Source organism: Muntiacus reevesi, chromosome 1 (genome assembly GCF_963930625.1).
Source record: "Muntiacus reevesi chromosome 1, mMunRee1.1, whole genome shotgun sequence".
NCBI classification, from domain to species: Eukaryota; Metazoa; Chordata; class Mammalia; order Artiodactyla; family Cervidae; genus Muntiacus; species Muntiacus reevesi.
In genome coordinates, this window is record NC_089249.1 from 23,215,408 (window position 1) to 23,503,765 (window position 288,358).

The 288,358-nt window shown below is 38.3% G+C and overlaps 1 protein-coding gene across 10 annotated transcripts; it reads right to left on the reverse strand.

Annotated features, from left to right (window-relative positions):
- Positions 1-736: 736 nt before the first annotated feature.
- On the reverse strand, positions 737-236,832 carry BICD1 (BICD cargo adaptor 1). Of its 10 annotated transcripts, none has more exons than XM_065939486.1 (10): positions 236,219-236,832; positions 131,251-131,463; positions 69,270-69,422; positions 52,521-52,946; positions 41,982-43,073; positions 38,096-38,247; positions 34,935-35,142; positions 33,676-33,841; positions 6,687-6,762; positions 737-3,137 (listed from the first exon to the last, which is right to left on the reverse strand). In XM_065939486.1, the coding sequence occupies exons 1-10, from the start codon at positions 236,429-236,431 to the stop codon at positions 3,050-3,052; spliced, it is 2,787 nt and encodes a 928-aa protein (XP_065795558.1). In that variant the 5' UTR covers positions 236,432-236,832; the 3' UTR covers positions 737-3,049. The 10 variants fall into 10 exon arrangements, with proteins under 10 accessions (XP_065795558.1, XP_065795543.1, XP_065795568.1 ...); XM_065939471.1 differs by having other exon boundaries at positions 33,676-33,869; positions 34,825-35,142; XM_065939496.1 differs by lacking the exon at positions 33,676-33,841 and having other exon boundaries at positions 6,687-6,772.
- Between the last annotated feature and the right edge of the window lie 51,526 nt (positions 236,833-288,358).

Consider the following 288,358-nt stretch of genomic DNA (forward strand, 5'->3'; position numbering starts at 1 on the left):
ATTTAATAACTTTCCATTTTCTCCAAGTCCTCCAAATTCTTCTTATTGAAACAGAACAGATATGAAAAAAGGATCTGATGAATCATGAGTTGATTGGAAAGATTAATCCTAGGGTCCTGTATACCCCTGTGCACCCAGACCAAAGGCAATTTATTGCTCCTTTTTATTTTATTTTTTTACCTAAGAAAAATTCTCAATAGGAAAGCATTTCTGAATTCTATTCTTTCCAGTATGGTAATTGTGCTTACTTTTCAAAGTCTTGCTAGTTATTTTTAATCTTTGCCCACTGTATTTGTAATAATTAGCCAGTATTTTCATTATAGTTCTATAGTTGATTTTTCTTCCCCAAGTCCATCTTCAACTAGCCTTACTGAGGTTCATTCTTTTTTATTTTCACTAGTTCTTCGGTTTTCCAATTTCCTTTTAAATCCTGATGTTTACAGGTACTGATTTTTATCAATGCTACACATATTTGGCCATTTTCAATGCCTATAAACAAATATAGATATGGCTCAGTTTAAACTATACTAAGTGATGCCACAATTTAAATACATGGAATTCTCTTTTACTGCTTAAGGACTATTATCTATTTTTGTGCTGAAAATGAGAAATTTATTTCCAAATTTCTATATCTTTTTGGCAAAATTTGCTAAAATTAACATTTTTATAGAATTGCTATTTCAAAACAAGCATTTCCCACTCTATTAATATAATGAACTGAAACAAAACTAGTATATAATAGACTTAATGATAAACTTTTATTGGAAGAAATAAATGTTTTGTCTATGGCCCAGCTTTTCAGCTGGTCACAATACAGAGTGGGGAAGCACGAATGCCCTGTAGTCACACACAGACGATACTTACTGCTGAATTCCCTGTACCACCAATGAAACTGAGGAGGCAAAATAGGAAAATGTTCTGAGGTACTTTTTAAAAAGGCATATTTTCCCTCAGGCACAGTTTTTATTAAAAATCAACTTAGCAGCTATGCCACTTTTCAGGTCCCAACACATGATACTTGAAAAAGCAGGGGTAGGGGTGGGGGAGCTTCCTTTAATTGAACTCTAATAACATCCATGCTGTCTCACTAAGACTAGTACCAAGCAGATACAACACCAACAAAATAAAGAAAATGTCTAGGAACAGGAAGGCAGTGCAGGTGGAAAGAGCAGAAGGTTAGATTGCCATGATCAGGGCTTTATGAAGATTTGTTTCTTTTTCCATATTTTAACCTGAATCTCTATTTGGATAAAGATTTTCAGCTACTGCAAGTTGCATAATAAATGACACCGTTGAAAATAGCACACATGTAATGAACTTAAAATCTCTTGGTTGCTTTGGTAACAGTGACCACTACTTAAAAGGTGTATGACTGATAGAGCCCCTGCTCTGTGCTTTAAGACTTGCCGACTGGCTGCCACCTTTGATGGGTCACCCTACTCCGCTACTTCACTCAGTCAGCTGAGTGACTCCTACTGGGTCATCGTTATTGGAGCCCTGCATTGTTAACTGCCTTTTGTTAACAGTGAGGATTGCTTTTGTTTTAAAGAGAAGTTACAGATATCATTACAGGAAAAGGTCAAACTGTTATGGATTTAAACAAGTTAAGGCTTACCTGACTAGACAAGGAACCAGGGCTAGGAGCAGGTGTGTGGGCAGCACTTGATATAAGGAGCCCAAGAGTATTAGACCTTTCAGCTCAATTAGCTGTTTTCCTTGTTTGTCAGATTATGTGCAAAATAAATTTTGCTGTGAAAATCCACTGCCTTAAATTAAGTCATAAAAGTTACCCAGCAGAATCTGTAAATTAACTAGGAACATGAATTATCTCAATATAATATGATTGTAGGCACCTGAGTGTTTGTCAAAAGTAGACAATGAGCTAAGGTTTATTACCTCTTGGTTTTTTTTTGGCAAGGAAGATTCATTATGAGAAAAACTAACAACAACAAAACATACAATTTTAATCAAAATTTGAACACTTTCTGGGTACGTTAATTAACCAAAGGCTAACTTACATCTGTATATGTATATATTTCCCATTTATACTTGGTATCTTATAGCAGGAAAGACTCCTAATAGGACCCTGAATTTGGGAGAAGTAAAAAAAATTCTGGTCATTAAATAAACACACCATTTTTGCCCATCATGTTATTTAGCCTTCTTTAACATTATTACATACACTCATACACACACAAAGGAGCAGCACCAGTGCGTCTACTAATCTGCAATTAAAAAAAATTAAAGATGCCGTCAAAAGTTGAATAAGTCAATGAACCATAACAGTCTCTTTTTCAGATTTACTTAATAACGTCCAATGAAGAATTCTAGTTAAAAAACAAAACAAAAACAACCCAGCGGTCAATGAGCTACTGATTAGAAAGTAAGTGCATAAACAATATCAGTGTAGCAGCAAAATTACAGTTATTGTTAACATTCCGATGCACCTCGTTTATCATTTTGTGCAAGAAAAACGACCAGTCCGGCCAATTCCAGATTTCAAACTAAATTAAAACTCATACTTAATTGAGCATATTATGCATATCTTAAAAATAAATGAAGTTCACCTCTCACAGAAATGATTTTTACAGACATATATATGTGGCAAGTAAAGTACAAAATAAATATCAATGACCAAAAAATTAGATTTAACTTCTATAGCTGAAATTGAAGTATAAGGAAAGATGATTTTACAATATACGTATTTTACATTGTCTTAGGTCTCTCTTATGCTATCGAGGTAAAGCCAGCCATCTGAGATACATATTTCCTGTTTCGCTTTATTTTGATTTGATTTAACTTAATTTAACTGTAGCCATTTGATTACAGAAGTTTGTCTGTGATTTAGAGAAACCATAAAGTATTTTGCTACACCGGAGTCTGTGCTTTGTGTTATTCTTCCCAGCTTCCTCTTATCTTCCGAAATGATGGCCATTAATGCAATCAAACATCTAACCAACGAGAAGAAACCAGCTGCTGGATCTTGGGCAGTATCCTGTGTATGGCTACAAAACGTTCACCACAAGTGTTTGTCCGCGGGAGATGAAGACTAGGGGTAAGGAGGCTTGGAGAGACAGTGGAGAGGGGCGCACTGCGAGCTGGAATGTGGCTGCTCATCAGGCAGAGCTACGTCAGGACTGCAAATGAGAAACAAGCATGTCAGCAAGAGGCAAATCAGCAAGCGGCTCTGCACGGTGGGAAGGGCTCGACAGACATTCTTTTCACAGGAATTTTGCATCGAAAGTGGCCTAAATCTAAAGCATGCCAAGACAACTGCAGGTTAAAAAAAAAATGTCCCCCAGAAGAAAAATGAAACGTGTTAGGGAAACAACATATGAACTCCTTCCCGGCAGTCACTGTTTTCAATTTCCGCACACAGTCATTCCCCTAGGTCTCTGGGTTAGTTGCAAGATTAGTTCTTTTCAAAATTTAATGATTATGTAGCAATTAACTGGGAGTGATTCTGATACAATAGGTCTGAGGTGAGACCTGAGAATCTGCATTTTTAACAAGGTCCTGGGGACATGGACCTACTGAACCAAGGCTTCTTCGGATTCCACAGTTCTCTGGTAGATCCAGATTCAGTAGAACTAATTTGCCTGTGGAAGTCTAATTTGCTCTAAGGGTTCCCTCTATCTGTTTTAGCTTGGTATATGTAAAGATGACAGAAGAGTAACTATATGATGCATGTGGTTGTTCCCATATGACCACTTCTGAGAGCCTCTAGTTTAAATGAACACAGAAATGCTCAGGCTCATCAATGGCTTGATGAATAATATTGCAGAATAAGGATGCAAAATCATTGAATTTTCTAAGGTAATATTACAAATACATTTGGGTTCAGACCTTTTAAAATGTGACTAATAGGGGAAAATCACATTATGGGGAATTTTCAATTGAAAAAGACTGGCATTTTTCTAAAACTCTGTTTTTTTCCTTTATACTTTGGAATTCAGTACCACAGAATAATTTCTGCCAGGAGTGTTATTTGAGAGAGCTATTCAAGGTTTATTATTGTTATTTATTAATTTAATCATAATTTTAAAAAGCGAATATAATCATTCAAGTCATTAAAAATGAGCATTAAACAGTTTTTATCTGTGCTTTTTCATGTATACCTCTTGAGTTTTAATACAAAATCATAATTATGTACAATATTACTCTGCAGGGTCTCTCTTCCCAAAATCTTTGAACTGTTTTAAATGTAGTTTAAACGGAGATATGCTCTTCTGCACTAGTTAGGACAACCAGTGATAAAAATGATTTTTCTTATCTATTTTTAAAATGTGCTAAGTAAACATGGGAGAGTTGGAGGTTCAACACAAGGACTAAGAAAATACTGCATGGCAGGATTTTTCCTCCATCCTCAGATGACCTGGAAATAAGAGAGGCAGACTTTCCCATGGACCTGAGTTGCTTTCTGTTAAGTTTGCATGATTTAAAACAAGTTTCTTTTTAGGGAAGGAAACATATGATTCAGCATAAGTTATGGCAAGTAGCATAAGGTGGTCACATCATACAAGAGGGATAAGTGTTTGAAGACCCATGGAGTTCAATAATCTTCTGTATAAAGGAAAGCGAGCATTTCCGTTTGACCCGGTGAAGTGTACAGTGACAGCTTACACACAGGTTACAGTTCACTTAGCCCAACACATTATGTCGTTCATGATAATTAAAATTCTTTTTCATTATTTCTGATTTCTTAAAGTGACAGGTTACAAATATTTCATATTATACTATTACTATTTTTAATTTGCACAAAATATAATTGTACTGTGTGTGTATTTTATGTGACAGAGGCATATCTTTGGCTTACAGATTAAGGAATCATTTCTTGAATATAAATACTGTATTTGATAAATTCTAATCAAATAATTTAATCATAATAATCATAATCACTTAATCATAATAAGTTCTAACCATTTAATCAAACTGGTTCTCAAAAAAAAAAAAGTAAGGTGAGATAAAATTAAACTTAGAAAGATTCCTCATTAGCCTTTCCATTTCTTATCTAACTGAAACACTTAAAACAGTAGCTTTCTCCACTCTTTGCCCAAGCAAATTAGAGAGGTTATGAGAGATTGCAGATTTCTGTCTTGAGGAATGGTTAGGTACTAACAGTGGTTAGTAGTAATTAAAGATATTGAGAACACACTGTAGGCCAGGCCTGTGCCTCCCTGAATCCTCCCAATATCCATTCTCTTTCTCACTTTACAAGTAAAGAAATGGAATCTTAGCCAGCAAAAGCAACTTCCAAGATTACACAGCCAGTAGCTATTAGAAGTGAGAACCAAACCCAGATAATGTGACTCCAGAATTCGTTCACTCACTGAACTTCTGTCGTGTGCCTGGCACTACCCCAGCCTTGGGTGGGGTGAAGGTGCTTTCCAGAGAACGACTAAGTTAAGAGCCCATGTTCTTCTGCATTACAAACAGAGAATCCCACTGAGATGGATTTGAACATTTATAATTATATTCAGTTACTTAGTAATTGAAATTGCTCTACAGTTAGCTGCTATTATTACATAGCATTTGTATGTTAGTGAAGAACTTTCCTGAAGTAAAAACCTTGTTGCTGGAAGTGGTGGGAACAGCAGGCTGAGACAACTGTGGGAAGACACTGGCTTGGGGCCTATTTAATCACATACTTTCTCCTGCTAACTTGATGTTCCACTTAAATAGCTGTCTGCCCAACTGCCTCAGAGACCAAATCACACTGGGGTTTTGGCTGTTGCTGCTTGCGGAAAGCATCTGCAGCTCTCAGCTCTAACCCATGACCAACATGCAGCCTGCTACTGATGTCTACTCCTCAGAGACATGGAAGTACGTCTGGGCCTGCCCTTACTCAAAAGAAGCCTTGTCCTGGGAGAAGAGCAACAGTCATATAAAAATAAGGAGAGAACAACAAGCAGGCTAAAAAAGCCACAGCCAGATTATAAAAACTAGACATCATCAGAGGCCAAATAACTGGAGATGAAGGATTTTAAGAAAATGTTTAGGTCCTGATGGGGTGCTCTGATGCTTGTGTCGAAGTTTGCCCATGAAATTTACCATGAAAGTAAATTCATGATGTATTTGCAATGCTTTCATTGGAATAGGAATTGTTTAGCTAACTCTCTAGGTTACCATCCAGGGAGTCTGTAGACCTGCCTTTAAAATTGTTTAGTGAATCTTACATAACGGCACTATCACTGAAAATATTCTTTTTTGAATGCCAATTACAAGGTTCTCTCCATCTTTCGATTTCAGTTTCACTGAGGCTACCAAGTGGACAAAAAAAAGGAAACACTTCCATAAAGTTGTCTTGGAACAGACATTAGATAAGCTTTATACTTTCCTAATTGTTTGCCTGAGTAATATATTCTAAAGCAAAAGACAATTCCAGGTTTTATGTTTTGAAAGGTAATGAAATCCTGGACTAATCCAAGGATTTACTCACAAAAGGGAGCTGAAGGCAGCCTATAGTCTACCTGCTAGTGGCCAGTAAAATAAATTCTAGCTCTCTTGTATTTTCAGTGGGCACATGTGAACTTCAGGAATCCAGTGTGTGTTTGTATAGTCCATGTTTGAAATAAAATGTGGCAAGTATAATTATACAGAAGAAGTCATCATGTGGGAAAGGAGAGCTTGGGGTCTGTGGAACTGACATGTGGCTGGGTGGGAAAAGTAAGGACATGTGAATTTACCTGACAGTTGGGCAGTCTTGCCTCCCGGCTAGTTGTGAGCACTGTGGCGGTACGGAGGCAGCAGGCTGCTGACAATCTATAAGAAACTGATAAATTAGACATGTATACAAAGAGATGACAGAGCAACGTGTTAGTAACAGTAACTTAGGCAGTTGCCTGAGAGATTTAGTGAGGAATGTGTAGTCACACAGAAACATCTGAATTAACCTTTTTTTCCCTGAACGATGCCAATAGAGAAGACAAGGCTTTTTCCTTAATTAAACACAGTATTTAAAAATTAGTGAAACAAAATTAGTAGTGAAATTTCTCAAGTACATTAGGACATACATAGCCATTCATATTTGATGCTTGGTTACATCTAAAAATAAAAGATGAATTAACATAATGAAAGATTCTCAAGTTCTAAACTTGAACATGGTGGTAGTTACTTGCTCAGCACTTAGATTTGCTATTCCAAAATGTTTTATATTCAGATAGCTGACTTTATATTCGGACACACAGGTATATTGTTAATCCCACAGGTATATTGAGAAAAGCATGCAATACACACTTTTCCATGATTAATAGAAGGATATATGAGAAGAAAATTAGCTTCACAGTTTTCTGAAAATAGATTTTATTTATCAAAAGTAAGAATTGTTAGAAGTCTTAGAATGTTTATTTTATTATATTAAATCGTTAGTAACTTGGATTGATGGAGAAAGCTAACCTGAATGAGAAGTCTTTTATTTTTGTCTTCTGAAAATCACATAACTCACATTAGGCTGACAAATCATTAACTGTTAAAAGTTCATTCTTTAGCTGATCAGTTATGTTACACATCTACTCCAAGAAAGATTGTGTTCTGAAATAATCAAAGAGCAGTCTGTTTGCTGATGTCCTACAATCACCTGCTAAGCTAGTGAGAAATGCATACATTGTATTTCTGCAAAAAGATTTTGCAGAAAAAGTTCAAATTAGAACAAAAAAATTCAATTATTTCTAATTGCAGAATTTCTTCTTACTAATTGCTTAGACTATGTATCTTTCCCTATATGTTTATATAGGTAATAGTTAAGCCAAATTAATTCAAATTCCAGATTTAAAGTCTTGAATTAATGAGCTTTTACTGAAATTTACATTCAAAGGCTTTGATCTAAGCACTACTTGTTCCAAAGTCAATATATTCTCTGTTACAACAAAACTTGCTTGTATAACTCCAAAATATAAAAATTCATGATGCTTTTATAGAAAACATTGCAAATACACTAAAGTTGTCTGTGATGGAAAGTAGAATATAAGATAGGCTTGATTTAAATTCATTCAAGAGAACATCACTGAGGAGAGAGGACCTTTTCATAAGGTGGTCTTGGTTCCACAGCCACTTATTAATTATTGTTTTTTAATAGGGACAATATTTGATTAGTTGAGTAGCTGTTGTTCAGATTATCATACTCAGTAAAAGTCTTTCAAATATAACAAATATTTCCATTTTCTTAGCTTTGGCAAATTCTTTTCATTTTTTCTTTAAGTCTTTGTTTCTCCATTTTGCAGCTTGATTAGCTCAATGATTCCCTTTTGTAGAAACTCAGGAGTCTTAAAGGATGAATTCCTTTATGCACTTTTCATTTTTTTTCAATAGCCATGATAAAGGATAACTTTAGACAAAGTTGTACAAATTTAGACAACTATTTTGATCTCGCCAGCAGACCTAAGTTAAACAGATGTATGCTGCCCTCTTATGTTTCATTTGAGTAAATGCAATAAATATAAATACGAACACTTGGGAGTCTAGCTTGCTTTTCCTATTGCCAACTCTTCATCTGCGGAATGGCAAGCCTCAGAATTAGAGTTTTTAAATGGTTTAAATTCTTTTCTATCTCTTATTTCTGTAAGATTTTTCTTTTTTTTGGTTAATACAGTCACAGATTTTTGTTCATCGAAATATATTTTGTGATGAAATTCAGAAAACAGGCAAGCAGGACCACAATGCACCCTCTTAATGAGCTGTTTGAAATGTGGTGGATATTTCTTACATTTGTAGTAAATATAGTTTTCCCCTCTTTAGAAATTATAATGCCTCCAGTTAATTATTATTATTATTTTGCATTTATTATTTACAAGAACTTAGCTAAGTGTTATACTTAAAGAATTAAAAACAAATTCCATAGATAAGGTGGTAAAAGATTTTAAAAAGAAATCTGAAAAATAATTAACTTCTCTGACTCAATTGTCTTCTGAATTCCTCTTCTGTGGTCAACAGTCCTCCACTGGTGAACTTGTCTAACCCAGTTGAACAGCAATGTGTATTTACCATGTACTTTGAAAATGAAAGGGGAGGTTGGGAGGTTGAGAAAAAAACCTTCCAGCTACGAGATGCTGTGGGCTTTACATGATCTCATGTATTCTTTGTAGGTTCTACTCTGGTAGACTTATTCACGAAGGAACTAGGCCTCATCTCATTGCTTTTGAGGGCATAGAAGATTAGAATTATGTGACTTGAGGAGGCGTCTCAGAACATCGGAAGTCACTGCTGTCATCTGGGGCCACCAGAATTTGTTTCAACCATTCAGTGATTTAGCTACTAAACTCCCATTGTGTGTCTGAAAAGTTAGGTGGTAGAGATAAAAGGAAAACAGAAAACATGGTCCCTGGTCAATTGAGAAAGACAAGCATATTCAACAAACAAAATAAAGTGTCATGACGATGATGACGATGATGATGATGATGATGATGAGATGTGGTGGCGGTGGTAACACCTAGTGGTACTCATTCATTGCTTACCATGTTCCAGGCACTGTGTAGGCATTCAATGTGTATGCTCTCCTTTAACCGTGTTTTATTAACCCCAGTTTGTGGATTACGAAAGGGGGAGAAATAGGTTAAATAACTTGCCAAAGTTCACTAAGAGATGGAGCTGGAATTTGAATCCTGGATTGTATGATCCAAGGGCCGAGTTATATTTTGAGACACTTCACTGCACTGTTTCCCATGATAGGGAAAAGTTGGGCTCTCAGAGCAGAAACAATTCACTAATCTAAGTGGTCAGGAAATGCTTCTTGGAGGTTGTGATATCTAGGTTGTATACCTAGAAAAGAAATTAGTTAAAGAATTTAGTAACTATAAGCTGTTTATGGCCTCTACTAATAGTAACACATTTTACAAAATTAAAGTGTTTACTTGAAATGCTCAGAATTTGATAACACTGAACATTTATATTATACAGCTATAGGCCTGAGAAATGTCACAAAACTGAAGAGATTGTTAGTGCCTCAAGGGCAGAGATGAATAAGGGATATTATTGTTTAACACGTCTATATGTCCTGATATACATATGAAGTTATTTGACATTCCTCCATAAACAAAGCCTTCAGATAGAAAAGGGGAGAAGGAAGGAAGGAAATTATTTCATGAATCAACATGATGTTACTTCTCCTAGGAACTGTATATAAGTTTTAAATCTTAGCAACACTCTGCAGTTGTTATTTTCACTTTTCCTATCATAAGGAAAGTAAGTATTTTTGATCTATGAGACTATATTGAAATTTCTTATCTACTGAGACTATTTTTTCTTTACATTTTTCATGATCTCTCCCACCAAAAACAAATACAGAACTTGGCATCATGGTAGGTTCTCCACAAACATTCATTGATTTAGTTAATACATGACCACCTGCTAGGAAGCAGCTGAGCAAAGATACAGACTTTTCTCAGACTTTTCTGATGTTAAGGCTTGTTTTCTACTCACTACTCTGGTTGTCTCTCTGATTGATGCCAGCTACCTCTAGAAATACCTGTAGATACCTCTGGCATCACCGGTTCAATGGACATAAACTTGGGCAAACTCTGGGAGAGGGTGAGGGAAAGGGAAGCCTGGTATGCTGCAGTTTACGGGGTCGCGAAGAGTCGGACAGGACTTGGCAACTGAACAACACCAACCTCTAGAAAATATCAGACCCATGTTGCCAAAGAAACATAAGAACTTCATTAGACAGTTGACAGTAATTTGAAGGCAACTAGTGACCTCAAAAACACAAAGAAAGATAAAAGGTACAAGAATGAGGATAATATCCAGTTTCTATAAAGAGGTGGCTGAAAGTGATGAATTTCATTGGCAGGAAGGAAAGTCTTGTCATATGGTTTTCCTTCAGGTATCTACCATTTTTAAACTTTTCCATGCAGTTTAGAACACCAATCAATTTTCTAAAAGTCAATACCTTTGGGAGTCCATGGGCCCACTGGTGACAGAGAGCCTCTTGAGGAAGGAGGCTAGGAACACCTCTATGTTTTTGGCCCCATGTGTGTCTCAGATGGCAGTGAGAGGAGTTGGTAAGGACAGTGTGCAACTTCAGGGGTGGCTTCCTACAGCCAGGCGATACCTGGATATTCTGATGGGGGCAGAGCAGCAGCTCCTTGTGATTAATAGTTTCCTATAGAATGGCCTGCGCTCCAGTGCCTGGTTTTCCTGACTTGAGCATCCTTACTATTTCATGAGGTATTTTCTATACCACATCTCCTTCCCTTATGACCGTACACTGTGTCAGATGCTTCATACTTTCCCCTGGAAATGATTTCTACCTCCTGAGTTTTCCTCAGGCTAAATAATCCAAGTTCTTCCTCACAGGACATAATCTCAACTTCCCATACCCGCCTCTTTGCTCTCTGACCATGCTCCAGTTTGTGTACAATCTTCTAAAATTGGGGTGCTCAGAGAGGAAACCATGCATAATGAGATGTAACAGCTTGACTGGGGTGGCAGCATCCTGCCTTACCTGAGACATCTTGATTCTATTAAAAAAAAAAAAAAAAAAAAAAAAACCCAGAAGCCTTCATGGCATTTTTTGGGCAGCAACATCAGATTGCCAACTTCACATGAGCTTACTTTGTTTGAAGATGGTGCTGTCAAGTCATATCTCCTCCATCCTGTACTTACAGTGTCAGAAATTCCAATGCAATATTTTATATACTTTTAACTTTATGTTAATCTCTAATAAGTTTCACCTCTTCCTACCTGGTCTATCTCTTAGGTCCTATTCTGTCATCCACCATATCAATTTCCTCTTCCTTTTATTTTTTCTCTCAAGTTAGAAAATGTGACAGTCATGAGCTTGATTCTTCTCAACTCTAAACAGGTGAAGGGTTGAAGTAAATATTTTTTAATTCAAGGAAACTCACAGGAAAAGATATACACAAGCACAAATTCTAAATGAAAATCCATACTCCAATTTCAGTTGCCTTTCTTTTTTAGCAAAAATCAAAGTAGAGTGAAGTTAAAGTGATCAAAGCAGTCTTGGCGAAAACAAAATTGATGATAGAATGTGAAATTTGAGTTGGTAGAAAATACAAATTTGTATGCACTGTGTACCAACGTAGAGACATAAAACTTGCATATCGTATGTTTTTAGTCTCCTAACTCAGGAACTCTGAATATTTGTGGATAATAGCACAAAGGTGTTCTTCACAATTAATTACTGATATGCACACACTCAGCTCTTAAATGAGGGTTTTACACAGTAATCCATGGGACTGGATAATAGGTACATCACAATTTCCTTCCATTGCCCAACGATGCTTCTGCAGCAATTTTTTTTTAATGGCCTCTTTGCCTTCCTCTTTATTCTTTCTCTTCTGTGCTCTTCAACTTTCCTCCATATCAGCATAAGATGTAGGTCCACCAGAGAGATCTTAATGTTTAGATTCCCTGCTCCACAAACCAGTAGGTGAAGGACATTGAAGAAGTGAATTCAGTCCTAGCCTCAGCTTTTCTGTTAAGTGAGGACATTGAATATCAATCTTGCAGATCAGGTGAGAGGATGTTTGTGAAAGCATGAAGCCCAGGGCCCATGGATAAGAACTGGTCATCAAATAACATATGAGGAGCCAAAGGGAGAAGTCAAGATGACCTTGAGATTTTCAGTTTCAAGAAACAAAGTCACTGTCATTAAAACAGAAATGAAAAGGCCAAAATAGACCATATGATAAAATCATTTCAGCAAGTCTTTGCTCCTTTTATTACGTTCATCTAAAATGCTCTTTTCTTCTCTTGGACTGTTCAGAACTAATAAGTTTCAGTTTTTACTCCTGACCACCCCAGAAGGAAGTGTCTGCTTCCTCTAAACTCTGTTAGTACTTATCTCATGGCCTTCAGCTTTTGAACACTGTTTTCCTTGCAGTGTATCTAAATTCTTCAGTCATGCTATGCAGTTGACAGAGAAGACCCTGCCTTATAATTCTTTGTTTTCCCACAGTCCTTTACTTTGAGAATTTGTATGTGATGCAGAATACCTGCTAATATACTGACTTTGCCTTCCCTTAAGGATCACTAGATTTGTTTATTAGTTACATTATCAATGTCATTGTGTGATGGGTCGACTTGAGAAAGAGTACAATTTAGACATTCCTGTCATCATAACAACATCCTCTTAACAAAAGGAATAGGAAAGAGAAAATACTCTCTGATAAAGATTTTAATGCTAGTTGAGTGATATCAGGTGATTAATGATTCTTTAATAAATTTTAAGACTTTGATGTATAAATCTTGAAAATAATTATAATTGCTATTATTTAAAATAGGTCAAATAACATCAATATTAAATTATTCCTCACTAAATCTATAAAATGAGTAATAGTGTGTTAGTGAATAAACAGAAAAGTAAATGGAAAGAAGCATCAAAATACATTCTTCTTGTAGTAATAACTTGAACACTTAAGTAGTCCTATGGATGCCTATACACATAAACTGAAAAAACAGACATATACAGTGGAGAATTTAAGAAAAATTTAAGATAGAAACATTATATAAAGAAAAATAATGAGAGCATGAGATAGAAACATTTACATGAATATACAGTAGATAGGAAAAGTTGAAATATTTTAAAAAATCTAACGATGAACTTAATGGTACATCAGCACTAGTAAAAATGGATAGCTGTGAACAGCTTTTAACATTTTATAATCAAACACATAGAGTTGGCTATCTCATCCCTTTTTGCCAAACATATCACATGAATTTCTCTGGAAGTACCCACAAATAAAATTTACATAATTTCCGGCTACTCAGGAGTGTAGTCTACAATTTATGTCACCGGTCACTTCAGCCTTAACTTTACATCAGTGTTTAACACAGCAAATCCCCTTATTTGTTTATACCCTTATTATAGTCAGAGACAATCATTATTCATTAAAAATCTCCAGGGGAAAAAGCAGAATTGTTGAAACACGTAAAAATATTTCAGTATAGACAATGAAAAAATATGATCTTTAAAAACATATGACTCTTTAAAACATCTGGCTCTGCCTTCATATAGATGACAACTGTGCATAGGTTATCATGCTTAGGGGACAGGCATTAAAATTGTCTTCAACAATACAGAATTGGAGCATGACTTGCTAAAGAGAGGGAATATTTATAGACTTTTCAGTGATTATACAAAAACTTTCACACAGCTTTCCACTTGCTGTCCTGAGGAATATCACATGACTAGCTGATAAAACAAAGCAATATTAATAAATCTATATTTATTTCAAACCTTGAAAAAGAGAAATATAAAAATGCCCTGCAGAATTGTCAACTTTCTGCTTCTGAACAACTTACAATTAAACCATGAGCATGTGTGTAATTAACAGCCTATGTAGGAAGACATGAAAGATAAAGGGGAAGAGGGTAATTAAATACAGTGGCACCAAGAGGTAAAAGTACATTTTGCTTCCAGATTCTTACATCAATTAAGTACCTTTTAGAAAATAACTTTTTGTTCAGAAATGACCTTCTCAAGAACAGTGTCAGTTGGTACAAAGTTAACTCAGGATGGTGTGATGGTCTGTTCTCATTAAACAATCTCAATAATAGCATGTATCAGATGAAGACCATCCATTCCTTTGAAATGACAGAATTCATCATCAAAAAGAAATAAGAGAGAAATGAGTTAAACTACAAACAAGAGTCCACTAAAAAATCAAGTGAAAATATATCCCAAACAAGAAAAATATATGAGACACCACTCAGTGAAATGTGTTTGATTTTCTTATTTTATAGTCATTCTTATTATATAGTCATTTCAAAAAAATAGGGGCTGTGTATCAACCTAGAGGGATGGAAAGGGGAGGGAGATGGGAGGGAGGTTCAGAAGGGAGGGGATGTATGTATACCTATGGCTGATTCATGTTGAGGTTTGACAGAAAACAGCAAAATTCTGTAAAGCAATTATTCTTCAATAAAAAATAAATTAATAAAAAAAATAACACACACACTAAAAAAAAAAATCAACACTAGAAAATATTCTGAGAGATTCAGGGTATCCTATTCTGTAAAGCAATGGATCAGAAAATTATAGACTTTCACCAATATTAGTTGTTCTTTGGCTTTTTAAAGTAAAGAACTACTTATAACATGTAATCTTCCATATTTGAGGAGGGGGACAACTCAGGAAACCCAAAACTAAACCGAAGTTCCTCACAAGAAAATTAAACCATATGTATAACTTGGTTAAAGGAAAAGCAGTATGTTTAAATATTAAATATTTTTAAAATCCAAGTTCACAGAAGGTGCTTATTCAGCTTTCAAAGAAAAGATTAAAGATCTACAGTAACAAGCTTCCTAATGTAAAAGTACTTGATTTGTAGAAAATTGAAGCAAAGCTCTTTCAGAAGTAAATCTATTAAAGAAAATAAGGTTCACTCAGGTTTATAGCCAACTTACCTCTTTTTGCTTTTGATGTCAAGTAGTGCATAAAAAGAGAAAAAAGTTTATGTTTAACTGATTCTCTGATCATAATGGCTTATTCCATAAACACCTAGTCAGAGTAAATGACTATACTATACTTTTTGTTTGTTTGTTTTACAAAATCCTAGCAATAGTGGTGGAGCTGGGACTTCCTGGAAAGTCAGAATAGGTATTTAAGATGAATTAAACAACATCCACATTGGGTATCTCTTCCTACTGTAAATTCCTAATTTCAGTTCTTATGACCCAAACTGATCATAGGCTGATTTTTCATTGTTAATAAGAGAAAATCTCAAGTGCAATGAAGGACTGGGAGGTGAAACTCAGTTTAGAGCAAAAATGGACTAGATGAACAGCATCAGAGCAGCAAGAAAGTCCTTAACATGAGGGAAGTATATCTCCTTAAACTAAAAAATGTACCAATTATATATCTACCAAAAGCAGGTTTAATTAAAACAACTGTCCTGCTCTAAACCATTATCCTACAAAGTAAATGTATATAATTTCATATAAAATTTTAAATCATATAAATGCAAATATTTGAAGTTATCAAAGTTTCTTTTAAATAATTATTTTAAGAGTAATAATCTAACCTAGCCCACCTTTCAAGAACATTCACTGACAATAGAGGTTACATGAGAGGCTCAGCTCAGGAAGCAGTCCCCCTGAAGGACACTTGATTTGTGCATTGGACACATTGAAGTGACATAAAAATAATGTATACATCAAAAATGAAAAGAAAGAAAAGAGGACATCTACAGTGTCCACTCTAGTAATGAGCATAGCCAAAACAAATTTGGCTCTTACATGTACAGTTTACAAAAACTTTAAATTTGTGACATGGAGAGTATACCAATGACTTCCTTTTTGGCTGAGAGGTGACTATGAAATTAATGGTTATATGACATCTTTATAACTTTACATTTACTTTTTTAGTAAACAATAGAAAGCAACAAAGTCAACCATTTTGAGTTGTGTTATTTTTTTTTTTTTTTGTCCTCTTATACCTTTTCTGCATAATACACTGGGAAACAGCCAAGAAAATCAAACAAGCATCAGCAGATGGCTAAAGAGAAGGATGTGTGGAAGAAGGAACATACAGCTATGCAAGAGCAAAACAAGACGGTGGCAGGGTGTTTCACTGTTGTGCAATGAATACAGTGCACTGTGAATCTTTCTGGTTGATTAGCTCTATGAGTTCAATGCCTAAGTCCCTTTAAGTAGTCTAAATTTAGTAAGTGTAAGGAACTATACTACATAATTTAAAACAAAGGAATAGGAAGTAGCAAGTGGAGGCTTTTTGTGAGCATCAGAACTACTTATCGTTTGCACCATGCTCTCAGCCAGAATTAAGCTGCTCCTTCAGACCCTGCCCCACTTGCTCACAGTGGCTCTCAGGGAGCCACTGGGACCAGGTTTAGTGTGTACAAAGGCCACTTCCCCAACTGTTAATGTGCCTCAGAAAGGTCTGATCGGCTGGCATGTTGATGGGTACGCATTTCTCAGTTAAGTCAGTGGCCCCTGTAGCCAGTGTAACAATATAGATATACTTTTAGAAACTGAATCTCATATGTTTTGGGAAAGAAAGCAAAATGTCAGCACACTTCAAGAATTCAGCATGAATTCTGAATTAATTCTGAATTTCGTGCCTTGTAGAGTCAGATTATAACACTTGGACACTTTAAATTGTACCGAAAAAAGTTTGCATTGTTTATTAGATAATGGGAATTTTACTTTTTCTTGATGAAAACTATTTATACTGTGCTGAGATATTTTAATATATTAAAAACATGGATGGTACACATTAAGTCCCAGTCCCAGTCATGGAGAGAAGAATTTGTATTCATTGAATCAGAGAGGCTCAGAGTTGAGAGAGCTCCTTCACTATTCCTTCACTGTAGCTGTTCACGTATCCTCATAAATGTAAAGGAGAGCCTGCAGTTGTTAACTTAAAGATTAGCTTTCCTGGGTATCCACTGTGTCTTTTAAAATTATGTTTTCCTTAGTATTCCTTGTAGGTAAAAGACATCCCTTTGAAAACTGCAGTTTGAATATAACATCCCAGGGAATGCTCATAATCAGGGCATTTTTATAAAACATTAGTTACATGTAGTTATAGTGAGGACATGTAATCATGTAGTTACAGGGAGGACAAATAGTAGAATTCAATAGTCTGATGCCAGCAAGTTGGATTAAATAGTGTGAGGAGCATAGCAGAGCTGATGGCCATTTTCCTGGGAATACAATCAGAGAGGCCCTACTGGCCATCACAATGGAGTATTATACATTTTCTTTGCACGTGGAGGGCTTTGAGATCTGAAGGCAGGGCCGTGCCGATGGCAAATGGTTATACACCTGACTCCCTGGTGCAAAGGATACCAAAGAAACCAAGGGTTAAGTTCTGTAGGTAAGTAATTGATTGTAGTCTGGTAGAATAAAAGCTGTTCTCTGACTTACAGGTGGGGAGCATGCATAGTAGAAGGTGGTGAGATAATGTACAGTTTTAATATTCAGTATCTGGACAAGTGTGTCCTTTTGTGGCAGAGGTTGGTCACTTCTGTGAGTCTGCTTGCAGACTTAGGTGCTTATCTCTTTGGAGTTTTCTACCTGCCCGTAGATACTTGGTAGTAAGCCAGAAGTATCATTTGGGGCAAGGAGATTCAACCAGTCCATCCTAAAGGAGATCAGTTCTGGGTGTTTATTGGAAGGACTGATGCTGAGGCTGAAACTCCAATACTTTGCCCACCTCATGTGAAGAGTTGACTCATTAGAATAGACCCTGATGCTGGGAGGGATTGGGGGCAGGAGAAGGGGACAACAGAGGATGAGATGGCTGGATGGCATCACCGACTCGATGGGCATGAGTTTGAGTAAACTCTGGGAGTTGGTGATGGACAGGAAGGCCTGGCATGCTGCGATTCATGGGGTCACAAAGAGTCAGACACGACTGAGTGACTGAACTGAACTGAAGGAGGGGTAATCGCCTACAATGTTCTGGGCCTTCCGTGTGTCTCAGCCCACCTGTGCCTCCCCGTTATTCCTCAAGACTCAGGCCCCTTCTAGAGGCTTCTCTCTTCAAACCACATGGGTGAATTCTGGTGGACACAAGCATGATGTGATCATTTTTGCCCTAAATATGTAATAATTAGAAATGTCAAATAAGTGTATGTCTTTTCACTTAATAGATATACTAGAGAAAGATTGTAGTTATTTTCCCTTGAGGATTTTAATTAAAATTTTTAAATTTCCATGTGTTTACTAAAATATTAATAAAACTTAGAAGACTTTAAAGCATAGTTATACTAAAAGATTTATATGACAGTTATATTAAAAGAGTCAACATGGATTGAAAGTATGATCTAATTTAATAGGTACATTCCTATTACCGTGTTGGTTTTCATGCTGATCCTCAGTAATTAAGTAATTCCATCATTTTATCATAGCTTATTTTGCTTACGATGCTTAGGTTTTGGATATGAAATCCTTTAAGAAAACGCAAGTTCTGGATAGTGTACTTGACAGAGGAGGTAGGAGAAGACAAAAAACAAAAATAAAACAAAGATGCTGACAGAACTGTGGTCATCAAATGTTCCATTCCTCATTGCATTATTTATTGAGTGGCTCCAATTTGTACCATGGAATGGTTTACTTAGTACTGTCTTTATCTTCTCTTTTATCCTGGAAATAGGAAAACACATGGAATACACCTTGGAAAAGTCTGATGTGTTTTCAGTCTAAATATTAAGTAATTAAACGCTGCCATTTAAAATTGGCAGGAAATATTTTCCAGGCACTCCTTGCTTTGAATAAATAACATAGATTTTTTACAAGCTTGATTACACACACACACACACACACACAAATTAAGCTGTTTTTACTATTTCAAGAATATTTAAAAGTAGGGTTTCCTAGGATATCTAAACAATAGGAATTAAATTCTTAATGACAAAGACACCTAGTAAACAAAGGAGATGTACAGAAAGTGTACACAAACATTTAATATGTATCTATTTGAAAGAATATTGGTAGCAGAGACAAATAAAGCAGAATCAATTAGTAACAACAAACATTTGGCCCAATATTTCATTTTAAAAGAAAACCGAAATGTGTTACCTTAAATCTTATTTTAAAATTAGATGTTAGTGATTAGATTTCAGTGTAGAAATAACATCTAGTTGGAGCCATTGGTAAGTAAGAAGGTCTATAACTTCATTGTCTAATATAGTAGCTACTAGCCAAATCTGGCTATTGGGCACTTGAAATATGGCTAGTTCAGATTGAGATGTGCTGTCGGTTCAAAATACACACTGAATTTCAAAGACTGAGTAAGAAGAACGGATGCAAAATCTCATTAATAATTGCTTCTACTTATTCCATGTTACAATCATGGTATTATGGACATATTGTGTTAAATAAAATATATCATTAAAATTAAGTTTATCTGTTTCTTTTTACTTTTTCTCATATGGCTACCACATTATTAAAACTGAATAGCTTTGGTCTAGAAGGTGAAACATTCTTGTCTCTGTCTTTTTATTATTTGGCAAGATATAATTCAATTCTACACATAAAGACATTTCAAGCTTTCTTAAAGGGTTCAAGTATATCTTCCTTCTCCTCCAGACGTCTAGTTAAAAAAAAAAAAAGATGAATAGTAACATGAAAGGAGAAAAATGCCAAGATAGATTAAGTGAAAAACAATAGCATTCATAATGATGTTTGTGGTTGTGCCAATGTTATTGTAATGCATATATAAAAACATATATGTGATTATATATGCATATATTTACATATATTTGCTTGTATATGTACAGAAGGTTTCTGAAAGGATACCCAAGTTTGACTGGGCACAGCTGTGGCAGAACTACTTTCTATTTTTATACCCTTTGTAATTATACCTTTTCAATTTTGAATAACCATTATCTATTGAAAAATATACTTGAAAAATACAAAACATATAAAATGGAATAAGAGAAAGTAATAAGTAAGGAAAGCCTATATATATATATATATATATATATACACACACACACACACACACAGCCTTTTGTTGTGTATTACATGGGTTCATACATTTCTGGTCTGTAAAGTGAATATTTTCAGGGGAATTCCTTGACAGTCCAGTGGTTAGGACACTGTACTCCCACTGCAGGGGGCATGGGTTCAATCCTTGGTCAGGGAACTAAGATCCCACATGCTGTGGGGCATGGCCAAAAAAAGTGAGTATTTTCTTATAACTGCCTTGATTTTTAGGCATAATATATTAAAATAATCAAATCAAGAACCTTTAAATGATACATATGCTGCCTTAATTAAACAGTAAGAGAAATGAATAACTCATTTGAAAATTTTCCTAATGCAACTATGATATATATCTTTATTACATCACCTACTTTAAACCACATCTGAAATGTACTATATTTCTGTACATGAAGAATTACATGTAGAGATGATAAACCACAATAAAGCTGTATATTTTGAGATACTGTAGAAAATTTGTATTAATTACCAATTATCCAACAAATTGAAGGCCTACTATGTGCCAGGTACAGTGGAAGATTCTGGGGATTAAAAGAGACAAGGTTTCTGTCCCAAAGCTTACAGACTTATAGAGGAATTCATTTTTAATACAAACTTTGTGTTATCTGTAGTGAGGCATAGAGGGATAAGTGGCTAATTTGACCCAGTGGAGGCAAGGGATCAGAAAACTTATAAATTTTGTGCATTTATGCACACAATTTCAAAACTGGTATAAAAGATACATCTAGTTTAAACTCTTTGCAAGAAAAAGTAGAGAAGGGAAAAAAAATCCTAAAATTCCAAAATATTTTTATATGAAGCTAGTTATCTGGATGAAAATCAAAACATTCAGCTAAATTGGAGGATACTTGAGATTTCCCTAAACAAAGCAAATACACAGCTATTTGAGAAAGATGAAATAACTTCTTATATTTTTCAGTTTTCCATTAGGTATCTGTCATTATGGGCTTCCCTGGTGGCACAGTGGTAAAGAATCTGCCTGCCAATGCAGGAGACATGGGTTTGATCCCTGGATCAGGAAGATTCCCTGGAGAATGAAATGGCAACCCGCTCCAGTACTCTTGCCTGGGAGAGTCCCATGGACAGAGGAGTCTGGCAGGCTACAGTCCATGGGGCTGCAAAAGAGTTGAACACAATTTAGCAACTAAAAACAACAGCATCTGTCATCATAGACATGGACAGAATCTAAGGACGAGATATATTTCTCCAATGACATTCTTTGCACATTCCAACCCAAGATCATTCTATACTGAAAGATTTCTTGCAAAAATGGAATTGCTACTTGAAGAAATACTGAAAGAATTGAAATTTGATGGTGTGCACATTTCCACTGTGCAATGAATCAGAGCTAACCCAGAAGAGGAGAGAAAATACTCTTGTAGCATACATGATTCCTTGGTGAAGGAGGCAAGTGAAAAAGCTGGCTTAAAACTCAACATTAAAAAACTATGATCATGGCATCTGGTCCCATCAATTCATGGCAAATAGAATGGGGAAAAGTGAGCGCAGTGACAGATTTTCTCTTCTTGGGCTCCAAAACACTGCAGATGGTGACTGCAGCCATGAAATTAGAAGATGCTTGCTTCTTAGAAGGAAGGCTGTGAAAAACCTAGACAGTGTATTAAAAAGCAAAGACATCACTAGTTAGGCATGGATGTGACAGCTGGACCATAAAGAAGGCAGAATGCCGAAGAATTGATGCTTTTGATTTGTGGTTCTGGAGAAGACTCTTGAGAGTCCCTTGGACAGCCAGGAGATCAAACTAGTCAATTGTAAGGGAAATCAATCCTGAATACTCATTAGAAGGAGTAATGCTGAAGCTCCACTACTTGGGAGCTTCATCCACCACCTGATGCAAACAGGTGACTCATTGGAAAAGACACTCATCAGGTGGTTTGCATCCACCACCTGATGCAAACAGCTGACTCATTGGAAAAGACACTAAAGCTTGGAAAGATTGAAGGCAAAAGGAGAAGAAAGCGGCAGAGGATGAGACGGTTGGATAGCATTATTCAATGTCCATTCAATGGACATGAACTTGGGTGAATTCTGGGAGATGGTGAGGGACAAGGAGTCCTGGCATGCTGCAGTCCATGGGGTCGCAGAGTTGGACACGACCTAGGGACTGAACAACACCACCAAGCATACAAGATTCACTAAAATTTGGAAATTTGAACAAATTTTTGATTGCATATTACATTGGAGCAAGATACAAAAATGTATTTTTAAACATGTGGTTGATAATTTTGTGAATTAGCATTTTTAAATTAATTTTTCTTTCAGCAGATTCCAAACTAAGGACAACATGCTCTAGCATGAGAAAATGCCCAAGCTTTCCTCTGGAGGGAAAACTCTGCAGAAGCTGTGTTAAAAGCAAATACAACCCTAAAAGGTTACAGGTTTCAACAGAATGCTGTTCACTCCCGCTATTTCAAGAAATGAATCCTGTGGACAAAGAAAGTATATGCGGAAGTGGAAGACACAAAAATGGAGAAGCCTCTATAGGGAATAAACACACTTTAGGCAAAAAACCAGTGAGGCTGTTAGTTCAGGAAGTCAGTTCAATAAGCATTAGCCAAGCTCCTTCCACAGACAAACCACGAGAGGATGAAGGAGCAGTTAGAGTAGGTTGCACGCACACAGGACACTCTGACTTTAGCAGAGTTGAACCTCTCTGATTTCAGACACTTGCAAACATTCATATTCCTCACAGCTTCCATTCTGAGTCTCTGCCACCTCTCATCTCACATTTCATTAGACTCTGTAGTTGCTTCTTTATCTCAGGTATTGCTGTAAGCAGTCAGGGCAGGAGGGTTGAAGAGAAAGAGAACCAAGACAGCTTTCTTGACTGAAGAGAAACCATTTTTGCCCTAAGCCATTTTGTGATCTGAGCCAGGGCTTGAACAAGTCTCAGTAATTAACATCTTAAGGGAACTAAAGAATGCAGAAACATTGCCTGTTATCAAGCAAGAGAAGTAAGGACACTCCCAGTTCTGTATCAGTGGTAAAGATCAGCCTGGGGCACTCAACCACCAGATCAACTGGAACCTAAGGAATGATGTGAACTGAAGGAATGAAGATGTTGACCTTTTTCTGACCCTCCTGACTTCAACCAGCTAAAGCTTGGACTCAATCAAACCCCTTCATGAATACACTTATACTTAAAACTTTCTCAATTTTACTGTTTGGGGAAACACTGCTTTGGGCAAGATCCCTAGTATTCTTACTTGCTGCAAGCAATAAATCTTTCCTCCCCCCAATCTTTGATTTGGTTGTAAAACAGGAGGGAAGGGGGAAGGGTACAACCTTTAAAAGAAATATAGCCATAGGACATGACAAAAACTGGCTAGAACCAACAAGATCCAAGGTGGCAGAAGATTCGACTTCCAGTGGACCTTGAGCCACATTTTATGCTCATTGTAACACATTAGCCCTCTGATGGATATGGATAAGAGACTTACAGAAGATTCCTGATGGGAGAGACTGGCTGTGGGAGAAAGTGGGTCTTATTCTGATGGGCAGGGTCATGCTCAGTAAATCTTTAATCCAATTTTCTGGTGATGGGCAGGGCTGTGTTCCCTCTCAGTTGTTTGGCCTCAGGCCAAACTATGGAAGGGATCATGAAGGTAATGGCAACTTCTTCAAAAGGATTTGTACATGCACTGTTGTATTCAGTGCCCCTGACCCTACAGTAGGCCACTATTGACCCACGCCTCTGCTGGAGACTCCTGGACACTCACAGCCTTGTCTGACTCAATGAAACTATGAGCCATGCCGTGGAGGGCCACCCAAAATGAACGGGTCATGGTGGGCAGTTACAACAAAACTTGGTGCACTGGAGAAGGAAAAGGTAAACCACTTCAGTATTTGTGCCGTGAGAACCCCATGAACAGTATGAAAAGGCAGAAAGATATGACACTGAAAGATGAGCTCCCCAGGTCAGTAGGTGCCCAATATGCTACTAGGGAAGAGTGGAGAAATAACTCCAGAAAGAATGAAGGTATGGAACCAAAGCAAAAACAACACCCAGGTGTGGATGTGACTGGTGATGGAAGTAAAGTCCAATGCTGTAAAGGGCAATATTGTATAAGAACCTGGAATGTTAGGGCCATGAATCAAGGTAAGTTGGAAGTGGTCAAACAGGAGATGGCAAGAGTGAACATTGACATGTTAGGAATCAGTGAACTAAACTGGACCAGAATGGGTGAATTTAATTCAGATGACCATTATATAAGGCAAGAATCCCTTAGAAGAACTGGAGTAGCCTTCATAGTCAACAAAAGAGTCTGAAATGCAGTACTTGGGTGCAAGCTCAAAAACAACAGAATGATCTCTGTTTGTTTCCAAGGCAAACCATTCAATAACACAGTAATCCAAGTCTATGCCCCAACCACTAATCCTGAAGAAGCTGAACAGTTCTATGAAGACCTACAAGACCTTCTAGAACTAACACCCAAAAAAGATGTCCTTTTCATCAGAGGGGACTGGAATCCAAAAGTAGGAAGTCAAGAGATAACCTGGAGTAACAGGCAAGTTTGGCCTCAGAGTACAAAATGAAGTAAGGGCAAAGGCTAATAGAGTTTTGCCAAGAGACCACACTGGTCATAGCAAACACCCTCTTCCAACAACACAAGAGAAGACTCTACACATGGATATCACAGATGGTCAATACTGAAATAAGATTGATTATATTCTTTGCAGCCAAAGATGGAGAATCTCTATACAGTCAGCAAAAACAAGACTGGGAGTTGACTGTGACTCAGATCATGAACTCCTTACTGCAAAATTCAGAGTTAAATTGAAGAAAGTAGGGAAAACCACTAGACCATACAGGTATGATCTATATCAAATCCCTTACGATTGATTATACAGTAGAAGTGACAAATAGATGCAAGGGATTAGATCTGATAGACAGAGTGCCTGAAGAACTAGGGACAGAGGTTTGTGACACTGTACAGGAGGCAGTGATCAAGACCATTCCCAAGAAAAAGAAATGCAAAAAGGCAAAATGGTTGTCTGAGGAGGCATTACAAATAGCTGAGAAAAGAAAAGATGTGAAAGGCAAAGGGGAAAAGGAAAGATATACCTACTTGAAAGCAGAGTTCCCAAGAATAGCAAGGAGAGATAAGAAAGCCTTCCTCAGTGATCAATGCAAAGAAATAGAGGAAAACACTAGAATGGGAAAGACTAGAGATCTCTTCAAGAAAATTAGAGATGCCAAAGGAACATTTCATGCAAAGAATGGTACAATAAAGGACAGAAATCATATGGACCTAACAGAAGCAGAAAATATTAAGAAGAGGTGGCAAGAATACTCAGAAAAACTATACAAAAAGATCATCATGACCCAGATAATCATGATGGTGTGATCACTTACCTAGAACCAGACATCCTGGAAGGTGAAGTCAAGGGGGCCTTAGGAAGCATCACTATGAACAAAGCTAGTGGAGGTGATAGAATTCTGGCTGAGCTATTTCAAATCCTAAAAGATGATGCTGTGAAAGTGCTGCACTCAATATGCCAGCAAATTTGGAAAACTCAGTCGTGGTCATAGGACTGCAAAACGTCCGTTTTTATTCCAATCGCAAAGAAAGGCTATGCCAAAGAATGTTCAAACTACTGCACAATTGCACTCATTTCACATGTTAGCAAAGTAATGCTCAAAATTCTCCAAGTTAGGCTTCAATAGTACGTGAACTGAGAACTTCCAGATGTACAAGCCGGATTTAGAAAAGGCAGAGGAACCATAGATCAAACTGAAAACATCTGCTGGATCATTGAAAAAGCAAGAGAGTTTCAGAAAAACATCTATTTCTGCTTATTGACTATGCCAAAGCTTTTGACTGTGTGGATTACTACAAAATGTGGAAAATTCTGAAAGAGATGGAAATACCAGGCCACCTTACTTGCCTCCTGAGAAATCTGTATGCAGGTCAAGAAGTAACAGTTAGAACTGGACATGGAACAATGGACTGGTTCCAAATTGGGAGAGGAGTACATCAAGACGACATTTTGTCACTCTGCTTATTTAACTTAGGCAGAGTACATCACGTGAAATGCTGAGCTGGATGAAGCACAAGCTGGAATCAAGATTGCAGGGAGGAATATCAATAACCTCAGATATGCAGATGACACCACCCTTATGGCAGAAAGTGAAGAGGAACCAAAAACTCTCTTGATGAAAGTGAAAGTAGAGAGTGAAGAAGCTGGCTTAAAATCTCAACATTCAAAAAATGAAGATCATTTCATCTCGTCCCCTCGCTTCATGGCAAATAGATGGGAGACAATGGAAACAGTGACAGACTTTATTTTGTTGGGCTCCAGAATCACTGCTGTGGTGACTGCAGCCATGAAATTAAAAGTTGCTTGCTCCTTGGAAGTAAAGCTATGACCAACCTAGATAGCATACTGGAAAGCAGAGATGTTACTTTGCCGACAAAGGTCCATCTAGTCAAAGCTATGGTTTTTCCAGTAGTCATGTATGGATGTGAGAGTGGGACCATAAAGAAAGCTGAGCATGGAAGAATTGATGCTTTTGACTGTGGTGTTGGAGAAGACTCTTGAGAGTCCCTTGGATGCAAGGATATCAAACCAGGCACTCGTAAAGGAAATCAGCCCTGAATATTCATTGGAAGGACTGATGCTGAAGCTGAAGCTTCAATACTTTGTCTACCTGATGTGAAGAACTAACTCACTGGAAAAGACCCTGATGCTGGGAAAGACTGAAGGCAGGAGAAGGGGACAACAGAGGATTAGATGGTTGGATGACATCACAGACTCAATGGACATGAGTCTGAGCAAGCTCCAGGAGCTGGTGATGGACAGGGAAGCCTGGGGCCTGCATTCCATGGGGTCACAAAGAGTCAGACAGGACTGAGCAAGTACTGAACTGAACTGAATACACTAGCATATGCTAAATGACACACCCACCAGCGCCATCACAGTTCTGAGGCTGATCATCAAAGGCAAAACAGTAGACAGTGACCCAACTCCTAGAAAAACCTGTCCCTTCCCCAAAATAGTTGGAATAATCCTTCCAGTCATTAGCCTATGAAATTCCCAGCCCATAAAAACATTAACCACGCCATACTCAGGGGCTGCTCTCACCTTCTGAGATGGCCTACACTCTGTGGAGTGTATTTCTCTCTAAATAAATCTATTTCTTACCTATCACTTTATCGCTTCCTGAATTCTTTCTGTGATGGGACATCAAGAAATTGAGTTTCATTAAGTCCTGAGATTAGGTGTGATATCAGTTAAAAGACTGTGGGTTCAAGTCCCAATCTGAGTTACATGGTTTCAGTTGTGTCTTTTGGTTTGACACCCATCAAGAGGAGAACCCAGTGTTTGGGTAACATTCAGTCAGTCAGTCAATCAGTTCAATCACTTAGTCATGTCCAACTCTTTGCAATTCCACGGACTTCAACATGCCAGGCTTCCCTGACCATCACCAACTCCTGGGGCCTACTCAAACTCATGTCTATTGCATCAGTGATTCCATCCAACCATGTCATCCTCTGTTGTCCCCTTCTCCTCCTGCCTTCAATCTTTCCTAGCATTGGTTAACATTACCCACATCTAATCCATTCTCCACCTCGCTGTCAGGTGGGACTAAATACACTATTTAGACTTATAAACTAAAAATCTTCTCCTCTTCTGAAAACTTATCTGTGCCCTTGGAATAAAGTCTACTCTCACTAACCTGGCCCTCTATTTTCAAGTCCCTGTCTGCCTTTCTAGAGTAATTCCCATCACTCCCAAGTTCTGATCCAGTTTCTAGCCCCTAATTCATCAGCCTTTGTGCAAGCTGATCTCCTATAAGTCTTTTCTCTTTACCCACACCTGCACCTTTGCCTTCTACCTATTAAGGTCTACAGTTACCTCTCATGACGAGTACTTGAATTTCTTTGGGCAGGATTTCCTCGTCACCCCAATCTTTCTATTTACCAGGAACATTTACTAATATCATTACTTATTTGCCTATCTACCTCCCCTTAAAAGGGGAGAACAGAGGTGATGTTTTACTTGAATATCACTGGGTTGGGAAGACCCCCTGGAGAAGGAAATTGCAACCCAGTATTCTAGCCTGGAGAATCCCATGGAGTGAGGAGCTGGACAGGATACTGTCCATGGGGTTGCAAAGAGTAGACATGATTGAGTAACTAACACTTTCACATTATAAGTAAGTCAGTCAGTGAAAATTGCTCAGTCATGTCCAACTCTTTGCAATCCCATGGATTATAAAAAAGCAAAAAAAAGTGCCTGACACATAGTAGATGCACAATATACTTTGCTAAATTTTGACAAACAAATGAATGAGAAAATGAGTTAATGAAAGAAATGTGATTTGGGTACATATTTAAGAACATAGGCTTTGTAATACAACAGACACATATACATATTTACTATTTGAATGTAGGGAAATGTAAAGGCAATTTTCACTAATGAACATGTTTAGTAACATGTTTGTTACTAAAGGAGTGAGTACATACTAAGGTTAATATATTTCTATGAGCTACTTTAAAAATTGGTAAGATTTAAAATACCATAGAAAAATTTCAGATTTCAAAACCATTCTTTCACATTAGTTCAGTAATGGTTTCAGAGAAAGAGAGGAGGAAGGAAAAGAGTGAAGCAGGGAGGAATAGAGGAACTGAAATCACACAGGGAAGCAGAACATTCAAGAGAAAAAGCTTCTACAGGGAAAACACAGGTTCATGAAGAGCAGACTGTTCAGGCTATTACTTCAAGAAGAAAGTTCAAGCTTGCTTTTTTCAGATTTCTTATTTATCCTGTTGTGATACTGTGATTTATACGGAATGTATATTTGGTCTTAGTCCAGGATTTTTGGCTCTTAGCTCCCCAAACGTTGGAATTTCTTAAGTGCTAAGAATGACAAAAGTGTCTCTTGCTGTGTTAATGAGATGACTTTAGGACCCCACCTAAGGGTGGAGGCTGGTTGCCAGGGGAACCAACCACAGAGAGTTGGAACTTCCAGTTTCAACCCATGAAGGTTGAATCAATCATTAAAGGGCCAATGATTTAATCAAACTCATGCTTCTCTAATGAAGCCGCCATAGAAATCTTAAAGGACAGGGTCCACAGAGTTTCTGGGTTGGTGAACACGTGGATATTACAGTGTCATGGTAGAAGAGTAGGCAAACTGTGGCACATTTCCCTGTTTCTTGACCTACAAATTTCTCTGTCTGGCTGTTCCTGAGTTACTTTTTTTAAAAAATAATAAACCAGTGATTGAAGAAGTAGCAAATTAATTGAACCAGAAGAGGGGTCTTGGGAACCTTTGGTTTATAGTCAGACTTTGGACTGGCATCTGGAGTCTAAAGAGAGGTCATGGGAACTCCAATCTATAGCGGTGGGTCAGAGACACAGGTAGTAGCCCAGGCTTTTGATTGGCTTAAGAAGTAGGGATGCGGGTGTGGGGCAGTCTTGTCAGATTGAGTCCTCAGTGTGGAATCTGATGCCATCTCCAGGTAGATGGTATCAGAATTGAGTCGAATCCTATGGCAACCAGCTGGTATCAAAGAACTGCTTGGTGTGCCGAAGCACTACCTTCTCCCCCTCCTCACGCTGCAGTTGGGTCCAGGAACCTAATTCACTTGTGCAAATGATGCAGTTAGGTCTTTACCACAGAAATAACATCTCTGGCCTATGTTCTGAATAGATTCCTTTCATATACTCTGGTAGATTGATTTTAATTATTGATTAAATTATGTTTCTATTAATTATGTAAACCTAGGTAGTTAAGGCACTGAGATGAAATATTGGCTACAAAATAACCACTAATATTATGAAGATATACTATCTGCTTTCTGATTGCAAACTTGTTGATATCAGAAGGGAACCCTTTGATTCAAGTTCTTCAAAGCTACATGAAGGGAGGATGCTGAAGTTTGTATACTGGATAAGGATAAGTCAGGAGAAAAAAAGTCAGTAAGTCACTGCCAGAAACTCTGGAATTTCTAGAGCTGAGGTAGCAGAGACTGAGCCATAGCCAGAATTTTCCTCCACAAAGTTTTACTAATATTAGAAATCAATCAGAACAATGTACTAATAAATTAGCACAAAACAGTCTACTAATTTTGAAAATTAATGCCCTATCTAGAACTGACTTTCCAAAAATTGAGAAATTGTGCCTTGAAGAAGATGGGGTTTTATGCTAACCATCTCATAGAAGTGAAATCTGTTTGTAAATATTCCTTATATATGGTAAATAATATTCTATGTTGTTTTAAAATTTATATTAGATTTATATCTCTTGCAATTCCTCAACCAAAGAATCCAAAACAAATTAAACTAATATCTTTTACATTGATTTAATTTCTTCAATGATCCTCAATAGAAACAATCTGTATATTGACTTAATAGAATAATTAAAATCACCTAAAAAATAAACTAAAAAATATATTGTATAAAACATTAAAAATACATTTTAGAAAACAATTGCCTATCAAAAAATTCTGATAAATTAACAGAAAATCATCCTTTTAAAATGATGTATATAGATTGTTACCAGCAAGTAAATCTATAATAATCAATAACTTATATTAAATTCAGGAATAAAAAGTACTCATAAAACCTATTACTTGCCATGGGTTTAAGATATTTTTGCATAGAACATAGGATTGGATATAAATGGCATACTTTCCCTCCCTCAGCTTAATGAAACATTTTATATAGTGAAAGCATTGTAAATAATGTTTAACATGCCTTATCCAATATAGTTTAGTCTAGGAAAAATATATATTGTCAATAATGCAAATATTTTTAGAAGCTACAGTTTGGTGTAGATGGCTAATCAGTTTCTATTCATTTAAACAGAACCTTTTAGAAAATATTATTGGGTTGATCTAAGAATTTATTAAGGACTAATCTGGTTGGTTCCATGATGTAATATTGAAAATTCTTCAGGCTATAATAACAGATTTACTTCCTTCATACTTTTATTATTTTAACTTCAAATAAATGGTTAAAATATAAGGTTTATCAATATGCCAAGTTGTAATTAAAATGCTTTTCTGGCCTACTGATGATTCTGAATTCCACATTATTTATATCTCATCTTACATATAGCAATCATTTCTAAGCTCTATGGCATTTTCTCATTATTCAAAACTAAAGAATTTCAGGCCACATAATAGTATTCTCATTCATGTATTCTGACTAGCAGTAGCAGAAAGATTCAGAATGTGTGAAAATGGGGAAAATGTAAGACTTTCAGTACATTGATATGCCCTTTTGGACATCACATCAGAACATCAAAATAGAGCAAAAAACATAAAGATGTTCATACTTTAAACCCAGTGATCTCACTCTTGAGAAAAGAATGGAATAGATGAGAAGTTGAATGCATGATATTTCTAACAGCATCTTATAACAAATAATGGAAAACCATCTCAGTGGTTAACAAGAGAGGAAGTGGTGATCAATGCAATGATAATATCTGAAGTAAAATTTATGATACAACCTTTAAAAATAAAAATAAGACTAGATAGTAACAGAAAAATTTAAGATATCTGTTAGTGGTTTCTGCAATGTAATGACTATGATGGAAAAAGATATTAATATAAACAAGGATCAAATAGTCATAACAAAATGAAAATAGCTGTTATTAATATTTATTATTAATTTTAATATTATTGATATGTCACTTTAAAAATTAAAATACAATAGATTTACTTATTAATCACAGAATTTCTTTTCTAAGTTCTAGAAGATAATGCCACTAGGTCCAGTTGGAACACAATAAGATCTTTGGGTTTTATTTAACTTAGGTGTTCTGATGAATCAGGACCACTTTGGTGACTCACAGATACTTCAAGGTAGCTTCCAAAGGGGTCTAAAACAAGAGCAAAAGAGTCACGAAAGGAGGAACCTCCAGGAAAATCTGACTTTTTATTTTAGGTGAACATTTAGGTGAACATTTGGCTGTTAATCTCCTCCAACTCCCTATCACACTACCTATGTCCTCAAACATTCTTAGAATGTCTAACTTGTACTATAAATTTTCACACTATATCTTTTAATCCCAATCAGTAGGCTGATTCATGAATCAGATAAGGGAAGTACAGTATTAGAGATCCAAAGGCTGAGGTTTCCAAAAAGGAATTAAGGTAAAATTGAAGTAACTAAAAAAAAATGTTTTTTTGTGGGAAAGGTGACAAACTCAAAGGTTACATTGGGGGCCAAATGACAACAGAAACAAGTACAGCAGGCTGGGTATATGTAATTGGCAGTGAGGAGACCAGTGGTAAACTGCAGTTTGCCCTGTTTAAAACCAGCAGCCATTACATAGCTCCAGCAGGTTGCTGACATGCATGAATGCAGACTTGAGGCTGCCAGGATCATTCAAGCGAGGCCAGAAATACAGTTGTCCCGGTGAACTCTCTTGAATTTCTAACTGTTGACAACTAACTGGAATTAGTTTTTAATTTTTCATTCCTTATGATAGCCTAATAACAGCTGCCTTTGGGCTTATTTTGTTTCATAGAATTCAAGTGCACCACCTCTGACCTATAGTTAACATGCAGGGATTTCCCAAAAGAATGATGCTTATCTGCCAGAAGTCATATTTTCAAATGAGGCCCTTCAGAGAAAAAACAAAAAATATTAGAAAAATGCAAAACAGTGAAGCTAAAGTAAGTTGTGAGCATGCTGATAAACACAAATCAATAAGGGCTTACAAACTATAAGAACATTATATTAAGACCTAAATGTTCCTGAGGGGCAAAACCTAAGAGGACTTTACTTTTATATTTTCTATAATTGAGAAGACATTCTGAGTCACTGCAAAAGGAGATCAGCCCAAAGAGCTTTTTATAGAGATGGTTCCCTTGACTGAAATTATGTTAAAAATGATCAGAAGAAAATGACAAAATTTGACCAAGACAGAGTTGCTAGGAGCTACCAAACTGCAAATAGGACTGTGTGTCTTGCCTTGTGCCTGTCACTAGTTTCCCTTCACCTATCCCATTCCTTCCAACTCTCAGTTTTCATCTTTGGCCGCTAAAAAGGGAAGTCCCTGGAGATGCCTAAGAAATGACAGTCTGGCTGAGTAAAGAAGGAAACAGGAAGCAAAGTATAAAGGCGTGTTTACTTTAACAGTAGAAATTTATCATCATCAAAGTTAGACTCTGTGGATGGGTGGGTGTGAGTAGCTGGAAGGAAGGGGAGAGTTGGTCTATTCAACTCATCATTTGCATCACATGCACCCAAGGAAAAAATGTTTACCTGGTGGAGCCACGGTTAACCTTTTTTCCTTGCTGAGCCGGTGCCCTTGGATGAATTCACTCATGGAAGGGGGGCCCTTCAGAAGAAATGACTCTGTGGAGGTGGGATCAGGGGGAACTCTTAATAAATTCTGTAGGTAGGAAGCCCCTGAAGTCCTGGGACGGCTCTGATCACAAAGGGAAGGTGAAAATTGTCTTGCAGGAGATCCAAGAAAATACATATAGGAAACAAAAAAGTTTTACTTTAATTACCTTTCAAAGCCTCACCAGTGACAACATTATTTATATTGGCATTTAATTTTTTAACAAGTAAATCAAGATTTTCACTAAATGTTTAGTTTCCATACCAGGATACAACCCTATTTGGAAATTGTACTGGATACTGGAAAAGAGATTTATTATAGTTAGTCAGTTTGAACCACAAACAGAAAATATTTATATTGTTTGATTCTTAATTGAAAGCTCCTAAAAAAAATCTCACTATAACTGAAAAATACAGGGTAAGTAATTCAACATCCAGGACTCTGGAGAAAGGTAATAAAATCAAGCCATTAATAACCTTATGAGTGATTTTTTAAAACAATATTCACATACTAAAAGAAAAAGCACAAAAACCTTCTTTTAAGGAAAACACTATACATATTCCATTCTATTTGACTGAAATAGAGACATCTCCTTTCAGTCGGTCATCAGTTTTCGGCATATGAACAAAAGTTCCCTTAAGAGAACACATTCATATTCTTGCCTCATTAGAGAGAAGCTGGTAAATAGCAGCATTACCATTCAAATTATCACCCATGTAAAACATAGCTTCATTCTTAATATCCACTTTTCATCTACCAATTTTTAGGTTGGAGGTAAGGGAGAGGCATATTTATGCATACAAGGAACAGCAAAAATGTTAACAGACACTTATAAAGTATATTATGGTTAACCAAGAGATGGGGTGTGGGGGACAGAAACAAATAAACACAATGATCAAAAGGTTTTAATTTGGAAAAACCAACATTGGCAAGGCCCATTTATATACCCGCTCCCAGTTTTTCTCTTCCTTCCCTTCCTCCATCCTCCACAATAAGAGCACATTAATTTTTGCAGTTAACTAAAATCTGGCCACTGCACCATACTATGAAGATCGCTGCATGCATACCTTTTCCTCTGAGTGCCACTGCTGACCCGAATGTTGGGTGTCTGTGGGCCCTGACTATGCAGGAGGTAAGTGTCTATGGTGGGCACGGTGACTGACGCCTCCCCACTTACTTTAGGGCTGCCGATCTTGCTCTTTCCAAGTTTGCCTTTGCTGCGACGGGACTGCTCATGGTCAAACTCTAAGTCCTCCAGCCGCTGGGTCAGGGCGAGTTTTTGCTGGATAGCCATTCGTAACAAAGTGTTTAGAGTCTTCTTTTCATCCTCTGCGGCTGCTAACTGTCTCTGCATCTCATCCAACTGGGTGACATATTCATCACATCTAGAACCACAACAGAAAAGTGGTCAGGAGAAAATCTTTGTGCAATTACATTTGGAGCTTCAGTTGAAAGTAATGAATTTTACTAGGATTTGGAACTAATGGAATAGAAGTAATCTATTACAGTAGAAAGTTGGAAACAGAGCAGGTTCAATAACTGATAGTTCATCTATACAATGAAGTACATATGGGGGCATTCTTTTTGTTTTCTTTTGGCCTTGCTGTGAAGCATGCAGGATCTTAGGTCCCTGACCAGGGAACCAGGGATTGAACCCACACCACCTGCAGTGGAAGCACAGAGTGTTAACCATTGGGCTACCAGGGAAGGCCTAGGGACATTCTTAATAGGCAGTATCTTGAACTCCAGAGACAGAATTATTGTGAGGGCTGCTCCATGATGCAGAAAAACCAACAGTAAAGTCTCAGGTAATGTACACAGCATCATAGATGTGTTATAATAATTTTATAGTCTATGCCTTTAGCATACAAAAGAATAATAATATTTCTAAAGAAAACATGTATTTTATTTATATTTTTGAGTTCAGATTATAGTCGCTACTGATTTCAACATGGCAGATTTGCCTGAACTAAAAACCTGAGTATTTTCAATGACTTCCCAACCAAATGATAAAGCAATAGGTGTCAGAGAAGATCAAGAATTGCAGAGGGTTTGATACAGATATAGTTGACTTTGTTCAGGTTTGATACTGCTGCACCAGGAGGATAAGCTCAGTGGTCTTTCTTCCACCAAAAGTGACACCTGAGCACATGTACATTTGGAATGAAGAATTATTCATACAATTATTCAGAGCTTTTTCTGAGTTTATTTACTCACTAAGAACACTCTTCACAAATCAGAAGATAGTTAATGACTTTCCGGAGTTACTAAATGTTTTGTATAAACTTTGAAATTAACATAAGACTTATGGCATTAAAAAAAAAATAGACTTTGTAGTGAAAGAACTTGAGCTCCAGGTGGGTCTCATTATTTTTTAACACCGAGTGTCAAGAAGCACAGTAGGAATATTCTAAGAAAAACCAGGGCTTAGTAAAATAACATGTGGATTTTGGGACCCTGGATTTATTTTACTTGGTTAGATAACAATATTTAAAAAAATACAACGGAGTAGGCAGTTAATAACCTGAAAAAACAAATTTCTGTTAGAATACATTATTTTGGGGTAATAATTCTTACATAAGTCAGATCAAGACATTAAATGTCCCTTTAAAATTTTTTTGATTTCCTTTTCAAAGAGGGAGGCATTATGCATGAAACCCATTCTCCTGTCCCTACCTCCCTGTAGAGGCCAGAGGTATGCAAACTCTTCTGTGCTCAGACCAAGAAGTCAGTTCCCTTCAGTTCTCCTATACCCTTGTGGTCTCTTAGGCACTTAGCCTCCTCATTGCCATTTTCAAGAGTCAATCAAAAAGTATGAACTTGAGCCTTTTCTCTCCTGACACAAAAAGGCAGCTGGACAGATTCCAGGGCCCAGGATTTATTTTTACGTTTATATTAGCTACATGCAAGTAATTTATCGAATCTGCAAATAAAGCATAATCGTAGTTAACACTTTGTGAGTTTTATACCATTTGCATCATATCAAATATAGAATTATTTTTGTTTTGGCACTGAATTGTGACAGCAAAAAGGAAATTGCAGCACTATATTGAACATCTCAAGATTTTGAAACCACCGAATCAATACTTTTTTTGTTTTTTGAATCAGTACTTTTTGAACAATCATTTCAAGTCTAGAAATAAAATACAGTGGTGCTTCATGACAAAACTGGTGGGGGAGGTAGTAACTAACATTTGTCTAAATAATTAGTTTGGTAGTGTGAAAAATTTGGTAATATATATAATAACATCATAGAAATCATAATTTAATTCACAGTATATTAAGTCTAGGCTTCCCTGGTGGCTCAGTGGTAAAGAATCCGTCTGCTAATGCAGAGACATGGGTTCAGTCCCTCAGATGGGAAGACTCCCTGGAGAAGGAAATGGCAACCCACTCCAGTATTCTTACCTGGGAAATCCCACAAAGTCTGACAGGCTACAGTCCATGGGGTCACAAAAGACTTGGACACAACTTAGCAACTAAACAAGAACAACGTATTAAGTCTAAGTAATTAGCTGATATGATGAATATTAATCTTCATTATGAAGATATCTTTTCATACAAATACTTGCTAATGACAAACACTTTTATATACACAAAAATAAATGTCAATGGTGATAATGTAATATTTAGCTATTTCAGGAAGTGGGCTTTTCCCCCTTATTGGAGGTTTTGTTTCTTTTGGGTATAGAAGGCGTAGAAAAAATATCTATTGTATTAATGTAAAAACATTTGTATAGGGAATTCCCTGGAGGGCCAGTGGTTCAGACTCTGTGCTTCCACTAATGGGGGCCCGGGTGCGACCCTGGGTTGGGGAACTAAGATCTTGCAAGCTGCGTGGCATGGCCAAACAATAATAAAATAAAATAAAAACACTTTCATGTAAAAGAATTGCTTGATCCAGGGTGTCCAGTAGAGGGCTTTGAAAAATAGCACAAAAGGTTTTATTTTAGATTTGTCAGAGTGGAATCTCATCTATTTTCTTTATACTTTGCCCTTTTAGATGACACATTAAATAACACTCATGATGCAGGAAGATGAACATATACATTTTAAAGTTTTATCCTCACAAAGGAAAGTGAAGTCGCTCAGTTGTGTCCGACTCTTTGTGACCCCATGGACTGTAGCATACAAGGCTCCTCTGTCCATGGGATTCTCCAGGCAAGAGTACTGAAGCGGGTTGCCATTTCCTTCCCCAGAGGATCTTCCTGACCCAGGGATCGAACCCAGGTCTCCCACATTGCAGGCAGACGCTTTACCATTTGAGCCACGAGGGAAGCCAGGTATCACACCTTATCCCCATGTACTGCACCTAACCTTGCAAGAGAAAACTGTTACCTTGTTGCAAACATTGCTCTCAGGGATGAGAAGGTTGCTGCATCTTCTTTCAAAGCCTTCAGTTCATTTCTAAGTTTTGTCATAGTTTCAGTCACCATTGCTTTTTCATTTTCATATTTGTTCTTGAGATTAGCTAATGCCACCTCAGCTGTCTAAAGCAGAAAAATGACAGGGCTTACAATTTTCACATCAGGAAAATCTATCATACACATTTCTTCATGCTGGGTCTATTTCTTTCATAAATAAAAAGTAAAATTGTCTAGGTTGAATTTCATATAAACATATATGTATACTTTGGATATAGGGCAATTTTTTATGTCAAAACATAAATATCAGTCTATAATATGGATAAATTGCCCTAGAAGCCAGCTGTGAACCAGAGTCATTATCAGTGACTATGGGAAAGATATATAATAGTTTAATAAATATTTAATGCAGATTGTTGAGAATATGGGATTTTCAGATATGAAAGAATCAAAATGAAATTCTATATAAGAAGGATTTTATCAAGAAGTTAGGGAAGAAGCATAGCTTCCAAATGAAATACAATAGAACTCAAATATTCTTGTGTCATCTGTGCACAGCGGATCTGAAACAGAATAAAAGGCACAGGTCATTGCGATTTATAACATGAGTATGACAAACTAAAAATCTGTATTATATATTTAAGGAAAAGAATTAACAAAGAATCAATTCTTTCCTACGTGTTAGTATATAACTTCTTTAATAAATTACAGTTAAATTCTTTTTCACAGTCTTTATAAAAGCAGACATATATGTATATATATATATGCATGCGCAAACTCAGTTTCCCTGTCATGTCCAACTCTTTGTGATCTCATGGACTGTAGCCCTACAGGCTCCTCTGTCCATGGAATTCTCTAGGCAAGAGTGGGTTGCCATTTCCTACTCCAGCTATATATATATATATATATATGTAAAATTGGATGTGCTACCCAAGCAAGCACCACAATATTGAGTGAATTTAAACATTTGTTTGAATTTGGGCATGTTTAAAGTTCTTGGAATTAAGAGGGTTTCTAAGTGAGAACTAGCCTGACACAGAGTAGGAAATAAAAACAAACAAACAAAAAATGCTGGCTAAATCAATGCATGAAATCAATGTACATTTAGGGACTGCCTGTTTGAAGCATAGCCTCCATGGTATTCATATTGAAGCAAACTAGAAACACATCATTTTTACAAACTGCTAACTACAGCTTTTCAGAGTGTGTAAAATATTCAATGCTAATGAAAAAAGCCCATTACTAATGAAAAAACCCACTAGTAACAGGATTTCCCAGAAAGACTGCCATGGTTTTTTGGCATTTCTTTTCGTGCTTCAAGTGGACAGCTTCAACTTTCTTATACAAAGTGCCAATCCATCTATAGAGATAAATGGATTCTTTTTAAAATTAAAACAATGTTGGGATAGCAATGTAGTTTGTTAATGTTTTTATTCCAAAGTCACAACTTAATTGTTTTTAAAATTTTTATTGTTAACATAACAATAATTTTGATTGAATTTAACTTTAGATTAAAAGAAGTTACTCATAAAATATTTCAGTATGTTCTGTAGTACTATAACTCAGTGGAATCTTTAGAAATATTATAGATTCAGAAAGTTATCCATAATGCAGAAATCAACCTGGGGAAAATGGGAGCTGTTTAAATTTTTTTTAAATTTAGACACAAAATCATTAAGAACAGATAGTGAAGTTGTGAAAATGTAGATGTAATGAGTTTGTAAGCATGTGGAACTTCATGGTCAGTTAACTAAGAGGGGAAGAGAAGAAAGTGATGGTAGAGCAAGATCTGAAATAGAAGTACAAAGTCATTTATTATTTGTGAAAAATGCCCCCAAAGGACTCAGCATTGTTTGTAGATTTTTGTCCACAAGACTGCACAAAGCTTTTTCAGAATTAAGGAAGTCTAACACCCATCAGCAGACTTGCTGACATCTGCATTTACCACATTCTCCTGAAGTTTATTTTTTAAATTAAAAAAATCTTGTTTCTAGCCATAGAGATCTAGATCTAGGATTCATTAGTTACTTTCTTTGCAGTGTTCCCATAAATTGGATTACAGTATATCTAATATCAAACTGTAATGATCTGTTCTACTCTGACATCCCCATAGGTCTGTGAATCCTTTTCTGGAAGGCAGGGACCATGTATTGGCCGTCTTTGAATCTTTGGCATCCATCATAGCATAGTAGTATACAGAAGGTCCTTTCTAAACATTTAGTTATTTCATCAAAAGACACCGTGCTTACAAAAAAACCCTAAGATATATGAAAAGAGTTATAAAGAATGCAGAACACCTATTTTAATAAAAACAGAATTCTCTTTTTTCCTCTATGACAGAATTCTTAGCTTAGCTTTAATGATAAACATTCTACAATGTCTAAATATAGTGGATGTCCTCTGTAGATACCTGAGCCATTCATGGCACACAGCATCACAGCAATAGCCCTAACATCATTAAAATGTAAACTAAAGGCATGGCTAGAAATGTGTTTACATTTAATTTACTGAGACCATATGGGATGTGACACTAATGTAATGCAGACAGTACCACAAACCACTGTGAAAATTAAAATTCACCCAGAAATGCTTTGTCCTGCTCTTAATTCCTATAGCACTGTTTACACCACTCTAAAGTGCTTGATAATTGGTCCTATCTTGTAAACAGTTACAGGCATATATTGAAATTCTACTAGATTACTAGTCACTTATTTTTTCATCCCTACTTACTAACTGCCATGAAATATGCAATTAGTGAATGCTTATTGACAAAATTCTTTTGGTTGATTGACCATGCTTATCTATACATCTACGTCAGTTAAAACATTTCAACACTTGTATTATAGAACTCTGAATTATACAAACAGGTTTATAGTAACTGAAGATAAAGAGGGTAGAAAGCTGCACTGTAGATACCCATTTAAATGTAAAAGGAAAAGGATGTCTGAATCTGAAATTAACTTTCACTTTCCAACACTAGTATTGCTTACATTTGCAAGAAGGTATTGGATGCTTTGTTGCTTCTCTTTATTGATATTCTTTATTCACCATCCTTTTCAAAGGTGTCTGTCAAGTCTCACTTTCCAGAGAAACTAGACAGAGGTTAAAAATATCTTCCCACCTGTATTTCACAGCACTGTCACCCAGGTAAAGTTTGAGAGTAAAACACAAATACAGACATCAAAGAGATCTAGGAGTTGGTAGAATCATGTGGTAGCATTCCTACTTATGCCCTAAGGACAAGATCTATGGTTAGGAAATTTTTTCTACTGTTTAAGCTGTGACTCAGGTGAATTAACATCCCAAGTAGACCTAAATTTCAGATAGGTGGTCACCGACAGAGTTAGTGCATAATTTATTTTCTCTTTCTCTGCTCCAACTGCCTACCAGGGTGCCTTGCCAGTCTATTCTGCATCCCTCCATCTCCCTTTTCCACACTCAATGATTGCTGGGCTCCAAGTAAGTACCGCCTGGACTGCCTTTCTACATGTTTTAAATTCCTCACTTCTACCTTAGTAAGGCATAGCTACTCTCCTGTCTCATCCATTCACACACTTCAAGGAAACTATTACGTTCTGATCTGGCTCTGGTCACAGTTCATTTTATTTCTCTGCTGACCAGGAATCTGAACTCTCATCCTGATGGTAGTAACAGTAGTGTTAGTCACTTAGTCATGTTCGACTCTTTGTGACCCCATGGACTGTAGCCCTCCAGGCCCTTCTGTCCATGGAATTCTCCAGGCAAGAATACTGGAGTGGGTTGCCATTTCCTTCTCCCATCCTGATGGTAGTGGACACTAAAAACATTTAGGCATAAACTAAAGTGTTGGCTAGCGTAGCTCATCAGTAGAATGAGATCACCTGTTTGTTGGCTTTCAGCACCGCCCTCAATGTGGCGATCTGCTCCCGTTTGGTGCTCAGTAGGGACTTGAGCTTGAGGATTTCTTCCATTAGGGCTTCCTTGTCTTTATCGATCATGGGGGCCAGCTCCCGTGCTGCAGCTCTTTGACGAGACAGTTGCAAGGACCGGTCCACAGCTTTCTGCAGATGTTTGATTTGGTCCCGGATTATGGCATTAAGGTTGTAGATGTTCATTGGCTCTTTTCGAATGTCACTTGTATCTAATACTGGAGATGATGGTGGGGCAGTAATAACAGGAGAGATGGTGGGGGTCTTAGTTGGACTTGTTTCTTTGCTGGCCTCTGTGTTTTCTTTTGAAACTGGTTCAGGTGAGGTCCTTGTTTCTACTGGGGATGACACACCCCGCCTGACCAACCGTGGAGACAAAAGTCCCCTGGGATCATCGGGGCCTTTCAGGCTGCCACTACGGGTGACTCTACTTTGCCTGTAGTAGTCCAGCATGACCCTGTTAGGGGTTTCATTATTACACAGACATACGTGATGGTAAAGCTGAGCAAGCTCCTCACTAAATGTCACCAGTTCATCCTGGGCTGTATTAAGGGTGTTGTGATTTTCATTGGCTATGCTGGTCATCTTTTGCAACTCATTCTCCATGTGGGCCATCTTCTCTCCACTCTCCTTGGTGATCTTCTCAAGGCTTGTAACCTGCTCATCATACATTTGGATCTTACTCTCATACTTGGCCTTCTCTTCAGTATAGTTTTCTATAGATTTATTATATTTCTCCTTTAAGGCCTTAATTTCAGCTTTCAAATCGATCACCTCAGTTACTGCCACCCTGTATTTGCATTCAAGGATCTCTAAGCCATTGATGTCCACCTCATAGTCATGGGCCTCCTCCCCGGCGTCCCGGCCCTTTTCCCCATCTAGCTCCTGGAGCTCCTTGCTGCTCTGTAGGCCCCTCATGGCATTAACGTGCTCCGTGAGCCGGTGCACCCGTTCGTGCTGCTCCGTCAGTGCTCCCTTGGTGTGCTCCAGCTGTGTCTGTGACTCCTGGAGATTGGCCAGAAGAATGGCCTTTTCCCGTTCTACCTGCAAGGGTAAAAGAAAGTCTTTGAATTACTTCAAGGCAATGCCAGTGATGAACTTGACCCATTCACATTTGGACATATATACATTTTAAAAAATGCAGAAGAGATAATAGTCCCTTTACTACAAATTGAATTGGCGTGTGTTTTCTTATTTCAGTTCTGGTAGGTCAGTCAATCAAAAGGTACATCATTCCAAAAGAATTATGCTCTGTATATTTACCTATCCAAATTCTTATGCCTTATACACAAGTAAATCTGCATAAGCTTCAGTTTGATAATCTATAAAATGAGCATAATAACCCTTGTCTCCTAGGGACATGTGGGTGATTCAGTAAGACAGTGAACTTAAAGATCAAGGTATTATAATGCTGGGCTTCCCTGATGACTCAGTGGTAAAGAATCCATCTGCCAATGCAGGAGATACGGGTTCTATTCCTGGGTCAGGAAGATCCCCTGGAGAAGGAAATGGCAATCCATTCCAGTATTCTTGTCTGGGAAATCCCATGGACAGATGAGCCTGGTGGGCTACAGTCCATGGTGTCACAAAGAATTGGACACCACTTGGTGACTAAAAAACCACAACAATAACATTAGATCTTGTTAACATTTGGGTAATTGTAGTCCAGTTCCCATACCTAAATGGTGCTACATGACAAACACATTTAGTTTACAAATTTGTATTTGTATATGCAAAAATAACTCATCTCAGAGTTAGGATATATTTGAATACAAATCCTCTTAGCTGGGTTTCATTAGATACAACAGATTGTATTTTTATATAGCTGAAGATGAACTGATTTAGTCAGACTACGAAGCAATAATTTCAAGTGAAAATTCATATGGTATTTGATGAAGACATTTGAATTTTTCATGATAAAAGAGACGGAAAATCTCCTAAATAGTCTATGTTGGTATTGTTCACAATCTCAATGAAATGGATTGTTTCAGGAGGTGTTTTTTTCTTTCTTTCTCTTGAAAACTTAGTGAATTTTTCCTGAACAGTCTAAGTCATTATCTGATTAGTATACAAGAATGCAATATGAAAGCTGATTTCAGAAAGCTCTTTAATAGGAAAAGCTTTTGCATAAACTAAAAACTGGACCAAAACAAAATGTACTGAATATGTCTCAGGTTTGTTTCAGAGGCAGAAGTATTATGATGATTGAGATAATGCCTTTAGGAGAGTTTCCAACCCGGGACTTTGCTAATTTTCATTTAATGTAAATATTTTCTAAGTCTCAAGTATAAGTCTATCAGTTTCTTCATAATAGCACCTCCAGAAAACATCTAACAGAACACTGTCTCTGTCATATATATATGCTCCACATACAGTACTAATTTCTACACTCAATATATTTCTGGTGGAATCTTTTGAATAGGGAATGATATACAAATTTTATATACACATACACACATATATATGTGTGTGTGCATATTTTTTCTGGACAATTAATGTTGCTCTGCCCTCCTCCAAAAAAAAGATAACTAAATTGTGGATAATTTTGTATAACTCTGGCATTACATTTTCACTCAGCTATTGAGGATTGAAGTACTATTGAGGCTTGATGTACTAAATTGTATTTGAACTTCAGAGAGCAGAGTTTAAACTATTTAAAATACATTGTGTTTCGAATTATTAAATGCAAAGCACTTTAAAGTTTAAAATTAATATTCATTTTAATTGTATATTTTAATCTCCATTTGTGAAGAACTTATTCAAGAGAGACTTGCTGAGTTAATTATAGTCTTCTATGATTATATATAAATAAAATATAACCTACAGTGACTAAGAACATTTGCTTTATTTCTCTTTCTACAATCTCTATTGTAGAGAGATTCTATATGAAAATGAAGACTTTATTTTGTGTAGTAGGGTGGATTGTTTTGCCAGAAAACCTGAATGAGTAATTTTTTGGCCACACGGCATGCAGGACCTTAGTTCCCTGACCAGGGACTGAACCTGTGCACCCTGTAGTGGAAGCACAGAGCCCTAACCACTGGACCACCAGGGAAGTACCATCCCATAGAAATTATTTTTAATTTCACTGAGTGTTTACTTCTAAATAAACACATTAACATGTATCAAGTACTGATAAATTCTTTTGTGAAGGAACAAAAGAACAGATAGCAGAATTTGCTCATTAACATTAGGACTTTCACAGGGAAAGAAATAAAAGCTGTTCTATGAGTTATTAATTTCCATAAAGTCTTTATCCTGGTCATCTGACTCTCAATTTGACACCTGAATGACTGGTGTGATTTTTGTAATGGGATACACAGTAAGGGCTTCCCAGGTGGTGTCAGTGGTAAAGAACCTGCCTGTCAATGCAGAAGACATAAGAGACTTGGGTTCAATCCCTGGATTGGGACGATTCCCTGGAGAAGGTCATAGCAACCCATTCCAGTATTCTTGCCTGGAGAATCCCATTCCTGAGGAGCCTGGCAGGTTATGGTCCATAAGATCACAAAGAGTTGGACATGACTGAAGCGACTTAGCAGATAAATAGTATGAGTATGCAAAACAGAACTCAGAAATAAATAATTTATTCTTCTCTGCATGAAGTGGAGCAACGCTGGCAAATCTGTGCCCTAAGAAACAAGAACATGAGAGCTATGAAAAAAGATCAGCCTAGAACCAAGAAACATGAGGACAGGGAATCTAGTAGTTGGGAAAGAAGGCAATATCTTTTGGACAGTGTGATGAGACGGAATCTCTTCCTATCTCTTTCTGTCTATCTCTTTCTGTCCTATCTCTTTCTTTCTGTCTCTCTCTCTCACACATGTATATGCAAGTTAGAAAGCTGGACAAAGACTGAAAAAAAAGAAAAAGGGCTGGGGGAGGGACTGTTTCAAGTCATTCTAAGAGCCAATATTACTCTGATACCAAAACCAGACAAAGAAAAGAAAACCCCAGGCCAGTGTCTCTTATGAATACAGACACAAAAATCTTGAACAAAATACTTGCAAACTGAATCCACCAACATATAAAAAAGGGCTAAAAAACATGACCAAGTGGGGTTCTTTTTGGTGTAATGAACTGACTGTGGTGATGATTGCACAACTGTGTGATTTACTAAAAAACATTGAATTATACTCTTTAAATGGGTGGATTGTGTGAATAGTCACCGAAAAGCAGTTTTTAAAAAAAACTATATAGACTCATCCCTTGTTATTCGATCATGGATGCTTTTATTATGCTTACTGGTGGATGGTTTAAAAAAAAGTAAGACTTCTGAGAAATATGTTTGCCTAAAGCTTATTAAAGGTAATCTTTAACTGTAAAGTTTATAATAGTTTGACAACTGAAGCTGTCAACTTTGTCCTAGGAAACTGTATTTGTCACATTATGTTTTAAAAACCAGGAACTGACCAATCTTGTCTTAATTAATTTCATCTCATAAATATTCTGTAAGTCTTTGTTAAGCACAGATATTTCATTGGTTTGACTCTTTCTGTGTAGCAACTCCACTTCCAAGGCTTTTGACTTTGAGCAAATGACATAACATATTTGTGCCTCAGTTTCCCTGTCTGTAAAATGGGGATAACACCACATTATCTCTTAGTTGTTATAAACACCCACCAATAAAGCAAACATACATAAATTGCTTTGAACTCTTTGGAGACATACATAAAATTTCCATCACTATAGGAAAAATTAAAATTGCCTTTAACAAACTGTATCTGAACACAATATGAATCATCATTTCTTCCACATCCATAAGGAAACAACAAATCTTATTAATTTCAGTTTTACAGAAATATTACTGTTTTCTCACATCACATGTGAAATTACATAGCTAGAATGATATTGAAGAAAACAATCCAGAGAGTTTCTCCTGTTTAGTCTGACTCTGTATGATATGAAGTTGAGTTGAGTTCAGTTCAGTTGCTCAGTCGTGTCCGACTTTTTGCGACCCCATGGACTGCAGCACCCCAGGCTGCACGAACAGAAGTTCACAGTGAACAGAGGTTATTTATCAAAGGTAGAAATTTCAGCACAAGCATAGAGACTCCTTTAATAGATTATATTATTTAGTGTTCCCAGGCAGGATCTACTTATTTTCATTCTAATAAAATGAGTTAAGCAACTTGTCACTGGGAATTACTATTATACTCTATTTGAAATAATTGAGTTTTGACGGTGATCCAACTCTGGCAGTCACTGTTTAAATCGTAGTCAGTATGGGTTTTTGTATTTATTATTACCGTTTCCCAGCAGATGGCAGTATGATACCTTGAAAAAAAAAAAAAAGGTCCACTTCCTCAAGACAATACTGCCATCTCCATCTGCTGGGAAATGGTAATTATAAATATAAAGGGGATCCCCCGCCATTTCCAAGCAAGGTATCATAAAGACTAGTGGTGGGGGCTAGTTTATTACCTTCCCCTTTGTAAACGCACCTCAGAGAAGTGAAGCAATTCACCCAACATTCCTGATAGCCACGGCTGAAACATAGGTTTGTTTTATTTTTCTTTTCAGAAAGAAGTAAATACTCTTAGATGGGAAAACAATATATATGCACAGATGGAATCTTATAAGTTAAGAAAAAGATGATAGGCTTTGACTCAGGCCTGCTGTTTTCAAAAGGTTTCTTTAACCCTAAGAAAGAAAATCTTAAAAGTTGCATATTCCCTGGTAGAAGGTGTTACATCCCTGTCTCTGCCCTTCTACAAATGAAATTAAATTTGTTTTTCACTTGTGAATCTGTCTTCACTTTAATTATTAGACCAGCCAAAGAACCTAGAAGGGTAGAGGGGAAAATTTTTTCCATCCCTACACTTTCTATAGTCAGGATATTTAATTTCAAAACACATCTGGCCCCAAGTGTTTCAGATGGCCACAGTGAAAGTGCATCTTATTGCCTCCTCTGTAGGTCCAAAACAATGATACTGACACAGTATGTGTTACAAGGGGCTGAGAAATGGAATACTTCCTGCCATATCAGGAAACAAAAGATGTCACAGCCATCAGTGATTGCACCCACAACTGCAGATGAACTGGTGAGCCCTGAAGGAACTCAGGAGGGAAAGAATACCTGCTATCTAGCAGCCATCAGACTGCAGCCACTTTCAACAGTGAACCCTGAGAAAAATCAGGATGTGAAAACAGAGGATACTGGCCCCAGACAGCTGAGGTGCATATCAAAGGAATGATTTCAGTGAGCCCAGACTCTTGCATCTTTCCTTACATGGAAAAGCGCTAAATTCCTTGAGATGTCTGGTTTTCCTTTAATCAACAATAATCTTTTGACATTCAGACCATTTGCCCTTTGTTGCAAAACTTCTGTATAACCTGGCTCCTCCCTTTGCCTCCTCAGAGCAGTTCTTTCAGGGTTACCTTTAATGATGCCTCCCAGGCTTGAAGTCCTAAAAATAACTCAACTTTTGAGAGGCTCACTTGGTAAAGAATCCACCTGTAATGAGGGAGACCTGGGTTTGATTCTTGGATTGGGAAGATCCCCTGGAGAAGGGAAAGGCTACCCACTCCAGTATTCTGGCCTGGAGAATTCCATGGACTGTATAGTCCCTAGGGTCCCAAAGAGTCAGACATGACTGAGCAAATTTTACTTCCCTTCACTTCTCAACTTGTACCTTATGAATATTTTTAAAGTCAACAGTGTCTATGTGTTGTTTCTTAGAACTACCACTTTATTTTCAAGGCTCATTCACATCAGAGTCAACTGCAATAACTTCTAGGCAATGTCTACTGTAATGTTTATATAATTTATAGGAATTAAACACAAAGAGACACACAGCTAAGGAAAATCTCAGATTATAAAGAAATTATGCACGAGAGAATACGTTCTGCTATACTTGTATTCAACAGTTCGAATGAGATAGGTTCTTACAAAAAATGTTGATTACAAGAAAAATAGGTGTTCACTTTACTTATAACAAAATTAGAAGTTAGTGTTCTAGTGTGAGACTGGAAGCTTCAAATTCATTCCTGTGTTAAGCCTGGTTTTTGTAACTAAATTAGAAGCATACTTTGGGAATAAAAGGCCCTATGAATGTCCCTCTACAGTTTAACAAATTGTCACATTAATTAAGTGCTCATGAAAGATTCAAAGGTACAAAGTTTTCTCATATATTAAAGAATAGTTTACCCAGTCAAGTTTTTCTCACTCTAAATTTTTGCTGAAAGAATATCATTTTGCAGACTGTCTCATACTTTGAGTTTTAACTGTCACCTTTCTGTATTCCTACCAGCGACCACATTACTCCTATGTGAGATTACAACCCTTGAGCTAATCACCCAATAGTAACAGTTAATAATATTAATAATAAATAAATGGAGTGCCTAACAAATTAAAGACACTGTGGAGTTGAAACAGTGATAATAGTTCATAATTATTGAGCATTTATCATGTTTGGCCTTGTACTAAGCACTCTATGTATGTTAATTCGTAAGTTCATGACACTTTGAGGAAAGTAAAACGTGTCCCAATTTTATGGGAGAAAAGGCTGTTCTTCTAAGAATGACTCTCAACTAGAGGATGACCCTTGGGACATCTGAAAAGTGTGGGACTTTTTGGTCAGCACATCTGTGAGGGGAGGTAACTAGCATTTAATGGGTTGGGAGCAGAGATGCTAAACCTCCTGTAAATCACCAGCCAGGCTCAGACAATGAGGAAGTACCCCATCACAAATTCCGCAAGGCGGTTCCCATTGAGAACCACTCTCTTGCTGAGAACTTGTTCTCCATCACTCTTTTTATTAAACTACTCTTCTCTTTTGGACTTCTGTATTCCCCAGCTCAGATGATATCTAGTATTATATAAAACTGAGAACAGCTCTGAGCTTTCAACCAAATAGGTGACCTGGTTGAAAACTGTCAAGCTCTTTTATATGTAAAACCCCTACTTTCTCATATATTTTACACACTGTCACCAAAATAAAAAGAAGCAAAAGCTTCCACTCAGTAACTTTTCATCCTAAAGCAACAAACATGACAGTTTCATAAAAATTTTACACTGAAATGTTGTGAAGTAATTAGCCTCCAACTAATAAAAAAAAATTTTTTTACATTCATTCTATTCAGTTTGAAGGCATACATTCTTACAAATATATGTCACATAAAAAAATTTTTTACAAGGAAATATGTTTTCTATTCACTTGCAATGTATTAGTGTAAACTAATAGAAAAGTATTAACTACACAGAACTGGACTTTGCAGCCAACTAAATCTATAAGAAATTAATTTTCTTCCAGTGTCCATATTTTCTTATCTTGATTGAAACTGAACATTGAGAAAACAAATTCTCACTAATTATCTTTCAGCAGCTAAAAGCACTGGGCAGGTAAAGTTAAAAGTAAAAGGATATGTTAACTCTTGATATAGTATTAAAAATAAATCTATTATATTAATTTCATTGGTTCTCTAGTCTCATTTATTTCTGCTAACTACATTTTCAGTCATCATTTCTGTAGATGCAGAAAATTATAAGCCCTGTTTGCTATAAAAATAAGTGATTGCCAGAGTCTTAAGGCCGCTAAATATCAGTTTTATGCGAAGAACCTTGGCAGGAAAACAGACTGAAGAATAAGTCTTAAACTAATCACCTGATCATCAAAAAAACAAGAGAGTTCCACAAAAACATCTATTTCTGCTTTATTGACTATGCCAAAGCCTTTGACTGTGTGGATCACAATAAACTGTGGAAAATTCTGAAAGAGATGGAAATACCAGACCACCTGACCTGCCTCTTGAGAAACCTGTATGCAGGTCAGGAAGCAACAGTTAGAACTGGACATGGAACAACAGACTGGTTCCAAATAGGAAAAGAAGTACATCAAGGATGTATATTGTCACCCTGCTTATTTAACTTACATGCAGAGTACATCACGAGAAATGCCAGGCTGAATGAAGCACAAGCTGAAATCAAGATTGCCAGGAGAAATATCAATAACTACAGATATGCAGATGATACCACACTTATGGTAGAAAGTGAAGAAAAACTAAAGAGCCTCTTGATGAAAGTAAAAGAGGAAAGTGAAAAAGTTGGCTTAAAGCTCAACATTCAGAAAACTAAGATCATGGCATCTGGTCCCATCACTTCATAGCATATAGATGGGGAAACAGTGGCAGACTTTATTTTTTTGGGCTCCAAAATCACTGCAGATGGTGACTACAGCCATGAAATTAAAAGACGCTTACTCCTTGGAAGGAAAGTTATGACCAACCTAGACAGCATATTAAAAAGCAGAGACGTTACTTTGCCAACAAAGGTCCATCTAGTCAAGGCTATGGTTTTTCCAGTAGTCATGTATGGACATGAGAGTTGGACTATAAAGAATGCTGAGTGCCAAAGAATTGATGCTGTGGTGTTGGAAAAGACTCTTGAGAGTCCCTTGGACTGCAAGTAGATCCAACTAGTCAATCCTAAAAGAAATCAATTCCGAATATCCACTGGAAAGACTGATGCTGAAGCTGACACTCCAATACTTTGGCCACTTGATGTGAAGAGCTGACTCATTTGAAAAGACCCTGATGCTGGGAAAGATTGAAGGCGGGAGGAGAAGGGGACGACAGAGGATGAGATGGTTGGATGGCATCACCGACTCAGTGGACATGAGTTTGAGTAAACTCCGGGAGTTGGTGATGGACAGGGACACCTGGCGTGCTGCGGTCCATGGGGTCGCAGAGTCAGACATGACTCAGCGACTGAACTGAACTGAACTGAATCACCTGACAAGCTTGTTGAACTAGATTTCTGGCTCAACAGACCTGTGAAGAGCCCAACAATTGTCTCCTCAGAAGCCCCCACGTGATGGTGGCTGTGGTGATGCTGTTCCTCAGACAGCATTTCCATTATCACAGGATTAAGGTATGGTCGGGAGGCAAGACTCTACACTATTAACAGAAAGCCATTTCATAGTGACATAAGCTTAAAGACTGGGACTGTCCCCAAGTCGTTTGACTTGAAGATGTTATAATTTTAAGGCTTAGCTCATATAGGAGTAAGAATGCTTTGGTTTCAGATTTATACCTCTTCCATATTTTTAATCATACAATATCCTAGCTGGTTTGTATATAGAAAATCCTTCTTGCCTTTTAGAGCTTAAAATACTGTTGTGAAGTATAACCATTAATCTTAAATATATACATAGAGCTGCTTGTGATGGGAAACTTCATTTCCTATCATTTCTCCTGTATAAAGCTTTTGAATTTTTGTGTGTGAGAAATGCATCAAGATGCCATCATTCTCCCTTCACACTCAATTGCCATCTAATTTATCTAAGAGATAAATTTCATAAAACAATGTAAATGAGAGATTCTCTTAACACCACTTTTGTATCTTTCTAAAATATTGTACTTTCTAAGTGGGTAATTAAAGAATATTTAAAAAAATAATCTGGAAGTGAAACATGACAGCAAGAAATCCCACACCATGCTGCACATAACTTACAGAAAAGTCACTAAACAAGCCCTAAACAAAGTTCTTACCTGCATAAGTTGCTGCTTCAATTTCTGTATTTCTGAAATGTTCAGCTCACTGAACAAGTCAGAAACAGGGTGGAGAGATTCTCCTTTCCTTAAAGTGGGAGTCCGATAGTCTCCATTCAGTTTCACAAGGGGCCCGTGGATATGTCCATTCATTTTGTCATCATTGTTGGGTTCACTCCCATCCTCAGCAAACTTGAGCCCATCCACTGAGATGCTGATATGGTTATCATTGAGGGTGATATATTGGGAGAGCTCCTTCCGCAGGCTGTTCTTTTGCTCCCTTTCATTTTTTAAGGTCTCAAGGGCTTCTTCCAGTTGGTGCTCAGCGATCTCTTTCAACCGGATAGCATCTTCCAGTTGGCTGTTCAGCAGCACCGTCTCCTCCTCAAATCGCTTAATCTCATGCTTTAAGCCTTCATATTCAACCTGAATCAGATAGGATAAAGAAGATTCATAAAACTAAAATTTGGGTCTTACAAAACTGCCATTAAACACTCTAGTGGACCTAACATTTAAAAAATTAAAAGTCTACAAAATAAACCTAAAAAGCACATGATACATACACATTTAAGGTAACACAGAACGGTTTCTTTAGATACCCATATATATAAATTCAGTTCCTAGCAGAAATGAAAAAGGTACCTCTCTTAGAATTTCTTTTATAGGTTCCAATGATCAAAAGGGACATTATTTGCCTAATAAATCCATAACATGTTTTGTAGTAGTATATCAGAATACTCACAATCCAAGAAAAGACTTTTATCATCACTATTACTTTGTTTTAAATTATTAATAATAAGGAAATTTTTATACTCAGGGCTAAGTTAAAAGATCACAGTATGAATATAATCTCAATAAAATATGTATGAGAGTAAGATGAGAAAGCAAAAAGTACTTCACATGTTTAAGGAAAGAATCTGGAATAACAGTGCCAATTACTCTAAAACAAAAGTGGAAGTGGATCAAGATAGTAGAGCAGGAGGACATGGATCTCACCTCCTCCCCAAAACACATCAAAAATACATCTGCATGTGGAACAATTCTCACAGAAAACCAACTGGAGACTGGCAGAAGATCTCTCACACAAGCAAAGCTGCAAGAAAGGTCCCCCCATAACTAGGTGATTGTGTACCAGCGCTGGCAGCTCTGCTTCAGGATGCCAGCTGGACAGACTTGGCATCAGGCTTCAGATTGTGTTCAAGTCTGCTGTACATGTCTTGTTTTAGGACCAGACTTGAAGGGTCACGCTTCCTGGGGCGTGGTTTTCTCATTGCGATACAGGAAAATAAGGGGATTAGTCAAACAGAGGTAGGATGTCTGAAATCTGTTCTCCATTATGTCTGCTAATATTCCAATGTCAATGGAGCTGACGAATACCAATGTCAATGGAGTCGACGAATTTACTCTGCTACTTTTAAGGCACTGCCAGCTTATGGCAGTGGGAGAGAGTAAAGAATTGAGAACAATCTAAATCCACCACACTCTTTTATAATCACACGATGACACTGTTTAAAAAAAACTTTTTATTGTGGGTAATGTAAAAATACTCAAGTAGTGAGAACAGTTCAGTGACTCCCAGGAAACCCACCACTCAGTTTCAACAATCATCAACTCCTGGCTATTTCTTTCATTTACATTTTCATTCACTCTCCTAGTTGGATTTATTAACTCCAAGATATCACATACTTAAGGATCTATCTCTAAAAGATGACTTTTAAAAAAAAAGCATAGCCATAATTCCTTAAATAATTTCTTAAGAACAAGATATAATCTTAGTTATCAAAAATGATGTCAACAATAAGTTTGGGGGAGGGAGGTTCAGGATGGGAAACACATCTACACCCGTGGCTGATTCATGGCAATGTATGGCAAGACCACTACAATATTGTAAAGTAATTAGCCTCCAATTAAAATGAATAAATTTATTTAAAAAAAACATGAAATGCTTAATGAGTCAAGTGCTTGGGCCTGGTGGGCTGGGAAGACCCAGAGGAATCAGGTGGAGAGGGAGGTGGGAGGGGGGATCGGGATGGGGAATATGTGTAACTCTATGGCTGATTCATATCAATGTATGACAAAACCCACTGAAAAATAAAAAATAAAAAATTAAAAAAAAAACATGAAATGCTTAAAAAAATATTAGATGTAGAACTTCCTACAAAAAAAAGTCTGTATTGATATAGAAAATAAATAAAACTCAGTGAAAAAGGATAATATATTATTACAACCATGCAATATATGAGATCAAATGGAAATTTAAGAAAATGTTAACAGTTGATCTTTAATGGTGGGAATAAAGGTGATTTTTAAGGAAAAAAAATACATACATATTGCTATCAATATAATATTCTTTAGAATTACAACCAAATAAGAGCCTGTTCAAACACCTCCTTGGTTGTGAAGGTTCACAAATGAAAGAGATATCCCATTCTGAACATAACTGCCTTCTTTGGGGCCTTTTCCATGGCTCTTGCCACAAGGCCATCTTTTAATAAGTGTTTTTATCTCCACAACTACTAAGAGGAAATATTTTTTATGCACCTAGGTCTCCCTCAGAGTACTTTAATATCCCTTCTTGCATCTCAATAAAATTCTGCTCTTGATAAATATTTGCTGAATAAACTATTGTGAATGAAAAAATAAAATAGAAAAAAATATGACAATGTCAGTTATGATTTTAGATAGTAATAAGAACTGTGTTTACCTTTAAATATATTTTAATATTTATATTACTTTAAACTTTTGTTTTGTAAAGGATTTTAAAAACTAAAGGACAAGGCTTCCCTGGTGGTCTAGTGGTTGAGAATCTGCTTGCCAATGCAGGGGTCACAGGTTTGATCCCTGGTCTGTGAAGATTCCTGCAGGTCCCAGAGCATCTAAGCTCATGTGTCACAACTACTGAGACCATGCGCTGCCATCACTCAAGCCGCATGCCTAGAGCCAGTGCTCCGCAACAAGAGAAACCACGGCAATGAGAAGCCTGGGAACTGCAACAAAGAGTAGTACCTCTTCGTTAGAACCAGAGAAACCCTGCGCACAGCAACGATGACCCAGCACAAACAAAATACATAAATAAATCTTAAAACAAACAAACAAAAAACCACTAAAGGATAGAGATCATAGATAATGACCATTTTCATATATTTGTATTCCTTCCCACGCCCCTACCCCTTCTTCACATAATCTCAATTCAGTGGCTTGTCTTGCAAACTTTAGGATAAGAGTCTTGATACAGATCTAATTAGGGTGTGTGTTTGGCTGATGTAAGAGATAACTAAATAGCAGTGACTTATTTGAGATAGAAATTTGTTTCTCTCACGTGTAATAGTACGGAGGTAAACAGTCAAGATTCAACATTCAAAAAAAAACTAAGATCATGGCATCTGGTTCTATTACTTCATGGCAAATAAAAGGGGAAAAAATGGAAACAGTGACAGATTTTATTTTCTTGGGCTCCAAAATCACTGAGGACAGTGACTGAAGTGAAATTAAAAAGACGCTACTCCTCTGAAGAAAAACTATGAAAAACCTGGACAGTGTATTAAAAACAGAGACATTATATTGCTGACAAAGGTCCAACAAAGGTAGAGTCAAAGCTATGGTTTCTCCAGTAGTCATGTACGGATGTGAGAGCTGGATTATAAAGAAGGCTGAACACAGAAGAACTGATGTTTTTGAACTGTGGTGCTAGAGAAGACTCCTGAGAGTCCCTTCGACTGCAAAGAGATCAAACCAGTCAATCTTAAAGAAATCAACCTTGAATATTCTTTGGAAGGACTGATGCTGAAGCTCCAATACTTTGGCCACCTGATGCGAAGAGCCAACTCACTGGAAAAGACTCTGATGCTGGGAAACATTGAGGCCAAGAGGAGAACGGCGCAACAGAGGATGAGATGGTTAGATGGCACCACCAACTCAATGAATATGAGTTTGAGGAAACTCTGGGAGATAGTGATGGACAGGGAAGCCTGGTGCACTACAGTCCATAGAGGTGCAAAGAGTCAGACACGACTTAGTGAGTGAACAGCATTGAACAGTCAAGGGTCAGTATAAAATCTCTGTTTAATGAGGTCATCCAAGAATCAGATTCCTCCCATCTTATTGCACTGCCTCCTACACTAGTCTACAAGATCTAAGGTTGCTTGACTTCTTGATCATGTTCCAAGCAGTGGGACAAAATAAGGGTACACCCTCCTGTCTCTTTAAAGACCTGTCTTAGAGTTGGCCATATCATTTCTCTTCATATCCCATTGGCTAGTACCAGTTGCAAAGAAGGTGAAGAATGCAGTCTTCACTCTCAGCAGGCTTGTGCCCAGTTAAAAATTGGGTAATATATTGGAAGAAGGAAACAATGGATATTGACGGATAGTCAGCACTCACCACCACTCACTTAGACAGTGGTGTCCTGTGGAAATTCACAGGTCCATGATAGAATCATTTAAAAGAGTCAAATCATAAAATTTTCTTAGTATAACAGAGTCTGTTTCCTTGTATCATGGTTTCTTCCAGGCCTTATGTACTGTAAAGTCATCTTCCTCCTGATTTTTACCTTTTCTATCCCTGGACAAATTAGGACACTGGCTTGCCAGACTATCCCAGTATTTCCAGCAATCTTCTGACTGGCCTCAGATTATGTGATAGCTTACATTTGCAGATATTAATTTAGTTGGCAATGCAGAAATTTTATCCTGTAATCCTTGACAGACTGATGTCTTAGACCAGGCATTTTCAAATATTACTGTGTCCTCTGGACTAAATCTAGCTCACAGCCTATTTTTGTAAGCAAAGTTTTATTGGAATATAGTCACACTGTTTTGTTTTTATATTGTCTATGGCTGCTTTTCACACCAGAACAGCAGAGTAGGGTAGTTGCAAGAAAGACTATATGGCTTGCAAAAACTAACATGTTTGCTACCTAACCGTTTTTAGAAAAATTTACTGACTCCTGGTCTACAGGAGGAAGGAAGAAAGACATTAATTAATGAAGTAAGACATTAATTTAGTTTGTACTGTAGATTTTTTTATTCTGTAATTTTTGCGTAATTGATAGCAGAATTTCCTTACGACTTGATCTCTTTCTATCTGGTCAGCTTCACTCATACTCACTCAAATGTGGTTTGTGCTTCTATTTATCCAGCTATTTCATGTTTCTCTGCCAGGCAAAGAGAGTCTTTTGGAAAACTCTTATTCATTCTTCAAGACCCAAATCAAGACTCTGATACTAACTGAAGTCTTTGTTGACCCACTCAGGCAAACAAATCACTCTATGCCTGTACCATTATAGCAAGGCAGCATCATAGGATTAGAATCACAGCAAAGTGGAAGCACCAGAAATAGAATGGGAAGGCACTTAAAAATTGGTAATTGACATTTTGAGGACAGCATCAAAGTAGTCACCATTATAAAAATCAATACTTTGTTGCATTTCCTTACAACAACTTCATAGTTTAGTAATTCTATTTTTAACTACTTGAGGGTTGGAGACAGCATTTAACACTGCAATCTTTTCAGAGTTTCAGAACTCTAAAGATCTTTTGTTTGTTTGTTTGTTTTATTTGGGAACTGTGAAGATCTTAATTTCAACCTGTATTGCTAAACCTAACAGATAGCTTTACTCTTCAATTACATGGGACCCTAAGGAGATCAGTCCTGGGTATTCTTTGGAAGGACTGATGTTGAAGCTGAAACTCCAATACTTTGGCCACCTCATGTGAAGAGTTGACTCATTGGAAAAGACCCTGATGCTGGGAGGGACTGCGGGCAGGAGGAGAAGGGGATGACAAGGGATGAGATGGCTGGATGGCATCACTGACTCGATGGACATGAGTCTGAGTAAACTCCGGGAGTTGGTGATGGACAGGGAGGCCTGGCATGCTGTGATTCATGGGGTCGCAAAGAGTCGGACATGACTGAGCGACTGAACTGAACTGAACTGAACAATGTTTTTTGTTCTCAAAAAAGTACATGGCCTCTGTTCGACAAACCCACAGCAAACATTCTCAGTGGTGAAAAACTGAAAGCATTTCCTCTAAGATCAGGAATAAGACAAGGAATAAGACATTTGTGCAACTATTATACAACATAGTTTTGGAAGTCCTAGCCATGGCAATCAGAGAAGAAAAAGAAATTAAAAGAATTCAGATTGGAAAAGAAGACGTAAAACTCTGTTTGTAGATGACATGATACCATATATAAGAAAACCTTAAAGATATCACTAGAAAATCATTCAGTTCAGTTCAGTTTAGTTGCTCAGTCGTGTCTGACTCTTTGTGACCCCATGGACTGCAGCACGCCAGGCCTCCCTATCCATCACCAACTCCTGGAATTTACTCAAATTCATGTCCATTGAGTTGGCGATGCCATTCAAACATCTCATCCTCTGTCGTCCCCTTCTCCTCCTGCCTTCAATCTTTCCCAGTATCAGGGACTTTTCCAATGAGTCAGTTCTTTGCATGAGGTGGCCAAAGTATTGGAGTGTTAGCTTTAGCATCAGTCCTTTCAATGCATATTCAGGACTGATTTTCTTTAGGATGGACTGGTTGGATCTCCTAGTTGTCCAAGGGACTCTCAAGAGTCCTCTCCAGCACTACAGTTCAAAAGCATCAGTTCTTCAGGGCTCAGCTTTCTTTATAATCCAACTCTCATATCCATACATGACTACTAGAAAAACCATAGCTTTGACTAGATGGACCTTTGCTGGCAGAGTAAAGTCTCTGTTTTTTAACATTCTGTCTAAGTTGGTCATAACTTTTCTTCCAAGGAGCAAGCATCTTTTAATTTCATGGCTGCAGTATGAAGCCATACATCACCATTTGTAGTGATTTTGGAGCCCCCCAAAATAAAGTCTGTCACTGTTTCCATTGTTTCCCCATCTGTTTGCCATGAATTGATGTGATCAGATGCCATGATCTTAGAGCTAATCAATGAATTTAGATTCATTGATACAAATTTAGGATACAAATTAGGATTGATACAAATTTAGGATACAAATTAGGATTGATACAAATTTAGGATACAAAATTAATACAGAAATTCTTTGAATTACTATGCACTAACAATGAAAAATCAGAAAGAGAAATTAAAGAAACAACACCATTCACCATTTCAACAAAAGAAGAAAATAAAATACCTAGGAATAAATCTACCTAAGGAGCAAAAAGACCTACATGCAAAAAACTATAAGATAATGATGAAAGAAGTAAAGATGGCACAGATAGAGAGATATATCATGCTCTCGGATTGGAAGAATCAATATTGTGAAAATAACTATACTACCCAAAGCCTTCTACAGATTCAGTGCAATCCCTATCAAATTACTAATAGCATTTTTCACAGAACTAGAATAAAAAAATTTACAGTTTGTTTGGAAACACAAAAGACCCTGAATAGCCAAAGCAATCTTGAGAAAGAAAAATGCAGCTGGAGGAATCTACCTTCCTGACTTCAGACTATACTATAAAGCTACCATCATCAAGACAGTATGGTACTAGCACAAAAACAAAATATAGATCAATGGAACAAGATCGAGAGCCCATAGATAAGCTGAAGCACTTATGGGCAGCTTATCATTGACAACAGAGGCAAGAATATACAGTGGAGAAAAGACAGCCCCTCTTTAATAAGTGGTGCTGGAAAAACTGGACAGCAAAGTGTAAAAGAATGAAATTAGAACACTTTCTAATGCTGTGCACAAAAATAAACTCAAAATGGATTAAAGACCTAAATGTAAGGCCAGAAACTAAAACCTCTTAGAGAAAAAAGTCAAAACACTCTTTGACATAAATCACAGCAAGATCCTCTTTGACTCATCTCCTAGATTAATGAAAATAAAAACAAAAATAAGCAAATGGGGCCTAATTAAATGTAAAATCTTTTGCATAGCAAAGGAAACTATAAATAAGATGAAAAGACAACTTTCAGAATGGGAGAATATAATTGCAAAGGAAGCAACTGACAAAGGATTAATCTCCAAAATATATAAGCAACTCACGAAGTTCAACATCAGAAAAACAAACAACCCAAACAAACAAACAAAAAGGGGCCAAAGTACAAAAGCAAGGGTGGGAGCAGTCAGTGCCAGGACCCTGCACTTGCTGGGTACCCTCCAAGATTCATGGTGAGGAGGATATTCTCCCTGTAAACCTCTCTTCTGAACTCGGATGCCCTGGGGGAGAAGTTTGTGCTTTTCAGTTCAGATGGTGGAGCAGAGGGACGTGCGTTCATCTTCTCCTGTGAGAACACCAAAATTGCAACTAGGTGCTGAACAACCATCGACAGGAGGATGTTGACACCCACCAAGAAGATACCCTACATCCAAGGACAAAGGAAAAGCTGCAATGAGACAGTAGAAGGGGTGCAATCATGTTAAAATCAAAACCCATATCTTCCAGAGACTCTTATAGGGTACAAACAAAACCTTGTGCACACCAGGATCCAAGGAAAAGGAACAGTGATCCCCACAAGAGACTAAGTCAGACCTGTTTGTGAATGTCCGAGGGTCTCCTGTGGAGGCGTGGGTCAGCAGCGGCCTGCTGCAGGAACAGAGGCACTGGTAGCAGCTGTCGTAGTAGGCATGGCATGTGGCCTAAGTCTTCTTGGAGGAGGTTGCCATTAGCCCTACCATAGAGCTTGCAGCCCTAACATAGAGCTGCTGGCTGGGCAACCCACAAACTGGAGAACAATTATATCAAAGAAGTTTGTTGCACTGTTGCAAAGGTTCTAGCCCCCATATCAGACTTCCCAACCTGGGGATCTGGCAAAAGGACTGGTAATCCCAGGGAATCTGACTTTGAAGGTCAGAGGGATTTGATTACAGAATTTCCACAGGACTATGGAAATGGAGATTCTTGGAGGGCACAAACAAAACCTTGTATGCACCAGGACCCAAGGGAAAGGAGCAGTGATCCCACAAGAGACTGAGTCTGACCTGCCTGTGAGTGTTTGGGGGTCTTCTGTGGAGGTATAGGTCAATAGTGGCCTGCCGTGGGGTCAGGGGCAGTGGCAGCAGCAGTCCAGGGAGGCACATCTTGGCATCTCTTGGAGGAGGTCATCATTAGCCCTACCATAGAGTCTGCAGACTCCAGGACTGGGCTGCCTCAGGATAAACAACTAACAAGGAGGGAGCACAGTCCCACTCATCAACAGAAAATTGGATTAAAGATTTACTGAGCATGGCCCGGCCCACCAGAGCAAGACCCCAGTTTTCCCTATGGAACACAGCCAGTCTCTCCCATCAGGAAGCTTGCACGAGCCTCTTATCCTCATCCATCAGAGGGCAGACAGAAGAAGCAAGAACTACAGTCTCATGGCCTACAGAATGAAAACCACCATCACAGAAAACTAACCAAAATGATCACATGGATCACAGCCTTGTGTAACTCAGTGAAGCTATGAGCCATGTAGTATAGAGCAGCCCAAGAGGGACAGGTCTGGCGGCGAGTCTGAGATGGGTCATGGTCTGATAAAATGTGGTCCACTGAAGAAGGGAATGGCAAACCACTTCAGTATTCTTGTCTTAAGAACCCCATGAACAGTATGAAAAGGCAAAAAGATATGACACTGAAAGATGAACCTCCACAAGTCGGTAGGTGTCCAATATGCTACTAGGGAAGAGCAGAGAAATAACTCCAGAAAGAATGAAGAGGCTGAGCCAAAGTGGAAACAACACTGAGTTGTGGATGTGTCTGGTGGTGAAAGTAAAGCCAGCGCTGTAAGAACATAACTGCACCGGAGCCTGGAATGTTAGGTCCACGAATCAAGGTAAACTGGATGTGGTCAAACAGGAGAGGGCAAGAGTGAACATCAACATTATACGAGTGAATCAGTGAACTAAAACGGAATGGAATGGATGAATTTAATTCATATAACCATTATATCTACTACTGTGGGCAAGAATCTCTTAGAAGAAATGGAGTAGCCCTCACAGTCAACAAGAGTCTGAAATGCAGTAACTGGGTGTAGTCTCAACAATGACAGAATGATCTCGACTTGCTTCCAAGGCAAACCATTCAACATCATAGTAATCCAAGCCTATGCCCCCACCACTAATGCCAAAGAAGCTGAAGTTAAAAAAGTCTACAAAGACCTACAAGACCTAGAACTAACACACACACAAACAAAAACAAAAACGTCCTTTTCATCAGGGAATTGGAATGCAAAAGTAGGAAGCCAAGAGATACCTGGACTAACAGGCAACTTTGGCCTTGGAGTAAAAAATGTAGCAGGGCAAAGGCTAACAGATCTTTGCCAGGAGAATACACTGGTCACAGCAAACACCCTCTTCCAGCAACACAAGAGACAACTCTACACATGGACATCACCAGATGGTCAATATTGAAATCAGATGGATTATATACTTTGTAACTGAAGATGGAAAAGCTCTATACAGCTAGCAAAAACAAGACCTGGAGCTGACTATGGCTCAGATCATTTGAGCTCCTCATTGCAAAATACAGACTCAAATTGAAGAAAGTAGGGAAACCCACTAGGCCATTCAAGCATGACCTAAATCAAATCCCGTATGATTATACAGTGGAAGTGAGAAATAGACTCAAGGAATTAGATCTGATAGAGAGAGTGCCTGAAGAACTATGAACTGAGGTTAGTAACATTGTACAGGAGGCAGTGATCAAAACCATCCCCAAGAAAAAGAAGTGCAACAAGGCAAGATGGTTGTCTGAGGAGGCCTTACAAATAGCTGAGAAAAGAAGAGAAATAAAAGGTAAGGGAGAAAGGAAAAGATATACCCAACTAAAGGCAGAGTTCCAGAGAATAGCAGGGAGAGATAAGAAAGTCTCCTTAAATGAACAATGCAAAGAACTAGAGGAAAACAGTAGAATGGGAAAGACTAGCTTAAAGAAAAGAAAAGAAAGAAACTTAAAGAAAATTATAGATTCAAGGGAATATTTCATTCAAAGATAGGCATAATAAAGGACAGAAACAGTAAGGATCTAACAGAAAGCAGACAAGATTAAGAAGAGGTGGCAAGAATACACAGAAGAATTGTACAAAAATGGTCTTAATGAACTGGATAACCACGATGGTGTGGTCACTCACCTAGGAGACGTCCTGGAGTGTGAAGTCAAGTGGGCATTAGGAAGCATTACTACAAATAAAGCTAGTGGAGGTGATGGAATTCCAGCTGAGCTATTTCAAATCCTAAAGGATAATGCTGTTAAAGGGCTGCACTCAATATGCCAGCACATTTGGATAACTCAGCAATGGCCACAGTATTGGAAAAGGTCAGTTTTCATTCCAATCCAAAGAAAGGCAATGCCAAACAATGTTCAAACTAGATACAATTGTGCTTATTTCACATGCTAGCAAGGAAATGCTCAATATTCCTCTAGCAAGGCTTCAAAAGTATGTGAACCAAGAACTTCCAGATGTACAAGTTGGATTTAGAAAAGGTAGCAGAACCGGAGATCAAATTGCCAACATCCATTGGATGATATAAAAAGCAAGAGAATTAAAAAAAAACACACTAATTCTGCTTCATTGACTATGCTAAAGCCTTTGACTGTGTGGATCACAGCAAACTGTGGAAAATTCTTAAAGGGACAGGAATACCAGACCACCTTACCTGTCTCATGAGAAACCCGTATGCAGGTCAAGAGGCAACAGCTAGAGCTCGACAGGGAACAGTGTACTGGTTCCAAATTGGGAAAGGAGTATGACAAGGCTGTATATTGTCACCCTGCTTATTTAACATCTATGCAGATTACATCATGCGAAATGCCAGCTGGATGAATCACAAGCTGGATACAAGATTGCCAGAAGCACTAAGAACCTCAGATATGCAGATGATACTACTTCAATTGCAGAAAGTTAAGAGGAATTACAGAGCCTCTTGATGAGGGTAAAAGGGAGAGTGAAAAAGCTGGCTTAATCTCAATATTCAAAAAACGAAAATCATGGCATCTGGTCCCATCACTTCATGGCAAATAGAAGCGGAAAAAGTGGAAGCAGTGGCAGATTTTATTTTCTTAGACTCCAAAATCACTGAGGATGGTGACTGTAGCCAAGAAATTTAAAGACGTTTGTTCTTCGGAATAAAACTTATGACAAACCCAGACAGCATGTTAAAAAACGAAGACATCACTTTGCTGACACAGATCCATGTATAGTCAAAGCTATGGTGTTCCTAGTAGTCATGTATGGATGTGAGAGTTGGACCATAAAGAGAGGGCTGAAGTATTGATGATTTTGAATTGTGCTACTGAAGAAGACTCTTGATAGTCTGTTGCACTGCAAGGAGCTCAAACCAGTAAAGGAAATCAACCTTAACTATTCATAGAAAGGACTGATGCTAAAGCTGAAGTTCCAATACTCTAGCCACCTGATGGGAAGAGGAGACTCATTTGAAAAGACCCTGATGGTGGGAGAGATTGAAGGCAAAAGGAGAAGAGGGTGACAGAGGATGAGATGGTTAAATAGTATCACTGACTCTACGGACATGAATTAGAGCAAACTCTGGGAGATGGTGAAGAACAGGAAGCCTCTAATGCTGCAGTCCATAGGGTTGCAAAGAGTCGGACACAACTTAGTGAATGAACAACAACAACAATATGGAATCTAGAAAAATGGTACTGATGAAACTATTTGCAGGAAAGGAATAGAGACACAGATGTAGAAAATGGACTTGTGGACACAGTGGGGGAAGAAGAGGGTGGGAGGAATTGAGAGCATAACACTGAACTATATATATTGCCATGTGTAAAAGAGATAGCTAGTGGGAAGTTGCCATATAACACAGGGGGCTCAGCCTTGCTCTGTGATGACCTAAGGGAGTGGGATGGGGGTAGAGCAAGAGGGAGGCTCAGGATGGAGGGGATGTGTGTATACTTGTGGCTGACTCACATTGTTGTATGGCTGGATCCAACACAACATTGTAAAGCAATTATCCTCTAAAGATAAATTAAAATAAATTAAAAAATATGGCTTCATAGAAAGCTACATCTGAAATATTGGTTAAATGAAATCAAACTGAATTGATTCCAGGGTCTCTTATGACATAATTACTTGATATAGAAATATATCCCTAGAGGAAATATTCGTCATAATGAAAATATGATTGAATTGTTAATTGAAAACTATAGTTTTCAGTGCTCAGACAATAAATATTGAATGCCTTAGTTCACTATGTGAGACATGAGGGACATGGAATTTATTATTTCTCTCTCCTACCATCAGGAATATGATTTCCTGTCCTATGTTAGTCCTTCCTCTGTGTTAACCAATACTGGAACTAGGCATAAAAAACTAGCTACTTGAGTGAAAAACAAGCTCCTGGAAGATAACACTCAACTAAAACAGCTTCCTCAAGACTCGAATCAAGACCCTCACTTTGTTGTACCTCCCTACTCAAAGCTGTTATGTCATAAACTCTGTCTATCCCAACAACTTTCCCACCATGCAAGAGCCACCAGTTCAGATCCTCAAATCACATGAACATCCTTCCCCTGGACACCCCATTTTGAGATTCTGCTAAATCTCTATTGAGGTGATATCTTATTGCAAGAGGTCTAATTATCAGCTTTTTTTAATCAATGAATTTTTCTGATGGTTTGTTGGGGAAATGACAATTGATACCTTCATATGATTTCTGCTTATTGCACTTTCAGATATTTCAGTTTGAGAAGTATAAAGCATATTTAATATAAGGCAAGGTCTGGTTTTATTTTAGACAAAGTGAAGTATAAGTTGCTCAGCTGTGTCCAACTCTTTGAGACCCCATGGACTGTCCAAGGAATTCTCCAGGCAATACTGGACTGGGTAGCCTTTCTCTTCTCCAGGGGATCTTCCCAACCTAGGGATTGAACCTAGGTATCCTGCATTGCAGGTGGACTCTTTACCAGCTGAGCCACAAGGGAATCCCAAGAATACTGGAGTGGGTAACCTATCCCTTTTCCAGCAGATCTTTCAGATCCAGGAATCGAACCAGGGTCTCCTGCATTGCAGGTGGATTCTTTACCAACTGAGCTACTTGGGACGTAGACCCAAATGTGAGGAATGTGGCTAAAGTTTTCAGAGTCAACTCTTTGGTGTTCTTATACCTCATAATTAGGATCACAAATAAAAACTGACATGGTTAATACTAACAATCTTAAATTTTAATTTCCTCTCTAAGCTGACTTGTGGATGTAAGATAAAGAAAAAAAGTTTACTTATTCTTTCAACAATTATTTAATGCCTATTATGGACCAGGCCCTGTTTTAGGTGTTATGTTGTAATGAAGAGAGATAGAAACAGATTATAAAATATAGAAGTTACATAGGGAGTAAGAAGTGCTATTTAAACATTTAGAAAATAATCTATTGATTGTTTAGTTTTTAGAACTAAACACTTTACAATCCTAGTAGCTTTGCTGTTTAGGGAAACCTTAAACCAGGGTGGAGGAGTATATTTTGTATAGGGAGTTTCAGTACAAAGCAACATTCAGACCAATTCTGAAAGTGAAAGCCAACCATTGTTATGTATTTGAATGCTAAATTCTGTAAATAAAGGCCAATAGGAAGAAAAAACCAAAATCAGCGTTTCGTTAATTAGGAGAAACATGTGGCACTCCAGTGCACCCACTTGTTAAATAAGCCAGAATGACCCTTTGTATGGAAAGTGATTTTAAATTAATTAATTAGACACTTAATTGGGAAAATTACAATATTCCATCTAGAAAATAAAATTTAAAAGATGTATGTATTTTCCTGTTTTTTCCCCCAACTTCTGAGTTAAGCATTTGATTTCCATGTTTCAATTACTCATGGGAGGGCATGAGTAAACAGTAAACAGTAATCAGCCAGACTCGTAGTACAAATTCCCATAGAAATGGCATCTGGGCTAATGAATTCTCACAGGATACCTTGGCAGTCTTTCAAGAATACCTAATACTGGCCTAAATTAACCTCCTGAGGACATCAGTCTACCACGTGCAGTGATGGGGTAACCTACAGTGCCGATGGGTGTTATCATATTCCCGCCCGTGCAGAGAGCTGTGAAGGCTTTAGGGATCAGGAGAAATGACCACTTTATTTGCACTTCAAGTCCTCTACATTCTTCATCAATAACAAAAAAACAAAACAACAAAAAATACCCTTCTTATTTTAAGACATTTCTGAGAAACACATTTTTTAAAAAAATTTTCTAATTTTCTCCACTGTGAGCTCACTGACCTCAGCCAAATCAAGACCTGGGATCTCACATACTGCCAGCCTCAGCACACACAATGATTCATGGCTTAAAGGGAAAGGAATGAGGTAAAAACACATGTATATATAGGTAACTCTTTTTTTTTAATGGTCTAGAACCACCCCCTGCACCCCTTAGTAGATATCTTGCTCCCCAACACTGGGGGGAAGTGGCAATGATCAGAAATCAGATTTCAATTGTGTCAATACACGGAATTTTTTTTCCTTTTGGATTTTACCATTCCCCTTTTCATCTTTATATCTATCAAAACCACACCACTGTGCTTCAGTATCCATGGGGTATTGGTTCCAGGAGCCCCACAGATACCAAACTCTGTGGATGCTCAAATCCCTTAGATAAAGCAGTCATAGAATTTGCATATGACCTATGCACATTGGCACATCTTTAAATCAATTCTAGATTATTTAAAAATACCTAATACAATATAAATGCTATGTACCTGCCAGTGTGAGGCAAATTCACGTTTTGTTTTTTGGAATTTTCTTTTTTTTTTTTTTAAAGAAAATTTTCAATCTGTGGTTGGTTGAAACTGCAAACATAGAACCCATGGATTAGTTCTAGAAGGAAATACTAACTTGGGAAGGGACAGAAGTGGAAGCACACATCTAGACTGACCCCCAAATTGACAGAGGACGAGAATCCTACCTTTTGGATTCTGAATTCAACCTAGCACAGTGCCTGGTGCAGTTTGTTGACCTGATCTGAGAGCTTATGACAACACTTAGACCAGAATAGGGTTGTGCTGGAAAAACCACCTTTGAAAACGCCTTGAAATCCAGCTTACCTTTGCTTAACTACCTATAAATTTTACCATAAATAAATTCTACTAAAAGTACAGATTCAAGAATGCTATTACTAATAGCTATAACAAACCACAAAGCAAACTGATCAGGAAAATTAAACGATTAAGTTTTCTAAGCCTCATTACTCACAAAATTATTCAAATGTACACATGCAATCTTTTTTGTTAGGTTACAGCAGAACAAAGAAATTAGGCATCTTCTTTTTCTTATAATGTTGTTCTTACTGATTTACATTTCATAATACCCTTCCTTGCATAATTTGACAACAATTTACAAGAAAGAGAGTGAAAGGGATGGACAGAGAGATTGCAGGGAAACTTAAAGCTTGTATTACAAGATTATAAACCCAAGCTTTTAATAAGTCATCAGGTTGGATTAATTACAACACATATAGCTTACTCCAGAAATAAATTAACATATAACTAAAGAATAAAGTAAGTTTCTCCCATCCAATAAAGTTTTTTTGGTAATTATAGTACTTCTAGGTTTGCCTTTTAAATTTTAGCTGAAATAGGATGGTTGGGAAATTTCAGCACATAATTAATGTTGGGAGATTGAGGCAAATTTCAACAGTTAATTTTCTGATAAAGTCTTCTATATTCCTATATGATTTCCTTTATAGATCAGAATTTTAGTATAGCGATTTAAGAAGGTTTAAGATTTAAGATTAAGAAGGAAGAATATTTAAGATTTCAGAAGGTGTCAATCCATCTGGAGTGCAACCAAAAATCTTAAACCTCACCTGGTTCTGTTTTAATGTGGACACCAGTTTCTGCAGCGTGATGTTTTCCTCCTCTAGTTCAGTGTAGTCCTGAAGGAGACGGGCCTCTCGGAATTTATATTCTCGGATTTCATCCTTCATCCGTATTCTTTGTAGCTCCCCCATCTCATTATTCTGAAACAAGAGAATAAACAGTAAATACAAAAGTTTCTAATTATAGATTTTAATAAGTATAGATAAAGTCTTGGTGGTTTGGTTCAGTCACCAAGTTGTGTCCGACTCTTGTGACCCCATGGACTGCAGCCTGTGAGGCTCCTCTGTCCATGGGATTCTCCAGGCAAGAATACTGGAGTGCAAAGTCTTGGTAGTTAATAACAATAAAAATATCTCATGGAGTGTAAATTGGTACCGGTACCATCTTTTTTGGAGTAACAATTTAAAATCTGTCAAACTTTACAAGCACATACACATAACCCAGCAATTCTAAAATCATTCTTAAGCATACTTTCTTAGAAGTAAACAAAAAGAAAAATACAGTCCTGCATATATACACAAAGAATAGGAAAAGTCTAAATGTTTGCTAATAATAGGAAACAATGAAATTATCATGCATCCTTTAGTGGAACAATATAAAATTATTTAAAATGATGAGAAAAAAGGAGTGAGTAGTAGTTTTATGCAGTAAAATGGAAATATAGCCACAATATATTTAGAAAATTATAGATTATTATGCTTCCCAAGGGGCTTCCCTCATAGCTCAGTTGGTAAATTATCTGCCTGCAATGCAGTTGACCTGGCTTCGATTCCTGGGTTAGGGAGATCTCCTGGAGAAGGAAATGGCAACCTACTCCAGTATTCTTGCCTGGAGAATCCCATGGACAGAGGAGCCTGACAGGGATTGCAAGAGTCGGACACAACTTAGTGACTAAATCACCAAGTGGCACAGTGGTAAAGAATCCACCTGTCAATTCAGGGATATGGTTTGATCCTTGGGTCGGGAAGATCCCCAGGAATGGGAAATGGCAACCCACTCCAGTATTCTTGAAAGGAGCCTGGCAGTCTACAGTCCACTGGGTTTCAAAGGGTCAGACACAACTGAGCATGCACACATGTGTGTATGCACACACACAAAACACACACACACACACACATGCATAAAGCACCAATTTTCCAAACTCTGATGGGGGAGTCCTTCGACAAGTTTCAAAATCTTCCAACTAAAACCACATGGCCTAATTCTACCTTGCTCCAGCTACCCTGGCTTCAGCCACAGAAACTTCTTTCTGCTTCCACAAGATGTTGAACTGTGCAGCTCATTCCTGCCTTCAGACTTTTGCATTCCCCCTCCCAGACTCCCTGCCTCCAGATCAAGTGTTCTTAGCCTTATTGGTGCCATGAGCTTCCTTGACAATGTAGTGAAGCTAATAGACCACTTCTCAGAATATTTTAAAGGGCACTGAAAGAGTTCAGATCCTCCAATGCCAAAATATGGCACTTTGGTATATTGATTATTTTGAGCTGAAGGCATTTGACAGACAGCAGATTCAGGAAGGGCTCTCTGCCCTCCCCCTTTCTACATAAAAGCTGGACATGAAATTTCCCTTGGAAAGGTGCCCTCCTTGTACTGGAAGAGAACATTCTTATCACCAGAGACTGGGAGTCAGTGCCAAAATGGACCTGTGCAAACAGACCTACTAAAATGATCTTCCATTAGTTCCCTCTATTTAGTTCCTAGTCACTGTCCCATGATATACTACACTCAGTCCAAGCTCCTTTGTCTTCTCATATGCCCATAATTTATCATTCTTTGTGCAAAAAGGGTATATCAGTTTTTGGGCCTAATGATTTCTGGTCTTCATTTTCCGTTTGAAGACTCCCATGTACTTGTAAAAAAAAATCAAATAAATTTATATGCTTTTTTCCTTGTTAATTGGTTTTATGTCAGTTTAATTCTTCATCCTAGTCATAGAACCTAAGAGAGTAGAAGGAAATTTTCTTCCCTTACAGCATAAAAGACAAGATTATAAAGGATACTGATTATGTTAAAATTAACTTAATATATAATATTTTATAAAATTATGATACAGTAATCAGGTAGATTATTTATGGTAAAAAGAAAGTGTTAGTTGCTCAGTAATGTCTGACTCTTTGCAATCCTATGGACTGTAGCCCACCAGGCTCCCCTGTCCATGGAGTTCTCCAGACAAGAATATGGAGTGGGTAGCCCTTCCCTTCTCCAGGGGATCTTCCTGACCCAGGGGATGGAACATGGGTCTCCTACATTACAGTCAGAGTCTTTACCATCTGAGCCACCAGGGAAGCCCCAGATTATTTATGGTAGTGGTCCTCAATTAATCATACATTCCTGTGGTCACACGCAGTAGAGTTTCCTTTCAAGTCAACCCTGAACAGAATGCAGTGGAAGCCTTAGCTTTAAGAGGCCTTGAAGCTATTGTTCTTCTTCTCTTGGAACTCCACCACCATGTGAAGAAGCCCAGGCTAGCCCGCTGGAGCATGTGGCCCAGCAAACAGCCAGCACCAGCTGCCAGGCAAGGGAATGAGACACCTTGAATTCTTCGGCTCAGATGGCTGCCAGATGATGGCTGCCACATGAGTGACCCCAGGCTAGTTGGTAAGAACTGCCCAGCTGAGTATAGCTTGAATATCTGATCTACAGAATCATGGGGTATTATTTTAAGCCCTTAAATTTGGGGTGATTTGCTACACAGTAACACATAACTGACACATTAATACATGTGACTCTTTACTAATGGAATGTATAATCAGATCTAGTGGTAGATCTAAGAAATGCTATATTTTCAAAGCAATGATGATATTTAAAGATCTTACAATATGATGTGATATGAAAATACACAAAGTAACGGTGTTGCTGATGCTACTGAAGTTTGTTGCCTGCATTCAAACAGACAAAAATGTTAAATTTTAGTATGAGTTTAGAGAAAAAAGAGATGCAATAATTTTTCCCTCCAAGTTTAAAGTTCTCCTGCATTTGATCCAGATTCCCAGGACCCAAGTTAGGGTCCTGCTTCTATTTGTCATTGAGGTCTCAGTTCAAATGTTATTTCCTAAGAGAGGCCTTCCCTGAACAACTCGCCCACCCCGGTCCTTCAGTCTCCCATACTCCTATATGATTTTCTTTATAGATCAGAATTTTAGTATAGAGTAGATACTGAGAAAATAACTGTTGAAAGAATAGCACTAAACATTTCTTGAAATTAGTAATTTACATACCTTTTACATTTTTAACATCTGAATATAATAAATCTTTTCTGTAGCGTTGCTCATGTGTCCCTAATACCTGACATATTTTAGGTCTTTATAACCATGGAATGAATAAACAGGTATACAGATAGCTGAAAACAAGATCTAAAAAATATTATTGTAGGGATTATGGTTTTTTTCTGGCTTCTTAGAGCAGGGAACAAAGCAAGAAAACACATTTTCAAATAAACATACCTAAATCTGTGAAATGCCTTGAGTTGTTACAATTCTTCAATATACTGTCCAGCTGTTTGGAGGCAGAAACATTACTTTATTCCCTCCTCCTTGGACAATACTTTAAGCATATATGTTCAATAAGTATAGAATGAAAAACAGAGTTTGGCGGTAAAGCCAAATTACAATATTTTATTAAATTCTTTTATTTTGTAGAAGTAGGAAATCTTAAATAATATTTTTCTGTATCTTAAAGGCCTACCATTAACTGAATGATTTATAATTATTTAGTTTTCCTCATTTATATGTGTGAACATATGAGGAAGCTAACAAACTGGATGCAATTTACATAAAATTATAAACAAAAATGTTATGATATAAGAGCTACTGTAAAATGTGACTGTATACAATGTAAATATAATGCCCAGGAAATCTAGCTCATATACACTCAGAATTAACCATAAAATCTTATATAGTAAGACAGTAAATGTAAGGACACATTTAAGGCCATGGCAAAGCTAATGAGGGTCATCAACAAATAACTCATAAAACAGGTAATGAACACTTCCGATGTTAATTAAGGAAAAGGAAGAGCTTGGTGTGGAGACTCGTTAAGTTGAAAGACTTTCTAACAATAAAACAGACATAAGACCCAGAGGAAGAAAACTGGTCTCATTTATTTTGCTAGAAACTCATGTTTTTTTGACTTGCCAAAGGTTAAATTTTCAGGCAATGCTTCCAACAGCAAATTTTAAAATTTGCTATGTTTATTTTTTGCATACTCATCATCCACTCATCACTGACAATTTTTTTTTCTTTCTGGGATAAGATGATGCTGAGCTCTACTAAAAATCCTTATCAAGAATAATTAGAGTGAGGAAAATAAAGCATGAGAGAAAGTAGAGAAAATGGCATAACCAGGAAATACTCTAGGCTTTCATCTCCAAAGACCTGAGTCCCAGAAATGTTTGGGGTAGACGATTCTCATAGTTTGCATTGCACTTGAGTGTAGCAGCATTCTGAGGGTTTTATTTTAATTAATGTTAAGAGGATTTATTTTTGTGGGAATAATAAATTTCCTCTACAAATGAAAATATAAGCACTTATTACTACACAAAGGCTAAAGTATAAAAAATAATAGTGCCTTCCAGGTTTATAACTCTTAACTTTTCATAACTTAATTATATTCATTGTCATATTAGATCTTAATAAATGCTTGTATGAGTTGAGTGACAAGTTCTTGCCCACAGCTTACTCATCTGTAAAGTGGGGATACTAATACTTAACATTATATGGTAGTTATGAGAATTTAATGATATAATATGGAGAAATGAGCAGAGATGCCAGGCACACAGAAAATTTCCATAATAGTGGAATATGTGCTTCTACAGAGAGACATTCACATCTAAAGGCTGAGAGCAATTATTATTATTTCTAATTACTCCTGGATGAGTCAGGGGTAGCTTTATAATGGATATATTTGACTAGAACCTTGAAGGACAAGTAGAGTTGACTAAATGGGTAAAGAGGTGGATGAACCTTCCAGATGGAAGTAAACTTTTGGCCAAAAGGAGAGTACTATTTGTGTTGAGGACAACACTAAAATAGCCAATAGCCAGACTGAGAATTTCTTTTGGGCACCAGTGAAGCTGGAGTACTGACAGAGAGAAAGAGAAGAGAAAGAGAAAGAAAGAAAGAGAAAGAAAGAAAAAGAAGAAGACCAAATGTCTACATTTGGTGTTATTTCATAAAATAAAAAGTTAAATTACCATCTAGTGTGGTTAACCCATGAGGTAGTAGGAGGAACTAAAATATTTTCATTACTTGGAATCTTTCAAGTTCTTTCCTAGGCTGTGGTTTAGGAAATAGGGCAGTTTGGTGTGGTTGGTGCAAAGTAACGAGATAGATTTTGCAGGAAAATCTATATTAAACAAAGGAATTTGGAGAATCATCAAAGTCTTTTAAACAAAGCAGTCATGTAGACATGAGACCCATGTTTTGAAAAGTCACTCTGAGAGGTGGGAGGGTGGACAGGAGAATAAACTAAGCCATCCCCTAAAAGTTAACATGAGGAAGAGGATAAGGAATATTGAGGAACATCTCAGCATGAACAGGACTTAGTCACTGACTGATGTAATAATAAATGAAAGAGGAAGAAGAGTAGAGTAAAAAAAACAATGGCCTAATAAGGATAACAGAACTGTAAGAAAGGAAGAAATATTACAACAAAGTGAACATCAGAGTTAAAGACGTGTCTTCTTAATAATTACATGTACTATTAATTTGGGTAGTCAAACCAGGAATTTCTGGATCTGTGAGTGGAGTGAGGGAAGACAACTAGAGAGGGGAAAGAATGGGATATGCAGTACTGACTTTCTTACTTCTCTCCCATGGAGTTGCTGCTGATGGGGAGTTCTGGCACTTCAAGACCTTAATATTTATTTTCCTTCTTTTGGCCAAAAACTAACTCTTCTCTTGCTGGTGAGAGGAGTGGATGACAGTTCTTCTTGCCTGACCTCTCATGTCCTCAGTGTCCTCAGCTCAGGTGATTTGTTCTCTGTCCCACATAACATATAACTTACTTCCTATTTTTCTAAATCATCTCCAGTTCTCCCTAAAGGAAAGACATTCTTCCATCAAAGTTTGTTATGCTTAGATCTCCAACGTTCTCATTATCTGCAAACCTGTGTCTTTACTTCCTTCTTTACCCAGGTTTGATTCCACTGTCATCACATACTGTCTTGCAAACATATTTTACTCCCTTGCATTTCTCTCTCTTGATCACAGAACCCAAATTTCTGCCTTGTTATGCCCGAAGAAGAACAGAACTGGACAAAATACAAATCCATGCCATGTGGTTTCAATTACAGCTCATGAAGAGGTAGTGGGATGTGGTGGTGAAGAGCCCTGACTCTGAACCAAACTTCCCTGGGTTCAAACCCCTGCTTCAACACAGTAACTTTGGTCAAGGCTACTAATTCTCTGTGCCTGTTTCTTTTCCTGTCAGGGGAACAACCTCCATCTGCTAGGTGGATCAGAATGGTGCCTAAAGTACACAATAGCTGCCCAGTCACATTCATATAACCCTGTTTAAATGGTCTGAAAAGTGTTTATCACTATTTATTTGTTTTCTGTGTATTGGTTATTTTTCTTTCACTAGATGTCAGAAGGACCAGATGTCCTTCACTAGTTTTCAATAATTGGTCTCCATGTACCCCAGAACCCAGGGAAGCACATCACTTATGGTAGTCATATCCTACAGCTCAGACTCATCACTTCCAGCCTGGGGTGGATTGGTGGCAATTGTGAGTAAAGCTGGGAAGTCTTTGAATGGATGAACTCAGCTGGGTATAGCCCAAAAAGCACAGGCATATTTGTACATTTCATATATATGAGTTTATAGATTGGGAAAAAAGTGCACATCTACAAAGTAAGCCACAGGTAAAATTATCCAGTGTTTAAAAACCCTTTTAATGATATCCAATCCATGTGTATTTATACTTTATTCCATCTCTGTAGAAATTTGTAACAAGAAAAGGGTTTGATAAACATCTATATATGTAGATGTAGACACAACTTATTCTATAATCTCTCTTAAGAATGGGTATAATCAATGAGGGACAGCGACACTGTGATGTCTTTGTGAGATCAGCCAATAACAAGTTGACAGACAAAGAGATCTTTTTCCAAAATCACAACAAAGGAAGACCAGTTGCTCTATCAGGCAGTTATGTGGGCTTCACAATCTTTAGGAGAGCTATCAATGAAGAAAACGAGATACCAGAGCACATACAGACAGCATCTCCAAGTGCAATCCAGACTAAACAAGTGGGAAACAGCTAGGAAAAACAAACAAGGTGAGTTTGAAATATGGCTTGAAACAAACACGCTCAGTGAGGAAAAAAAGCATGTAAAGAGATTTGCCGTGGCTGGGAAAGAGAAATAAAGGAGGAGAGGATTACCACTTAGGACAGCATTGCCCCTTAGTGAGCTCCACATGAGGCCAGTTCTGTGCAGAGTTACTGGAATATTAAAGTTACACACATCTATTTTCTGCTAGACTTCTCAGAGCCCTTAATATGCTAGCATGCACTGAGACTTTATAAGAGTAAGATGTGGTATGTAGCATTTGGTAGATTTTTTTTGACCACAAGATCTTTGCCTTTTAAAAGGAGCATTTTGATCAATCCACAGACCAAATCATTGAAAAATGTTACACTAAGACAGTAGAAAATGATAGTACCTATACATTTGAGTGGGATAAACCACCAAGCTCTTTATAGCACAACTCTAGATTCCTTCCAATTGCCAAAGCACTGAATGGATCATCAGATTTAAATAATGGAATAAGATTAAAAGGAGAGGAGTGAATAGGTATGAAAAGGGGTGAGACAAGATGATCAGGTATACAAGGGTAATATAGCTATAAAAAAGCAAGGCTCTGTAATCTTCACTTTGAAAGTACCTGCAAATCTCGTTCTGAGGAAAGTGGCATCATGAAGAGTTATCTATCCTAGATTGAATTCGAAGCAATATCAGCATCTTCCCCATGGGATATCAGCCTCCATTAGAAGTCAAGGACCAGCCATCTCACAAGCAGTTCACATTTCAATGCCTCATTTCAAACATTCTTCCTAAGCAAAATCTTGACAGCAACATAAAATCCACCTTTTTAGTGTAAACATTTGAGATGACACAAAATAAATAAGAGATGACTGATTTTCTTTTACCCTAATTTACCATTTTCCCCTTCTTTTACTTGTATAAAAGGACATTAAAATAATACAGATATTATTTTAATAGCTTAATAAACATTTACATTGCATCTTAATTGGGTGGAAGATATGTTTTACAGGAGAACTTTTTGTGTAAAAAATTTTTTGGCATCAACTTTATTAAGATGTAATTCACATACCTAAAATGCACTCATTTAAAGCATATAATTCAACAGTTTTAATAAAGCTGCAGAGTTGTGACCATAACCACACTCAATTTCAGAACATATTCATCACTGCAAAAAACAAATTCCAGGGACTTCCCTGGCAGTTTCAGTGCTGAGGACTCTGCGCTTTCACTGCTGAGGGCACGGGTTCAATCCTCAGTCAAGGAACTCAGATCACAAAAAGCTGTACAGTGAGGTAAGAAGAAAAAAAATTCCATGTATTTTAGCTATCGCCACTCCCATCCCTTCTAGCCCAAGGAAACCACTAATCTGTTTTTTATTTGCTTATAGTCTTTTGAGAGACTATAAAAATTATAACTGCTGATAAAATATCTTAGATTTTGCAAAGCTGATATGAAACAGAGCAGTCCTTATCCCTCCCTCCCCATGTCCTTTGCTTGCCTTTTGTCTGTAGAAAACTTTAGTCAAAGAATAAGTTTAATCAGAGAAATGAAAAATACAGAAACAAAGGAAAACAGTCAAAGGAGACCAAATAATAATGTAGTCACTAAGCATAGTCAAAGACCTTTAGTTCTTTCTCAAGGGTTATAGATAATATTCTGAGCCATATCCTGTGAGCTGCCTTATAGATACTAAAACACCAGGGGGAAAAACTTAACCATATAATAACCAGACTATACCCACAACATAAGCTGCCACAATTCCCAGAACTGACCTCAGCGAAATGGAAACAAATGGACCTGAAACTGAAGATTAACTGTACCTAAAACAACCAAGATCATGCTGGTCAAGCCACAGATGATCAATTTGAAGATGACTGTCAGAACTGACTGTACTGTTTCTGCATCTGTCCCCTCCTTCTGTCCATAAAAGCGCTTGCCCCAGTGGCTGTCACTGGGGGGAAACCAGCCTTTGCACAGATGTTCTCCCTCTTCCTTACCCCACCTGTAGGCATCTGAAATAAAGCAAACTTTCCTTTCCACCAACTTGGACTGTTTTATTGGCTTTTGAGAGGTGAGCAGCCAGACCCTCCACATTCTTTCAGTAACAGAGTTTTCCTGCAGCATGAATACTTCACATGTTATCAGCAAATTGTGCTGGCAGTGTCCAGTATATATCAGATCCAGTACAGAGATACTATGTTCCACAAAGTAGTATGCTCATTTAAAGTTCACTCAAGGAACTATAAGTTACTTTTTAATCAGTGAAAGTGTGGCTTTGAGAGGTGGGTATTGTAACCAGGACATACTGATTTATTTTGGAATGAGCTTTTGCAGATATTAAGATACTGGAATATTTTCTTCTTTCCATAATCAAACTTGAAGTCAGGAAACCATGATCATTTGCCAAAATAGTCTAGTTCCCTTTTACTTACTTCTTTGGTTTTTCTTTTTAAAATTTCTCTTTTTTTTAAATTTAATGATGCAAAACATCATAATGAATGACGGTATGACAGTTTTCTTTTCTGATAGTATCTCCTTATAATTATGAAAATCCATTCTGCCCTGATTAGACAATTACTGTAATAATTTATTAAATGGAAAAGGGAAATTTAGGAAAAGGTAAGTTATACTAAATAGATTTGAAATTTAGATTGTGCAATAAACATCAAGGCTCAATGGACAAATATTCCAGAGATAGTTCGATCTCTAGCACCTCACATATTTCACCTCAGCTTCACAGACTGTCTTGTGACCTTGCTATAAAGAATAGCATCAACAGTTTCAAAATCATTGATTATAATAATTAATTTTAGTTTCCATTTCCAAGGGAACACCCTATATAAAGATTTTTAATGAGAAGAAAGACCATGAAAAGGAAAGAAGTGGACACAAGTGGAAGTAATGGTATGTATTTAAAACAATTTTAAAAAATATCAGTGAACACTGAAATAAAGAAAAAATTAGAGGAATGATAAAGAAGAAGGGATTGAAAAATGACAAAATGTGAGATAAGTATCAGGGGGATAAAACCCTGAACAGAAAGGGAGGTATTGATAAAATTTAAAACTTGATTGAAAGATACAAGTTAACCCCTCAGGGTGCTGAAGGTTATTAGAGACACTATTTTTATTTATTCCTTAGGTATGTGCATACAGTAGACGCTGATTGATTCATCCAGATAGTTCTGAAACTTTTACAGGGTATGTGACTGGTCTGATTTACTTGCTTATTTTTGTTAATATGTGTGTGTGAACACATGCACACACATGTGCTTGGTCACTTTGTCATGTTCAACAATTTGCGACCCTATGGACTGTAGGCCACCAGGCTCCTCTGTTCATGGGATTCTCCAGCAAGAATACTGGAGTGGGTTGCCAATTCCCTCTCCAGGGGATCTTCCCAATACAGGGATCAAAACTGGGTCTCTTGCATTGCAGGCAATTCTTTACTGTCTGAGCCATTATAAAGCACCTTTATTACCCAGGAAACAAATAACCCAAACATTGGTAATAAAGAAGAAAGTTTAAACTAACAGTGAATATAGTCACTCAAATGAAGTTTTCAACATACAGAATAGTATGAAAAGTAACACTTTCAGAAAAACAACTATTTTACAAAGAAGTGGGTGGTAGAGTAAAAATAGCTCTGGACCTGGATTTGAATGCTAGCTTACACCAAAAAATTTCCAGGACTTTCAATTTTCTTACCTCTAAAATAATAAAAATAGCTTTCTACTCCACTCCAGAGTAGTCAGAAATAATGAGAAAATATTTCTAAAAGCACTTTGTAAATTGTAATGAGCCATCTTACATCCTTATTAAGAGGTAGTTTTTTTAAAAGGTCAATTAAATGCTTTTACAGAACAGTGGTGGAAATTCTTCAGAATGTTCTTTATAAATAACCATTTGAAGATTCTTCAAAAAAAACCCCATCAACATGTAGATATGCTTCTAGCTCATCATATGGATAATACTGATTTCAGACCCAGAATTTATAAAAATATATGCAATGAATAAAAATCTCACTCTCAACTTGTTCCATCCCTCCAACCTGCTGTTCTTAGTATCTTATGTATATTTGCAGAGTTTCTTTACATTTTGCTTATTTCAAACTGTATCTACAAAGCCAACTTGTTCCCACATGAGAATGAACATGGTTAATATAATTATATAATGGACTAATCATGATGAAGTTATTTATATATATGTATATGTGGTACATATATACATATATATCACATACACGTCTAGTGATATACATACATATCACTAGAATCTGTATCTCATATAGCATTCTTCAGTTACAAGCTAGAATTTATTTATTTAATAAGAACTTACATAATGTTTACAATGTGCCAAGACCATTTTAAGCACTTCAGAAATATAAAACTCTTTTAACTTTTAGTCTCTATAACAACTCTGTGAAGTAGAGCCCATTATAATCCCATTTTACAGCTAGGCTAATGGAGGCATGGATAGGTTTTTATTATTTCCTCCAAGTTCAAGAATAAGTGCAGAGTCAGGAGTTCAATCTCGCTCTAGAATGTGTGTTCTGAACCATTAAACTCTGCTTTCTTCTTCTTTTTAAAAATGATGTTTTTTGATTTGGCTGCGCTGGGGTCTTAGTTGCATGCAGTATCTTTAGTTGAGACATGAGAACTCCTAGTTGTGGCATGTGGGATCAAGTTCTCTGACCAGGGACTGAACCTGGGGCCCCTGCACTGAGAGCATGAAGTCCCAGTTACTGGACCACCAGGGAAGTTGCAAGCCTAAAAATGGCTTATTAAGTGAATTGTTGCTTGAATGGCTTATGATGGCTATTATGAACCAGATTATTGTAAACCCTCTAGGTTTTAGTTTCCTTCTCTCTATGAAATAAAGAATGAATAGAAATACAAATGCCTCAGCAAATTTGCTCCATTTTATAATAAGTTAGTGGATACTATTTCTAAAAAATAAATTATTTTATTATTTTCAATACATAACTTCTTGCAAAGAACTGATTCTGGAGATAATGATGTAATAGTAGCGAGAGGTGCCCAAGTTTTGAACATTCATTATCTATGAAGTTTCAGAGTAAAACCTCTGACTGCTAAAGCAAAGCTATAACTTTGACCCCAACTGTTACAGTGTCTCCAGAATCTTTCCCTTCTGAAGGTTTTCAATATTCTGGGCATGGGAGTACTATAGGCTAACTAATACTACAGGAATTCAGTTGTATATGTGCTTATTAAAATGTAAGTTCCAAACCCTGAAGTATCTTAAGATGCCTGGCATTCTGCTTTTCAACATTTATATTAAAAGTCTAAGAAATTCAAGATACATTTTTTAAGGTAATTATTAAAGGTGATCAATTTGCTACCATTACAATCTACATTAACCTTTCAAAAAGATGTCCCCTTACCAATATCTTCCTGGTACTGGCTTTTCCTTTTGTTTTGAAATAAGTGGACACTGAACTTTAGAAAAACCTAGAGAAAGGAGTTTTGCTATGGCAGGAGTGATAACTTGAGAGACAGGTGAAGACCTAGGTAGTGAAATTTAAAACTGATAAGGACAGGGTGAGAGGGAAGAAATACTGGCAAAGAAAATGGACTATTGTGTAATGTTGGGGTTAACCAGTAGTTAAAGGTCACTCTTTGCTCATCTTCAGAAACCCTAGACATCTGTGACTGACCCTGGCCCCTATTAATGACTTACCAGTGACTTATAATGTGCTGCTTAAACCTGAAACTCCCTTGACACACACTCTACTAGTTTGTCTCCATTACTTATAGAAAATTTATAGGCTGATGATTGGTACTTGGCTCCATAGGTTATATTGTCTAATTTTAGCTATCTATGAGCAGCTGGCTATAAAAGACTCTTCTGTAAAATTATATGAAATCAAGTATCTTGTGTGTATCTTAGTGGTTCACAACCTGAACACAAAATACATCCAGTGGTATTAAGAAAGGGCCCTGGAGCTGCGTTCGGAAGTCTCAGACCTCTGTCTGCCCGTTTCCTCTCTCCTGCTGTACCAATTCTTGAGTTGATCAAAGCTGAAGGAGAGTGGAATAAGTCATCCTAGTATATGCCACCTTGGAACGTGGATTATTTTGAGCTGAAAACAATTGAAACCCAGCAGACTTAGGAAGAGCTTTTAATCTCCCTCTTACCTGTTTAAAAGAATTTAGAAAGAGGGTTTAAACCAGGAAGACAGCTATTATCAGATATAACTTTTTGTATCAGAATGACTTGTCTGCATGGTGCAGCAAATATTTGTTCATCAAACATTTGCCCTTCTAATCTTCTGTGAATTGTCTTCCTCCCCTTTGAAGTTCCAGACACCTAATTCTTCTTTCCGAGCTCAGGATGGTACATAAGCTTTGATTATCTGGCTTCTGGGGAGTCTTATATTTTATGGGGACACCTTATGGTTTTTTTTTTCTTGGGGATGGTCTTGATCACTGTCTCCTGTACAATGTCACGAACCTCTGTCCATAGTTCTTCAGGCACCCTGTCTATCAGACCTAATCCCTTGAATCTATTTGTCACTACCACTGTACAATCATGGCAGATTTGATTTAGGTCATACCTGAATGGTCTCGTGGTTTTCCCTACATTTCTTAAATTTAAGTCTGAATTTGGCCATAAGGAGTTCATGATCTGAGTCACAGTCAACTCCCAGTCTTGTTTTTGCTGACTGTATAGAGCTTCTCCATCTTTGGCTACAAAGAATACAATCAATCTGATTTCAGTATTGTCCATCTGGTGATGTCCATGTGTAGAGTCTTCTCTTGTGCTGTTGGAAGAATGTGTTTGCTACGACCAGTGTGTTCTCTTGGCAAAACTCTGTTAGCCTTTGCTCTGCTTCATTTTGTACTCCAAGGCCAAACTTGCCTGTTACTCCAGGTATCTCTTGACTTTCTACTTTTGCATTTCAGTCCCCTCTGATGAAAAGGACATCTTTTTTGGATATTAGTTCTAGAACGTCTTGTATGTCCTCATAGACATTAGTAGTTAAGGCATAGACTTGGATTACTGTGATATTGAATGGTTTGCCCTGGAAATGAACAGAGATCATTCTGTCGTGTTTGAGATTGGACCCAAGTATCGCATTTCAGACTCTTTGTTGACTATGAGGGCTACTCCATTTTTTTCTAAGGGATTCTTGCCCACAGGAGTAGATATAATGGTCATCTGAATTAAATTCACCCATTATAGTCCATTTTAGTTCACTGATTCCTAAATCGGCACCGTTCACCCTTACCATCTCCTGTTTGACCACTTCCAATTTACCTTGATTCCTGGACCTAACGTTCCAGGTACCTATACAAAATTGTCCTTTACGGCATCGGACTTTACTTCCATCACCAGTCATATCCACAACTAGGCACTGTTTTCACTTTGGCTCCATCTCTTCATTCTTTCTGGAGTTATTTCTCCTCTCTTCTCCAGTAGCTTATTGGGCACCTACTGACCTGGGGAGTTCATCTTTCAGTGTCATGTCTTTTTGCCTTTTCATACTGTTCATGGGGTTCTCAAGGCAAGAATTACATGTCAGCAAATTTGGAAAAATCAGCAGTGGTCACAGGACTGGAAATGGTCATTTTTCATTCCAATTCCAAAGAAAGGCAATGCCAAAGAATGTTCAGACTACCGCAAAACTGCACTCATCTCACATGCTAGCAAAGTAATGCTCAAAATTCTCCAAGCCAGGCTTCAACAGTACATGAACCAAGAATTCCAGATGTTGAAACTGGATTTAGAAAAGGCAAAGGAACCAGAGATCAAATTGCCAACATTTGTTGGATCATCTAAAAAGCAAGAGAGTTCCAGAAAAACATCTATTGCTGATTTGTTGACTATGCCAAAGTCTTTGACTGTGTGGGTCACAAAAAACTATGGAAAATTCTTAGAGATGGGAATACCAGACTACCTTACCTGTCTCCTGAGAAATTTATATGCAGGTCAAGAAGCAGCAGTTAGAACTGGATATGGAACAACAGATTGGTTCCAAATTGGGAAAGGAGTATGTCAAGGCCGCATATTGTCACCCTACTTATTTAACTTATATGCAGAGTACATCATGAGAAATGCCGGGCTGAATGAAGCACAAGATGGAATCAATATTGCAGGGAGAAATACCAATAACCTCAGATACGCAGATGACACCACCCTTATGGCAGAAAGTGAAGAGGAACTAAAAAGCCTCTTGATGAAAGTGAAAGAGGAGATTGAAAAGGTTGGCTTAAAGCTTAACATTCAGAAAACTAAGATTATGGCATCTGGTCCCATCACCTCATGGGAAACAGATGGGGAAGCAGTGGAAACAGTGTCAGACTTAATTTTTTTGGGCTCCAAAATCACTGCAGATGGTGACTGCAGCCATAAAATTAAAAGATGCTTACTCCTTGGAAGGATAGTTATGACCAACCTAGATAGCATATTAAAAAGCAGAGACATTACTTTGCCAACAAAGGCTATGGTTTTTCCAGTGGTCATGTATGGATGTGAGAGTTGAACTGTGAAGAAAACTGAGTGCCGAAAAATTGATGCTTTTGAACTGTGGTATTGGAGAAGACTCTTGAGAGTCCCTTGGACTGCAAGGAGATCCAACCAGTCCATCCTGAAGGAGATCAGTCCTGGGTGTTCATTGGAAGGACTGATGCTGAAGCTGAAACTCCAATACTTTTGCCACCACATGTGAAGAGTTGACTCATTGGAAAAGGCCCTGATTCTTGGAGGGATTGGGGGCAGGAAGAGAAGGGGACGACAGAGGATGAGATGGCGGGATGGCATCACCGACTCGATGGACATGGGTTTGAGTAAACTCCGGGAGCTTGTGATGGACAAGGAGTCCTGGCGTGCTGTGATTCATGGGGTTGCAAAGAGTCGGACAAGACTGAGTGACTGAACTGAAATGACTGAAATGCCCACCACACCACACAAAAGAGGAAGATATAGGGAATCTACCTGATAAAGAAACCGAATAATGATAGTGAAAATGATCCAAAATCTTGAAAACAAATTGGAGTTACAGATAAATAGCCTGGGGACAAGGATCAAGAAGATGCAAGAAAGGTTTAACAAGGACCTAGAAGAAATAAAAAAGAGTCAATATATAATGAATAATGCAACAATTGAAATAAAAAACACTCTAGAGAGAACCAACAGTAGAATAATGGAGGCAGAAGATAGGATAGTGAGATAGAAGACAGAATGGTAGAAATAAATGAAACAGAGAGCAAAAAAGAAAAAAGAATGAAAAGAAATGAGGACAACCTTAGAGACCTCTGGGACAATTTTAAACACCCCAACATTCGAATCATAGGAGTCCCAGAAGAAGAAGACAAAAATAAAGGCCATGAGAAAATACTTGAGGAGATAATAGTTGAAAACTTCCCTAAAATGGGGAAAGAAATAATCACCCAAGTGCAAGAAACCCAGAGAGTCTCAAACAGGATAAATCCTAGGCGAAACACCCCAAGACACATATTAATCCAATTAACAAAGATCAAAAACAAAGAACAAATATTAAAAGCAGCAAGGGAAAAACAACAAATAACACACATTTGGAATTCCCATAAGGATAACAGTTGATCTTTTAATAGAAACTCTTCAGGCCAGAAGGGAATGGCAGGACATACTTCAAGTGATGAAAGAAAATAACCTGCAGCTCAGATTACTGTACTCAGCAAGGATCTCATTCAGATATGAAGGAGAAATCAAAAGCTTTACAGAGAAGGAAAAGCTAAGAGAATTCAGCACCACCAAACCATCTCTCCAACAAATGCTAAAGAATCTTCTCTTAGACAGGAAACACAGAAAGGGTGTGTAAACACGAACCTAAAACAATAAAGTAAATGGCAACAGGATAACACTTATTGATAATTACCTTAAATATAAATGGGTTGAATGCCCCAACCAAAAGACAAAAACTGGCTGAATGGATACAAAAACAAGACCCCTATATATGCTGTCTACAAGAGACCCACCTTGAAACAAGGCACACATACAGACTGAAAGTGAAGGGCTGGAAAAAGATATTACATGGAAATAGAGACCAAAGAAAGCAGGAGTAGCAATACTCATATCAGATAAAATAGACTTTAAAACAAAGGCTGTGAAAAGAGACAAAGATGGATACTACATAATGATCAAAGGATCAATCCAAGAAGATGATATAACAATCATAAATATATATGCAGCCAACATAGGAGCACCACACTATGTAAGACAAATGCTAACAAGTATGAAAGGGGAAATTAACAATAACACAATAATAGTGGGAGACTTTAATACCCCACTCACACCTATGGATAGATCAACTAAACAGAAAGTTAACGGGGAAACACCAACTTTAAATGATACAATAACCTAAAGAAACAAAAGACCTATATATAGAAAACTATGAAACACTGATGAAAGAAATCAAAGAGGACACAAATAGATGGAGAAATATACTGTGTTCATGGATTGAAAGAATCAATATTGTCAAAATGACTATACTACTCAAAGCAATCTATAGATTCAATGCAATCCCTATCAAGCTACCAACGGTATTTTTCACAGAACTAGAACAAGTAATTTCACAATTTGTATGGAAACACAAAAAACCTCCAATAGCCAAAGTAATCTTGAGAAAGAAGAATGGAACTGGAGGAATCAACCTGCCTGACTTCAGTCTCTACTACAAAGCCAGTCATCAAGACAATATGGTACTGGCACAAAGACAGAAATATAGATCAATGGAAAAAGATAGAAAGCCCAGAGATAAATCCTTGCACCTATGGACACCTTATCTTTGACAAAGGAGGCAAGAATATACAATGGAGAAAAGGCAATCTCTTTAACAAGTGGTGCTGGGAAAACTGGTCAACCACTTGTAAAAGAATGAAACTAAAACACTTTCTAACACCATACACAAAAATAAACTCAAAATGGATTAAAGATCTACATGTAAGACCAGAAACTATAAAACTCCTAGAGGAGAACATAGGCAAAACACTCTCTGAGATAAATCACAGCAAGATCCTCTATGACCCACCTCCCAGAATATTGGAAATAAAAGCAAAAATAAACAAATGGGACCTAATGAAACATAAAAGCTTTTGTGCAACAAAGGAAACTATAAGCAAGGTGAAAAGGCAGCCTTCAGAATGGGAGAAAATAATAGCAAACGAAGCAACAAAGAATTAACCTCAAAAATATACAAGCAGCTCCTGAGCTCAATTCCAGAAAAATAAATGACCCAATCAAAAAGTGGGCTAAAGAACTAAACAGACATTTCTCCAAAGAAGACATACAGATGGCTAATAAACACATGAAAAGACGCTCAATATCACCCATTATCAGAGAAATGCAAATCAAAACCACAATGAGGTACCACTTCACGCCAGTCAGGATGGCTGCTATCCAAAAGTCTACAATCAATAAATGCTGGAGAGGGTGTGGAGAAAAGGGAACCCTCTTATACTGTTAGTGGAAATGCAAACAAGTACAGCCACTATGGAGAACAGTGTGGAGATTTCTTAAAAAACTGGAAATAGAACTGCCATGTGACCCAGCAATCCCACTGCTGGGCATACACACTGAGGAGACCAGAATTGAAAGAGACATGTGTACCCCAATGTTGATCGCAGCACTGTTTACAATAGCCAGGACATGGAAACAATCTAGATGTCCATCAGCAGATGAATGGATAAGAAAGTTGTGGTACATATACACAATGGAATATTACTCAGCCATTACAAAGAATACATTTGAATCAGTTCTAATGAGGTGGATGAAACTGGAGCCCATTATACAGAGTTAAGTAAGCCAGAAAGAAAAACACCAATACAGTGTACTAATGCATATATATGCAATTTAGAAAGATGGTAACAATAACCCTGTATGCAAGACAGCAAAAGAGACACAGATGTATTAAACAGTCTTTTGAACTCTGTGGGAGAGGGCGAGGACAGGATGATATGGGAGAATGGCATTGAAACATGTAAATTATCATATGTGAAACGAATCGCCAGTCCAGGTTCGATGCATGAGACAGGGTGTTCATGGCTGGTGCACTGGGATGACCCAGAGGGATGGGATGGGGAGGGTGGTGGGAGGGGGTTCAGGATGTGGAACACATGAACACCCATGGAGGATTCAAGTCAATGTATGGCAAAACCAATACAATATTGTAAAGTAAAATAAATTAATTAATTAAAAAAAAAAAAGAAATATGCCAAAAAAAAAAAAAAAAAAAGAATTTTCCATAGTTTGTTTCGATCCACACAGTCAAAGGCTTTGGTGTAGTTAATAAAGCAGAAGTAGATGTTTTTCTGGAATTCTGTTGTTTTTTCTATGGTCCAATGGATGTTGGTAATTTGATCTCTGGTTCCTCTGCCTTTTCTAAATCCAGTTTGTACATCTGGAAGTTCTCGGTTCATGTACTGTTGAAGTCTAGCTTGGAGGATTTTGAGCATTACTTTGCTAGCCTGTGAGATGAGTGCAATTGTGTGGAAGTTTGAACATTCTTTGGCATTGCCTTTGGGATTGGAATGAAAACTGACCATTTCCAGTCCTGTGGCCACTGCTGAGTTTCATTTGCTGGCATATTGAGTGCAGCACTTTCACAGCATCATCTTCTATGATTTGAAATAGTTCAACTGGAATCCATCCACCTGCACTAGCTTTGTTTGTAGTGATGCTTCCTAAAGCCCACTTGAATTCAGACTCCAGGATGTCTGGCTCTAGGTGAGTGATCACACCATTGTGGTTATCTGGGTCATGAAGATCTTTTTTATATTAGGAAATGATAGCTCTAGGCTTTGACCCAAGTATCCTGCGCCCTAATTCTTCTGTGTATTTTTGCCATCTTTTCTTAATATCTTCTGCTTCAGTTAGGTCCATACTGTTTCTGTCCTTTATTGTGCTCATCTTTGCATGAAATGTTCCCTTGATTTCTCTAATTTTCTTGAACAGATCTGTAGTCTTTCCCATTCTTTTGTTTTCCTCTATTTCTTTGCATTGATTACTGAGGAAGGCTTTCTTATCTCTCCTTGCTCTTCTTTGGAACTCTGCATTCAGATGGGTATGTTTTTCCTTTTCTCCTTTGCCTTTAGCTTCTCTTTTTTTCTCAGATATTTGTTTTTTAAAAAGTTGTTTTAATCACTTACAAATTACTTATCAGACATAGGATAGAAATTTCTTGCGCATAAAAGAAAGACAGCAAAAGAATGCTATGATTCAAACATATACAACTAATATGTAATATTAATTGTTGGTAATTAAATACGGTACAAATACTGAAATAAAAAGAACTTGTAGTATATATTTTACTACAATATACACCAGTAGTAAATCTCTTTGGGATTAGGGAAGGAGATTAAGGAAATTGAAGTAGGTCATAGAAGTAGAAAATGATAACTCTAGGCTTTGACCCAAGTACTCTGCACCCTAATTCTGAGCTGTTTTCATTAAGACACGTTGACTTTGCTTCCTAGGTTCAAAAGTCAAAGAAAACAGACTGAAACAAAAAGAATAAAATATGCAAAGGGAAACTAAGAATTCTCTCCAAATCAAAATGAATTTCTCATTTTCCAGGCCTCCAAACTCAGGAGAAGGCTGGGAGCACTATGAAATAGAGAACAAAGGGGCCATAGCATTAAGTCCTGAGTGCTATCTAGTTTGGCTCAAAGTTTCAAAGGACATTAACTCAGGGACAAAATAGTGTTTGGGGGATGAAAAAATGATTTCCTTCCTTGGAAATTCAAAGTTCTGTATAGAGGCTCAAAAGATGGCTCCCATCCCCCAGCCCTGGGAAAGAATTTTAGAAAGATGAGTGGGCGTCTCCTTTTGGCATCGGATGGTCAGGGGCTGCCTGCTGAGCAGTGTGCATGAAGGCTTCTGGCTGGTGAGTGACTGGTGTCTACATTGTTCTTGACGACATGACTGGACACACTTCACACATACGGTCCCTCTCAGTTTGCAGAGAAGAGAAGATTTTACACTGAACAAAGTCTAATAAGAAGGCCTTTCATAGACACACAAAAGCCAGTGATGTAGTTTTCCCTGCCCTGAATTTCAATTAGCATCCTAAGCAGCAAACCTGAAAATGACTGAGAAATATGTGCATTTAGTCTGTGGGTCCAAGCCAAAGACATAAAATATATATTAAGAATCATGATTAGCCAAATGAATTCTCAGACTGTACATGAGAGGAATATTGCCTAAGAGCATTCTGTTGGAGTTACATATTTTTTTAATCTTACCTAAAAACTCCCGATAATGACCTTCTTTGTTTTACCTATTTAATGTTTTATTGAGTTACATAGTGGGATAAAATATGTTTCCACTCACCATTTGTTTACTTAAAGCATCTGTGAGATATCTTTGATTCTTTGGTGGCACCTCAGTTATTTAATTCTACTCATTAATTTTGTATACTTTCAGTAAAACTCATATCCTCCAGAAACATTTTACTGATAGACTTTTAAAATTAAAAGTTTTCATTAAGTCAGAGCTGCTTTTTGTAAAGAATCAGCCATAACACAAATATGTTGTCAGTTATATTCACATTTTGAAGATATATTGCATTATTTTATTACTATCCATATATTTATTCATCATTATTTTAACATCTTTCATTACTGAATTGAGGATATAAGTCTAAATGACAATATCTTGAAGCAATCACAACTGTAAATTAATATACTCCTAGGGCCCAAGATATGATTGGTTTAAAACAAGTCACTTTTAAGGGAACACAAAATTAAATAGCATTTAAAAAAATCAAAGCAAATAATTTTAGAATGTATTCCTAATGAGTTACCAACCAGTGTCTCAGCCATCAGATTTATGGTGACACTCAGAAGTCACTTTTAAAGTGTTATACACCCAGAGAATTTAATATTTATCCATAAAACTGCATCATAAATACTAAAATGATGCACTATTTACCTATTTCTGCTGATAAGTTTTCTGTGTAATTTTTTTCTTTTGGATAAGATCAAATTAGAAAGCTGTAAGGACTAGTAAAAATGATTTTTTGCATATGGAGAATATCCTATTAAATTACTCAACTTATATTTAGCTCCTATAATTAAGTCTGAAGAGAAATATGCTCTACATTTCAGTCTAAGAAGATAGTTTGCAGTCAAAAAACCAACAACTCCTACTATAAAAATCTGGGAGGACAGTATTCATATTTAAATTCCTTTTAAAAAAATCATGGCAACATTACTTGAAGTTCAAAATATTATGTATTCATGTGTTTATTTTCAATATTATGTTTTTTAAAAATCTGCCTTTCTAATATAATATTCCATATTAATAAATATACTACTATTTAAATCTAGTGACATATTAATTCTAGGGGAAAAGAAGTAAATAATGACTACTTGAAATCATATTATTTGGTAGGACCTTAGTTGCCTGACCAGGGACTGAATCTGGGCCACAGCAGTGAAAGTGCCAAATTCTAACCACCAGACCACCAGAGAACTCCCAGTGATCTGTGTTTTTTTTTGTTTGTTTGTTTGTTTTTTGATCTGTGTTTTAATAAGCAATTGTGATGCACCTTAAGTTTGACAACCACTAGTCCAGATAAAAAAGATCAACTCACAACAGCTGAAGTTCATTCAGAAAACAAATGCTCATAGCAGGTTGGTCTATCGTCTACTAAATACCATAAACAGGATGGACAAACAACGGAGCAAATAGAGAGCCTAGAAACAGACCACACTTATATTGAAACTTAATATACAACAGAAATGTCACTGCAGATCAGTGGGGGAATGATGGGCTACAAGAAAATTCAGAGGAACATATTTATGACTTGCAGCACAGAATTTCTTCAATAAGAAACAAAGATGGCTTACTTGTAGAAGAAAAGACTGATATACTTAACTGTAATAAAATTTAATATTTCTGTTCTTCTGAGTATAACTTACAATAAAGTTAATGATAAGACAAGAGTCTAGCTAGGAATATATTTCCCATACATAATGGCAAAGACTTGTATTTATTCGTTCAACAACTACTCATAGAATGCTTATTATGTGCAAGACACTAGTACAAGTGCTAGGGATGAGATAGTCTGGGACCTGGCACCCTTTGCTGCAGTGCTGCAATGCTCCTACCTGGACACACCTCTCCTCTAGCACAAAATACAAAGAAACTCTACGGGACTAAAAATAACTGCATGCATGTGCAGTTAGATCAAATTTTGGACAAAAGACACAAAGAGACCAAAAAACCCAACTGTCACTTCTGAAGAGCCTGAAACAAAAGCAGAGGGTTGAGAGCAAAAGTGGGAGACTGCACATGTCCCTGAACATGACACCACCTAAGGGGCAAGCAAATTACCTAAGCCACCCTCTAACCTGACCCCTGGACACACACACCTACCCAGGAGCAGGCAAACAAGAGAACCTGTTACTTGTTCTTACTCCTTCCTGCTGTAGCAGGGGGCCCAATAAAGCCTTGCTTGAATTTCCTGTCTGACTTCTGATCAATTTCTATTGATTAAGGAGGCCAAGAACCCTGGTTGGTAACAGGGATACAGTAAACAACAAAAAACTATGACAATCTGTGCTCTTAGCTTATATGCCTTGCTTACAACAGACATAAGTAAGTCATGTAGTTTATCTGCTTCAATAATATGTATATATTACACACACACACACACACACGTATACAGGGACCCGGAAGAAAGTTTAGATTGGGGAGGTCTGGACAAGAGGTGTATGGATGGATGGATATGTGGCAGTGCTCACACAGTATGGAGACCTTTGTACTGCATATTAACACTTAGAGAACATCTACCCTGGAAGAGACTATAAACAACCTAGCAGACAGAATGCCTTATACAGTTGACATCTGCCAGTCTCTGTCACCAGCAACTCTCATGCTGACAAATGGAACCATGAAGGTACTGGGATACAGGGATGTCCTATCTGTAGGTAACAGACTTCAAGCCTCAGGGCCAGAGTTCTCCAGCCAGGGCTTAATTCCCCTGAAATGACTGAGGTATTATTCATTAACTTCTTGTTCATTCTATCCCAGCTATCATTATGTTGGATTTTGGACCATAGGTGGCTCCCAAATTTCTTAATTGATGGGGCTCAATCGCTGTTCTGGCAGCTCACATAAAGGAGCTTTTCAAAAGTCAGATCAAAATTAACAAGAAAGTGGATATTCAGAATGTGGCCTGATTGCTATCACAGTAGATAATAATTATGCTGAAAAGAAAATCATCTTTTACAAAATTGAAAATTTTAGTAAAATTTGAAATCTTGGGAAAACATAATTTCAGGAGTGTTCTCAGACAAGAAAATCCTCCAGTAGATATAATGCACTTCTTTGATGAAATGGCTCCCCAACAATCTATTAAAATAGATGGTTTATGTATGACATGGCTATAGGGCTACGACCTTGAAGGGGAAATGACTGACTGCACAGAAATAACATAAATAGAAATGGCCTCTGTGCTCAGCTGAGGAAATCTGTATCTATCATTGTTAAAAGTTGAAACCAATTTGTGAAAAGCAATAGAGGATCCTAATAGAATATGACTATATGAAAATGAATGCACAAATAAATGGGAGAGAGATAACATTCTTACCACTCTGCCTAACAAGTTATGAGATATGTGCTTTGGTACAGGCAACAGTATACAATCTTTATTTATACTTTAGAGTTCTCTTCTCCACTCTTATTTCTTTAAGCCAGAAGTAAAGATGGAAGGGTGTATCCCTGAAGCAAACTGCTGATGTAGCCTGAAAACTTGCCCAGCAGAACCTCTTCAAAACTAAGGAAGGGCCCTGTAGTTCTTCATCAACAAAAGAACCAATGAAATAAAGGTAGAAGTCTTAGTTTATAGTTACTCTTTTTTTTCTCTTTTAACCAAGACACCTGCTTGGTTAAAAGCAACAAAGACTTCACTCTCATTGTGAACAATTAGAAAACTAAACAAAACACATGAAACAGCTGTTTTCAGACACTGAACAAGAGGCCTGTAAGACTGACCTCCGGAAGGGAAACAGAGGAGATGAGTGCTATGAACATCCTGGAGGCAATTCATGGACTGCAGATGTAGGGAGGGGGACCCTAGAGAACCTAGAGGTCCCGCTGAAGTGAGGAGTTCAGAGCTCAGGAAGCTGAGGTGGAAGGAAGCTGCAGGGTATAATTCTGGAAAGGACTGACAAAGAGAAAGACCTCCAGAAATCTGTGTGTTTCCTGTGTTCTTCCTGGGTTGGAAGCAAAACATGATGCACAATTCTAGAATTACAAGGAAACATAGGAGAAGTTGCCAGCATCCAGGGGCTAAAATATGATGAACAATTTCACATTGGTAGTAATTTTTTTCTTTTCTTTTCTTAATTATATTTGTAGTTCTTTGACAATCATTTAACCATTTAATTTCTTAATATATTTTTTATTGCAATATGTCAACAAATGTTTATTGATTCTGTATGATTTTGGGGCAAGAAAGTATTATAAACAGGTAACCATTCACTCATTCATTCCTTCTATTAGTTCAACAAATACTTATTAAATGAATATACTATGCAAAAAATTGTGTAGGTTCTAAGATTATAAAAAGCCCTGGGCATTTCTCTATCTCAAAGAGCTTGTAATTTAGTTGGGAAATGTGTTTAGCGCTAATAACAGTTAACATTTATTGGATCCTGGTATGCAAGTACTAGTCTTAATTCTAAGTACTTTATATGTAATATGGAATAGGAAATAGCAACCCACTCCAATACTCTTGCCTGAAAAATTCCATGGACAGAGAAGCCTGGCAGGCTACAGTCCAGGAGGTCGCAAAGAGTTGGACACAACTGAGCATGCACTATATATGTAATAATTTACTAAGTCCTCACAACATAATGTGGTAGGCATTATTATTATTATTCCAATTTGATAAACAAATAAATTGAGGCACAGAGAGTTTACATAATTTGCTTAATGACTTACATTACGGAGGTGGCAGAGCCAGGATTTTTAGATTTCAGAACAGATGCTATTAAACACTATTGTATGATGCTTAAAAATGAACTGTTCAAAGAGAGTTCATTGGTACTGGAGGTGTCTATCATATGCAAATCAGTCTGCGAGGTAGTGAACTTATATATGTATAGCATAATCCCGAGTTTTAGGAAATCTATAGTCCACATGTGACTACCATTAAAACAATTATTATGAGTTAATATCTGGAAAACATCCATAATATATCATATGACTCTTGTAGGAAAAGATGTATTATGAGTCTCAAACAATTTGTTTATGTCTTAACTTTCAGTTCAGCTCAGCTCAGTCACTCAGTCGTGTCCAACTCTTTGCGACCCCATGAACCGCAGCACGCCAGGCCTCCCCGTCCATCACCAACTCCCGCAGTTCACCCAAACCCATGTCCATTGAGTCAGTGATGCCATCCAACCATTTCATCTTCTGTCATCCCCTTCTTCTCCTGCCCTCAATCTTTCCCAGCATCAGGGTCTTTTCAAATGAGTCAGCTCTTTGCATCAGGTGGCCAAAATATTGCAGTTTCAGCTTCAACATCAGTCCTTCCAATGAACACCCAGGACTGTTAACTTTAGGAGCACTTTATTGTCAGATGAGAACGGTCTCTATAATTGTGTTAAAAATAATTATTTAGCAAATGTTAAAAATATTTAGCAAAGTCTTTTAATTATTAACGATTGAAAATATTTACATATTCTTTTCTAGAATAATAATTTTTTATTATTTTAAAATATTCACTAACTGTGAAATAAATGTTTCTTTGGTGCTGTTTGGTGTTTCACTGTCCAAGTTTCCCAGGCCTGCCATAACTAACTGCAGTAAGTTTGCTAGCTTAAACAATAGAATTTATTGTCTCACAGTTCTAGATCCAGAAGTCTGAAATTGAGGGGGTGGGGAGGGCCGCACTCCTTCTGCAGGTACTAGAGGAGAATCCTTCCTTGAGTTTTCCATCATCTCGTGGCCCCTGGCATTCTTTGTCTCAGTCAGCAGAACTGTGATTTTTGGCTCTGTCTTCACATGACTTCTTCCCTGGGTCTCTGTCTTCTCTTTATCTGTCTCTTATAAGATGCTTGTCATTGGATATAAGGCACACTTTAATGCAGGATGATCTCATGTCAAGATCTTTATAGTAACTGCATTTGCAAAGACACTTATTACAAACAAAGTTATGGTCTGAGGTACTAGAGGTTAGCATGTGTTGAGCTATATGACACGTATTTAGGAGCCATAATTCTGTCAACTATATCCACCATAGCTATTATTTTTTGCTGTTTTGCTAACTGAGGATAGTAAGAAGATAAAGAGGGTATAGCCAGGACACCAGGGAGGGACTTGCTAGTAACAAGAATAAAGGCGAGGGAGATGAATGAGTAGAAAAAACAGATACAAATAGAAGACACAAGTAACAGCGCAGCAAGGATTTCATGACTCTCCTCTCCTCAGGCTTGGATATAGACACAAGAGATCAAGGATAGGGTGGGCAGAAAAGGAGACAAGTTTAAGAGAAAGACAAAAAAAAAAAGTCAAGGCAATGGGGAAGCTCTGGGGACAGTGTTCAAAGATTTTTGGTAATGAGCTGCACTCATGCTTCTATAAAAGGACATTTTTAGGTAAAGCACATACAAAGAGAAGGAGAAATAATCTTGCTGTCTAAATCCATGACATAGTCTGTATAATAGTCTATATATTACTGGTTCTCGCCTCTATCAACTACTGCAATATCTCTAAATATGAACTCATCTCATCCTTATAATTACTTCTGGGAGTCTCCTCTAGCTGTCCTCCTGGAATCAGAAACATGTTAGCCATTTCCTTCCTCTCCCGTCTGGCCCTCTCCAGCAATGTCCACTGTGGGGCTTCCATTGCCTCCAGCTGGCAGGAAGGGGCATTACTACTGCTTTGAACGATCCTGGTAAGCCCCTCTTGCCATGTTCCACCAGGACTTGCTGCCCGATTATGTTGGGTACACCTGCCGCCAACACTACTTAGGTGGTTGAATTGCTTCCAGAGACCAACACCATGGAGAAGGTGGAATCCCCTCAGTATCACAAGTGCACGGCTCCTCAAAATGCAAAGCTTCACCAAACCCTATGAAAACATGAAGATACTTCTTTCCCCCTAGTACAACCCTTTTCACTTGGTTTTATAGCAATATTGTTTGTGTCACAGTGGCCAAGAGACATTTACTTGGAGTCTCATCATCCCCATATTCTCTACCTACAGCATCACACATAAACCCATCACTTACACATACAGACAGACAGCAGTTAGAATCAACAAACATCTGAGCAGGAGGACACATCTGAGTCACAAACCCTTAACTAGAATTGCCCTCTGACAATGGATGAATTTCTGGGTCAAGGGAAGAAAACAGCAAACAATAAGGCAATAAAACACAGAAATAAATGATTACTATCTACACTATGTGCATCTAGATCTTTGTACAAAGTTTGGATGAGTACCCTAGTACAGGGAACACAGGCGAACAATAAATATTTGTTAAGTGAATCCATGATACAGAGGAATCGATCTGTGGAAAACATGTACTTGGGTCTCCCGAGGTAAAAAAGTCATCATTCATAGTGCTTAGCCTCTGAGAACGCTCCTTCCTGCACCCACAGTAAGACTCACTTGTTCTGCTCAGTTGCTCAGTCATGTCCAACTCTGTGTGATCCTATGGCCTGTAGCCCACCAGGCTCCTCTGTCCATGGGGTTCTCCAGGCAAGACTACTGGAGTAGGCAATCATTTCCTCCTCCAGGGAATCTTCCAGACCCAGGGATCAAACTGGCGTCTGTCTCCTGCATTGTCAGGCGGGTTCTTTGCCACTAACGCCACCTGGGAAGCCCAAGACTCCCTTACATTTCCTCCTTTATTCCCTAGTCCAACCAGGAAGTTGTGATATTTTGAATTAGAGATCTATTTGCCTAAAAAGCTATTTTGATTGAAATAGAAAGTCAAATAAGGGAAGGGTAATTATAGCAACTTGCAAGTATTCAAGCAGTATAAATTTTATTTAAGACCTTTGGGTTAAGCCAGTAAATGCACAGGCTTAAATCACTGAGGGAAAGCAGCTGCTACTCACCCACACAACAAGCTGTCCCAGGAATCTGGAACTGTTTACACAGAAATTCAATCTAGAAAAGTAAGCAGTGGCATTCAGAGGAATAGCAGACAAGTAATATGATCGAGAGCAGTGTTTTCAACTTGTGGCCTGTGACCTAGCAATGGTTTGTGAAATCAATTTAAAGGCTGATTTCACATTTTCAAGAAAGGAAAGAATAAGGTAAAGTAGGATAGAATAGAAGAGATGACATCAGCATGCATTGTAGAAAACAGTAAGCATTATTTCATGGATTTGCTTTGGAAATATGTAAGAATATGCACGTGTATACCTGTACATGATCGTGTACACCTGCATATGTGTGCATGTGAGGAGTAATGCAAAATGCATTGTTTACTGTGGGTTATGTAAGAAATGTTTGCAAGGCACAAGTGCAGTGCACATCCCATCTAGAATGGTGGTGCCACTCAGATCCAAATGGTTCTTCCTGTAACTTAGATTTCCAAGAAACGCCAGAAATCTGCATCTTTGTGAAATGCCATGATTTTTAAATGATGACAACTAATCAACAAAACAGAGGTGCAGGACAAGTATGTGTGTTGAAGACAGCCCACCCACAGACAAACAGTTTGAGTGTTCCATCCTAGACTATCTGTTATAAACTTCCTCTGCAGGAAGAGATGCTATGCGTCACTCTCTTGTTTACAAATATTTAATGACATTTCCTCTGAGCCTCTTCTTTGTGGAAGATCACACAATGCTCTCACTGACGTTAATAATGGACACACGATTTGCTTGGGCCAGTGGAATGTGAGGAAGTGAAGTACTTGCAGAATCTCTAAGCAGAAGCTTTAGGAGCTTGTGTGTGATCCACTGCATTGCCACCTCTTTTTTTACTCTGTCTGGAGACCAGCAATGACACAACTAGGGGCTGTCCCTTCCCAAGCTGCCATAATGGTTGGCATGTGGAGCAGAGCCACCAACCACCAGAAGAAGACATGTGGCAAGAGCAAGAATTAAATCTTGCTGTTTCAAGCCACTGAGATTCTCAAGCTTCATGTCAATGTAGGATGCTGCTGCTGCTAATTTGCATCAGTCATGTCTGACTCTGTGCAACCCCACAGACAGCAGCCCACCAGGCTCCTCCATCCCTGGGATTCTCCAGACAAGAATAGTGGAGTGGGTTGCCATTTCCTTCTCCACATTGTAGGATAATTCAGCCTTAATTCACTGATACAATGATTTATATAGACATTTCATAATCAACTTAATTAAATAGTGCTTCTAAAGATCTTTTATTAATAATATCTTACTTTTAAAATAATAACATGCCAAGTGATCAACAGACATACTAAAAGAACTGTGGTTTTATTAGTCATCAGGAAATTGCACAGGAAAATCATGGTACACTACCACTGTACACTCACCATGACTAAAGTGAAAAAGAAAGAAAATACCAAGCGCTGGAGAAGATATGATATAACCAAGCTCTCACTTCCTAGGCATGTACAACCACTCTGGAAAATTGTTTGGCAATCTCTACTAAAGCTGAACAGGCATACTCTGCTGGATTACTACTGCCAGGCACATAACTGACAGAAATGTACATATACATGTTCCGAAATACACAAACAAAGATGTTCATGGCAGCCTTATTCTTAATTGCATGCGTGTCTTCTCAGTCGTGTCTGACTCTCTGTGACACCATGGACTGTAGCCCGCCAGGTGCCTCTGTTCATGGGATTCTCCAGGCAAGAATACTGGAGCAGGTTGCCATTTCCTATTCCAGGGGATCCTGACCCAGGGATCTAACTCACATCTTTTGAGTCTCCTGTGTTGCCAGGCAGGTTCTTCCTCAGCTGAGCCACCACCGAAGCCATCTCTAATTGCCAAATATCTCAACTCAAATGTCAATTGACAATGGAAAAATAAATTGATATATTCATACAATGAGGTGCATACATACATACATGTATGTATAATTGATATACAATGTATGTCATATACAAAGTTGCTGTGAACTTTGTTGTGTACCTTTCCTGACTCAAAACTGCAGTTTTCTAGGGTATAGACCTAGGATTGGAATTGCTAGGTCTTAGGATCTATACAGCTTTAGTTTTACTAGATAAGACCCACCAGTTTTTCAAGGTTGTTGTACTAAATTGCATGCCCACCCTTAATGTTTCTGTGGGTCCCATCTCACATTTGGTGTTATCCATACCTTTTTTATACCCTGGTGCAGATTTGTAGAGATAGAGAGGCTCAGCCAAAAGGTACACAAATGTGCATGATCATTGGATCCACACTAATACAAGTAATATATTTCATATTCCAGAATAAATAAAATAACTTTATATAATTGCATATATTTCTACTTCTCTAACACAATACTTGATCTTTTCTCCATAGCTTAGACATTTCCAGAAAATTTATATTTCTAATTTTAGTGATGCTTAGAAAAGGGTTTATATCATTAAAAATAAATTATTGAATGCATATTTGTGCCTGGGGGTGAATTGCACAAAATAATTAGGTACTTGAATTTTGTTAATATCCAAGAAATCAACATTGAATGAATCTGTTAGTTCCTTTTTTTTTTTTAACATTTTTATTGGCATATAGCTGATTTAATATGTTGTGTTAGTGTATGCTGTACACAAAGTGAATCAGCTATACATATACATATATCCAGTCTTTTTTAAGATTCTTTTCCCATACAGGTCATTACAGAGTATTAAGAGGTCCCTTGCTATACATTAGGTCCTTATTAGTTTTCTATTTCATACATAGTAGTGTGTATATGTCAATCCTAATCTAATTTATCCTTCCTACCTTTCCCCAACGATAACTGTAAGTTTGCTTTTTACATCTGTGACTCTTTTTCTCTTTTGTAAACAAGTTTATTTATACCTTTCTTTAAGAATCTACATATAAGTGATATCATATGATATTTGTCTTTCTCTGACTTGCTTCACTGAGTAAGACAGTCTCTAGATGCATTCATTTCGCTGCAATGACATTATTTTGTTCTTTTTTAAGAAAGCCAGTGTTTCACTTAAGTTGCTCAGTCATATCTGAATCTTTGCGACCCCATGGATAGTCCATGGAATTCTCCAGACCAGAATACTAGAGTGGGTAGCCTTTCCCTTCTTCAGGGCATCTTCCCAACCCAGGGATCGAACCCAGGTCTCCCACATTGCAAGAGGATTCTTTACCAGCTGAGCCACCAGGGAAGCCCAAGAATACTGGCGTGGGTAACCTATCCCTTCTCCAGTGGATCTTCCTGACCCAGGGATCGAAGCAGGGTCTCCTGCATTGCAGGTGACTTCTTTACCAGCTGAGTTACCAGGGAAGCTCTCTTTTTCATGAAAGCCAATGTTTCTTATCTGATGCAATCTCATAATTTCCTTTTTACAGATAAGAAACAGATGATAAGAGAAGTGACAGAGACAGTTGGTGGCCCGGTCAGAATTCAAAGTCATGTCTGTCTGATTACAAAATACCTTTATCTTCATGAATCATCACTGCCTCTTTTCATAATTTTCTTTCTGAGCTATTATTTTCCCAGTCTTTCAAAACAAAGATACGTTGTAGTTTTTATTTTTGTTCATCATTTGGCAAAAGAGAATCCTGTTGGGCTTAAAATCTGAAGCCCAAGGAAACTGAATAAATCCCTGCTCTATTACTTTCTTGTGAATGGCCTTTGGCAAGTGAATGAATCTCCTTAAACTGCAGCTTACTGATGTGATGCAACATGAGGATAACAATCATATGTACATCAGAGGATTAAATCAGAGAAATAATCGTAAAACTCTGGCACAGTACTTCATACATAGTAGGTGTTCAACATATGCTAGCTACTATTAATAACACTACACACATGCCAACATTTACTAAGGGTAATGCTATAAAGACAGGGAAGCCTGGCGTGCTGCAGTCTATGGGGTCACAAAAAATCAGACACGACTTTGCAACTGAACAACAATAACAACACTATAAGAAGCCTGGCTTTTTACTACTGATCTTTGTCATCTTTTATATCCAGCGAAGTATCTGGCACGGAGCAGCAAGCCAGGGAAACTGTGATTGGGTGTCAGGGATGTGCTATGCAGGATGACATTTAGCTGAAGTTAGAAACAGACAGCTTTGTTAACATCTCCATTTTAGCCCAGGGAGATAAATTTCAGACTTCTGAACTCCAGATCTATAAGATTAAAAATGTATTTTTTAATCCATAAAGTTTATGGTAATTTGTCACAACAAACTAATAGAAGTGGCTACTTCTGTAGAGTAGGGCTGGAGGTTGGGCAGTGTGAAGAAAGATTTCATGTTTATGTCATTCCACTTTAGTTAAGTAATTTGACACGTATATATAACTTAAAAAATATATAACAACAATGAAGGGTTGAGTTAACTGGCACTTTGAGAACTGTATTTCCCTTTGTCGCAGCAATAACTTTAAAGAAAATTTTCTACTATAGCCAGAAATAATGAGGTAAACATAAGAAAAAATTTAAAGAGGAGAAATTTTGTACAGATGCTAATAAACTCAAAAGGACTAGAAACTGAGTTTGCAATTTCACCCTTACAAATTATACAAGGTGACCAAAACATACTTAGAATATGTCTGTGTGTAATAAAGGTTAAAATAACACAATTTTAAAAAGTAGGCGGAATACCTAGTGAAAGGCAAAAACAAAACAAGATAAAACTCGAGTTTCCTTTCTCATCCCTGAGTATTCAATAAGTTTGCATCATTGCCCTATAGTTTCACTACCTCTTAATATTAACTAAGTGATAAATATGCACTGCTAGGTACACAATGTTTTCTAGATAGTCATCTTGTGGTGTGTGTGTGTGTGTGTGTGTGTGTGTGTTTGTACACATGTATGTGCTCTCAGTCATGTCTGACTCTGCAAACTCATGGACTCCTCCTCCTCCCATCAGGCTCCTCTGTCCATGGAATTTTCCAGGCAATAATACTGCAGTGGGTTGCCACTTCCTATGGGGATCTTCCTGACCCAGGGATCAAACTCATGTCTCCTGCACTGGTAAGTGGATTCTTTACCACTGAGCCACCTGGGAAGCCAGACAGTCATCTTATTATATCACAATGCAATAATAAAAAAATTTAACCCATGCCATTGATATTGTTCTTTTTAATATATATTGCATTTTATCTTCATAATACCCTACTAAGGTAGGCACTATTATCATTCCTATTTCTTTGAGGCACAAAGAAGTTACCTGCCCCAAATCCACATAGCTAATAAGGGAGGACACCCAGATTTGAATAGTAAGAGGAATATTGTAGAGTGTACAGTATTACCTGTACATAATACAGTCAGGAAAGTCTGACTCAATGTGGACTTTGTGATTAATATAGTGTAGGAAAAGCCTTAGTTTTAGTGGTACTTAAAGCATCACAGATCTAAGGCTGTGGAATTAACATAATTATATGCTTTTTAGTATTTTTCATTAAAATAGTTTAGCGTCTCTTTCATACAGGTCCTCCTAACAATCCTTCTCGTGTCTCCTATTTCAAGGGGTGGATCAGTAACTAAAATGGACTGGTATACCAACATTTATTATTAAATCCTGTTTTTGTCTTTTTCAAGTCTCTATTGTAGGACCCGTGCTTCAATATTCCTGGAACCCAACCTAGGGCTGCAACAGAATCACTTGCAAATGACTGGTATTATCAATTCATATAGGAAGATAATTGTGCATAAAAAAAAACAGAATAAAATAATGGAAAAATTTCAATTCAATGCTGCCAATTAAACAAATAAAATTTAAATAAGAGAAAGCAAACAAACTCATACTCAGGTCCCTGTACCCCTTAGTGATCTCTAAGAAAAGAGTCCCAAACACATAGCATTTTAACTTAGACTCCACTTGAATATTGTCAGGGACAACTATATTCCTCCCTCTCCAGCCATAATGATCTGTATCATCTTCTTCTGTGAAAATCAAACCAGAAAGTCTCTTCTCTCTTGTTTTAACTCTAGATGAGAGAGGATGAGAGAAAAAGAAAGACACACTCACAGACAAATCAATAAACAACTTTAAAGTAGATTTATATATTGTTAACCATAATACAGGATCAATTACACCATTTCAAAGAACACGCACAAGAATATATTTTGTTTTAAAGAGATACTTGTACACATCAGGCCTCCTACCAGACCCACTTTTTTTTTAAGACCCATTTTTTCATCCCAGATCACCAGGAAGTTTGCTTGTTTGAATCCTTTTTTTATTGACCAGCTGTTACCATACTTTTTGGGCTTCCCCTGTGGCTCAACTGGTAAAGAATCTGCCTGCAATGCAAGAGACCTGGGTTCGATCCATGGGCTGGGAAGATCCCCTGGAAAAGGGAATGGCAACCCACTCCAGTATTCTTGCCTGGAGAACTCCATGGACAGAGGAGCCTGGCGGGATACAGTCCATGGGGTCACAAAGAGTTGGACATGACTGCATGACCCTACCTATGTGGGGTTCTTCTCCCTAGAAAACAGTACTGAGTAACATACCGACTCCTCAGCTTCCCAGTGCCCCCTTCCCCCTACCCACATCATCTTCACCCTATCCTAACTTTGAGTTCTTGAAATCTGTACAAGAATCTTTTGTTTTCATTTTAAGATTTGCATTTTTATGCATATCAAGAAAGCAGATTTCAACTGCTCAAGGACTTCACTTTTGCAACGACCCCTCCTACCTCTCTTCTCCAATTTATCCTTCTTTAAAGTTTTTCAGTTAACAAACACACATCTCCCATTAAAATAAACCACCACCATAGAAAGAAATAGTAACCAAGAAAGCAAAAACAATAACATCCCCATCCCTCTGCTGCCTTTCATGGCAAAATCCTCAACTAAATTTGCTTACACCTGATATCTCCATTTCTTTGCATTCTCTCTATGGCCCACTCTAATTAGGCCTTGACTTCCTCTACTCCAGGGAAATCTTTTGCTAAGGTCATTGGCCACCTCCACCTTCCCAATCTAATGATCAATTCTTAGTTTCATCTTATTTGCACAGTTCTTTATTTTCTCCTTTTGGAAGCACATTTATCTCTAGGATCTAGTCTCCTTTAATGACTCCTTGTTTTCTTCCCTGACTTCTGTATATTGGAGTGTCTGAGGTCTGATCATCGGATGTCTTCTCTTGTCACTTCACAGGTGATCACATCTGGGCCCATGGCTTGGATTGTCTGCTCCACTTGAATATCTAATAGGCATCTCAAAACCTAACATGATCAAAACAGGACTACTGATGCCACCACACCCCAACATACCAACCCAGTCCCTCCATGAAGATTTCTCATTTTATAATGTGACATTATAATTATATTTGCTGTCCATCTCACTCACACAAATTTCATGAGAACAAGGATGTTGTCTTGTTTCTTGCTGTGTCTTCAGGGCCTAGACCAGTATCTGGCAACTAAAAGGTGTTCAATAAATATTTGATGAATGCAGTATAGTGGGAGTAAGAAAGTAAAAACAATAAGCACTTGAAAAATTGCAAGTATCAGTTCAATTCAATTGTGTCCAACTTTTTGCAACCCCATGGACTGCAGCACGCCAGGCTTCCCTGTCCTGCATCAAGTCCCGGAGCTTGCTCAAACTCATGTCCATTTATTTAGTCAGTGATGCCATCCAACTATTTCAACCTCTGTCGTCCCCTTCTCTTCTTGCCTTCAATCATTCCCAGCATCAGGGACTTTTCCAATGAGTCAGTTCTTCACATCAGGTGACCAAAGTATTGGAACTTCAGCTTCAGTATTAGTTCTTCCAATGAATATTCAGGACTGATTTCCTTAAGACTGACTGGTTTGATCTCCTTCCAGTCCAAGGACTCTCAAAAGTCTTCTCCAACACCACAGTTCAAAATTATCAATTCTTTGGCACTCAGCTTTCCTTATGGTCCAACTCTCACATCCATACATGACAACAGGAAAAACCATAGCTTTGACTAGACAATCTTTGCCAGCAAAGTAATGGCTCTGCTTTTTAATAGGCTATTTAATATTTATTTAATATACAAATATCAAATAAATATAAAAATGTTTTCCTAGTAGTTCTTCCTAATCAGTAGAAAAGTGCATTTTAAAAAAGGGTTTGGTAGAAATCTCATATAAGTATAGTGGTATTTCTGAAGGTAGAGATAATAAATTTTCTAAATCTCTAAATTTTTAGAGATTAATCTCGCCCATCCTTCTCCTAGTTATCTTGAGAAGGAGAAGAAATAACTGAACATTCAAGTGTCCCTAGACTCAAAGGTATTATTTGCTGTATTTACCAGTGGGCAGTTGCTTTTCAATCTAAATGATCTTTCTACACTAAAATGGAAAAGTCAAGTTAGGCAGCAGTTCATAAATTTTCCATTTAGTAGAGAAAGAAATGGAAGCAATTTTGGCTGCTCCTTGGATATCTGGATATCTTGATTTTAAGACTAAAGTGATTACCAGGTCCATTTCCAGCTCTGGAATTTGGAGTTAGCCTATCTCAGAAAATTTAACCAAAATCAGGGCTTTGTAATATTCTTTAAATAATCCTTAAACTTAGCAGGACCAGGTTAAAGTTAAGCACGTTTTTGTCTACTGTAGTTCATGTTTCTTGATTTAAAAATGCCAAGGGATACTTTTTCTCTCCAAATCTCAATTTTGCTTCAATACTCAATCTTTAAAATGCCAAGTTGTGATTTCATCATTTTTTCTTAAGCTACTGTTTATTGGGAACTTAACTACTACTCCAAATGTTTTGTTCTATCTTATTTAATCCTCAAAGTAACCCTATTTAGCAATATTATGCTCATCTAACAAATTAAGATATTGAGACAGCAAGAAGTAAATAACTTGCTCAGGGCCATGATTAAAACCCACGTCTGACCAAGATCCCATACTTTAACCATTATAGCATACAGCCTCTTTTGCTTTCTTTGCACCTGCTGATGGTTTGGATACTATCACTTTTATTTTATTATTATTATTACCATTTATAACTTCTGCTTTAAACGTTTTGAGGCCATTACAGTAAAATATGTGTACATAACAAGTCAGTTAAAATAGGAAATTTGGGGAGAAAAAAAGCAGCAGCCAATATCCTTGAGAAGAATGACCAGTCTATGGCCATACCCACGAATGCACCCAATCTCGTCTGTTTCGGAAGCTAAGCTGTCAAGCCAGGTTAGCACTTGGATGGTAGAAGCATGACTATAAACACTGACATGATGGAGCTATTGGGACTGAGAACTGAAACCCCTGTGTCAATATGGCTTAGTTGTTTGTTCCAGGGAAACTCCTCAGGGCAGATAAGATCATGGAAAATCCATTGATCTTAGACAAAAGACTGCTCACCTTACCAAATAATGATATCTTGAACAGATCTCAAATGCTCATTTTAATTGCGCTTTCAACTGAGTGAGTTCTCTGTTTCCCAGCCAACAAGTAAAAAAGCAAATACAAAAGAGTCATAACAATTCTAGTTATCTGGTTTAAGAAAATACTATTGGCTTATCGAGAGAAATATATTTCTTCACCATTATTTTTTGTCCCTATTGTAAAGATAAAGAAATAAAGTTTAGAAAGATTATGAGATTTAGATAAGATTCCACTGAAAGTAAGTGGTGGGGTCTCATTCTGACCTCAACTCTTATCTGACTTCTGAGTCTCTATTTTTAAACATTACATCATACTGCTGATAAGTGTTTACAGCTTTCTAATACTTTATATCAAGAGAAGGCTAAAATTTAAGACAAAAATGTGGGAATTGGCAGGTTGCATGTCACTTGGGCTATGACCTTTGATATCTGTCAGTTGAACTTCTGATGGGAATAGAATAACAAGTAGGCCACTGACAATAACTCTCTCTGATGACAGCCTCTGTTGACTATTTTATGTCGCAGACTGAAGGGGGATAAAAGCAGGTGGCAAAGCTGACATTCCATTAAAAATGATGATTAAAGCCTGTTATGATGATTTGATAGATGTAAGAGTCATCTTATTTGCATTAGGGGGAAGGGTGAAGAGAGTCACAAGGTGAAATGGTCCTTAAGACTTCTATCAGAATGAGTATCAATTAGCAGAAAAAGAGATGAGATTGGAAAGTTCTATGAGTAGATATTACTAGCTTTCTACTTCAAATATGAAAGAATCTTAGCATTGATTTGTGCAACTTCTGGTTGTGAATATGATTTTGTGTCCATATGTCATTTTAGAGAATATATATGAAATCAATGATTTTAATTTTGCAACAGTTGATTAAGGATAATTCTTCTTACCTGGAGACAACTGAACAAATGATTTTTAAAGTCACTCCTAGAAAAAAATTAAATCAGCACAGGAAAAACAAAAAGCAGGGGAGCCTAAGCTTGTCTTACAAATCAAGCATACAAGTATACTGATAATCTAAAAACTGAACCTGACCATTTAACATGAAATAAAAATGAAAGGGCCACCAAAATAACTGAAATATTAAAAAGAAAGGGAGAGAGAAATAGTACCAGTAATCTTTAACATATTGTTACAGGGCAGTCATTACAAAGTGAACCTCTGGCATAAGAGTAGGTAGAGAAAATAACAGAATATGATAGAAATAAGACAAAATAGGCCAGAAATAGGATAGATAGGTAGACAGGATATAAGAACACAATAAAGTGAAGATAGAGTACTGTAGGGGTTCTTTTAGAAAATAAAAGTGTCTTTTGAGACAGGAATCAATTTTAATTAAAGGGAAATCATGAAGAAACTCATTCAGGTCAAAAAGAATGCTTTATTTATTCAGAAACCTGATAAGAAACCCTTATGCTAGTGAATATTTAGGTCACAGGAGGTCAATCAAGCCATCCTACTACTGATGAATCAGGCTGGGGAAAATAAGATGAAATTTGATTATTGATTATATTCTTATATTTTCTGAGATTGAAACTTATCAGAAATGGAAACCCTTAACCTCAGACCTTAGCACATTCTTTGGTACTACCCTTCCTGGGGATTGGGATGAGGACCTTTTCCAGTCTTGTGGTCACTGCTGAGTCTTCCAGATTTGCTGACATAATGAATGAAAAACCTTGATGGCATCACCCTTTAGGGATTTGAACAGTTCTGCTGGAATTTCATCACATCCACTAGCTTTATTAACAATAGTGCTTCTTATCCACTTGACTTTGCATTCCAGAATGTCTGGCTCTGTGACTAACCACACCATCACAGTAATCTGAATCATTAAGAACTTTTTAATACAGTTCTTCTAAACCTGGTCCAAGTTGGGTTTAGAAAAGTTAGAGAAACTAGAGATCAAATTGCCAACATTCAGTGGATTATAGGGAAAGCAAGGGAATTTCAGAAAAACATCTATCTCTCTTTCACTTACTATACTAAAGCCTTTGACTGTGTGGATCATGACAAACTGTGGAAAGCTCTTAGAGAGATGGGATTACCAGACCATCTTACTAGTCTCCTGAGAAACTTGTATGCTGGTCAAGAAGCAACAGTAGAATCCTGTATGGAACAACTGATTGGTTTAAGATTGAAAAAGGAGTGACAGGGCTGTCTGCTGTCACACAGTTTGTTTAACCTATATGCTGAGCACATCATGAGAAATGCTGGGCTGGATGAGTTACAAGCTGGAATCAGGGTAGGAAGGAGAAACATCAACAACCTCAGATATGCAGATGATAGGACTCTAATGGCAGAAAGCAAAGAGGAACTAAAGAGCCTCTTGATGAGGGTGAAGGAGAAGAAGTGAAAGAGCCGGCTTAAGACTAAATATTAAAAAAAACTGAAGATCATGCAATCTAGTCGTATGGCATGTAGAAGGGGAAAAGGTGGACATAGTGACAGATTTCCTCTTCTTGGGCTCCAAAATCACTGTGAATGGTGACTGCAGCCATGAAATCAGAAGACATTTGCTTCTTGGCAGGAAAGCTATGACAAACCTAGACAGTGTGTTGAAAAGCAGAGACATTATTCTGCTGGCAAAGATCCATATAGTCAAGGCTACGGTCTTCCCAGTGGTCACATACAGTTGTGAGAACTGAGCCATTAAGAAGGCAGAATGCCAAAGAATTGATACCTTAGAACTGTGGTGCTAGAGAAGACTCCTGAAAGTCCCTTGAAGAGCAAGGAGATCAAACAAGTCAATAATAAGGGAGATCAATCCTGAATATTCACTGGAAGGACTGATGCTAAAGCTTAAGTGCCAGTATTTTGGTCATCTGATGCAAATATATGACTCATTAGAAAAGTCCCAATGATGCTGGGAAAGACTGAGGGCAGGAGAAGAGGGGGGTCAAAGAATGAGATGGCTGGATGGCATCACTGATGCAACGAACATGAAGTTGGGCAAACTCCGGGAAATGGTGAGGGACAGGGAGGCCTGGCATGCCGTAGTCCATGGGGTCACAAAGAGTCAGAAACGACTGGGCAACTGAATACCAACAATCACCCCAGGACTTATGCTACTTCCAAAAGTTTATAAATCATGTCTTAAAGATCTATGTCAAATCACAAAAGCTGTATATTATAGGAAATAGTAATAATATATCAAATATGCTTATTTTTCATTTCAAATTGAAAATAACTTTAATAATTCATTCTTCTCATTTATCTTGCTCTGTAAAATGAAAATATTCTATTTTTTTGAGACTATAGTCTATTCCAATTCTCTCACTGTTTATGATAAATTTAAATACAAAGTATAGATAAGAATTTAACATTTTTATTAGAAGAGATGCCTCAAGGTGTAAATGATGCTGGGCCATTTAGCCAATTAGGGGAACATTTTTATTTTTATTATTTATCTATTTATATTTTTTTGCCTTGCTGCAGCATGTGAGATCTTAGTTCTTTGACCAGGGATAAAACCCATGTTCCCTGCATTGGAAACCTGGAGTCTTAACCACTATACGGCTGGGAAAGTCCCCAGTTCAGTTCAGTTCAGTCGCTCAGTCGTGTCTGACTCTTTGCGACCCCATGAATCGCAGCATGCCAGGCCTCCCTGTCCATCACAAACTCCCGGAGTTTACTCAAACTCATGCCCATCGAGTTGGTGATGCCATCCAGCCATCTCATCCTCTGTCGTCCCCTTCTCCTCCTGCCCTCAATCCCTCCCAGCATCAGGGTCTTTTCCAATGAGTCAACTCTTCGTATGAGGTGGCCAAAGTATTGGAGTTTCAGCTTCAGCATCAGTCCTTCCAATGAACACCCAGGACTGATCTCCTTCAGGAGGGACTGGTTGGATCTCCTAGCAGTCCAAGGGACTCTCAAGAGTCTTCTCCAACACCACAGTTCAAGGAAAGTCCTAGGGGAACATTTTAAATTTAAACTCTGACACTGTTCCACACATTAAACTGAATCTCACATAGACTAAAACATTAAAAGTAAAAATTAAACCATAAAAACTGATATAAGTGAACTGATACAAGTGAACATTACAGTTTTATAGTTTTGAGAAGACTGAAGGGGAGAAGGAAGAATAACATCCTATTCTTTTTTTTTAATTGAAGGATAATTGCTTTACAGAATTTTGTTGTTTTCTGTCAAACCTCAACATGTACCAGCCACAGGTATACACATATCCTCTCCCTTTTGACCCTCCCTCCCGTCTCCCTCCCATCCCACCCCTCTAGGTTGATACAGAGCCCCTGTTTGAGTTTCTTGAGCCAGACAGCAAATTCCCAATGACTGATACTTTACGTATGGTAATGTAAGTTTCCACGTTACTCTTTCCATACATCTCACCCTCTCCTCCCCTCTACCCATGCCCATAAGTCTATTCTCTATGTCTGTTTCTCTGCTGCCACCTGTAAATAAATTCTTCAATACCATTCTTCTATATTCTGTATATGTGCATTAGAATATGATATTTATCTTTCTCTTTCTGACTCACTTCACTTCACATAATAGGTTCTAGGTTCATCCACCTCATTAGAACTGATTCAAATGTATTCATTTTAATGGCTGAGTAACATTCCATTGTGTATATGTACCTCAACTTCTTTATCCATTCATCTATCAATGGACATCTAGGTTGCTTCCATGTTCTAGTTATTGTCAATAGTACTGCAATGAACAGTGGGATACATGTGTCATTTTCAATTTTGGTTTCCTCAGGGTATATGCCTAGGAGTGGGATTGCTGGGTCATATGGTGGTTTTATTCCTAGTTTTTTAAGGAATCTCCATACCGACTTCCATAGTGGTTATATCAATTCACATTCCCACCAACAGTGCAAGAGTGTTCCCTTTTCTCCACACCCTCTCCAGCATTTATTGTTTGTAGATTTTTTGATGATGACCACTCTGACCAATGTGAGGTGATATCTCATTGTGATTTTGATTTGCATTTCTCTAATAATGAGTGATGTTGAGCATCTTTTCATGTGTTTGTTAGCCATCTGTGTGTCTTCTTCAGAGAAATGTCTGTTTACATCTTTTTCCCACTTTTTGATTGAGTTGTTTATTTTTCTAGCATTGAGTTATATGAGCTGCTTATATATTTTAGAAATTAATCCTTTGTCAGTTGTTTCATTTGTTATTATTTTTTCCCATTCCTAGGATTGTCTTTTCACCTTGCTTATAATTTCCTTTGCTGTGCAAAAGCTTTTAAGTTTAATCAGGTTCGACTTGCTTACTTTTGCTTTTATTTCCATTACTCTAGGAAGTGGGTCATAGAGGATCTTGCTTTGATTTATGTCATTGAGTGTTCTGCCTATGTTTTCCTCTGAGAATTTTATAGTTTCTGGTCTTACATTTAGGTCTTTAATCCATTTTGAGTTTATCTTTCTGTATGGTATTAGGAAGTGTTCTAATTTAATTCTTTTACATGTAGCACTCCAGTTTTCCCAGCACCATTGATTGAAGAGTCTGTCTTTGCCCCATTGTATATTCTTGCCTCCTTTGTCAAAAATAAGATACCCATAGGTGCATGGGTTTATTTCTGGGCTTTTTATCTTGTTTCGTTGGTCTATATTTCTGTTTTTGTGCGAGTACCATACTGTCTTGATGGCTGTAGCTTTCTAGTATAATCTGAAGTCAGGAAGGTTGACTCCTCCAGCTCCATTCTTCTTTCTCAAGACTGTTTTGGGTATTTGGGGTCTTTTGTGTTTCCATATGAATCATGAAATGCTTTGTTCTAGTTCTGTGAAAAACGCCATTGGTAATTTGGTAGTGATCACATTGAATCTGCAGATTGCATTTGGTAGTATAGTCATTTTCACAATATCGATTTTTCCTACCCAGGAACATGGAATATCTCTCCATCTGTTTATGTCATCTTTGATTTCTTTCATCAGTGTCTTATAATTTTCTGTGTACAGTTCTTTTGTACAGTTCCTAGATATTTCTTTTTGTTGCAATGGAACCATCCTATTCTTAAAACCACTAAAAGGAATCCCAAAGGAAACAAGCAGTAGATGTAAAAACAGAGCAAAATTTCTGTGTAAATAAAGTCCAAAGGTAAATAAACTGGGGATAATACTCATAGCAAGTGATTAAGAAAAAACAATAATCTCTTGAAGCATACATAAATAATAGAAAAGTTAAAACCTAATAAATGTGCAAAAAATTGTTACAGAAATTATCCCTTAATTAATGTATTTATTCATGTATTATTCCAAAAAATTAATGAAAGTGGCAAATTTCTTATTCACTCATTTGTTCTTTTTTTTTTTAATGGGTGTCCAGTATATACCAAGTTCTGTGCTAGGATATAGTGATGAACAAGATAGACCATGTCCCTACCATCAATGACCTTACAAATTAATATTGAAATGCCTCTATTCAGCTATCAAATAAGCACCTGAAAGAATTATGAAGCTTAATGCTTCCTAGGGCTTAATGCTTCCTGGTGTAATGGGAGTTCTCTTCTATTACTAATGAAAGCAGAAATTATTTTAATCCTCTAGAAAAGCAATATAACTACATGTGTAACCTTAAAAAAAAACCTTTTACCATTTGATCCAGTAATTCTACTTCTAGAATGCTATTCTAAAGAAATAATCCTAAAAACATTTCCAAAATACATGCAAACAGCAGTGAAATAATGCAAAACCCAACTCTGACTCACTGCCTGCTGAGTATCCAGTGCATCACATGTAAGGATTCACAACAGCCCTGTGGCAGTAGGTGTTACTTTTATTCCCATTTACAAGATAGCAATATTGAGATCCATAAAGGATAATCACTTGTGTAAGTTTATTCAGCTAATAGGTGCATGTTGCTGCTGTTGCTTAGTCATCTCAGCTGTGTCCGCCTCTGTGCGACCCTACGGACTGCAGCCCACCAGGCTCCTCTTCCATGGACTTTTCTAGGCAAGAATACTGGAGCGTGTTGCCATGTCCTCCTCCAGGGGATCTTCCCTAACCAGGGATTAAACACTGGTCTCCTGCCTTGCAGGCAGATTCTTTACCACTGAGCCACCAGGGAAGTCCTAACATGTGCATAACCCAGTGTTAAACCTTGGCGAATGTGAAGATAAATACACCTGAAAAATCTGCACTTAACTCTAAAACAAAATGTAAAGCTTTTAACTTCAATGAATCACAGCCTTGTCATGGTGAAGGTATTTGCATAACTCAATGAAGCTATGAGTCATACCGTGCAGGGCCACCAAAGACAGATGGGTCACAGTGGAGAGTTCTGACAAACCATGGCCCACTGGAGAAGGGAATGGCAAACCACTCCAGTATTCTTGCATGAGAACCCCGTGAACAGTATGAAAAGGCAAAAAGATATGACACTGGAAGATGAGCACCTCAGGTCACAAAGTGTCCAAAATGCTGCTGGGGAAGAGTGGAAGGGAATTACTAATAACTCCAGAAAGAACAAAGTGAGTGGGCCAAAGTGAAAATGACACTCAGTTGTGGATGTATCTGGTGGTGAAACTAAAGTCTGATGCAGTAAATACAATATTGCATAGAAACCTGGAATGATAGGTACATGAATCAAGGTAAATTGGACATGGTCAATCAGGAGATGTCAAGAGTGAACATTGACATCTTAGGAATTAGTGAACTAAAATGGATGGAAATGGGTGAATTTCATTCAGATGACTGTATTTCATTCAAAATTCATATGAATTTCATTCAAATGACCACTGTGGGCAAGAATTCCTTAGAAGAAATGGACTAACCCTCAGGTTCAAAAAAAGAATCTGAAATGCAGTACTTTGAGTGCAATCTCAAAAATGACAGAATGATCTTGGTTTGCTTCCAAGGTAACCATTATTTATCACAGTAATCCAAGTCTATACCCCAAACACTAATGCCAAAGAAGCTGAAGTTGATCGGGTCTATGAAGACTTACAAGACCTTATAGACCTAATATCAAAAAAAGATGTCCTTTTCATCAGAGGGGACTGGAGTGCAAAAGTAGGAGGTCAAGAGATACCTGGAGCAACAGGCAAGTTTGGCCTTGGAGTACAAAATGAAGCAGGGCAAAGGCTAACAGCGTTGTGCCAAGAGAATACATTAGTGATAGCAAATACCCTTTTCCAACAGTAAAAGAGACAACTCTATATATGGACATCACCAAATGGTCAATCCCAAAATCAGATTTACTACATTCTTTGCAGTCAAAGATGGAGAAGCTCTATACAGTCAGTAAAAACAAAATCTGGAGCTGACTGTGGCTCAGATCATGTGTTTCTTATTGCAAAATTCAGACTTAAATTGAAAGAAGTAGGGAAAACCAATAGGCCATTCAGGTATGACCTAAATCAAATTCCTTAGGATTATACAGTGGAAGTGACAAATAGATTCAAGGGATTAGATCTGGAAGACAGAGTACCTGAAGAATTATGGACAGAGATTTGTAAATTATACAAGAGGCAGTGACCAAAACCAATCCCAAGAAAAAGAAATGTAAGAAAGGAAAATTGGTTGCCTGAGGAGGCTTTATAAATAGCTGAGGAAAGAAGAGAAATGAAAGGTAAAGGAGAAAGGGAAGGATATACCCAACTGAATACAGAGTTCCAGACAATAACAAGGAGAGATAAGAAAGCCTCCTTAAATGAACAATGCAAAGAAACAGAAGAAAACAATAGAAGGGGAAGGCTAGAAATCTCTTCAAGAAAATTGGAGATATTAAGGGAACATTTCGTGCAAGGATGGACATGACAAAGCACAGAAATGGTAAGGATCTAACAGAAACAGAAGAGATGGCAAGAATAGATTGAAGAACTATACAAAAAAGGTCTTAATGGCCTGGATATCCACAATGGTATGTTCACTCGCCTAGAGCCAGACATCCTGGAGTGTGAAGTCAAGTGGGTGTTAGGAAGCATTATTATGAACAAAGCTAGTGGAGGTGATGGGATTCCAGCTGAGCTATTTCAAATCCTAAAAGATGATGCTGTGAAAGTGTTGCATTCAATATGAACAAATTTGGACAACTCAGCAGTGGCCACAGGACTGGACAAGGTCAGTGTTCATTCCAAGCCCAGAGAAGGGCAATGCCAAAGAATGTTCAAACTATGGTACAATTGTGCTCATTTCACATGCTAGTAAGGTTATGCTTCAAGGTAGGTTTCAGCACTATGTAAACTGGGAACTTTCAGATGTACAAGCTGGGTTAGAAAAGGCAGAGGAACCAGAGATCAAATTGGCAGTATTTGTTGGATCATAAAGAAAGCAAGGGAATTCCAGAAAAACACCTACTTCTGCACCACTGACTATACTAAAACCTTTGACTGTTTGGATCACAACAAACTGTGGAAAATTCTTAAAGCGATGGGAATACTAGAGCACTTTACCTGTCTCCTGAAAAACCTGTATGCAGGTCAAGTAGGAAAGTTAAAACTGGACATGAACAACTGGTTCAAAATTGAGAAAGGAGTAAGACAAAGGCTTGCTTATTTAACTTCTATGTAGAGTACATCATGTGAAATGCCAGGCTGGATGAATCACAACCAGGAATCAAGATTGCCAGAAGAAATATCAACAACCTGAGATAGGCAGATGATACCACTCTAACAGCAGAAAGTGAAGAGGAATTAAAGAGCCTCTTGATCAAGGTAAAAGAGGAGAGTGAAAAAGCTGGTTTAAAACAACATTCAAAAAACTAAGATCATGCATCCAGTCCCATAAGTTCATGGCAAACTGAAGGGGAAAAAGTGGAAGCAGTGACAGACTTTCTGCAGCCATGAAATTAAAAGATGCTTGTTCCTTGGAAGAAAAACTATGACTAACCTAGACAGGGTTTTAAAAGCAAAGACATTACTTTGCCAACAAAGGTCCAAACAGTCAAAGCTATGGTTTTCCAGAAGCTATGTGTGGGTGTGAGATTTGGACTAAAAAGAGGTTGAGTGCTGCAAAATTGATGTTTTCAAACTGTGATGCTGGAGAAGACTCTTGAGAGTCCCTTGGAAAGCAAGGAGATCAAACCAGTCACTTCTAAAGGAAATCAACCCTGAATATTCATTGGAAGGACTGATGCTGAAGCTGAAGCTCCAATACTTTGGCCACCTGATGAAAAGAGCCAACTAACTGGAATAGACCCTGATGCTGGAAAAGACTGAAGGCAAAAGGAGAAGGTGGAGGCAGAGGATGAGATGATTAGACAGCATCACTGACTCAATCAACATGAATTTGAGCAAATTCCGAGAGAGAGTGAAGGACAGAGGAGACTTGCGTGCTGTAGTCCACGGGGTCATAAACAGTGGGACATGAGTTAGTGACTAGACAACAACAACAAGGAATTTTACTGAATACAACTATTTTTGTGTATCTGCTCCATCCAACATGAAATATTATATTATTATGCTTCAGTAAGATTCTCTCGAAATCTTGTTTTTTTAAATATTTATTTATTTATTTGGGTCACACTGGGTCTTAGTTGTGGCATGTGACTTGTGGGATCTTTAGTTGTGGCTTGTGGGAGCTAGTTTACTAACCAGGGATTGAACCCGGCTCTCCTGCATTAAGAGCATGGAGTCTGTATCAGGGAAAGTCTATCTCCAAAAGCAGCTGGAGCTGAGCACTAAGAAACCAGTTGATTTCAAAAGTATTCTTGTTGAATTCAACTTATTTTTATACTAAATCTATTATTCAATCTCCATGATAACCTCTACGCATTTCAAATGAGAGCACAACACATGGATTCTTAAAAGAGAAGTGATCAATTAGCACCATCTAAGATCACCATTACAATAAACAAAGAAGACCTTGTCATTGAGTCTTTAATTAATAATACTTAGGCTGGAGAGCCAAGTGGTATCCACTGGATGTTTCCCAGAGGGCTCTAATCAGGCTGTGTGCTTAGAGGATGTCAGATAGGTGTTTTCTGTTTTACTTCAGGCAGCTATCTTCAAAGAAGCAGCCCAGGGGGAGAGACATGGCTTCCAGTACTAGAATTAATTATGTATTCATTTTATTCCTCAACATTCTTATAGAGGTTGATTTGCAGAGTGGTGCTCAATAGAATGGTCGTTCTTGAACAAGAAATTCTGCAGCAAATTAAAATACAGCACAGAATTTTCATTTCTCTTTGCCAGAGAGTCTGAAAAATTGTGGTTACACATGATGATCTACACATATACATTGAAGACATTTGCTAACTCAGTAGAATTTCTCTCAATCTGAACTTTAATGGTGGATTTGCCCATTATAATTAGAATTAAGTAGTAACACTGTCTGACCTTGGAGTGTCATTGCCGTTCTCTGCTGACTGACTCCAGCAGAAACAGTGATGCAAAGTAAATGGATGGGTTAGTACATCATAATAAGATGGGCATCACCAACTCTTTGGCTTCTGAATCTTACTAATGTTAATCATATATTCTGTTCCAACGGCAAATGCCCCAAGAAGATTAGGATATAGTAAAAAATTGATTACCAGCAAAAGTTACAGGGCTTCCCTGGTGGCTCAGTGGTAAAAAAATCCATCTGCCAATGCAGGAGACACGGGTCTGGTCTCTGATCTGAGAAGGTCCCATATGCTGTGGATCAACTAAGACCATGTGCCACAACTACTGAGCCTGTGCTCTAGAGCCTGGGAGGCACGACAACTGAGCCTGAGCACCCTGGAGCCTGCGCTCTGCAACAAGAGAAACCACATGAGGAGCCCACGTACTGTAACTAGAGAGTAAGCCCCTGCTCTTCACATCTAGAGAAAAGCCCACACAGCAAAAACCCAACACAGCCAAAATAAATAAAATTAAAAATATATATACTTTAAAAGCTACATATTTATTACCTTTTTTCTTCTTTCTTTCTTTCCTTTTTTTAATGGTGTAGAATAGGTATTTCCAGTAGGGGTTGGTATTACCTCTGTGGTAAGCTGAATAAAGGCCTCCAAAAATATCTAGGTCTTAAGTCGTAGAGTCTGTGGATGTGGTAGCCTATGTGGTAACAGAGACATTGCAGATGTGATTAAGTTAAGATTTTTGAGTGAGAGAAATTATCCTGGATTCTGGGTAAATCAGTGTGGTTCAGACGGTAAAGAATTTGCCTGCAGTGTAGGAGGCCCTGGTTTGATCCCACCATTGGGAAGATCCCTGGAGAAGGGAATGGAAACCCACTCCAGTATTCTTGCCTGGAGAATTCCATGGACAGAAGAGCCTGGTGGGCTACAGTCCATGGAGTCACAAAGAGTTGGACACAACTGAGGGAGTTAACACTTACACTTATCAGAGGGAAGCAGCGGAAGATCTGACACAAAAGAGGAAGGTGATATGACACTGAAATAAGATGCTATAATGCTGGCTTTGAAATGTAGAGAAAGGGGCCATGAGTCAATAAATGCAAGGGGGTGCAGTCCTAGAAGCTGGATGAGGAGAAAGACATTCTTCTAGCACCACCAAGGTGCTACAGGAAGTACAGCCCTGCCAACAACTTAGCCCAGTAAACTGTAGACTTCTGTCCTGCAGAAGTGTAACACAATGTCTGTATTTTCATTAAGCCACCAAATATCAAGTATTTTGTTATAGCATCTCTCAAGAATTAATACAGCCCCCAAAGGGGTAAAAATTAATTCTTGGGGAAGCAAAAAAAAGTCATATATTACAACAGCTTGTGATCCTCTCAAGCTCAACACTACCTTACAAAATCCTATTCCTCAGTATTTTGTTTAGTGGCAATTAGGGAAAAAAATATCTGAACTGCTCTTTTTTTTTTTTCTGTGCTGGGTCTTCTCTGCTGCACACAGGCTTTCTCTAGTTACAGAGAATGGGAGCTACTCTCTAGTTTCAGCTTGCAGGCTTCTTATTCTTGTGGCTTCTCCTGTTGTGGCTCAAGGACTCTAGAGCTCGGGCTCAATAGTTGTGGAACTTGGTATTGCCCCTTGACATGTGGGATCTTCCCAGACCAGGGATTGAACAGGTATCCCCCTGCACTGCAGGGCAGACTGTTAACCAAGGAAGAGTATATCACCAAGGAAGCCCCCAAACCGCTCTTTAAGGTGTTGAGAATGAAAAATAAGTTGGGAAACAATAGTTCATTGGCAAGCACTGTCAGTGACAGTTTGATTCAAATATTGATGCAAGACTTTTATTACTCTCAAGGCCCATTTCATCACCATTAGCAGTTAGATAATGATATTAGACAAAAAAAGCACTGCTACATTGACACCATTAGACAAAATAGATATTACCATCTTGACAGGTTCTTCTGTATTTTCATTCTAACAACAGAATTTACCATCCAGAAAAGGCTTGCTGACCACTTCTTTGTGCAAGTAGCCAAATCTCAACCTCATTTTTAGACAGGCATTCTCTCCTATACTCCACAACAAGACACAGGAATAATTTGGCCCATAAATAGTGTCAATCTATTAATGTGTATGTTTGAGATTGTGTGCCAAAGTCCATTACAAAGTACATTTTAATATTCCAGATTTTAAAAATGTAACACAGGAAGGTTTATGACTATTGTGACAGTCTTGGAAGAGATTGTTTAATCATAATTATACCTTTGGAATAATTGTTTTAGTGAAACCAAAACACTATCAGAAACCTATTTATAACATACTTTTGGCATTACTGAACAAATGATGATGAAAAAGCTATATAGGTAGTTAACCAGTGGATAGCCTTTCTTATGGGATGCATTCTGCTTTCACATAAATTGAAAGTTAAAAATCTGGGTATATTAATGTATCTAGTATGATTCAGCCTACAGAATTTTAAAAAATATCTTTGTTGATTAAGCATTAAAAAGTATAAGTCAAGATACATATTAACATTCATTATATCACTAAGCTCACTCATTAATTTGCTCTTTCTGCCTTGCTCAAGTAAAAGTTTCCTGTAACCTTCAAGAAATTAAGTTCTGAGTAGATTCAGGTATTGTTGACTGTTAGATTAAGCTAAAAATTCCCTTAGGAGCATTAAATGCCTGAATAGAATCTTAATCAGGCTAGATCTGCCAACCAGGGTCTTCTTTGGAAAGAGGTCAAGATGTAAAAAAAAAAGACTAAAATTGTCCTCTAAGCATTCTAGCAGACATGCTGATTGTGCATTACTATACCTTCTGCCCAGTCCACACAGGGAGCAAAATCTGAGCCTGGGGTGGAAGAAAAATTTTGAAACAGAATCAAGCTATTTATAGTCCAAGAATCAGTGTGTACAAAATGAATTGTGCACAGATCTTTATTCTTATGTTCCAAGAGGTAGAAGTCTGGTGTTTGACCATAATTCACAAGACAGGAAAGAGAAGGGAGGGAGGGTAGGTAGAAAGAGGAAAGAAGGAAGGAAAGGAAAAGAAAGATACCTATATATATATTACATATATAATTCATATATATAACATACATACATATATATATATATGATATATACATCAAGTATATACCATACCAGTTCTACATTTTAAAAAAGTAGACTGCTTTTGCTGCTTATTTTTTTTTAAATGCTGAATGATAACTGATAAAACCCGATGATCTTAGAAACTGTAAAGAAACTACACATGAATATTTTAAAAAAAAGAGATTTTATTTTTTAACCTATGCCAGCTCCAGAGTTGCCATTTCTGCATCCTGCCCCAAGGGTTTCCCAGGTGGCTCAGTGGTAAAGACCACTTGCTAAGCAGGAGATGTGGGTTTGATCCCTGAGTTGGGAAGACCCACCACTAGGGAAGGAAATGGCAATGCACACCAGTATTCTTGCCTGAAAATCCCATGGACAGGGGAGCCTGGTGGGCTACAGTCCATGGGGTCGCAAAGAGTTGGAAATGACTTGGCGACTAAACAACAACATCCTGCCCCAAGCAAAGCTTCCTTGCCATTTCTAACATTAGCTTGACTGCTTGAAGTTTCCCATTTAATTTTATATTTGGCACTAGTTTAATGACTGGCTGTTACACAGGAAGTTGATCCAATTGTCATTATCAGGTCAGAAGTTGATGCCTCTTCTTATTGCCTAATGCAGAAAGAAATGATTCACAAATGAAAATGGTAGTATTTTGAACCTGTGTCCTAATGCTGTCCAACAGCTGGATGCTGGATGCAACATTTACACATGCCTTCAATTTTGAAGTTTTCCCTAGAATGTTTGGGATTATGGAGATGCTGGTCCTTATTACCTCCCCAAAATAACGACGAAAAAGACTAAAATTATTTTGACTAAAGATCAACTGACGTTGTTTTGAGAGCTATTTAAAAGTTGTTCTGTTATTTCTCATTGACAAATACAACTTAACTTTCCAAATCATAGGAAAAAGGTATTTTCAGCTCTTAAAAAGAGAAATTATCTGCAGATGACCAGAATCTACTTGCTACCTACAAGGACAACCCAGTAGGAATGTGGCAAGTGACCATCAGCACCTGCTAGAAACAAACATGGCAGAGCTTTCAAAATTAAAACAGACAAGCAAACAAACAAAAAAACTGGTTTTATGACTTTAAAAATAAAGGGTAATTAAATGTATATGCTTCTTACAACAAGGCATGCGTTTTAATCAGTATTCACCGACTTCATGAGCATATGTGATTACAGCAGGCATGATGATTTTACTGACGTGAATAGCGCCCTCCTCAATTATTGGAAACCTGATTCTCCCTTGGGAACATTGTTTCCCCTGCAACTCTCTCAAGCGTGGACCTGGAGGTGAGATGCCTCTTATGGCTGTTTCATTCATTCTCCTTCTTCTTCACCCCTAAAACTACCTGCTTTAAATCTCATGTCATCATGAGATTTTTTTAAGTTAGTAAATGTACCTTTTTTTTTAAATGTACATTTTAAAAAACCAAATTAACACTAACTTCCTCAAGGAACAGGGTAACAGCAGTAGGAGAGGCTCAGACACTGCATACTATCCACTGCTCAGCACCGTTCTTGCCCCTTATCAAACACCAACTCATTCCCCCTCGTTTTTCTAAGACTTTAGCTCCTGGTTCACTGCCAATGCTTCCTGAACTCCTGGTCTTAATTCCTAGTATTCTCAATATGCATAAAGATGATCTCAATTCCTGGAATTCCTCCTCTTGGGGGATCCTCTCCTGTCAACCATGCATTTCCAAGATCATACCTTAGTGACTCACACTCTTCTAAGTGATTATGTCACCACTTCTCTATCCTCAAATACCCCACACCCCATCTTCCCTCTCAGCTGCTAACCTTGCTTCCTTCAGTGAGAAAATTGAAGCAACCTTAAAAGAACCTGCAAAGACTCTCTTTAATCAAACCTGCCAGGATACCAGCGATGCATCCACAAACTCCTTTTTTCCTGGCTATCTATTGTAGAAAAATGAATACTTATGTTCACAGTAAAATATAAATGTACATGAATGTACATAGCAGCTCTATTTGTAATTGCCAAATTCTGAAAAATGTTCAATAAGTGAACTGATTAGAAAGTAAAACAAAACTGTGGTGTATGCATATGGTAGTATTTGACAATAAAAGGGAAGGAACACAACTGATAGGCAACAACTAGATGAATCTCAGAGGCATTATGCTGAGGGAAAGAACCCACTCTCAAAGGTTACGTACCATACAGTTCCATTTACATGACATGCCTGAAAAGACACAACTACAGTGATAGGAATCAGAAGACTGACTATCAGAGATTGAAGGGGGGAGGGTATGACTGCAAAGGAGTAGAAGAGGAGATGGCAGATTTTGGGAGTGAGAAAACTTCTGCATCCTAAATGTGGTTACATAAATCTATATTTGTTAAAATTCACAGAACTACCCACACATACATTTTAAAAATTCTGTGAACCTGTAATTTAAAATTAATCCTATAAAAAAACTCATTGATGTAAATTATTATTCCTAAAGGCACAATGAAATCACAATAATTCAAAAGCGAACTGTTTGAATATTGCTGAACTTTGCTTTCAAATTCTTGATGATGGTAATATGATGGTAATAGGGATGTTGTGTTTATTGGAGCTCAGCAAGTGTGGGAAAGAAGCAAGGACTCTTAACCATGCCTGGTTTAGGACAACAGTCTGACTACTTGGTGGACAAATTATTAGCCTCTCTGTCTCACCCATAAAGGGGGGAATAGAAACAGTACATGCCTCATAAGTTTAAGAGAATTAGGTGAGATAACTGAAGGAACGTAAAATGCTGAGTATCATGCTTGGTATATGATAAGCTCTCATAAATGTTAGGTATCATATTATTTAAACCAATTAAAAAGAGTGATCATTCTTTTTAAATTAAATTTAAAAAGTCACTTTTTGACACTTTGCAACATTTCAGGGAGGTGTGAGGTCCATTCCCAACAAGTACAAAGAGCAGGACAGAAACTGGAATATTTCAGGGAAATAACTTTTCAGCTATAGCCAAGCTATGCCTTTACAGAATGGAAAATCATCATTCATTGGAAGTCTCAATCATATTCAGCTGTGTGTAAATCCAGCTATCACTGACCAATCATTTAACCAGATCTCAGAGACTATAAGAAAAGCTTTGTTATTATTGGATGCCTTAATTTAAATAGTTCAACTTCTCCCCACCAGTAAGCACATTCAATGTTGTACTGAGAAATAATGCAGTGACTCGTTTGAGAACCAGCCAGGTACAACAGGCTATTTACACTGATAGTATTTAAAAACACCTAGAAGTAATTCGCCTCCAACTAATAAAAATAAATGGAAAAAAAAAAAAAAAAAAAACACCTAGAAGACTCTCTTGCAACCTATGGGCTTTTAAACATGTGATGTTTCTTATTTTGGTGTCAGGATGTCAGCCATTACTTCTTGCTGAAGGTGCTGGGGCCTTCTGACAGAAGATCCCAATACATCTTTCTACATTTATTGTTTTTGTCTTGCTGTGTGTAAATAAGTCTGATTACCAAACTTTGAAACAGTAAATAACACTAACATAGTCCTCTACTTCTTGTGAAGCACTTTCATGAAAAATATTTTATCCTCATAAATATCATGAGACAAAGGAGAGGTGTTATTATTATGTTTACATGGAAAAATGAGAAGTTTAATCACACATCTGATCGACTGTTTAGATGTTTCTTGCTTAGTCACAGCAGGTACCACCGATCTGTGTTTTGTTTTTTTTTTCTGATCTGTGGTTTTAATGAGACTAAGATGAGGGTAATTTACTGTACAATTGTAAACTGTACACAATGCTATAATTTTTTTTTGTCCATGTGAGCTGCTCTAAAATAACACAATAGGTTAGGTGGCTTAAGCAGACATTTATTTCTCATAGCTCTGGAGACTAGGACGTCTAAAATTGAGGCAACAGCAGATTCAATGTCAAGTGAAGGCCCACTTCCTGGTTCAGAGACGGCCACCTTCTTGCTGTGTCTTCACATAGTAGAAGGGGTGAGGGAGCTTCTCTGCAGTGTTTATACAGTCTCATTCATGAGGGCTCCACTCTCATGACCTAATCATCCCCAAAGGCCCTACCTCCAAACACCATCACATCAGGGATTAGGTTTCAACATATTAAAGCTGGCGGGGGGGGGGGGGGGGGGACACAAACATTTCATCTATACTACATGTTGTCTAAAACACAGCTCACTATCTCCGGAGATACTAAGGTATAGATAGAGTTTCTGAACACACTGAGTTGCCTTAGCATTGAAAACAACCACTCATTGTTGAATTTTGTTCACTGATGCTTTCAGGTACCCAAGCATCTGACTCATAGCAAGCACTGAAGAGACCTCTGTTGAATAAATTCATGTATGATTTCAAAATAGAAAATCTAAAAAGATGAAAACCCTAAGATAAGGAACTCAAACCCTACATCCAGCAGTTCACATTTTCAAAAATTTCCAGTCGGGTAAAGATAGTCAATAGTATGTGGTTAAAGAGCAGACACACATTTTTAAGAGACACTGGAGGTCAGTCTAAGAAGGTAATAACCAGGATGCTGAGGCATCTAGATGCGTTTAGTTTGAAAAAGAGAAAATAAGACTGCTCTTTCCAAATATTTTAAGTTGTGGGGCATGGGCTAAAATTTTCAAGTGGAATAGAAAACTTTAAAAAAAAAGTATTCTCTGTAGATCCACTGGCTAGGAATATGACCAGTTAGTGAAAATTACAGAGAATCAATTTTTCACTGAACAAAAAAGGGCAGTTTAACAATTGGAGCTGTGCAGCAGCACGATGGGCAGCCTTGGGAGGTAGCTGGACGATAGGAATTAACAGTAATTTAACATCTCGTATGTGTACGGCATTGGACATAGGACCTGTATAATATATAGGACCTTACGTTAATATTACCATCTCTAGGTCAGAAGTGAGGAAAGTGATGCTTACAGAACAAAAGTGACTTGTCCAATATCACATAGTTGCTAAGTAGCACATCTGGAATTCAAACCAGAAGTAGTTAACTCCTAACATAAGTTATTTCTGTACAGTTCAACTCAACAAACATTTTTTTTCAAATGTCTGCTTTTGACCAGGAACTATACTGAGTCCTGGGAAATACCAAGATAAATGACAGACAAAAGACAGTCTCTTCCTTGGAAAGATTCAGAGTTTACCGTCTCCAGAGTGCTAAAAGTGTCTGAATAAAGGCTACATGACCATTCCAGGTTATTGGAGAAAGAATTATTGATCTGGGAGTAGTCTTTATCAAATAATCACTTAAGGTGGCTACATGTCCAAATTCATAGGTGTGGCTATAATAGATTTCTGAAAATTAAGCTGGTATATTATAAAATCTGGTTTATATTCCACCGAGGGGAAAAGGGAGCTTCAGACGTGATGAAAATCATATGAATTAAGCAACTTTTAAAATATAAAATGACCATATCCGAATGTTACCAATAGGTAACATTTTGTTACTGGACCTGAAGGATTAACACTTAATTTGATTGACTCCCATTTGGTCCTTTGATTGGACCAAATTTTTTTGTGACATTTTTCCTTTATACTCTCTGTCCTTAAAAATCTTATTTAAAGCAGTTTACTCTTTAAAAACACATACAATAAAGCTGTTTAAAATGTCTAAAAATGAGAATTATATGAAAAATCTGTTAGATTTTACAGTCACACATAGTGCTGGAGCTTTTCGATAACTAAAGCAATAATAAAAACATATTGTAATTCCTACCATCTGATTCATATCTCAACAGAAAGAATTTTCAAGGCAATAAATTCAGAGAGGTATTTACCTAATGTTTCTTTAACCTAAGAATATGGACCTACATAATAAATGATATCTTCAATAATATTTTTATGGAGGATTCAGAAAGTTATTAATGGTAACAGTTTGTTTATTACATATTCACTATATAATAAAATAATCTTTAACAAATTCTAGCTGAGACTAGAATATTGATCTTCTATCGCCTAATTCAGAAATGCTTCCATTTTTTGCACTATACTATCCTATACATACCATATATAGAAAAGAATTTGACCGTGGAAATACAGATGCACACACACACACATGCATGCATGCATGCGTGCATGCAAATGTGAGTGTAAAATGTCCATAACACACACAGCACACATATAAACACAGGTACCTTTACCAGTATTGATGATTCTACTGAAATTAGAGATTAGTCCTTTTAGTAAATAAAAATAATTCCATTAATGAACTTATCAAATTCACACAGCACCTGTCAAGCTGATGATTTACTATGTTTTGCACTGGTTATCTTTGTCTACTTCTCATGGTCTTATCACGTCTCTCTTTCAGTCACTATGCACCCTCCATACCCAGAATACAAAAAGACAAATAAAACTGAGACTACAATAAAAACAAATCTGGGATTTCAGTTTAACACCAGTCATCAAAAGTCTATATCAACATACCAAGAGACTGAATTTATTCCTTTTCTCCTTTTCCAAATGTACTCAACCCTGCATGCTAATAATAATTTTATTAGTGACATTAAACCTAAGGTCTGCATGAAAAACAGCAGGGCTCTGGGGTATAGTAATACCACTCACTAGCTTTCGGCCCATCAGAAAGAATATTAATAGATACACTGTTGGCACACTTAGAAAACCAGGAAACTGACCACCTATTTTTTTCTTTTAGTTACCGACAAACCCAAATAGCTATAGTGCCTTGAGCTGTTTTAGATTGAAAAAATACATAAATTTGGATGTAACAAGTTATTCTCTTACTGCAAATCAACCATCGAAACTGCATAGAAATCAAAGGATTATAACCAAGAAATCATTCAGCAATTCCCCAAATTGTGAGCCTTATGATACTCTAATATCCAGCCAAAAAGAAGTCTAAATTAATGTTTCTTTTTTTTTTTAAATTATGTTTCTTAAAGTGTGGTCTCTATGTGCTGTGAATTAGTTGGAAATGCAAATTCTTGAATTCCACCTAGAATCAGAATTTTAGGGGGTGGAGCACAAGACTAGGTTTCGATGAGTCGTCTAGGTTATTCTGGTGCTCACTAAAATTTGAGAAATGATCTGAATGAAGGGGTTCTCAACATTTTGTTTCCTTTATGGCCTCAGTTCATTTCTTCATTTCTACTTTGCATGCTCATTCATAACCAACTCCTGTTGCTTATCATAAGCCTACTCCTTGGGAAGTGCAATCAAGCATGGTGTAAGTGAGGATCCTCTGTCAATCCCCATTGTCTTGCATCAACAGAAAATCATCTATGGACACTGTTTCCTCAACCTTTGCTATTCTTCCCTCAGCTGCAACTGCCACGCACAAGATATGGTGTGCAGCTTTCAGAAGATCCATCCATTTGGCAACCAAAACTGCCCAACTCACTGGTTTCAGTCCTATACAAACCACCTGCACATGGGTACCCAAGGCACAGGTTGCCCATGTCACAGTCCCTCTGCCAACCTGCTATGTGAGCCTGCTGTTCATGGTGGTGAGGGTGCCTGTGGATGTTTTTGGCTTTGCTTAATCCAGGAAAGTAACCTATGGCACTTTGAGTCCACTTGGAGGAGGAGGTCTGGTACTCCAAAGGACAAGCAAGTGATGATGAAAACCCAGCACATACAGATGCGACAAATGAAGAACTGGAGATGGGCTTTGTTTTTTAACAATCATTTAGGAAAATGAGACAGAGTGTCCTGAAAACTCTCATGTTCTTCTCGGTACCCAGCACTAAATTCCCCTTGGTTGGCTCCTTTCTTTGTCTCCAGAGTCATACTGCTATATTCGGGGCATGCCCAAAGGCAACAAACTAGGTAAAGCAGATACTTTACTGTCAATATTCACTGACTTCATTGTAATATGGTCACAGGCTAATGTAAATTATTGATTAAATTTAAGTAAATTTTGGACAATTTATCTCTCATAATAATGAAACTTTACTAGTAATACGCCACTAATTTCAAGAGAAGGGTATCAGTGGGTTGCTTTGGTTGCATTTCACAATATCAAACAATTTTTTCACCCAATGTCTTTCTATTATTATGCTCAGTTAATGAGTCTACTTGGTAGTCTACCCGGAATTTGTTCATTAACCTCCACTGCGCTGGTGTAGGAATCAGAGGATACTTGCACATCTTCTACAGCTTTCTTAATCAAAAAATGGAGTGAACAATTTAATATGAAGTTTTCAAAACTACTCCTAAAAGGGTAGTGGATGAAGCTGCTTCTGGCTATTTCTGTCCCCAGGATCACCTCCTCCCCGCAGGGCAGAATGACTCTGCCACTCTGAAACCATCTGGCATGTGATGCTGCTAAGTACAAATCTGAAGGGAAAGAGTGAATTCAGGGGAGGCCCTGGGAATGAAGAAGGCTCCTAATCTGATTCATACCAGCTATAATTTGCTGCTTGTCTAAAACCAGCAAAACAGTTTATGGTTCTCTAACGCCAGACTCTCAGACTCCCTCAAAACACGCCTCCGCCAGTCTCTCTCCCTCAGTGAAGAGAGTCCTGTGCTAACACCACCGTCATTTTGAATTAGTGCTGACACTGAGCATAGAGTCAACCATTCCTCTCCACATTGTACTGAAACAGGTAAAGGGAAGGAAATGTTAAGGTCACTATATTTTTTAAACACCTCTGCAGAAATAGCAAGACCAGGTCCCAAGTACTCAATAAATAAAGGCTTTAATTCTCAACAAATGATAAGAGAGAGAAAAGCTCACCTCAGAACAAGCTTTCATTTCACTAAAAAAGCAGAAAAAATTGCTGGCATTGACATTATGTGCTTCTTGTTTAATATAGCTCCTCTGATTAGTGAAAAAGGTTTACTCCTCTTTCCTAGCAAGAATTTTATCTTCTCTCTCCCACAGCTCTCTCACAGGGGATATGTTTGCTATGTGTTTACCTCCTTCAGATCCTGCACGACGGCTGTGAGCCTCTCATTTTCTGCCTGGACATTAGTGACCACAGCCCGGCTCTGTTTCAGTTCGTTCTGCATATCCAAGATCTTCCCCAGATAGTAAGCTTCCTTCGATGCTGACTCCTGCAGAAGTGTCTCCTCCCGAGTCTCTCCATCCTCAGCAACCTTACGGTGGATGGAGAAGGACTGCCCAAACGCCTGCAGAGGGTTTGAAAAGAGAAAGAGCACAAAATGAAATGCACCGCTATACTACTCAAGAGAATTGGGAACATGATTCATTTTGCTTTGTGTACAAGAAAAGCTATTCAGCAAGACTTTTAGAAGCAAAAACTACACAGTTCATGTAACAGGCTAGCAGCTCTCACTGACACTTGAAATAATTCAATTTAATAAGGAGAAAGAAAAATTTTAAATATTTTGCTAAAATATAGATATAATGTGCTAAAACTTGAAAAACATTACAGCTTGTTTTATGTTACCATTTTTTTAGACAAATCCTATAAAGGAATAGACAGCTAAGCGCTAATGAGACCATAAAAACTCATATTCTAATTTTCAGCCTAGAAAAAAAATCCCCAAAATAATTTTCGAGAAAGAAAATGATAGTTTCATTAGCTTTCTAATACATTAGTGGTAAGAATATACCAATGATAAATAATACCTTTAAGAGAGAAAACTACCAAACAGCATTCAAACTTCTGGTACCACAAAAAGACATTAAAATGAGATCAATATATAAGAAAACATATCTGTGTGCAAAGGAAAAAAAAAACAAAAATTAATGAAATTGATAAGCTACAGTTGGTGAGTGGGAATGGGGTAGAAAGAATGAGGGGACGAAATGCTATACAACAGATCACATTTCATAGGAGTGAAACTTTTTGAGATTGTCTTATCATATCATTCTGACTCTTAGAACTACAGTAATGTTTCACATTTTATTGCTCAGTTGCTCAGTTGTGTCCGACTCTTTGTGACCCCATGGATTGCAGCATGCCAGGCTCCCTCTCCTTCACCATCTCCCAGAGTTTGCTCAAACTCAAATCTATTGAGTCGGTGATACCATCCAACCATCTCGTCCTGTCATCCCCTTCTCATCCTGCCTTCTTTCCCAGCATCAGGGTCACTTCCCATGAGTCAGCTCTTTGCATCAGGTGGCCAAAGAATTGGAGCTTCAGCTTCCGCATCAGTCCTTCCAATGAATACTCAAATTGATTTCCTTTAGGATTGACTAGTTGGATCTCCTTGCAGTCCAAGGGACTCTCAAGAGTCTTCTCCAAACCACAGTTTGAAAGCATCAGTTCTTTGGCACTCAGCCTTCTTTATGGTGCAACTCTCACATCCATACATGACTACTGGAAAAATGATAGCTTTAACTATATGGACCTTTGTTAGCAAAGTAATGCCTCTATTCTTTATAATGTTTCATGTACCTCCCAAATAAATAATAATTAAGATTAGCCTCTATGTGTCCAGGGACCCAATGGAACACAAATAGTAACAAATGAACCCAGCTGTACTACAAATGAACAACATGACTACATTGAAAGGAGTCAAGAAAGAGAGATCTAACCTGAGTAATTTTGGAAGTTGGTATTTTTGCTATACACTGTAAAGCTAAAGACAAAACGAATTGTACCCAAACACTACAGTCTAGTTAGTAAATTTGTTTCTCATAGGGATTATAGAGGCACAATTCTAAAACTTCTTTACATGTATACTAGGTTTGAGGAAATAAGTAAACATATTATGAATAATGAAAGTCAAATTTCTCCCTGCTGGAGAAAGGCATTACAAATAAACAAAGGGAGAAGGAAATAAGTGGTATTGGGTTGTAATTAGAAATATCAGGATAGTCTTTAACAGGGAAGTAATTCAACAGACGGAGAGAAAAAGGTGCTTATGTGTGGTTGTGTACACAGGTTTTCTAGCTCTGTCAGCAAGCCTTGCAGCCAAATTTTGTTTCTAAATATCAATCACCAATTAAAAGAACTAGGGCTCTTTGAAGAAATGACTGAGTTCCTGGCTGGAGCAAAATGAACTTGCTGCAAGCTGTGGTGCCAAAGAGTAACAAAATCCTTTTAAAAAATGACGTGGATATGTCAAAGGACACAAGAGCCTACCAAAAGAGGCTCCCAAATGGCCAAACCTGGGATAATTGGGGGGAACAAAATAGTTACAGTAGTGAATTATAATCCATAGAACAAAATCAATATTCATGAGTCCATACTGACGTAATAACTGAATAAATAAGGGAAGAAGGAACAGTTTTTCTTTACAGTAGAAGTCTAATAATTTAATTCTAATAGAAATAAAATACATCAGCATTACTTGGCAGATACCAAGTAATAATTATTGCAGGTAAAGAGTAGCAATGAAATATATGGAATATAAAATAATAGGCAAAAAATATTATGAGAAACAGCATATTTGCATAGTCTTAAAGCATTTTCTCCCAAGATATTTATTAATTCCAATGGGAAAAACAGTAACTTTGCAGTGGAGTAACCCAGTAGACCTTAACTAAGTGCCCAAAACTTAGCTCAGCAGCAACAAGACATCCTGACATTGTGTACCCTCTGATCAACACATGAGGCAGGCACAGGGTCATTACTGTGATATTCTTGCCAAAAATACATAAACCAGTTTTTACCACAAGAAAGCCTGAAGCCAATCGAAATGGAAACATTCTACAAAATAATTGGCCAGGACCCTTCAAAAGTATTAAGGTTAGGGAAAAGAGAGAAAGACTTCTCCAGACAAGATGAGACTAAGGAAACATAACAATTAAATGCAGTACAGGAATCTGGATGGGAGCCTGACCTGAAAAAAAGATATTAGTAGGACATTTGGCAAAATCAGAATACACTCTTAATATTGGCTAATAATATTGCAGCAATGCCAATTTCTGGTCTCCATAGTTGTACTCTGGTTACGTTAGGGTAGCTCACATGGTAAAATATCTGCCTGCAGGTTCAGTTCCTGGGTTGGGAAGATCCCCTAGAGAAGGGAATGGCTACCCACTGCAGTATTATTGCCTGGAGGATTCCATGGACAGAGAAGCCTGGCGGATACAGTCCACGGGGTTGCAAACAGCCAGGCATGACTGAAGCGACTCAGCACACACACACACACACACACACACACATACATATATTTTAAAATTTCAAATATTATTAAATGATGCTTCTGGACTGTGTACAGATCATGAAGAAATAAGGCTGGAGTTAACAGAGAAGGGTACTGTTGGTGTTTGGCTTCTTCAGTCTCAGGACAGAAAGGCATACTTTATTGGAGTAGCCAAGATTCTACATGTGATAATAAGCGTATAGACTTATGAACAGACGAAAAACTACCTTTGGAGGTGCCATTGACCTTGCTTTTCCATTGGTAATGATCAGATTCTGTGAGAGCAATTCTGAATTCATTGCTCATTAAAAGGCCTTTGGAAAGATGTCTGGCAGCACATCTCTCCATGGTGACCTGGTGACATCTTCAGGAGACCCTCACCCTGGCAAAGGAAGCTTTACTATATCTTCTTAGGTTAGTCACTAAGTCATGCCCAACTCTTTTGCTACTCCCATGGACTGTACCCCACCAGGCTCCTCTGTCCCATGGGATTTTCCAGGCAAGGGTACTGGAGTGGGTTGCCATTTCCTTCTCCATCCAAAAGTTAGTCATTATTGTTATGAGGAATGTGCTCTTTCACTAGGCCTGATTTAAAACCAGTGTAAGTATGGAAGGTTATCCAAGAACATTTATTATGGTGTAAATTTTTTTTTTAACTTGAAATATAAAAATAACACCAATCCAGCACAGGCTACAGATGTTCCATGATCTACATTTGCAAATTCTTTGAGAACTAACACGACTCAGAAAAATCTGCATTAAGGGAGAGTGAAGGAGAAAACACTCCTATTTTATCCAGTTTCTAACTGTTGGTAACCAGAACTGGCCATGACAGCCAGCTGACAACTATCATGCGGCTAGTTGTTGAAGCTGATTTACCAGGCCTGTGTGGCTCTGCCAGGTACCTCCCTCCTCCACCACCATTCCAAGTATCTCCTGACAAAGTTGGACCCAAGAGAAGAGAAGCAATCTCTTATAAGGCCATTGAAGCTGCATGCTTGGCAGAAATCACAAAACTAGCTTTGCTATTTATAGGCAAACCTAGGGCAGTCATGCTTCTAGTTATATTTTGTTCAGATAGCAAATTCTTTTTAGGCACTGCAGTCATTTCATGGGCTATCTGTATTTGAAATTAATTGGAGATAAACTGACATTGTTATACAATTTTAGAATGTACTAGGATTTATCATCACATGTGTAGCTATAATTCCACAATTATGACCTTTAATAGAGTGCATCGCAGTGGATCAGTTGCTTTCAACTGCAGGGCAGTTTAAGTCCATTTAGCTATATAATAAGTATACCTTGCTTTCTTATTCTACTCACATGACCTCTTAATCCAAAGAAAACTGGTATTTTTTACCTTATACACAAGACAATATGTTAACCATTAAATGGAATTTTCATACTTTTTGTCCTTCATAATATGAAAGACAAAATTTCAGCTAGTATGTTTAATAATATCACATTATCTTTCAAATATGACCCTTGTTTACAGAATTTTCATTCTTTCATATTAAAAATTGTGACAAAACAGTATACTAGGTTACTCAAGGACATGAGACAAAACATTTTTACTTGAAATGTTAAAACTTATTCATACATTTGTTTGTTCACTAAATAAGCATTTACAGATAACTATAAACAGGCATTGCTTGAGGCGCTGAGGATTCAGCAATATTTTAGAAAAAAATCTCTGCTACTGGGAGAATTCTAGTGGAACACAAATAAATCAATAAGTATGTGGTATAATGTTAAAAAATTTTAAAAAGAAAATGAAATTCAAGGTAAGAGCATAAAACAGCATGGCCAAACAGAATTTCCATCAGTGATATAGACATCTGTGTTATCCAATATGGTAACCATTGTCCACATGTGGCAAAAGAGCTCTTGAAACGTGGCAATATGACCAAAGAAATAAGTTCTGAATTTTATGTACTCTAACCCATATTGGAGAAGGAAACAGCAACCCACTCCGGTATTCTTACCTGGAGAATCCCATGGATGGGTCACAAAGTCAGTCACGACTGAGTGACTTCACTCACTCAACCCAAGTTCAGTTCAGTTCAGTCTCTCAGTCGTATCCAACTCTTTGCGACCCCATGAATCGAAGCACGCCAGGCCTCCCTGTCTATCATCAACTCCTGGAGTTTACCCAAACCCATGCCCATCAAGTCGGTGATGCCATCCAACATTCCCATCCTCTGCCGTCCCCTTCTCCTCCTGCCCCCATCCCTCCCAGCATCAGGGTCTTTTCCAATGAGTCAACTCTTCACATGAGGTGGCCAAAGTACTGGAGTCTCGGCTTCAGCATCAGTTCTTCCAATGAACACCCAGGACTGATCTCCTTCAGGATGGACTGGTTGGATCTCCTTGCAGTCCAAGGAACTCTCAAGAGTCTTCTCCAACACCACAGTTCAAAAGCATCAATTTTTCGGCACTCATATTTCTTCACAGTCCAACTCTCACATCCATACATGACTACTGGAAAAACCATAGCCTTAACCAGGTGGACCTTTGTTGGCAAAGTAATGTCTCTGCTTTTTAATATGCTATCTAGGTTGGTCATAACTTTCCTTCCAAGGAGTAAGCATCTTTTAATTTCATGGCTGCAATCACCATCTGCAGTGATTTTGGAGCCCCCAAAATAAAGTCTGACACTGTTGCCACTGTCTCCCCATCTATTTCCCATGAGGTGATGGGACCAGATGCCATGATCTTAGTTCTCTGAATGTTAAACTTTAAGCTAACTTTTCCACTCTCCTCTTTCACTTTCATCAAGAGGCTTTTGAGTTCCTCTTCACTTTCTGCCATAAGGGTGGTGTCATCTGCATATCTAAGGTTATTGATATTTCTCCCGGCAATCTTGATTCCAGCTTGTGCTTCTTCCAGCCCAGGGTTTCTCATGATGTACTCTGCATATAAGTTAAATAAGCAGGGTGACAATACACAGCCTTGATATACTCCTTTTCCTATTTGGAACCAATCTGTTGTTCATGTCCGGTTCTAACTGTTGCTTCCTGACCTGCATACAGGTTTCTCAAGAGGCAGGTCAGGTGGTCTGGTATTCCCATCTCTTTCAGAATTTTCCACAGTTCATTGTGATCCACACAGTTGAAGTCTTTGGCATAGTCAATAAAGCAGAAATAGATGTTCTTCTGGAACTCTCTTGCTTTTTCGAAGATACAGCGGATATTGGCAATTTGATCTCTGGTTCCTCTGCCTTTTCTAAAGCCAGCTTGAACATCTGGAAGTTCTTGATTCATGTATTGCTGAAGTCTGGCTTGGAGAATTTTGAGCATTACCTTACTAGCGTGTGAGGTGAGTGCAATTGTGCGTAGTTTGAGCATTCTTTGGGATTGCCTTTCTTAGGGACTGGAGTGAAAACGGAACTTTTCCAGTCCTGTGGCCACTGCTGAGTTTTCCAAATTTGCTGGCATATTGAGTGCAGCACTTCCACAGCATCATCTTTCAGGATTTGAAATAGCTCAATTGGAATTCCATCACATCCACTAGCTTTGTTCATAGTAATGCTTTCTAAGGCCCACTTGACTTCACAGTCCAGAAAGAACACCTGAAGTAACAAGCAAATTTGGCCTTGGAGTACAGAATGAAGCAGGTCAAAGGCTAATAGAGTTTTGCCAAGAGAACGCACTGGTCATAGCAAACACCCTCTTCCAACAACACAAGAGAAGACTCTACACATGGACATTACCAGATGGTCAACACTAAAATCAGATTGATTATCTTCTTTGCAGCCAAAGATGGAGAAGCTCTATACAGCCAGCAAAAACAAGACCGGGAGCGGACTGTGGCTCAGATTATGAACTCCTTATTGCCAAATTTTGACGTAAGCTGAAGAAAGTAGGGAAACCCACTAGATCATTCAGGTATGGCCTAAATCAAATCTCTTATGACTATACAGTGGAAGTGAGAAATAGATTTAAGGGACTAGATCTGATAGACAGAGAGCCTGATGAACTATGGATGGAGGTTCATGACATTGTACAGGAGACAGGGATCAAGACCATCCCCATGGAAAAGAAATGCAAAAAGGCAAAATGGTTGTCTGAGGAGGGCTTACAAATAGCTGTGAAAAGAAGAGAAGCAAAAAGCAAAGGAGAAAAGGAAAGATATTCCCATTTGAATGCAGAGTTCCAAGAATAGCCAGGAGAGACAAGAAAGCCTTCCTCGCCAATCAATGCAAAGAAATAGAGGAAAACAACAGAATGGGAAAGACTAGAGATCTCTTCAAGAAAATTAGAGATATCAAGGGAACATTTTATGCAAAGATGTGTTCGATAAAGGACAGAAATTGTATGGACCTAACAGAAGCAGAAGATTTTAAGAAGAGGTGGCAAGAATACACAGAAGAACTTTACAAAAAAGATGTTCACGACCCAGATAATCACAATGGTGTGATCACTCACCTAGAGCCAGACATCCTGGAATGTGAAGTCAACCCATGTTAGATCACAGTAATCCAAGTCTATGCCCCAAGCAGTAATGCTGAAGCTCAAGTTGAATCGTTCTATGAAGACCTACAAGACCTTATAAAACCAGCACCCAAAAAAGATATCCTATTCATCATAGGGAACTCTAATGAAAAAGTAGGAAGTCAAGAGATACCTGGAATAACAGGCAAATTTGGCCTTGGAGTACAAAATGAAGTAGGGCAAGGATAACAGAATGTTGTAAAGAGAATGCACTGGTCATAGCAAACACCCTCTTCCAACAACACAAGAGATGACTCTACACATTGACATCACTAGATGATCAATACTGAAATCAGATTGATTACATTCTTTGTAGGCAAAGATGGAGAAGCTCTATACAGTCAACAAAAGAAAATACCCAGAGCTGACTGTCGTCATAACACAGATCATGAATTCCTTATTGCCAAATTCAGACTTAAGTTGAAAAAACTAGGGAAACCACTAGACCATTCAGTTCAGTTCAGTTCAGTTCAGTCGCTCAGTCATGTGCCTACTCTTTGTGACTCCATGGACTGCAGCACGTCAGGCCTCCCTGTCCATCACCAACGCCTGGAGTTTACTCAGACTCATGTCCATTGAGTTGGTGATGCTATCCAACCATCTCATCCTCTGTCATCCCCTTCTCCACCTGCCTTCAATCTTTCCCAGCATCAGATCTTTTCAAATAAGTCAGTTCTTCGCATCAGGTGGCCAAAGTATTGGAGTTTCAGCTTCAGCATCAGTCCTTCCAATGAATATTCAAGACTGATCTCCTTTAGGATGAACTAGGTGGATATCCTTGGAGTCCAAGGGACTCTCAATAGTCTTCTCCAACACGACAGTTCAAAAGCATCAGTTCTTTGGCGCTCAGCTTTCTTCACTGTCCAACTCTCATATCCATACATGACTACTGGAAAAACCATAGCCTTGACTAGATGGACCTTTATCAGAAAAGTTATTTCTCTGCTTTTTAACATGCTGTCTAGGTTGGACATAACTTTTCTTCCAAGGAGTAAGCATCTTTTAATTTCACTCAGGTATGACCTAAATCAAATCCCTTATGATTATACAGTGGAAATTATGAATAGACTTCAGGGATTAGGTCTGGTAGACAGTCCCTGAAGAACTATGGACAGAGGTTCTTGACTTTGTACAGGAGGCAAGGAACAAGACCATCACCAAGAAAAAGAAATGCAAAAAGGCAAAATGGTTGTCTGAGGAGGACTTACAAGAGTTGAGAAAAGAAGAGAAGCTAAAGGCAAAGAAGAAAAGGGAAGATATACCCACCTGAATGCAGAGTTCCAAAGAATAGCAAGGAGAGATAAGAAAGCCTTCCTCAGTGATCAATGCAAAGAAATAGAGGAAAACAACAGAATGGGAAAGATTAGAGATCTCTTCAAGACAATTAGATATAACAGGGACACATTTCATGCAAGAAGGGCAACGTAAAGGACAGAAATGGTACGAACCCAACAGAATATATTAAGAAGAGGTGGCAAGAATACACAAAAGAACTGTACAAAAAAGATTTTCAAGACTCAGATAACCACCATGGTGTGATCACTCACCAAGAGTCAGACATCCTGAAATGCAAAGTCAAGTGGGTCTTAGAAATCATCACTATGAACAAAGCTAGTGGAAGTGATGGAATTCAAGTTGAGCTATTTCAAACCCTAAAAGATGGTGCTGTGAAAGTGCTGCACTCAATATGCCAGCAAATTTGGAAAACTCAGCAGTGGTCACAGGACTGGAAAAGGTCAGTTTTTATTCCAATCCCAAAGAAAGGCAACGCCAAAGGATGTTCAAACTACTGCATAGTTGCACTCATCTCACATACTAGCAATAAGTGAAGTCACTCAGTCATGTCAAACTCTTTGCCACCCCATAGACTGTAGACTACCAGGCTCCTCCGTCCATGGAATATTCCAGGCAAGAATACTGGAGTGGGTTGCCATTTCCTTCTCCAGGAGATCTTCCGGACCCAGGGATTGAACCTGGGTCTCCCACATTGTAGGCAGAGGCTTTATCATCTGAGCCACCAGGGAAGTACTAGCAAAGTAATGCTCAAAGTTCTCCAAGCCAGGCTTCAACAGTACGTGAACCATGAACTTCTGGATGTTCAAGCTGGTTTTAGAAAAGGTGAAGGAACCAGAGATCAAATTGCCAACATCCGTTGGATCATTGAAAAAGCAAGAGAGTTCCAGAAAAACATCTACTTCTGCTTTCTTAACTACACCAAAGCATTTGACTATGTGGATCACAGGAAATACATTATGACACAGTAGCTTCAAAAGCTTCTGTATACCCTTCCTTGATCCTATCTCCCCTGCTGTACCCCAACCTCTCTTCAGGGAAGCAATACCCTAAATTTTGTATTTACCATTTTCTTGCTTTTCTTTATAGTTTACTATATATCTATGTACTTGGAAGCAACAAATAATTTAATATTGTTGTTGTTGCTCAGTCACTCAATCATATCCAACATTTTGAGGCCCCGTGGACTGCAGCACACCAGGCTTCCCTGTCCTTCACCATCTGCCAAAGCTTGCTCAATCTCGTGTCCATGATGTTGGTGATGCCATCCAACCATCTTATTCTCTGTCTTCCCCTTCTCCTCCTGCCTTCAATCTTTTCCAGCATCAGGGTCTTTTCCAGTGAGTCGGCTCTTCACATTAGGTGGCCAAAGTATTGGAGCTTCAGCTTCAGCATCAGTCCTTCCAACGAATATTCTGGACTGATTCCCTTTAGATTGACTTGTTTGATCTCCTTTCTTTCCAAGGGACTCTCAAGAATCTTATCCAACACCCTACTTCAAAAGCATCAATTCTTTGACATTTAGCCTTCAGTATGATACAACTCTCACATCCATACATGACTACTGGAAAATCCATTGCTGTGACTATACGGACATTTATTTGCAAAGTAATGTCTCTGCTTTTTAAAATATTGTCTAGGTTTGTCATAGCTTTGCTTCCAAGGAGCAAGCGTCTTTTAATTTCACGGCTGCAGTCACCATCTGCAGTGATTTTGGAGCCCCCCAAAATAAAGTCTCTCACTGTTTCCATTGTTTCCCCATCTATTTGCCATGAAGTGATGGGACTGGATCCCATGATCTTAGCTTTTTGAATGTTGAGTTTTAAGGCAGCTTTTTCACTCTCCTCTTTCACTTTCATCAAGAGGCTCTGTAATTCCTCTTCACTTTCTGCCATAAGGCTGGCGTCATCTGCATATCTGAGGTTATTGATATTTCTCCCAGCAATCTTGATTCTAGCTTGTGCTTCATCCAGCCAGCAATTCACATGATGTATTCTGCATGTAAGTTAAATAAGCAGGGTGACGTAATCCCTTCCCAATTTTGACCCAGTCCATTGTTCCATGTCCAGTTCTAACTGCTGCTTCTTGACCTGCATATAGATTTCTCTGGAGGAAGGTAAGGTGGACTGGTATTTCCATCTCTTAAAAAATTTTCCACAGTTTGTTGTGATCCACACAGTCAAAGGCTTTGGCATAGTCAATGAAGCAGAATTAGATGTTTTTCTAGAACTCTCTTGCTTTTTCTATGATCTAATGGATGTTGGCAATTTGACCTCTGGTTCCTCTGCCTTTTCTAAATCCAGTTTGAACATCTGGAAGTTCTCAGCTCATGTACTATTGAAGCCTAACTTGAAGAATTTTGAGCATTACTTTGCTAGCATGTGAAATGAGTGCACTTCTGTGGTAGTTTGAACATTCTTTTGCATTGCCTTTCTTCAGGATTGGAATGAAAACTGCCCTTTTCCAGTCCTGTGGCCACTGCTGAGTTTTCCAAATTTGCTGGCATATTGAGTGCAGCAGTTTTACAGCACCATCTTTTAGGATTTGAAATAGCTCAACTGGAATTCCATCACCTCTACTAGCTTTGTTTGTAGTGATGCTTCCTAAGGCCCACTTGACTTCACACTCCAAGATGTCTAACTCGAGGTGAGTGAACACCATCTTGCTTATCTGGGTCACTGAGATCTTTTTTGTATAGTTCTTCTTTGTATTCTTGCTACATCTTCTTAATATTTAATATTGCTTTCTTTTAAAATTTGCATAATGGAATCATTCCATAGGCATTCTTTTGCAATTTGCTTTTAAACTCAACTTTCAATTCCTAATATTTAATCATTTTGATAAATGTAGCTATCATTCATCTATTTTCATTGTTATATTATTCTGAATAAGTATATACCTCATTTTAATACTCCATTCTCCTAATCCTAACAATGGATGATTTGATCCATTGCATCCAGTTATTTTGCTATCATAAACATGTGCATATCTCCCTGGTTAGTACTTATCAAAATACATTTTGGGAAGGAACTGCTTTATTTCCAATCACTGGTGGACTAACACTTTTGCAAAATACAATACAAGTGTACTACTGTAACCATGTATCTATAACATGACCCAGACATGTCCATATAGATTTGCACACAAATGGGCACACCTTACATGTAATAGACAAAAACTGAAACGTCCATCAACAGATGAATGAAAAAAATTTGCAGTATATCCATAAAATGGAATATTACTCAGAAGTTAAAATGAATGAACTATTGATACATACAACATGGTTGAATTGTAAAATAATTATGCTGAGCAAAATACATCAGACAAATCTTATCTACAGTGACAGAAAGCAGATGAATGGTTGCCCTGGAGAGGGGTGTGGGTGGCGGAGAGCTGGGGGAGCTTAAGGAAGCAGTGAAGCAGTGTGGAGAGGAAAAAGAAAGGATTACAATGGTGTACAAAAACACTTTAAGGGCTGATGGATATATTCATTATCTTGTCTGTGATGATGATTTCACAAACGTGTACATATGTCAAAATTCATCCAGTTGTACACTTTAAGTATGTGCAGTTTATTGTATGTCAATTATACTTAATAAAACTATACAAATAATAAATTACTAGAAAAATATTAGAAGAAAAGTATATAATGTAAGCCCCAATGATTTTTTAAAAGACTTTTATAGAGTGGTTCTGGTTCACAGCAAAATTGAGAGGAAAGTATAGAGATTTCCCAAATACTCCCTTCCCCCTGGCATGCCTAGCCTCCCCCACCAGAGAGCTACTTTCATTACAACAGAAGAACCTACACTAACATGTCATAATCACCCAAAGTCCACAGTTTACGTTAGGGTTCACTCTTGGTGGTGTACATTCTATGGATTCGGACATAGCCATAATGACATGTATCCACCATTATAGTATCATACAGAATAGTTTCACTGCCCTAAAAATACTCTGCTCTATCAGTTTTGCTATACCCTCCAATTCCTGCCAACTACTGACTTATTCACAGTCCCAGAATTTTGCCTTTTTCAGAACGTTATATACTTGGAGTCATATGGTATGAAGTCTTCTCAGATTGGCTTCTTTCATTTAGTCATGTGCATTTAAGTTTCCTCCATGTCTTTCCTTGGCTTAATCTCTCATTTACTTTTAGCCCTGAATAATATTCCATTGTCTGGATGTACCACAGTTTAATTGTCCATTCACCTTACTGAAGGACATCCTTGGTTGCTTGCAAGTTTTGACAATTATGAACAAAGCTGCTATAAACATATGTGAGCAGGTTTCTACATGGATATAAGTATTCAACTCCTTTGGGGAAAGCCAAGGATTATGATTAGTAGACTGTATGGTAAAAGTATGTTAACTTCTGTAAAACACCACCAAATTGTCTTCCAAAATGGCTGCACCATTTGGCTGCATTCCCACCAGCAATGAGGGAGTTCATGTTGTCCAGCTATCCATTTTTTTATTATTAGATTTAACAGTCAGGAAATAGCACTTCAATAAATTTAACCAGAAAAAATGTAACATAGGGCTAAAAAAGATTACAAAAACTGTACCCTTATTCACTGAAGATGTCATTAATACGAACTACACTTTGATGAAAACCTGTAGAAAATCATGTGCAAACCGGCACTGGTCCCCAGATATACTTTGAATAGTATTATCCTCAGCCACATGTGTATGAGTTTCCCTAGCAGTGCTTCTCAGTTCTAGGGGCCATTGGAATCACCTGGCAAGTGTTTCAGTACAAAGACACACAGACTCCAACCCCAAATATTCTCAGTTAACTTCGTTGGGATAGAGATTCTCAAACACTCTTAGTTCAAGATACACTTGGTGTCTCAAAATCTTTTTTAATGGCACCCCAGGACAAAAGAAATACCAAACGAGTCCATTTACTAAATAGTTCCAAACAAATTACTAAGTCTTCATGTCCAAAATAGGCACTGAGTGTGTTAGTAGCTCAGTCGTGTCTGACTGTTCAACCCATGGACTGTAGCCCACCAGAATCCTCTGTCCTTGGAATTTCCCAGGCAAGAATACTGGAGTGGGTTGCCATGTCCTTCTCCAAAATGATGCACAAGCTGTCTGAAAAACTAATGTGCAAAAACTGAAAGAAAAAATATTTTAGTTTCATTCTTAAAAGACCACAATTGCTTAGGAATGGGATACGTGCACCTGTTCGGCTCTGTACAACTTCTCAAACCCTGGAATCAGAGTGGACTAAGCCATCTTCATTTCCTGTTCCACAGTGATTTTCCTATGGTTTTCCTATCTGTTTTTCATTTGAGTAACCTCTGAAAGATCTAGTTTTGCAAAACATTGCATAGTAGAAAAGAATGAAGCAAGTCTAACAAGGAAACTGTGACCTGAACCATCTTGAGTTAGTAGTTCATTCAGTGTCCAGCAGATACAAAGTATCACAGTATTCTCTCAAACATGTAAAAAACCCCACAGTCCTCTGTGAGTTTGTGGTAGTGCCCCTGGGCACATACAGACACAATCTGGTAACTACATGTCTGGGGTAAAGCCCAGCCAAACTATTTCTGATCAGCTCATTTTTAGATTCTAACACAAGGGTTGGCCCTGATGATCAGAAAAGACCCTGATGCTGGGAAAGAATGAAGGCAGGAGGAGAGGGATACGACAGAGGACAAGATGGTTGGACGGCATCACTGACTCAATGGACATGAGTTTGAGCAAGCTCTGTGAGATGGTGAAGGCCTGGCATGGTGCAGTACATGGGGTCGCAAAGAGTTGGACACGACTAGTGACTGAAAAACAGCATTTTTAGATTCTAACATAAGGGTTGAGAATCACTATAGTAGAGCGTGGGCCAGGAGCTAACTGACCAGCCTATAGATCACACACAGCTTCAATTCTTCCTAACAAGACTGCAGGGTTCTCCAAAGTGGCTGCCCTGATTCACACTGCCACCAGTGTCTAACAGTTCCTATTGTTCCATGTTCTTACTGTTGACTTTTTGACTTTAAAGTTTTTCCCACTCTGGGGAGTGTGACATAGTGTGACATCTGGCGGTTTTAATTTGCACTTTACTAATTACTAATGAAACTAAAGTACTTAGTTTATACTTAGTACTTAGTTTATACTTAGTATAAAGTATATACTTTATTTAGTATAAAGTATTTCATATTTTATTGACCATTCACATTTCCACTTCTGTGTAATTTCTTATTCAAGGCTTTTTTCAATTTTCAACAGAGTGCTTTTTACCATCTTTAATGATTTGTCAGCCATATGCAAAACAAATATCTCTCCCCAGAATTTATGGCTTGATTTTTTACCCATATCACAGCAACTTTTGGTGAAATCATTTTCTGAAGGACAGTTTCCTGTATGTTTATCATTTTTCAGTTACATGGGTGTCAAATACTTTCTGACAGTTCACGGTTTCCACCTCTCCCAGCTCTTTTAGTGATGTCTTTTAATGAAGCAATATACTTGATTTTAAAGTAGTCTAACGACCAATCTTGCTTTCTGGTTAGCACTTTTTCTACCTCATTTAATAACTTTCCATCTTCCAAAGTCAAAGAGCTATTCTATATTTCTGCTTATAAAACTGCTATGCAGAGTACATAATGCAAAATGCCGGGCTGGATTAATCACAAGCTAGAAGCAAGACTGCCGGAAGAAATATCAATAATCTCAGATATGCAGATGATACCCCTGTAATGGAAGAAAAGTGAAGAGGAACTAAAGAGCCTCTTGATGAAGGAGAAAGAGGAGAGTGAAAAAGCTGGCTTCAAACTCAACATTCAAAAAACTAAGATCATGGCATCCTGTCCCATTATTTTATGGCAAATAGATGGGGAAACAACGGGAAGAGTGACGGACTTTATTTTCTTGGGCTCCAAAATCACTTTGGACAATGACTGCAGCCACGAAATTAAAAGATGCTTGCTCCTTGGAAGGAAAGCTATGACAAACCCAGACACTATATTCAAAAGCAGAGATATCACTTTGCCAACAAAGGTCCATATAGCAAAACTATGGTTTTTCCAGTAGTCATGTATGGATGTGAGAGTTGGACCATAAAGAAGGCCACTGCTGAAGAACTGATGCTTTCGAATTATGGTGCAGGAGAAGACTCTTGAGGGTCCCTTGGACAGAAAAGAGATCAAACCAGTCAATCTTAAAGGAAATAAATCCTAAATATTCATTGGAAGGACTGATGCTGAAGCTGAAGCTCCAATACTCTGTCCACCTGATGTGAAGAATGACTCACTGGAAAAGACTCTGATGCTGGGAAAGATTGAGTGCAAGAGAAGAAGGGGATGACAGAGGATGAGATGGTTGGGTGGCATCACTGACCCAATGGACATGAGTTTGAGCAAACTCTGGGATAGTGAAGGACAGGGAAGCCTGGTGTGCTGCAGTTCATGGGGTAGCAAAGAGTTGGACATGACTTAGTGACTGAACAACAACAATGAGGAAACCATTTCATCCCAATGAGCATGACTTTAAAATATGCAAATTAAGAGAAATCATCTCTACTTACTAAATGAGAGTTTGTGAGGCTCCCCTCCCCAAATTAAAGTGACTTGAAATGTTACATGTTTATATATCATGGCAAGAGCACTGGACAAGAAATTAGGTTTGATTACTGACTTTAGGGTTTATATGGTATCTCTGTATTCTCATCTGCAATATTGCAATATCCCATTTACTTTAGGAAAGAGCTTTTGAAAAGTATGATACTGTGTTTCCTAAGGAAAGGCTCATCAACTTGTTTCCTTGCCAGCATTTCAGTATAGAATACTTCAAACATACAGACAAGTAGAAAGAATTGTGGCAAAAAAAAAAAAAAAAAAAAAGAAAAAATTGTGACATAAACACCACTCTGTATATCACACCTAATTTCTATCACTTCCATCACATTCTTCATACTTTAAACCATCTTACTTTTTGACGCATCTGTTGCAGACTTCAGTGTTCTTTATCTTCAAATATTTCAGCATGCACATCCATTAACTAGAGTTCAAAATTTATTAATTGTTCTTCTACTGAGGTGACATTTATATTTAATGAAATACACAAATCTTAAACAGGACAATTCTGAGTTTTGACAACTGTATACACCTGCATAATTTGAACCCCTATTGGGAGGTTACCAAAACCCCAGAAAAAATTCTCTCCTATTCCTTCCTAGTCAGGCACCACCCACACTTCAGAATTTTTCACTCCAGTCTTACCTGTCCTAGAATTCCATCTAAGTAAAATCATACTGTGTGTCCTGTGTATGTATATGAAAGACTTCTTTCGCTTCAAATATAGTTTAGACTGATTCATATGTTCATGTAAATAAGTAGGTTGTTACCTTTTACCACTGAATAGTATTCCATTTGGACATACTATTCTGTTGAACACTTGTTTCAGTGTTGGCTTTATAGATAAAGATGCAACGAATGTTGCTTTTGTTGTTCTGTCATTCAATCATGTCTGACTCTTTGCAACCCCAAGTAGTTCAGCAGGCTAGGCTTCCCTGTCCTTCACCATCTGCCGGAGCTTGCTCAAACTCATGTCCATTGAGTTGGTGATGCCATCCAACCATCTCACTCTCTGTTGTCCCATTCTCTTCCTGCCTTCTATCTTTCCCAGCATCAGGGTCTTTTCTAATGAGTCAGCTCTTCACATCAGGTGGCCAACATATTGGAGCTTTAGCATCCGTACTTCCAATGAATATTCAGGGTTGATTTACTTTAGGATCGATTGATTTGATCTCCTTGCAATCCAAGGGACTTTTAAGAGGCTTCTCCAACACCCCACTTCAAAAGCATCAATTCTTGGGTGCTCAGCCTTCTTCATGGTACAACTCTCACATCCATAAATGACTTCTGGAAAAACATAGCTTTAACTACCCAGACCTTTGTTGGCAAAGTAATGCCTCTGGTTTTTAATATGTTGTCTAGGTTTCCCCCCCCCCCAATTATTTTTATTAGTTGGAGGCTAATTACTTTACAATATTGTAGTGGTTTTTGCCATACATTGACATGAATCAGCCATGGATTTACATGTGTTCCCCATCCCGATCCCCCCTCCCCCCTCCCACCTCCCTCCCCATCCCATCCCTCTGGGTCATCCCAGTGCACCAACCCCGAGCCCTTGTCTCATGCATCCAACCTGGGCTGGTGATCTGTTTCACACTTGATAATATACATGTTTCGATGATGTTCTCTCAGATCATCCCCCCTCACCTTTTCCCATAGAGTCCAAAAGTCTGTTCTATACATCTGTGTCTCTTTTTCTGTCTTGCATATAGGGTTATCATTACCATCTTTCTAAATTCCATATATGTGTGTTAGTATACTGTATTGGTGTAATATGTTGTCTAGGTTTGTCATAGTTTTTCCTCCAAGGAGCAAGTGCCTTTTATTTATTTATTTTTTAAATTTTATTTTATTAGTTGGAGCAAGTGCCTTTTAATTTCATGGCTGCAGTCACCACCTGCAGTGATTTTGGAGCCCAAGAAAATAAAGTCCATCGCTGTGTCCATTGTTTCCCCATCTATTTGCCATGATGGGTGCTATGAATATATGTGTTCAAAAAAAGAGGGGGTAGCTTGTACCAACTAAACTTTATACATTAAGTTATTCAAACCTTGAAATATCTCCATCAAACTGGATGTCTTGTCTAAAGTACACTAATGGCAATGAAAACAACATGTTTCCTAGAAAAGGAGTGTATCCACATTGACTCCATTGACACATTCAAATTTAGTCAGTTAATACATAAAACCTAGGGTTTTTCCCTTTATATAAGTGATATAATGATCCCTTCCTATATGGTCAATGCAAAGACATAGAGGAAAACAATTGAATGGGAAAGATCAGAGATCTCTTCAAGAAAATTAGAGATACCAAGAGGACATTTCATGCAAAGATGGGCACAATGAAGGACAGAAATGGTATGGACTTAACAGAAGCAGATTATTAAGAGGTAGAAAGAATACAGAGAACTATACAAAAGAGATCTTAATGACCCAGATAACCATGGCAGTGTGATCACACACCTAGAACCAGACATCCTGGAGTGCAAAGTCAAGTGGGCCTTAAGGAAGCATCACTATGAACAAAACTAGTGGAGGTGATAGAATTCCAGTTGAGCTATTTCAAATCCTAAAAGATGGTGCTGTGAAAGTGTGGCACTCAGTATGCCAGCAAATTTGGAAAACTCAGCAGTGGTCACAGGACTGGAAAACATCAGTTTTCATTCCAATCCCAAAGAAAGACAGTGCCAAAGAATGGTCAAACTACTGCAAATTGTACTCATCTCACACACTAACAAATTAATGCTCAAAATTCTCCAAGCTCAGCTTCAACAGTACATGAACCAGGAACTTCCAGATATACAAACTGGATTTAGAAAAGGCAGAGGAACCAGAGATCAAATTGTCAACATCCATTGGATCATAGAAAAAGCACGAGAATTCCAGAAGAACATCTACTTCTGCTTCATTGACTATGCCAAAGCCTTTGACTGTGTGGATCACAACAAACTGGAAAATTCTGAAAGAGATGGGAATACCAGACCACCTTACTTGCCCCCTCAGAAACCTGTATGCAGGTCAAGAAGTAACAGTTAGAACCAGACAGGGAACAAAGGACTGGGTCAAACTTAGAAAGAAGTACATCAAGGTTGTATTTTGTCACCCTGCTTATTTTACTTATATGCAGATTACATCATGTGAAATGCTAGGCTAGATGAAGCACAAGCTGGAATCAAGATTGCCAGGAGAAATATCAATAGCCTCAGATATGCAGATGACACCACCCTTATAGCAGAAAGTGAAGAGGGACTGAAAAGACTCTTAAAGAAGGTGAAAGAGAGTAAGAAACTGGCTTAAAACTCAACATTCAAAAAATGAGGATCATGGCATTTGGTCTTATCACTTCATGGCAAATAGATGGGGAAACAATGGAAACAGAGAAAGACTTCATTTTCTTGGGCTCCAAAATTACTGCAGATGGTGACTGCAGCCATGAAATTAAAAGACACTTGCTCCTTGGAAGAAAAGCTATGACAAACCTAGACAGCATGTTAAAAGCAGAGACATCACTTTTCCAACAAAGGTTTGGATAAGCAAAGCTATGGTTTTTCTAGGAGTCATGTATGGATGCAAGAATGGTGCCATAAAGAAGGCTAAGTGTAAAAGAATTGGTGCTTTTGAACTGTGCTGTTGGAGAAGATTCTTGAGAGTCCCTTGGACTGCAAGGAGATCAAACCAGTCAATCCTAAAGGAAATCAATCCTGAATATTCATTGGAAGTACTGATGCTGAAGCTCCAATAGTTTGGCCACCTGATACAAACAGCCAACTCATTAGAAAAGACCTTAATGCTGGAAGATTAAAGGCAGGAGGAGAAGGGATAACAGAGGACAAGATGGTTGGATGGCATCACTGACTCAATGGACATGAGTTTGAGGAAGCTCTGGGAGATATTGAAGGATAGGGAAATCTGGTGTGCTTCAGCCCAAGGGGTCGCAGAGTCAGACACGACTGAGCACCTGAACAACAACGAAGTGATATATGTAAGTATTAAAATATAGTTAGGGAAGGCAATGGCGACCCACTCCAGTACTCCTGCCTGGGAAATCCCAAGGATGGAGGAGGCTGGTAGGCTGCGGTCCATGGGGTTGCGAACAGTCAGACATGATTGAGCGGCTTCACTTTCACTTTTCACTTTCATGCATTGGAGAAGGAAATGGCAGCCCACTCCAGTGTTCTTGCCTGGAGAATCCCAGGGACAGGGGAGCCTTGTGGGCTGCTGTCTATGGGGTCGCACAGAGTCGGACACAACTAATGCGACTTAGCAGCAGCAGCAAAATATAGTTAATACAAAAACCATAAAAAGAAAATTTACCCCTTGTATCCCCATCCCTACAATACAGGCAAATTGAGGACCTCCATATCTTAGACAATCATTGCCTACCAGGCCCCTGGATATCCTGAACACTTGTTCTGATTTATTGGGGTTTGGGCCTCAGACTAGGATCCAGTCTTCTACCCTCGAGTACTTGGCTCTACCAAAAAGACTATATTTGCCCAAGCTTGCAGTCCCCAGTGTTCCCACTCCCTTAGCCCTCCTGAGGTTTCTAGTTTTTCTTTTTCTTGCTAGAATGAGATAAACTATAAGAAATCTTGGGATCAAAAGTATGGGAAAACCACTGTATCCTAACTGTTGTTTCTGATCAGTGTTATTTCTGATAGTTCATTCCACTGCCTTTGGATAGGTTAGAAGCGAGTCTCTTGCTACAACAGCTACTCTTCAAACTACAGAGACATTAATTATCAACATAAGGAAAAATATATGTGCTCAGCAAGCAATGTCAAAAGAGATTGTTAAGCAGAATATGTCTGCCCAGAAGCAAGACTCAAATGCTTACATTTTATGACAAAAATAATCCAGAAAGAAATTCTTCAATTTTTCTTATAGATTCTGTTTTTTGAACAAAATATGTATAAAAAATAGGTAAATTGTTTTTCTGAGTCTTTGCATTTAAACATAGATAAAAGGCAATTACTTCCTAAGTCATCATAAATTATATTCTGGGTTCACAAGTATAACAATAATAAATTTCATATTCCTTTTCCCAATTAAAAAATCAAATATATCTCCAGTGAAAAATAGTTTTTTCTGCTAACTTTTCCTCCATTCTCTTTCTTCCTTCCCACCACCCTTCCTTCCAGCAAACATTTTTTGAGTGCTTACGCTATTTATGCACAAATCATCTGAAATGTCAAGACCTCATTACACTATATGAAGAAATCTGGTGGTTTTATTTATATGCAAGTTTATCCCTTTAAAAGATACCATGTGAAGCTGTTCATAGAATTCAGCTCAAGAAAATGAACTGAAATCAGCTCAGGCAGTGACCTCACTACAATCCCTCTAAATAAGAGGGATTCCCCAAGGAAATTATTTCAGTTCAGGGCTCAGAAAAGGAAAGCTTTGTTTCAGGAGAAAGAACTATAGAAGGAAGGTGTTCATTCAGGAAAAGGGTTATTTGACACTATTCCAGGAGAATAAATACAGCAGGCTTTTTTGAAACCTAAAGTAGAATGAGGGAACATTTTTGATCTTGCAAAAAGCAGTACTGACCTTGAGTTATCAATATGAACTGAATTTTCTTATAATTTAGTTGTGACTAGGAATGTAAAAAATAGATCAAGTGACCCTTATTTCTAATCTCAACCTGCAACCAAGACTGGAAAAATACATAATTTAAATAACTGTCTCCAACCTGGATGGAAGGACCTTTTTATCAGGTGGCACTAGTGGTAAAGAACCCACCTGTGCCAGGAATGCAGGTTTGATCCCTGGATTGGGAAGATTCTCTGGAGGAGGAAATGGCAACCCACTGCTGTATTATTGCCTGGAGAATCCACTGGACAATGCAGCCTGGCAGGCTATCGTCCAAAGGGTTGCAAAGAGTTGGACACGATTGAAGCAACTTAGCAACAGCAAGAAAAGAAAAACGTTTCTCAGACATGTTTCCTTTGCTCTGTACATGGGCACTTAGGTCTTATTGGTTACCAAAGTGAATGAAACATGTGCTTTGAGTGTATCTTCTTCCTGCAACAAGTAATGTGATCTTTCACTTGAAAGTTTTAAAATTGCCTCAGTTTATTAAAAACTTTAAATATAATACATGATACCACAAAACTATGAGAAGAGAACATGCAGGCAAAACATTCTCTAATGTAAATCAGATCAATGTTTTCTTAGGTCAGTCTAAGGCAGTAGAAAAAAAAAGGAAAAATACCAAGTAATCTCAAAAAAGACTGCTAAGCAGAATATGTCTGTCCAGAAGCAAGACTCAAATGCACACATTTTAGGAGTATAAAAACCATAAATTATTCAACTTTTCTTATAAATTCTGTTTTTTTTTTAACAAAACATGTATAAAATATAGGTAAATCTGTTTTTCTGGACCAAATAAAACATATAAGCTTTTGCACAGCAAAGGAAACCATAAAAAAACTGAAAAGTCAACCTACGGACTGGGAGAAAATATTTGCAAATAATGAGACTGACAAGGACTGAATTTCCAAATATACAAACAGCTCATACAACTCGATAACAAAAAATATCAACCCAATTAAAAAATAGGCAGAAGGCCTACACAGACATTTCTCCAAAGTAAACATACAGATGGCCAACAAGCACATGAAAAGATGCTTAACATCACTAGTTATTAGAGAAATGCAAATCAACGTTGCAAGGAGGTACCATCAAACTCTGGTCAGAATGGCCATTGTTAAAAAGTCTATGAATAACAAATGCTGGAGAGGGTGTGGAGAAAAAGGAACCCTCCTATACTCTTGGTGAGAATATAAGTTGGAACAGCCATCCAATTTATCTAACAGCCACTAAATTGGAAATCAGTAGAGAGGTTCTTCAAAAAACTAAAAACAGTTACTATACGATCTAGCAATCCCACTCCTTGGCATATGTCCAGATAAAACTATAATTCAAAAAGATACATGAACTTCAGGGTTTATAGCAGCACTATTTACAATAGTCAGGACATGGAAACAACCCAAATGTCCATCAACAGATGAATGGATAAGGAAGATGTGGTATATATATACGTGTGTGTGTGTGTGTGTGTGTGTGTGTGTGTGTATACAAACATACACAATGGAATACTACTTAACAATAACAAGAAGAAAATAATGTCATTTGCAGCAACATGAATGAACCTAGAGATTATCATATTAAGTAATAAAGTCAGAAAGAGAAAGACAAATACCATATGATATCACTATATGTGGAATATAAAATATGACACCAATGGACATTTTTACAAAACAGAAACAGACTCCCAATGGACATTTTTTACAAGACAGAAACAGACTCACAGGCATAGAGAACAGATTTGTGGTTGCCAAGGTGAGGGGTAGAGATAGATTATGAATGGGGTTAGCAGATGCAAACTATTGTATATAGGATGGATAAACAACAAGATTGTATTATATAGCACTATTATATAGAACTATATTCAATATCCTACAATAAACCATAATAGAAAAGAATATGAAAAAGAATGTATATATATGTATAACTGAATCACTATGGTACAGCAGAAACTAACACGACATTGCAAGTCAACTATACTTCAATAAAAAAATCAATTAAAAATTGATTCAGCCTAAAAAGCATCATTTATGATAACAAATAAGATTATTTCCTATTTTGCATCTAACTTGCCAAAGTCACAACCTGGTAAGTGGCACAGCCAGGATTCAAAGTCCAGTAAATTGTCCCATTCCAGAGTCAGTGCATCAATTGTCCCACACTGTGTATAGCAGAACTGCAGCAAGAGATTAGACTTAAGGAATATAATAAGAAGCATTAGTAAAATAACATGAAACTTTTGCTATGAACTTATAAGAAGCTAAGAAGTACTGAAGTAGCTTAAGCAGAGAAAGATATGAGCTTGTTTAGGCTAAACTAGAGCAAAATCATCATTAAATTATCTCTGCCCTAGTTTGCAATTGTGGAAGGGTCTGTGAGCTGCCTATACAAAATGCACTCTTCCCTCTTCCATAGTAAGAAATGCTGATGCTATTTGGAGTGGCAATGTGCCCAGCTACAAGACTACTTTTCTTAATCTCCTTGGCTTCTAGGGATATTCAAAGAAATGTAAGCAGAAGTCAAATCGGTAGAAACCAGGAAATCTCTTTCAAAGGGGACTGTATCAGTTGAGAAATGTGTACTTTTGCCATTCCATTTTCTTTCAGCTTGGAATGTGGACATGATGTCTGGAGCACTAGGAGCACCTTGTGACCATGAGGAGGCTTTTGGCAAGTACACTGGCACTAAGGATTATAGAAAAGAAGATAAAAAGGAGCCTGGGTCCCTTGTGACTATGAATTTGCTGTATTAGGCCTTAACTACTTACCTCTGGACTTTCATGTTTAAACTGCTCCTGTTTGACTTTTTTCCATGAAACACTGCTGAATCCTAGGTGATTACATAATGTAATCATATTACAATCAGATTACATGTATATCTTACATAATTTTTAAACTTTAAACTATCCTCAACACTTTCTTGCCAGAAATGTATAAGAACGCTTAATAAATTTTATTCTAATTCACAATAACTTCCTTTTTTTCTTTCATTTATTTCTCTCTACAATCATCCCTACTAGCAACAAATTCATTTCTTCTTAAAGATGTGAATTTCTCTCAGTCCTACTCAGGAGCATAGTAACACTGACCTTTCATGGGGTTCATAGTATATACTGTTAATAGGAAAAAACTGAAATATAAGTAAAGGCAGCAATGAAAGGTAGATGCAGAAGTCAACATCTTGACTCTTGATGTCAAAGGGAAAAAAGATCAAGGGAAATTAAAGTTAAGAATCTTGTCCAGAAACACAGGTTCAGTAATTGATGAACCAGGGCTGAAACATAAAGACTCCTTTACGATGTTGGTCTTAAAGGATGCCACTGACTGAACCAGCAAGAAGGAAGTGGAAAGAAGTTGAGGGTGACAGGTTTAGCAAAGGCCTTGGAGGGAGGGGAAGAGGGTAAAGAGTCCTTGCTACAGACCATCAGAAGCCATGAGGGTGGGGGCTAATTTAAGAAAAGCAGAGCCTGGTGAAGTACAAGGAACTAAAGGGGTAGCGTGAGATAATAAAGTAAGTAGGTTTAGAGGAACCTAAACACGGGAAGGATGTGGGTGGCAAAACAGAATAACAATCGGGAATACCCAGCTACAAAGCAGGGTATTAAGACAGTCCTGTCAAAAATGCACAATTGCTGTTTTTTTTTTCCCCCCCAAATAATGCAACATTCATCTCTAACCCTGCTCTGAGTATGGAGGACTTTCAGCCTCCTCGTGATTTTTTTTTTTTTTCTTCAGTACTTTTGGAGCAGTTTTCAAAATGTGTTACTCTTATAAGCATTCCTCTCCCAAAATGTATTTAAAAGTCTGTGAGAATTTCAAGGACATTTTGGTCCTTTCCCCCAAATCATCATTATACAGGATTTTTAAAAAGATGATTCACATTAGTTATTCAGAGATTTGTTTTACAGCGAGATGATACAGGTGGAGGCTAGTCACACTACTTATTTAGGATAGGAAGTTACTAAGACTGTAAATCTTAACTCATGCTAATGAAGGCTCTTTCTTTCCTATGGCTGATCTTTATCTTGTCATCACAAAACGTGTCTTAACTAGTTTGTAGTAAGTTACCTTGAGATATCTAGACTTCGTAAGGTTAATCCTATTTCTTGGGAAATACAGTCATTAGTTTTGAAGGTATACATAACCAATTGTCTGTCAAGAAAGCTGTCTTCAGGTCTCTATATGTTCCCTCCTTGGTAAGTGCTGAAAATCCCTTTGTCAATAAGAAAATATTAAAAGCTTTTTCTCATGGGCCTGACTGCAGTCATTTGAAAACCATAAGCAGATTCTTTTCTTTGAACAAATACTAATATGAGGACTTCCCTTCTGGTGCGCTGGATAAGAATCTACCCGCCAATGTAAGGGCAGGAGTTCAATCTCTGGTCCAAGAAGATTGCACATGCTACAGAGCAACTAAGCCCAAGTGCCACAACTACTGAATCGTGCTCTAGAGCCTGCAAGATGCAATTAGAGAGCCCACAAGATGGAACTACAGAGCCCACATGCTACAATTATTGAAGCTCACACACCTAGCGACTGTGCTCCATGACAAGAGAAGCCACCACAATGAAGCCAGCATACAGCAACAAAGAGTAGCCTTCGCTTGTCGCAACTAGAGAAAACACGCACACAGCAACAAAGACCCAGTGCAATAAAAAAAAAAATACTAATATGAACTTTTCTTGCACAGGCCCAAATGTTTTCAACCCACCCCTATTACCATCAATGACTTTAACTTTTGGCGAGAAAAGAGAGAAGTGGAATTTGAGATAAGGACATTAATGATATAAATAAATATATAGGAGATATATGCTGGATAGAAGAAGATGCTTTGCTTTGAGTGATTGACAGCTTTGCCTGAGATGGTGGCTGGTAACTGACAGCTGGTAAATTTCTAATGTTGATCATATGTGGTTGGCCTGCCAGATGTTAGTTAACTGTTAACCCATCTCACACTTCCTTTTGATTTTAAGTCACCACATCTCTAATCCACCACAGTATCAAAGTGGACAGGGCAGGGCAGGAAATAGGGGAACCAGGGGGAGAAAGAGAAAGCAAATACAACAGGCTGGTCAAAAGTGAGGGGGGAGGCTTGGAAAGTGAGGGTGTATACTTTGTACATTTCATTTAACTGAAAATCAGTGTATTTACCAGTCTATATCAAATGCTTCCACATCAAAATGGCCACATCAAAGCAATAGATGTGAATGTCACAGAACTCTTTCTCAGGGCACATTCCAAGTTCTAACTTCATATCCTCAACAAGCCACTCTCAGATCTGTGATTAAACTTCCTGAGGAAAAGGTGTGAACCTAAAGACAAAGCTTTTCCTATTGAGCTTCATGAAGAAATAAAAATCAGAAACTTGAGAACAGTTTAATTCAGCCTTAGTTAAAATTAATGAGAACTCACAAGTGATAAAGGTATTTAGTGAGAAAGTTCAAGAAAAATAACTCAGGTTATTTAAAAATTCAGAGTACTTTCTTAAGAGCATGTTGAACAAGGAACACTTAAGCAACAGGCACAAATTTCTGCTCTAAGTTTAAATTTGCACCTGCTCTGTCTCTTGTCGAAAAAGTAGCTCTTAACGTTGGGGAAGTAATGTCAAGGAATCTCTGGGGTCTGTAATTTCAAACTACAACGTCTTTAAACTTTAACTTTACTCTCCTCAATGTTATGTGACAGCTTGGACCAGAGAAGTGTTTGGGGAAGAATGGATACATGTATATAAACGGCTGAGTCCCTTCACCGTTCACCTGAAACTACCACGACATTGTTAACTGGCTGTGTGCGTGTGAAGTCGCTTCAGTCTTGTCTCTTTGTGACCCTGTGGACTGTAGGCCATCAGGCTCCCCTGTCCATGGGATTCTCCAAGCAAGGATAATGGAGGGGTTGCCATGCCCTCCTCTTGGGGATCTTCCCAACCCAAGGATTGAACCCATGGCTCCTGCCCTCACAGGCAGGTTTTTAACCCTAGTGCCATCCACACAAAATAAAAAGTTTAGTTTGGTGACAAAAAAAAAAAAAAAAAGAATATGTATGTCTGTCATAGAAAACTGAATTTCTTAGAATGTATACTTGTAGACAAGTGATTGTTTATGTGAGGTTATAAACTACGTTTGACAAGGAAACTGATGTTGCTCACCTACCTTGTTATAATTAACTCAACGGCTAAGACTTCACTCATCTTGGTATAATTAATTTCACCCATATACAAACTATGGAGTCTCATACCAGACATGAAATACATGCTAGACTCACATACTAAGATGTTTTCCTCCCAGTTAGATAATAAAATAAGATAGTATCTATAGTAGATTCACTTTCAAGACCACGATGCATATCATTCTTCCATGAACTTGTCAAGTTGTTTACCCAGGTGAATGATATATTATTCTAATAAGGGAGCTGTTTGCCCAGACGAGCAAACTGTTTGTCTTGATAAATTGATTTGCAAGATTTTCGTAAAGCAAACAGTGGAGTTATTTATTAATTTACTGCCTCATCTCTCTGGGCAAGAATTTCCTGTAGTAAAGAGTCAAGTCATGTTGACATGGGTGGTCTCATTCTAATACCTCCCTTTCCATATGTGAAAATAAATGGTTAAGAAGGGAAAAGGGGACCGAAACAGAGAGATGATCAACCCTATAGTTTTAGAGGTTGGTGAGTAGCCTAGAAAGAATGAAGAGACAGAGCCAAAGCAAAAACAACATCCAGGGTGGATGTGATTGGTGATGGAAGTAAAGTCCAAGACTGTAAAGAGAAATATTTCATAGGAAACCTGGAATGTTAAGTCCATGAATCAAGGCAAATTGGAAGTGGTCAAACAGGAGATGGCAAGAGTGGAAATCAACATTTTAGGAATCAGCAAACTAAAATGGACTGGAATGGGTAAATTTAACTCAAATGGCCATTATATCTACTACTGTGGGCAAGAATCCCTTAGAAGAAATGGAGTAGCCATCATAGTCTACAAAAGAGTCTGAAATGCAGTACCTGGATTCAATCTCAAAACGACAGAATGATCTCTGTTCATTTTCAAGGTAAACCATTCAATATCACAGTAATTCAAGTCTAGGCCCCGACCAGTAATGCTGAAGAAGCTGAGCAGTTCTATGAAGACCTATAAGACCTTCTAGAGCTAACACACAAAAAAGATGTCCTTTTCATTATAGGGGGCTGGAATGCAAAAGTAGGAAATCAAGAGATACCTAGAATAACAGGCAAATTTGGCCTTGGAGTACAGAAGGTAGCAGGGAAAAGGCTAACACTTTTGCCAAGAAAATGCACTGGTCATAGCAAACACCCTCTTCCAACAACACAAGAGAAGACTCTACATATGGACATCACCAGATGGTCAATACTGAAATCAGATTGACTATATTCTTTGCAGCTGAAGATGGAGAAGCTCTACACAGACAACAAAAGAAGACTGGGAGCTGACAGTGGCTCAGATCATGAACTCTCTATTGCCAAATTCAGACTTAAATTTAAGAAAGTGGGGGAAACCACTAGATCATTCAGGTATGACCTGAATGATCAAATCTCTCATGACTATACAGCAGAAGTGACAAATAGATTCAAGGGATAGACAGAGTCCCTGAAGAACTATGGACGGAGGTTCATGACATTGTACAGGAGGCAGTGATCAAGACCATCCCCAAGAAAAAGAAATGCAAAAAGGTAAAATGGTTGTCTGAGGAGGCCTTACAAATAGCTGTGAAAAGAAGAGAAGCGAAAGGCAAAGGAGAAAAGGAAAGATATACCCATTTGAAAGCAGAGTTCCAAAGAATAGCAAGGAGAGATAAGAAAGCCTTCCTCAGTGATCAACACAAAGAAACAGAGGAAAACAATACAATAGGAATGTCTAGAGATCTCTTCAAGATAATTAGAGAATTAAGGGAACATTCCATGCAAAGACGGGCACAACAGAGGACAGAAATGGTATGGAGCTAACAGAAGCAGAAGATATTAAGAAGAGGTGGCAAGAATACACAGAAGAACTATACAAAAAAGATCTCAATGACCCAGATAAGCACGATGGTGTGATCACTCATCTAGAGCCAGACATCCGGAATGCGAAGTCAAGTGGGCGTTAAGAAGCATCACTATGAACAAAGCTAGTGGAGGTGATGGAATTCCAGTTGAGCTATTTTAAATCCTGAAAGATGATGCTGTGAAAGTGCTGCACTCAATATGCCAGCAAATTTGAAAAACTCAGCAGTGGTCACAGGACAGGAAAAGATCATTTTTCAGTCTAATCCCAAAGAAAGGCAATGCGAAAGAATGCTCAAACTATTGCACACAATTGCACTCATCTCACACACTAGCAAAGTAATGCTCAAAATTCTCCAAGCCAGGCTTCAACAGTTTGTGAACCGTGAACTTCCAGATGTTCACGCTGAATTTAGAAAAGGGAGAGGAACCAGAGGTCAAATTGCAAACATCTGTTGGATCATTGAAAAAGTGAGAGAGTTCCAGAAAAACATCTACTTCTGTCTTATTGACTATGTCAAAGCCTTTGACTGTGTGGATCTCAACAAACTGTGGAAAATTCTTAAAAGGATGGGAATGGTAGACCACCTGACCTGCTTCCTGAGAAATCTGTGTGCAGGTCAAGAAGCAACAATTAGAACTGGACATGGAACAACAGACTGGTTTCAAATTGGGAAAGGAGTATGTCAAGGATGTATATTGTCACCCTGCTTATTTAACTTAAATGCAGAGTACATCATGAGAAATGCTGGGCTGGAAGAAGCACACGCTGGAATCAAGATTGCCAGGAGAAATATGCAAATGACACCCCACTTAACGGCAGAAAGCGAACAAGAACTAAAGAGCCTCTTGATGAAAGTGAAAGAGGGGAGTGAAAAAGCTGGATTCAAACTCAACGTTCAGAAAACCAAGACCATGGCATCCAGTTCCATCACTTCATGGCAAATAGATGGGGAAACAATGGAAACAGTGACTTTATTTTGGGGGGCTCCAAAATCATTGCAGATGGTGATTGCAGTCATGAAACTAAAAGATGCTTGCTCCTTGGAAGAAAAGCTATGACAAATCTAGACAGCATATTACAAAGCAGAGACATTACTTTGCCAACAAAGGAGCATGTAATCAAAGTTTTGGTTTTTCCAGTAGTCATGTATGGATGTAAGAGTTGGACTATAAAGACAGCTGAGCACCAAAGAACTGGTGTTTTTGAACTGTGGTGTTGGAGAAGACTCTTGAGAGTCTCTTGGACAGCAAGGAGAGCCAACCAGTCCATCCTAAAGGAAATCAGTCCTGAATATTCTTTGGAAGGACTGATGCTGAAGCTGACACTCCAATACTTTGGCCACTTTTTTCAAAGAACTGACTCATTTGACAAGACCCTGATTCTGGGAAAGATTGAAGGCAGGAGTAGAAGGGAACGACAGAGGATGAAATGGTTGGATGGTATCACCAACTCCATGGACATGAGTTTTAGTAAGCTCTGGGAATTGGTGATGGACGGGGAACTGGCATGCTGTACTCCATGGGGTCACAAGGAGTCGGACATGGTTGAGCGACTGAACTGAACTGAGTAGTCCAAGCTTGTAAGTTCACTGTGGAAGAAACTGAGACCCAAAGAGTTTAAAGAACCCACCCAAATTCATACAGACATATAGAGAGAGTGGACAACACAAATATCTAGATATTTTGCTCTGAATCCAAATTTCTTTCATTGCATGACTCAGCTCCTTGAAATCGTCCTTTAAAGTAGAAAAACCTAGTCTTTTATAATACTTATAAACAGTTCCCAGCATTGTAAGCACCTCTACAAATGTAATACAAAGATTCAAGCAAAGTTATCAACTCTTAACACCTCACATACTTCACAATGCAAAACTCAGAAATGAATGTGAAGTCTCATTCATTTTACATTTATTTTATGTCACTAAAGACCACATTTATCCTTTTGGAGAAAAAGGTCCATTTCACCATTTGCTCTTCTGTACTTTACATTTGGAAGCTAATTAACATATACCCTCCATCTCAATTTGTGCTAGAAAAGAACTTTGACTAGTACTCCAATGTCACAACTATCACCAATGAAACATATAAAGACATAGTTATTTTTGATGCTCACTTCTGACCCTCAGTCATCCAGAAAATGTCTAATTTAGACAATGTGTTGGTTTTATGTTTGGATTGCTGAGATAGTGGTAAGATTTATAATACATCACATAATAAAAAATCTTTCTACTCTCAAGGCTATGTGGTCCAATAAGGTAGCTATTTGCCACCACGTGTGGCCATTTAAATTTAAACTAATTAAAATTAAAGAAAAAATGTAAATCAATTCTTTGTTCACATATTTATATTTCTACAGTAGAACTGTTCATGTACATTAGCCATTTGGGGGGGTATGTTGTATTTGGACACTTCGCTACAAAATGTACATCACTCCAGTAAATGTGTATCATTAAATAAACCCAGAAAGCAAGGTTATATTGATAAGCATAGGGTAACACAAAACTATGGAACCACAAAATCTCAGTATCTTACTTAACACAACAAAGTTTCACTTGTTCTAACCTATAGTTCAAAGTAGATGTTTCTGCACAGATGGTTCTCCTGGATACTGCCTCTGAACAGTCATTTGAAGAGACAGACTCCTCTGTATTCACCTAGTCAATATTGAGAGAGAGAGGAAATGGATTTTGTCAGATGTGTGGGAGCTAAGTCCAAACATGCCACACGCCAGTTCTTCCCATAATCTCCTGGCCCCACACATATGTAAAGGGGTTGGGAAAGGTTATCTTCCAATAGACCGAGGAAGAAAATAAAATGAGGTGGTGAGTACACAGGGTTATCTGTGCCATAGAAGTCAGCAACATTCAGATCTTATCACATAAACAGATGAGAACTTATTTACAGCAAGTCTCAAGATTTCATAACTGTAATAGACTATGTCCTTATCCAAAAGTATTCATTGCCCCTCACCATGGAATAATTATACATCCCTGACCTACTGACATCAAGCCTCACTGTTCCTCTCTGTAGGACCTCACATCCCCAGAGTGTTCATCTGACTGGGTTTGGAAATGTGTGAGGTATGACCTGCATCCCTTTCAAGCAGAAGCGTTCAGATGTGTCATGTTCCCACCTTTTTTCTCCCTCAGAGAGGGACTGCTCCTGCAGTTCATGTCTCAGAATGACATTGACATATTAATAGAGTTAAATTTCCTGCAATGGAGGTACAGCATGAGAGTTAAACCTGTGTTGTTTCAAGTCTCTAAAATGCTGAAGCTTGAAGAAAATTTAATGGGTTCATAAACTTTTCACACAACAATGAAAATCAAAAAATCAAGAGGATTTAGCTATATAATTTAGCTATTTCCAAAGTTTCAGACAAAAGGAGTCTTACAGCAAAAGGATTTTTATCATTCACATTTTGCTTTTCTAAAATCTAAGTCTCTTTGCTGCTATTTTAAGCAAATTCTCCTTAGGTATTCACCTAGGATGGAAAACAATCATATTTCATATAATACTTTAGTTACAGTCAATTACTGATTATTCAAGGCCACAGAGTAGCAAGAGATCAGTGTACAGTGTACCATGAAATCAAATCAATAAATATGTTTTCTCCACGCAAGGCACTGCACTAGATACCATCAGAGTGGCTCAGATGGTAAAGCGTCAGCCAGCAGTGTGGGAGACCCAGGTTCAATCCCTGGGTCAGGAAGATCTGCTAGAGAAGGAAATGGCAACCCACTCCAGTATTCTTGCCTGGAAAATCCCATGGATAGAGGAGCCTGGTAGGCTATAGTCCATGAGGTTGCAGAGTAGGACATGACTGAGTGACTTCACTTTACAAGAACCTAAAATGTCAGCTTTCTTTACAACTAATAGCAAAACGGCCTCAAAGCCTGTAGAAAGACAGAAAATAAGAAAATCAACACAGATCTTTTTCAAATCCATTGAACAAATAAAGCTCTGTGGATGATAGCCATCAAATTTCATGATAAATTATAATAATACTTCTAATTCTCCTTCATTTCCAACCTTTTGGTTTTCTCAAAACAATTCTAAAACTTCTCATGAATGGAAATACTACAAATCTCATGTATTTTCTATGCAAAGTGCCAGAGAGTGGGGACCGCAAAGATCCTTTTCTTTGGGAATGAATCATCTGCTTAGGACAGAAATTTACATAAATAAAAACTGGAAAACTATAATACAGAATGTAATTGTCTGTACCTTAGGAAATTGAGTTTTTCTCCTTCCCATAAAATCATAAGGGTATATTCAGATATTCACCACCAACCTCTTTGAACCTGGGTTTCCCTGGTGGCTCAGCTGGTAAAGAATCCACCTGCAATGTGCGAGACCTGGGTTTGATCCCTGGGTTGGGAAGATCCCCTGGAGAAGGAAATGGCTATCCACTCCAGTATTCTGGCCTGGAGAATTCTCTGGACTACAGTCAATAGGGTCGCAAAGAGGGGGACACGACTGAGAGACTTTCATTTTCAATAACTTTTCTTTGAACCTGATTGTTAATGTACAGTTTCCTCTTGTACGCTGATATTTTTAAATTCTCCTTTATTTGGAATGGAATAAGTTTAAGTAGATCTAACAAGCATACACTGGCAATTTTTCATTTGCAGCAGCTAATTAAAAACATCTGCAACATTAGTCTTTGTAAACAGAATGCATCTTAGAGCAATTACTATCATAATTCCACCAGACTCCAGGGTCTTACAGTACAGAAACATCAGCAAATACCTCTTCCCCTGCAATCTGCTGCAGGGACTTCTAGCTTTGCTTTTGTTTTGGCTAAATTGATGAAGTACAAAAAAATGTAAAGAGACAAATTTAATGACACTAAGTCTGACTCTTTGTGACCCCAAGGACTGTAACCCTCGAGGCTCCTCTGTCCATGGAATTCTCCAGGCAAGAATACTAGAGTGGGTTGCATTCCCTTCTCCAGGGAATCTTCCCGACCCAGGGATCAAACCTGGGCCTCCCAAATTACAGGCAGATTCTTCACCATCTGAGCCACCAGGAAAGCCCAAAATTACATTGGTCAGTGTCTTTTTTTCTGTTAGAATTATAACAAGTACATCCCAAATCCCAATAATAAGCAAAATTTGCTAAGAAAATGGAATTATGTTCCAAAAGCCAGTAAGTAAAAACTATTCTCTTTATAATTAGCTTAGCTGACTTTGAAAATGTGCTAAAGCATAATCCTTCCTATAATGCATAAGATAACCAGCTGTCGTGTTGCATTTATATGCATAAAATGAAGGGCTCCTAATAGTAACTTCAAATGATTTCAAATGTTAATTAGAAAAAAAAAATCAAGTCTAAAAATAATTCTTTTCATTTTATAGCCAGAATGACTATACACCATGGCAGAGGATGAGATGGTTAGATAGCATCACCGACTCAATGGACATGAATTTGAGTAAACTCTGGAGAGATGTGCTGCAGTACCCTGGATTGCAAAGAGTCAGACACAATTTAGCGACTGAACACATACACACAGCATTCAATTTGACAAATTAATAAAAAGTGGAATCTTTCATAAACAGCTCTTTAGTTCTTTTATACACCTGTTCAAATGCCAAAAATATTTCTAAATTCACTTCTGATTCTACTGTGAAAGATAATATTTGAACTTCTGGGTAAAGATGGATTAGAAACATTTTTTTTCTACCTCCTGAAACTCCTCTAAAGCTACAGTAGAAAAAATTTTTAAATGTGTATGTATATATAGATACATATATACACACACAAATATAAAAGAATGTGATAGGAAACAACAGCAACAATCTGTTAAAAGCTGGGATACACAGGAATGAGGAGTCACTGACATCCCAGACTGAGGAAGCAAATATCTCTTAATAACATTATGGTAAGGATTACATGAGATAATGGAGGTTAAAAAAATGTGCTCAATAAATGCAGTTCTATTATTAATGAAATGTTTATAAGCAGTGACCTTTTGGAAGATGGCATGATACTTGATTTAGCAGGACGCTTAGGAGGAAAATGTAACTTCTTGATATTGGTTGTGAATTACAGAAGGAAAGGCTCTATTATAGACTCCTCTAGGGGACTGTGTACCTGCGGCAGGATGAGGGTAACCTTGCGTAGGAAACCCTTTGCAGAAGGGAATGAAGAGCCCCAAGGGAAAAGTATCTTTGGAAATCTGATAAAGTTCAGAAACAAAAAATATGACCACAGGAATGATTAAGAGAAGGGCCTCACTCCAGAATTATAAGTAGATGTATACCAGGTACCTATTTTAAGGCATCTGAGTCCCTTTTTAGATGGACAGCTGAGTGCAGCTGGCGCTTTTCCAGAAGACATCAGAGAAGACACCCACACATCCACGAGGAAGGTGGGAAAGCAGACCTGGAAGACAAATCTCAGTGGGTGACCTCAAGGTCCAGACAGAAATCCTCAGGGTTCTCAGCTATCAGGCCAAACTGATGGCTCTGACGCGGCTGAAGCCCACATCTGGACATCACCAGCTGTGCTCTGAATAAGGGAAAGGATGAATTTGGAAAGATATTCTGGTTTGGGCTCAGTGAATATACAGGGCTTTGCTTCTTTGTCTGGTAGAGGGGAATCCTCCACTTTAGGTTTCCCTTTACTCCTACTACAAAAATATGGATTACTTTAGCCTAATACACAAACTGCATATATACATATATTTAAAAAAAGCAGTATTATAGCTATTAAAATATTTTGCTTATTTTCCTAGTTTTAGTATCAAGAAAATGGAAATTTAAATTCCTTTACTATTTAACCTACTGTTGGGATTCAGTACATGCTATCTGAAAATATGGTACCTTGGTATATAAAATATTTTAGGATAAAGGAGTTTGAGAAAATGACAGAGGCAGGGAAGGTCATAAAACCTTCATGTGAGACATGCCCTTCTTACATGGGTGGAAAGGCACATCCTTCATTCTGGACACAGAGGGACCCAGAAGAATCCAAAGCAACAGTCCTTGCTGTTTCCCCCAGCTTACTTCAGTAATCTCATACTCTGACCCACCATATTTCTCCACAAATGTTTACACTTCATCAGACTTACTCAAAATACCTGAGTATTATAAAAAATACTCAGGTATAATAGTTTCTTCGGGTCTTCACTTCCTGATAAACATATCACATAAAATATATGTTAAATAAATTTGTATTCTTTTCTCCTGTTAACCTGTCTTTGTTAGTTTAATTTTCAGACCCTGTCAGGGACCCTAAGAGAGTCGAGGAGAGCTTCTTTTACTCCTGTACTATCCTATCATTAGATTTTAAGCACTGGCACAAATAGAAAGAAAAATAATTTACTTCAAAATATGTTTTACTTATGTTAAGAAGGGGTCAATATTTTCTGTTAGCTTTAACTTTACTTAATATGGATTGATAAATACATCAATAACACAAAGTTTTTATCTTGCAATGCACACATCATTTAGAAATTGCTTTTATCATTTATTTAAAATGTAAGTATTTTCTTGGAATTGTTTCTGGTGGAAATGTCATCTGGAATCTTGTGTAAATGGGTTTCTCTGCAGAATTGCTTTATCACTTGAGGTGTGGCCTGCAGTTTCTATAAAGGCATAAACAGATTACACAGAAAAACACAAAGCACAGTCCATTCGCTTGTGGAGTAATCCCTCTTAAAGAATTATTTACTTTTCAGTGGGCTTAAAATAGCTATGAAGTACTTCGCATTCTACTGGTTAATATTTTACACTCTCCAAAGCTTATTCCTGTCATATGCGGAAAGAAGTGGCTGCTTTCTGTTACAAATGGTGTGTTGCTTTATCTAAGCAACAACGATTTTAGTGGAAATGAAGCCCCTTACACACAATGGAAGACAAAGCCTCACCCATCCCAGGGGAAAGGTATTGAATTGAGTGACCCCCAGATGCCAGCCTGCAGTGCTCCAGGACAATCACCGCAGTAATAGAGCAACTCCCTACATCAGCAGTGGGGAGGGCTACCTGATTTTTACCAACCTGGCCAGTTCCCAGGCTTCTGCACAGATGTGGAGACTACTGAGAACCAATCAGGGCTTCCCCAAGGCTGCAAGTGGTAAAGAACCCGCCTGCCAATGCAGGAGATGTAAGAGACACAAGTTTGATCCCTGGGTCAGGAAGATTCTCCTGGAGAAGGGCACGTCAATCCATTCCACTATTCTTGTCTGGAGAATCCCTTGGACAGAGAAGCCTGGGAGCCCTGGTCCACAGACTCGCAAAGTGTTGGACAAGATTGAATCGACTTAGCACACATGCACGAGAACCAAACCTGCCTGACTTCTTAATATTTTGAAGTCAAGAGATTCATGCTTTTGTGGTCTGTCTACTAGACAGTATATCCTGGAGTATCTCCAGCTTGACTCAAACTGAAGTTAATCAAATTTAAATAAAATCTAATCTTAAATTTCTATAAATCAGGGGTTGATTTGCTGACCTGGCAAACAGATTAGTTCCATTTAACCCTGGTCCTGCCCTATGTCACCTTTCTGTCCTTTTCCCAGGAACTGAACCTTAAGTCCCAGTGAGAACTGCAGTCAAGACTTATAGTCACAACAGGCAGACAGCCAGCACTGCAGTCAGTGGATAATACTTTCACCATGACCTGCTCTTTTTAAAGCTCCTGCTTTGATCTCTTTGATGCTGAGCCCATTCTCTCATTTAGGCTGTGTGCAATGGTGATCTCTTGATACTATGAATCAGAATTGCTCTGAGCTACGATAGTGACACACAGGAGTTATTCTTCCCCTCAATCAGCCTTATAGACAAATTAAAGATATGACTAAATCTAAATGACTAAATGAAATTACAGCTATACCAGGAAGAGTATAATTCAGGTAATACAGACTACAAGTGGTTTAGTAGTTCATATCCCTAGAAATAACTTTTATGCATTTTTTCTATAAAATTAAACAACAAACCAAAAAATGCCCACCATCACAAACCCCATTAGCATATATATATATATGTCTACTTTGTAGACTGGGTCATCATATGTATACACTTCTGCAGTCTGAATTTTCATTTGATACACATTCTAAATACATCTATATCATTATTTCTAACAGCTGCAAATAACTTCACTAATCATTGATGCTATTTCCAAATTTTTACCATTATATGAAGTTATTTTACATAAATATTTAGACTCTCTTAAAATCACTTTTTTTTCCAGTATATTTTCACTCGCTTCCCTTAAATAAAAACTCAACTCCTTCCATCTTCTCCTTAGCCATCCTCACTCCTCCAGCCAGAAAACCAGGGTTAGCATCCCAATGGACAGGTTTGAATCTTTTCCCTTGCTTGTAAGACTGTAAACACTCACCTACAAATTGGCACTTGCCATCTACCTCCACAAGGATCCAATTAAGAGCCACTGCAGCTGCTGACCTTCAACACCCCCTGAAAGGAGTTCCGGGTAGAGATCAGGAATGAGGCACTCTGTGCTCTGGGAAATACTGGCAGAAATACTGGCAGGCCTTCAGCTAGTTAGATATTTTCAGGAGACTATGAGCCCAATTCTTAACATCTCTTAGTATCTAGAAAAGCACTAAAATCCTTCAGTGGCGTCTGCTCCTCATGACTAGCATTAACTTTCACAAGGCTAGCAGAAACCTTCTGCAAAAAGATGTGTGCCTGACTGCATGCACTCCCCCTTTACCAAAATTACATATACACTGACCTTTCCTCCTATCTCTTTGGAGCAGTTTCTCAGAGCTACCTGAAATGCTGTCTCCTTGGCTACAATCCTCAGCTCCGTTCAGTCACTCAGTTGTGTCCGACTCTTTGCAATCTCATGCACTGCAGCACGCCAGGCTTCCCTGTCCATCACCAACTCCTGAAGGTCACTCAAACTCATGTCCATCAAGTCGGTGATGCCATCCAACCATCTCATCCTCTGTTGTCCCCTTCTCCTCGTGCCTTCAATCATTCCCAGAATCAGGGTCTTTTCAAATGAGTCAGTTCTTTGTATCAGGTGGCCAAAGTATCTGAGCTTCAGCTTCAGCATCAGTATTTCCAGTGAATATTCAGGATTGATTTCCTTGAGGATTGACTGGTTTGATTTCCATGCACTCCAAGGGACTCTCAAGAGTCTTCTCCAACACCACAGTTCAAAAGCATCAATTCTTTGGCACTCAGTTTTCTTTATAGTCCAACTTTCACATCCATACATGACTACTGGAAAAACCATAGCTGTGACTAGATGGACCTTTGTTGGCAAAGTAATGTCTCTGCTTTTTAATGTGCTTGCTGTCTAGGTTTGTCATAGCTTTTCTTCCAAGGAGCAAGTGTCTTTTAATTTCATGGCTGCAGTCACCATCTGCAGTGATTTTGGAGCCCCCCAAAATAAAGTCTGTCATTGTTTCCATTGTTTCCCCATCTATTGGCCATGAAGTGGTGGGACCAGATGCCATGATCTTAGTTTTCTGAATGTTGAGTTTGAAGCCAGCTTTTTCACTCTCCTCCTTCACTTTCATCAAGAGACTCTTCAATTCTTCACTTTCTGCCATAAGGTGGTGTCATCTGCATATCTGAGGTTATTGATATTTCTCCCAGCAATCTTGATTTCAGCTTGTCCTCATTCTGCCCCAAATAAGACTTAGCTCAGTTAAATGCACTCTCATGTGTATTTTTTCACTCAACAAAACAAATGCATATTAATGCTTGTCTTATAAAATTTGTTTTATATTATGTACATTTTTTAAAAATGTACATAGCATATTGACTCAGCAACTTGTTTATTTCACTAAAAAATAAATCCTAGGGGGTTTCCCTGGTGACTCAGTGGTAAAGATCCACCTGCCATTGCAGGAGACATGAGTCCGAACCCTGGTCCAGGAAGATCCCACATGTCAAGGAGAAACTAGGCCCATGCACCACAACTCTTGAGGCTATGCTCTAGACCTGTGAGCCACAACTATTGCGTGCTTGTGCTGTAACTACTGAAGCCCTCAAGCCCTGAGCGCATGCTCAGCAACAAGAGAAGCCACTGCAGTGAGAAGCTTGTGGACCTCAGCTAGAGAGTGGCCTCTGCTCTTCACAACTGCAGAAACCCTATGCAGCACAAAGACCCAGTACAGCCAAAAATAAAATAAATAAACTTAAAAAAATACTCAGAAACTATTCCTATTCAATAAAGATCTAGCTCATTCTTTTTATTACCTGTATAAATTCCATGGTATAGATTTTATTCAACCATTCTCTTACTGATGGGCTTTAGATATTTTTTAATCCTTGACATTAAGAAAAATAACATAAAATTGACTTTGCATACATACACTTGAATCCTGGCACTTTTATTTGTTTAGGATAGATCCTTTTTTTTAAACTGTAAGAAGTTTTATTTTATTGGAATAATGTGAACAGAAAAAACTACCCATAATATTAATATTGAAGAATATAAAATTTAGCTGGAGTTTTAATCCAAACATTACTATTTCTACTGTTACTGAATACATTAAATCTAAATAAATAGAAATCTAATATGTTAAAGGGGAGAAAATGCACAGTTTAAGAAAAATATACAATGTTAAAGAAAGAGAATTGTAGAAAATAAAGAACATGCCATCTTTAAATTACTCTTACTTAAAAAGTATGAAAAATAAAGCATTTTTTCTTTCATATTGTAAAACATTTTTATTAGAAGCCAGGAGCATACAATACAAGAAACTTTTATGTACATGTAGGAAACTTTAAACTTATAAACATTAATGACTTCTTTACAAAACAAATATCTCATTAACTCTTGGACTTATCCATTTTGGAAGACCATTATCATTTCTATTATAAATTTCTTAAAAGATGCCACTCTTTAATACTTACTTCACTCATTCTCCTTATTCTGTTTATTGCTATACAAAACCCTAGTGTTTATTACACTATAAAAATAGTGACCTGATAATTAGAATTTTAGTATAATGTTATTTCAAAACAATCAAAAGCCTGGATATGTAGTGTCACTTTATATGCTAATCAGAGGTAGCATTAATTATTTAAGAACTAAATGTTCTGATTTTAAGACTGTCTCACTCACTCCTAATATCAAATTCAACTCTTACATGGCATACAATTCATGAACAATATAAAGCTACTCCAACATAAACAAAAACTATGATTATTAGATCACAGATCTTAGACATATGATCTAATAATTGCATATATGATTAGTTTTTAACTATTTCCCAGATAGCTTTCCCAAAAGGCTGTAGTAATTCACATTCCCTCCAGTAAATATTAGTGTGTTCTCTTCTTAAATTCTCACCAGCACCAGGTATCATCACTCTCTTTGCTAATCTGACAGATAAACAATAGTATTTCAACATTACTTTAATACACATTTTCTTACTAAAACTAAGGCTGAGCCTCTTTTCATGTTTGTTGGTCATTTAGATTTCCTCTTCTGTAGAATCCTATTCCTATTTTTTTGTCTTCTGTAAGATTTATTTCAGGAACGCTAATATAGTTCATTTTCAGGAAATCTACTAACATAATGTACTATATTAACAAAAAGAGAAGAGACACAAAGGAAGACACTGAGAGATTCCCACAATATTTTGGTAAAACTCAGCAGTTAGGAAAAATAGGGAAAGCTTAAAAATATAAATATGATAAAGACAATTTACCAAACGCAAACATCATACCAAATGACGCATCAAAACCATATCCACTAAAATCAGCAACAAAACAAGAATGACAAATATTGTCATTATGACTGAATTTTTAAGAGGTTCTATATAAGAAAATAAATACACAGTTGTTGTTCAGTCATTTGATCGTGTCCAACTCTTTGCTACCCCATGGACTGCAACACACCAGGCTTCCCTGCCCTTTACCATCTCTCGGAGTTTACTCAAACTCAAGTCCAATGAGTCAGTGATGCCATCCAACCATCTCATCCTCTGTTGTCCGCTTCTCCTCTTGCCCTCAATCTTTTGTAGCATCAGAGTCTTTTCCAATGAGTCAGATCTTTGCATCAGGTGACCAAAGTATTGGAGCTTCAGCTTCAGCACCAGTCCTTCCAATGAATATTCAGGGTTGATTTCCTTTTGGATTGACTGGTTTGATCTTGCTGCCCAAGGGACTATCAAGAGATCTCCAGCACCACAGCTAGAAGGCATCAATTCTTCGGCACTCAGTCTTTTTCATTGTCCAGCTCTCACATCCAAACGGACTTCCCTGTTGGCTCAGATGGTAAAGAATCTGCCTGCAATGTGAGAAACCCAGGTTCAATCACTGGGTCAGGAAGATCTGGAGAAGGGAATGGCTTCTCACTCCAGTATTCTTTCCTGGAGAATTCCATGGACAGGGGAGCCTGGCAGACTACAGTCCATGGGGTTGCAAAGAGTCAGACACGACTGAACAACTAACACTTTCATTTTCACATCCATACATTACTAGCTTTGACTATATGGACCTTTGTAGGTAAATATTCAGTAAAATAACATAAAAAATAAAATTATATATCAGGAAACTGTACAATTATTTAGAAAACCAAAGACATGGTATTTCAAAAACAGTGATCCTTTTTGTAAATTAATTTTCATTGGAAGATAATTGCTTTACAATATTGTGATGGTTTTTGCCATACATCAACATGAATTGGTCACAGGTATACATGTGTCTCCCCCATTCCAAACTCCCCTCCACCGCCCTCTCTACCCTATCCATCTGGGTTGTACCAGAGCACCAGCTTTGGGTACCCTGCTTCATGCATTGAATTTTCAATGGTCTTCTAGTTTACATATGGTAAAGTACATGTTTTAATGCTACTCTCTCACATCATCCCACCCTTGCCTTCTCCTACTGAGTCCAAAAGTCTCTTATTTGCAACTGTCTCCTTTGCTGCCCTGCATGTAGGATTGTCAGTACCGCCCTTCTAAATTCCATATATATGCATTAATATACAGTATTTGTCTTTCTCTCTCTGACTTACTTCACTCTGTAAAATAGGCTCTAGGTTCATCCACCTCATTATTTATTAAAAAAAAATTTTTTTTTATTAGTTGGAGGCTAATTATTTCACATTTCAGTGGGTTTTGTCATACATTGCCATGAATCAGCCATGGAGTTACACGTATTCCCCATCCCAATCCCCCCTCCCACCTCCCTCTCCACTCGACTCCTCTGGGTCCTCCCAGTGCACCAGGCCTGAGCACTTGTCTCATGCATCCCACCTGGGCTGGTGATCTGTTTCACTATAGATAATATACATGCTGTTCTTTTGAAACATCCCACCCTCACCTTCTCCCACAGAGTTCAAAAGTCTGTTCTGTACTTCTGTGTCTCTTTTTCTGTTTTGCATATAGGGTTATCGTTACCATCTTTCTAAATTCTATATATATGCGTTAGTATGCTGTAATGTTCTTCATCTTTCTGGCTTACTTCACTCTGTATAATGGGCTCCAGTTTCATCCATCTCATTAGAACTGATTCAAATGAATTATTTTTAATGGCTGAGTAATATTTCATGGTGTATATGTACCACAGCTTCCTTATCCATTCATCTGCTGATGGGCATCTAGGTTGCTTCCATGTCCTGGCTATTATAAACAGTGCTGCAATGAACATTGGGGTGCACGTGTCTCTTTCAGATCTGGTCTCCTCAGTGTGTATGCCCAGAAGTGGTATTGCTGAGTCATATGGTAGTTCTATTTCCAGTTTTTTAAGAAATCTCCACACTGTTTTCCATAGTGCATCCACCTCATTAGAACTGACTCAAATGCATTCCTTTTTACAACTGAGAATCCCAACCACAACTTCCTTATCCATTCATCTTTTGATGACATCTAGGTGGTTTCCATGTCCTAGCTATTGTAAAGAGTGTTGGAATGAACGTTGGGATACATGTGTCTCTTTCAATTCTGGTTTCCTTAGGGTGTATGCACAGCAGTGGGATTGCTGGGTTGTATGGCAAAAAACTGTGATTCTTGTAGAATTTTGTAAAGTGACTTAATGTCACATACATATCAGTAGATACCATACAACTGTCTAATGACCTAGAAGTTACACTCTTGCCTATTTACAAAAGAAAAATAAAATCATGACCATCAAAAGACTTATACAAGAATGCTTCATAGTATCTTTGTTCCTAATAACTATAAACTAAGGTCCATCAATAGGTAGACTGATAAACAAAATGTGATGCATTCGTAAACGGAAATACTCTCAGCAGTAAAAAAGAACTACTGAGATAAACACAGTAATACTGATGAACCTCAAAAACCTTATGTTAAGTGAAAGAAGTCATCACAAAAGAGCAGATCTCTATGAGCTGGTTTATACGATATTCTAGAGTAGATAATATCAATCTATAATGACAGGAATAGAGACAGTAATTACATCTGAGGGGCAAGAGACAAGGGGACTTTCTAAATGATGGGCATGTTCCATATCTTGAGTGACATAGTGGTCACTGAATTGTACACTTAAGATCTGAGTACTGTGGCATGTAAACTATACCTCTATGCAAATAATATCTCAATCATACATTAATAAAATTGGGAGGAAAAAGTTAAAGCAGAAACTGAAAAACTTTGGTATTCCATATAAAATAGTATAGTCACTTTGGAAAACAGTTTGGTAGTTTCTCAAAAACCAGAAAATGAACTAGCAATTCTATTTCAAGGTACCTATCCAAGACAAAGGAAAACATGTCTACAAAAAGACTTGTATGTGATATTCATATCAGGATTGTTCACAATAACCAGAAAGTGGAAACAATCCAACGATCCAACAACTAGTGAATGAATAGGCAAAATGTGTTATATCCTTTCAATAGAATATTTTTAGCAACAAAGGAAGAAAGTACTGCTACAACACATGCTACAACATGGATGAACCTTAGTTAACATTATGCTAAGTGAAAGAAGCCAGTCACAAATATCACATATTATATGATCCCATTTATATGAAATGCCCAGAAAAGGCAAACCCAAGGAAACAAACCCCCATGACTTGGCGGTAAAGAATCTGCCTGTAATGCAGAAGCTGCAGGACATGCGGGTTTGATTCCTGGGTGTTACAGATCCCCTGGAGGAGGAAATGGCAACCCATTCCAGTATTTTTGCTGGGAAAATCCCATGGACAGAGAAGCCTGGTGGGCTATAGTCCATAGGGTGGCAAAGAGTCAGACACGACTGAGAACACAAGGCAAAATATATATAAATATTCAATAGAGAAATAGTATACTAGGAAAAACTGTTTTTGAGACAAAGTTATAATATTCATAATTGACAAAGAACATCTATGAATTATGGGGGAAAACAATGAAATACCCAAAGGAAAAATGTGATGATGCCTTTTTATGTCAACCATAAATAAGATCAAAATATGTTCAAGATTATTATGCACAAACTGTTTTTAAACTCTGTGGGAAGAAGCAGACAATTTCTCTGTGTTTTGTTTTTTGATTTAATACAAAAATAGTTTTTGAAAATCTTGGTGAGGGATAATTTGCAGAATAAGTGACTCCTAGAGACTTTACATTCCTTTACTCAATATTTATTGAATCCCAAATATGTGCAAGTTTCTTAAGAAATATTTGATGGCAGCTGTATTTAAATAATTTTTCAGAGGAAAACTAAAATGAAAAAAGTGGCTAATAATTTCTAAAGAGTTGATAAGAATTGCATATGGAATGAGAGATTACTTTAGGGTATTTGATCTAGTTCTGAGCTACTGCATTTGTAAGAAAAGAGGCAACAGTCTAAAGTTAAAATTAGGTGAGCATGACTCCCTAGCTGTTTTCTGTTTTCTTTCTCTCTCTCCCTCCCTTACTTTCTCTTCTTTTCTTTCTTTTTAGTTTCCATCTTCCTCCATCCTTTCGCCCTTCCTCCCTTCCTTAAGAAAGCATTTATAAAAATGATCTTGTAAGCTAAAGTTCTCATTGATAGCTGAGAAATAAGTCAACACTAAGCTTATCTCAACAGCAGTTAGTGTTGAGATAGTCAATCAGGTAAGCAGGATAGAGCCTTAAGGACTTTAAGGGGAAATCAGTATCTAGGAGTTAGGCAGCTGATGGCAATTAGAGCTCTGCCCTAAATGGAGTAGGAGCCCTGGCCAGAGAGTCGAGAGCAGAGGTAGGTAGTAAATTCACGCATTTTACGTCACTGGTGTTAGCTGGGTTTTGCTGTCATAATCCAACAGCATAACCATATAGGCATAACCATACCTGGTGATGCTGGCTGAAAAACTGAACAATGCATAATCAAAGACAATAATCACAACAGACAATGACTTGGCCTAGGGCACAGTATAGAATAGAGATTAATATAATTAATGTCGACAATATAAGCACCTTGAGGGCAAAGACAAGGCCTGTCTTATTTAGCAGTGTATCCCCAATTTTGGTGCCGGCAAAGCACATGAAGGAATGAATGGATATTCTGTCCTACCCACCAACCATTCACAAAAGCATAAGAGCATTAAACACTTCAGACTTCTCTACACAGGAAAGAGGTAAGAAGGCCTGAGCCTTGGAACTTCTCTACCCCTTCAAAAGATGTGAAATGGTGGGTAGGACTAATGGTGGGCAGGAGGTGAGTGAGAAGAAGGTGAATGGAGCCAGACCTACTCTAAGAAAGGTCTGGACTCTGACTCTCCTACTGTCTTTTCTCCGGGAGGGCTTTTTCTTCCACAGCAAAGAGCTATGATCAGAGATTCAAGTGTGAGTTTAGGGATAAAGAGGCAAAGTAGCTTGCTGGCAAGTCTATTTCCCATAAAAAAAGGACTCTAAGGCTTTTGGGTAAAGAAACCTTGTCTTTTCCTCTATCACCAGTACCTAGTATAAAAGAAAACCAATCCCTCCCACTCACAAAGATCCCAGCAGCAGTGGTGACCCCAACTAACAATAATCCACCAGCCACTGACTCTGTCCTCATAGGAAAACTGGTTGTTCTACACTTACCACATGGAGACAGATAAAAGCCAGCCAGTAATGAATACATTAGCACTCAGTCCTAAGTAGAAACAAATATTAAAATAAGGAAGGGAGGAAGGCAGGGAAAACTGATGCGAAGAAGGGAGAAAGGAAAGAAAAAACTATCTTAAAGACTAGTGCTCAGTTCCAGCAGTTTTAGTATTTTAATTTTAAAAATACAAATACATAAATAACAAAAAAAGAAAAACATTTGCATTGCTAGCTCAGCCATAACATACTGTGATGTAAGTCTTACTGTTTATTCCAGATGGGGAAGAACAAAGGGTACCCTGAGTGAGGTACTATAGCAAAAGAAAAAAGTACTGACTGCTGTGTGTAGATCTTAAGTTATAAAGGAAAGGAAAGCATCAAAATCTTGTGCTATGTGGGAATACTATACATCACACTTGCTAGGGACCTAATTTATGATGTGATTACATTTTAAAAATGACAGTAAAGTCTTAATTTCTAGTTCTCACCACATCCCCATCAGGAGTTGGCTGTGACTCTGAGAGCAGGCTAACAGACCTGCCCTGCCTGGAGCACTGCCAACCACGCTGGCAGAGTGAGAAGAAATATGGCATGTTGTTCAAGCTCCCAAGGCTCCCACTGGAGAGGGATGTCTATCTCACATTTCATAGGTCCAAATGCGTCAAGGTGCCATGTTTGAGTTCACCAGGGCAGCAATGTACAATGTTCCTACAGACAGGCACCCACAGAGAGGGTGTTCTTCCATAGTGAACACCTCTGTCTTGATCTCAGTCTCAAAAAGGAATTTCTTATCATTTTACTATTTTAAGAATGAATCTGGGTGGTTATTTGAAATCTTATATTTGAAGGACAAGTCACTTAACCTCTGCGGGCCTCAATTTGCCTGAAATACTGTGATTGGACTAAATCAGGGTTTCCAACCTCAGCAGTATTGACATTTGGGTGTGAGAGCTTCTCTGCATATTGTGGGTGTTTAGCAGCATTCCTGGCCTTCACTTCGGGATGCCAAAGCTCCCAACCCAGAAGTGACAACCAAAATGTCTCCAGACATTGAGGGCTAGATGCTCTCTTTGTCACTTCAAATTCTCAAATTCAATGCTCCACTAACCTATGTTTAAACCAATAAGACTCTTTGCCAAATTTTGGACATACAAAATATGCCAGTCCAGGAAAGTAGTAACTACAATCTGTAAAGTAACATTTTGAAAGTGAGGCTTCACTTGCTATAAACACAAAATATAGATCCAAGAGCCTTCTATTATGCTAACTAAAGTTCTATAACCTTTAAAAAATAAAGTATACTACAGAGAAATGAGCAAACAATTTTTCTGCAGAAGGTGGGGAACCAGATCCTTTTATGTGAGTAATGCTTAGGCTCTGTCCCAAAAAGGTTTCAAACGTTTAAGTGGTTTAGACATATTTTATTTATTGAATTTATATCCTGCCTTAATTCCAAAAAGCATCTGTGGCAGGTTGCAAAGAAGCATAGGTAACAAAAATGGAAATAATATAATAAAAATAGGGGGAAATATGAACAAGAATGAACAAGAAGAAACAAATATTCTAGTCCTAAAAGTCAGCATCATTTCTGCAATTGTGCATAAAATGTAGCTCAGAATTTCAGGATGTCTAAGTAAAAGTCAGAAATAAAATAATTATATAATTTGCATTATTTGTTGGTAAAGAATCCACCTGCAAAGCAGGAGACCCAGGTTCAATCCCTGAGCCAGGAAGATCCCCTGGAGAAGGAAATGGCAACACACTCCAGTATTCTTGCCTGGAGAATTCCATGGACCAAGGAGCCTGGTGGGCTATAGTCCATGAGGTCGCAAACAGTTGGACATGGCTTAGCAAGTAAGCACACACAAGCACATATTTGCATTGTCAGAGAAGAAAAATTATTCTCCAGAGAAACAAGGTTTAATTTAGGAGTAGATATGTTTCATGTGTGAAGGACTCATATTCTATGGTTTCACAGGAAAAGATGCTTCTTGTATAATAGTTGAATATAATTTAAAACAACTTTTAAATACAATTTGTTTCTTTGGGAGGTGTTTCTTTGGGAAGCTAAAGCAACATGAAGAACTTTCCATAAAGCTTCCAGTGACCTAGGTGATCCAAGGATGAGATGTCATTTGCCTACAAAAGCAGTTTTCAAAATGTGGTTGGTGGAGAAAACTTCTTCAGAGAGAACCTTCTAGAGAAGTCAGACTGAGGTAAAGCTGCACTTTCCCCCCATCACTAACTGTCCTCCTCGGAAGGCTCCTGTAACAGAATTCAAAAGGCACCAATCTAGAGAACAAAACTTTAAATGCCTAGAATGGATTCAACAATTCAACAAATATGTTATGTTCCTGCTAAGTATCAGAGTAACCATTATTGTATATATTATTATCCTTAAAATATTTTTTTCAGTTACACTTTTAATGAGAAAAGTGACATTTCCCAGTACAATTCCAACAGAGCCTGAAGTGCTAAGTAAGCCCAGATCCTTAGACTTAAGAGAGTTTATCACTGCGCCCACTTGTATCACAGAAATGAAAGCTCCTGACCAGGATTCACTCCAGGTGCAGGAGGTCCCATTTCCTTAGAACAGACAGGGCACAAAGTCAGGGTTCTTCTCATGAATTGATTTTGGATCCACTCAGGACCTAACCTAATGCTTTTTTCACATAAAAATCGCTACATTGCTGAGAGTTGCTGAGGCAATCTGAGCCTAAAAATTTTTCTACATTAATGTGACCAGTGACCATCTACTGCTTTGACTTTCTGGCTTCTGTCAGCCAAATGCCATGTAACTGTTCTCACCTCAGCCTCAAGGACTGCCTCCCCTGGCCCCTCTCCCTCAAGACCAGGCTAGAACCACCCTGAGCAGCTGGCTTTCATTCCCTGCCCTGAGTCCCTCACCAGGCCTTGTTCCTCTGTCCTGAATGGGGTCTTTTAAGCAGAAGGCTCATCGGGGCTAAGTCTTAACAGGTAAGTAGAAAGCAAGGGGCTTGCATAGAAAACAATGGGGCTTTCCTGGTGGCTCAGACAGTAAAGAATCTGCCTGCAATGTGGGAGACCAGGGTTTGATCCCTGGGTTGGGACCATCCCCTGGAGAAAGGAATGACAACCTACTCCAGTATTCTGACCTGGAGAATTCCAAGGACAGAGGAGACTAGTGAGCTACAGTGTATGGGGTTGCAAAGTGTCCAACGCAACTAAGCAACTAATGTGTGTGCAGGCACAGACACACACACAAAACAAGTAACAAAAAACTGCACCAGGGAAGCGTGACTTTGAAACCTTCACTCTCCCTCCCACCAAGAATACAAAAGTATGCATCCTCAGGTTTATTTTATGATTCAAATGTCAATTGGAGGTCCTCTTTGAGAAAAGTGGGAGGTGAGAAAGGTGTTTGACCAAGAACGATAACTTGGCAAAGCTTAGTTATGTGTTAGTAGCTAGTTCTAAATAACATTAGGTAATCTCATGTAACTGACAGCATGAATAAGCTACAGAATGCAATCCTGTAACTGAACTAAATAACACAGAGCACTCTGATGCTTCTCATTTACACATTGAAAAGAGTCTATCAAAATTATCTTTGCTTTATCAAAGTTAGTATTGAGAACTTTGTAAATAGGTTAAATACATAGACATTAAAAAATATATCCAGGGACTTCCCTGGTGGTCCAGTGGTTAAGACTCTGTACTCTCAATGCAGGAGGCATGGGTTCCAACCCTGGTCAGGGAACTAAGATCCCACATGCCTCCCTTTGTGGCAAAAAAAAAAAAAATTTGTAATAAAAAATAAAACCCAACTTTTAATAATAATAGCAAACACTTCCATAGGCCCTACTATAAGCCAGGCATTATTTAGAGGGAAGAAAATACATTTATTTACATAAATATAAATACATGCCATCTCCTTTAACCTTAACATTATTGAGTATATTATTATTTCCTTTTTAAAGGTGAGGAAACTAACCCACAAAGAAATAAAGTTACTTCTCCAAGATCAAAAAACTTATGAGTGGTAGGACTGGGATTGGTTTGCAGACATTTGGTTCTGTTCAAAATGTCCCTAAGTCATTTGGTCCACACCAAAAGGTTCTTGATATTTGGTCCTGCTCAAACCTCTTGGCAAAGACCAAATATGCTCATGAACATTTGGACCAAATTTCAAGCACTTTTTTGGCATGGACCAAATGGCTCGCGGATGTTCTGGACAGAACCAAATATCCTGCAAGGCTGGGATTTGATGCAAGGAAGCTGGGCTGCAGAATCGTGCTTTTAACCACTATGAAAGACCCTCTCTGGGTTTCACATGTGGCGTAACATTAGGAAGATCCCTGTCAAATAAGAATGACTCTCAGCTACTTCCCTATAACTGCTATGTGCCCATAAAAGGAGAAATATTTTTAAATTCTAAGCAAAACATGAATACATATGAATAACTTCAACAAAGCCGGGTCCTGTAATCTATTCTCCAGTCTGTCATAAATGCATCTTTGCCTTTCTATTTCAGAATATTGGCAAACATTTTACTTCTCATTTTCATTTCATTCCAATAACACAGCTTCCATACACTTATGAATTAGGTAGTAGCTGAAAATATCTGATTGTTTTGTGATCTACATAACCTAGACTTGATTCTGGAAAAGAGAAAAGAATATCTAGAATTTAAGAAATGGAATCTGAAGCATTCTTTTGAACTGATTTAAAACAAGTTATTTTCTTCTTATAAAAATAATGCATGTTATGGTAGAAATTTTAAAAACACAATCTAAGAAAAACAAAAGTTAAAACTTATGGCCAGTGATAACCAATGCAAACACTGTCAATTTTATTTCTATGCTGAAACCAGCTACCACTTACTTGGAATTTAAAGATTTGTAAGGCATCAGGCCAAGTTCTTATGTTTTCTTGTTAAATCTTCACGAAAAGCTACATGGCAAATATTGTTATTCCCATTTTGGGGGGTAACTGAGGCTTCGAGAAGTCTAGAAACCTCATTTAGGTGTTCCAACCTAGGACTAGAAAACTGCTAACACAATGAGTCCAATGAGGCAGGCACCCCATTTTAGGTACTGTGTTGGATAGAGGTTTAACAAATGTGGTTAGCTTTCATTCTCCCCCAGTTTTATCCCTTTTTTCATTTAAACACAGGTTTACTTTAACTTGGGATTTCTCAACTTGGGCAGTAATGACACTGTTGGCTGAATGACTCTTTGTTGTGGGTCCTGTCCTATGCAATGTAGGACTTCGGATGTTTAGCAGCATCCCTGGACTCTAGCCACTAGGTACCAGTAGTGTTGCTCCCCTAGTTGTGAAAACCAAGAATGTCACCACACACTGTGGAAGGGGGAGGGTGGACAAAACAGCCCCCAGCTGTGGTAGCCTGATTTTAAGATAGTGTGTTAACTGAAATAACTATTCTCATAAAACTAATTCATTAAAAATTACCTACAAATCTTTTATAAAGGCACCCTTCAGAATTCTTAAAGAATTCCAAGTACTTCTCTCTAGTTTCTAGGTATTCTGCATCATTTTACAGTTTAGTTTTTGAATAGTTGAATGCTTACAAGTCTTCAAATCAGTCAAATTATAAATCAGCTTAAGGCTAACTGCCAAATCTTGAAAAATGAACTTTAGCCAAGTATCTTCTCAAATACTTTTATAGAAATCTGAACAGTCAATTCCTACAGTCTCTTTTCAAAGAGACTTCTAGTAATTCCATACTAGTAATTTGTTCTCATAATATTCTATCAGTATATATACTCTCTATATACATTCTATATCATGAGTTTATATACTCACGAACCCCATTCATCTTTATTGCAGTTCTTGAGTCTGAAATGAAATACAAGCTCCCAAGGAATGCTTTGTCTAACCTATCATGGGCCCCTTTGGATCCTTCTTAGGGAAGATCTCCCTCTGGTTCAGCAAAAGCAGGGTAGTGTCATCTAATTATGCCCTGATGATCCTAGACTTGCCATTTCCCCTACAGTGTTAGGATGTACAGCTATCAGGGAGCTCATTAAAAATAATTTTGATGAAGAGCAGAAACACTGACAATTAGCTCCGGTGACCTTCTAAAATTCATTTTACTGCTTGATTTTTTCCCCAGTGCAGCAGTCAGGTTGTTTTCTAGACTGTTAATGGATTCACTTTTGTCCTTTGAGGCCCTTGAAGAACAATCTTTTGCTTCTTAACTATCAATGTGCTATTGAAGGGGATTTCTGAATCCATACAGCAATGTCCCCCATTTGACCCTCAGAACTAAGGAATAGAGATAAAGACAGGTTATATTTGGCTTTCTCTAAGTACCCTAATTGCCTCTATAACAAATACCATAAAGTTTCATTTAACAAGTTTTTTCCCAGTCCATTCACTTTCCTTCATGCAGGGAACATCTGTAGTCTAAAATACTGACTGCTTTGATGTCAATAAAAAAGAGAAAAAAGACAAACATAAATTATGTGGATTCCAGTTTTTGCTTCTTCCAGCTCAGCATTTCTCATGATGTACTCTGCATATAAGTTAAATAAGCAGGGTGACAATATATAGCCTTGATGTACTCCTTTTCCTATTTGGAACCAGTCTGTTGTTCCATGTCCAGTTCTAACTATTGCTTCCTGACCTGCATACAGGTTTCTCAAGAGGCAGGTCAGGTGGTCTTGTATTCCCATCTCTTTCAGAATTTTCCACAGTTTATTGTGATCCACACAGTCAAAGGCTTTGGCATAGTCAATAAAGCAGAAATAGATGTTTTTCTGAAACTCTCTTGCTTTTTCAATGATCCAGCAGATGTTGACAATTTGATCTCTAGTTCCTCTGCCTTTTCCAAAACCAGCTTGAACATCTGGAAGTTCATGGTTCACATATTGCTGAAGCCTGGCTTGGAGAATTTTGAGCATTACTTTACTAGCGTGTGAGATGAGTGCAATTGTGTGGTAGTTTGAGCATTCTTTGAGATTGCCTTTCTTTGGGATTGGAATGAAAACTGACATTTTCCAGTCCTGTGGCCACTGCTGAGTTTTCCAAATTTGCTGGCATATTGAGTGCAGCACTTTCACAGCATCATCTTTCAGGATTTGAAATAGCTCAACTGGAATTCTATTACCTCCACTAGCTTTGTTTGTAGTTATGCTTTCTAAGGCCCACTTGACTTCACATTCCAGGATGTCTGGCTCTAGGTGAGTGATCACACCATTGTGATTATCTGGGTCGTGAAGATCTTTTTTGTACAGTTCTTCTGTGTATTCTTGCCACCTCTTCTTAATATCTTCTGCTTCTGTTAGGTCCATACCATTTCTGTCCTTTATTGTGCCCATCTTTTCATGAAATGTTCCCTTGGTATATCTAATTTTCTTGAAGAGATCTCTAGTCTTTCCCATTCTGTTGGTTTCCTCTCTTTCTTTGCATTGATCGCTGAGGAAGGCTTTCTTATCTCTCCTTGCTATTCTTTGGAACTCTGCATTCAAATGGGAATATCTTTCCTTATCTCCTTTGCTTTTCGCTTCTCTTCTTTTCACAGCTATTTGGAAGGCCTCCTCAGACAGCCATTTTGCTTTTTTGCATTTCTTTTCCATGGGGATAGTCTTGATCCCTGTCTCCTGTACAATGTCACGAACCTCCGTCCACAGTTCATCAGGTACTCTGTCTATCAGATCTAGTCCCTTAAATCTATTTCTCACTTCCACTGTAAAATCATAAGGGATTAAGATTGCCAGGAGAAATATCAATAACCTCAGATATGCAGATGACACCACCCTTATGGCAGAAAGTGAAGAGGAACTAAAAAGCCTCTTGATGAAAGTGAAAGAGGAGAGTGAAAAAGTTGGCTTAGAGTTCAACATTCAGAAAACTAAGATCTGGTCCCATCACTTCATGGAAAATAGATGGGGAAACAGTGGAAACAGTGTCAGACTTTATTTTTGGGGGGCTCCATAATCACTGCGGATGGTGACTGCAGCCATGAAATTAAAAGATGCTTACTCCTTGGAAGGATAGTTATGACCAACCTAGATAGCATATTAAAAAGCAGAGACATTACTTTGCCAACAAAGGTCCATCTAGTCAAGGCTATGGTTTCTCCAGTGGTCATGTAGGGATGTGAGAGTTGGACTGTGAAGAAAGCTGAGCAGCGAAAAACTGATGCTTTTGAACTATGGTGTTGGAGAAGACTCCTGAGAGTCCTTTGGAATGCAAGGAGATCCAACCAGTCCATCCTAAAGGAGATCAGTCCTGGGTGTTCACTGGAAGGACTGATGCTGAAGCTGAAACTCTAATACTTTGGCCACCTGATGAAAAGAGTTGACTCACTGGAGAAGACCCTGATGCTGGGAGGGACTGGGGGCAGGAGGAGAAGGGGACGACAGAGGATGAGATGGCTGGATGGCATCACCGACTTGATGGACATGAGTTTAAGTAAACTCTGGGAGTTGGTGACGGACAGGGAGGCCTGGCGTGCTGCAATTCATGGGGTCGCAAAGAATCAGACACGACTGAGCTACTGAACTGAAGTGAACTGAAACTTTCTTTAGTCTCTCACTTTTGAACCACCTATTCTGGTTTATCTTCAGTTTACACAGTGGAAAGAACTGACTGTTAAGTGAACTCCTGTGAATTGGTGCATTATAGCCTGGCCATTAAAGCCACCAAAAGAAAAAAAAAAAAAAAAAAAAAACCTGTAATAGTAAATCAGTATCATTGATAAAACAAGACAAAGTCTTGTTAATTATCAGGTTAATCAACAGAATAATTATCAGGTTAATTATCAGATTATCAGGTTAATCAACAGAAGCAGCTATAATAGACAACCCTATAAATTTCAATGGTTTAACTCAACAAGTGTCTATTTTCCACTCAGGTAAAGTCTAAAGGAGATTGGACGGCCCTCCTCCAGCTATGCCTCTCCAAGTTTATTTCAGCAGGGGAAGAAAGGAACAAAGGAAACACACTGTCTCCCAACACCTTGGCGTGTAAGTGACACTAGTGAATTCTGTTGACAGGTCATAGTCTAAAACTAGCCTCAGACCCTAACTCAACTAAAAGGGAAGTGGGCCAGGTATAGGCACATGAGTATTTGGTGAGCACTAGAATGTATGTTCGAAACATGTTACTATAATATTGAAAAACTGAAAATATAAACTTTTCTATTCCACTTAAATATTATTTTCAAACCATTAAAATGTTTTCCAAGCTCCTAATATAACCTTGAGTAAATAAGCAGGATACAAACTGAATATATACTATCTTTTAAAGAAAAAAAAACTATAGGAAAACAATTTTGTTGTTACCAACAGTTATCTCTGTATAGTATGATTCCAAATACTTAATGTTATTCTTTATATACATCCTTATTGTGAAATTATCCACAATAAGCATGCATTAAGAATTTATATCAATCAAATAAAATTAGAGTATCAACCCACTTCAGTACATTGTGCATAATAAACCCTCTATTATTGCATGAATGTAAAGGAAACAGAAAGAATTAAATGAGATTTGTTACATTCTTACATAAAAACCTATTACAATAGAATTCAAATTTTATTTTTTAATCAAAGAATTTCTATTTCCTATTAGAAAACAAAGCTTTGATGAATATGGTTAGAATTACAACAGGTAACATTATTGGCAAGTTACCACTAGCCAGGTATGTGCTAAGCATGTAACAGTCCTTATCTCATTTATTCCTCAAACTTATATTTGGAAATAAGATTATACCCAGTTACAGATTTGGAAGTTGGGGCACACAGAAGGGAAAGAGGATTTGACTTCAGATAGCATGACTTTGGAGCCCGCCCTCCTAACAACTACCCTATATATATTGGTTATTTTTTGACACTGAAAAATTATAATTTACATTGCATTCTTCCAGAGATTGCTAAATGAATGTAAACTTTCAAGGAGGCAAAATGGATACTGTCCATTGGTGCTTAACATTCATTCTAACTTCTTTCTAATGGGCCTTCTTTCCAAGTAGAAGCTGGAATATTAAAACTACATTTTTTAGGACTGCCTTGCAGGTAGGTTTTTGAGTGTGATTTAGAGTCATTGTAGACACACTTTTGTGGGATTTAACTGGAGGAAGTAAGGCTGAGGTTAACGCTGGTTCTGCTATCCAGCACGGTCATGGTGGAATTTTCCTTCTCAGTTACAATCCTACCAGAGACTGCAGCGTCAAGTCTCTTACTTCACGGATGATGAAGGGGGTGATGAGGGACATCCTTTTACTGGGCATATGACAGCAGGCAGGGCATGATTCTGCAACTAGCAACAGTGTCTGCAGTTTCCTGATCATGTTGGCTTCTTTACTACTGTCATGGTGGTATAACTCTGAAGCTGACAGCTTCCCAATATCAGAAAATTGAACAAAAATCCATGAAGAGTCACAGACGCATTAAAAAATATTCATCAGAGCATTCTATTTGCTAGACATTATTCCGTAGTATGTGATAGGAATACAATCACAAGTAAAATATACATGTTCCCGTACTTAGGGAGCTTTCAGCCTAGTTGGGGTGGGGGAGGAGAAATTAACAAATTAATTATACAAATAAATGTTTATTTACAAATATGGTACTGATACCCTTAAAGTTTGGCCTTTCACCTTACTCCCTGGGAAGTGAATACCATCAAGAATTTCTAGAATTCACTTCAACTTACTGAATATTTAGTCCAGTTTATTGATCAAAAATTTCAAATTAAGGTAAGTTATAATCAGGCATTTAGATATCAAATAAAGAGAAATTTAAGCCAGTAATGATGACAATGCAAAACTTCCAAGATCTTCTGGCAAATGGCTAGTTCAACAGTTACCGTAAGCAAAAGTATTCTCTCCTAAAGACAAAGAAAAAAATATAATCATGATGTCAGTGCTGTGGAAAATAATTGGTCATATTGACATGCCTTTAATGGAGTCTATGTCTCTGGTTGAATGACATTGATCTCACTAATGTTCTTTCTAATGTCAGCTCCCTTTCATTTGTTATACTGCATGCCATTTTTCAGCTTGGAAGGATTACTACTCAGCATTAGGATAAGTAATGATTTGGCAAGGTTATCTTTAGGCTCAAATTTTTGACAACGTCGGGGGGCGGGCTCAGCAAGTCATGTAAAAGATTGGATTTAGGTGAGTCTCAAGAAATATTGTCATCCAAATCTTCTTCTTTCTGGATCTGAATAGATTATGGGCAATATCAGGTAATATTATACATTAAGACTTCCAGACAAAAAATAAATATATTGCTCATAGAGTTGTAGAGTTAACCTATCCCGCTGAAATAGTTCTTTAAAAAATAAATGATGTTAGATATTTATAAGGTTATATCATGTATAGTTTTGTTGCAAATAAAGCAAATTTGGGTAGAGCTTAAGTACAAGTGAAACATTATCTACTGTCATTTGTTTTAACTTAATTATATAAGGAGGAAAATGGAAAATTAGTACAGGTATGTATATTTGTGTGTGTGTGTGTGTGTGTGTGTGTGTGAAACAGAGAGAGAGAGAGAGAGGGAGAGATCTGAAACTTAATTATACAAAAATAGGTTTCACCATTAACAGGAGAATCTACTCAACTCAGTATGTTATACATAATATACTCTAAATTGTTGCATGAATGAATGAATATGAAAGACAAAAACAATTTTAAGTGGCACCACTGTACTTCAAAATAATTCATATTTTCATACCAGATTATAAGGATTAAAATTGATTTCAATAAACTAGCTCTTCTTACCCAGATTTAATATTGAAAAATTCATGCTTCCTGACTGTCCAAAATCTGTACTGAGGCACAAAAAAAATTTTTTTTAAGTGAGGCACTTCCATCTTCAAGATAAATGAACAAAATCTCAATAAGAGTGGTTACTTTGAACCATATTTATGCAATTATTACTAAAGGATATGATAGATTTTTAAAGATACCTTAGCTTGCAATAGTTTAGCTTTGTGTTAGAGGTGTCAGATGCCAAACACACATGTCATTGTCACAACTGGGCAATATCTTCCCCATTTTGCAAGTGAGAAATCCGAGGCTTGGAGAGATCAATACTCCCCAAGAGTGACAAATGGGCATGGTGGGGCCTGGATTTGAACTTCAGCCTGTTAGGCCCAACCCATGCTACACAAAGAAAGCTGTGCTCCAAGTGGGCAGCCATGTGACTCCAGCTGAAAGGGAACCCCAACTATAGGTAGGAATTAACTGCCCTACTTCCCCCCTGGGCACATGGATGGCAAGGCAATTGGGGAAAAATGTCAATGCACCAGGGAAACAGAGTTCAAGCCGGAGTCCCAGTAAGATGGTTAACATGGCAACTTTTGCTGGGGGACATATATAAACAGCAATCATGGGGACATATCAAACACTGGGTCTTTGGATGCAAGACAATTCCAGAATCCCATCTGCTGGTGAACTGATTCACTCTGAACACTTTGCCAGGATGGGCTTTTGGAACAAAGATGTTGGGGCAGCATTGACAGTAAAGGCTGTCAGTAAAGGCAGTAGCTTTTAACAGTAAAGCTGTTAAAAGTAAAGGCTGAAGCTAACAGGATTGGGAGGACACACAGACTTTGGTTACTGTACCATGATGTTACAGCAATGCCTGAAAGGGTCACAGGTATGGGTAGCATTACTGAGGCTACAATGAATAGCCCCAGACCACTACATGTCTGGTAGTTTTTCTCTCTTCCTTCCCTGGCAGCCTACTGGGAGTCACTTTTTGCTGTCAGTATGCATGACGAGCAACTTCTCTCTCCCCTACTCTCCCTATCAGCCTCTCCATAAACAAACATCTTACTAATATAGCTAAATCTATATTCTAGAAAACTTGTAAACCAAACTTGTTTGATGGTATACAACTTATACTCATATCACTGGTCCCATTCTTTCATTCATTCATGCAACAGGCATTTCTTAAGCATCTTTAATCAAAAGTGGCAGGCATTGTGCAAGGCCCTAGGAAAAGAACACCAAAGACCAAGTTCCTGCATTTGAAGAGCTCATAAACCAGCAGGAACAGAGAGGAGGGACTATAAAATGACACTTTGGGACCTCTCAGGGGCTGTAACAGAGTTCTGTACAAGTGTGAAAGTTGCATAGAGTTGGAAGCAAAGCTCTCATGAGACTCATGGAGGGTTGTTGGCAAATAAATTACATGAACTTCTCTGCATCCTGGACAGGGGCCAAATCCACCACCATAAGAATTTAAAGAAGATGAATAGCTAACATTTGTTGAATGCTTACTCTGTGTCAAAGGTATTCTTTTCACATATCAACTCATTTAGTTCTTATGACAACCTTAATGTACTGCTATTATTTTTACTTTCCTTTTACATCTGGAATATGAGCCACAGAGAAGTTAAATAACATGCCCAAGCTCATACCACTAGAGGTGCCATGATCTAAAACCAGGTAGCCTAATTCCAAAGCCCATACCTTAACTACTTAACTATATCACTGCCTCAATCCTCAGCACACAGTAGGTACCCAATAATTAATGGTTATATTTAAATTAAATAAACTTTGTGACATCTGTTGGCTAAGGGTCCTCTAGGTACTAAAGGTACAACTGGAGAGGAGGCCAACCTCATTACCAACCTTCATGTGTATTTTTATTTGGCACCAAAACCCTTTGGGGATTATGATCCCCATTTTGCAGATGCAGAGACTGACACAAAGGGAAGTTAAACTTGCCCCAAATCACACAGCCACTCCAAGGCAGACAGTGGATTTGGTCCAGGCAGGCAGTCTTCAGAACCCACACTCTTAATCATGACAGCAAAGTGAAAAAAATGTGAACAGGTTAAAAAGTAAATTTCCAAGGTAAAATTCATTAAGCTACGCCCAACGAAGACAGGAATAAAAGCAGGGAGAGAGATTGAAAGAATACCTAGGAAATAAACTATCATGCTAAGAAGACAAAGAAATGGTGGAAAGAAGATTTAGGACGGGATGCCTCCTAGTACCTCCCAGTAGTACCCTTGAGCCCCCAGAATCTTGTTTCCTTCCAGAATGAGCAAAAAATGTGGGGGCACACCCTTGATTTATCACTTTTAATATCTGGACATAGATTGTGCAGGCTTCTGTTTATTCTCTTGTCCTAGGCTCCCAAAGTGCTTAGGGGTGGCTCTGAAAATCTATTAATGTAAACTAGCCAAAATAATAACACAACATCTGGATTTTGCTCCTAGACAAAGAGGTTTGTCCTACTGACATTTCATCCATTCTACAGAAGTTAGATTCCTCAGCATCCATAAGAGTGAATCTGAGTTCTTCATTACCATTTATATCTGTACATAAAGGATACTACAAAAAGGAATAAGCAATAAAAAATGTAATTCAAATGGACACACAGAGGCAGGGATCAAGTACTTATCTCTGAAAATAAGGCTCTAGACTCAAAATAATTATAACAGTACAGAAGTGTGATTTCTAAAGAATTTCATCTGTCAAATTAACATCTAATATTTTAAAACATATGCCAATCCCACCCACATTTGTTAAATCTGTAAAAACCAGACCTTTCATTTAGAAAAATAATAGTTATAACTAATACACACATACCAGTAATTATATTTCAGGCAACAGTTTAAAATATTTTATATTTACTAACTCATTTAGTCTACGTATGTGTGTATCTGTCTGTCTATATATGTATATACATGATACACACTCACACAAATATATTCAGATTGACAACAGCTAATTTATACTAACCCAGAGATAGTCCGCTAGCCATATTGACATTTTTGGTCAGATCATTCTTTGTTTTGGAGGGATGTCCAATGTGTTGTAAGACATTTAGCAGCCAGCAGCAACCTCCAATTGCAATGGCCAAAAATGTCTCCAGACACTGCCAAATGTCTCCCAAGGTGGAGGATGGAGATGAAGAGGGCAAATTACTCCCAGTTAAGAACCACAAATACATACTAATTCATTCTGTATATGTATATAGGGGTGGAGATGTGCATATATATCTATATTATATATCTATAGAGAGCAAGGAAAAATGATGTATAAATATGCATGTGTGTGTGTGTGTGTGTGCTAAGTGACTTCAGCTATGTCCAACTCTTTGTGACCCCATGGACTGTAGCCTGCTAGGCTCCTCTGTCCATGGGATTCTCCAGGCAAGAATACTGGAGTGGGATGCCATGCCCTCCTCCAGGGATCTTCCCTGGCGCAGGGATCGAATCTGCGTCTCTTCCATCTCCTGCATTGGCAGGTAGGTTCTTTACTACCAGTGCCACCTGGGAAGCCCGATGTATAAATAGATCAACGGTGGTGGTGGTTTGGTGGTGGTATAGTCACTAAGTCGTATCCGACTCTTGCGACCCCGTGGACTGTAACCTGCCAGGCTCTTCTGTCCACAGGATTCTCCAGGCAAGAATACTGGGGTGGGTTGCCATTTCCTCCTCCAATAAATAGATAAATATGTATAGATAAATAAATATGGAAACCCCACAAGGTAATACACACATTTTACAAATAAGAAGACTGAGGCACAGGGATGTTAAGTAACATCCCACAGTTTAGCAAGTAACAAACCTAGAATTAAACCCATACAGTTTTGAAGTCATGCTCCCAAACACTGACCTACACTGTATAATATAAACAATTTAATAAATAAATAAAAGTCTAAACTACAGTCTACAACTCCTTCTTGGAAGACAACATAGTACAAAAGATCACAGTATTTGATTTCTGGAAAATCTAGTTTTGGCTCCTGTCTCTTCTGGTTATGTATCCTCAGGCAAATTTTTACCATGTTATAGCTCAGTTGGTAAAGAATCCGCCTGCAATGCAAGAGACCTCAGTTCGATTCCCGGGTCAGGAAGATCCGCTGGAGGGGATAGGCTACCCACTCCAGTATTGTTGGGCTTCCCTTGTGGCTAAGCTGGTAAAGAATCTGCCTGCAATGTGGGAGACCTGGGTTCGATCCCTGGGTTGGGAAGATCCACTGGAGAAGATAAGGCTTCCCACTCCAGTATTCAAGGCTATCCACTCCAGTATTCTGGCCCAGAGAATTCCATGGACTGTATAGTCCATGGGGTTGCAAAGAGTTGGACACGAGTGAGCGACTCTCACTTTCACTTCAAACACAATTACACTATAAAATAATTTTGAGTATTAAATGATTGTAAAAAGTAATCTACAAGTCAGAGAATTAGCTTGACTATGAAAATACTACTTGATTTGCAAATGTCAAGTTAAAAGTTATTATTTTTAAAATAGGCCAGTAGCATTTATACAGTCAGCAAAAAGCTCTATACAGTCAGCAAAACATGACCAGGAGCTGATTGTGGATCAGATCATGAACTCCTTATTGCCAAACTCAGACTTAAACTGAAGAAAGTAGGGAAAACCACTAGACCATTCAGGTATAACCTAAATCAAATCCCTTATAATTATACAGTGGAAGTGACAAATAGACTTAAGGGATTAGATCTGATAGAGTGCCTGAAGAACTATGGACAGCGGTTCGTGACATTGTACTGGAGGCAGTTATCAAGATCAGGCCCAAGAAAAAAAAATGCAAAAAGGCAAAATGGTTGTCTGAGGAGGCCTTACAGATAGCTGAGAAAAGAAGAGAAACGAAACGTAAAGGAGAAAAGGAAAGATATACCCATCTGAATGCAGAGCTCCGAAGAATAGCAAGGAGAGATAAGAAAGCCTTCCTCAGTGCAAAGAAATAGAGGAAAACAATAGAATGGGAAACACTAGAGATCTCTTCAGGAAAATTAGAGATAATGAGTTGGTGACGGACAGGGAAGCCTGGCATGCTGCAGTCCATGGGGTTGCAAAAAATTGGACATGACTGAGTGACTGAACTGAACCGAACTGAAGGGAACACTTCATGCAAAGAAGGGCACAATAAAGGACAGAAATAGTATGGACCCAACAGAAGCAGAAGATATTAAGAAGACTTGGCAAGAATACACAGAAGAACTATATAAAAAAGATCTTCATGACTGATCACTAACCTAGAGCCAGACATCCTGGAATGTGAAGTCGAGTGGGCCTTAGAAAGCATCACTACGAACAAAGCTAGTGGAGGTGATGGAATTCCAGTTGAGCTATTTCAAATCCTGAAAGATGATGCTGTGCAAGTGCTGCACTCAATATGCCAGCAAATCTGGAAAACTCAGCAGTGGCCACAGGACTAGAAAATGTCAGTTTTCATTCCAATCCCAAAGAAGGGCAGTGCCAAAGAATGTTCAGACTACTGCCCAATTGCACTCATCTCACACACTAGCAAAGTAATGCTCAAAATTCTCCAACCCAGGCTTCAACAGTATGTGAACCATGAACTTCCAGATGTTCAAGCTGAATTCAGAAAAGGCAGAGGAACCAGAGATCAAATTGCTAACACATTGGATCACAGAAAAAGCAATGGAATTTCAGAAAAACATCTAATTCTGCTTTATTGACTATGCCAAAGCCTTTGACTGTGTAGATCACAACAAACTGTGGAAAATTCAAGAGATGGGAATACCAGACCACCTTACCTCCCTCCTGAAAAATCTGTATGCAGGTCAAGAAGCAACAGGTAGAACTGGACATGGAACAACAGACTAGTTCCAAATTTAGAAAGGAGTACATAAAGGCTGTATATTATTACCCTGCTTATTTAACTTATACGCAGAGTGCATCATGTGAAATGCTGGGCTGGATGAAGCACAAGCTGGAATCAAGATTGCCGGGAGAAATATCAATAACCTCAGATATGCAAATGACACTACCCTTATGTCAGAAAGTGAAGAGGTAAAGAGCCTCTTGAAGAAAGTGAAAGAAGAGAGTGAAAAAGCTGCTTAAAACTCAACATTCAAAAAACGAAGATCATGGCCTCTGGTCTCATCACTTCATGGCAAATAGATGGGGAAACAATGGAAACAGTGAGAGATTTTATTTTCTTGGGCTCCAAAATCACTGCAGGTGATGACTGCAGCCATAAAACTAAAAGACGCTTCCTCCTTGGAAGAAAAGCTATGACCAACTTAGACAGCATATAGAAAAGTAGAGACATTACTTTGCCAACAAAAGTCCATCCTGTCAAAGCTATGGTTTTTCCAAAAGTCGTGTATGGATGTGAGAGCTGGACTATAAAGAAAGTTGAGTGCCAAAGAACTGACGCTTTTGATCTGTGATGTTGGAGAAGACTCTTGAGAGTGCCTTGGACTGCAAGGAGATCAAACCAGTCAATCCTAAAAGAAATGAGTCCTGAATATTCATTGGAAGGACTGATGCTGAAGCTGATACTCCAATACTTTGGCAACCTGATGCAAAGAACTGACTCATTGGAAAAGACCCTGATTCTGGGAAAGATTGAAGGAAGGAGGAGAAGGGGCCGACAGAGGATGAGATGGTTGGACGGTATCACCGACTGGATAGACATGAATTTGAGCAAGCTCCAGGAGCTGGTGATGGACAGGGAAGCCTGGCATGCTGCAGTCCATGGGGTTGCAAAGAGTCGGACATGGGGTTGCAAAAGCGACTAAACTGATTGAGTAGCATTTATGGGCTGTGCTTCCCTGGTGGCTCAGGGTTAAACAATCTGCCTACTAATGCAGCAGATGTGGGTTTATTCCTGGGTCAGGAAGATCCCCTGGAGGAGGAAACTGCAACCCACTCTAGTAGACTTGCCTGGGAAATGCCATGGACAGAGGAGCCTGGTGGACTCCAGTCCATGGATCATAAGAGTCAAATACAACTTAGCAACTAACCACCACCACCAGTAAAGCATTTCTCCAGTATAAAACAGTACCATAATTGTTTTGAGAGCTAAAACATAAGGATTTCCTGAGATTTATTCTTAGACCACAACACTATTGTGTCAATACTGTCAAATGGGTAGTAATCTTAAGATACAGAATCAAAAATACATTAGTAAACAGTGCATCACACACACATCACAAAACAGTATCACACACTGGATGACACAAAGCAAAATCTCTTATATGAATATATTTAAATTTATATGTGTGTTGGTATTTACATTTATATATGTACATGTATATGTAAGAATTTTTTGCTTTGCAGAAGAGAATTCAAATAGTTGGAGTTATTCCTGAAAACAAGTAATTTCAAATGATTTGTTAAGAATACAAAAGGTAGCTTCAGCGGCTGTGTCACAGCAGCTCTTCTGGTTGATTTAAACATATGTGTCCTGAAATACATACATGTCTTGCCTGTGGTAAGTAACACCAAGACGAGCTTAGAGATGTCATCACAGTATAATCTCAAAGTGTAAACTGACAGGCAGCCCATAGCTCTTTCAAAAAGAATAATACCAAAACACCAAAAAATATTTGAAATTTTAGGGGAAAGAGTCTAAGCTTCCAGTACCAAAAAACTGCCACAAGGCTGTTCACACAGTGATCGCCCAGAGTGCCCCATCTGGAGCCAATACGATCCTGCTGGGCTTTGCTTCAGAATTCTAAGCGCATCCCTAGACTTCGGCAGCATGATAGCTGGGAACCCGAGCCACGGCTAAAGCCGCTCTCGGCTCTATCGCATTACTAATTCATCCCTGGGGCTGGGCCTGAGCTGTGCTGAGGAGCAGAGGTGATGGCACTGCATCCTTGTGGGTGCAGGCAGGCACTTTGTACACACGGATATTCAGTGAGAGCCATTTGCCCGCTGCCTGGACTGCAGTGAGTCTTAACAGCGCACACAAAAACCCTGAAGGAGCAACCATTTTTAAGTGCAGTTTTACTGCAGAAAGGCCTGAGTCTGCTCTTGTCTCGTTACAAATGTCTGATAATCCACTCCTGTCACAGACTGACAGGAGCTGCTATTTTCCTTCCAGCGTTGGGACAGACCTCAGGAGAGTAGTTATCTCTCAGTGGGCAGCAACAGCAATGGCTATTTCAAGACCGCACTGCAATTTGAAAATGTTATTCTCCACAGAGTTAAAAAAAAATCACCACGGAACTACTTCTCTGAACTATACTGGTCAGTAGGATTCCTGGATAATTCCCAATAGGCTGGTGTCACTGGAAGGGAGGGGTTAGTGCCTCTAGCCAGACAGTTCACTTTGAGACCCTTTCAGGGTTACATGTTGGAATAAAGGGGCAGAAAATTTTCAACAATTTCAAGTCATTGTTATAAAACCCATTTAATATAAGCAAATATACCTTACTATCTAAACACATACTGCTCCCAACGGTTTCTTTTATTTTTAATGCAGTTGAAACAATAAAAATAAAGCATTTTTTTTTCTCTTAGGATTTTGGAGTGCAAGTAGATGTATGAAAGAAATGCACTGCTATTGTGATATTCTAGAACACCAGTAGCAAACTTGCTTTTTACAATAACTTACCTTTCTTTGTAGGGTTTGTATTTTTTTTTACCATAAACATTTATTAAAGGAAATACTTTCATTTTGAGATGTTCTTAGCGGAGAAGGGGGCTGTATTATTCCTTTTGAGAATCTTAAAACAATGGGCCCTTGAAATAGATACTACAATAAAAAAAATTCAGCTGAAATAGCCTACTAAAGGTTGAATTTTAATTTCCATAGCTGGACAGCTGAAACCCTTCTTTTTGCATATCAATTAGATGGAGCTGCTCATCATTCTACCTTATGGTGTTACAATTCACAGATGGTTACTCCGGGGATGGATGCATTTCAGTAACAGTTTGAAATGCCCCTGGGTAATAAAGAGTGTAAATGATTGCTATGTCTTTGAAATAATGTGGACTGTTAGTGGCTGATAGGGTACAGCTGTGGACAAAGTGCACATTTGCTTTTAGGCCCTGTCTGCATTGTGAATTAAATACATTTAAAAATATGTTGACTAATTGGAAAAAAATAATAAATGGTATTCAAGATATTTGATTTTAAGAAAACTACTACTTTTTTTTTTCATTGCATTTCAAGTAAGAAAAGCAAAAAGGTTAATTTTGCAGATGATCATTTCTCTGCTTAATTGCAGAAACAACACGGGGTAAAATGCTTGAATTAGGGGAAAGCCTTAAATGGGTTCATTTTAACTGGATGCAAAATAAAGCAAGAGATTTATCCACAGTACAGATATTATTTAGTGTGTGATTAAGTTGATTTATAGTACCAGGCGATGGTGAACTATATACAGGATATCAAATACTTTCCTTCTCTTAAGAAACTGAAAATCTACTTTGATAGAAAAGAGTCATGCATACAAGACAATACACAAATAAAGTACTGGGTTACAAGCAGTACAGGCCATAAGACACCAGGAATTTGAGGAGAGGAAAGCAGGATATGAGTGAGCTACATTCATTGGAAAAGCTTCGAGGAGATGGTGGGTCTTGAGGGAAGTTAAAAAAGACCTACTTAGTCTGCCAATGCAGGAGATGCAGGTTCAATCCTTGGGTACGGAAAAAAAAAAAAAAAAAAAAAAAGACCTACTTTTTTGAGACCAGTAAGGTCACGGAGTGAACACAAATGTGACAGACAGAGGAAACACTAGCTACTCAGAGTTCAGGGCTCACCTGCAGGAATAGTGAGCAGCACTGAACATCAGATTAAGAAACTTGACCTTGAGCTGACAGACCTGAGGAGGCTGTTCACAAAGGAAGGATTTAAGTGGTGTTTAAACAACAAATCTAACAGTGGTGAGGAAGATAAACGAGTGGAGACCAGAGCAGTAATTCTTAACGAAGGGTACACATCAGAAACACCTAGGAACATTTCTACCCTAAATTTTGCCTTTATTTTTCAAGGTCATTCCAGATATTGTGATTGTAATGGAGCCCAGAATAATTCTTCAAGTAATTCTGGTATGATTTCTGTCTGAGCTACTCACTAAACCAAAAGTTTTTAAAAAACAAAACAATTGCCACACACACACACAAAAAACAAACAACAAAGAACCCAACAACAACAAAACCCTCTTGGGAGAACACCGAAGACATTTCAATGAGAATATGTAACCATGGCAACAGGAATGGAGAAAAAGGAATTATTCCTACAATCACTACATAGGAAAACTCAACTGGACTTGGTAATGGTACTCAATGAAGGAAAAGTTGCCAAAGATGAATGAGTTCACGGTATTAAGCATAGGTAACTGAGAGAATTTCACTGGCATTGATAAAATTATGGGAATGTTAGTAATTGTATGACATGAAGCCACAGAGTTGTTTGTTACTCAGCTGGCATCTGTGTCTAACAAAAAAATGGTTAAATGAGAGGTCAAGCCTAGAAACATGCCTCCTTAATACCAAGATGTTGGAAAAACTCATGAAAAAGAGTAAAAAAGAAGAGCAGAGGCCAAGGACTATCCTGGGTCCCTATTCACAGAGGGGAGAGATAAAGAGCATTTGGGGAAATTTGGAGGAAGAGACTTAAAATGAGAATGAGGGAAAAGAATGTTATCAAAGCTCAGAGAAGAAGGAAACAATTTAAAAATGTTATGTCCAGAACACTCAACACTGAAAAAACAATATTCCTGACTTTGAGATAAGGTCCATGATGAACTTGGAGACTTTGCCAAACAATCTTAGAGTAGGTTGAGTTTTGAATCATGTCTCTGATTTTACGCGCCAGGAATCTGATAAGCCTTAACTGATTTAGGTTTTGAATTGGCTCTCCTGTCAGGTGGGCTTTGTGGACTGACTTCTTAAGAGCAGTTTTACTATGAAGCTTCTGGAATGAACTGAAGAATCTGCTCTCAGACCCAGGTGTCAGATGAGCAATCAAATCTAACCAGATATAGCTGTGCATTTCTTTGATGATATTATTACTATATGAAGTAGGTTTGATTTCTTTAAAAGAAAAAATAAAAGATTAGGATATATGCTTGCTTATATCCTTAAATGGGAGAAATAACTCCTTAAACAGGAGAACTTACTCTCACTTTGCTCATATTTCTGTTTTCTCAAGACTGGGCCCCAGAAGCCATGTTTGCACACACAAATCTCCCTGCTGCTGCTGCTAATCGCTTCAGTCGTGTCTTGACTCTGTGCGACCCTAGACAGCAGCCCACCAGGCTCCCCTGTCCCTGGGATTCTCCAGGCAAGAACACTGGAGTGGGTTGCCAGATCCTTCTCCAATGCATGAAAGTGAAAAGTGAAAGTGAAGTCGCTCAGTCGTGTCCGACTCCTAGCGACCCCATGGACTGCAGCCTACCAGGCTCCTCCATCCATGGGATTTCCCAGGCAATAGTACTGGAGTGGGGTGCCATAGCCTTCTCCAACAAATCTCCCTGGTTATAGCTAAATGGACCAACTGCTTATCCCAGGTGGACCAACCCATTTCTCTCTCACTGGCAGGTGCAACGGGGATTTGCACCAGCCTCTGCCAATTGCTTAAACTAAAGACATCTAGTCTCAGGAACTGTGGAGCATCCACTTTCCACCATGGAAAGAGAGTCACTCAGTCATGTCCAACTCTTTGTGACCCCATGGACTGTAGCCCACCAGGCTCCTCTGTCCATGGAATTCTCCAGGCAAGAATTCTGGAGGGGGTTGCCATTTCCTTCTCCAGGGGATCTTCCCAACCCAGGGATCAAACCCAGGTCACCACACTGCAAAAGACTATTTACACTGAGCCACCAGGGAAGCCTTGGAGAAGCCTTCCACCATGAAGAAAATGGCAAACCCGAGGCAGGAAAGAGAGGCAGAGTTGGGGACACCCCTCAGCGTGAGTCCACTCAGATATTCATTGTGACTCAGCTGCTCTCAGGCTCTGCTTCCACAGCTGGCAGTTCTGTTCCTCCCTGTCTCACAAACGCCCAGGAGGAGAATCTGCTAAAGCTTGGTTAGTCATCACCCAACACATAGTAATCACAATGTACAGCTAAAAGCCTAAGGATGCCTGGAAATACGACCATCACAAAGCTATGACAAACCTAGACAGTGTATTAGAAATCAGAGACATCATGTTGCTGACCAAGGCCTGCATAGTCAAAGCTATGATTTTTCTAGTATTCATGTATGGATGTGATAGTTGGACCATAAAGAAGGCTGAGTGCCAAAGAATTGATGCTTTTGAACTGTAGTGCTTTAGAGTCCCTTGGACTGCAAGGAGATCAAAGCAGTCAATCCTAAAGGAAATCAACCCTGAATATTCATTGGGACTGTTGACCTGATGCTAAGAGCCGACTCATTAGAAAAGACCTTGATGCTGGGAAATACTGAAGGCAGGAGGAGACGGGGACAACAGAGGATGAAATGGTTGGATGGCATCATCAATTCAATAAACGTGAGTTTGAGCAAGCTCCGGGAGATAGCAGACAGAGGATCTAGCATGCTGCAGTCCATGGGGTTGCAAAGAGTTGGATATGACTTAGCAACTGAACAACAACAACACACTATTACATGCTTTGAGCAGAAATTCCCAATCACATAAATCTCAGTATTCTTTTACATCAAGGAAATTATATATCTTTAAGCAACTGTGTCTGCTCCATTTTTCTGACAATGCCACCACCATTTGTTGCAATGCCTTACAGGAAAGACATAAGCCAGTGGACCCTACATTTTTGGGGAATATTGGCTGAAGTACAAAGATTTATCATAATTGCTGAGAAGCACAGTGCAGTTTATATGAAGATTACAAGTAAGAGCTATAATGAAAATGACAGGGAAATGCTCAGAAAGAAGAGTCACAGAATTTATTGTGAGTCTTGTCTGCCTCCTTCCCTAAGAAAAGGGCTCTCTTCTTTAGACTACTGTCTCTGAACAACAGCAAGCATAGCCTTATCTATTTCATAAGATACGAGAAAACCTCTTCTCTAGTGGGATATCAGATTATCCCTGATATCTCAGCACCCATCATGGACCCAACCAAAGTTTCTATGTCAGGCTGTGCAGACTTGCATTGCATAACATCTGGGGTAGCATTTCTGTCACTACTCAACACAGTAGTCCTGAAATTACATGTCTATAGCATGGGAAAGCAAAAACAGGAATTCAGAGATGTTAACAAGCACTACATGGGTACAGCTAAAGACAAGCATTTTCCTGGGTATCCTTTCTGATCATCATTCTCTCTGTTCAGCCCCAAAGTTCAGTTCTTCTAATCCCTATCTTCATCCACATGCCTTTCTTAAAACTGACTGGGCAACTCCTAGGATCGTCCTGTTTGTACACAGCAAACCAAGCTAAATTCTCCAGGTCAAGAAGAAAATACGTGCGTTTTCTCTTATTTCGTTTGACAAAACTTTCAGACAGACCAAAATACTAGGACTACTGCAGAATCTCAAACTGGTTACTCACATGTCTTAAGATCAAATGACCAGAATTCTTCCAAGTCAGACAGGGCCAATGTTTTGCATCTTTTTAATTCTGACATTAGGTTTTTCCTTGGTTCACCTAAATCATCTAAAGCCCCAAATTTATTGTTCTACATTTCAGATGATTTTCTGGCAGTACTTCTCTGACAAAGCACACAAATTTAGCAACATAAAACAATATGTATTTCTTGACTTCAGAAAAAAATGGTCTGTTGTGTAACACATATAGAAACATATAAAAGGCAGACTGGATTATTAAGTAATGCAACTTATTACAAAGCTACATGCATTATTAAATAATGTCAATATACAAGAACATATAGCTGTATAAATGCTGTCATTCATAAGAAACCAGCCCATCACCACAGAGAAAATCTTTATTGATGACCAACACTGACTCCAATACTACCCACCATCTATGCTTAATGCGTGTTTAGGAGCATCATTCAGAGGATGATTCAGAAGATCTTTTCAGAGAACCACGCTATAGAAATGGCCTGGCTCATGCAGTTGAGCACAAGGAGATACGATGCAATATGGGAACAATTATGACATTTACAACTGATCAGTCATTCAGGTAATATCCGTTTCACATTTTTACTTTTACAGAATTAAGTCTTACTATATTAAATTTTATCATTTTTAGAAAAATAACTAACATCTAACTGCCCAGTGGAAGGCCTTATGGTGAAATGGAGGAGTCTCTCCAGGAAATTACCTACCTGCCTGCAGGCCGAGAGATCTTAACAAGGAGCATAACTTGATTAATCTGATGATTTAGGTCATGAGTCATGGACGAGGAAACTATCCCTTTCCAGACTCATTTAGACTCGTGATGCTCTGGCACACTAATTAAACCCACAAGAGACTGATGCACAAAACCAGAAGAGACAATTTTTTTTTGGTCTTGTGGCATGTGGGATCTTAGTACCCCAACCAGGGATCGGGCACAATACCCCCTGCATTGGAAGCCTGAGGCTTAACACTGGACCACCAGGGAAGTTCTTAGACATTTATTTTACAGTAAAACTTAGAGAACTGCCAAAAGGCCAGAGAAAGACATCAGTAGAAAAATCACATTCTCTCTTCAAAGGCAAGCTCTCCAGAAACTAATTAACCAAGTATGCAGGCTGGGAGATCATGGATGAAGAGTCAATATGAGATCTGCCTGCTTTAAATGTAATTGCATCAAACCCTAACAACCCAGTACACCTGTCTCCACAGCACAGGTCTCTTAGGAGAACTGACCACTACAGGATCCAGGCTGGGTACCCACCCCTGCTCAGACCTTGGATAGACATGGCAAACAACTGCTTCCAGATCTTCTTAGTTCTTTGCTTCTTTCTTTTTAAACAAAGCTACCTTAGATTGCTGCAGTCTTAATACAGATATTACTTTTTCTTAAGATTGTAGTCAAAGCTTGCTGGTCATGCTGTCTCTCCTAGATTTCTCCTTCTCTCCTCTGGCCCTTTAAGTGTTTTTTTTTTTTTTTTAATTTGCACAATCATTAACAGTTGCTGTCAAAAAAATTGCTTTTTTTTCAATTTGCATGTTGTATCCTTTGTTTACATATAAAAATTAGTAAAACTTAAAACCAAATGTGACTTGTATAGAAATCTTTTAATTTGATTTATTTTTATACATTAAATAGTGAAACTATACAAATGGTTTTTCACAGCAGATTACACATGGGTCCATTTAGACTTGCTCTCAAAGTGCTGCCGATACTTAAGTGCTGCCTGAGATGGCAGCTGTTAATCATAGAGCCAGTTACTCACTGCCCACATTCACTAAGCCATTGTGCATTTATGTTTCAAGAAAACTTGAAAAAGCTTTAAAAATTATCACCATGGAAACTATAAAGATAGTAGCCTTGAAGCAGACGTTAAAAAGCAAAACAAAAGAAAGAAGCCGGGTGAGCAGCGAACAATGAACTTGAATGATTTTAATCACAAATCATTTAACTTTAAATAGCACAGAAATTCTCCTTGGTAAATCTTAACTACCAAGAAATAGGAAGTTTAGCTGTCTAATAGGTAATCAAATATCCAAAATGGTGGCCAAGGAAAAAAAAATCATCACCCAATTGCCCTTTTAGTAAAACGACAGCTGGGTTTCAGAATTCAGAATTCTGCTCATGTTCCTGTGAACCTCCAATCCAGCTGCTTTCTAGCTCTGATATTTCCTGGCCTCTCTCAGCTTTGGCTTTTCTTATGAAACATTTGAAGTGTTTTCTCTTGAAACACTTCCCACGTTGGTTTCCATTCACCACTCCTCCCTGGTCATTCTCACAGCTCTCCTTCCCTGCATCCTCTTCCTCCACCAGCTCTGAGGGCAGTGACCCCCAAGACTCCATCCACAGCTCTTCCCTTTTCCCTCTACTTTCATCTCATTCACTCCATGACTTCAAGAATGACTTATATGCAATAATTTGACATCATATATTGCACAATCAGAGCAAGACACATGTTAATGGTTCCTTATTGTTAATTTTCTTGCTTTTTCATTTGATGAGATTCAGAAGTGTACTTGCACTAGCCTGTTCAGTACTGTTCAGTACTTTCACTCAAGTGTCTTATAGTTCCCTTAAACTCCATGTATTCAAAACAGTTTTTTCTTAGTCTCAAATCTTTCCTCCTATGTTTTCTACTTCAGTCGATGATCTCTTCATCTACCTGCTTTCCCAAGTCGAAAATCTGGAAGCCAACGTGGCTGTGATGCACTACTGGCCAATATGTAAGAGTGACTAAAAAACAGCAATTGTTAGCAAAAGTGTGCAAGGTGGTTGATAAATAAGCCTGACATATAACTGTTAACTTATACATATGGTATAATTAGGAAGAAGACTGAAAGAGAAGAATGAATGGATTATGAGAGAGCCTTTACTTATATGTGTATGTCATTTGTAATTATAAACATGGAAAACTGATTAATTCCATTTTTCCTACTCTAAGTGCTAGGAAGACAGAACTCACGTCTGTTTTTCTCATCTTTGTGTGACTAGCACCTATACAGTGTTTCACATATAGTAGGTACTTAGTAAACTCCTGCTGGGATACATAATTGCTAACACAATTAGGTGAAAACACAATTGATCTCTACTTTCACTTGTCAAATTAGATAAAAGCAGGCTTACAGAATGCCACTATCAGTCTAATACCACCACAAAAAGGAAAGATGTCTAGTGGGACAAATAAAATTGTCTCAGCACATCTGCTGAGTCTTCAGTTCATCATTTGACCAGAAATTTCTCTATTTCACTAGCTCAAAGACTCAAATTGTGACAGTGATCTTCACCTTGGCAAAACTGAACTGGCTTTGAGGGTCATTTCAAAGATTAAACAGGTCTAAATGTCTCTGTTATCAGATTTCCTGGACATCAATAGATCAGGAAGGTATGATACAAGCAAAATATCTAATCAAGATCTTTGAACTTGTGGAAAAATAAAAAGAACCAAGAGAAAGAAGCTTCTTTGAAAGCATTCCACCCAAATACCCACTGGAGGAGGAACTGGCTCCCTGTTCTCTATGTCCACAGCTGACAACTCAGACTGGGGGAAGGTAAATATTACATGAATAATTTATGTACAAGGATGAGCATGTCTGTAAGTGAATTCTCATAATGTAAAATATACAGGAAACACAAATCTGCTGTCTTCTAGCACTTTCGTCACTCAGAAATAATATTTGTCTAGCTTTAAAACAACCAAATGAAAAAACTCCCTCTCCGTAACACATCAAATTTAACTGAACATCAAAGTTTATCAAGATGGCCCTTCAAGATCAGTTCAAAAACTGTTTTCTCTGTGTAAAATTATTGGTTCTTTGTGCTCCCAACACATTCTTCACATTATGGTGTATTATAAGAGTATAATATAATTATTTTAGCATCTCCCTCCTCCTCTCCTCTTCTCAGATTAGGAGCTACTTAAAGATGTTCAGGATCTCCTATATAATAACATGGTGTCTGGTAATTTAATTGGTAACCCCCAAATCATAGTCAAAAGAAGGAAAAACTGGGATTTAGGAACATAGATAAAAGATTTTATAAGGTCTGTATGGTCAAACCTATTGTTTTTCCAGTAGTCATGTATGCATATGAGAGTTAGACCATAAAGAAGGCTGAGCCCCGAAGAATTGATGTTTTCAAATTGTCATGCTGGAGAAGATTCTTAAGAGGCCCTTGGACTACAAGGAGATCAAACCAGTCAATCCTAAAGGAAATCAACCCTGAATATTCATTGGAAGGACTAATACTGAAGCTGAAGTTCCAATACTTTGGCCACCTGATATGAAGAGCTGACTCACTGGAAAAAACCCTGGATGCTGGGAAAGACTGAAGACAAAAGAAGGTAGCAGCAGAGGATGAGATAGTTAGATAGCATCAATGACTCAAAGACATGAATCTGAGCGAACTCTGAGAGATAGTGAGGGACAGTGGGGCCTATAGTGTGGAATAATGCTGCCGTCCTTGGAGTCGCAAAGAATTGGTCATGACTTAGTGAATGAACAACAACAAACAGATTTTGATAGCAAGGATGAATTCTTTCATTCCTCCTACTTCACCTCTCCATGACTTTTTTCTCTACCACTTTTTGTCATATTCATGATCGTTAACGTGTGTTAAGAGCATTCCTCATATTTCAATAATGTGTAGCTGAATAATGTGGGCACTGAATGGATGTACTTAGAGATGTACTTGAGATGTACTAAGTACTAAGTACTAAGAGATGTACTTAGTATCAAGGCTTCTTTACTTTCTTGTTCCTCTTTTACTCAGCCCCTTAGCAAAAGCAAAGACCAAAATGTCCAAAACAAAATGCTAAGCTATGCAGAGATAATACATGCATGTGCTCAGTCACTCAGTCGTGTCCGACCCTTTGTGACCCTATGGACGCTAGCCCGGCAGGCTCCTCTGTCCACGGAATTCTCCAGGCAAGAATACCAGAGCGAGTTGCCATTTCCTTCTCCAAATACATGCATAGTGGTACTGATTAAAACACTGACAAGAATTAAGGAATACTGCTTTCAAAAACACTTAGATCTCCCTCAACGTCTATGTGTATCAACTCTTTTCCTGATAAGAGACAATTTCATTTGCCCCCTCCCATTGCAATGCCATTAGCATCTGTCCATAAAAGTAAATGGGTGTTTGCTGTTGTTTAGTTGCTAAGTCATGTTCAATTCTTTTGCTTCTCCATGGATCACAGCCCATCAGATTCCTCTGTCTACGGGATTTCCCAGGCATGAATACTGGAATGGGTTGCCATTTCCTTCTCCATGGATCTTCTTGACTCAGGGATTGAACCCAAGGCTCCTCATTGGCAGTGGAGTCTTTACCATTGAGTCATGAGGAAAGCCTAGGAGGATGGTATCTGAATACAAAAGAGGACTGTGAGCTCTGGGATGGCAGATAATGCAGCTTGGCCTCTCTTGCAGGAGAATGGGAGGGGTGTCAGAAATGTGAGGGAGACATGATTCTGAGTAATTTGGATTAATATTTGAATCTTAATGAAGGAAATAAACACCTAAACTTGCTGTATAAAATGTTTCAGTAGATGAGAGATTTTTTGACATTGTTATGCAAGTAGACAGTAAATTAACCTGCTTTGATTAATGAAAGCAATTACTAAATGCTGTTAGCCTAAATGGATTCATTTTACTATATAACATCTCCGGGTCATTTGTCAAGTGGCCCAGATATAGCTAGAGGCTATCTGACAAAATATTTATTGTATTTAAGAAAGTATATTGTGCTGATTTAAACCATAATATTTGGCATTCACCCCAAAGACTGGGGGAGAAGGCAATGGTAACCCACTCCAGTACTCTTGCCTGGAGAATCCCATGGAGGTCGCTGGAGAATCCCAGGGATGGAGGAGCCTAGTGGGCTGCAGCCTATGGGGTCGCACAGAGTTGGACACGACTGACGTGACAGCAGCAGCAGCAGCAGCAGCCAAGGACTAGGATTCAGAATATATATAAAGAACTCCTATATACCTTTTTTTAAAAAAAGACAGATAACGTAATATTTCAAATGGCTAAAGAGTTAAATAGGCATTAATATTTCAAATGGCTAAAGAGTTAAATAGGCATTTCATAAAACAGGAAATTCAAAATTATGCATTACCTGGGGTGGAGGAATTGCAATGGAGGAGGGGCACAAAGGGAGATTCTGGGATGCTCACATACTCTATTCCCTGTATTCTATTCAGTCACCTTGGTGGTGACTACGTGAATAGTGGCTTTACATTATTTATTAGACTGTACACTTGTGTTTGTGTACCTTTCCTGTACATATAGCATATTTCACAGTTTAAGATGTTTTTTAAAAAGGCTATGCAGACATATACAACTAGTTCTGGAAACTAGATGGGAGGAGACAAATGACAAAAAATATAGTCAAGAGATAATAACAGCCACAAAAAAACAGAAAGCAGGGTAAGGGGAATGGGTAGAACTGAGAGAACCATTTAAAGTCGGAGAATCAGTGTCTCTGCAGTGGTTTCATGGAGTGATGCTGTGGACATAGCAAAGGCAATCCAAACAGAATTCACTATAAAATTTCAAATTGTTCAGGATTTCATAAGGTCCACAAAAGATGCAGGATTTCATAAAACCCACAAAATATGGCTCCAGTAACACCCCAAGTCCCTGATAGATAAGAATTTTGCAGACTTAGACTGTTTATAGTTGAAGAAAAGAAAATAAGAAAGCCTGTTTATATTTTGGATGCTTCATAAGAAAATAATTTTAATGATTTAAGTATTTTTTTAACCCTTGGAAAGTTAATGAAGTTCTCAAATTTAGTTTGAGATCTATTTAAAGAAATGCTTGTAGAGTCATATGTGAAGTGAAGTCTGTTGCAATGTGCTTTTTTTGTAGAGGAAAAAATACCATAGGTAACAATAAACCATTTTCAATTTGAAAATTGGTTTTCTTTTATTTTTCCAACATATTTCCACATATATATGCATAGTTTCAAGGTATATATATATGTATATATATTTTTTACTAATTTTTTTCTTGACTATCCACTATGAAATGTTTGTCCTAATTTTTAAGTAAATTATTTCGCTCTGACTTTTTGTGCTTATCAGTTGTTCTCAGATAACAGAGATTCCCAAAATGGATTAAACTTTAAGCCCTCACATCCATACCTTTTTGCTTATTATATTAGACTGAGCTATGTGGGATTACAATATTCTATAATTTTGGATCTATAAAAATGGAAATTTCATACAAGGCTCATCTCTCCTGCACAGGTCTTGCACAGTGATGCCTGAAGAGTTGACATTATGCAGAGAAAAGGGAAGAGACTTTATGTTTTTTATTATGACTTTTTCTTCCTATTAGGGAGATAGGAATGATAGGAGAAAGGAATCCATTATCTCCTCTTTTGTTCAGCAAAATGGAAAACACTGATAAAAATTTATACCTTTTAAAAAATGAGACCGTGATTTAGATCTTTATTTACTAAACCTTAGTTGACCACCTCCTGTGCACTAGGCCCTGAGGAGATACACAATAAGTAAGGCAAGGCTGCTGACTCACGAAGTTCACAAAGAATGGGGAGTAAAAAAGGTAAGGAAACCAACATGGAGAGGATGGTGTGGTATGTGCTACACAAAAGTTTGTCCAAAGGAGGGGACTCCACATCAAATTTCTTACTGGGCATTAGAAATACAGGATACTGTTCTGAGACATCTTTTCAGACATGTTTAACCTAATAAAAACACAAGTTGGCCAAAAGGAGATAAAATAAAAGGGCAAAAAATAAATGAAAAGTATAAATTCTGAATAAGTCACAAAGAAGATAGCAAGGTCTTGAATAATTCTATTGTCTCAAATTTTAAGTGGGTATCAGAAGACATGAGAATAAGATCTAAACGCTGTCCTGTTTGAACTGTAAATCTTCACTTTAAAACGGCAGATGGAGCGCCTTCTGTTCACAGGAGAGCCAAAGGCTCAGAAAAAGTAACTTACGTGTCAGGGCAAAGAAACAAAACAGAGAACCCTAGTTCTGAACTTTCATCCCCTCAAAAGGTAACAGATTTTTACAGAATTATAAGGTAACTAGTGTTACCCAACATATTTTCCTTTCTAAGTCAAGGAAACAAGTATGTTCTAAGCAAGATTTCGACTACAATGAAAAATTAAGTTTCCAGTCATTGAATTCAAGTCACCACGCTGTTAATGCAATTATTAACGTCTTTTTTTTTTCAGTTCTGCTTTCTCAAATGACAAAACTGCTACTCTTAAATATATAACCCCATGAGAATGAGGATACACATGTAAAACTTTATTTTTCCAAACAAATTAAAACCCAACATTTTGCTTCTTATTTGAGGATCTAGTTCTTATAAACATTTAATCAAATAATCTGTCTGCTTAGAAAATAAAAGTCCTCTCAAACTATATGGCACTTCTTTCAGTGGAAGCATTGACATGCAGTTTGATAAGACAAAGGACACACCCCCAAAACAATCTAACAGAAGACAAATTTAAAATGGTAAGCAACATGAAAAAAATTGTTCAACTTTATTAATACTGTAAAAATTCAAAACAGCATGACATTCTATGTTTTACCTATCCAATAAGTAAGGATTTTTGGCAAAGAAGGCAGCAGACTTCTATTTTTTATGTGACAGATCAGTAACACTTAAAACCACAAATAAATTCCAGCATTTCTAATCATATTTTGTTCTAATCATATGTTTGTTCCTACTGATACATCCTCAGAGCAAAGCAGGCTTCCAAAGGTCAGGCCTGGGAAGACTTCCGTCAAGAATTGAAAGTGCCATAAAATGCTTCCTGAAAAATTGAAGTCCATTTTTGACTTGATTTACCAGACATTTTAAGATAAGATTATGCATTTTACCAGTGGATTAATACTCTTTCTACCTTCAACTTAAATATTCAAATTTTATATTATTATTCTTGGAGCTGCCTTGTACTCTGCCATGTAGTCAGAATTGTGTGCTTATGAATGCAGCTATAGGTTCTCATAAAGAAGTAAAAGCATTATATCACAACATGTTTGCTGAAGAATTCTCCCTCTGTCTCCCCATCTGAGCACTTGAGTCTATTCTTTCTCACTGAATGAATTCAGTCAAAAAAGACTAACGACAAGGATGCATAGCAAAAGTAGAGGCAGTGATAGAAGAATAATGGCCTGGAGAATGCAATGGGGGTTGAGGGGAGAATATGCCACTGGCTCTGGAGTCTTAGATTTGTAGGATATGGGAGAAAACAACCACTATCTTCTACAGGGCGCAGCAGGGACAGACAAGTAAACCCAGTTGAGGTGATGGAAAGAATATTCTGAGAGGAGATTAAGACACAAGAAAGTTTTCTTACCATGGAGAAGGGTAGCAAACAGATAACTAGAAAGTTTAGCAGGAGATGGGTGAGAGGGTAAGAGAATGGATGAGAGGAGGGAGGCTTGCTTAGGGAAGAGAACACAAGGCTTTATGAAGGTAAGAATAAGGGAAAAGATGAACAAAGGGTATTCAGATCCAAGTATAACCATCTTATTTATAGCCTTTCTTTTATTAGCCCACCGTAAGAGGTTAATAAGGATATTATGTTCTTTACTTTTAGGCATTTTTAAAAAATATTACATTTTTATAAAAATTTCTCTGCCATAAAAAAACCACTTTTGCCAAAGCAGGAAGGAAGCCAGTGAACCAAGTTACTTGCTGGGAGCATAACTATAAACATTTAAGATTGTTTTGAACATGAGAAACAGAAAACCTTTTATTTATTTTCAGAATCTCAAGAAAGAATTCATCCTTCATTTATTTTCAGGGAGATGTGGTGCTTCTTGGAAGAAGTCCTGAGGATCCTGCTGTTAAATCAAGACCTGTGTGGGGAAAAAAAATTATCCACTCCACAATAACATGGCATGTAACACAAAGGCAGTGGCACTTATCCAGCAGGGAGAGAACCCCTTCAATACCGGGACCCCACCGGCTGACTTAATTACAACGCAGCAAGGCAATCCACTACAAAGACAGTGCAACCCAAAGGAGACCACTGAGATCCACCCAAGGTGCAGGGGCAGATGGTTCCTCTGCTTCTTGTTTAGTATGAGACCTTCTAGAAAAATCTGAAAATGGATACATGCCAACAAGCTTTCAACTACCAGTAATTTTTTTAAGCCTACCATATGCTACTATAAAAATAATCCATAACTTGTGAATCAAACAGCAAGGATTTACTGAGCTGGGACTGTGTAGAAGGGATAAGAAAAGGCCAAAATCAGCTTACCATTGAGTTTAAGGACATGGATTAAACTCTGATTTAATTTAAGGGCTTTTGGTTTTTTTCATCATGCTGCACACACACACAAAATTACAGCAGAAGCCATAAAACAACTGCCTTAAAATTTTTTAGATAATAACAAACACAAATTTACAGAAACAGAGTGGTTCCACACTGGAAAACATGGTTTTAAACAAGTGATGGTGCACTGAAACTTAATTCAGCAGTCAAGGTAACTGAATGTTATTAAAGCAGTCACCATAGCAACCACAGCGACTAGGGCACAAGACAGATAATTAGCCTCTACAATTATGAAGTTATAATACAGTCACTAAATAATAGCCCTGAGTAAATTCTATCTTGTAAAAAGTTTTGAGGAAAATGGAAATTTAACTACAAACTTACTAAAGAAGGATCAAGCTACTACTGTCATACTTTTTAAATAAACTAATTACAAATGCAGCCTTTCTGCATACAGCAAATTCTACCTTCCTGGTCACTTTAAAGGATATGAATTAATCAAAATAATAAAATTCGTGGGTTTTTTTTTTTTTTTTTTTTGTAGTAGCTTACAGGATCTTAGTTCCCCAGCCATGACATTGAAAGTGCCAAGTCCTAACCACTGGACCACCAGGGAATTCTCAAAAATCATAAAATTCTTCATTCCTATGTGTTATTGTACAATAATGCCACCCAAGAAATAGAGTTAACTTGTAATTTATAGAGTATACACAATTCATATTTAATACTTGTAACCAATCTAAGAACTAAGAAAGCAGAGTTCAATACATTCGAATAAATTAAATGAATGTGTAACACCTGGAGAAATGTCTGTCACACAACCAACACTTTGTTAGTCTAACTATTGCTCCTACCATTACAACAATATTATTGCTGATATTACCATTATTGTTAATACAAGTTTTAAAGTCACACTGCCTGACTCAAATTTTGGTTCCATCATTAACTGGACAAGTTACCTAATCAACCTGACTCAATATTCTCATCTATATAATGGAAATAATAAAAAAACATCTATTTCATAGACTATTGAGGGTGTTGATATCACACAGACTACATATTTAGCAGACTACCTGGTATGATGGGCAGTGAACACAGTTTAGTAGTTTTAACAGTTTAAATATTTGGTCTTGGTCTCCTAGCAAGTACACAGGGAATTGGAATTAAAACTCAGGTTTCCTGACAAAGTTTAGAGTAGTTTCTATAGACACACTGCTGGGAAACATATAAAACAGTCCATTCAATCAAACAGCTACACCCAAATATTAATATAATACAGAAACAATAAGTAACATTGGTTGCATATGCTGACACTAGGTGTGGAAAAGCTTTATATGATGTAAGATAATCAAGCCAGATGCCCCAGCTGAAACATACACCACCAAACATGCTACCCTGTTCTCTTTTTTTCTACTATGATTTGTTTCCTTTTTGAAACACAGAGAAAAATTATATATCTGAGTAATGAATCAACACAGTAAAAATCTGAGAGTATTTCAGGCCACAAAAGCAAAATAACTTGTTAATAAAACAACCACTTTAAAATACTAAGTATTCAGTGAAAACCAGAGTCGTGATAAACCAAAACAGTGCTATACACCCACTGTTAGTAACTGTTTCAGAAGCCTTAAGCAAACCTGGTAATAAAGCTCCTGATATGCTTAACAAAGAACCACCTTCGTAATTTCTTTAAGAATGTTCAACCTGGGCACACTGTGGTCCAGAGTACGGGTGGACATCCTTCTAGAGACTGGAGTTCAGGGCAGGCCTAGGAGACTGAGGATCCAGGAAGGAGGGGAGGAGCATCTGAGAAACAGGGAAGGAAGGAGATGCCCAGTCATATACTTTCTCGGTTCTCTCTTCCCTCACTCTCAAAATTCACTCCATCCATTCATCAAAATGTCAAGTTCAGTGCTTGGTGATATAAAGTTGAATAAGACAGAAAGAGAAAACAGACATGAAAATCAAGAATCACTGAACAGGGGAACACTAGAGATGCCTTCAGTTATACCGAAGAGCATAGAGAGACATCAGCTAACCAGAACATGGACTTTGGGCAAAATCACGTGCCAGGCACTCCGGCACTTACCATCTCATTCAAAAGTAAACATAGACCCGTTTACTGTCCTTATTTAGTAGATGAAGAAACGGAGGCTTTGAGATATAAGGAAGACTCAGAGTAAAATTTGAGTCCTTTTAACCCAAGTCCAGGGCACTTGGTAATGCACAATGATCTGACTCCAACTCCTCTGCTTTCTCATTCTTGCCTTTGCTTTCTTCTTTCTTTCTCTGTTTTTCCACAGAAGGTCAAGAATGTCAGCATCTACATCAGAAGTCAAAACTCAAATGTCAGGGACTTCCCTGATGGTTCAGTGGTTAGGACTCCAACTTTCACTGCAGGGAGTTATGGTTTTTATCCCTGGCCTGGGAACTAAGATCCTGAGAGGTGCCTGGCCAAAACACAAAAACAAACAAACACGCAAAACAAAAACAAAAACAAAACCTTCAAATGCCAACAAGGAAGTGACAGATAACACAAATGAGAGAGGCAGTCAGTAAGGTGTTATGGATGAGATGGAATGGTGGGGACTGTGATGAACTGGAGACTCATGCCCTTTCTGAAGAAAAGAGACTTGGCTCCGGCCCACTGCATTCATAAAGAAATGAGGGCCACGGGCTTTGTGAAGCCTTCCAGTTTTTTGAGAGCGCTCGAAACCAGATTTTTCACATGACTTTCCTTTTTGTAAATAAAGAGGCTCCCTACCTCAAATGTTCCTAAGTCAACGGGCTGCCTTTCGCCTGTGAGAGTAGAGTGTGTGATCTCTGCTCTGGTGAGGTGTGGCCGATCTCATGGGCACTCTTCTCCACTGTTCTCTGTCACTCTGGTTTCTCACCTACAGAGTTTAACAGCCAAGCAGCCATTGCAGGACAGGACTGGTACAGCTGTGGTCATCAGGATTTTAATCCTGCAGTATCAGTGAGACAGGCACGTTTAATGATAGAGTTACAATGCTGAAAACAATTCAGACGCCCTCTGTTCCAAAGTCCATCAGTGCCTGACTCACTTCCTTGACATTCCTACCAAACAGCTTTTTGGCTTCTGCTTAAACATCTCCATTAGCCAACAAGGAAGTCTCTCTCCTCTGAAAATCTGCTACTTTTCCCCTCTGCTCTTCGTCTTCCATAAAGGAAGGTCCTTCTTCACATTAAGTTGAGCTCTGTACTCTTGTTTCTGCTGTCCATTGCTTCTGCCTGGATCATGATACCTAGAACAAAATACTCCTGGAGTAGATGGACAGACATTTACCATCACATTCTGGACAGCGCTTCTGTTCCTGCAGACTAGGGTCACATCAGCATGTTCACAGCCTGGTATGCTTGCCTCCCTGGCCCTCAGGGACTATAATATGATCCAGCGCTGCAAGCAAGCCGACAGAGACCCACAGCAGAGGGGAAGGAAAGCTGTTACCTTGCACCCGTCGAGTTTTTAACTTTAATTCCAGTTTAAGGATATATCTATGCCCCACTCTCCTTGTTTCTAATCTAGAGTACACACATTGCTTCCTATAAATAACTAACGCTTTAGTTTAAAAAAAACTGATATCCATTTTAGTAACTGGATGGGGTTGCCGTCACAGAAAATCAGGAGAGTATATGTGGCTAGCTTGTTTTATTTTATAGGAAGAAAAATGACAACATTTTAGCTTTGTAATAAAACAAAGAAATATGGCTACATAATGTGTATCGTGAAATGTAGCCAACTTAAGTCCAGTAAATTACATCACTGAGCATAATAACTATAGGATGCTTGTTTTTCTGTCAAAGTCATGAATCGTTTCCAAATGTTAAATGCATTTGGCAGACACATTTTAAAATTCTTTTTTAAACAAAAGCGTCAAAATTGGGATCCATAAGAATTTTCAAATTCAAATAAATATGGAATATTTCATTTACTAAATTTAATTGTGAAATACTATTCCTTTACTTTTGTATCTCATCATATATCTATTCCTTTATAATCTTCTTAGCTTGTTATAAAGAAACTTAGGAGCCATCCTGATTTCTCCCTTTCTTTTGCTCTCACAATCAATTAATCAGCAAATCCTTCAACATGCATTCTTAATTATTCTTTTCTCACCCCCAAGTGGATCTTCCCCCAGCCCAAGCCACCGTCGCCTGACCCTGGAACTACTGTAACAGCTTCCTTACTTGGCTCACTCGTTTGACAGTCTGCAAGGAAGAGACAGAGTAATCTTTCCTGAAATATTTATCAGATCACATCACTCCAGTGACTGCCCATTATGCTTAAAATAAAGTCCAGACTTCTTGCCAGGGCTCAAGGATTTGTTTGCTGTCCACTGCTCCATCCTCCTAACATCCATACTATCCCCTCCCTCCAGACTACAGGGGTTCTCTATTGAGGGTAGTATAGCCTCACTCTGGGGGGAAGGGAGGTGCTTGGAAAGTGTGAGGGTGGATTTTTGTTTATTCTTTGTGTTTATTATTTTTTAAATTTTATTTGAGATATAATTGATATATAACATTGTATCAGTTTTTAGGTATACAATGTGATTTGTTATATGGTACATTGCAAAAAGATCACCACAATAAGTCTAGTTAACTCCATCATCTCACATAGGTCTATTTTCTTTCTAGTGATGAGAACTAAGATCTACTCTCTTAGCAACTTTCCAATATATAAAACAGTAACGTTAACTATAGCCACCATGCTGTGCAGCAAGAATATTTCTGTAATCACAATGGCCTGAGAGTGGGGACACCCTGGCATATTGTGGGTGAGGCCAGGGGTGCTAACACCCTCCAGGAGCCCCAAAGTCCCACAGTGCTTAGCACAGTTCTACCCTACAAAGGATTGCTGTACCCAAAATGCCAGTAACACCAAGCTCATTCACAACTCAAGGTCTTCACATTTGCTGTTACCTTCAGCCCAGGACATTGAAATCTTTTCCAGCTTGCTGTTTCTCATCACCTGAGATGCAGTCTCCTTTGAAAGGCCATGTCTGGCCCTCACCTCTGAAATAGCCTCCCCCACCAGTATACCTGGCATAATAATAGTCTTATTATTTCTTTACTCTGCTTTCTTCACTGTTTGGCACACATCATTATGCAAAATTATTTATTTCCTTACTCTTTTATGCTTTTCTCCCCCACTGGTATGTCAAGTCCCTCAGACAGGAACTTTGTACTCCACAGAACCTAACTGCAATGCCTAGGACATGGCAGGTGTTCAATCATCATCTGTGAAAAAAATAAGTGTCCATAGTAATTTTTCCTATTTAGGATTAGGAATGAAAAGAACTTCATTTTGACCTAGAGGCTCATCTAACCTTCATTTCTAGTTATTTTTCCCTATGTTAAGTTTTCCTTTTTGTAATGGGTCCTCAGTCAAAAGTTGCTTTTACATGCTACAACCTTTATTATTACATAAATACAGAGAGGTAACAGTAAGCTTAATATGTCTCAAATTAGCACTTCGCTCCTTTACAGAGTGTGAAAGAGAGTTTTCTTATAAATATTTTTGTAAATCTCGGAGTAAATGTGTTACTTCTTCAGTCAATAGGGTTAGGAGTCCAGTGGTAGGACTGCTTCTGAGGACAATAAGCAAGGTGGTGGTCCCTTTACTTTGAGAGGAGCAACCCCTGAATCCAGCAGAATAGAGAATAAGTACCATTTTTTGGCAAAAATGCTCACACACATATTTTCAGGACCAAGAAGAGTTGAAAAGTAGTGCAAAATAAATGTTTTAAAAATCACACTTCAAGAGCACTAAGCCAAAAGTTTAAACCAGGTCTATGAAAAGGGCTAAGAGAGAAGTGATAAGTATGGAATTACATCTAGATTTTAAGATATGATTTTACTTAAATCTATAGCAATCTGTTATGATACATAAGAAGAAAGAGTATAATTTGGTTTATGTTCCACACATATATGATACATGCTTAGAGTTATGAGGGTATAGTTAGGTACTAATGCTAACCAGTGCTTCACTTTGATGCATGGTATTTGAGAACTGGTATACACTTACCTATGGTTTGTGAGAGACTGTTGGGCCCAAATACTACATGCATTTTATACCTTAATACAGACTGCTAAATCACATTCTCAAAGCTCATAGCAATTCATACTCCCACAAACAATGTATAAGAATGCTCACATTTCTACATACTCTGCAATCTGTATGTTATCAATATTTAAAATTTTTGTAAGTTGATTAGTAAAAACTCCCTATTATTTGATTTGCATTAACTGCCTATTGACATAGAGCATCTTTTACACATTTATTATCTGTAAACCCTCTTCTGTTGGTCTAATTACAGTCTTTGCCCTTTTTCTATTATTGCTGTTTTCAATCAACTCAAGGGTACCTGGATACTAGGGGTAATAATCCTTTGTAAGTCAATCATATTGCATTTTTTTCTAGTCTGTTGTCTGTATTGCACTTCTGCTTATGATGCCTATCCACTTTCAAAAAAAATTTATGTGTAACTGAGTATGTCAGTCTTGCCTTTTGAGTCTAAGTTCTATATCTTGCTTAGAAGATTTCTTCCACAGTGACATATAAAATTCCAGGAATTTTCTCCTAATTAGAGTTCATTCCTTCATATTCCATTAAATCCTTGATATTCTGGTGTGAAGTTAATGTAAAGTGAGGGGATAAAAGAAGATGAGAAAGAAAGTATACAAGGAGAAAAAAGGGAATGGAAAAGTCTTATTTTTTAACATTAAATAGAGAGTTTTAAATGTGATGCTGGATTGCTGAGTTTTTACTCTCCATATTATTAATATTAGATTATCAAAGGGGAAAACCTCAAATAGTTTTGACTTGAAAACATAATTAAGCTATAAACATAAGGGGGAAAGTATTGATTTATAACTATCTGACACAAGTAACACTATGAAGGTTTTTTTAAAATAAAAAGAGAAACTATTATATTTTTCATACTGTGAAAAATGAAATAAGATGATAAAAATAAATTTCAGCTCAGGTAATAGTTCATCTGAGTCTTTTTCATAAAAGCTTTAAATTTTTCAGGAGTATGATACTATTTATTATTAAAGAGATCAGTTAATTGAGAATTAGTGTAGAAATTTATTTTTCCAATGACTGAGATAAGAAAATAACTAAGGGCAGAATTTTATACAGCTACAGGTAATAAATACCTTTTGCTACTCAAGGCAAAAGTGTTGATGCACTGCTTTCTTCTAAAGGTTCTTGCTTTAATTCCATTTAGCCTCTGAGCATTCTTACTAGGAAGTCAATTCATTCATGCATTTTATATTTTTATATGTTATATAAAAATATATATTATAGTATATATGTATATATTATAGTTTTATATTTTATCTAGCATTTTTAATTGTTCCCAGCAGAAGGGTTAGTCAGAGGTCCTAGACTACTGTACTGTCAGAATCAAAAGTCAAAAATCACTGTTTTCAAACATAAAGTTAATGATATTACTGTTCTGCTTTGACACTATCAATGCTTTTCCCATGGTAAATAGATGAAGCTCCTTAGCACTCCCACAAGTGACCTGACTCCATTCTAAAGGCATAAAGGAGACCCCCAGAACAGCGGCAAAATGGAGGATGAAGCTGAATCAATGGCAGCTGAGAGAAAAGACAAGAGAGGAGGAAAACAGCCATGAGTCCTAAGCAGTAAAGCCAAGGAGCAAGGAAATATTAAGTCTAGTATGAACAGAACTCAACATCTGGGGCTTGATCAACAGGTTAGAATCTAGGTCAAGACCACAGGGCCTGAGACTCTCAGCGCCAAGAGAATCAGGAACTAGAGGGAGTGGGAGTGATGAGGGCCGTAAGCAACAGGAGCAGCCCAGCCTCAAGGAAGGCCAGCAGCACTGAGGACCCAGAAAGAAGCGGCAATTAGGCCATCTGTTCACAACGGAGGTAAGACTGAGAAGCTGCCAGTCTCCAACTGACAAGAGGCCAGGAAGCTAAAACAAACGGGGCACAAGAGCAGCAGAGACTGGAAGATAGCTTGTTAGCTGGAGGTACTTCTCACCCTATCACTAAGTCTGGCTCTCGGGGCAAAGCCTTCCCTGCAGAGGTCACACAGTTAGCCAAGCCAAGCCTTGTTACAAGGCCCTCTGTGGTCGGGCCCCAAACCACCTCCCCAGGCTCACCTCCCACCCCTCATCCCATGTCAAATACCACTTGCAACAACACAGATGCGGATGAGCAAGAGTCTCTCCAACCCTCCCTTCTCTGCAGGCTATTTATTTTTCCTGAATGACTCTGACCCTCACCTGCCTGGAAAATCCCTTCTCACATGTTCTTTACGCCTCCTCACATGTCCTCCTGATCAGAAAGTTTCCTGATTCCTTTGAGTTTACTGCCCTCCACTCTGGTGGCCTATCAAACACAGCCAAGAAATTATTATTTTTACTATTTTATTATCATGATGAATTATCTTCACCACATCCATCATTTATCAGGTGCTTACTATGTGTCAGGGATTGTATTAAATGCTTTACATGGACTTCTCTTTAACATCCATAGTTACTATCTTCCTCCACTTTACAGGAGGAAAGTGAGATTCATAGAGTTTTAAGTATTTGCCTAAGATCACAGAGCTACTAAACAGATTTTAATGCAGTTTGTTCTGACCCAAAAACCTGTGATCTTTCCAATAAAATACCTTAATCATATTTGCTCATGTCTTTCCTTCTAACAACAAACAACTAACTTAAAGACCATGTCTTCCTCATTTTTTGATTAATACGCTCAGCAGAAACTTGGCATATAACTGATGCTCTCTAAATATTAAATACATGAATGAATGAATGACCAAGCATTCATTTCCAGTCCCTCAGGGACTAGAACATCATGGCACAGAACCAGTAATACAATGTAAAACTGTCCTTATAGCACGTTAGACGAGCGGCTACCAAGTGGCTCAGATGGTCCAGAAGAAGGGACAAAGAGTAGAAGAAAGTTAGGTAAAGATTCTGGTTCAAAGAACAAGGCAAGACAACACAGTATCTTTTTTTGGAAGCTGGTTTAATCCGTCAAACAAATGGTTATTTTTAAAACAAGGAGTCTAGCTCAACATCTTTTCAAAATAACTAATTACTTCATCTCTTTTTTCACCCTAAATGAATGCAATACCATAAATATCTCTTAAACACTTGCTCTAGGTAAGGCAGAGAGGAGAATACAACAAATGTCATAAATTACCAGATTAATTTAAATTCCTTTCCCTGAAGGAGGTTCCAGTCTCCTTGAATGTACGCACAGGTCGGGGGAGGGAAGAATAGGCCATTGTGACTCTTGTGCTCAAATCCTCCAGAAATTTCCCATACAACTCAGAACAAATGCCAAAGTCCTGGTACTAATTTAAAAACTGCTGCATCACTGATACCCATTCCCTCTCTGACCTCATCTACTGCTCACACCACTCCCCACCTCCCTCCAGCTATACACTCTCTTTGGCCTTCCCTCTCCAGGCTCCCTCTGACCTGTCCCCACTTCTCATGCCATTTCCCCCTTCCCTGCTCTATTTTTCTCTATAGCATTTAGGACCATCTAACATTCTACTTTCTTGTCTCCCCTCCCATTCTCCTGCAGAATGTAAACCTCATGAGCATGTACATTGCTGTTGGTCTTGTCTCTACTGCATTCTCAGCACCTAGATCTGTGCTTAACACATAGGAGGTATTAAATATATTGTTATTGTAGGAAAGAATGAATGAACCTCAGTCAGCTTTATGCAATGACCTACTTGTTCTTGGTATTTACTTTGGTGTCCATTGTCCATGTTTCTAAATCACATTTAGCATCACAAATTAAAATGCAACTTATAAAATTTTCTCTTGGAATTGACCAATGATGATTCTTTTCATTGTCATTTCCTGAAATGTCTTACTGTAACCATTGTCTAAAAATGTAATTGTGGTTTGAGATCCTGGTCTCAATTTTAGCAAATAATAGCTCATATTATCCCAAATGCTTCAATGTGACTTGCAAAGATATATTATCTATTCGGCTAAAATGAAAAAAGCACATAAAGCTTGATTGGAAATAACTGCAGTGATTAAGATAGAGAACCTAAGAATTCTTAAAAAAAATGATTCTAGTTCTAAATTATTTTAAAATATTAACAAAAGGGTTATTGCTATTTAGATCATTAGAATGAAATCATTAAATCATAGTTAATTGTGAATTACCAACACTAAGAACCTTTGTCAACTTAAAACATAAATCAAAGGGCCAAAAATTCAAAAGTATTTTTAGTTTGTTTTCAAGTGTATTATATCCTTCTTTCTAATGGTTGCTTTTTCTCCTAATTGTATGTCCTTGAGGTTTTGAGCTTAAAGGCTCCATGCATATATCAGCATTAGCAGAAAGAATATCAAATTACAATTTAAAGGGGAGGAAAATGGCCATGTATGCCAAAAAGATAGTCTGTAAGATGACATTACTTTCAGCTCATCAAACGAAATCATGTACAAGATTAAATTTATCCTGTCTCCATCTAATTACCTCACATCGAGATCAACTTCAAAAAATCTTCTAATACTATCTAGAGAACGGCAATCAGTGAGGCTTATCAACAAGGCACATTCATGTTATAATATAAACCTATTTCAATTTCAAAAAATTGATGACTAAGAGCTCTTTAGCAGTGGCATTTGATTCCACATTAGTCTGGAGTGTGCCAGAGAAAAACAAAGACCCATCATTCTGAGCCTTCTATTTACAGACTCAGGTCACACTGCAAAAAACATTCTTAAGAAAATTGCTACTGTTATTATGTACTTCCCATGAATGTAAACAGGTCTCTTTATTTCAACTCTAAATAGAAAGATGGAAACACAGCAGTTAAATACTACATTTAGAGTTGTGCTATTTCTCCAAAAAATAGTGTTTGAAAACACTAAGCATAACTGAAAGAACAGGTGAGAATAACCCCCGGAAGTTAAAGATCAACCCATCAAAGCAATTCTCTTTATGAATTTGCAAACTTTAATAAATATTTATGAATTTCCAAAGAAATAGAGGAAAACAACAGAACGGGGAAGACTAGAGATCTCTTCAAGAAAATTGGAGATACCAAGGGAATATTTCATGCAAAGATGGGCACAATCAAAGACAGAAATGGTAAGGACATAACCAAAGCAGAAGAGATTAAGAAGAGGTGGCAAGAATATACAGAGGAGCTATACAAAAAGGTCTTAATGACCCATATAACCATAATGGTGTGGTCGCTCACCTAGAGTCAGATATCCTGGACTGTGAAGTCACGTTGGGCCTTAGGAAGCATTTCGACGAACAGAGCTAGTGGAGGTGATGGAATTCCAGCTGAGCTGTTTCAAATCCTAAAAGGTGATGCTGCGAAAGTGCTGCACTCAATATACCAGCAAATGTGAAAAACTCAGCAGCGGCCACAGCACTGGAAAAGGTCCCTTTTCATTCCAATCACAAAGAAGGGCAATGCCAAAGAATGTTCAAACTACAGTATAACTGCTCATTTCACATACTAGCAAGGTAATAGTCAAAATCCTTCAAGCTAGGCTTCAACAGTACAAGAACCAAGAACTTCCAGTTGTACAAGGTGGATTTAGAAAAGGCAGAGGAACCAGAGATCAAATTGCCAACATCCACTGGATCATAGAGAAAGCAAGGGAATTCCAAAAACACATCTACTTCTGCTTCACTAACTACGCTAAAACCTTTGACTGTGTGGATCACAACAAACTGTGGAAAGTTCTTAAAGAGATGAGAGTAGCAGACCACCTTACCTGCCTCCTGAGAAACTTGTGTGCAGGCCAAGAAGCAACAGTTAGAACCAGATATGGAACAATGGACTGGTTCAAAATTGGGAAAGAAGTATGTCAAAGCTATATATTTCACCCTGCTTATGTGACCCTTACATGCAGAGTACATCATGTGAAATGCTGGGCTGGATAAAGCACAAGCTGGAATCAAGATTTCTGGGAGATTCAAAAGGGAGGCAATGTATGTATACCTGTGGCTGATTCTTGTTGCAGTTTGCAAGAAAACAACAAAATTCTGTAAAGCAATTATCCTTCAATTAAAAAAAAAAAAAAAACGTTGCTGGAAGAAAAATCAACAATCTCAGATATGCAGATGATACTACCCTAATGGCAGAAAGTGAACAGGAACTAAAGAGCCTCCTGATGAAGGTGAAAGAGGAGAGTGAAAAACCTGGCTTAAAACTTAACATTCAAAAGATTAAGATCATGGCATCCAGTTCCATCACTTCATGGCAAATAGACGGGGAAACAATGGAAACAGTGACAGACTTTATTTTCTTGGGCTCCAAAATCACTGCAGATGGTGATTGCAGCCATGAAATTAAAAGATGTTTGCTCCTTGGAAGAAAAGTTATGACAAATCTGCACATGTATTAAAAAGCAGAGACACCACCCTGCCAACATGGTCTTTCCAGTAGTCATATATGGATGTGAGAGTTATGCCATGAAGAAGGCTGAGCACTGAAGAATTGATGCTTTTGATTTATGGTGTTGGAGAAGACTCTTTGAGAGTCTCTTGAACTGCAAAGTGATCAAACAAGTCAATCCTAAATGAAATCAACCCTGAATATTCATTGGAAGGACGAATGCTGAAGCTGAAGCTCCCCAATACTCTGGCCACTTGATGAGAAGAGCCAATTCATTGGAAAAGACCCTGATGCTGGGCAAGATTGAGGGCAGGAAAAGAGGATGACAGAGAATGAGATGGTTGGATGGTATCACCAACTCAATGGACATGAATTTGAGCAAACTCCAGGGGATAGTGAACGACAGGGAAGCCTGGCATGCTGTAGACTATGGAATCGCAAAGAACTGGACACAACTTAGTGACTGAACAACAAAATTTGTAATAGAGCAAGAAAACAGACACAACAAAGGAGACAAATTACTTTTAAAAGAAATTTAAACAAATAACCTTTTAAAAAATGTTTAAAGAACCCTGAAAGATCAAAAATTATACACTTTTAGCACATATCTTAACTGTCTAATGCAATTAAGTTTCTGATGATGTTTGTTGGTTTCTCATGTCTTCACTTACAGAAAAAAAGGCTTTCCCGTGTCTTCATTTATAGAAATTAGAGAAGTAAAAACACTGTGTGACAGGTTTACATACTAGCTCATAACTTTCCAGTTTTTCTTACTAAACACTCATATTTCTACAGAGTCACTTACTCCTAGAGTTGGAAGTTTCCAGGAGAGAGGCTGTCAGCCCTGGCTGCACCTATGAGGGGAGTGGGCTTAACATGCTGAAGCCCCACTCTACCTCCAATGACTGAACTGTCTCAGATGGGGTCCAGGTAGCAGTAGCTTTACAAATCCTCTGCCAACTGATCCTAGTGAGTAGTCTGTCACCTCTTCAAAAAGAAGACCTCAGGGGGTATCCAGGCTCTGTACAAACACTTCCAATGTCAAGCTCCAAAATCTTATTTGAAGAATCTAAAGACAATATACTACTTTATGGATGGTCATTTTTCAAATGAGTATGTTTCCAATTTTCCTTTTTTATCGCGGTATCATTGATTTACAATATTATATTAGTTCTCAGGTATATAACATAATGAATCAAAATTTTTATATATTATACTCCATTTAAAGTTATTATAAAATATTGGCTATATTCCCTATGTTGTACAATATATTCTTGTAGCTTCTTTATTTAATACATAATAGTTTGTATTTCTTAATCCCCTATCCTTGTCTTGCCCCTCTCCACTGGTAACCACTACTTTGTTTTCTATATCTTGGAGCTTGTTTCTGTTTTGATACATTCAGTCATTTTTTTAGATCCCATATATAAGTGATAATGGGCTTCCCAGGTAGCTTAGTGATCAAGAATCTGCCTGCAATGCAGGAGCTGCAGGAGATGCGGGTTTGATCCCTGGGTCAGGAAGCTCTCCTGGAGGAGGGCATGGTAACCCGCTCCAGTACTCTTGCCTAGAGAATCCCATGGACAGAGGAACCTGACGGGCTACAGTCCATAGAGTCGCAAAGAGTCAGACACGACTGAAGCGACTAAGCATGCACACGTATGTGATGACACTCAGTCTTTGTCTTCCTCTTTTTTTAAAAATTTTTTTGGTCATGCCATGTGGCGTGCGAGATCTTAGTTCCCTGACAAGAGATTGAACCCAAGTCCCCTGAAGTGGAAGAGCAAAGTTTTAACCACTGGATCACCAGGAAAGTCCCATCTCTGTCTGACATTTCACTAAGCATAATACCCTTCAGGTACATCCATGTCGTTGTAAACAGCAAAATTTTCATCCTTTTTATGACTAAGTAGTATTCCATTGTACCACATCTTCTTTATACGAATGGTTGATTTTACAGGGCAAAATGACCCACCATTTCCCCTAACAACTACCAGCAGAATTCCATAATCTTTGTACTTTTCCCTTTTCCTAAAATTCACTTCCCTCAATCTCTACCTGACTGGCTTATTCTAATCACTCAGATCTGGGCTCAAATGTCACCCCTGGGAGAGGTTTTTCCTGATCATGCTTTCCCCAGCAAGCCTTCATCTCTTCACTCATGGCATTTCTCACATCTGACATGTGTGTGTGCTTGCTGACTCTCTCCCCATAAGCTTCGCTCAGGGAGTCCCATCTTGCCATCTTCAGAAAGCAGCACAGTGCCAACATAGCAGCCACGGAGTAAAAATTTTTGAATGAATATGTGAAATAGAACAAGAAGTAATGGACATGCCTCTGATGAAGCCTGTGTTTTAAAAAAAAGAAGTAATGGACAATCTAAAGCAAAAAAAAAAAAAAAAAAAAATCCCCTTGGTATAAAATGTAAAATAGTTGACAATGTAGATTGTAAAATAGTAGGCCAATAAAAATTATGGATGGCTTTAATTTTCTTCATACTTTTTTGTACTTTATTGTCTTCAATAAAAGTAAATTATCTTTATAATTATAACCAAAATAGTATTATAATAAAAGTAATTTTTTCTGAAAAACAAACAAAAAAAAAACCTCAAGTATCACAGGACAAAGATGGGATCACATAACGAGTCCCAGTTGCTTCTGCATCATCTTGGCTTCTCCCCAGGACCCGGCATGGACAGGATGTGGCCATACTGCAGGCTGCAGGACCAGCTCTTGCTGGCCGTGGAAACCAGCCACCTATTACGGTGATCCATGTAGCTCCAACACCAGCCAAGAAGACAAGGAATCAAAATCACTGCTAATTCACCCAGAAAACTTTCCATCATTTCCCTTGGTATTATCACACAGGCCTCTCATGGGGCAACCCAACAAATTCCACCAGTTTCTATGACACACACACACACACACACACACACACACACACATGTTTTCTCTCTCACAGATCACCCAAGCTATCCTTAGGACCAACTCTGGTCACCTCCCCACTCCTCCAACCTCCAGCGCCAACCACACTCCCTGAGGCTCTCTGGTTTTCTTCCCGAATCAGTCCCATTTGCTTCACACTTGAAACATCAGCGCCTTAAAAATACAGTCCTGCCCAGAAATACTTCATTTTAAAAGGATATACTATTAAATTTAAATATCAGGTTACAAAGTAATATGTACGGCATTATTCCATTTTTATAAAAACAAAAGAACAACAAAAAATTTGCATATGGATTCACGTTTAAAGAGATTTAAAACAAGTATAAGAGAATACTCACCAAAGTGCTAACACAGAGACAGAACTGGGGGGCGGGGGAACTACTTAATTGTCTACACTTTTACTTGACTAGGATCGTTGCCACAAATGGTCATAATTATACAACTATAATTTTTAAAGACCAGTCAAACTCTTGTGGCCAAAAAAAGAAAAAGTGCTAATGCACTCAGTCAGTGAGGGGTGGGGTGCTGTTGCTCCTAGCACCCCTAACCCACGAGGTCTGCAAGGGCTGGCTTTCCTCACTGGGCCAGCCCAGCTTCTTGACCACTGTTTATGAGTTGGCACATCTCCTAATTCAGAATGCAATCAGAGTAACTGGTGAAAACATTGTTAACTTATTTGTATATTCCATATTCTGGAAATTAGGACTGAATAAAATGACAACCAACTGCACAAATTATTCATTCGTTTTATTAAACTAAGAGTTGAGTATTTTAATTTATCAAGCAACTTATACCTCCCCTCAAGGAAAACATGAATTTTAAAAATTCATATAACTCAGGCATCAACTTTGCGCTCTAAAACTTTCCCCCTAGAACCTTCCTTTGTGAATGAAACCACCTTCTAATCCATCCTGGTATTCTCAAACCTACTCTCGTCTTCACTTTCCACAACCAGTCACATCCAACATCACCTTCCTTCCACCCTACACCCCCTTAACAACCCTCAGGTTTGTCCCCCCTCACACCACTACCACTACCGCCTCTGCAGTTCCAATCTACCTTCTATGACCAACACCATGACCTTCTTAACTACATGCTGACTCAAGTGTTGGAGCCTCTCAGGTAAAAAGTTGAAAGAAAGTGGGTTTCTTCCTGAACCAGATTTCACCACTTCACTTTGTGGCCTTGGAAAGGACCCATAGCTTCCCTGAGACTAAGTTTTCTCTTTTGTACGATGCAAGTCATATCTATCTTGTAAAAGAATTGCTGTAAGAATTACAGATAAGGCATGCAAAGTGCCTAGTCCTAAATGGGGCTGTACACATAGTTCAAGTCTTTAGTAATTTAATTATTTTCTTATCTGTAAAAAAAAAAAAAAAAAGGCAATAAAACTCTGAGTTACTTTGAAGATTAAATAAGATATAAGGCACCAGTTACTGTTTCCTTTCATTTCCTTTTAATGGTTCCCCATCTCCAAGACAAAATACGGTCACTGATATTTTCCCAATTTCGTTTTCTGCCACTTCTCCTTCAGCATAATGAATTATTTAACAGTCAGACTCTGCACCTCTTTATACCCTCCTCCCCTTCAAAGCCATGTTTACAGGTAAAATCTTAGGTGTGAGAAAGTCCTTTACTATGTATTTCAACATGCAAGCTAATTATCGTATTTTCAAATTTGGGAAGCAGTATCTATACAGTACAAGCATATTTAAGGGGAAGACAGGGGAGAATATTTTTAAGTATTAAAATTTGAAAACCATCTTCAAACCATGACTGCTATACATGTTCATGCAAATATGATGAATGTGACGAGAGATGATAAAATTTTGCTAAGTGGTATCTGAGAAACAACTTCGCTAGAGATGAAATTGTGAGTTGAAATAAAAAGAAAAAAATGGTGCAAGTTGCTCAGCCGTGTCTGACTCTTTGCAACCCCATGGACTATATAGTCCATGGAATTCTCCAGGCCAGAATACTGGAGTGGGCAGCCTTTCCCTTCTCCAGGGAATCTTTCCAATCCAGGGATAGAACCCAGATCCCTATATTACAGGAGAATTCTTTACCAGGGGAGCCACAAAAAAAAGCCTGCAAGTTAGAGAAACTAGGTTAAAAAAAAAAAGAAATATGATTGAAAGTGTGATTATGTTTGCTTGTTGAGGTTGCTTGTAAACACTTTCCAAAAGTATAAGTCCATATACTTTAGATGTTTTCATTAACTTCATAATAAATGCAATAGTAAGTATAACATTTCTTCTTTATAAACAATAAAACTACTAGCTTAGATAAATTCAATGCTCTCTCTATGTTTCTTCATAGATTGGAAAATAAATCTGGGTTTTCCCCCCATATGATTTTATGATTTAGAATTTACAAAGGGAAGAGAAACTAACAATCTTTCTAAGCATAAGAAGGAAAAAAATGAGTTCTGTTTAAAGATGAACTCAGGTACTTAGATGGCTTTCATGAGGCCCCTAATATGACAAATTCTAAAAACACGTAAGTTCAGTGTTTATTTCTTGGACGATTTAATGAGAATCCTGAAAAAGCATCAAGTTGGCTAGAAGAGGAAAAGCTGCTCTGTGTCCACAAAGTGCTCCCTCAGCACCTGGTGTCTATCCTTAGTGTCAGGCTGACAAAACGAGGAAATGAGGCAAAGATTCTTATTAGAGAGTGCACTGTAACCTAGCTGCAAAACTTTTATAAAGTTGTCACATGGACTTGTTTTCTAAAATGCTACCAGGAATGCTGAATCATTTCTTTTGAAGAGGATCTTTTAAAACTTCTCTATATTTTAAACATTTTTAAAGCAAAAAACAAAACTCAAACTTAAATTTTAGGGTTTTTTTTTAATGAATGTTTAATTTTCAAATTATTTTAGAACCATGACTCTTCTTCAAATACTATTTTGGCCTCGGTGACAGGCACAGTGCTCATTTACACACATCCTAAAATTACAACCAGCCAGGCCCTCAGGCCACTGAAAAGCAAGCATTATCCGTGAAATCCTAAAGCCATGGTCAAGTATTTTAGTGGACATGTACTTTGTCCAGATCTCCAAAGATAATGAAAAGGAGAGCAGTATGATGATGCCAGAAGTCATTCTTTTTTCATAGCATTAGTACTTTTTTCTTCAAGTATGTTCTTTTGTAATTACAACAGCCATGCAGGCACAGGGCAGAGCCCTAATGTTATGAAGCCAAGACAAAGAGCATTCCAGGCTTAGGAAAGAAAATAACTAGATAAAAATTAATGAATTAATCATTTTGATTCTGCACATCTTCAGCAGTACTGCCCACTTGCATTACAGTCACAGCTGTACACAGCCTGGGAAAGGAGAGGTGGCAGCATTGCTGGGTGCTGACTCTTGAAAACAACATGACCTGTAAAGATTGAGCCATGTCGCGACACTGCAAATTACTAATGTCCAACTTGAACTTAGCACAGTATTTTTCTGTTGACTGGTCCATTTACTTTTAAATAAATTATATCTGTTGAAACAGCTTGGAAATAAACCAAAGATTTTATACTTGGCTTTATAGTTTAGTGCAACAACATCATTTCCTATATATACCTTCTAACAAACAAAACTTCCTTTTGATAAATCAGAGCACTAACAAAATGTGTTTTTAAAAAATGGCTTCTATGTGATATCATCACTGCAATATTTTAGTTTCCACAATTATTTTACATTTACTTTTCACACAGGAAATATTATTGAGACTGACTTAGCTCATTTAAATAATACTCACACCTAAAGGATACATCATGTTTAAAGGGTCAAAATAACAGGTCTCACTATCAAACATAATGATTAATTTTATTACCCTAAAATATACTTTTATATAATTGTATAAGCCAGTTCACTGGGAACTTTATATTATATTTATGCTAAATGCAAACTCAAAATACATATGTAAACAAGTATCATTTGCTGACAATAATTTTGATAAATTTTTGTTAATCTCTTGATATACAGAAAAAAATACACCTCAATTTTTGTAGGAAAAAATTGTAATTGGTATTTGCATTATTCTATATTAAGAAAAATGTCACACTATTCTTATAAAACATTTTTTCTCATTTTTCCTATGATGTTGATGAAAGTAATACAGGTAGCTGTTAACACTAGTCACTACCTATACTTCCTCATTTTCTTAGTCTTTCTCTGACACTAACCAATATGGACTGGTGAATGCTTGATAAAGTATATATTCTTTCAGTATAAATTTATTCTTTCATAAAATATTTACTGTATGCTCACTATGTGGTGGGCTTTGTGTTAAAGTCTTTGGATGCAATATTAATTAAGATAGATTCCTTGCCTAGAGAATGCACAGTCTAGTAAAGGCAAAAGACAATTGCATTAAAGTTTACTATATATGGTGAATGCAAGGAAAAACCCTAATAGGGCTATTTGAATCAAGCAGGAAAGCTAGTTAACAGTTACATTCCATTTCATTAAATTAAGTCTACCATCTTTATCAAGGAGGTGATGGCTTAACATTGCCTGGTTTGCACTTCCTTGTCTTGCTAAAACAGTGTTGATAAGTGTAGACAACATCAAAACATCTCTGAAAATTACAATCACCGTCCTGTTTCCTGATTTCACCAGGTTTACCATTGTTGAATTTAAACGTATCAGGTAAAGACCTAATCTAAGTTGGAAAATACCATTAAATCTAGTTGTAGTTAAGAACAGACATATACTTGGTAAAAACAAAAACAAAAGACAAAACCAACAGAACATAAACTAGAAATTTACAGCCTAACACACAAAAAATCAGATTTCCAATTAGGGTTTTTACCATATGTTTATTTTTTTGACATTAAGGCATAAGAATAAAAATAGGATATATCTGAAAGTAGAAATGTTTACTATATTATGTATTAAATTAGAAGGCAGGTTGATTAGATATGTCATAGATCATGCTTTTTAAATATAATAATACAAAACAAGACAGTCCCTGAGAAACTGTTTGAGTACATTATAAGTAAAACATGTATGATTAACATTATATACCAGATTAGAATTAACATTTTAAATGCCAACGGGCACATAAAAATAGACATGCCACACAGAAAAGCCGTGTGTACATTTTCATTTATGCTACATATAGTACCTCAGGAATTGGTTAGAACAGACTGAATTTCTTAAACAATATGTATATTCCTCTAAGTCTTTTGATAGGAAATCAAAAGTATATTCACTACTTATTTTTTCCAAACATTAGCTAGTCTTTAAAAGAAGCCAATACCAAAAGATTAAAGAGGACAATTGTTATATACACATGGTCCATTTGTGACCATTCTGGTTTTATATATACAGTCATTTAAAACAGAAGAGCCTTATTTGAAATGCACCGCTACTCATGCATTTGATATATGCCATTCTTTCAGACCATCTGTAGGCGAGTTAATTTTCCCTGGTCAGGGTGACCTTATAAGACTTTGGGCATGGCCCATCCTCACTCAGAAGGGAAATCGAGGCAGCAGCAATCCCCAGGAGTAGAGTTGTTTTTCTCCTGCAGCCAGACAAGAATAACTAAAGCTGAGGAGAAGGACGATTACTCACTCTTTTTCAAATGGGATTGGCGGGGAATTCTCTTAATAACAGCTTCCAATCTCATCAAGGAGTGGTTACATTCAGCAGAAGGCTGAGGTTCTACATCCTTTGAAACTGTAGCTCCTCAACACAAACCTACTCAAAGCCTTTGTGGATTATGGGATTGTCACTGAAACCTGAGCTTGATATAACAGCAGTTTTGAGAAGTTTGATTTATGCATTCCGACCCGGCTGAATGTCGCCTCTGAGTGCCGAGACTTGAGGACTCTTAAGAATCTCCCTCCCCCACAGGCCAAACAGCCATCGCCTCCCAAATTCCAGATTATACATTCATTTCCTGGGCAATTTCCCTCTTGGGGGTAAAACAATGGACTCTTTCAATCTTCTCTTATCTACAAGGGTTCTAAGTGAAGAAACAGTCCTTTCAATAGCAAGCTTCCCGACTACTTTATAAATGATGAGTGGGCGCCGAGGGTGGGGGGACCAGGCCGAGCGGGGAAGAGGTGACAGGCAACTCACCTCTTTCAGCTGCTCCAGCTCCTGTTTGAGGCTGTCGTATTCAGCCTCCAGCTCATCATACTGCTGTTTGAGGGTCAGCTTCTCTTCCAGTACCACCAGTCCGTACTCGGCCGCCTGGATCTTTTCGTGGGTGGTCTCCGTGAGCTCCTTGGTCAGCCTCTCTATCTCGGTCTTATAGTGGTCCACAGACTGCAATACCTCTTCCGCGGCCATAGCCCCGGTGGAAGGAGGTAGGAGGGGGTAACCGAGTGGAGGAGATGGATGCAAAGCAGGCGGGGGAAGGGAGAAGGAACTAAAGAGGGAAGGATGAAAATGGGAAAAGAATTGCCTCTCCGGCAGCCGCAGCTACACTGCCCGAGAACCTGGCGAGAAACGCAACATGGAGAATGCAGGGGAGAGGATCAACGGCGAGGGGGCAGCTGCTGCGGCATGTGTCCTCCGGGCCGGACCCTGCCTGCGGTCAGCAGCGGTGCGGCATGGCCCAGCTGCGGCGGCCGGGGGCGGCAAGGGGCTCCGTTTCTGCTTATTCAGAGGCGCGCGGCCGCCATGTCTCGGGGCAGCGTCACTGCAGTCTCCCCGGGTCCCGCGCTCCGGCTCGCCGCGCCCGCCCGCTCCACCTGCTCCCTCCGGCCGCGCTGCAGCCGGTGCGGAATGATGCAGCGTCGGCCCGCTCCCTCCCTTCGCCCTGGCCGGGGCTCCGGGCGGGAGGCGGGGAGGCGGACGGAGTCGGCGCGGGGGGAGGGGGAGGGAACAGACGGAAGCCTCCGGAGGCGCCTCCCGCCGATGCCCGGGGCTGAGGCTGAGACGGCTGGACGCGTGCGGGGTGGGACCCCAGCCCGGCCTGGCCCTGCCCGCCCGGCTGGCCACCGGATGGGTGTCGAGGCCCCGGAGGGTGGCTTAGGCGCCTGGCTCTCGCTGAGACGTGAGCCCAAGCTCTGGAAGCTGCCCGGAACCGGTGCCTTCCTCGAAGAGAAGCAAACGGTAACTAGCGCGCTCGTGCCCGGGGTCCGAGCATCCTCCTTCAGATCCCCTGGTCTCGCAGCACCCTTCTTGGTCTTCTGCACCCAAACGCTGTGCTTCCAAAGCCTTCTAGGAGCACCCGCCCTCCCGGCCGCCGACACACACACACACAAAGCTCCCGCTTCCGCCCCTTCCGCCTCCTGGTCTCCTCTTCTGTCCCCTCCTTCACCTCCTGCTCTCTCCAGATAACCTTACTGTCTCTTGACAGTCTTTGCTAAAGATTGCTTGCCCTCACCCAAGCTTTCTGTGTCCAGTTTATCACATCACTACTTAGAAAAAAATCTATAATGTAGGCCTCTGGGTACTATTACTTCTTGCCCCAGTAGTTCTACTCCACGGATTCTTCAATAAAGGAAAACTGCATGAAATTCCCTCTATATAGTATCAACAGTACCCTACAATAAATAGTCTTAAAATGAGCTAATAGTTCTGGAGACCATGTGCCAAACATTCTTCTAAGTATGGAACGTGCAATCTCTTCCATCCTAACAGCAACTCTGAGGTCTGGACCATTACAATTCACAGGTGATGAAAGAAAGGCACAGGGAATTTGAGTGATTTGCCCAAAGTCAGGCAACTCTTAACTGATGAAGCCAAAATTTAATCATAACTCTAGAGCTGTAACCTGAATCATTATGTTTATTCACCTTCACTCATGACTAATGCAAAACCAACAACTATATATTACATGCTTGTAAAATGACCACTGTAATCAGTATGAAGAGTGATAATGAAGAGTCACAAAAGGAAATGAAGGCAAGGTCAGAGTGAAAGAGAATAAAGAATGAAGAAGAAATGGGAATTGAGAACAACCAAGAAGAAAGGCAGCAGTAGGAGCAGAAAATGAGCTATTTCTGTGTAACTAGTAGATTGTGGAGGTGCTTCCCAGGTGGAGCTAGTGGTAAAGAACCTGCCTGCCAGTGCAGGAGATGTGGCAATAAAAGACGTGGGTTCGATACCTGGGTCAGGAAGATTCCCTGGAGAATGAAATGGCAACCCAATCCAATATTCTTGCCTGGAAAATTCCATGGACAGAGGAGCCTGGCAGGCTACAGAACTTATGGTTGAAAAGAGTCGTACACGATTGAAGTGACTTAGCATGCAGTAGGCTATGGAGTCAATAGATCAAGGACCTGACCAGTTCCTTCCCTCTCTCCTGGTGGCTCTTATTGCAGAGTAGTTTCTAAGTGGCCAAGAGGTGTTCAAACACACACACAAACACACACACATGCTCTCTCTTTAAGCAGGACTCTCCCATCATTGTGTACAAGGTGAAGGGAAAAAGAAGATAGTGGTTGATGGTGTGGGAGAAAGAGCAAATGACAATGTCCTTACAAAGCTTTGACTAACAGGTTCTCTGGATGTGATTCTTCAAAAATAGACCAAAACAAGAGAGTCCTTCCACATGCTCACAGTTACTACAGGATATTCTCTTGTGATTATCTGATCAAGAAAGGAGAGAAGAGAAGGCAAGGGAAGGAGAGGGGAGAGGAGGAAAGGGTAGGGAAAGGAAAAAGAAAACACATGAAATTTGTTTTGGGTTTGGATCACCACGAATTCTATTCCAGCTTTGCAGCCTTGATCTCACTGCAGATAAGAAGCCCATCCCCACCCATGTGCTCCTGTAGTGAGTGCCCAGTCTCCGTGACAATGACAAATGACCATGAACTGCTGAAGAAAAGGAGAGGAAACCTATGCTTACAGTTAGCTAAACTGCCTTCTTCCCAGGATGCCCTTACGCCACAAAGTATAAGCACAGCTCTTCAAAGGGATCACAACACTTGAAATAGGTTGCTGTGTCTCTCTTTCCTCTGGATAGAACAAAGAATGGAACTTTCTTCTGTAACTTGCCTAAGTTTCCATTGCCACCCATTGCCTATGCCCCATTTTCCTGATTGATACAATTTTGTTAATATATTCAGCCTGACTTCATTAAGACATGTACACTAGTTTAATAGTTTAAGATTTGATTACAACTTTGATCCTTTCTAAGTATTTCACTTGAAAAAAGTAAGCATTTCCTTATACATTATACTCTTCCAGTATTGCAGTTATATTTCTCTCTATATTCATATATGTGTCATACATATTATATATACATGCATACATATATATGTATATATAAATCAATGACAGGTACCCAGAAAATAATTTCTTAAATCATTTGTAGAAGCACGGTTCCCTCATATTTCTTTATCTTAGCAGCATCCAATCATTTATGATACTTTCTAACAAATATATTAAAAAAAGTTGTGTTTTTGTGGTCTAGTACCTCAAACCAGAGCTTCTCAGGTGTCTCGGTGGCAAAGAATCTGCCTGCCAAGCAGGAGACATGGATTTGATCCCTGGGTCAGGAAGATCCCCTGGAGAAGGAAATGGCAGCCCACTCCAGTATTCTTACTTGGGAAATCCCATGGACAGTGGAGCCTGGCATGACTCTACAACTAAACTGCTACCACCACCACCTCAAACCAACCTTTCACCAACTTTGTCAGCATGAATATTGCTTTCTCTTGCTCTTATTCTTTCATTCAGTGATTAAACCAATGTTTATTAAGTATTCATCGTGTCCGAGGTACAACAGTTAAGCTTTGTGAAATCAATGACCAGTAAGATGTCAATGCTCAAATATCCCTGACTCACGGAGTTTATGTTCTGGGAGGGACAGAGAAAGAATAACGTAAATAAAAAAACAGCAACAACAAAAAAGGAAATTAATACAATAATTCCAAATTTTGACATTGACAGGCTGCTGCTGCTGCTAAGTCGCTTCAGTTGTGTCCAACTCTGTGCGACCCCATAGACAGCAGCCCACCAGGCTCCCCCGTCCCTGGGGTTCTCCAGACAAGAACGCTGGAGTGGGTTGCCATTTCCTTCTCCAATGCATGAAAATGAAAAGTGAAAGTGAAGTTGCTCTGTTGTGTCTGACTCTTAGCGACCCCATGGACTGCAGCCTACCAGGCTCCTCCGTCCATGGGATTTTCCAGGCAAGAGTACTGGAGTTGGTTGCCATTGCCTTCTCCGATTGACAGGCAGAATACAGCATAATGGTTAAGAGCACAATCTAGTTGGCTTGGGGCAAAACCCAAATTCACCACTTACTAGTTATTGTGCCTCAGATGCCTCATCCTTAAAGATGGAATAATGAAAAGAAAAAAAAAGGGAATAATAACTTAATCAGCTAGTGAGATTGCTGTGAATAGAATAGTATTTGACACCTAATAAGCAGCATATGGGCTTCCCTGATGGCTGAGACAATAAAGAATTTGCCTGGAATGCCAGAGACCCAGATTCAATCCCTGGATCGGGAAGATGCCCTGGAAAAGAGAATAGCAACCCACTCCAGTATTCTTACCTGGAGAATTCCATGGACAGAGGAGCCTGGTGGGTTATACAATCCATTCTGACACAAAGAGTTGCACATGACTGAGCGACTAACACTTTCTGCTCTCAAGCAGCATATGTGTGCTTGTTTCTTTTGAAGAAAAAGAAGGATAAAATTGGAGTTTCCCAGGTGGCACAGTGGTAAAGAATCCACCTGCCAATACAGGAGACAAGGGTTTGATCCCTGCATTGGGAAGATCCCCTGAAGGAGGAAATGGCCCTCTACTCCTATGTCCTTGCTTGAAGAATTCCATGGACAAGAGGAGCCTGGAGAGCTACAGTCCATGGGGCCACAAAGAGTCAGACATGACTGAGCATACACATAAGGATAAAATTGAGATAGAAAAAATAAATAACAGGATAATCAATGGAGATCTCTCTGAAGAAGTGATTTTATCTTATTATCTAAGGTACATGGAGGAATTAGATATGGAAAATGCAGGGAAAGACCTTTCCAGGGAGTGGGAACAGCATGTGTAAAAACCCAAGGCACAAAAGAACTTGGTGAGTGCAAAGAATAAAAATCAGAGGCTGAAGTTGACTAAGCAAAGGGGAGATGGCTTAAGACTATGCTAGAGAGACAGGCAACACTGGAACATACTCGGAAATCATGCCTGCCTTGCAGGTTAGGATAGGGAGTTTGGCTGTTGCCCACCTGAAACTAATACAATGTTCTATGTCAATTATATTTCAAATAGAAAGACAGAGTCTGGTGTTTCAATGTATAAATATTCACAGAGTAAAAAAGTTTCCAAGAATGAGCTTCACATCACAGAAACGAGAAGAGACAAGATAGTTCTGTTTAGCTTCTCAACATGAACTAGAAAATTTGTTGAATAGCCCTACTAACTGAACCTGGGCTTCTCAGGTGGCACTAGTGGTAAAGAACCCATCTGCCAATGCAGGTAGACATAAGAGATGCGGGTGCAATCCCTGGGTTGAGAAGATCCACTGGAGAAGAACACAGCAACCCACTGCAGTATTCTTGCCTGGAGAATCCCATGGACAGAGGAGATTGACAGGCTACAGTCCACAGAGTCACAATGAGTCGGACACGACTGAAGTGACTTAGCACACCTGAATCAGCCTTAAAGTCAGAAGAGCTGATGGATTATGAGTTATGATTTTTGAGGCTCCCAGAAAGGACTTTTTAAACCCTCTGCCCTTCTTTCTAATCCCCCTCAATGACATCAGAAACTTCTTTGGTAATAAAAGAAGAAGTCTATTATCTCATAATTAGAAGTACTTTTTTAAAAATGCAAAAAGTTACTAAACTTACTGTTATAGTTGCTTTTATTTTCCTGACTCTGATAAAGTTACACCAAAGAAGGAACAAAATGGTTGAAAAGGAGGAGGCTATGAACACTGAAGACAAATGTCATCTGATTCAATTTGTGCCTAAGGCAACTCTTCAGGGCTTCCCTGGTAGCTCAGCTGGTAAAGAATCCACCTGCAATGCAGGAGACCCCGGTTCGATTCCTGGGTCGGGAAGATACGCTGGAGAGGGGATAGGCTACCCACTCCAGTACTCTTGGGCTTCCCTTGTGGCTCAGCTGGTAAAGAATCTGCCAATAATGCAGGAGACCACCGTTCAATCCCTGAATTGGGAAGATGCCCTGGAGAAGGGAAAGGCTACCCATTCCAACGTTCTGGCCTTGAGAATTCCATGGACTGTATAGTCCAAGGTGTTGAAAAGAGCTGGACATAACTAAGTGACTTTCATTTCACAACTCTTCAAGATTTGAGTAGAATTCCTTAATTGCTTCTTTTTGTTAACATATGTCCTTTTCTCTTGGTTTTTGGTGGCCTCAGAATTTATATAGAGATCCCAAATCTGTTCAGAAGCTTTCATTTGCCTAACAGTCAAAAAAAAAAAAAAAAAAAAAGAAAAAGAATAAGAGATTTGGGTTTTAGTCTCAATGCAGTGGGATATTATTGTTTATTTAGCCAGGAATGAAATTATTTGATTTGTATCTTAAGAATATCACTACTATGCACAAAAAAGTTTGGAGGTATCACAAGATAGAAGTAGGATCACTAGTTAGGAAGCTGTTGCAATTGTCCTAGAGGAAGAAAAATGATGGCCTGAATTAAGGTGGTGGCAGTAGAAAAAAGAAGTGGATGCATTCAGAATACACTGGGAGAGTGGATGGAAAAAGTCTCAAGACTTGGTTGGAGGTTAGATATAGGATGATTAGGAGATTAGATTAGATATAGGATGGAGAAGGGAGAAAAAGGAACCATTAATAAATTCTAATTTCCTGACTTGGACAGTCAGGACAATGGTTTGCCATTAGTTAGATTGGAAGGCTGGGGCAGGGGAGTTGCTGGAGATGAAGAATTCTATTTTGGATATACTAAGTTCAAGACACTTTTGAGACATTTGAATAGAAATGTTTAGTAGATAATTAGATGTAAGACCAGATTTAAGAAAGACTTCTTGGGAGATACAAAAATTTCTCCTCTGAAAAATCATTAGTGTTAAATGGTATTTAAAGCAAAGAAAATGAATGGGATTATCTAGTAAAAGAATGTAAATAGAGAAGAGAAAGGATCCAGGATCTATCCCTAAGGAACCCCAAGTAAATGTTGAGTTGGAAGAGGAAAAGCCTGCAGAGAGGGGACCACTCAGTGTGGTAGGAGGAAAATCAGGAGAGAAACATCTAAAGGGAACAAAAGAAGAGAAGGTTTGAAGTGTGAAAGAATAAGGACCAAGTCAATGCCATTGAGAGGTCAAGGTTGAGTAAGATGTGGAGTCAAATAAGATGTGTACACAGAAATGTTACTGAATTTGGCAACACGAAGGTGAGTACTCATTTTTTCTTTAATTTCTTTCTCTTTTTTTGGTGGGAGGGAGTGTAATACACTTTATTTATTTTTTTTATTTTTTTAAATTGAAGTATCAGTTCAGTTCAGTTCAGTCGCTCAGTCATGTCCGACTCTTTGCGACCCCATGAACCACAGCATGCCAGGCCTCCCTGTCCATCACCAACTCCCAGAGCTTACCCAAACTCATGTTCATTGAGTCGGTGAGGCCATCTAAGCATCTCATCCTCTGTCGTCCCCTTCTCTTCCTGCCTTCAATGTTTTCCAACATCAGGGTCTTTTCAAATGAGTCAGCTCTTCGCATGAGGTGGCCAAAGTATTGGAGTTTCAGCTTCAGCATCAGTTCTTCCAATGAACACCCAGGACTGATTTCCCTGAGGATGGACTAGTTTGATCTCCTTGCAGTATAAGGGTCTCTCAAGAGTCTTCTCCAACACCACAGTTCAAAAGCATCAATTCTTCTGTGCTCAGCCCTCTTTATAGTCCAACTCTCACATCCACACATGACCACTGGAAAAACCATAGCCTTGAATAGAAGACCTTTGTTGACAAGTATAGTTGATTTAAAATATTGTGTTAGTTTCAGATATATACCAAATTGATTCAGTTATGTGTATATTTTTTCAGATTCTTTCCCATATTAGGTTATTATAAGATACTGAATATAGTTCCCTGTGCTATACAGTAAATTCTTGTTTTTTATATGTAATAATGTGTATCTGTTAATCCCATATTCCTAATTGATCCATCCCTCCCCTCACTTCCTCCTTTGGTAACCATAAGTTTGTTTTCTGTGCTTGACTGTGTTTCTATTCTGTATATAGGTTCATTTGTATTAGTTTTTAGATTCCACATGTAAATGATACCGTATATTTGTCTTTCTCAATCTGACTGACTTCACCCAGTATGATAACCTTTAGATACATCTGTGTTGCAGATGGCGTTATCTCATTTGTTTGTGCTAAGTTGCTCAGTCAAGACCAACTCTTTGTGACCCCATGGACTGTAGTCTGCTAGGCTTCTCTGTCCATGGGGTTATCCAGGCAAGAATACTGGAATGGGTTGCCATTTCCTCCTCCAGGGGATCTTCCTGACCTAGGGATCAAACTCTTGTCTCTTATGACTCTTTCATTGGTAGGTGGGTTCTTTACTGCTAGCGCCACCTGGGAAGCCAATATTCCATTGTATATGTATACATCTTCTTTATACATTCATCTCTTGATGGGCACTTAGATTGATTCCATGTCTTGGCTATTGTAAATAATACTCTCATAAACATTGTGATGCATGTAGTCTTTCCTGGTTTATTTTATGGTTTCCTTTGCTGTGCAAAAGCTTTTAAGTTTGATTAGATTCCATTTGCTTATTTTTGCTTTTATTTTTTTTTGGTCTTGGGAGATTGATTTAAGAAAATATTGCTACAGTTTATGTCAGAGAATGTTTTCCCTGTGTTCTCACCTAGGAGTTTTATAGTATATGGTCTTACATTTAGGTCTTTAAACAATTTTGAGTTTATTTTTGTATACTGTGTGAAGAATTATTCTAACTTCATGGATTTGTATGTAGTTGTCCAGCTTTCCCAACACCACTTGCTGAAGACACTGTCTTTTCTTTATTGTATATTCTTGCCTCTTATGTTGAAGATTAATTGATCATAGGTGTATGGGTTTATTTGGGGGCTCTCTATTCTGTTCCATTGAGGTAAATGTCTATTTGTGCCAGTGCCATGTTGTTCTGATTACTGTAGCTTTATAATATTGTCTGAGGTCTGGGAAGGTTATGCCTCCAGCTTCATTCTTTTTTCTTAGGATTGCTTTGGCAATTTTTGCTCTTTTGTTGTTCCACATATATTTTAGGATTATGTGTTCTAGTTCTGTGAAAAAATATCATGGGTAATTTGATAGGGATCAAATTAATCTGTAGGTTGCTTTGGGTATTATGGCTATTTTAACAATATCAGTTCTTCCAATCCAAGAGCATAGGATATCTTTCTGTTTCTTTGAATCATCAATTTCCTTCATCAGTGTTTTATAGTTCTCAGATTATAGATCTTTTAAAAAAATTTCCCTATAAGTTTATTTTTTCTTCTAGTCTTATTGAGATATATTTGATATACAGCATGGTAAAAGTTTAAGAACTACAGCATGATGGTTTGACTTATATATATCATGAAGTGATTATCACAGCAAGTTTAGTAAACATCTACCATCTCATGTAGATACAAAATTTAATAAAAAACAAAACATTTTTTCTTGTGATGAGAATTCTTAGAACCTACTCTCTTAATGACTTTCACATATAATATACAGCAGTGTTGATTATATTTATCATGGTGTACGTTACATCCCTCAGAGGTTCATATTCTTGACAAGAGTAGCTTGCATGGAACATAGAAGGTAGAAACCAGACTGTTGCAGATTAAATCATGAAGAGAAGTTTAAGACGTGGAGAGAGCCTGAGCAGACAATTACATGACTGCAGAAACATGGAGGGGAAAACATACAATAAGAAGGTGCATCTGTGGTTCATTGGAATTCTTTGCTATGAACTGCAGGTAGGAAATCCACCCTTCAAAACAACCTCATGCTCTGAGACCTCCAAATGAATCCTCAAGGTAGATGTAAGGTTCCCCCATCAATGCCTTCTGAAGTTGGGACTTGATTTTCAAGCTTCTCAAATACAAGCTCTCTGGGCAGCTGCCCTTGGTCCAGATCCTGGAGCACCCCTGGGTCCAGGGGCATTCCCAGAGGATGCTGACTCCCTCTGCTCACATGACTTCCTGAGTCCTGTCTGCTCTATTTTGTGTGTTTATTCAGAGAGCCTTCCCAGTTCTGCTACCTCATCTTTTGTCTCTTCTAAGATGCCTGATGCTAATTAGTAAAAGCTGGAATGTTTTGTGTCGGGGGAGGGGGGGGGGGAAGAAGCCACATGACTGTTTTCTCCCTGTTTTATATATTCAAAATTAGTGGTGATCAGAGTCTCTAGGTTTGTTTCTTAGCCACAGCCTGAATACTTAAGTATCTTCCCACTAGAACAGCACTGGTATTTTCAAAGCACTCAATTCAATTTTAGTTGGGATTGCATTTTTCCATCTTTTTTTTTTTTTTTTTCATTTACTTTCTAAATGATGTGTGTGTATGTGTGTTTTCAAAAATTCTTGGTTTTTTACCATTTTTGTTATCAGCATTTGCCTATTTGGGGGACAATCTCATTAGTTCTTTCTTCATTGTTAAATCTATCCTTCATTTATTTCATCTGGAAAGAATAAGAATTTGCAGCACACTACAGCACACAAGCTAATATAACTACTCTTTCATTAATAGAAGACTAAAAAATCCTGAATACCAGGTCTTATTGTTATTGAGTCTGTGCTCATTCCGCTTGCCACATGACAGGCCAGTTAAATGAGAGATGAGGTGTGGAGGCAAGGAATACAACTTCATTCTGAAAGCCAGCTGACCAAGAAGATGGCATACTAAGGTCTAAAAATAGCCATCTTATCAGGGTCTTGACACTAGGTTCTGTTATAGAAAAGAGATGGGGGGAGGTGAGGAAGTAAAATAAAAATTTCATTAATCTTGCAGTTATCTCCTGGAATGGCTAGCCTCAGAAAAAATGTGTTAATTTCTTCCTTCCTGTAGCCATCTACAGGTGGACAGGGTTTTGAACAAAGGCATTTTGGTTTAAAGGCATTCAGGCAGAGAGGCAGCATTCCCCAAGGCAGGCCATTATGTATGAACAGTATCCTTTCAATGAACGAAAGCAACAGGAAGCAAAGATTAAAGTAAAAGAAACAGATCCAACATGGAGTCAATTCTTCCCTGTAACATTATTTCTTTAGAATTTGTCCTCTGACCAGCCTTGATTTTCTTGATCTGAGACAATGTTCTGAGTCACCTGCTTTAAAATACCAATTCCTCTTTTTTATAAAGTTTATTTTGAGAACCACTTTAGTGTGCGGAACTATATGTTAGCAGTTCAAGTGATAAATCCATCTAAGGTTTTGCAAGGTGCTATGGATCAAATACAGAGTAGGAAATGGCAACCCATACCAGTATTCTTGCCTGGAGAATCCAATGGATAGAGGAATCTGGGGGTCTACAGTCCATCAAGTGGCAAAGAATTGGACAGGACTGAAGCTACTTGGCATGCTCATGGATCAAAGAGTGGCTTCCCAGGTGGTGCTAATGGTAAAGAACCCAGCTGCCAATACAGGAGACATGGGTCCCATCCCTGGGTTGGGAAGATCTCCTGGAGGAGGGCTTGGCAACCACTCCAGGATTCTTGCCTGAAGAATCCCATAAACAGAGGAGCTTGGCAAGGTACAGTCCCTGGAATTGCAGAGTAGAACACAACTGAAGCAACTTAGCACACATGCACGGATCAAAGAACTATAAATATTGTTTTTTAATAAATTTTTGTCACCCAATTGAGTCAAAAGTCCAGCTAAAGTTAAAAATCATGAATTTATAGAAGCGCTAAAAACCACATAGTTGTATAGTTTTTTTTTTCAGAGGACCGAGTTGTAACAGTAGAGATGATATTAATAGTAGTTGTATCAATGTAGGATTATAGTTTTGTCTGTGAGTGTGCAAGGGGACTAGGATACATGAAAACTGAGGATATTGATGAAAAGATAGCTGACGAGTTAAATCATGGCCTATGGCCAACTGTTTCATGTCTTTCAACATCTGTTCCCTTCTTCTATAATGGTTGCATCTCCAATATCTCACTGTGTGCATGGTCATGTAATAACATGGCCATTTAAGTTAGAACATTAAGTCACTTGCTGGTGACTAAGATCCAGCTAACTGGGTTTAAAAAGTGTGTAGACTAACAATGAGAAAACAGAAAGAGAAATTAAGGAAACAATACCATTCACTATTGCAACAAAAAGAATAAAATACTTAGGAGTATATCTACCTAAAGAAACAAAAGACCTATACATAGAAAACTATAAAACACTGATGAAAGGAATCAAAGAGGACACAAACAGATGGAGAAACATACCGTGTTCATGGATTGGAAGAATCAATATTGTCAAAATGGCTATAGCACCCAAAGCAATCTATAGATTCAATGCAATCCCTATCAAGCTACCAATGGTATTTTTCACAGAACTAGAACAAATAATTTCTCAATTTGTATGGAAATACAAAAAACCTCGAATAGCCAAAGTAATCTTGAGAAAAAAGAATGGAACTGGAGGAATCAACCTGCCTGACTTCAGTCTCTACTACAAAGCCACAGTCATCAAGACAGTATGGTACTGGCACAAAAACAAAAATATAGATCAATGGAGCAGAATAGAAAGCTCAGAGATAAATCCATGAACCTATGGACACCTTATCTTTGATAAAGGAGGCAAGGATATACAATGGAAAAAAGACAACCTCTTTAACAAGTGGTGCTGGGAAAACTGGTCAACCACTTGTAAAAGAATGAAACTAGAACACTTTCTAACACCATACGCAAAAATAAACTCCAGATGGATTAAAGATCTAAATGTAAGACCAGAGACTATAAAACTCCTAGAGGAGAACAAAGGCAAAACACTCTCCGACATGAATCACAGCAAGATCCTCTATGACCCACCTCCCAGAATATTGGAAATAAAAGCAAAAATAAACAAATGGGACCTAATGAAACTTAAAAGCTTTTGCACAACAAAGGAAACTATAAGCAAGGTGAAAAGACAGCCCTCAGATTGGGAGAAGATAATAGCAAATGAAGCAACAGACAAAGAATTAATCTCAAAAATATACAAGCAACTCCTGAAGCTCAATTCCAGAAAAATAAATGACCCAATCAAAACATGGGCCAAAGATATAAACAGAGATTTCTCCAAAGAGGACATATAGATGGCTAACAAGCACATGAAAAGATGCTCAACATCACTCATTATCAGAGAAATGCAAATCAAAACCACAATGAGGTACCATTACACGCCAGTCAGGATGGATGGCTGCTATTCAAAAGTCTACAAGCAATAAATGCTGAAGAGGGTGTGGAGAAAAGGGAACCCTCTTACACTGTTGGTGGGAATGCAAACTAGTACAGCCGCTATGGAGAACAGTGTGGAGATTTCTTAAAAAACTGGAAATAGAACTGCCATATGACCCAGTAATACCACTTCTGGGCATACACACTGAGGAAACCAGATCTAAAAGAGACACGTGCATCCCAACGTTCATCACAGCACTGTTTATAATAGCCAGGACATGGAAGCAACCTAGATGCCCATCAGCAGACGAATGGATAAGGAAGCTGCGGTACATATACACCATGGAATATTACTCAACCATTAAAAAGAATTCATTTGAATCAGTTCTAATGAGATGGATGAAACTGGAGCCCATTATACAGAGTGAAGTAAGCCAGAAAGATAAAGAACATTACAGCATACTAACACATATATATGGAATTTAGAAAGATGGTAATGATATCCCTATATGCAAGGCAGAAAAAGAGACACAGATGTACAGAACAAACTTTTGGACTCTGTAGGAGAAGGCAAGGGTGGGATGTTTCGAGAGAACAGCATCGAAACACGTATATTATCTATAGTGAAACAGATCACCAGCCCAGGTTGGATGCATGAGACAAGTGCTCGGGCCTGGTGCACCGGGAAGACCCAAAGGAATCGGGTGGAGAGGGAAGTGGGAGGGGGGATCGGGATGGGGAATACATGTAATTCCATGGCTGATTCATGTCAATGTATGACAAAAACCACTACAATACTGTAAAGTAATTAGCCTCTGACTAATAAAAATAAATGAAAAAAAAAAAAGTGTGTAGAACTGCTGTCCTTCTCCCTTTCCCCTCCCCTTTCCTTTTAGTGTCATATCTAAGAATCCATTACCAAATCTGAAGTTATGAAGATTTAAACCTATGTTTTATTCTAAGTATTTTAGTAGTTTTAGCCCTTACATTTAGGTCTCTGATCCACTTTGAATTTAATATTCATATACTGAGTGAGGTAAGGATATAACTTCCCTTACCTGGAAGGGAATGTGAAGGGAATGCATCCTGGAATGCGAAGTCAAGTAGGCCTTAGGAAGCATCACTATGAACAAAGCTAGTGGATGTGATGAAATTCCAGTTGAGCTATTTCAAATCCTAAAAGATGATGCTGTGAAAGTGCTGCACTCAATATGCCAGCAAATTTGGAAAACTCAGCAGTGGCTGTAGGACTGGAAAATGTCAGTTTTCCATTCCAATCTCAAAGAAAGGCAATGCCAAAGAATGCTCAAACTACCGCACAATTGCACTCATCTCGCATGCTAGCAACGTAATGCTCAAAATTCCCCAAGCCAGCCTTCAACAGTATGTGAACTGTGAACTTCCAGCTGTTTAAACTGGATTTAGAAAAGGCAGAGGAGCCAGAGATAAAATTGCCAACATCTGTTGAATCATAGAAAAAGTGAGAGAGTTCCAGAAAAATATCTACTTCTACTTTATTGACTATGCTAAAGCCTTTGCCTGTGTGGATCAGAATAAACTGTGGAAAATTCTAAAAGAGATGGGAATACCAGACCACCTGACCTGACTCCTGAGAAATCTGTGTGCAAGTCAAGAAGCAATAGTTAGAACTGGACATGGAACAACAGACTGGTTCCAAATCAGGAAAGGAGTATGTCAAGACTCTATATTGTCACCCTGCTTATTTAATTTACATGCATAGTACATCATGAGAAACACTGGACTGGATGAAGTACAAGCTGGAATCAAGATTGCTGGAAGAAATATCAATAACCTCAGAAATGCAGATGACACCACACTTATGGCAGAAAGCGAAGAAGAACTAAAGAGCCTTTTGATGAAAGTGAAAGAGAAGAGTGAAAAAGGTGGCTTAAAACTCAATATTCAGAAAACTAAGATCATGGCATCTGGTCCCATCACCTCATGGGAAATAGATGGGGAGACAATAGAAAGAGTGACAGATTTTATTTTCTTGGGCTCCAAAATCACTGTGGATGATGACTGCAATCACAAAATTAAAAGATGCTTGCTCCTTGGAAGAAAAGCTATGACCAACCTAGACGGCATATTAAAAAGCAGAGACATTACTTTGCCAACAAAGGTCCATCTAGTCAAAGCTATGGTTTTTCAAGTAGTCATGTATGAATGTGAGAGTTGGACTATAAAGAAAGCTGGGTGCCAAAGAATTGATGCTTTTGAACTTGGTGTTGGAGAATACTCTTGAGAGTCCCTTGGACTGCAAGGAGATCCAACCAGTCAATCCTAAAGGAAATCAGTCCTGAATATTCTTTGGAACGACTGATGCTGAAGCTGAAATACCAATACTTTGGCCACCCGATGGGAAGAACTGACTCATTGGAAAAGACCCTGATGCTGGGAAAGATTGAAGGCAGGCAGAGAAGGGGACGACAGGGGATGAGATGGTTGGATGGCATCACCTACTCAACGGACATGAGTTTCAGTAAACTCCGGGAGTTGGTGATGGACAGGGAGGCCTGGCATGCTGCAGTTCATGGGGTCAGAGTCGGACACAACTGAGCGACCGAACTGAACTGAACTGATAGCCGATTAACAAAAAACGTTGTGATAGTTGCTGGTGAATAGTGAAGGGACTCAGCCGTACATATACATGTATCCATTCTCCCTCAAACTCCCCTCTCATCCAGGCACCACATAACATTGAGCAGTGTTCCTTGTGGTATACAGTAGGTTCTTGTTGGCTATCTGTTTTATTTGTTTATTTGTTTTCCATTTATTTTTATTAGTTGGCGGTGGTTATCCATTTTAAATACAGCATTGTGTACCTGTCCACCTCAAACTCCCTAACTATCCCATCCCCCATTCCTCCCCCCAGCAACCATGAATTTGTTTTCTAAGTCTGTGAGTCTCCTTCTGTTTTGTAAGTAAGTTCATTCGTATCATTTTCTTTTCCATTCCACATATAAGGGATGTCATACGACATTTCTCCTTCTCTGTCTGACTGATTTCACTCATTATGACAATTTCTAGGTCCATCCATGTTGCTACAAATAACATTTATTTCATTCTTTTTAATGGCTGAGTAATATTTCATTGTATATATGTACCACATTTTCTTTATCCATTCCTCTGTCCATGGACATTTAGGTTGCTTCCATGTCTTGGCTATTATAAACAGTGCTTCAGTGAACACTGGGGTGCATGTATGCTTTCAGATCATGTTTTTCTCCCGATATATGCCCAGGAGTGGGCTTGCATGGTCATATGATAGCTCTATTTTTGTTTTTTTAAGGAACCTCCATATTATTCTCCATAGTGGCTGAACCAATTTACATTCCCAATGACAGTGTAGGAATATTCCCTTCTCTCCACACCCTCTCCAGCATTTATTGTTTGTGAATTTTTTGATGATAGCCATTCTTGCTGGTGTGAGGTGATACCTCATTGTAGTTTTGATTTGCATTTATTTAATAACTAGCAATGTTGAACATCTTTTCATGTGTCTCTTGGTCATCTGTCTGTCTTCTTTAGAGAAATGTCTACTAAGGTCTTCTGCCCATTTTTTATTGGATTGTTTGTTTTGATGCTGTTAAGCATCATGAACTATTTATAAGTTTTGGAGACTAATTCTTTGTCAGTCACATCATTTGCAAATATTTTTTCCCAATCTGTGGGTTGTCTTTTCACCTTGTTTATTGTTTTGTTTGCTGGCATAGAGCTCTTTAAACCCTTGGAATTTCCTAAGTGATAAGAGCAGTGGGAGCATCTTTTGTTATAGTATTTGGTCTTTGGTACTGAATAGCTCCAGATCCATAAGGGTGAAGGTGTATGTTGTTGTTCATAACAAGCCCCTCTCAACCACATCTGAGTTTATGTTAATGAGGTAGGTGACTTTTGAAGTGTTCCTAAGGAGAGGGGCTGGTTGCTAAGGGGATCAATCAAAATTAGAGGGTTGGAACTTTCAACCCCACCTCCAAGGAGGGGAGAAGGATTAGAAATTGAATCAATCACTGTTGGTCATTTATTTAATTAATCAATCCTACATAATGAATCCTCCATAAGAACCCAAAAGGATGTGGTTTGGGGAGCTTCTGGGTTGGTGAACACATCCATGTGCCAGTAAGGTAGTATACACCCTACCTCCATGAAGAGAGAAGCTATGTTTGAGGCCCTTCCAAATCTTGCCCTATGTAGCTCTTCATCTATTTATCTATATCTGTTATTATATCTTTTATAATAAATCAGTAATTGGACTTTCCTGGTGGCTCAGTGGTAAAGAATCTGCCTGCCAGTGCAAGGGACATAAGTTCCATCCCTGGTCCAGGAAGATCCCACCTGCCATGGGACAACTAAGCCAGTGCATCACAACTACTGAGCCAGTGCTCTAAAGCCCGTGGTCTGCAACAAAAGAAACCACTGTAATGAGAATCCCATGCTCCACAACTAGACAGTAGCCCCTGCTTGCCACGACTGGAGAAGGCCTGCATGCAGCAACAAAGACCCAGCACAGACATACATTAAATAAATAAATCTCTTTTTAAAAAGAGAGATAACACTTTATAAAATATGTTCAATGTTTTTAAAAATCAGTAATCTAGTAAGTAAACTATTTTCTTAAATTCTGGAGCAACAAACTAATTGAAGCCAAAGACTAGGGTGTGGAAACCTCTGGTTTATAGCTGGTGGTGAAACCAAGCCAGACCATGTTCCCTATTTCTTGTTTATAGGGAAAAAAGCTTCAGCCTCCTAGACCTTCTGTGAGTTCCAAAGGAGATTCAAACAGTTTGATAAAAACAGCCTTAGTTCCTCCTCAAGGGATATAAATACATAACAATCTGATGCATGTCTCTGAGTTCTTCTACAGGAACTAAGGCCTCCATTCAGGTGGAGGATGGTAACTTTAGGATGAACTTAAGTACATGGACCCCAGACTGTTCAGAACCAGAAGACTGAGGACTGAGATTCTTGGAACACCATCCTGTTACCTCACTACCACTGAATCAAAAGAAGGTCACACAGCCTGCAGCCCTCACTCCAAATTTGCTTTTAAATACTCTTCCCTGAAACACATTGGAGAGTTCAGTCTTTTGAGCATGAGTGGCCCATTATCCTTGATTGGTTCGGGTAATAAATCTTTCTCTGCTTCCAAACTGATGTTTCAGTTTGTTTGGCCTCACTGTGCATCGGGTACACAAACTTTGGTTCAACAACAGTGGGAAGCACAGGTAACAACCTAGACTTTCAATTGGTGTCTGAAGTGGGGGGCAGAGAGGACAATCTTATGGGACTGAGCCTTTAACCCTGTGGGATTTGATACTATCTAAAGGTAGGTAGTGTCAGAATTAAGTTGTAAGACATCTACCTGGTGTTGCAGAATTATTTGATGTATGGAAAACTGACACATCTTGTGTGGTAGTAATTGAGGGTAAAGCAGACACTCAAGCAGAGAAGTGTTTCTCTTTATAGCTGATTTCTTTTTGCCAGATAGCCTGAAGTCCCAGGTAATATCAGAGGGTAGATGAAACTAGATGGTTACAATCTTTACTCAGTAGAGGTTAAAAGGTTATGATGACTTAGTCTCACATATAGCATGTCCTCAGAGAAGAATTAGTATTTCGTGGTTAGCATAGTATCCCAAATCCTGAAAACAAGGAATTTGATTCCATAACATGAAACCATCAACCTTCTTTCTTAGGTGGATAGATAGACCTGCCTTTAATCCTTAATCATCTTCCCTCCAAGCTCTTTGATCTTGCACAAGGTTCAAGCCTCTATTTTCTCATCTACAGATAGGAATGAGTACACTTGCTTCACAGAGTGGTTAAGAGATTTATGAGACATCATTTCTCTTTCCTTCCCAAGACTATCCTTCTTACAGCAAAACAATATTCATCAAGAATTTAGACATTGAGGAACAAAAGCAAAGACGAAGATAAAAAGTTTATAGATGAGAAGCTAGTTGTGTTTCTTGTGTGGTAACTGTTATAGATGTCATTAAACTATAAGGAGGCTCATATTGGTGATTTCAGATTTAGTATGCATCAGAATTTGTATAGAAGCTGAGTGAGGCTAGGAAAAAGTATCTAGAATGAAAAAGAGGGCTAAGAGTAGATCCTGGGGAACACTCATATTTAGAGGCAGAAAGGGAAGGTAGGTAGGCTCCTTGAGGTGTAGTTTTTCCCCAGTACTCTGTGTCCTGTGTGTATGTGTGTGTGCACACAGGTGCACGAATACTATTAAAATAACCTTAAGATTGTCTAACTCAACCTTTTCTCTCTAGATTAGAGGAGTTTCCCTCCCCCACCCCCACCTACCCACTGCCCTCCTGTACTGGTGTCCTAGGGCACGTTTACAGAGGATGCTTATTCAAGGTAATGAATGAGGGAGCCAGCAAAGCCCTGTGATGAGGCAGTTATCCATTTAATGCAAATTCAGGAAGGAGCAATCTCTCTATATATCTAAGAAGAAACTGATGTATACCCTGGGATGCTGATGAGCATGTTGTTGTTCAAGTGGTAGGTTTATCTGATTGGGTATCAGGACTCAGCAACTAACCTCTCCTGAGCACAGAAATCTCCTAGCCTTAAACCCTCACTTCATGGGCAACTTTAGGGACCAACTTCTAGGTTTCTGAAGGTCCGTCTGGAAATCTTGCTCATTGCTACTCTGCTCCCTATTGTTTCCTCCAGTTTGTTATTATGCCTCCCTGTATTTTCTTTTGCACCCCAAATAAATCAGATCAGATGAATATCCATTTTCTCCTTCTTTCCCCTTAATTTGATGAAAATCAAACCGAGGTTCCAAGCAATTAGGAACCAAAACTAGTGCCTGTTTCTGAGATATTCCAATTCAGCTAGAAAGTATCTTCCATTCTTCTGTTACAATAAATAGAAGGAAAAAGATTATGGGCTTCCCTGGTGGTCTGGTCTTTAAGAATCCACCTGCCAATGCAAGGGACACAGGTTCAATCCCTGGTCCAGGAAGACCCCATATGCTGGGGGAACAACTACACCTGTGAGCCATGACTACTGAGCCTGCATTCTAGAGCCCTGGAGTTGCAGCTACTGAAGCCTGTATGCCTACAGTCTATGCTTAGGAACAAGTGAAGCCACTGCAGTGAGAAGCCTACACCACAACAAAGAGTAGCCCCTGCTTGCTGCAACTGAAGCAAGCCCATGCAGCCAAAAGTAAATCTTTTTAAAAAAAATCCATATTAAAAAAACCCTGAAGATTCATATCTTGCTAACATATATTTTAAACACAGTTGAGATCATGTTATACAGAATTTTGTATCCTGCTTTATTTACTTAATATTATAGTCTGAAAATTTTTTTCACGTTTTATCAGAACTCTTCCTAAGTATCATCTTTAAAACCTGCATAATTGACCATTTTATATTATATTTTTTGAAACTATTCCTACCTATAATCCAGTGGTCCTAATGCAAATAAAAACTTATAGCAAAATAAGTACTGAATTCTAGGTACTTGTTGAAAGACATAGTCTCAATCTCAGGCCTTTGATCAAAGGAGAGTTGTTAAGACTATCACCCCAGTCATTCTGAGGTACTCTATAATCTTTAGACCAGTGCAGAACAAGGTGGTTGGCCCACATCCAGCTGCCTGTTACCATGTTTTAATGTTGGGTCATGTGTTTTATGAGAAAAGCAGGGATACTCAACCCACCAGAAGTGGTCATCTTGTCTTCACAAGGATGTCTTCACAAGGATGTTGAGGTCATTAACCATGACCTTACATACTGTCTCTTTTTATGAGGACCTTCTGTGTTCTGTGGAATAAATCTGCATCTGTATTATCAAGAATAGTTGGTCTTTCCTGGAGCAATTGATCTGCTTTTACTTCATGAATATTGTGAACTGTATAACAGATCAGATGTTCCATTATTCAAAGGCTGATAGAAAACTTCCAGGCAAATTTGTGACATTCTTTTAGCAAGTGTCTAGGATGATTTCCTCTATGATAGACTGGTTGGATCTCCTTGCAGTCCAGGGGAGTCTCAAGACTCTTCTCTAACACCACAGTTCCAAAGCATCAGTTCTTCGGTGCTCAGCTTTCTTTATGGTCCACTCTCACATCCATACATGACTACTGGAAAAACCATAGCTTTGACTAGATGGACCTTTGATGGCAAAGTAATGTCTCTGCTTTTTAATATTCTGTCAAGGTTTGTCATAGCTTTTCTTCCAAGGAGCAAGCGTCTTTTAATTTCATGGCTGCAGTCACCATCTGCAGTGATTTTGGAGCACAAGAAAACAAAGTCTGTCACTGTTTCATTGTGTCCCCATCTATTTGCCATGAAGTGATGGGACCAGATGCCATGATGTTAGTTTTTTGAATATTGAGTTTTAAGCCAGCTTTTTCACTCTCCTCTTTCACTTTCATCAAGAGGTTCTTCAATACCTCTTCACTTTTTGCCATAAGGAAGAAGAACTCACTCCAAATGAAATTACTGGGTCAAAGAACATGCATGTTTTGAAGGCTGTGTGCTAAATTTCACATCAATTGAAGTAGAAGAAGCTTCAGGGTGTTTTTTTTTATTATTAATTAATTTATTTTAATTGGAGGCTAATTACTTTACAATATTGTGGTGGTTTTTGCCATACATTGACATGAATCAGCCACGGGTGTACGTGTGTCCCACATCCCGAACCCCCTTCTCACCTCCCTCCCCATCCCATCCCTCAGCTTTGTCCCAGTGCACTGGTTTTGAGAGCCCAGTTTCATGCATTTAACTTGGACTGGTCATCTATTTCACATGTGGTAATATACACGTTTCAATGCTATTCTCTTAAATCATCCCACCCTCACCTTCTCCCACAAAGTCCAAAAGTCTGTTCTTTATATGTGTGTCTCTTTTGCTGTCTCATGTATACGGTCATTGTTACCATCTTTCTAAATTCCGTATATGTGTGTTAATGTACTGTTTGGTGTTTTTCTTTCTGACTTACTTCACTCTGTTTAATAGGCTCCAATTTCATCCACCTCATTAGAACTGATTCAAATGCATTCTTTTTAATAGCTGAGTAATATTCCATTCTGTATATGTACCACAACTTTCTTATCCATTCGTCTGCCTATGGATATCTAGGTTGCTTCCATGTCCTGGCTATTGTAAACAGTCATGCAATGAATATTGGGGTACCTGTGTCTCTTTCACTTCTGGTTTCCTCAGTGTGTATGCCCAGCAGTGAGATCGCTGGGTTGTATGGCAGTTCTATTTGCCATTTTTTAAGGAATCTACACACTGTTTTCCATAGTGGCTGTAGTAGTTTGCATTCCCACCAACAGTGTAAGAGAGTTCCCTTTTCTCCACACCCTCTCCAACTTTTATTATTTATAGACTTTTTGATAGCAGCCATTCTGACTGGTGTCAGATAGTACCTCATTCTGGTTTTGATTTGCATTTCTCTGATAATGAATGATGTTGAGCACATCATTGAGCAGATGATGTTTCATGTGTTTGTTAGCCATCTGTATGTCTTTGGAGAAATGTCTGTTTAGTTCTTTGGCCCATTTTTTGATTGGGTTGTTTATTTTTCTGGTATTGAAATGCATGTGCTCCTTGTATATTTTTGAGATTAATTATTTGTCAGTTGCTTCGTTTGCTATTATTTTCTCCCATTCTGAAGGCTGTCTTTTCACCTTGCTTATAGTTTCCTTTGTTGTGCAAAAGCTTTTAAGTTTTGTTAGGTTCCATTTGTTTATTTTTGCTTTTATTTCCATTACTCTGGGAGGTGAGTCATAGAGGATCATGCTATGATTTATGTCAGAGAGTGTTTTCCCTATGTTTTCATCTAGGAGTTTTATGGTTTCTGGTCTTACATTTAGATCTTTAATCCATTTTGAGTTTATTTTTGTGTATGGTGTTAGAAAGTGTTCTAGTTTCATTCTTTTACAAGTGGTTGACCAGTTTTCCAAGCACCACTTGTTAAAGGAATTGTCTTTTCTCCATTGTATATTTTTGCCTCCTTTGTCAAAGATAAGATGTCCATAGGCATGTGGATTTATCTCTGGGCTTTCTATTTTGTTTCATTGATCTATATATCTGTCTTTGTGCCAGTACCTTACTGTCTTAATGACTGTAGCTTTGTAGTATAGTCTGAAGTCAGGCAGGTTGATTCCTTCAATTCCATTCTTCTTTCTCAAGATTGCTTTGGTTATTCGAGATTTTTTGTATTTACATACAAATTGTGAAGTTATTTGTTTTAGTTCTTTGTAAAATACCATTGGTAGCTTGATAGGGATTGTATTGAATCTGTGGATTGCTTTGGATAGTACACTCACTTGAAAAAGTTTTAGTTTTATCATACTTTTATCTGTGAGTTCATGCATCTGCAGTTGCTAAGTCGTGTTTGACTTTCTGTGACCCCATGGACTATAGCCTACCAGGCTCATCTGTCCATGGGATTTTCCAGACAAGAATACTGGAGTGGGTAGCCAGTTCCTTCTCCAGGGGATCTTCATGACTCAGGGATAGAACCTGCATCTCCTGCGTTGGCAGGCGAATTCTTTACCACTGCACCACATTTTGTTGATAACTAATGAGAATGAGCCTTTTGACCAAAACTGCTATGTTTGTTTATTTATCATTTCTATTTCTTCTCTCTCTTTCTATCATTCACAATTTTCTTATTGAGGTCTTTGTATTTGTCCTTTTATCTATTTAAATAAGTTGTTGTTTTTCAGTTGCTTCAGGTATGTCCAACTGTTCGTGACCCCATAGACTGTAGCCCACCAGGCTTCTCTGTCCATGGGATTTTCCAGGCAAGAACACTGGAGTGGGTAGCCATTTCCTTCTTCAGGGGATCTTCTTGATCCAGGGATTGAACTAGGTCAATCATTGCAGACAAATTCTTTATTGTCTGAGCCACCTAAGCCCTATATTTAAAATATGACCAATTCCAGAAAAAACTAGTTAAACGTTAAGTTTTAACATTCTTTGTTATTTCAAAGAAATAACATTTTTTGAATTACAATACAACTGTAAAATCATAATCAAAGACTTCTCTGTTGCAAAGACTGTTTGTAGGAGAGTAATTATTTTTCATAACCATGGAAACCCAACTGATGCCATGGCTACACAACCAGCTTGCACAGACAATTTTTAGTAACAAAGTCAAACAAATCACTATATCTACTAAAATCATTTCATTTTACTTTTTTGTTTTTGGCCTTACAACTTGCACGATCTTTGTTTCCCAAACAGAAGAGTGAAAGCACAGAGTCCTAAGCACTGGACCACCAGGGGATTCCTCTAAAATCATTTTATTTTAGAAATGCTTTCTCTCATTGCCAGTGGAGGGAAGTTAAATGGTTTGGCATTGTGTTGCACACCTAACTCAATTTCTTAGTTTCTCTTCTGTGACATTTTAGCTTTTTATCTTCTTTCTAAAAATTCTTAACAAGTACAAAGTACATGCTATGATAACTCTCTCGTCTGTTTTCTGATTTCTCCTAATAAGGTCCCTGTGTATAGCAGCAGCCTATTTTCGTGAGGCTACTTTGAGAAAAAGATGCTATGCCCAGCCCATAGCCACATACTAGACAGAACTTGACAAACCACTGGCAATTTGTTTCATGTATAAATACAGTCTTTGAGTACTTAAGGAAAACCCAGTTACAAGCTTTTGATATCCAATTTGGAAAACAGATATAAAGGTTGATTCCTTCCTAACTCATGGTTTTTTCTTCAACTTTTTTTTAAAGATAATTTGTCTTGAATACCACTCTATGCCAAGCCCTGTTCTAAGCGTTTTACATATATTAACTAAGGAGATTGAAGGTTATTATAATGATAGGGTAATATTCCAATTTTACAGAGGAAATGAAGGCACAGAGAGATTAGGTATCTTGCCAAAGATCTTGCAGCTGGCAAATGATGTTTACTGGCTATTAATACAAACTTGTCTCCTAAGCCATGTACTCCTCTCCTACTGAATTTTCTACCCCTTTCTCCTCTATCCCCAATGAATAACTAAAAATTACAGATCATGTTTGCTACCACAATGCTGTGGTGGACAAAACAGTAGACTAGTAGTCATCGGACTTGGATTCATGTACCATGTGGCTTCAGTAAAGTCACTTAATCTTGTTGGGCTTTGGTCTTACCATCTGTCAGATAGGAATAATAATAATACTACATAACCTGCCATGGCAGCCATAGAAGTAAAATGAGATGATGGAGAGGAAAGGTCTTTGTTATCTTGAACAACTCCGACTTTTTATATCGGTGCTCTTGGGATTGTCAAGGAGGCTTCACAGAAGAGGCAATGTTAGAGCTAAGGTTTGAAAGATGTATGTGTGTCCTGATGTGATCACCGATAACATTTACTGAGCAATTACTATGTTCTAGGCTATGTGCAAAGAGTTTTACATGCATCATCTCATTTAACTCTTACAGCAACTCTATGAAGTCATTCAGCTAGTTCCTACCTTCCTTACTTATGTAAATACTGTTGGCATGATTCAAGAATGGATCTGCCATGCCATCGACCAGTCACAGCCCAAAGACAGAAGTGCTGGTGGCTGAAACCACAAACTGCACAAGCCTTTAAGGTGGTGACTCTTGTCCCAACCATGGCCTGATGAGCTGAATAAAGATATGATGGGAACAATTCACTTTGGTTAGCAGACACATCCTGAGACATAACTGGCATTGGGAGACTTAAGAGGCTTTTCTTTACTAGTTTTGACAATCATTTTGGCTTAAGCTTTGCCTGCTCAGTCAGACCAAGGGCACAAGACTCCAGTGAAAGATCTAGAAACCTGAGTTGTCCAGAGAACGCACTCCTAACTGATATAACCACAAATCTGGGGATGTATTTTAAACAATGTGGAAAGAGTCAAGTGAAAAAAATTGATGATTTTTGTGCATGTTTCCAAACAACACTCCTGAAGCAGTTAATACAACTAAAAATTGAAATGGACCATTGAAGCAATTGCTGCACAGAATAGGAGGCAGCAAGAACATGAGGGGCAGGTTTTCCAGAATATGGAAACATATAATGAAGCTGAACATGTTCCAAGAAAGGACAACTAGATGAAGTATGTGAATCATATCACAACGCATCAAATTCATTTTTAAAAATCATTTTTTCACTTCAATACCAGAAATTCTGTCACTTAGCCCCAAGACAAAATTAAAGAAATCCCAAACTCTTTTGATTTCTGTTTACCTGAATGTGACAGGTAGAATCCTCTTGAGATGAGTGAGTAAGGTTGGCTCTGTCTCAAATGTAGCTCAGGCAGGACTGATGCTTTCAGGACCCATCTTACCCTATGGAAAGCATTCTCCATAAATGCTTATTACACCTTTCAAAAGTGGCTGGGAATAGACAGAGGCAGAGCAGCAGGCAAAATTTGTTCTTCTATCAGAGTGAGTGTGTGGACTAAGAAGGACTCCTAGTGGAGAACATGGGAGGTGAGTAGAAGAAATTTTAATCATCAGGAGAGTCCCTGTAGCAGGCCACACTGAAAGTGAAAGGCGCTCAGCCATGTCCGACTCTTTATGATCCCATGGACTGTATAGTCCATAGAATTCTCCAGGCCAGAATACTGGAGTCAGTAGCCTTTCCCTTCTCCAGGGATCTTCCCAACCCAGGGATCGAACCCAGGTCTCCTGCATTGCAGGCGGATTCTTTCCCAGCTGAGCCACAAGGGAAGCCCAAGCTAACTTTGTCCTAAAAAGAATTCTCTTACCCAGGGAGATCTTATAGATACAACCAATCCCTAAGGTGGTGCTAGTAGTAAAGAATCTGCCTGCCAGTGCAGAAGATGCAGTTGGATCCCTGGGTTGGGAAGATCCCCTGGAGCGGGAAATGGCAATTCACTCTGGTATTCTTGCCTGGGAAACTCCAAGGACAGAGGAGGCTGGTGGGCTACAGTCCATGGGGCCACAAAGAGTCGGACACGACGGACAACAAAGGGAATTATTTCAATTATGTCTTCATTGAGCTCACCAGTTCACAACTTGGGCAAAATAAATCATTCATTTTGAGGACACAATTTGCCATCTTCAAAACCTGTGCAAGATGATGCTACTGCACAAGGGCACTGCAGTGTTTTTCATAATAAACTTGTGAACTAAGAACTGAAAAAAAAAAAAACAAAAAAAAAAAACAAAAAAAAACCACCCTGTGCAAAATGCTATAATTTTTGAAAAAAGATGAGACACGGAATAATTTGGGTTAGGGAAACCAATAAAATGGTATTTATGATAATTATGGTATTCAACCAAGCCTCCAGTGAAAATTGAACTATGGTCACTAATTTGCCTGAGGAAAAATTAAAAATGTTAGGGGCAGACAGCAGAAACGAAGAAATCCTAAATCGTCCAATTTATAACATATAATAAGGACTATGTTCAAACATTGGGAAGGAAGGAAAAAAGGAATAACATGATTGGTGATCAAACAATAAATGGAAAAAGTATAATTGCTTATAAATTTTATACTTCCTCTTTATTGGAGAATTCAAATATATATGGAAATAGGAAACTTGTTATTGTGTTTTTCTTCTGTTTATGGGCAAATACAAGCTTACAAACCTTTGTAGGGGCAGAAAGACTTTACCCTTCTGGGTATGATGTTGTTTAGTTGTTAAGTCATGTCCAACTCTTTGCAACCCCATGGACTCTAGCCCACCAGGCTCCTCTGTCCATGGGATTTCCCCCAAAAGAATACTGGAGTGGGTTGTCATTTTCTTCTCCAGGAGATCTTCCCACCCCAGGGATCAAACATGCGTCTCCTGTGTCTCCTGCATTGGCAGGTGGATTCTTTACCACTTAGCCAGCAGGGAAGCCTCTAGGTATGATATCTGGGTCAATAAATAAACTGGCAACAGGCAAGTTAACAAAGGGAACACAAATTTAGTAATTTTTAATATTACAGAGATGTGGCAAAAAAGAGACTATCCCCAAAAGATATGCAGTCTGAGAGCTTATATACAGTCTTTATAAGGTAATGATAGAGGGATGTCAGCCACTTTGGAAAGAGTAACTGATTTTTAGGAATGATAAATGGGCCTTAGAACAGATGGGAGAGATGATAGTTTGTGACAAATGTGTCAGGTTGTGGTGTCGACTTCAGGTCTCTTCTCCTGAGATGAGTCAGTCTTTCCCGGTTGATAAAACTAGCAAGATGGGAATCTAAGACAGTAGGATTCCTTTTGGAGGGTCTGTCTTTAGGCAGATAAGGCGAGTTCAAAGAAAGCCTCTTCTAACATTTTCTGTTTTTCAAGAACCTTCAGCTCAAAATAGTCAATAACCCAAATCAGCATATTTTTGAAGTCCTTCGCTGCAAAGACATTGAACCAGCCATTTGCAGAAGCTGTGTGCTCTACAGAACACAAGAGAGACAGATAGGTCAAATGCCCTTCTTTGAAACTTCCCCACCCCCTCAGGGGGCCAGCCAGCATGCTAATCAGAAAGTGTACCATGCAAGTTCTTTATCTTTAATAAGCAGGAGACTTTGTTAATTAGCATCTTGATGTTAGAAGAGTTCTTAATGGCAAAGAATGTTCAAACTACTGTATAACTGCACTCATTTCACATGCTAGAAAGGTGATGCTCAAAACTCTCCAAGCTAGACTTCAGCAATATGTGAACCGAGAACTCCCAGATATACAAGCTGGATTTAGAAAAGGTAGAGGAACTAGAGATCAAATTGCCAACATATGTTGAATCATAGAAAAAAGCAGGAGAATTCCAGAAAAACTTCTGCTTCATTGACTACACAAAATCCTTTGACTGTGTGGATCAAAACAAACTGTGGCAAATTCTTCAAGAGATGGCAATACCAGACCACCTTACCTGCCTCCTGAGAAACCTGTATACAGGTCAAGAAGCAACAGTTAGAACTGGACATGGAAAACAGACTGGTTCAAAATTGGGTAAGGAGTATCTAAGGCTGTATATTGTCATCTTGCTTATTTAACTTTTACATAGAATACATCATGTGAAATGCTGGGCTGGATGAAGCACAAGCTGGAATCAAGAGTGCTGAGAGAAATATCAACAACCTCAGATATAGAGATGACACCACCCTAATGGCAGAAAGTGAAGAAGACTAAAGAGCCCCTTCATGAAAGTGAAAGAGGAGAGTGGGGGAAAAAAAAAAAAAAAAAAAAGCTGGCTTCAAACTCAACATTAAAAAAACTAAGGTCATGGCATGTGGTCCCATTACTTCATGGCAAATAGATGGGAAAAAATGGAAATAGTGACAAAACTACACAGCATGTTAAAAAGCAGAGACATCACTTTGCCAACAAAAATCCACCTAGTCGAAGCTATTGTTTTTCTAGTAGTCATGTACAAATATGATAGTTGGGCCATAAAGAAGGATGAGCACTGAAGAATTGATGCTTTCAATTTATGGTGCTGGAGAAGACTCTTGAGACTCCCTTGCACAGCAAGGAGATCAAACCAGTCAATTCTAAAGGAAATGAGGTCTGAACATTCATTGGAAGGATTGATGCTGAAGCTGAAGCTCCAATATTTTGGCCACCTTTTGTGAAGAGTCGATTCATTGGAAAAGATCCTGATGCTGGGAAAGATTAAAGATAAAAGGAGAAGCGGGTGGCAGAGGTTGAGATGGTTGGATGGCATCTTGATACTCATATCAATAGGTATGAGTTTGAGCAAACTCCGGGAGATGAGGAAGGACAGAGAAGCCTGGCATACTTCAGTCCCTGGGGTCGTAAAGAGTCAGGCATGACTGAGCAACAGGACACAGCAACAACAGGATATGTGTAGATGCTAAAGTGTTTTATTCACTCTTTGCTGGAATAGAGACTTTCTTGCTAATAGAGAAATGCAAATCAAAACTACAATGATCACCTCACAACAGAGAGAATGGCCATCATCAAGAAGTCTACAAATGATAAACATTGGAGAGGGTGTGGAGAAAAGGGAACCCTACTGGTGGGAATGTAAATTGGTGCAGCCGGTATGCAAAATAGTATGGATGTGCCTTAAAAACTGAAACTAGAATTACCATATGATTCAGCAGTCCTACTCCTAGGCATATATCTGGAAAAAACAAAAACTCTAATTCAAAAAGACACGTGAACCCCAGTGTTCACAGCAGCACTGTTTATAATACCCAAGACATTGAAACAACCTAAATACCCATCAACAGCTGATTGATTTAAGAAGATGTGGTATATATATATATGTGTATATATATATATATATATATATATATATATCTCAAATGAAATATTCAGTTCAGTCGCTCAGTCATGTCCGACTCGTTGTGACCCTATGGACTGCAGCACGTCAGGTTTCCCTGTCCATTACCAACTCCCAGAGCTTGCTCAAACTCAGGTCCATTGAGTCAGTGATGCCATCCAACCATCTCATCTTCTGTTGTCCCCTTCTCCTCTTGCCTTCAATCTTTCTCAGCATCAGAGTCTTTTTCAAATGAGTTAGTTCTTCACATTGGGTGGCCAGAGTAATGGAGTTTCAGCTTCAGCATCAGTCCTTCCAATGAATATTCAGGACTGATGTCCTTAGGATGGACTAGTTGGATCTCCTTGCAGTCCAAGGGACTCTCAAGAGTCTTCTCCAACACCACAGTTCAAAATCATCAATTCTTCTGTGCTCAACTTTCTTTATTGTTCAACTCTCACATCCTTACATGACTACTGGAAAAACCATAGCTTTGACTCGATGGACTTTTGTTGGCAAAGTAATGTCTTTGCTTTTTAATCTGCTGCTTAAGTTGTTCATAGCTTTCCTTCCAAGGAGCAAGCGTCTTTTAATTTTATGGCTGCAGTCACCATCTGCAGTGATTTTGGAGCCCAAAAACCTGGTCTCTCACTGTTTCCCAATCTATTTACCATGAAGTGATGGGACCAGATGCCATGATCTTAGTTTTCTGAACGTTGAGTTTTAAGCCAGCTTTTTCACTCCCCTCTTTTACTTTCATCAAGAGGCTCATTAGTTCTTCTTCTCTTTTGGCCGTAAGGCTGGTGTCATCTGCGTATCTGAAAGGTATTTCTCCTGTCAGTCTTGATTCCAGCTTGTGCTTCATCCAGCCCAGCACTTTGCGTGATGTATTCTCCATATAAGTTAAATAAACAGGGTGACGATATACAGCCTTGATGTACTTCTTTCCCAATTTGGAACCAGTCTGTTGTTCCATGTCTGGTTTTAACTGTTGCTTCTTGACCTACATACAGATTTCTCAGGAGGCAGATAAGGTGGTCTGGTATTCCCAAATCTTGAAGAATTTTCTAGTTTGTTGTGATCCACACAGACATACTAATTTGAATGCAGAGTTCCAAAGAATGGCAAGGAGACATAAAACAGCCTTCCTCAGTGATCAATGCAAAGATATAGAGGAAAACAACAGAATGGGAAAGACTGGAGATCTCTTCAAGAAAATTAGAGATAACAAGGGAACATTTCATGCAAAGATGGCCACAATCAACGACAGAAATGATATGGGCCTAACAGAAGCAGAAGATATTAAGAAGAAGTGGCAAGAATACACAGAAGAACCATACAAAAAAGATATTCATGACCCAGATAACCGCAATGCTGTGATCACTCACCTAGAGCCAGACATCCTGGAATGTGAAGTCAAGTGGGCCTTAGGAAGCATCCCTATGAACAAAAGCTAGTGGAGATGATGCTATTCCAGTTGAACTATTTCAAATCCTAAGAGATGATGCTGTGAAAGTGCTGCACTCAATATGCCAGCAAATTGGAAAACTCAGCAGTGGTCACAGGACGGGAAAAGGTCAGTTTTCATTCCAATCCCAAAGAAGGGCAATGCCAAAGAATGTTCAAACTACTGCACAATTGTACTTATCTCACATGCTAGCAAAGTAATGCTCAAAATTATTCAAGCCAGGCTTCAACAGTACATGAGCCATGAACTTCCAGATGTTCAAGCTGGATTTAGAAAAGGCAGAGGAACCAGAAACCAAATTACCAACATCCATTGGATCATTGAAATGAAATATTACTCCATCATAAAAGGGAACAAAATATTGCTATTTGCAGCAATATGGATAGACCTACAGAAAATCAGAAGTCAGACAAAGACAAATATTATATGATATCATTTATAAGTAGAATTTAAAAAATAATAAAAATGAATCTATACACAAAACAGAAACTGACTCACAGACATAGTAAACAAACTTATGGTAAAAAGGGGAAGATAGGGGAGAGAAGAGGTAAATTAGGAGTGTAGGACTAACAGATACAAAAGGAAAGGAAAGAAAGGAGAGTGAAGTCGCTCAGTCGTGTCCGACTCTTTGCGACCACATGGTCTGTAGCATACTAGGCTACTCCATCCATGGGGTTTTCTAGGCAAGGGTACTGTAGTGGGTTGCCATTTCCTTCTCCAAAGGATCTTCCCAACCCAGGGATTGAACCTAGGTTTACCATATTGCAGGCAGACGCTTTACCGTCTGAGCCACCAGGGATACAAATACAAACTACTATACAAAAACTAGATAAGCCACAAGATTTATTGTATAACACAGAGAACAATATTCAGTATCTTATATTAATCTGTAATGGAAAGTAATCTGAAAAAAATGTATGTATAACTGAATTACTTTGCTGTATACCTGAAACTAACAAAATATTGTAAACCAAATATATTTCAATAAAAAATCTTTAAAATTTTAAAAGTAAAACAATCTTTAAAATGGAAAAAGAATCTAAGAATTGTAGTGCCTGTGCCTAAGGGATGGTGCCCAGTTTTGACCCTTAGCCTCCTATGTTCAGCCATTGATTCAGAGGATTCAACTGCCTGAGGAACAGTAACAAAGTTACCCACATCCTGACTCCAAAATACTGACACCTATGCACAGAATAACTGTACAAAAATGATCTTCATGACCCAGATAATCACAATGGTGTGATCACTCACCTAGAGCCAGACATCCTGGAATGTGAAGTCAAGTGGGCCTTAGAAAGCATCACTACGAACAAAGCTAGTAGATGTGATGGAATTCCAGTTGAGCTATTTCAAATCCTGAAAGATGATGCTGTTAAAGTGCTACACTCAATATGCCAGCAAGTTTGGAACACTCAGCAGTGGCCACAGGACTGGAAAAGATCAGTTTTCATTCCAATCCCTAAGAAAGGCAATCCCAAAGAATGCTCAAACTACTGCACAATTGCACTTATCTCACATGCTAGTAAAGTAATGCTCAAAATTCTCCAAGCCAGGCTTCAGCAATACATGAACCGAGAACTTCCAGATGTTCGAACTGGTTTTAGAAAAGGCAGAGAAACCAGACATCAAATTGCCAATATCCGCTGGATCATCAAAAAAGCAAGAGAGTTCCAGAAGAATATCTATTTCTGCTTTATTGACTACGACAAAGCCTTCGACTGTGTGGATCACAGTAGACTGTGGAAAATTCTGAAAGATGGGAATACCAGGCCACCTGACCTGCCTCTTGAGAAACCTGTATGCAGGTCAGGAAGCAACAATTAGAAGTGGACATGGAACAACAGACTGGTTCCAAATAGGAAAAGGAGTACCTCAAGGATGTATATTGTCACCTTGCTTATTTAACTTAAATGTAGATTACATCATGAGAAATGCTGGGCTGGAAGAAGCACAAGCTGGAAGCAAGATTGCTGGGAGAAATATCAATAACCTCAGATGTGCAGATGACACCACCCTTATGGCAGAAAGTGAAGAGGAACTAAAAAGCCTCTTGATGAAAGTGAAAGAGGAGAGTGAAAAAGTTGGCTTAAAGCTTAACATTCAGAAAACTAAGATCATGGCATCTGGTCCCATCACCTCATGGGAAATAGATGGGGAGACAGTGGAAACAGTGTTAGACTTTATTTTGTGGGGGGCTCCAAAATCACTGCGGATGGGGACTGCAGCCATGAAATTAAAAGACCCTTACTCCTTGAAAGGAAAGTTATGACCAACCTAGATAGCATATTAAAAAGCAGAGACATTACTTTGCCAACAAAGTCCGTCTGGTCAAGGCTATAGTTTTTCCAGTGGTCATGCATGGATGTGAGAGTTGGACTGTGAAGGTAGTTGAGGGCCAAAAAATTGATGCTTTTGAAGTGTGGTGTTGGAGAAGACTCTTGAGAGTCCCTTGGACTGCAAGGAGATCCAACCAGTCCATCCTGAGAAGATAAGTCCTGGGTGTTCATTGGAAGGACTGATGCTGAAGCTGAAACTCCAGTACTTTGGCCACCTCATGCGAAGAGTTGACTCATTGGAAAAGACCCTGATGCTGGGAGGGCTTGGGGGCAGGAAGAGAAGGGGATGACAGAGGATGAGATGGCTGGATGGCATCACCGACTCGATGGGCATGAATTTGAGAAAGCTCTGGGAGTTGGTGATGGACAGGGAGGCCTGGTGTGCTGTGATTCATGGGGTTGCAAAGAGTCGGACACGACTGAGTGACTGAAATGAACTGAACTAAACTGATGCCTCACAATGAACCTTTTATGTGAGATGTGCTTCAGAAGCTAAGGAGACAGACTGGGCCTTCATCTAACCAAATAGGACAGACTGTATGAACTTTGTGTGCCCGCTTGCTGATAAGTTCATGTTCCATGACGTCTGTATGGGTGGTCTAATTTTGTCTGAAATTTTCTTTCATTATAACCTGGTAGTGAGGGATGGGGAGTACTTAATCCTGACCCCTTTATAACTAAGGGCAGTGAACCAGTTGTTTATCAAGAAATAACTTGTTGTATACCAGTTAACAACCATGTCCAATATTCATTTTATTCCTCTTCATTTGTGTGAACGTCATGACATTTTGAGGAGATTGATTATTCTAGGGGGTTGCTATTGATCAAATCTTTGAAGGAAACTCAAAAATAGGCCTAAATGGAGCAGGACTCTATGGTCCTTGCCTCTACTTCATGTCCTTTTGCCCGCCTTTTATCTGTGCGGAGCTTTAGTCAAAGAATAAGTTTAATCAGAGAAATGAGAACATATAAAAACAAAGGAAAACAGTAAAAGGAGACCAAACAATAATAATATAGTCATTAAGCATCGGAGAAGGCAATGGCACCCCACCTCAGTACTCTTGCCTGGAAAATCCCATGAACGGAGGAGCCTGGTAGGCTGCAGTCCATGGGGTCACTAAGAGTTGGACACGACTGAGAGACTTCACTTTCACTTTTCACTTTCTTCCCTTGGAGAGGGAAATGGCAAGCCACTCCAGTGTTCTTGCCTGGAGAATCCCAGGGACGGCAGAGCCTGGTGGGCTGCCGTCTGAGGGATCACACACAGTCGGGCACGACTGAAGCGACTTAGCAGCAGCAGCAGCAGCATTAAGCGTAGTCAAGGAAACTTAGTTCCTTCTTAAGGACAGTAGGTAATATTCTGAGCCATATCATTTATAGATACAGAAACCCCAGGTGGGAGAAATTAACTACATGATGACCAGACTGTACCCACGACATAAGCTGCCACAATTCTGAGAACTGGCCTTAAAGAAATGGGAACAAATGGACCCTGGAACTGCAGATTAACTGTACCTAAAACAATTAAGATGCTGCTGGTCAGACCACGATGACCGATTTGAAGACGGCTTTCAGAGCTGACTATGCTGTTTCTGCACGTAGCCCCCTCCTTTTGTCTATAAAAACTCTTGCCCCACTGGTTGCCAGTGTGAGGTAGTTGGCCTTTGGACAGATGTCAGCCACCCTCCCCCACCAAGGTTGCAGACATCTAAAATTAACACACAGAAATCCCTTGCATTCCTATACACTAACAATGAAAAAACAGAAAGAGAAATTAAGGAAACAATACCATTCACCATTGCAACAAAAAGAATAAAATACTTAGGAGTATATCTACCTAAAGAAACAAAAGACCTATACATAGAAAACTATAAAACACTGATGAAAGAAATCAAAGAGGACACAAACAGGTGGAGAAACATACCGTGTTCATGGATTGGAAGAATCAATATTGTCAAAATGGCTATTCTACCCAAAGCAATCTATAGATTCAATGCAATCCCTATCAAGCTACCAACGGTATTTTTCACAGAATTAGAACAAATAATTTCACAATTTGTATGGAAATACAAAAAACCTCGAATAGCCAAAGTAATCTTGAGAAAGAAGAATGGAACTGGAGGAATCAACCTGCCTGACTTCAGACTCTACTACAAAGCCACAGTCATCAAGACAGTATGGTACTGGCACAAAGACAGAAATATAGATCAATGGAACAGAATAGAAAGCCCAGAGATAAATCCACGAACCTATGGACAGCTTATCTTTGACAAAGGAGGCAAGGATATACAATGGAAAAAAGACAATCTCTTTAACAAGTGGTGCTGGGAAAACTGGTTAACCACTTGTAAAAGAATGAAACTAGAACACTTCCTAACACCATACACAAAAATAAACTCAAAATGGATTAAAGATCTAAATGTAAGACCAGAAACTATAAAACTCCTAGAGGAGAACATAGGCAAAACACTCTCCGACATAAATCACAGCAAGATCTTCTATGACCCACCTCCCAGAATATTGGAAATAAAAGCAAAAATAAACAAATGGGACTTAATGAAAATTAAAAGCTTTTGCACAACAAAGGAAACTATAAGTAAGGTGAAAAGACAGCCCTCAGATTGGGAGAAAATAATAACAAATGAGGAAACAGACAAAGGATTAATCTCAAAAATATACAAGCAAGTCCTGAAGCTCAATTCCAGAAAAATAAACGACCCAATCAAAAAATGGGCCAAAGAACTAAACAGACATTTCTCCAAAGAAGACATACAGATGGCTAACAAACACATGAAAAGATGCTCAACATCACTCATCATCAGAGAAATGCAAATCAAAACCACAATGAGGTACCATTACACGCCAGTCAGGATGGCTGCTATCCAAAAGTCTACAAGCAATAAATGCTGGAGAGGGTGTGGAGAAAAGGGAACCCTCTTACACTGTTGGTGGGAATGCAAACTAGTACAGCCACTATGGAAAACAGTGTGGAGATTTCTTAAAAAACTGGAAATAGAACTGCCATATGACCCAGCAATACCACTTCTGGGCATACACACTGAGGAATCCAGATCTGAAAGAGACACGTGCACCCCAATGTTCATCGCAGCACTGTTTATAATAGCCAGGACATGGAAGCAACCTAGATGCCCATCAGCAGATGAATGGATAAGGAAGCTGTGGTACATATACACCATGGAATATTACTCAGCCGTTAAAAAGAATTCATTTGAATCAGTTCTAATGAGATGGATGAAACTGGAGCCCATTATACAGAGTGAAGTAAGTCAGAAAGATAAAGAACATTACAGTATACTAACACATATATACGGAATTTAGATAGATGGTGGCGATAACCCTATATGCAAAACAGAAAAAGAGACACAGAAATACAGAACAGACTTTTGAACTCTGGGGGAGAACGTGAGGGTGGGATGTTTTGAAAGAACAGCATGTATATTATCTATGGTGAAACGGACCACCAGCCCAGGTGGGATACATGAGTCAGGTGCTCGGGCCTGGTGCACTGGGAGGACCCTGAGGAGTCGGGTGGGGAGGGAGGTGGGAGGGGGGATCGGGATGGGGAATACATGTAACTATATGGCTGATTCATGTCAATGTATGACAAAACCCACTGAAATGTTGTAAAGTGATTGGCCTCCAACTAATAAAATAATATTAAAAAAAAAAATAAAAAAAAAAAAAAAAAAAAAAAAAAAAAAAAAAAAGACATCTGAAATAAAGTCAACTTTCCTTTCCACCAACCTGGCTTGTTTGTTGGCTTTTGAGTGCCAAGCAATGAGACCCCACACTCCTTCTGGTAACAGTCTTTCTCTTCCCACCTGTGTTCTGGACTAACTGAGAAATATTGCAAAGGGCTAGGAAACCCAAATGTACTTTTAGTGCTGATTAAGTTTAATTTGGAAGATGGAGCTTTGTGCAGAGGACAAAATGATTTATTAACTTTTCATCCTCCAGTCTAGGCCTTAGAATAGCTCTCCTGAGGACAAGTTTGGCACAGTAGAGCAGACACATATACCTAGTGCTCCCTTCATTGAGCTCCCAAAAACAGGAGAGGGAATTAAACCAAAATTGCCATGCATAGGACCTTATATTATTTTTTCCAAAGTGGGAACAACCCAAATGTCCATCAACTGATAATTGGATAAATAAAATGTGGTATATCCATACAGTGGTCTATTATTCAGCAATAAAAGGAAATGTGTACTTATACATGCTACACATGGGTGAATCTTGAAAACATGCTATGTGAAAGAAGTCAGTCACAAAGAATTACACATATTGCATGATTTATATGAAAGGACGCCTCCACAGTCCCATACCATGGATCTTGAAGAGCAGTACCCAGTTACCCATGACCAGTCCCATTAGCAACCCTGCCACCTCCAGGGTATTGCTGGGAGGAGATCTATGTTCCGTGCCAGCTGTGAAGAAACTCTCATTCTCTGCTCGTTCCAAACTCAAAGGGCTCCCTCCTTCTGCTCTTGGCACTTCCTTTATGCAATCATGAACCTCGGATTAAGATTGTGAAATTAAATTCATTCCCACTTCATAAAGATGAAACAGCAAAGCTCGTTCTAATTGCCAAAGCCTAGTTTTGACACTAGGACTGAGTCTATTTAGCAAAAACTCTAAACATTATCCAAAACTTAATATTTATCTCTGGAGAGCAAGTATAAAAATATACATTTATATGTTGTTGTTGTTCAGTCACGCATTCGTGTCCAACTCTTTGTGACCTCATAGACTGGAGCATGCCAGGCCTCTCTGTCCCTCACCATCTCCTGAAGTTTGCCCAAGTTCATGTCCATTGCATTGGTGATGCCATCCAGTCATCTCATCTATATGCATACATGTATATAAAAATCATGGTGAAAACTTTTGTTAGTATAAAAGAAAACTGTATTTTAAGTAAATCTCTTTCTCAAAAAAGGAACCAGATTTATAATGTTATTTTATACATTGTTAGGTCATTAGATTATGATGTAAGTATGGTTCAGCTGTTGTCTATTTTAGCAAAATAGACTCAGAGTTCATGGAATGAACTAAGTCATCACTGTGGCTTCTATCCAGAACAAAAACAAAGCTGAGATATAACAATAATCATGGAAGCATTTTTAACAGCAAGAACTTTATTAAATACTTTTTTGCATAGCAAAAAATAGTAGCACTTAAAAAACACAGCAAATTGCTTAAGGTTTACAGTATATCTTTAAGAGAATATGGTCACAACTATACTCCAATAAAAATTAATTTTTTAAAAGACAAGAGTATGGTCAAAGAATTTCGGGGTATTTTGGTCAAAAATAATGTTTTGAAAATGACCAGGATCTTGTTTTAGGGATATCCACACACAAAAAAAGACATAGGATAGTGAGATTCATTATAAATGTAAATTTAGAAATACATTGTTTACTTTTTAAAAAGAGCTAATGGACATGAAAACAAAGTTGATGGACTTCAGCAATGAAAATTCATGAAAGGCACAAATTCCAAATATCAGCCACAATATTACTTTGCAGGCAGAACTTCTGAGACCTATGTTGAAATTGCCTTAGTGCAGTATTGAGAGAAATTTCACTGAAGCCAGAAATGCTGTTTTAATCAACCCACTGAGAGAGGAACCAAAGTTCCTACTCCATGTAAGGAGTTCTTTGTCTGCAGACCATCTCTACAAATTTAGGCAAACGACCACAAGCATGGAACACAGGGAAACGGAAAGGAAATTTGTATTTTTTTGCAAAGATAGTACATATCAGGCTGTACGTAGTCATTTTTTTTGACTCCACAGTACACATCTGTGAAGTATTTTACTGCTTTATGGATGACAAAACTGATGTTCATTAAGTAGAAATATTTATCCAGTACAGCCAGAATCCAAACCCAGGTTTATCTTCTATCAAGTTCCTGCTCTTAGGGAATTCTGCTCAATGTTATGTGGCAGCCTGGATGGAAAGGGGGTTGGGGAGAATGGATACATGTATATGTATGACTGAGTCCCTAGGCTGTTCACCTGAAACTATCACAACACTGTTAATCGACTAGACTCTAATATAATATAAAAAAGCTTTTTTAAAAAAGTTCTCCTCTGCTCTTTCTGAACCTCATCCACTTCAGACTTAGGTATAAACCAAGACCCTCACTTTAACCAGACTGCCACCTCTGATCAGATTGGGACCTCCTGAGAAGTACTTAGAAAGGAGGAATATAGGGAAGGGAAAGCAAAGAGAGAGAGGTATCAACATTTAACTTCAGAAATCTAGTCCAGGTCAACAACCTTTTGCCGTAATAGGCCAATTATAGAATATTTTAGGTTTTTCAGGCTACATGATCTCTGTCACTACATCTCAAGTCAACTATTACAGTATGAAAACATCCATAGACCATGTTTACACAAACACAGCAGCTATGTTCCAATAAAAGTTTATTTATGGACCCTGAATTTGAATTTTTTATAATTTTCACATGCTACAAAATAGACCTGTTTCTCCCAATCATTTAAAAATATAAAAACCATTCTTGATTCATGGGCTAAACAAAAACAGGCATTGGGCCACATTTGGCCAAAGACCCCCAGTTTGCCAACTCCTGCCTTGGGTTTAACCAGCACTCAACTAGTAACAAGTGTTCAATTAAACATTCAGGCTTAATAAAAATAGCATGAAACTCTTAATAAAAGACCACAGAGCATTTTATCTATCTGATATACTGAAGATAGTGAGACCTGGTGTACAAACAGAAGACTTTAACAAAGTAAATCAAATTGATGAGCAGACAGTAAAACACAGACTCCTTTGAAACAAATGGCTAAAAACAATAGATCTGAGATTTTAAAAGGGTTACTTCTTGATGAAATAAAATTCATATTTTAAGGCCAGACAAGAAAAATTTAAACATAAATTTTTTTTTCTCTATTTTGGCCTCTTCCCTCCCCTCTAGTGTGAATTGTGCATCTGCATAATGTGTTAACAAGACCTTCCCAAAGGTAAAAATACCCAGTCAAACATAAAGATCAATTTTTTTTTTTTTTTCCTGGCACCAACCATAGAGGATGATATTCCTTTCTCAATTCTTTAAGGGATCACAATGACTCACCACTTGCCTTGTACGTGTAGACATCTTTGGTGAACATCATGAAGAATGCCAATATATCATTTCTCTTAAAGATATTGGTGGTGCAGAACAGACTGGTCAGGCCTGGGGAGATATTATGATCTGGGAAGATACTGGGCCACACCTAATGGAAGTTCTTAGCTTAAATACTTAATTGTGATCTTATGAATGTCACTAGCTTTATTACTTATATTCTGCCTATTTTTATAAGATTATTATTTCTTGCTTTGCCAAATGGGCGACTGAGCCTCAAAATTGATGATGATTAGGTGACTTGAAATGATGGATCAAATATATAGTTCAATAAGATCGATGATTGTAATACTGCAATCCTAGATATAGGAAGAAGCAATGAAAGGGAACCATTCCCAGGATCATAACAGCCTAGTAAATCAGGTGGTCCAGGGACTTTTGGTTACTTTTAACAGGGCCTAGTCCAGCAATGAAGCTTCCCAGGTAGCTCAGTGGTAAAGAATCCACCCGCCAATACAGGAGACACAGGAGACATGGGTTCAATCCCTGGGTAAGGAAGATGCTCTGGAGAAGAAAATGGCAACCCACTCTAGTAGACTTGCATGGATAATCCCATGGAGAGAGAAGCTTAGCTGGCTCCAGTCCATGGGGTTGCACAGAGTTGGTCATGACTGAGCACACATGCATACAGTCTAGTAATAACACATCGGGGGGCCTATCAACAAAATCTCCCCTGACCTGGGGATGAGCATTCCTAGCATCATGGGCCAAATGGGTTATAAAATGCTTCCTGAATCTTGGTCAAAATGAAGAATGAAGGGGAATTGTAAAATAAAGAATGCTGGGGGAAGAAAAAGCATGCTGTCCACCACCCAGTTCTACAAGAATCAAGTCAGCAGCTACTGCAATCATTGACCAACAAAAATATACCCTGAAAGGAACTCAGGGCAAAGATGAGGTGAGGCACTTTTGGCTCTTGGAAAACAGGAAAAACAGGCCCTTGGTAGTTAGAAATATTTCAGGAGAAATTTTTTTGTAAACTTGGACTCTTGCATCATCCCATACTTTGAACAGCGCTAAAACCATTAACTAAGATATCTGTTCCTCATGGCTAACAGCAATTTTGTGCTGAGAAGTGAACTTGGTTGTATGTAACCCTTTACCAAAATCATATGTATACTGACCTCCCCACTTTGCTCTCAGAACTTTCTGAGAAACTGTCTCCTAAAATCCTCGGATAGGCTGAAATAAAAAATTCCATTTCTTTCTTAGATTATTGATTAAATTTTTGTTGACATTTTTCAGATCAGTTCAGTTGCTCAGTCATGTCCAACTGAGCACATGACCCCATGGACTGCAGCACACCAAGCTTCTCTGTCCATCACTAACTCCTGGAACTCACTCAAACTCAAGTCCATCTATTCAGTGATTTCCCAATTTGGAACCAGTCTGTTGTTCCATGTCGAGTTCTAAGTGTTGCTTCCTGACCTGCATACAGGTTTCTCAAGAGGCAGGTCAGGTGGTCTGGTATTCCCATCTCTTTCAGAATTTTCCACAGTTTATTGTGATCCACACAGTCAAAGGCTTTGGCATAGTCAATAAAGCAGAAATAGATGTTTTTCTGGAACTCTCTTGCTTTTTTGATGATCCAGCATATATTTGCAATTTGATCTCTGATTCCTCTGCCTTTTATAAAACCAGCTTGAACATCTGGAAGTTCACAGTTCACGTATTGTTGAAGCCTGGCTTGGAGAACTTTGAGTATTACTTTACTAGCATGTGAGATGAATGCAATTGTGTGGTAGTTGGAGCGTTCTTTGGAATTACCTTTCTTTCAGTTCAGTTCAGTCACTCAGTCGTGTCTGACTCTTTGCGACCCCATGAATCACAGCACACCAGGATTTCCAGTCCATCACAAACTCCTGGAGTTTAATCAAACTCATGCCCATCGAGTCGGTGATGCCATCCAGCCATCTCATCCTCTGTCGTCCCCTTCTCCTCCTGCCCCCAATCCCTCCCAGCATCGGAGTCTTTTCCAATGAGTCAACTCTTCTCATGAGGTGGCCAAAGTATTGGAGTATGAGCCTCAGCATCAGTCCTTCCAGTGAACACCCAGGACTGATCTCCTTCAGGATGGACTGGTTGAATCTCCTTGCAGTCCAAGGGACTCTCAAGAGTCTTCTCCAACACCACACTTCAAAAGCATCAATTTTTTGGCCCTCAGCTTTCTTCACAGTCCAACTCTCACATCCATGCATGACCACTGGAAAAACTATAGCCTTGACCAGACGGACCTTTGTTGGCAAAGTAATGTCTCTGCTTTTTAATATGCTATCTAGGTTGGTCATAACTTTCCTCCCAAGGAGTAAGGGTCTTTTAATTTCATGGCTGCAGTCACCATCTGCAGTGATTTTGGAGCCCAGAAAAATGAAGTCAGCTACTGTTTCCACTGTCTCCCCATCTATTTCCCATGAGGAGATGGGACCAGATGCCATGATCTTAGTTTTCTGAATGTTGAGCTTTAAACCAACTTTTTCACTCTCCTCTTTCACTTTCATCAAGAGGCTTTTCAGTTCCTCTTCACTTTCTGCCATAAGGGTGGTGTCATCTGCGTATCTGAGGTTATTGATATTTCTCCTGGCAATCTTGCTTCCAGTTTGTGCTTCTTCCAGCCCAGCGTTTCTCATGATGTACTCTGCATATAAGTTAAATAAGCAGGGTGACAATATACAGCCTTGATGTACTCCTTTTCCTATTTGGAACCAGTCTGTTGTTCCATGTCCAGTTCTAACTGTTGCTTCCTGACCTGCATACAAGGTCAAGAGGCAGGCCAGGTGGTCTGGTATTCCCATCTCCTTCAGAATTTGCCACAGTTTTTTTGGATGGAGGTTCATGACATTGTACAGGAGACAGGGATCAAGACCATCCCCATGGAAAAGAAATGCAAAAAGGCAAAATGGTTGCCTGAGGAGGCCTTACAAAGAGCTGTGAAATGAAGAGAAGCGAAAAGCAAAGGAGAAAAGGAAAGATATTCCCATTTGAATGCAGAGTTCCAAAGAATAGCCAGAAGAGATAAGAAAGCCTTCCTCAGCAATCAATGCAAAGAAATAGAGGAAAGCAATAGAATGGGAAAGACTAGAGATCTCTTCAAGAAAATTAGAGATAACAAGGGAACATTTCATGCAAAGATGGCCTCAATAAAGGACAGAAATGGTATGGACCTAACAGAAGCAGAAGATATTAAGAAGAGGTGGCAAGAATACACAGAAGAACGGTAGAAAAATGATCTTCATGACCCAGATAATCACAATGGTGTGATCACTCACCTAGAGCCAGACATCCTGGAATGTGAAGTCAAGTGGGCTTTAGAAGGCATCACTATGAACAAAGCTAGTGGATGTGATGGAATTCCAGTTGAGCTATTTCAAATCCTGAAAGATGATGCTGTGAAAGTGCTGCACTCAATATGCCAGCAAATTTGGAAAACTCAGCAGTGGCCACAGGACTGGAAAAGGTCAGTTTTCATTCCAATCCCTAAGAAAGGCAATCCCAAAGAATGCTCAAACTACTGCACAATTGCACTTATCTCACACACTAGTAAAGTAATGCTCAAAATTCTCCAAGCCAGGCTTCAGCAATACATGAACCGAGAACTTCCAGATGTTCAAGCTGGTTTTAGAAAAGGCAGAGGAACCAGAGATCAAATTGCCAATATCCGCCTGATCATCGAAAAAGCAAGAGAGTTCCAGAAAAACATCTATTTCTGCTTTATTGCCTTCCTTTGGGATGGCATTATTAAGTAGGCCTAATAACTAAGGTAGATTAACATTCATACAGCATGATTTGTTTTCAACAAACGTTGAATCTTGTATTTATGCCATAACAAATATATGTTATTAACATAAATAAATGCTATAATTGGTGTTCTTTTTTCTTTTAAGTGCTTCCCTGTTGGCTCAGGTGGTAAAGAATCTGCCTGTACCTCAGGAGCCTCAGGTTCAGTCCCTGGGTTGGGAAGATCCCCTGGAGAAGGAAATGGTAACCCATTCCAGTATTCTTACTTGGAGAATCCATGGACAGAGGAGCCTAGTGATCTACAGTCCACGGGTTGCAAAAAATCAGACACAATTGAGCAATCAACACTTTCACTTTTTCCTTTAAAAATCTATATCTTAATTTGCCTTGTTCTGTTGAGTATTTCTGTTTATATGTTCAGACTAGTCTTTTTTTACACATGAAATTCTTCTTTCATAAGATGATGTTAATAAGAAAAGCATGATTCAGTTTCAAGTAACCTCATAGTAAATTCTATGAAAGCTATGCAATCCTGCAGAGACAGATTGTATCTTCTGAGATATTCACTAAAGAAAATTTGATTAGAGAACCCTGGTAGAGCTACCATAATGGAGACATCAAGAAGATGAACTAGAAGCTGCTAAGTTTGAGGATTTAAGACAGTAGACATGTTGCTGTACTTCAAAGTAGAAATAGACAGTTCATTTGTACACTTGTCACAGTTCTTTCTGAGAAATACTGTCAAAGGAAAAACAGGCTCTGAAAATGAATGAATAGGGGTGGTACTGAATGCAAATAAGAGCTTCACTCTGTGGTATCTGCTTTCTGGCAGCAGCAGGAAATGTTCAATCTGCCATTTGGAAGCTCCTCATCAGTGGAATGACATTCTCTGTTGTCAGCACCCTGTTCTTGGGGGGTGAAGAGCCCCCAAGAATCCTTCAGAAAAAGCAATTTCCTTGTCGATTGTCAATGCCCTTGACAGGCTATAGGACAACCTGTCAGCTAGCTGGTGGTACTAAATTAATGAATAACGACCTTGAAAGAAAAAAAAAATCCCACAAAACTAACAGTTTAGCATAGAATAATCAATGAAAAAACTTCCAGTTTTTTTTTTTGTTGTTGTTGTTAAAATGTCCCCATTACTGAAGTGTTGAGTGTGGGAGCAGTTAGCAAGCATTCTTCTACATTTCGGCTCTACAAGACCTTTTATTTTGCATGTCTTAATCATAGCAACACAAAATTCTTCCTTTGTAAGGAAGGAAGATCTCAGGATCACATCTCAAGATCACAGCAACACAAAAGGTATGTCCACAGGTTGGATTTTTCATATACTCAAGATAGGAGCAGAAGAAAGACTCTTTGGCCATATTCCTTCAGAAATCAACTTAAAACAAGTTAAAACAAAATTTGTAAGCTTTTAATTTATTTGAAACAGATCTTTTTAACAGTACCATATAAATTATATGTATTATATATATATAATTATATTACAATATTTGAATGTTTATAAATATTGTAATTAACTTATATACTGAGCTACCTAAAGGAAATTTCTCAGGAATAACTCCTAGCCTATAGCAAGAATCCACATTTCCTCCTCCTCAGGTCATGGGAGGTATCATCCATTTGTCATGGCCAACATTGTGAAATTCTATCTCAATTATTCTAACACAACTGGTTTTTCAGAGATACTGCTGAATTGCAATCCATTTGCTTTCTCTGTCTTGTGGCAGTCACTAAATTTACAAAGTATCTCCTGTAAAGAATAATCTTTAATCTTTTTTTAGGAAATCTTATGGAAGAGTCTCCTATCAGCTCATTTAGTGACATTTCCAACCCCTTCTAGCTTTCCATCCTGCACTGTGTATGCTGGAAAACTAAGAACTCAGTTTTCTAGACTCCCTGTGGCCACAGTTACATATATGACCCAGGTTTTGCCAAGCAAGTCTGGGAAACTTGGAAAGTTGACAAGGTCTGATGAAAAGGCTGCACAGTTGTGGAGGTATTTGATTCTTCCAGGCAGAGATTCTACTGACCAAGCCCTAGTATCATGGCCCCCAGTACCTACATGCACGAGTAGCATTGGGGTTTCTGTGTTGGCAGCCCGTGGTGTTGTAGGGTATTTCTTTGAGCTGTGCACCATTCAAGCTCTGGGAAATTCTATAAGCTACGCTATATTCTGAAATAAAGAGGTAGAGTGCATTACTTTGTGTCAACTAAGACCCTGACAAATACAAGCCTGGTCCCTAAATACAAGGGCATTTTGAGGATCCAGTATACCTGGATATGAGAACTGGCTCTATAATTGTTAGCTGAGATGTCTTGGGCAAGCTCCCCAAACTCTCTGTGCTTAAGTTCCACTGTTACAAAAGGAGGTTTAGGGGAAGCTAATACCTACCACATGGGTTTGCTATGAAGAGACAGTGAGGTGATGTCTGTAACATAACTGGTGTAGGGATTGGGGTAGGGGGAAGATAACTCAGTAATAATAGGTTCTTTCCACCTCATTGTGTCCTACATATTAAAAACATAATGTTTATATTGGAGTAGACTACAAAACTGTTTAAAAACATCCAGTGGTGGGCAGGGAAAAGTATGCAGTTCAAACTAGGACAAAACAAAAAATAAAATTCCAGGAAATTATTGGGCCAGGAATATGTGAATGTGAGGTCACAGCATCAGATGAGATAATGCTTAGAAATAAGACCAGACTGATGTGCTAAAAAGAGAACGTTAACTACAGGTTAGGAATTCATGCTTTAACAAGTAAAAGAAAATTTAATTTCACTTTTAAACAAGTAACATAAATTTTCTGATAAAACATGACCCGAGGTAGATTGTTGCTGCATCAGTTCCGCTGCAAAATGATGCCATGAGGGATTCAGCTCTCCTCTGGCTCTGCTGTGCTTATCATTGGCTTTTGTCTTTTACATGTAGCAGGAGGGATACTGTTCCAGGCAGCCCCCCAATTCAAGCCAATGAAAGAGGGAGGGGGCAAGAGCATTTTCCTTTGGTGTGCTTGTTTTATTTTTCAGGAAAGGTATCCCTCCTAGGTCAGCTCTACTTCTATCTCATTTGCCAAAATTGGCTCATGTATCCACTTTAAATAAATTATTAGCTAAGGAAACAAAATCATAAGGAACTCTTTAATTTTTAAAAATATCATGTTAGCTGTTTGGTTTATAAAAGGAAAGCAAAACATTCCTATTTCAAAGAAGTGTACAAATAAGGGTGAATTGAAACAATAAAGACGGCTTTTTTTTTTTTTCCTTTTCTATTTATCCCTGAAAGTTCTTATGCAGTGCCAAGAAGAGAAGCGTTTCTTATAACCACATATAGCCCTGATCTTGAGATCTGCTGGGAATCCAACATGAACTGGCAGAGAGATGGAGATAAACCCAAGAAATTAATGAATATGACTAGGAAGCATACTGGTAATAGAACCACCCCCCAAACTATTGACAGTTCCTTAAACTTAGGAAGTCCAAAGTTCTGTGTGTGTGTGTGTGTGTGTGTGTGTGTGTGAGACTTGATTCATGTCTGATCCAGGTCAAGTCGGTAGCTAAGGAATCCCTTCTGATAGACAGGGACTTTGGTGTAACAGTCAATGCATATTTGCAAAAATTGATGTCAAAATTATAGCACCACTGTGGACTCGGGATAGTCAAGAGAGGAAAAAGTTGGAGTGTTTGGGAGCTGAGATCAATTCTACTAGGAAGAAAAAAGAAGGTTAACTAGAGCTATGCAAGGAATTTGGTCCATCACCAGATGGACTGGTTAATTGTAGGACTCAAATCCCGATAGGCACAGACTCCCATTCAATCAAATTAGACACACAAAATATGCAGTGAGGAAAGGAAAAGAGCTGTACATCTGAAATTTGCACTGGGCTCTAAGTAAGCAAGTCAACTCCAGATCCTACCCATGTGAGATGCTGGAGGCCCTAATCCAGTCAGATTTGTTTTTCATTGACTTGGAGACTGTGCAGGTGTAAAGCAAGGCTGTAACACTCAGCTGTTGAAAGAGGGAAATTTGTTCCTTTAGCAAACTGATCACCCATTGAGCACCAAACGCTGTTCTAAGTGCTGGACATACAATAGAAGGCAGAGCATGTAATCCCTACCCTCGTGAAGTTCACTAGCTTCCCCTGAGCAGTAACCACTGGCCTAGGCCACAACTTACCAAGGCTTCAGCACCCTCTAATGTGAAAGGAATGAGTTTCATGTAGGGATCAAAGGTGTACAAGACAGGAGTCCTGTCTTCAAGGACCTGACCGTCTAAAGGGCAAGTTTCAGTCAGGAGACTATTTCAGGAGATTTCCAAAGGGACAAGCCCACTCACACTAAGACCATGACAGCTTCAGGAAACTAGTATTCAGGAAACTAGTGAAAGTGTTCCCACCCTTTCACAAAGGGCAAGGGTTACAACTAGAGCTACTCTTTCTCTAGTACAAGGAGAGTCAGCTGGAGCGCCCTACACTTGTCACCCGTCCCCAACCTTTGCATCTTGCCAGTTAGGTTTTCAGAGTCCAATATTCCCCTGGTAAACGTGGGCATTACCAGTTTAACTGATAATCAGGATACATCGATAACAAGAGAGTCTGTGACACATTAATAATAAACTGTCAGTGCAGGTATCTACACTTCTAACAGTTGTGATTGGGGCTTCATTTTTCCTCCATGTTATCTGACATGGCCTGAAAACTCTGTCAGTGACAGTTTACGTTACTAAATTACAGTTATGAATAGAGCTGAAAAACAGTTCAAGAAATGTAAACTCACTCATGCAAGCCACCACTTTCTTATTCCATTCTCCAGAGAGTCTGTTAAAGCATATGTTATCAGGGCACATGTGTCTTTAGACAACACTCAGCTTTCCAAGGTGGTAGAGAGTTAACATGCACTATTAAAATAAAAAACCCAGGGGGAAGTTTACACTTTAACTAACTGTAATGTTGAATAATCAGCATACAGTGAAATTGATTAATTTAGTTGTTTCCATTATGTTTTTTACTGACTGCTAGTCAGCTAATGCGAAAAGCATTAATTATTGGTAAAATAATCATAGATCATATGACGAAGAAGGAAGAAAGGAAATATGGATTTAGCTAATCCGTGAGGTAGATAGCTAGTCTCTGAATTTACATTAATTAGCATATACTATACTATATTTACATATAATTAGCATATAATTGTTGATAAAGAATTCAACACATAAGATAATTAAAGTCAAATCCATGTAATAAAATCCATTTCTGTTTCCAAGGATCAGCAGTACCTGCTAAAAGGCAAATTTTATAGCATCAGCAATGTTTTTTAAAAATCTTTGAAATATGGTATAAAATATAAATTAAGATCATATTGAAATGCTATTTCTCAATTTCTGGCAAAACCCCTGAATTTGACATTATACTGCTAGCAAGGTTGTGGGAAAACTAGGCTCCATCATACACTTCTGATGGAAATGAAAACTATCTCAGGCTTTATAAAGGGGAATTTGTCAATATCTAATAAAATTACAGGTGTATTTATCTTTTGGTCCAACATATCCATTTTTACTAGTCTATCACAAAGATATAAGCATAAAGAAGCAAAAGATATTTGCTTATATTTGCAGAATCAACCAAATAAAAGTTAATGAAATGCTGATGAAAATAGTTACCCATGAAGAGATAGGATGTAAGGAGCAGTTATAGAAATGAGACTTATCTGAATGTGTTTATTTAGTTTTAACTTTTTAGTAATAAAAATGTTCACATAATAATAAATTAAATTAAATTAAAAATCAAGGTACAGAAATTAAAAATAAATCAAAACAAATGAATTTAACTATATTCGCTATATGCACAGTATCTTTGAACATCTTCAATGAGACATACTCTAAAGATAAAAGAACTGTAAAAAAATCTTGAACTTCATTCAATACTGTTATTGTTAGTAATGAAATTAATATTGACACATTGGTACAAATATATTCATATTGCAAGCTAAAATAAGTAATTATGCTAATGTTATTTGGAACCAGAATTTCAACTTGATATACAACTCATTTAAATCAAAGATTTGAAGTAAAAACCTAGTAATCTGAGACTTGAATCAGAAATATCAGTGTATACTCACAATTTCTTCCTGTTGTTATCCAATGAAGAGCCCTAGAAACAAAGACAACCAAGTATTAATAGCAATGAATACTCCAAAAATCTAGACTGCAGTCTTCAAATATCATTCTTCATCTGCAAAAAGTAACTAAAGCTAATAAATGAATTTGGCTAAGTTACAGGTTACAAGTCTTTATATATTAGCAATGAACAACTGGAAACTGAAATTTAAAATATCATTTATAGCAACATCCAAAACATAAACTATTTAGAAAAAATTTTAGGGACTTCCCTGGTGGTCCAGTGGTTAAGACTCTGTGCTTCCCATGCAGGGGGCACAGGTTCAATCCCTGGTCTGGAAAGACCCTACATGCCACATGGGATGTGGCCAATTAAAAAAAAGTTAACAAAATACTTATGAGATCTGTACACTAAAACTATAAAACATTTCTGAGAGAAATTTAAAAAGGTCTAAATAAATGGAACATAGTGTATGTTCATAGATGGGAACAGCCAACGTTATTAAAACGCTAGCACTCCACAAGTTGATCAATAGCCTCAGTGCAATTCCAGTCAAAATTCTGAGTCTCTTTTGTAAATATTGACAAGCTACAATTAATATAAAAATTCAAAGAACCTAACAATTTTGAAAAAGAAAAACAAAGTTCAAAGACTTATACTACTTGATTTCAAGACTTACCATAAAACTAGAGTAATCAAGACAATTTTATATTAGCATAAGTGTAAATATATAGGGCAACAGGACAGAATAGAGAGTCCAGAGAAAGACCCATGCACATGTGGTGAACTGATTTTCAAAAATGACGGGAAGAAAAGTCTTTTCAAGAAATGAGTGGAAAGCAGCATATCCATACAGTAAAAAATAAACATCAATCTTTACCCTTATACCATACACAAAAATTAACTCAAAATGGATCATAGAACTAAGATAATAG

Coding starts and splice junctions, on each gene's coding strand:
- BICD1 (XM_065939471.1), bottom strand. CDS start 236,431: ATGGCCGCGGAAGAGGTATTGCAGTCTGTGGACCACTATAAGACCGAG. Junction 52,947..69,269: donor CCACATTAAAACAGAACCAG/GTGAGGTTTAAG, acceptor TATCTGATTCAG/GTTGAATATGAAGGCTTAAA. Junction 38,248..41,981: donor TGCTGAAAGCCAACAAACAG/GTGATCTCATTC, acceptor TTTCTGCTTTAG/ACAGCTGAGGTGGCATTAGC.